Source organism: Ricinus communis, chromosome 8 (assembly GCF_019578655.1).
Source record: "Ricinus communis isolate WT05 ecotype wild-type chromosome 8, ASM1957865v1, whole genome shotgun sequence".
NCBI lineage: Eukaryota > Viridiplantae > Streptophyta > Magnoliopsida > Malpighiales > Euphorbiaceae > Ricinus > Ricinus communis.
In genome coordinates this window covers 17,679,526-17,967,883 of record NC_063263.1, presented here as the reverse complement: position 1 = coordinate 17,967,883, position 288,358 = coordinate 17,679,526, and the positions used below count along the sequence as shown (strand labels likewise).

General features: G+C 30.0%; 31 protein-coding genes, 5 non-coding genes and 1 pseudogene across 49 annotated transcripts; 19 read left to right on the top strand and 18 right to left on the bottom strand.

The window, feature by feature from the left end:
- The first annotated feature begins 4,468 nt into the window (after nucleotides 1-4,468).
- Nucleotides 4,469-5,466, top strand: LOC8281878 (osmotin-like protein). Its single transcript, XM_002531318.3, has one exon. The coding sequence runs from the start codon at nucleotides 4,556-4,558 to the stop codon at nucleotides 5,318-5,320; it is 765 nt and encodes a 254-aa protein (XP_002531364.1). The 5' UTR covers nucleotides 4,469-4,555; the 3' UTR covers nucleotides 5,321-5,466.
- Nucleotides 5,467-13,584: 8,118 nt separating this feature from the next.
- LOC8281879 (ubiquitin-conjugating enzyme E2 7) lies at nucleotides 13,585-18,610 on the top strand. Its single transcript, XM_015726722.3, has 6 exons — nucleotides 13,585-13,859; nucleotides 13,992-14,094; nucleotides 14,840-14,937; nucleotides 15,048-15,148; nucleotides 17,246-17,323; nucleotides 18,286-18,610. Exons 1-6 carry the CDS (start codon nucleotides 13,817-13,819, stop codon nucleotides 18,361-18,363), a joined length of 501 nt encoding a protein of 166 aa, XP_015582208.1. The 5' UTR covers nucleotides 13,585-13,816; the 3' UTR covers nucleotides 18,364-18,610.
- A 2,695-nt stretch (nucleotides 18,611-21,305) lies between these two features.
- Nucleotides 21,306-25,674, top strand: LOC8281880 (leucine--tRNA ligase, cytoplasmic). 2 transcript variants are annotated; one of them, XM_015726720.3, is made up of 3 exons: nucleotides 21,306-21,547; nucleotides 21,689-24,976; nucleotides 25,149-25,674. In XM_015726720.3, exons 2-3 carry the CDS (start codon nucleotides 21,717-21,719, stop codon nucleotides 25,150-25,152), a joined length of 3,264 nt encoding a protein of 1,087 aa, XP_015582206.1. In that variant the 5' UTR covers nucleotides 21,306-21,547; nucleotides 21,689-21,716; the 3' UTR covers nucleotides 25,153-25,674. The 2 variants fall into 2 exon arrangements, with proteins under 2 accessions (XP_015582206.1, XP_002531366.1); XM_002531320.4 differs by having other exon boundaries at nucleotides 21,307-21,547; nucleotides 21,698-24,976.
- Nucleotides 25,675-26,240: 566 nt separating this feature from the next.
- On the bottom strand, nucleotides 26,241-27,036 carry LOC8281881. Its single transcript, XM_002531321.3, has 3 exons — nucleotides 26,811-27,036; nucleotides 26,542-26,704; nucleotides 26,241-26,453 (listed from the first exon to the last, which is right to left on the bottom strand). Exons 1-3 carry the CDS (start codon nucleotides 26,939-26,941, stop codon nucleotides 26,313-26,315), a joined length of 435 nt encoding a protein of 144 aa, XP_002531367.1. The 5' UTR covers nucleotides 26,942-27,036; the 3' UTR covers nucleotides 26,241-26,312.
- Nucleotides 27,037-29,503: 2,467 nt separating this feature from the next.
- On the top strand, nucleotides 29,504-34,379 carry LOC8281882 (SEC14-like protein 5). Of its 2 annotated transcripts, XM_048378153.1 has the most exons (8): nucleotides 29,504-30,083; nucleotides 30,374-30,795; nucleotides 30,891-31,051; nucleotides 31,434-31,571; nucleotides 31,786-31,881; nucleotides 32,458-32,714; nucleotides 33,315-33,535; nucleotides 33,634-34,379. In XM_048378153.1, the coding sequence occupies exons 2-8, from the start codon at nucleotides 30,436-30,438 to the stop codon at nucleotides 34,003-34,005; spliced, it is 1,605 nt and encodes a 534-aa protein (XP_048234110.1). In that variant the 5' UTR covers nucleotides 29,504-30,083; nucleotides 30,374-30,435; the 3' UTR covers nucleotides 34,006-34,379. The 2 variants fall into 2 exon arrangements, with proteins under 2 accessions (XP_048234110.1, XP_048234111.1); XM_048378154.1 differs by lacking the exon at nucleotides 31,434-31,571 and having other exon boundaries at nucleotides 29,507-30,083.
- An 18,233-nt stretch (nucleotides 34,380-52,612) lies between these two features.
- LOC8281884 lies at nucleotides 52,613-55,805 on the top strand. Its single transcript, XM_002531324.4, has 3 exons — nucleotides 52,613-53,239; nucleotides 53,757-53,924; nucleotides 54,021-55,805. Exons 1-3 carry the CDS (start codon nucleotides 52,691-52,693, stop codon nucleotides 55,719-55,721), a joined length of 2,418 nt encoding a protein of 805 aa, XP_002531370.2. The 5' UTR covers nucleotides 52,613-52,690; the 3' UTR covers nucleotides 55,722-55,805.
- Nucleotides 55,806-56,953: 1,148 nt separating this feature from the next.
- TRNAD-GUC lies at nucleotides 56,954-57,025 on the bottom strand. The gene has a single exon. It is a non-coding gene; the product is annotated as a tRNA-Asp (tRNA).
- Nucleotides 57,026-60,295: 3,270 nt separating this feature from the next.
- TRNAG-GCC lies at nucleotides 60,296-60,366 on the top strand. Its single transcript has one exon. It is a non-coding gene; the product is annotated as a tRNA-Gly (tRNA).
- Nucleotides 60,367-63,664: 3,298 nt separating this feature from the next.
- TRNAH-GUG lies at nucleotides 63,665-63,736 on the bottom strand. Its single transcript has one exon. It is a non-coding gene; the product is annotated as a tRNA-His (tRNA).
- A 3,790-nt stretch (nucleotides 63,737-67,526) lies between these two features.
- Nucleotides 67,527-72,467, top strand: LOC8281893 (UDP-glucuronic acid decarboxylase 6). The gene is made up of 13 exons (XM_002531326.4): nucleotides 67,527-67,874; nucleotides 68,009-68,108; nucleotides 68,862-68,948; nucleotides 69,181-69,268; nucleotides 69,820-69,911; nucleotides 70,408-70,472; nucleotides 70,554-70,642; nucleotides 70,934-71,011; nucleotides 71,092-71,185; nucleotides 71,367-71,433; nucleotides 71,534-71,597; nucleotides 71,720-71,760; nucleotides 72,011-72,467. The coding sequence occupies exons 2-13, from the start codon at nucleotides 68,019-68,021 to the stop codon at nucleotides 72,194-72,196; spliced, it is 1,041 nt and encodes a 346-aa protein (XP_002531372.2). The 5' UTR covers nucleotides 67,527-67,874; nucleotides 68,009-68,018; the 3' UTR covers nucleotides 72,197-72,467.
- A 1,030-nt stretch (nucleotides 72,468-73,497) lies between these two features.
- LOC8281887 (ATP synthase small subunit 6, mitochondrial) lies at nucleotides 73,498-75,203 on the bottom strand. Its single transcript, XM_015726715.3, has 3 exons — nucleotides 74,972-75,203; nucleotides 74,815-74,857; nucleotides 73,498-73,732 (listed from the first exon to the last, which is right to left on the bottom strand). Exons 1-3 carry the CDS (start codon nucleotides 75,093-75,095, stop codon nucleotides 73,729-73,731), a joined length of 171 nt encoding a protein of 56 aa, XP_015582201.1. The 5' UTR covers nucleotides 75,096-75,203; the 3' UTR covers nucleotides 73,498-73,728.
- A 20,435-nt stretch (nucleotides 75,204-95,638) lies between these two features.
- Nucleotides 95,639-100,266, top strand: LOC8281888. Of its 2 annotated transcripts, XM_048377725.1 has the most exons (12): nucleotides 95,639-95,958; nucleotides 96,057-96,174; nucleotides 96,357-96,441; nucleotides 96,866-97,059; nucleotides 97,719-97,801; nucleotides 98,675-98,720; nucleotides 98,816-98,872; nucleotides 99,029-99,083; nucleotides 99,167-99,267; nucleotides 99,365-99,428; nucleotides 99,524-99,657; nucleotides 99,884-100,266. In XM_048377725.1, exons 2-12 carry the CDS (start codon nucleotides 96,076-96,078, stop codon nucleotides 100,055-100,057), a joined length of 1,092 nt encoding a protein of 363 aa, XP_048233682.1. In that variant the 5' UTR covers nucleotides 95,639-95,958; nucleotides 96,057-96,075; the 3' UTR covers nucleotides 100,058-100,266. The 2 variants fall into 2 exon arrangements, with proteins under 2 accessions (XP_048233682.1, XP_048233681.1); XM_048377724.1 differs by having other exon boundaries at nucleotides 95,639-96,174.
- A 1,850-nt stretch (nucleotides 100,267-102,116) lies between these two features.
- On the bottom strand, nucleotides 102,117-104,669 carry LOC8281889 (THO complex subunit 4A). Its single transcript, XM_002531329.3, has 5 exons — nucleotides 104,378-104,669; nucleotides 104,114-104,275; nucleotides 103,458-103,526; nucleotides 103,190-103,371; nucleotides 102,117-102,617 (listed from the first exon to the last, which is right to left on the bottom strand). Exons 1-5 carry the CDS (start codon nucleotides 104,537-104,539, stop codon nucleotides 102,449-102,451), a joined length of 744 nt encoding a protein of 247 aa, XP_002531375.1. The 5' UTR covers nucleotides 104,540-104,669; the 3' UTR covers nucleotides 102,117-102,448.
- A 64-nt stretch (nucleotides 104,670-104,733) lies between these two features.
- On the top strand, nucleotides 104,734-104,807 carry TRNAV-AAC. Its single transcript has one exon. It is a non-coding gene; the product is annotated as a tRNA-Val (tRNA).
- Nucleotides 104,808-108,507: 3,700 nt separating this feature from the next.
- On the bottom strand, nucleotides 108,508-108,579 carry TRNAC-GCA. The gene has a single exon. It is a non-coding gene; the product is annotated as a tRNA-Cys (tRNA).
- A 7,079-nt stretch (nucleotides 108,580-115,658) lies between these two features.
- Nucleotides 115,659-116,358, bottom strand: LOC8261614 (histone H2B). Its single transcript, XM_025159788.2, has one exon. It carries the CDS (start codon nucleotides 116,262-116,264, stop codon nucleotides 115,818-115,820), a length of 447 nt encoding a protein of 148 aa, XP_025015556.2. The 5' UTR covers nucleotides 116,265-116,358; the 3' UTR covers nucleotides 115,659-115,817.
- Nucleotides 116,359-125,182: 8,824 nt separating this feature from the next.
- Nucleotides 125,183-126,635, bottom strand: LOC125370931 (annotated as a pseudogene).
- A 553-nt stretch (nucleotides 126,636-127,188) lies between these two features.
- On the top strand, nucleotides 127,189-127,940 carry LOC125370930 (ATP synthase subunit beta, chloroplastic-like; the record flags this gene model as incomplete). Its single annotated transcript, XM_048378389.1, has 1 exon — nucleotides 127,189-127,940. A coding segment is annotated over one exon (657 nt), but the record flags the coding sequence as incomplete, so codon positions are not given.
- A 2,763-nt stretch (nucleotides 127,941-130,703) lies between these two features.
- On the bottom strand, nucleotides 130,704-132,804 carry LOC8282207 (actin-depolymerizing factor 2). Its single transcript, XM_002533055.4, has 3 exons — nucleotides 132,558-132,804; nucleotides 131,275-131,540; nucleotides 130,704-131,175 (listed from the first exon to the last, which is right to left on the bottom strand). Exons 1-3 carry the CDS (start codon nucleotides 132,558-132,560, stop codon nucleotides 131,025-131,027), a joined length of 420 nt encoding a protein of 139 aa, XP_002533101.1. The 5' UTR covers nucleotides 132,561-132,804; the 3' UTR covers nucleotides 130,704-131,024.
- A 4,878-nt stretch (nucleotides 132,805-137,682) lies between these two features.
- LOC8282208 (histone H2A) lies at nucleotides 137,683-138,881 on the top strand. The gene is made up of 2 exons (XM_002533056.4): nucleotides 137,683-137,990; nucleotides 138,450-138,881. The coding sequence occupies exons 1-2, from the start codon at nucleotides 137,781-137,783 to the stop codon at nucleotides 138,690-138,692; spliced, it is 453 nt and encodes a 150-aa protein (XP_002533102.1). The 5' UTR covers nucleotides 137,683-137,780; the 3' UTR covers nucleotides 138,693-138,881.
- Nucleotides 138,882-146,014: 7,133 nt separating this feature from the next.
- Nucleotides 146,015-148,076, top strand: LOC8282210 (glycine-rich RNA-binding protein 2, mitochondrial). Of its 2 annotated transcripts, none has more exons than XM_025159786.2 (5): nucleotides 146,015-146,174; nucleotides 146,250-146,318; nucleotides 146,723-146,793; nucleotides 146,902-146,984; nucleotides 147,794-148,076. In XM_025159786.2, the coding sequence occupies exons 1-4, from the start codon at nucleotides 146,084-146,086 to the stop codon at nucleotides 146,947-146,949; spliced, it is 279 nt and encodes a 92-aa protein (XP_025015554.1). In that variant the 5' UTR covers nucleotides 146,015-146,083; the 3' UTR covers nucleotides 146,950-146,984; nucleotides 147,794-148,076. The 2 variants fall into 2 exon arrangements, with proteins under 2 accessions (XP_025015554.1, XP_002533103.2); XM_002533057.4 differs by having other exon boundaries at nucleotides 146,021-146,174; nucleotides 146,687-146,793.
- Nucleotides 148,077-149,929: 1,853 nt separating this feature from the next.
- LOC8286138 (histone H2A) lies at nucleotides 149,930-151,041 on the top strand. Its single transcript, XM_002533058.4, has 2 exons — nucleotides 149,930-150,255; nucleotides 150,603-151,041. Exons 1-2 carry the CDS (start codon nucleotides 150,046-150,048, stop codon nucleotides 150,843-150,845), a joined length of 453 nt encoding a protein of 150 aa, XP_002533104.1. The 5' UTR covers nucleotides 149,930-150,045; the 3' UTR covers nucleotides 150,846-151,041.
- A 5,711-nt stretch (nucleotides 151,042-156,752) lies between these two features.
- Nucleotides 156,753-159,105, top strand: LOC8261604 (small RNA-binding protein 11, chloroplastic). 5 transcript variants are annotated; one of them, XM_025159787.2, is made up of 4 exons: nucleotides 156,753-156,912; nucleotides 157,007-157,075; nucleotides 157,165-157,271; nucleotides 158,804-159,105. In XM_025159787.2, exons 1-4 carry the CDS (start codon nucleotides 156,876-156,878, stop codon nucleotides 158,894-158,896), a joined length of 306 nt encoding a protein of 101 aa, XP_025015555.1. In that variant the 5' UTR covers nucleotides 156,753-156,875; the 3' UTR covers nucleotides 158,897-159,105. The 5 variants fall into 5 exon arrangements, with proteins under 5 accessions (XP_025015555.1, XP_048233844.1, XP_048233845.1 ...); XM_048377887.1 differs by having other exon boundaries at nucleotides 158,797-159,105; XM_048377888.1 differs by lacking the exon at nucleotides 158,804-159,105 and adding an exon at nucleotides 157,372-157,825.
- A 310-nt stretch (nucleotides 159,106-159,415) lies between these two features.
- On the bottom strand, nucleotides 159,416-160,183 carry LOC8261605 (histone H2B). The gene has a single exon (XM_015727768.3). It carries the CDS (start codon nucleotides 160,086-160,088, stop codon nucleotides 159,642-159,644), a length of 447 nt encoding a protein of 148 aa, XP_015583254.1. The 5' UTR covers nucleotides 160,089-160,183; the 3' UTR covers nucleotides 159,416-159,641.
- Nucleotides 160,184-163,893: 3,710 nt separating this feature from the next.
- On the top strand, nucleotides 163,894-165,548 carry LOC8261606 (40S ribosomal protein S15a-1). Its single transcript, XM_002533061.4, has 4 exons — nucleotides 163,894-164,050; nucleotides 164,494-164,644; nucleotides 164,732-164,892; nucleotides 165,287-165,548. Exons 2-4 carry the CDS (start codon nucleotides 164,512-164,514, stop codon nucleotides 165,383-165,385), a joined length of 393 nt encoding a protein of 130 aa, XP_002533107.1. The 5' UTR covers nucleotides 163,894-164,050; nucleotides 164,494-164,511; the 3' UTR covers nucleotides 165,386-165,548.
- Nucleotides 165,549-178,193: 12,645 nt separating this feature from the next.
- On the top strand, nucleotides 178,194-182,265 carry LOC8261607 (ras-related protein RABE1c). Its single transcript, XM_002533062.4, has 8 exons — nucleotides 178,194-178,478; nucleotides 179,716-179,788; nucleotides 179,886-179,986; nucleotides 180,758-180,823; nucleotides 181,094-181,191; nucleotides 181,468-181,530; nucleotides 181,602-181,694; nucleotides 181,790-182,265. The coding sequence occupies exons 1-8, from the start codon at nucleotides 178,406-178,408 to the stop codon at nucleotides 181,871-181,873; spliced, it is 651 nt and encodes a 216-aa protein (XP_002533108.1). The 5' UTR covers nucleotides 178,194-178,405; the 3' UTR covers nucleotides 181,874-182,265.
- Nucleotides 182,266-182,704: 439 nt separating this feature from the next.
- On the bottom strand, nucleotides 182,705-186,028 carry LOC8261608. Of its 2 annotated transcripts, none has more exons than XM_048377857.1 (6): nucleotides 185,776-186,028; nucleotides 185,542-185,611; nucleotides 183,768-184,721; nucleotides 183,618-183,683; nucleotides 183,342-183,540; nucleotides 182,705-183,014 (listed from the first exon to the last, which is right to left on the bottom strand). In XM_048377857.1, exons 2-6 carry the CDS (start codon nucleotides 185,542-185,544, stop codon nucleotides 182,950-182,952), a joined length of 1,287 nt encoding a protein of 428 aa, XP_048233814.1. In that variant the 5' UTR covers nucleotides 185,545-185,611; nucleotides 185,776-186,028; the 3' UTR covers nucleotides 182,705-182,949. The 2 variants fall into 2 exon arrangements, with proteins under 2 accessions (XP_048233814.1, XP_048233812.1); XM_048377855.1 differs by having other exon boundaries at nucleotides 183,768-184,730; nucleotides 185,776-186,027.
- Nucleotides 186,029-192,381: 6,353 nt separating this feature from the next.
- LOC8261609 (zinc finger protein ZAT12) lies at nucleotides 192,382-193,124 on the bottom strand. Its single transcript, XM_002533064.4, has one exon. It carries the CDS (start codon nucleotides 192,999-193,001, stop codon nucleotides 192,522-192,524), a length of 480 nt encoding a protein of 159 aa, XP_002533110.1. The 5' UTR covers nucleotides 193,002-193,124; the 3' UTR covers nucleotides 192,382-192,521.
- A 6,888-nt stretch (nucleotides 193,125-200,012) lies between these two features.
- Nucleotides 200,013-204,661, top strand: LOC8261611 (methyl-CpG-binding domain-containing protein 7). Of its 2 annotated transcripts, XM_048378742.1 has the most exons (6): nucleotides 200,013-200,987; nucleotides 202,579-202,695; nucleotides 202,848-202,958; nucleotides 203,227-203,385; nucleotides 203,720-203,897; nucleotides 204,361-204,661. In XM_048378742.1, exons 1-5 carry the CDS (start codon nucleotides 200,811-200,813, stop codon nucleotides 203,882-203,884), a joined length of 729 nt encoding a protein of 242 aa, XP_048234699.1. In that variant the 5' UTR covers nucleotides 200,013-200,810; the 3' UTR covers nucleotides 203,885-203,897; nucleotides 204,361-204,661. The 2 variants fall into 2 exon arrangements, with proteins under 2 accessions (XP_048234699.1, XP_048234700.1); XM_048378743.1 differs by lacking the exon at nucleotides 202,848-202,958 and having other exon boundaries at nucleotides 200,016-200,987.
- Nucleotides 204,662-204,937: 276 nt separating this feature from the next.
- On the bottom strand, nucleotides 204,938-206,280 carry LOC125371010 (nuclear transcription factor Y subunit beta-like). Its single transcript, XM_048378744.1, has 2 exons — nucleotides 205,227-206,280; nucleotides 204,938-205,150 (listed from the first exon to the last, which is right to left on the bottom strand). The coding sequence occupies exons 1-2, from the start codon at nucleotides 205,671-205,673 to the stop codon at nucleotides 205,121-205,123; spliced, it is 477 nt and encodes a 158-aa protein (XP_048234701.1). The 5' UTR covers nucleotides 205,674-206,280; the 3' UTR covers nucleotides 204,938-205,120.
- Nucleotides 206,281-207,344: 1,064 nt separating this feature from the next.
- LOC8269568 (protein ALP1-like) lies at nucleotides 207,345-212,624 on the bottom strand. Its single transcript, XM_002535101.3, has 3 exons — nucleotides 211,947-212,624; nucleotides 211,669-211,857; nucleotides 207,345-208,682 (listed from the first exon to the last, which is right to left on the bottom strand). Exons 2-3 carry the CDS (start codon nucleotides 211,805-211,807, stop codon nucleotides 207,637-207,639), a joined length of 1,185 nt encoding a protein of 394 aa, XP_002535147.3. The 5' UTR covers nucleotides 211,808-211,857; nucleotides 211,947-212,624; the 3' UTR covers nucleotides 207,345-207,636.
- Nucleotides 212,625-217,692: 5,068 nt separating this feature from the next.
- LOC8262037 (G-patch domain-containing protein 1) lies at nucleotides 217,693-222,441 on the bottom strand. 2 transcript variants are annotated; one of them, XM_015728462.3, is made up of 11 exons: nucleotides 222,165-222,441; nucleotides 222,013-222,097; nucleotides 221,796-221,872; nucleotides 221,658-221,682; nucleotides 221,464-221,578; nucleotides 221,259-221,325; nucleotides 220,561-220,648; nucleotides 219,704-219,882; nucleotides 218,582-218,920; nucleotides 218,373-218,489; nucleotides 217,693-218,031 (listed from the first exon to the last, which is right to left on the bottom strand). In XM_015728462.3, the coding sequence occupies exons 1-11, from the start codon at nucleotides 222,240-222,242 to the stop codon at nucleotides 217,966-217,968; spliced, it is 1,236 nt and encodes a 411-aa protein (XP_015583948.2). In that variant the 5' UTR covers nucleotides 222,243-222,441; the 3' UTR covers nucleotides 217,693-217,965. The 2 variants fall into 2 exon arrangements, with proteins under 2 accessions (XP_015583948.2, XP_002534350.2); XM_002534304.4 differs by having other exon boundaries at nucleotides 221,464-221,560; nucleotides 222,165-222,427.
- Nucleotides 222,442-230,055: 7,614 nt separating this feature from the next.
- LOC8262034 (monofunctional riboflavin biosynthesis protein RIBA 3, chloroplastic) lies at nucleotides 230,056-232,821 on the bottom strand. Of its 3 annotated transcripts, none has more exons than XM_048378754.1 (7): nucleotides 232,632-232,821; nucleotides 232,208-232,535; nucleotides 231,817-232,038; nucleotides 231,370-231,695; nucleotides 231,135-231,264; nucleotides 230,638-230,959; nucleotides 230,056-230,498 (listed from the first exon to the last, which is right to left on the bottom strand). In XM_048378754.1, exons 1-7 carry the CDS (start codon nucleotides 232,685-232,687, stop codon nucleotides 230,314-230,316), a joined length of 1,569 nt encoding a protein of 522 aa, XP_048234711.1. In that variant the 5' UTR covers nucleotides 232,688-232,821; the 3' UTR covers nucleotides 230,056-230,313. The 3 variants fall into 3 exon arrangements, with proteins under 3 accessions (XP_048234711.1, XP_002534352.2, XP_025015753.2); XM_002534306.4 differs by having other exon boundaries at nucleotides 230,663-230,959; nucleotides 232,632-232,819; XM_025159985.2 differs by having other exon boundaries at nucleotides 230,663-230,959; nucleotides 232,208-232,512; nucleotides 232,604-232,748.
- Nucleotides 232,822-234,084: 1,263 nt separating this feature from the next.
- On the bottom strand, nucleotides 234,085-237,804 carry LOC8262035 (protein SOSEKI 5). The gene is made up of 4 exons (XM_002534307.4): nucleotides 237,325-237,804; nucleotides 236,973-237,042; nucleotides 236,038-236,880; nucleotides 234,085-235,006 (listed from the first exon to the last, which is right to left on the bottom strand). The coding sequence occupies exons 1-4, from the start codon at nucleotides 237,557-237,559 to the stop codon at nucleotides 234,829-234,831; spliced, it is 1,326 nt and encodes a 441-aa protein (XP_002534353.2). The 5' UTR covers nucleotides 237,560-237,804; the 3' UTR covers nucleotides 234,085-234,828.
- A 32,110-nt stretch (nucleotides 237,805-269,914) lies between these two features.
- LOC8286118 (transcription factor MYB59) lies at nucleotides 269,915-271,326 on the top strand. The gene is made up of 3 exons (XM_015726551.3): nucleotides 269,915-270,177; nucleotides 270,243-270,372; nucleotides 270,599-271,326. Exons 1-3 carry the CDS (start codon nucleotides 270,063-270,065, stop codon nucleotides 271,080-271,082), a joined length of 729 nt encoding a protein of 242 aa, XP_015582037.1. The 5' UTR covers nucleotides 269,915-270,062; the 3' UTR covers nucleotides 271,083-271,326.
- Nucleotides 271,327-276,570: 5,244 nt separating this feature from the next.
- On the top strand, nucleotides 276,571-279,648 carry LOC8286117 (very-long-chain (3R)-3-hydroxyacyl-CoA dehydratase 2). Its single transcript, XM_002531073.4, has 9 exons — nucleotides 276,571-276,717; nucleotides 276,799-276,884; nucleotides 277,006-277,053; nucleotides 277,155-277,240; nucleotides 277,457-277,510; nucleotides 278,371-278,438; nucleotides 278,611-278,660; nucleotides 278,765-278,862; nucleotides 279,342-279,648. Exons 1-9 carry the CDS (start codon nucleotides 276,656-276,658, stop codon nucleotides 279,441-279,443), a joined length of 654 nt encoding a protein of 217 aa, XP_002531119.1. The 5' UTR covers nucleotides 276,571-276,655; the 3' UTR covers nucleotides 279,444-279,648.
- A 970-nt stretch (nucleotides 279,649-280,618) lies between these two features.
- Nucleotides 280,619-281,958, bottom strand: LOC8286116 (aquaporin TIP1-3). The gene is made up of 3 exons (XM_002531072.4): nucleotides 281,721-281,958; nucleotides 281,266-281,516; nucleotides 280,619-281,159 (listed from the first exon to the last, which is right to left on the bottom strand). Exons 1-3 carry the CDS (start codon nucleotides 281,851-281,853, stop codon nucleotides 280,785-280,787), a joined length of 759 nt encoding a protein of 252 aa, XP_002531118.1. The 5' UTR covers nucleotides 281,854-281,958; the 3' UTR covers nucleotides 280,619-280,784.
- Nucleotides 281,959-288,358: the final 6,400 nt, after the last annotated feature.

Here is a 288,358-nt window from a genome sequence, read left to right as displayed (position 1 = left end):
ATTACGGGTATATAATAAATATAAATAAATATTTTATAAGTATATATTTTAAATTTAGTAAATTTGTGTTTATATTGTGTGTTTGATATATTTTTAGTAAATTTTTTATATATTAACTATTATATGATATAGATATATAAAATAAATATATCAATTATACATAGAAAAATTATTTTCTAAAATATATAAAATATTTTTTAAAAGATACAGTGAAAAATATATATTAAGTATATAACAAGTTTATTTTAGATATATGACATTATGATTCTAATTGAATTTTCTCCCTTTAGATTTTAAAATCATCTTTTATATTTCTTGAATTATGAATATGGTCAAATTATCTATTTTTTCTCATCATATGAATACAATGACAAAAATTAAGTTAAAATTGTTTATAATAAATTCAAATAAATAAAATAATTAAACCTTAAAATCTATCTAAAAGAAATGATACCTACTTAGTATTAAAGTTAACAATCCTATTACTAAACCTATTAATATTTTCATAAAATTACTTGTCTATTATGTATGATACATTGACAGAAAAATCATATGACAATTACATCAAGTTTCTTATTCAAATTTTTTTTGGTTTATCGAGCTCCTTAACTTTCCCACATAATTTACACACTATTAAAACTTTCATCTTCCTTGGATTTTGCATAAAAAACAATACGATTGCAAACCTCTTTTGATATTTATAAGTTTGTTATTTAGAAATCATAAATACATCAAGTCTTTTTTCCTAATGAATAAATAAAATAGTAAGTGCCATCATAAACTTTCAAAAATAAAGACATAATAAAGCAATATAAAACACTATTCACAACTTTCCAAACCCGAAGCATTATTCTATTCTAGATTAAACTAACATTAATGGTCATAACCATTTTAAGGGTTTTTTTTGAACAATACAAAATAAAGCACTGATCCTTTACCTTTTCAGGTCAGTAATGGAAGAAGCTCAATCTCTCGTCATTGTCGAACACAATGCTATTAACCACAAGTCCTCAATGTCGACTTTAATCTATGAAGATGAAGTTTTTCTTTATGCTTTTCAAACTATATAGTAGTTAATGATAGAAATGAATTAAATTGGGGGTCAATTTAGGGTTCAAATGGTAGTTGGCTTTTAGAACAAATTGGAAAAAAATTGGGCAAATTTAATTAGGTTTAATCCCAAGTTTATCCACGTCAGCTTAAGTTAACGGGAGGAAACGATATATTAAGTATCCGTTATAGACAGTGCAATAATATCTCATTTTATATAACTAAGGATCATTTTTGAGATAAAAAGTACTTAAGGGATAGATATAATAGAATATGAAAATATTAAGAGTGTTAAATTTTTTTTCTTTTAAAGTTATCTTCTATTATTTAAACAACTTTTATCTTAATTGGTAACTTATAATTACATATAATTAAAATTAATTCTAAAAAACTATACTAAAAATTATTTTTCATAATAATCATGGATATCTTTTTTAAGATCTTACAACTTTTTGTGATGATATTTTCATCCAACCCAAAATGAATAACATTTAAAATTTAATTAACTTTTTCAAAGACATCTAGAGCTCAAATAAAAACTAAATTAAATATAAAATATATATTTATATTTTAGATAAAAGTTAAAGTTTATCCTTTCTTTTTTCTTTTTCCCCTTTTCTTCGTATGTTTGATTCTCTCCTTGACCGATGGAATGTGAAATGAAATACTAATCTTCAGCTAAAAAGCAACAAAAAGAGAAGAGAAATAGGTTACAATTTTGAATATATAGAAAAGGAAAACAAAGAAAAGGACAGTGAATCGACTTTAGTTTTGAATGTAGAAACCGACATGGACCTCGTATCTTCTTCTTCTTTCCGTCTTCCTTTCGCCAGAGTTTTTGTCGCTACTCTTCGCTCTCTCTCTCAGGAGCTCTCTATCCCAATATACAAATCCTTTTTTTCTTTTTATTTTCTCCTTCTTTTTTACATTCTGAAATCTTTGTGTTACATATAAAGTAAAATATGTTTATAGAGAATAAAATTTATAGTTATAAAAAATTATAAATATTAAATTTTGTAAAATATAGTACTAATTTTATAGATAAAATAAAATAAAATAAAATAATATATATAATATAATATAATATGATATAAATATTTTTTTAAAATATATATATAAATATTATCATATAAAAAAATACTTTTTTAAAATAAATTTCAAAACATTTAAATTATTATAATAAAAATTTTAATTTTATTTATAATTAGACTAAATTAGAACTATAATGTTTTTATAGTATGCAGCTGTTATTTCTATACAAAAAATTACTATAAAAAGATATCACTTTATTATATATTATTTTTATTATTATTATTATTTAAAACAATATAAAATATATCCAACTAGACTATCAATTTAAAATTAATTATTAAAGCATTATCTTTTAAATTGATATAATAACAATCTTAATAAAATCTCGGTGAATAATTAATTGGATTTTTTTGGGGAAGAGTTTTAAACTAAAAAACTTTCTGATTTTGTTTAGGGCACAGAAACAGCACTGGTGTTTAAAAAAGGGTCAAAAATCTCCACTGTTCATATGTTCTTTTGGCCTTTTGTCCTTGGAGTATGTTGACCTGCCAATAATAATAGGCAGGGAGAGCAGCTGCAGGCAGAAACATTTGGTGAGAAAGTAAGAAAAAGGAAAAATTACACTTTTTACCCCTGCATTTTTATTTGTACACATTTAGTTCCTGCATTTTTAGTTTTATTAATATTAGATCTTTTTGTAACAATAAGTTAATGTGTGTGACATAAGTTCAGTTAATGAAAATATGAAGAATTTTTTAAGTTTTCTATATTAGATTTTTTTAATATATTTTCTCCTATATTTTTATTTTTAACGATATTGTCCCCTCAGTTTTTTATTAGTATATACATAATTTATTTTTAATATATTACTAATAATTAAAAAATATAATTATTAAGATTATAGAAAAAAATATTTAAATGGACCTTCAACTCCTATAATATATATAATGTATTTATATTTTTATAAACATTTTAATTGTCATTAATATTTGTATATTCTATTAATTAATTTATGGCTTGACTAATTTTATAAATATTTTTAATTAAACCAATAAATAAAATTAGATTATAATAACTATTTTACTACTTATGTTATAAAATTTAAAATAATAAATTTTAAGGAGTTAATATTGCTAAAATTTAAAATACATGGGCTTAATGTCAAAAGTATAGAAGCTTAGGGGGCGGATGTTTAAAAAAATTTAATAAACTTAAAAAAATTCATTTACATTTCGTGTTTGATACACGTGCTAACATCTTAGTAAAAAAAGACATAATGTCAACAAAAATAAAAGTATAAAAACTCAATGTGAATAAATAAAAGTGTAGGAGGAATTCTCAAGAATTATAAAAATGCAGGGGCTAAATATATAATTTTCCGTAAGAAAAATGATTCGGGGGCAGAAATAACAGATGGGAAAGATCAAATATCACATGCTAAATGGTCATTTTGCATAAGAAAACAAATGAAACCCAAAGTTATTTTATTTGTATGTCTCTGCTGCTGCAACCTCTTCCAATTCTAATCTCTTTCTGCCTAATGAACTAATAATTTAAACTGGTTATCCCTTTCTTATTAATATAAAATTACAATAAGAGAAGAATTTATTTATTAATTAACATAATATCTCAGCTGTGTTCTTTGTGTTCCGGATTGGAAGGTTGAAGCAGAAAGAAGGGACATGAATCCTAACATTTCACGCTACAGAGGATGATGATAAAGAAGTTGCCTTGACAGATGCTAGAGGTTTCCCTTTCCTTTGGTTGCAAACACAACCAAACCCTCCACCTCTGTGCCCATTTGGAGTATAGTGTCGAGCATTAACGTGCATTTAACCATAAAAAAAAAAAAAAAAAAAAGCTTAAGCATTGAAAACATTCAAATATTATTTTTCATATCTAACGGTGTTAGAGATCCCACGCTATTAAGAAATACGACAAATAATTTATAAAAATAAAAATCTAACTAGTCAAAAGTGGCTGATTTTGATATTAATTGGACCTAAAAATCTATTTAATAGATTCTAATATTTTCTCATTCAATTATCTCTTTATTAATCAAATCAATTCAAATTTATAATAAATTAAAAGAAAAAAAATCATATGAACTATTCTATTCAATTATAGATTGTAACATAGACTAGTTACTTTACTTTTTCTTAATACCTAATTAATTTTACAAGTCCTTTAAGGAACATAACATTAATCGATCAGTTCGTTAAAGAAAGAGAGCAACAATTGCACCTGCGGTCCAAATTTCAAATAAACCCTTTCTTTCCAATGATTCAAATAAACCCTTCTAGACACATCAAAAGGGTCATTGAGTATTTTCAATTGGCATGGGGAAAACAAAACACGCCAAAGGCTAAGGGCCAAGGACCACAATTACTAATCCACTAACCCTCCTCCTTCGTGCTTATAAGAATCAACTTCACTCCCATCTCTTCTTCAAATTCAACTAACCAACAAAAAAATGGCTTATTCTTCTGCCGCTATTACTGCGCTGCTCTTCTACTCCACCATTACAACTCTCACCTCCTTTAGCCAAGCAACACCACCAGGTCTCATTTTAACCCTAGTCAACAACTGTCCTTACACGATCTACCCAGCAATCCAGCCCAACTCAGGCTCTCCAGTCCTTGAAAAAGGAGGCTTCCCTCTTACAACCCTTACTCACCGCTCCTTCCCAGTCCCTAACCACCACTGGTCCGGTCGGATCTGGGCCAGGACTGGATGCACCCACTACAACGGCAAGTTCCACTGCGCCACTGGTGATTGCAATCATCAGATAGAATGCAACGGCCTTGGTGGAGCCACCCCCGCTACACTAGCACAGTTTAGCCTCCACCATGGCCACAATGACTTCTCTTCTTACGGAGTTTCTTTAGTTGATGGGTTTAATATCCCTATGACAGTTACTCCACATGAAGGTAAAGGGGTTTGTCCTGTTGTTGGCTGTAGGGCAAATCTGCTCGCCACGTGTCCGGCTAAGTTGCAGCTGAGATACCCTGCTGGTCATGGTCCGGTGGTGGCGTGTAAAAGTGGGTGTGAAGCGTTCGGGACAGATGAGTTTTGCTGTAGGAATCATTACAATAGTCCACAGACCTGTAGAGCATCAAGTTATTCTCAGTTTTTTAAACATGCTTGTCCTGCCACCTTTACATATGCTCATGATAGCCCTTCTCTCATGCATGAATGTTCTTCGCCACGTGAGCTTAAAGTTATTTTCTGCCACTAGAAGACGTGAACATGAATAATAGTTAGTTGTATTTGGAGCGTCTACTGTTTGTTATGTCAAGTGAGAAAGAGAAGAGAGAGAAGAAGAAGATGGAATGTAATGTAATCTTGTATAATTATGATTTTGAATGATTGTGTTTTTAGTTACAGTAACTCTCTCTCTGGTATTATTTCTTATTTTTCTTTCGGCTATAGATGACTGGAACTGCCAATATAATCTTATCTAAGTTCAATAAAGAAAAGACCCAAAAAAAAAATCCTCAGTTCTTTTAAGAAGAAGAAATAAAGAAGTTAAAGAAGAAAGATGCAAATTTTGGTGTTAGTATTATCTGAAAAAGAAAAAGGAAAACACAAAAGTGAAGAGAAAGTGGGGATATGTACTGTGACAATCTGGTGGAGGGTGTGGATAATGATATGGGGGAGGTCCGATATGGGGCCGGAAAGGCACTGTCAAATTTCAAAAATGTGTCAGGTGTTTCTGAAACCATGAGATTTTATTTAAAAAAAGATGGTTTATTTTGGGTTTTTCTTTCTCGAAAATGCCTCTCTTTTTATTTATTTAGTTTTTCTTTTTTACTGTGTAGGTCACGTGAAAGGTTCTTTCTATTGGGGTACCCGATGCATGTCTCTTTGCTTTTCTTGGGTCTCAGACAAATCGGTACTCCTCTGGCTTTCTGCCAAAAGAAAAGTGGTTGATAATTATTTACGTACGTCTCTCTTAACTTTGGGGATCCTATGCATTATTTTATATGAAGATAACAAAAAGATTACGTACTTGTTTAGCCATGTTGATACTTGCCATTTTATATGAATGGTGAGACCCGAACCAAATCTAAATGTTAAATCTGACATGATTCACTTTAAATTATTTTCTAGATAAGATTTTTCCCATTATAGAGTATTATCCTTCCATAAAACAAATCTTCTTAAATCTAAGACTAAAAATATTTTATTGTTTTTTTTCCATATTGTTTTAACTTTTTTTTTAGAATTATATTCTTTCTACTTGTTTATTATTTTTTATTAATAAAAAATTAATTAAAATTTCTTATTTAAATTTAATATATATACTTATTTGTATAATAAATTTATTGATGATTATTATATATTTATTAATTTTAAATAATAAAATATGTATTAATTATTTAATATCAAAATATAAAATATTCGTATGTATATTTTAATATCTTATTAATTTAAAATTAAAATTTTACAATTTTATATTTATTAGTTTAAAACACTCATCCTACCATTACAACTCTCCTCTGTCTTCATCTCCTACCAGGCGACTTTAGCTGGAGGAGAGAAGGAATTAGGGCATTGGCGTGGCTTTCTACTACGTCTGATCATTCACTTCTTGTTACTGTTGTGATTCATGCTGAGATTTTGATTTCTTGAATGCTTAAGAAACCCTTAAAAAATAAATAAAAAATAAAAGACCTTTTGGAGTTCCAGACTGATGATCCATCATATGTGGTACTCGGCGCAGCATAGCCAATGGGCCGAGTTTTAAACAATTTTAAAACTACAATTGCACTTCTCTACTTAAAATAAGACCTAATCATACAACCAATCTAAACCTTTTGCTCCTTTGAGAAAATTATATGACTCATCCTCTTTTTTTACTAATTTATTTCTTTTTATGCTATGTTTATTTATATACACTTTTTAAAAAAAATCTATACACTAATCTATTCTATATATTGTTTTAAGTATGTAATATATTTAAAATATATTTCGAAGATACTCTTTGTATACTCAAAATAAATTTATACCGTTTAACTATAAAATTTAAAAAATTATTATCTTTGCTTTGAGAATACTCGTTACATTAAAGTTCACATATTTCATGTTTTTTTCCAATGTCCAATACGGTGAAGAAATTAGATATTATATCATTTATATAGAAAATAAGCACAAAACATGATTTAAAATTTGAGTAAAAAATTAAGTTTGAATCATAGTATTATATACTTGAAATAAACTCATTATATATTCATTATATGCTTTTTAATATTTATCTTAAATCTTTTAATTATTCTTTCACTTAATAATCTGTTTATAAAATTTAAAGAAATCACATGGTAAAATAATCTTTTTTCATAATATTATTCACTTTATGAAAAAAGTAGGTAACGACTTCAAAAAAGATATAGCAATGTATCTTGTTTTCTCCACTATATATTTGTAGTTATTTACACCTTAAAAGTTGGCAATTTTCATGATTCAAAAAGATCATAGTCCATACATCAATCAAAATACAACAGAGAAATTGAAGAGAATGCAAGCAATAACCAGCACTATATTTACAGTACATATATATTGCTCATGATTGTAGGCATCATGCAAGGAGGAAGTTAACCATCGGCATCAGTATGCATATATAAAGTGGTGCTCTGCTCAAACTTCATTTCTAAGTGTACATACCACTCCTATTTCCCTTAATTTGCCTTTTGACACATATTTCTCTGCTTCTTTACCAAGGCTCTCTGCATCTTCTAGTCTTGATATCTTAATTGGGGGTTTTAAGCAAACCTTTCGATAAGAAGCTAATAGAAACTTGTGATTTTGCTCAATCTTATATGTTGAGCTACGCTGCCTAGATGATTTATCAGATCTTATTAGTTAGTGGCAATTCTTTTTGTTGTACTCATTAATTAGTTGCTACAATTCTCTAGTCGTTCATGTACCATCACTAAATCTAATTGTATTTTGCTTGATGTCTGATTACATTATTATCATTTTGTTTTTATAGATGGGTAGCCTACAAAGTTCATAATTACCAGTTCTAATAGTGTTTAGCATATCTTACATGCAGATAACAACTCAATGAATACTGGCTGGCGAATTTTAATGGATTTTTAAGTCGTATTTTTTATGTGCTATAAGAGAATAGTGTGTTGAAGAACAAGTAATACTCGCATTAAAAGACTATTAGATTTCCTTTTTTCCAAAATAAATAGTAACAATGAAGTTCAATCTTCTGTTACAACACATTAAACTTGTACTCACCAGAATAACATTATCCGCTCCTGGGAAGGGATATATTCACTTTTTCTTTTTCTTTTTGTAAATTAATCTTTTGTACTTAATTGCAGAAATGACGGTTGTCTAGTAGCGGCGACAGCAGTGGTTTTGGTAGTGTTTGGTAATCTTCATAAAGCTAACTCATGCGGTTAGTATTTTATATGACATGGCAGCGTAATTCTTTTTTCTTTCTGCTGACACATCAATTTGGTTAAAATTATATTAAATTATAGAATAACCGACAATTTTAGATGAATTAGTTAAAATCGCACTGAAAGATAAGAGCTTAAATTTTGTTATTAATTAGGCCTTAAAATAATTAATTTGAAACAAGACTTACTATTAATAAGATGCAATTACCAGCAAACAAACGCCGCGTGATAAAAAATTTAAACCTCTTACAAATGGGTACAAAGGACTAGCATAAAAATGAGTGGGTCTAGCTAGTTGATGAGCAACTCCATTTACTTGCATTTGTTTGGATAAATTGCTTATAGCCTTTGAATTTTATATTTAATATTATATTATAGTTTCTAAATTTTAATTTATATCATAATATCCTTTAAATTTAAATTAAGGTACCAACCATCAATTTTGAATGTGTTAAATATATTTAATATATATATATTATTCTAACACGCCACATCAGCAATTCACTTTTAGTATAAATTAATAATATTATGACATTTGACATTCAACTTAAAAAAAATTAAAAGATAATAATATTAAGCAATTAATTACATCAGTAACAAAAATTAAAATCAACACAACTACTATTTTCTTTTTCAATTTTCTTTAGTTTTCTCATAATCCAAACGCCCCAAATTCAAATAAAAATGCAAATTGAAAATGAAAAAAATCTAAACAAAAAAATACATTAAACCATCCTATTACCAACGAAAAAATGAAAAAATATTGTCATTGTGGTTGAACCACCATACTATCGTCGCTGAACCATTGTACCACCGTAACACCGACCAATACTTATCCTTGCCTGTGGTTTCCTGTCATTCGAACACGACCAGCGTTTGCTGTCGTTTGTCGTCGTGCCTGTTAATGGCTGTTGCAACCCATGGTGCATCTGGAAATCATGGCACCGAGGTTCATGGCCATGATTAACTTTGCGAAAGATCTATGATGGATGCAATAAAATAGAAGAGGGAAGAAGGCTCGGAAGACAAGAAATTTACTAGCATCTGAAAACACATCTGATTAGTTGCTAAGGATGGTTGGCAGAGAACAATCTCCACCATCCTCTTCTTACGAGCATAGTTCAAGTGACAATCTCACCAATTAACAAAGAAAGATTATTAATAGGAAGGAATTTGTTTATGGCCATGCCCACGCTTCAGTATATAAAGGAAGAGGAGGAGCGGCCTGGTTGATGTCGATGAAGCATCTCGATCTCGCTGCAAATCTGAATCCTAACAGCACCCTTGTTGTTGTAATGATAACTCAAGATGATGCCAATGAAGATGTATGGTTACAGATTTGAGAGGTGGAGATGTTGGCGGAGGTTCTAGTGGCGGTGGTGGAGGTAGAGGAGCAGGAGCAACGACGGAGGTCTGAGACGTTTATCCCCACAGAAGCCTTGTTTGTTTTCTAGAAAGCTCCGACTTTTTTTCTCGGGAAAGTTAAAATTGTGTTTTAACTTTTTATGATTTATACGGGTTGATTTAAGTGGGTTTTAAGTATTACCATGCTAATTTTAATTTTAATAATATTTTTAAATTTTATTATTTAATTTAGTTTAATATTTTTTTTAAATGAGTGCCAATTGTCTTCGTCTTATTAGTTCATGTAATATTGACTTGGCATGGGCATGAAAGAATAACATGTAACTTGTTAAGAAAAAGTTTAACATGATGGATTGCCACGTCAAATTTCTATCCATCTCTTGAACAGTGTCTGAAGGAAAAGAGTCTAGCGATACCTAAGGTTGCCGAGCCTTAGCTCGATAAAACCTCATTTGAATTTATTCGTTAAAATAAACGAGTCGAACTTGAGCTTCATTTTCAAATTTATTTATTAAACGAGCTAAATTTAAATTTAGTAGTGCTCAACTTGTCTAATTTTGCGAATCGACTCAAATATTAGTTTAATAAATAAATAAATAAATAATATATTATAATTAAAAAAATAAAATAAAATAAATAAATAGATCATAGAAACTCAATTTTTATTATTTTAAAATAACAATATATACCAATAAATTATATTTTAATTATAAATATTCTAATTGAATAATTTTAATATTACATAAGCAAATTTTTATTTAATAACATTATTAATTAAGTTGGTATTTAATTATATATTTTTAATTATTATTAATGTCTTATCAATTTATTTTTTGTCATAAATTAATTTAAAGAGGATATTAAAATAAAAACTATGTATGAAAATAATGTAATTTTGTATATAATATAATTAACTTAAATTAACATAAACTATGTTGTTTTACTATAAAATTGTGTAGTTTTAATGTTGAATAAACAAGCATATATGTAAATCCTTAAAGATATTACTATAAAATTACGTAGTCTTAGCCTTGAATAAACAAGTATGTATTATGTAAATGCTTAAAGATATTTGAAAATTATAGTCTATATATTTGTAAATTAACGAAGTATGAATATATATTTTTGTAATATGCTTAATGCGAAGCTTGTAAATAGAGTAAAAACTTTATAGATTAACATAAAAGGTATTATAGTCTAGCTAATAAACAAAATATATTGGAGTAGAACTATTATAAATTAACATAAGTAAATATTTAAGAACTGTTATAAATTAACATGAGTAAATATTTTTATAATATGCTTAATATGAAGCTTATCAAGCTAGGCTGTTTACATCTCTAGTCCTGGTCGAATTATAAATAGATTTGGAACGAGTTTGAGATAGAATTCTATCGAATTTGTTGAATTTTTTTCTTTTTTTCTTTATCAAGAACTTAAGTTAATTATTTTAATTTATGAATTTATATGCATATTTTATTTTTATATATAATTTATTTATAATTATAAAATTTACAGCTACATATTTGGTAAGATCGAGTTTGCTTAACAATCTTGAAGCCAAGCTTGAAATCGAGCCGAGCCCGAGCTTAATTCGTTTATATAAGTACTGAGCTAATAATGAGCCGAGCTCAAGTTCAGTTCATTTATATATACTATTGAGCTAATTATGAGCTGAGCTTAAACATATCAAACTTACAACAAGCTGAGCTCGAGCTATAAAACATAAAAAAAATTATCTAGTCGAGCTTGAACATTGAAAAGCTCGGCTCATTTGCCCCATAGTAATACCTCAACTAAAATTAAAGGTTTTAGTAATACAAATTAAATTTTAAGGGTTATTGTGATACATAAGGCAGATTCAAGGGGCCAGTTGTGCAATTTACCCATTTATTTGCTAACAAGATTTTTTTTGCTAAATACATTTTTAAGCCATGAACTTATCATGTTCTTACAATTAACTCCTTAAACTTAATTTCGATCCACTTATGTTTCTCAACTTTAAAAGCTAGTTTTTTTTACTCTGTTAAAAGTCATAGTAAAATAATAATATTTTACTGACAACGTCAATTATAAAAAATATTATTACTAGTTAAAATAAAAAATCCAAACTAATCTTCAACCTCTTTTATTGATATTCAAATGCACTTTGAATTAAAGATTAACTACAACAACAATAATTGGAACTGAGAGATTTAATTGAACTATAATTAAATGTATAGGGAAAATTGAAAAAATGCAATAAGCTCACAGGCCTAAATAATTATTTAGCCATAATTTTTTTGACAAAGTTAAAAAATAAGACAAGTAATAAAAATATCTTCTTTTTTTTTTTAATTTTTTATCAAAAGTACGGTGTTCATTTTTTATAAGTTAAAATATCAAAAATATAATTTTTTAATTTTTAAAAAAATTATAGTTTTGGTTTTTTTTTTTCTCTTTTCTTTAATTGTCTTTTGGTAAAACAGCCCAAAAACTATTAAAGAACAATAAAAAATATCTGACAAATAATCAAGAAATAACTAAAAAATAACCACACTGTATTTTAAAAAATATATTTACATAGTAAAAACGATATCTTATAATATTTTCAAAAAATTCCCTAAAAAGTATTAGGGCAATGCTAAGTGAATACTAGAATTCTAGTATGTTTTTTTAATACACCATAAAAAACGCTGTGATTGATGCATTTCATAATTTTAGCATGTTTCTTACTATTTTTTTTTTTTAAAATACAGGGGAAGGGGACAATGCCAGGAAGAGAAAAACGGAGAAATTAAAACAACAAACTATTTTTAAAATTGATAAAACAAGATAAATTATAAAGAGCAAAACCACAACTAATGGCTTAAACAAAAATAATGATATAAAGCAACCAAACTAAGTAACATTTGTTAGTTCAAATTTTATTGAGAGTCATCATATAACACCCTCAATTTTTTTTTTAAATTTTAATACTATATATATATATATATATATTATATACAATGGTTCATAATTATTGTTCTCTTGTTAATTAATGAGATAATATATTACCTTTAAATACTTTAATCTATACTTTATAATATTTATAAAGTAAGCATTAATTAGAGTTTCTATAAGGTCACAACATATAAAATTCTAAAAAAAATAAATTTAACTTTATTATGAATCATATAAAAGTTTATTATAATGTCGAGTATTAATATAAAATAATAATATTTAATGTATTGTAATATTAAGAACTAATCAAATAAAGTAATATTATTAAATATTATTAAATTAAAATAATAGTTAAATATAATAAAACATAAGTGACTATATACTATTATTAGTTTATTATATATCTATTAATAAATTAGTGACTATATAGTGACTATATTTATATTTAGATAATATTTAATTTTGTTAATAAGCCTTAATTTTATACGTTCATGGTGGGAAATTAAATAAATTGGGGGCGAAGTAGAAAGTATTAAACTTTACTATCTGAAGCTCTTACTACTAAATACCAGAGGCACTTTCTCTTAGAAACAAGGAAATTCAAAGTAAATTTTCTAGGGCCGTTCCTACCATGACAATTCATACTTTCTCCATAATCCGACGTCGTACTAACAGCTGGAACCTAATAAAAGGAAGTAAAACTGGAACTTTCCTAGATATCAGTACCTGATTGGAGGGCTAACCTATATGCACACATTTGGCCGCCGTAGCGAATTAAGACTAAACCCATGTGCGACCGTCCACAAAGACACATAGCCTATGTCATGGCTCTTATAAGCATGTATTCACAGAGATTAAAGGGAGAGAGAGAGATGTATTATAGTCCAAATATAGAACCTTCTTTCTAGTCTATCTATCAAAATCTAATCTATAAATTGCTCAACGTAGTGTCGGCTTTTCACTTTCAATTTCTTAAATCTAGAACGTTCTTTCTTTTCTTTTCTTTTCTTTCTCTAATAATAATCTTTGATATGGCATCTCAAGCCAGCCTTCTCCTTCAAAAACAGCTCAAGGGTATGTTAAAAATCTTGTCTTTCTGTTTCTTTGTTTCTATTAATTTGTGTTTTGGTTTTATTTTTTGTGGGATTTTGATCGGGTAATCTTGATTTGTTTAATTGATCGGGGTTTTCTTTTTGGTGGATGCAGATCTTTGTAAACATCCTGTGGATGGGTTCTCTGCTGGGTTGGTTGATGAAAACAATATCTTTGAATGGAGTGTTACCATTATCGGACCGCCTGATACACTTTAGTATGTGTTGTTAATCTTGATTTAATGGGTGTTTCATATTGATGTTAATCTTGTTTATTGTGTTTGTTCATTAATTTTACTGGATTGGATTGAGGGAAAATGATAAATCATGGGTGCTTATTGGTGGTTTGGATAATGAAATTTGATCAATTGAGCTGAGATTTTGTTGAGAGTGGGTGGTTTGTATCTGTTGTTTGCTTATTTGAGGGTTTTAGCATGATCATGAAATTGATGTCGGTGTGGCTTTTCTGTTGTTGGTCTTGTTGAGAAAGCTTAAACTTTTACAAGTATGATAATCTTTCTTTTGAATGAACCCCGTTTGAGTTCCAAAATATTCATTTCTCAATATCATTGCTCAGTTTTTAAGCAAGATGGCTGATTGGAGTATAGAGCTGGTTGTTGATTTCTATGTGTTGGTTTAGCCTCTCAAGTATAATCTATCAAGATTTATCTTGGTGATGTTGTATTGAGTGTTTACAGTTGGACCACAATTTATTGTGGTGTTCAAGTCTTTGGTATCGTGGGATGTTCTATTGTTTATTCATGAACTGATTTCTTTTGATTTTTCCTAGTAGTGTATTTCCTGGCTCGTTTTGTCAGCTTGTTGAGAAAGTATTTTTCCTGTTTTTTCTTCCTATGGAGTTCGCTTTCAGCATATTGTGCGTGACTGACTAGGGTTTTTATCTATATTACTGCTGGATCATTGGGTGATGTTATGTTTTTCTTACAAATCTTTTGATTGCAGTGAAGGGGGATTTTTTAATGCCATTATGAGCTTTCCATCCAATTATCCAAATAGCCCTCCTACGGTTAAGTTCACCTCAGAGATATGGCATCCTAATGGTTGGTTGATTTTTCTATCTGTGGTATATTTGGTTACGTCCTCTTCCTATTGCAGTGTTGATGAATTTTTTATTTTCTTAATTTTATTCCTGTTACTGCTTGAATTGCAGTTTACCAGGATGGGCGTGTTTGCATTTCAATTCTTCATCCACCAGGTGATGATCCAAACGGCTATGAGCTTGCAAGTGAGCGCTGGATGCCTGTCCATACAGTATGTCATAATTATGTGCAATTATTGTCTCCTTTCTACATTTTGTTGCATGAAATTTTGAAGGCAAACTTGGAATTTCATTTTTAAATTTGCATGTTTAAAGGATGGTGCTTATATTTATCAATATGAGCATAGATGTCAAATTGGGATTCGAGCTCTGAATTAATATTCTAATTTTCTTAATAAAGAACTGAATGCTGTGGGATTTCTTTTCTTCTGTTAAATGCTTGAAATCAATGAAAGTTGTACAAATGATCAAAGCATGAAATATTGAGTGGAAAAATAATTATCTGGTGATTTCTATGACTACAATGAAGGGATAGTTACAAACAAGACCTTGTAGTTACAGTTGGTTTCAGTTAAGGACCAAATATTTAAACTCTAAGATTAGAACCTTGAATAGCTTAAAAATTTCAATTCCAACACTAATGGAATTTTTTTTTGCAAGTTCCATAAAGAAACTCCTCACTATTCAGGACCTTACTAAGTTTGATAATTTGTAGACAGTAACTATGACCATGTAAGTTAAGAGATTCAGTGTTATATTTAAAACTGTAATCCAAGGATTCTCAAAATATTAGTTATAGAAAACTAATATTTCGTTTGGCATACTGCAGATATAGCTTGCATGATCATAGAAAACTTTATCTGTTTTCAGTTTAACTAATTGTTTGGGGTTTGAGTTTTTGACAATTTAATCAACATAAAATAAAGCAAATAAAAAGTAAACAACCAAGTAGTAACAGTTGCGCAGTACAAATAGAACAAAGATCAGAGAAAGAAACATATAACTGTCTGTCAATAGAGGAGAAAACAGCATAGGGGAAAAAAAAATGAAAGCCCATCTATGGTGGGGGACTGGGTCAAAATTTATGCCTTTATAGTTGCTATTCTTGGGCTGGCAATCATGTAACACAAGACTGAAGGAAATATATTGAGACTTGGTAGAAGGAGAAGGCTTCACATATATTTGATGATTATAGGCAAATGAAAAGTCTTTGTCTTTTTCTTTATAATTTTAGTTTAAACTCTCGACAGACATTTTATTAGGTGATTTTCAAATAAAAATAGGGAGTCGGAGGTGAATTTGAGGCTTTAACTAGATACATACGTCCAACTCATTACAGGTTGGACCAAATGCAAAATGACGGGCAAATGTGAGCTTAACTGAATGCAGATTGAACCTAATGGAAATTTGTGATTCTTCATATGGATTAGAATCGGTAAGGAAGCAAAACAAGTGGACCAATTCGAATCAAGAAGTGGCTTATTCTGACTAAAATTTTGAAGTTATATATGGACTCTGGATATAGCACAGCTGAAGGGTGAAATGCTCAAATGTGTATCCTTTGTACTCACATGCCAAAGAACCTGGATTCTGAATGGTTCTAAAGCAAATTACTGAAGCAAGGAAATATATTTGATTACAAAAATCGTTTTCCTGAATAGATATGGCTATGACTGCAATAAGCAAGACACTACCTATAGAATTTACTTATGCATCTAGGAGATGGTTACTGTATGATACATTTGGAGCTATTTGTGTCCATTAAGAGGCTCCTGAATATAGTTCCATCCCCTTGATGACCATGACCTTTTTCCTATCCTTGCACAGAATTTCATAAAGGAAATAATATTCCATGCAATGGAATTTGTCATCATCTGCCTTGATTTGTCTGTTTTAAATTTTGTTATTATTATTCATTTTTTCTTTTTACGATATATGATTTTCAATGGCCAAAACCCATTTGTTAGATGTCATAAAGACGTTTAATCACCAATAATTTAAATGTCAAAAAACCAATTATGTAGCAAAGAACTATGGGTATGATGCTCACAAGTGAAAGTGAGGCGTGCTTATCTTATCAGACCTTGATTAATGCAAGTGAAAGGGTTTGACTGGCAAGTGTATGGATGTATTATGAGATGAGTTGATCACCTCCTATGTTATTTCCTCTTTTGATCCTATAACGTGAAGGAAAATGATCAAATAGGTTATCTCCATTGAGCTGTGTGATCATATTTGTCAAGCATGATATGGCTTTCCATTTTTTGGCTGTGACTTTAATTCATAGTTGTGGGATATTGTCTGTGCAGGTTGAAAGCATAGTACTGAGCATCATATCAATGCTTTCCAGTCCGAATGACGAATCTCCCGCAAATGTTGAAGCTGCAGTAAGTGTTACTGGCATTATTTGTCTCCACATCTCTATTTGTAACTTAACTCTGTAGTGGAGTTTGTTATACTTTTCTTATTTTCCTTGGTGTGCTATTATTTCAAATGGATCATATATCAGATTAGCTTATTAAGGAAATGGCTATTGAGATCATATGCAAAGCTGCCAAATATAAATTAGTTTTTTAATCAAACTAGTGTTTAGATTGTTGCTTCTAGTTGTCTGTTGGATGGCTCTTTTCTGAATTTGTTTGACTGCAGGTTCTGGATAAAGATTCTCTGCTATTATCATGAAAGTTCCAGCTTATTAATTATTTTCTTCTGTTACAAAGTGTTTTTGCTACTTTATGGTTCCAGGGGACTTGCCGTTCATTGGATTAACTTGCACATTTGTTAAAATGAAATTAAATCATGAAACTGTGTGATCCGAACAGGATGAAGTGAGCTGGTAGTCATCTTCCTTGACTTCCTTCAGTGAACCTGAGGCAGTTTTGCATGTATATTATGTTTCAGAGAAATTTTGAATTGGGTAGTACAATTTTCTTATTCTTAGCAACCCCTTGTGACCAATGGTTGAATCCTATGTAAGAAGTGTTAGAACTTACTAAGGATTTATGTACATGCTTGTATGAGGGAAAGGAGTAATGTCAAATGCTAAAATATGCTAATCCAAGCAAAGGAGAAGTCCAGGCATAAAAAATGCTACTAAACATGGTCAAATAAGGACATATTAGATTGTTGGTGTATGAAGAATATTCTAACAGGGTCACATCTGTTTGTGGACTTTGTCTGTTCATCACACATCACTAAACTGCTTACTTATTGAAGTAGTAGGTTTATGCAGAGTGTATTTGTTGTCTTTTGTCATGATAAGAGAGTTAATTTCTTCCTTGGCATCTTTTTTACAGTCTAAAGGTGCTACCCAAATTTTTACTAACTTATAGTTACCTCTGATATGCAGAAGGAATGGAGAGATAGGAGAGATGATTTCAAGAAAAAAGTTAGCCGCTGTGTGAGAAAATCGCAAGAAATGTTGTGATCCTTCACTTATGCGTCTTCTCTGTCCGTGTGTGCCAAGAAATGTCAGAATTTATTATGGGTGGGGTGTGGGAGGGAGGGGGACGGGATCAGTGGGTAATTTGTTATCCTTGTAGAACACATTTGAGATTCTCACTCCTGTCTCTACATTTACCTTTTCCTTTGCTTGGTCATTGTTACAACTCAAGAACATTGTTGTACTTTAAATATATTTTGGTTAGTGTTATGCTCAAGAGTTCTTGTGATTATAACTTTTGCATTTTGCTGTTGGTCACTGTCGGTGTTAGCATGCATGGACTTTGTTCAGTGATGTAAAGTTTTAGGTCAGAAGCTTGGTTTTGCCTGCTGCGGAGTTTTGATGAAACAGGGGATTGTAGAATAGGGCAGACATTTGAACTTTGAAATGAAATATAGTCAGTGGTATAGTGAATTGTATATCAGTTTTCTCCAAGTTACTGCTCCAGAGTTTTTAATGAAGGGTCTTCTCCCTGGCCCCAAGGCCTTCTGTTTGTTGCACAGGCAAGCCAACTAGCCTTTCAATTGGTTTATTTTTTCTTTTCGTAAATATTTTCAGGAGCTGCCTTTTTCGCAAACATATGGCTTTGGAAAAGCTTAGAAAATGCAAGCTTTTCGTAAACCATAGTTTTCAAAAACTTTAGAAAACCAGAAGTTGTCCAAAAAGTTACCAACAATCTAATAATCCAAAATTTCAACCTCAAATGAGTTTTTTTTTTTTTTTATATAATTATTTTATTATTATTATCATCATTGTTATTTTATTTTATTTTGAAAATACACCTTATATTTTATATAATAAAAAATAAATTATATATAAATATAATATTTCAATAATTTTTTATACCAATAACAATAATCCATAAATATTTACAACATTTATATGAATCAACTATGAGCTAGCTGTAGTCCTTAAAAATTAATTTGGTGCAAGAAAAAGTTCTTTTACGCTTCTTAAAAGTTGCAAAAAAGAAGTTTAAATTAGATTAATGAAGTTAGATTCTAATTTAATCAAAATTGTTATGCGTTAAAATAACAGTAATAATAATAATAAAAATAATAAAGATAAGGAAAGAATTACAAATATAGAGTGTTAATTTTTTTATCTTTTCTATTTCATTGTTCAAATTATATTTTTCCGGTCAATCAAGTGGTTGGACTTATCAATTTATATATATTATGGTGTTTCTTATATATTTTATAAATTAAAATAATAATTTAACTCAATTTACACATAAAATAACTTAAATCTCCTTACTCATTGTTAGTTACATTTTCTTTCCCAGTTTCTTCTTTCTTCTTTCTTCTTAATTTTTGGTTTTCTTTCTTTTTCTATTTCTTTTAGCATTAAAAAACTAAGATGTTGTATTTTCTTTAATTACTCATTAAAAAGAAAAAAATTACTCATCATCTTTATTTTTTAAATATATATATTTTATAAAAAATTTTAATACCTTTCTCTCTCCTTTTATTGTTTCTAAAAATTATATATTTTTTAAAAAACCTTTTTCTTTCTTTTGATTTCTTAAGAAACAAATAAGATTTAAAAAAAAATAATGCTGAAAATGGATAGAAAAAAAAATGTAATATTATTTTAATTGATGATATTTAAGTCAATTTACTCTTCAAAATAAGTCAAATAAACATTTTAATCTGTAAAAGTGGCTAAAGACACTGTATTGAACATTTTTAACAAGATTAAATATTTAATTAAAAAGAAAATTTAAACATCAAAATTGAAAAAATAAAAAAATAAAAAACTAAATTTATAATATTCTCTAAAAAAAGTAAGCATGTCTTACCACACTATATCCTATATCTTAACCATTAGTGCCTTACTGCCTTCCCCTGTCCCAACAAGTGCAAGGACAGTTGCACAATTTTTCCAAAAAAGAATAATATCTACTTTAGGCCCTAGATTTATTGCTAAGGTCCAAACAAGCCCTTTTAATCATTTATGATCAACTTAACACTAAATTTACTATATGGTAGGGTGTTCAACCAAATAAGAGAAAAATCGAAATCAATTTGTTTGGTTTAAACTGTCTTGGATTAGAGATAATTTGTAAGTATCTTAAACTGAGTAAAAGTGTATCGGACTTGATTTTAAAAATTAAAAATTATAATCAAACCCGATCAAACCTGATATAAAACTAAAAGTTAAATTCTATATATAATACATGATATATATAAAATTACGTCATTTTAATATTTTATAATTCCAAAGTTTTTGACAATGTTCTTTTAACTTTATTTTACTATTTTTTTCTTACACTCTCAAAATTGTTATTTAGTTTTACTTTTTCTCATAAAAAAATAATATTGAATTTTAAACTTTACTTATTTAACTATATCTTGTCATCTAATCTAACTATATAATTACATGTAATTTTATTTATTATTTTTTTTGTTATTTAGTTTTACTTTTTCGAATTAGATTTTTAAAATTGAATCCGATTAAGAAACAATGAACTCAAATTTATTGGTTTTTTAACTTTATATATTGAATTTATTTTTAAATAAGTATAACTTGATTAATATAATTTGAATTAATATATAGCTTCTAAACCGATCAATCCGATTCACGAACACCTCTAATATATGGGCATATATGTGTTGCCGATAGGGTGCCAAATAAAGTTGCTCATGGTGGTACCAAAGGAGATCACTAAAAACGTTGGATTTATACACTTGTAGAAAAGCATGAATTTTAATTAGGATTTTGAATTGATTTAGAAAATATTTATTTTTTTAATTAATTACAAATCTAAATACATACATAAAATAAAAAACAAAAGCAATTATCTTTTACTTATTAAAAGAGACCGAATGTCAAGCACTCTCAATGCTGAAAATTAGAAAAAAATTGGTCAGTTCAATGCTAAATTGCCCATAAAATGTCAAAATAAAACTGATTTGGCTCTTAGTGGTAAGTTCAGGGGCAAAATCGTAGCTTATTTCCCATTACAAAAAAAGAAAAAGAAAATCTTTGGATAACCCTAATTCTGTTATAATCAAAGCAAATTCTTCACGAGCAACTTGAACTTGTAACAAAGCCGCAATAGTTAAAATACTTTGATTCCCGCTGTTTTATGTTATAAATCTCTCTTTCTCGATTGATCGCTGGCTCTTGCACGTGATGCCCTTCACCGATCGCTCCTGAAACACAGGTAAATTAAATTACTCTTTCAATTTACTTAATTTTGGGTTCACTTAGCGTTGTTGATTGATTATTTAGATGATTTAGTAGAAGGAGATTCTTTTGCTTTTAGCATCCATATATTGGTCTTGTTTACAGAATTGAGTTTTAGTTACTGCAGTGTGCGTCATTTTTGTGAAATGGCAAGTGAGGGTGGAAAGAGCTTTGCAAGGAGGGACCGTCTTTTAGAGATTGAGCAGAAGGCTCGAGCCTGGTGGGAGGAGAAAGATGTTTTCAGGTCTGAACCTGGTAAAGGGCCTCCTGCACCAGATGAGAAGTTCTTTGGCAACTTCCCATTTCCTTACATGAATGGGTTTTTGCATCTTGGACACGCCTTCTCATTGTCCAAGCTCGAGTTCGCTGCGGCCTATCATAGATTAAGGGGTGCTAACGTGCTCTTTCCATTTGCTTTCCATTGTACTGGTATGCCCATTAAGGCTTCTGCAGATAAGCTTCGTCGGGAAATTCAGCAGTTTGGTTATCCGCCTATCTTTGCCAAAGAAGAGGATCAAGTTGAAACACAAACCGTGCAGCTTGACAATAATGCCGATGCAAGTGTTCCATTGGATAAGTTCAAGGGCAAAAAGTCTAAGGCTGCATCAAAATCAGGAGGACAAATGTACCAGTGGGAAATTATGCGCAGTTTTGGGCTCTCTGATGCTGAGATATCAAAGTTCCAGGATCCATACGAATGGTTGAGATTTTTTCCTCCATTAGCCATGGAAGATCTTAAGGCTTTTGGCTTGGGTTGTGACTGGAGGCGATCATTTGTCACTACAGATATAAACCCCTACTTTGATTCTTTTGTGCAATGGCAGATGAGGAAATTAAAATCCATGGGTAAGATTGTTAAAGATGTGCGCTACACAATTTTCTCTCCCTTAGATGGTCAGCCATGTGCAGATCATGACAGGGCAAGTGGTGAAGGAGTGCAGCCCCAAGAATACACTATTATCAAGATGGAGGTGTTGCCACCTTTTTCTGCCAAATTGGGGCCTTTAGAAGGGAAAAATGTGTTTCTGGCTGCTGCGACATTGAGACCTGAGACTATGTATGGACAAACAAATGCATGGGTGTTGCCTGATGGTAAATATGGAGCTTTTGAAATTAATGAAACAGATGTATTCATCCTCACAGAGAGAGCAGCTCTCAACCTTGCTTACCAGAACTTCTCAAGGATTCCTCAAAAACCTAGTTGCTTGATTGAGCTAACTGGTTATGATTTGATTGGTTTACGCTTGAAGTCTCCACTTTCCTTCAACGAGGTCATATATGCTCTTCCCATGTTAACTATCCTGACAGACAAAGGCACTGGGATTGTGACTAGTGTACCTAGTGATGCCCCTGATGATTATATGTCATTGCATGATTTGAAAGCAAAAGCAGCTCTAAGGGCAAAGTATGGTGTAAAAGATGAATGGGTAATGCCCTTTGAGATTGTACCGATTATCAATATTCCAGAATTTGGAGATAAGGCTGCTGAAAAAGTTTGCATGGACCTGAAAATTAAGAGCCAAAATGAGAAAGAGAAACTTGCAGAAGCCAAAAGGTTGACCTACTTGAGAGGATTCACAGAAGGAACAATGCTGGTCGGAGAATTAGCAGGGAGAAAGGTCCAGGAAGCAAAGCCATTAATTAGGGCTAAACTTATAGAGACAGGTGAGGCAATTTTGTATAGTGAGCCTGAGAAGCGGGTTGTGTCAAGGTCTGGTGATGAATGTGTTGTGGCCCTTACTGATCAATGGTACATTACATATGGAGAAGAAGAATGGAGAAAACTTGCTGAGGAATGCTTATCCAATATGAATCTCTACTCTGATGAGACACGACATGGCTTTGAGCATACCTTGAGCTGGTTAAATCAGTGGGCTTGTTCACGATCTTTTGGGCTTGGGAGTCGCATTCCCTGGGATAAAGATTTCCTTGTTGAATCCTTGTCTGACTCCACCATTTACATGGCTTATTACACTGTTGCCCACCTGCTTCATGACGATGACATGTATGGAACAAACAAGCCTCATCCTGTTCAGCCTGCACAAATGACTGATGAAGTCTGGGATTTTATTATCCGCGCTGGTCCATTCCCCAAATCATCCAATATCCCTTCACCTGTACTTGAGAAAATGAAGCAGGAGTTTGAATATTGGTACCCATTTGATCTTCGAGTCTCTGGTAAGGACCTTATCCAGAATCATTTGACATTCTGCATTTACAACCATACAGCAATCATGGCCAAGCACCACTGGCCTCGAGGATTCAGGTGCAATGGGCACATTATGCTTAATTCTGAAAAGATGAGCAAGTCTACAGGAAATTTCAGGACACTCCGCCAGGCAATTGAGGAATTTTCTGCTGATGCAACACGGTTCTCTCTGGCCGATGCTGGGGATGGTGTTGATGATGCAAACTTTGTATTTGAAACTGCGAATGCTGCAATCCTTCGTTTAACTAAAGAACTTTCCTGGATGGAAGAGGTTCTGGCTGCTGAATCATCTCTGAGATTGGGTCCCCCATCGACTTATGCTGATCGAGTGTTCGAAAATGAGATGAATATTGCTGTCAAAATGACTGAGCAAAGTTATCGGGACTACATGTTTAGAGAGGCTCTGAAAGCGGGGTTTTATGATTTGCAAACTGCAAGGGATGAGTACAGGTTCTCATGTGGCATTGGGGGCATGAACCGTGATTTGCTGTGGCGTTTTATGGATGTGCAGACACGGCTTATCACTCCAATCTGTCCGCACTATGCAGAATATGTTTGGAGAGAACTTTTGAGGAAGGACGGATTTGTGGTGAATGCAGGGTGGCCTGTGGCTGGTTCTCCTGATCTCACTCTGAAGGCTGCTAACAAGTACTTGCAGGACTCAATTGTTAATATGAGGAAGTTACTTCAGAAACAACTCTCAGGTTCAAAGAAAGGCAATAAGAAGGGGGCTCCAGTGGCAACATTAACTGAAGACAAGATAACAGGCTTGATATATGTGAATGAGCAATTTGATGGATGGAGGGCAGAATGCTTGACGATACTTCAAAGCAAATTTGATAGCAATAACCGTACTTTTACCCCAGATGCGGAGATAATAGAAGCACTAAAGAATAGTTCTGTTGGTCAGACCACAGATTTTAAACAAACACAAAAACTCTGTATGCCTTTCTTGAGGTTAAAGAAGGACGAGGCTATTGCAATTGGGGCTCAGGCCTTGGATCTGAAGCTACCTTTTGGAGAAATTGAGGTCCTTCAGGAGAACGTGGACTTGATTCAGAGACAACTTGGTCTTTTTGAGGTGGAAATTTTGTCCGCAACCAATTCTGATGCTGTTGCTAGAGCTGGTTCTCAGGTTTCAGTCCTGAAGCAAAATTTTCCCTCTCCTGGGAAGCCATCTGCCATCTACTTGACCAGGTGAGCAATCTCCTTCTCATGCGATTTTCTTGCAACATCGCTGCCTATAGACACAAAGCTTTATTGTAGATTTAGTAGACTCTTTTTGTTTCTTATTTTATTTATCTTCTTCTGCATTTTTTCTTGGTGTTCTGAAATTTTGTTCACTCATATTCGTGCTCTACGATTACAGGTAGTAGACAGCATCCTCCAGAAATATGGTGGAAGAATCCTTGATTCGGTTACAGCACTGATATAATAGTGCATGTGTCTTGCTTTGGGGAAAAAGTTATTTGGAGCCCTTCTTGGAGGGATTTGCTGCTGGGGTTGGGCATCAATTTGAAATTGGCATGTTTTTATCAGCAAAGGAAGCATGTTATACTAGCCCAGAACTTGAGGCGCCCTTATGCTGAGCTGGTTATGATTTAGGCTGTTACTGAACTGGCTAACATATTGTGGCAATTTGACAATGGGTTAGAAGTTACTTGTTACAATCCTACACGCCGCCCTCCCAAATTTTCTGGTCTTTTGTTTCCTTTCATTATTTTTTTTTTGTTTTTTTGTTCTTTCTTTTGGGTTTACACAGGAGGCACTTGAACTTGGGTTGTTACCCAAATTGAGAAAGATGCACCTAGCTCAACCTGTCATTTTTTCTGTTTCCTTCGGCTTTATATCACATGAGATGCATATCCAGCTATAGTTAGAAATATTCATGTTAAGTCGTTTGTTATAGTGTGTTTTACGGATGAGAACAATTCGGCCAGGCGATCGTAAATCGGTTTCAGCGTTATACCGAGTCGATGAGGTCTGGAAATGATGGGCAACGAGAAAATGAAAACTTGGTTTCAATTATCAAACACAGTTGCATTGCTGGTTGCTAGTTGAATAGCTGTTGGTGTAACTGGTAGCTGCTTATTTATAATAGATTATGGCGTATATGAGTAATTTGAAGTGCGTGAAATTATCCCACAGTTGAAGGGCTGTGGTTTGCTGTTGGAGGGCAAGTTGCATATAAACTATACGAATCCTGCAAAATTTCCTTGCAAACAAATTAGATTCTGTAATTCTAGGCATATTTTTGTTTTCCTAGTATCTGCTATAATATAAGCTTTCATAATACTTTGACTTAATGGCACAATTACGAGCTTCAAATACAACATCTTGAACCACTTCATTTTACATAAAATTGTGGTCTACTTTTGTTAAAAAACAATTAAGATGATACTCTTCATGAAAATATTACGTAATAATTTGAATGGCCTACCACTTGTGGAAGAAAAGAAAATCTCTGAATATTATTATTATTACTATTTATAAATGATCCATCCCTAAATACAAAAAGAAAAAATACATAAAATCAGTCCTGCTTTGCAGGTTTAGAGACGTAGCTTCCCATTCTCACAACAATTCCATCTAAATCACGCACGTATCCAACTCTCTGTCCCCATTGTTTTTCCTCCGGCTCGCTCACCGGCGCCGCCCCATTTTCCACAGCCCTCTATTCCAGACCCAAAACCGGGATAATAAATCATGTATTATATATATAAATAAGTAAAATTAATACACATGACATGAGATCATTTTACCTTATAAGCAACGTCTACATCTGCATAGGCGAAGCAAACCTCAATCGGGGCTCGCTCGCGTCCAAAGTGAGGAGTCCTCACTGTACCACTTAGATCATCAGTCTCATGCTGGTGGATAGGAGTGAAAGCTATGGTGGTCTGCCCACTTTCCAGCTCTCCCCATCTATTTCATCATCATCATCGTCATCATCCAAATTAATACTAATTCACCAATCAACCCACCAGAAAGAAAGAATGAACACTTTGCCTGCTGGGAGAGGTATACGTACCTATGAGAATCGTCTAGGCGACGAACATGGTATCCAAAAGCTCTGGCGTAGAAATCAACAGACCTGGCTACATCCTTTACGTACACAACCGTGTAGGCAAATGCTGGGTTCAGATTAGACGATGCCATCATATTTTGGGCCACTTTCTTCCTTGATTTGAACTGTTCTTGTTTATCAAAAAGAAGTCTTTGAGTTTTTTTTAAGTGTGAATGGGTTATGAGTTGTTAAGAGTTTAAATAGAGATGCTGATTTTACGTGTTTTATGGTCAAGATGGCCATTTACACTTGGCCTTCATGCACGTTTTGGGTCGCTCAGCTCCTGTCACCTGGCATTTGTCCTCTGCTAGGTTTTTCCTTCAATTTCTTTTTTTACCATTTTAACTATTTAATTAATCTTTCATTTTCTAAGAAATAGCAGGCAGGAAAATAAAAAACGCATTCATTCCTGCTGGATTATCATTATTAAGTTATTTCAATATGATTATGCATCTCATTAATTACGTATCCTGAGATCATAAAACTCGCACCAATCTAAGGAGTTTTTTTATTATTATTATTATTTAATTCTACCTACATGATGTATAATATTATGCAGTACTGGCGTAAAGTAGATATAACCTAAATGTTATATAATAAAAGACTGTAAAAGTATCTTTATTATATGATGAAGTATATTAATTAACTAATTAATTTGATTTGTTAATTTATTATTCAATTAGATAAAAAAAACCCAGATATTATTATTATATACATTATAAATTACATAAAACCCAATAAATATATGCTCGGTTTCATTGAATTATATTTATTAAAATTTAAAAAGATTTTTAAAAATTAATTATAAATAAGTGGCTATTTGATTATCACTTTTGTGACTTTATAAGGGAAAAGATAGAGTTATATTTAATTTATCCTAATAATTATTTTATTTATTTTATAATTCTATTTTGGAGTTACACTATGTAATTTAAGCTACTATATTTTTATATATCATTATTATTTCTATTAAACTTCTAACTGTTAGAAAATGATAAATGATAACTAATATATATATATTATATGAAGATGTGGGTAATTTAAGTTTTCTAATATTTCTAAAATAGTAAGATTTTAAAATTAGCTATTAAATATAAAAATATTTCTTGTTTGTTTCATTTTTGTATCATAAACTTAAAATTTTCTTATTTTGTTAGGATATATTCTTAATAGTTATTTCAATTAATTTATTTGAAAAAATTAGATTATTCAAACTAAAATTATGCTAAATATATATTGTGAAATTCATTCCATTTCATACTAAATCAAAATTTTGAAATGGCAGGAGATAAAAATATATTTTTTGTATATAAAAATTTAATTTTAAAATTTTTGAGATTTAAAATAGTTCTATAAATTTAACGATTTCTAATTTATCCCAAATTATATTTATTTTGATATAAAATTTAAATTTTCAACTAAATACAATAGAGAAAAAGGATTATTAAGGTAGTTAATATATATAGTTCTTTATTTAGTAATTTAAAATAATCTTTTGGTGGGTAGGATCTGCAATTTAGATTTTTAACTAAATATATATGTTGAGATGGTGCTTATAAATCATTTAGATAATCAAGCTAGAAAAATGATATTATTAAGATAGCTAGTACATATAATTTTCATTTAATAACTTATAATAATTTAAAGCATATTGAATATAATATTTTTTGAATAATAAAATAATTAAATATATATATTGAGATAGCACTTACAAAAATATTTATAATAATAATAATAATATTTTAAAAAATTTAGTATAATTTATATATAATATTTAAATTTAAAATTTTAATATCAAGTATAATTCTTATAAATAATAAAATATCATCTTAAAAATTTTAATACGGACAAATTTCCATATTTTAAGTCATGAAACTGTCTCAAACTTCGCCATTTTCATTTATTCTTTCTCCCCCAAAACACCTTTCCACCATTAGCCCCCGTCCGATATCCCCATTAATCATTAAACTTAATAAAGAAAAGCTTTCCAATCTTTTTGCAATTATAATGATTTCAGCAACAATAATCTATAAAATCAAGTTTCATCTAAAATCAAACAAAACCATGTCCGCCACTGAGTAAGCGGTGGTTAATCTAGAAATTTGTTGGAGGGATGGTAAATAAAATGTGAACAGCCTACTTTCAAGAAGGTCTAGTTATAAAGTTTATCTAATTATGTTCTAATTTAAAAAATTAATATTCGTTATATTTTATTTTATTTCTCGATTTTTTAATTATAATCTTATAATTTTATAATAAAAAATAAACATAATAGATCAAATGTGTTTGTTAAAAAAAAATCAGAATTAACAAAAATTTTGATACAATTAAATGCAAAAAGTGTGATAAGATGTATATGTAAAACCCATTTAATGGCTTAAAATCTTTTTACTGATTTTTAATTTTTTTTATTTAATAATCATATTTGATATATCAAATAAGGTTTTTATTGTAAAATTCTGTTTTAAAGGTATTTTTAAAAATAAATTAAGAATATAAATATTTATCTTAAATTTTTGAAATGATTCAGTAAAAATACTAAAAAATATAAAATAATTAGTAATTAAGTTTTTAAAAAACATAAGAAAACATATAAAAAATATAATATTTTAGAGAAGCTAAAATAAAAATGTAAAATCATCAAGAAAGTAAAAGAAATTTTAGAAAGCTAAATGGGTTATAGCCACCCCTAGCCCCCTTATTCCGCCATTGCTATGACCGATCTCTCTAGTTCAAACCCAGCTCGATCCATCGGATGAAGAAGTTTACTTGAAAGAAACCAAAGAAAAAAGGAAAAGAAAAAAGCCTCGCAGTATTTTCAATTGCCTTGTTTAAGTGCCAAGAAGACCAAAACACTCTCTTAATTCGGCAGCTCACTATTTATGACAGCACTAATTTCTTCCGTTCAACCCACTAACAGATTCTAACCTGATAAGCAACCGTACACGTGTCAGCCTGGGTCCTCCCTTTCATGTCTAAAATGTTGTCTTTCTGCTTCCAATTTTCTTTTTAATGGCAAGTATACTTTTTAAATAATAAAAGAAAAAAAAAAGCTCTCTTCTTTCTTCAATTTTCCCAAGAAAAGACCAACCGAATCACGAAAAGAGACCCAACCAAAAAGCATCAAAAAAGTTTTCCTCGATTCACCAAATCTTTGATTGTAAAAGTCCTTTGGTTGTCATTTTCCTGAATTAAGGATTTGCTGAAGATTGATCAGATTAGAGCGTAGATTTTCAGGTTAGTTTGTATTGTTTAGATTCTTGAACGTACTTTCTTGATTTTTTTTCTTTTTCTTTTGTTCTTTTTACTATCATATTCTTGAAAATGACAGTTTTAATTTTATTGATCTTTTAAGTTTTGAATAACATTTTTGGTGCCATGATGATTAAATCGTTGTTTAATTGTTTAACAAGAATCTTTATTTTACATGATTTAGCTCCCATTACAATTTTTCTTTTATACATCTTTCAATTTGTTCATGTATCTATATGAATGCTGATCTAGTTCTTCATTTTGACTACTTGCAGATTGATTTATTTGCTTCTGTAGTTAACTGAGAATGTGAATTTGGAGCTCATTCTTTGAATCAATGTCAATGGGAGACCCACTTTGCAATTCTGGTTCAAGTGGAAATTCTGAAGTCAAAACTCTTGCTGTTAGAAACAAGGTTTATAAGAGAAACCTAGGTGCTTCTGATCCAAAATCATTTCCACTGAACGTGTATAAGCATATTGCTTCTCTAAGCCATAGCAGAAACACTGGTGCTGCAATTGGTCATATAGCAATCTTTTTACTCAAAGTTGCTGCTTTAGAGACTGTTAGAAGGGTTTCAAGGTCCAAGTGTCCCCCTTTATGGCGCGGTCTTCAGGCTATGCAATTTCTTTGCTATCCACCTTTTAAGTGGATTCAGAAATGGGCTCCCTTGAAGGGTTTGGTTAAAGGCGTGCAGGTTCGTTCTTGCTCTCTTAATAATCAATATTGGTTGCTGTAAGTAATTTTGCCATTGCCAGCAAAATAGCTGGTAGTTACTTCTCATTTTTGTAGATGTTCTCGAGGCCTTTATTATTCCTCTCAGTTGCGACAGTCTTCTCTGAAGAATTAGAATGTGATACTGAAACCTCAAACAATGTCAGTGGTTCTCAGGCGCATTCAGATTCAGAAACAGATTCTGACTCAAACAATGTACATTCTTCTCCTGATTCAAGGTACACAAATAATATAGAGTCTGCAGTTCACATTTTTTGTTTTTTGAGACATGGTTTTCTTTAAACCCCAAAAGCCTAGTTAACGACAATGATAGATTGTAATCTTAAAATTCACAAGTAGCTGCTCACTTGATAAGTGAATTTAATTGATGGTAATTTCTTTTTATTTTTAATTAAAGATGCATGCAATCACTTTATGAATAATGATTGGATGTCATTTGTGGCCTTGAAGTTCTCTGTTGTGACTAGTCAGTGCTTATCCGAATGAAGCTAAACACTGGCAATTTTAGGATCTTTATTTTGAATCTTAGATTATTTCCAAAAATTTGAAGTTAAATCTTAGTTGTTCAGATTAATAATAAATGAATACTTATATGGTTAGGTCAAATGATGGAGAAGTGTTGATGCCTAAACCAGACCATCTGGAGCTGGATTTGGGTCAGTTATTATCTAGGGGCTGCATACCCTGCACCATAAGATTTGTCAAGGACCTGCTGGACTTGGCAGGACAGAAATATTGGTAATAATATATATGTTTGACATGCTTACTGGTTGGAGGTGCCCCCAACCTTGCCTTGTTGACTTTATATAAGTCGCCAATGTCTAGTTGAACCTTAAGCTCTTGATTCATTGTATTTGTTGTTTCCTTAAAGTTCTTTCAATTTTAGACTGGATCAAATCCTGAATTATCTCTGGTTGTTGCATAAATTTATTGCTTTTCACCTGGTCTGCAGGACTAGTGATGTGATTCTTCAAGATGTTCCATCTGAAAATTGGTTGATGCAACTCCATAAAGAGCTAGTGAATCAAGGCATTACATTACCAGAAAGGTGATTTTGCTATTCTTTCATGTTAAGATTATTGGATAAAGGTAGTAATGATATGTAGATTACTGTTATGTTATACATATAGTTCTTACGATCTTAAGTCCTTTGACTAATCAGCACATTTATTCTGCATGCATTCAGAAACCTTATTCCAAATGCAACCAGAATCTGAGCTAAACATTTTATTGTATCTATTCATATCCCTAAAAAATTCCTGTTGATATACGGTGGAGTCACTCGTGAATTACTACTGTTACAGAAGCTAATAGATAATAGGTCCTAAAAGAATTGGCCTAACCAGCTTCCTGTCATCCAGCCTTGATTCAGTGTAGAATATATATTTGATAGATTCCAGTGGCTAAGAATGCTTGTAACATCATTTACATTCCTCTGACATATTCTTTTTCCCTCCAAAAGTTCTTGTTTCATCAGTGATCTTCAATCTTATTGTTGTTTTTCTGAAAGGAATGACGAACCGATTCTTGCAAGAAATGGTTTTATAATTTTAGACTTGGCACATACTGTTGAGCTTCTCAACTTCTCTTGTCGCAGCAGACCATGACATACATGTTTATGCAGAATTAATGAGGACGAGCTCCATAGATTCTTTACTGCTGCAAATGGGGACTTCTCATGCTTTCTATCATCAATTAAGAAGACAATCCGTTGGAGGGAGAATTACAGAATTCTTTCTGAAGAAGAGCTTGAGATGTGGTCAAATATGGTCTTCTGGCATGGATATGATATAGAGAATAGACCTTGCCTTGTTGTGCGCCTTGGACTAGCTTGCCTGAACTTGCCATCTCATGAGAGACCTCGTTTTGCTCAAGCAGTCAGTAAGTTGCTTTTTCTCTTGATTAAATTGTTGGTTAATTGGGTTTCTTTGATTTAATCATTGGTGTGGTTCCATTTGTGGACCAAGGCTCTCTTCACTAGAATAACTTTGCAAGTGTTTGTATTCCATAATCTTTACATCCTTCATAGATTTTTAATATGAAGAAACTTTTGGGTGTCTGTGCATTTTAATGCTTGTGAGAATGTATCTTCAACTCAATTCTTCCTTAAATCTGGAGCATCCATGAACAGCTAATTTCGTATTGGGGAAGGCTTAAAAAATGGAATTCTGACATTCAGAGTGGTAAACTCTACCCGGGGAATTCACACACTTTATCCACTATTAGAAGTACCATTATCTTGCTAAGCAAGCTCACATAAAAAATAATTGATATAAAGAAGCAAGAAGCATGCAAGGTACCTTATATTCTAAAAATATGTGAACTTAAATACTGGAAAGAGGAAGTTGAACTAAATCACAAGGGGGAGGGAATCTGGAGGATATCAACTGTTATTATTCCCTTGAGGTTTATAGAGTAACAGTGGCTTCTTTGAGTTATTTTTCTTTTTAATATCATTTAATTGCTGATTCTCCACTCCAGTCTCTCAGGTAGAGCATGGAGTCCTCCATTTGGTTGACAAGGATAATCCTCAGATTACAGTTCTTGTGGATTGTGATGGAATATCACCATTGAGACTCCCCATGCAGATGCTGAGATCTTGTTCTTCACTTCTGCAAAATAATTTTCCCAACAGACTGGGCCATTTGCTTGTTATACGACTTCCTCCAGTGGTTCGAGTTATTGCTCAAACTTTTTTTCAAGTATGATATTACCCCCCAGGTTCTTTTTCTCCTTTTCTTGTGAAGTTCACTAAATTCAAGTCTATTCATATGTTCTCCCGCTTCTTCATCCTGAACAGGTTCTGAAACCCGTAACTCAAAAGAAGTTGAGAATTGAAGGAAACATGTATCGAAGGGTTATCTGCGAATATCTTCAGACAATCCCATCATATCTTGGTGGCAGCTGCACTTGCAAGATATGCTCAAGCATTAGCAGCATTCATGTCACGCGACAGAGACATACTGTAAATGAAATCCGTCGAGCAGAGTCGACAGAATATTTAACTGATGCCGAGGATATACCCTCAGCTCGCCTGACTTTTGAGGATGATGTTTCCATGAATGAGAACTGGGACCAGTTGTTGAGAACTGCTGTAATTGGCGTGCTCATGGTGTGGGCTTTTATAGCACTGATCGCTGTATTACATGATCCTGAGAGCCGTCCTTTCTAGTCTTCTCAAGTTGATCATAACGACCTTGTATCTCTCTTTGGTTGCCAGTCATGTCTCGATGCGTTAGATGAGATGCAGCTTCGGACTCTCCTCCCGATATCTGCTCTCTAGCCGAGGGAGTCTATCCGGACTCAACTCGAAGATGGAATAACTACTGGCTATTCTAGATATCTCTACCATTTTATTATTCTTTCGGATAGCTTTTTGGTATGCACCACCATATCTGCTGGTATTAATGTTCCTGTCTAAGTTGAACATAATAATGTTCCTGTAATTATTATCTATAGTATATTTTCGTATCAACCCCATATTTTTGTGCAAGTATTACTTTTAGTAAAACAATTAGCTTTTATCCCACAATTTAATTACTTGTATGTGGCATTGTTGATGGGCTTGCTTTACCTGCCTGAAGCAGTATGCATATTTGCGTCAATTATACATCCTTCACTTTCAGCTTTGAGTTTGATCATGTGCCTTGTCTGAACCATTTTTATGAATATGCTACATGGATGGACAACAGTGAAGTTTTCTTTTAGCAATAGCTAAGCAGGAGCTTTAAATATACAACTCGTTGGGGATGAGCAGCATAGAACTATGAGAAAATTGGGAGATGGTTTGGTTAAGAAGTTTGATGCAATTAATAGCTGTTTTTTGCTAAATAATTATATTAAATGTTGGATAATGACTTAAGAAACAATAGTTGCTGATTGTATCAATTATATTTTAGAATTTTTTTTTAGCAGTTGACAGTTGATTTGATTTTTTTTATTTAATCTTTTTTATTTGAACTCTATTATCTTCATTAAAATTTATTACTAATAACTTATTTTAAGATTTCATATCATATAATTATATTTTTTTTATTTTATAATAAATAATTATTATATTAAAATTATTTTTAATAATTAAATAATTACAATATTTTATAATTATGGTATTTGACATTAAAATTTTTTATTAATGGAATTTAAATTCAAATCCTACTTTAAAATAATTCTATAAATATTTATAATAATAAATACAATTGAATGGCAGGGTACGTAGGTAACGGGACATAGGTGGGACAAAAATTACAATGAGTTCGGCTTGCTAGCTTAAAGGGGCTTAGCTTATCGAACTTCCAGATTAGCCGAAAAACTGAAACTCAAAGGTATACGTCATATATAAGTTGGTTTGGGGAGGATATTTAAAGGTTAAAAAATTTATGCATATAATAGTTGTTTCTTATTGAATAATTATATTAAATTGATTAATAAAAATTTAAAAATAACAGTTGTAGCTAATTTAGTCTTAATCAACTACTAATTGAATTAATTATATTTTAGAGCTTCTTTTTAATAGTTGGTATATTACATTTTTTTTAATTATTTAGACAACATCATCCTTATTAGAATTTACTAATGATAGCTTATTTTAAGTTAATATCATATAATTCATATTATATAATTCATAATAAATAATTATTATTTTAAATTATGTTTAATTATTAAATAATTATAATATTTACTAATTATAACATTTCAAGCTAAAAAGAACTCATTGGTGGAATTTAAACTTTAATTTCTATTTTTAAAATAATTTTTATAAATACTTTCATAATAAATATAACTGAGTTAAATAAAAAAATTATAATAGTTATTATTGTAATTATTTTTTATTAAATCATATCATTAAAAATAATATAATAAAATAAATTATATATTCAATGTTAATTTAACAATATTAAAATTAATAATTATCTAGCATAACTGATTTGTTTATATTTAAGCAATATGCATATTGATCTCTTATAAGCTTGCCATACAATATAAAGAAGCAATTTAGTATTTATCTGAGTAAAGCAACTCGATGAATATTTGGTGTCATCCACCAGTGCCATCATCAATTCTAACTTAAATTTATCTTTTCAAATCTTAGCCATTAAATCTTATTCATCCAATCTTATTCATCCAAACAACCTGTAACCTGCTAAAAAGATTTTAATATGCTTTTAGAATATTAATAAATTAATATATAATATTAAATTTAAAAAAAATTTATTTTTCAGATATTATTATTAATAAAATTTAATATTTGTCTTTTAAAATATAATAAAATTAATTCAAATTAATTGTAAAATTAATAAGCAATTTTTTTTCACTGACTTCATTCATTTTTCTTATTTTGAAGGTTGACTAGTATATTCTTAATATAGAATTTTTTTCTCATGTCTTATATTACCCAAAGTCTACTTTCCAATTTATCAAATACTTCAAATAAATTATTTATTATATTTATTATGTATATTTAACAAATTGATATGACATATATTAATATTAAAACATATTAACTATTTATTGTTTCATTATCGTTAAATATATTTTTTGACTCTAAATTAACATAATTATTATAGGTATACAAATTTTCTGCAAAAAATTAAGAATATATTACGCAAATACAAATACAATTATGCAAAAATACATTAAGTTTAAGTTTGAATTACATTTTAGAATTTAATATGTTAAAATATAATAAAAACCATATTTAAAAAAAAATTATATTATTCGTTAACCATCAATCTTTAATTACAAATTATTAGTAAATACTAAATTAAAAAGACTCAAATTAATAATATTGAATGAAATTATCTAAAAAATTTAAATTTAATAGAATAGATCATATATTCTCTTACCTTATTCTAACTCATTTTGTATTAGATTAGTCTTATATCTTGACATTTAATAAAAGGAATAATTTGTTTAAATTTATATATCAACAACAAATAGATGATAAGTGATTTAGTTAAATTTATTGAAAATATTCATGTTTATATTTTCTCTTGTAAGAATCTATACGCATACTAAGCTTTTGAATAGTAATAAGTAATATTTAAATAATTACCTATTTTGTAAACTAAAAAATTAGTTAATAATAAAATTATCAGAATAATAATAGAACATATATAAGATTAAACTATTAATACTTAGTGCTAAAATTATATTAGATAATAATTTTAAAAAAATAATTGTTATTTATTGAATGAGTGTGGTATTAGGTTTTATGTAAATATTTTGATTTATTTGAAATATTACCAAATATAATATTAGATACTATTTTATGAATTTTTCTTAAGAAAAGATTAAGAAACTTTATTAGTGGTATATCTACTAGTAAAACTAAAAAAAATATATTAAAGAAGAAATTTAGTTTGGCAACAGGATTTTGATTATGAAATGTAAATTGACAAAAATTGATTAGATTTTTTAAATAAATTTATAATAAAATAAAAAGGATAAAAAATTAATAAAGATTAAACACTTAATATTTTAAAAAAATTAAATAAAAATATTTAAATATTTAAATATATTTTAAATTAAATAAATATAATAGAACTTATTTATATTTTAAATTTTAGTTACATGTTGGTATGTTTGATTTATTATTATGATTTCGGTGTCACGAGGCATAGATCAATTGCTAAAGCAACTATTCATTTCTTTGAAGTTACTCAGTAATGGTGCAAAAGTTTATTACACTATGAACTCAGCCAAACACCCGTTTTCTGGACGGTAATTACTTTACATAAATAAAATATTTATATAAATTAAAATTAATATAAATATTTATAATATTATTAAAAATAAATTATTTAAATAAAAATTTAAATTTTTATATAAATATAAAATTAAATTTTTTTAACATATATTAGATCTTCAAGCATAATAAGTAAATGAATATGAATTATTTACAAATTGAAAGTTCTATTACTTAAAAGATTATAAATTTTGTAATACAATTTTAAAAATAATTTTTTAAAACTTTCTTACTTAGTTGTACTTTAATTATATTTGAAAATAAAAGTAGAATACATAAATAGAAAATAGTCGTGTTAATAAATTGATTATAGTAATAAAATAGTCTAGTATATGTTCTTTGGACAGAAATCATTTTATACGAATAAATTATGGCTAAATATATAAATGGATTTCAAAATTTATTTCGTTTTTGTAATTGGTCCCGAGATCTCAACTTTAATTCAATTGGACTTTTTAATTTTATGGGTTATTAATTTAAATCCTTCAATCACAAGCGTTATATACGTATATTTTACACCATCTAAAAACGTGTAAATTTAAATAAAATAAGAATATATTTAAAATATAAAATAACGGCTAAATACATAAATGGTCTTCTGAATTTGTCTCATGTTTGCAATTAGCCTTTCGAATTCAATTTTGATTCAATTGAACCTTTCAACTTTACTGGTTGTTATTTTTAAATCCTTCAATCACATACATTAAAGGCATGTATTTTATGCCATCTAAAATGCACAAGTTTGAATAAAATAATAATATATTTAAAATATAAAATAAGTAAATAAAATAAAAAAGTAAAACAATGAGTGTTAGTTCTTAAACAAACCTTTTTTTTTTGTATATATCTGTTAAATATTTCATTGCTATGGTTACTGTTGTGGGCATAACTTATGAGAATAAAAAGAACTTGATGACAAAAAAGTTAAATGATTACAATGGTTTATTTTAGTCCTTTAGAAAATATAATTTCTATTTTATATAATAAATTAATAAAATAATTTTAATGTATGATAAACAACATATTAGAATTAATGAAATACACTTTTCACAAAAGGTTAATCCAAAGTGCTTAACTTCCATCTGTGAAGGATTCAAATATAACAACTCGTGAAGTTCATATGCACAATTAAATCAAAGTTGAGTTTGAGGGGCCAATTATAAAAATAAGATAAATTTAATAGTTTAATTATATATTTTTTCTATTATAAGTAACGTTTTTGTGAGAATATTAATTATTTATTACTACTGTTACTGGAGGGATAAAAAATAATAACCTATAAAATTAAAAAGTCCAATTAAGTCAAGATTGAGTTTGGAGGGCCAATTATAAAAACGGAATAAGTTCAAAGATTTATTTATATATTTAGCCGTAAAATATTTATGTGAATTAGATATTAAATAGTGGTTTATTAATAATAAATTATTTAGATATAAATACAAATTCTTACATTAAAATATGAAAGTAGAATTTTTTATGAAATTGAATAAAAAATAGAAATTAAATTAAGAAATATATGAAAAATGTTAATATAATTCTTATGAAATGTTAATTATAGAAATTCTTATAAAAATTAAATTAAATTTATAATTTTAAAAAATAGATTAAAAATTTTATAATAGTTCTTATGATGATAGGATAAGAAAAATAATTTAAAATTATTAAATAGTTGAATATAAAGTTATAACGTGTCTAGTACTAATTAGTATATATCTTTTTAATATAGTTAATGTCACGACCCCACCGAGGGCCCGTGACCGGCACTAGGGAATGGGTAGGCCTGACACTTACTAATTCAGTCAAATCTCAACTCAAATTTTACTATTATTAATATCACAATTTACAGTACATTAAATTTTACACAATTAAATCGGTATACCCGAAGAATTAGGCGAGACCCGAAACTACAAAAAATTACTACTGATATCCCTACTATTACTACTGCGGAGAATCTAAGAGTTTTACAATTTGACATACCAATCAAACACCACCCGATGATGAAGAAGTCGGGTTACTGAGTAAGAGTCGCAGGAAGACTAACAGTCACAAATCTGAAAAACAGTAAATTGAGACTGTCAGTCTCAAGAGTGAGTTAAAATCAAATAATCTAGAGACTATTGCTTTCGGCTCAGTAGAACCCTAACCCCAAATTCTAATAGTCTTTCGGCTCTCTTAATCCAACAGGTCTGGCGCCCAGAAAGCAAGCTCGATCAGTCCTTACCTCCAGCCTCAACACTTGAATTCCAAATAAGCCGGCGCCCAGAGAGCGTTGCTTGATCAGGGACCTTAACTCCGGCAATCAACTAAACTCAGCCCAGAGAGCAATACTCGATTAGGGCAAACAAATCCATAATAATCTTATGTCCATGATCATTACCGGTGCGCCCGCGGTCCTGATGTAACCCACCAGGTGGCATGTTCTACGAAAGCCACACTTCCCAAAACGCAATCATCACATTTAATAAATATCATTGTCTAATGAAATCATTCAACACATATCGAAATAAAGATTAAAAATTTAGGATAAGACAACATGCAATTCCTGTCAAAAAAATAATAATATATGTATTATTATAACGTTACTAATAATAATATTTATATTATTTTTAATAATTAATAATCAAGTGAAATTATTTATTTTGCGATACTAATAATCATATTAAGTACAAATTCTAAAATAGCATATTAAAATCAGACTTAGCAATAGTGCAATGATTAAATGACTTTAACTCACAGGTTTTGGGCGACCTTCTAACTCAGCTCCGATGCCTCGGTTGGAGCGAGCCGAACAGACAGATCATCTAATAATGGAAAACTAATTTATCAATTATGCTGAAACAATCGATCATTAATCCTAGGTCTAGACTCCTAGAACTGACTGTCTAAGAATCTCGACTCGGGAGAATTCTACCGAAAATCTGACAAAACCTCCCCTACAATAGTACATTACCCCCCATAAAAACGGGTCCAGGACCTGCCAGAAAAACACTACAAATATCCAATAATCCAGACAACGAGAGTCGGGTCCCCAGACTTCACTATTTCCCGACTCCGCCACAAAGCACAAAACACGAGGCAGGCAAACTAACAGACAATTATTTATGACTCACAAATATCATCAAATAATCAATATAAACCACTAGACACAATTAAACCAAGAATTTCCAAAATTACAGTCGAGAAAAATTACGAGGGCGCCGATCGCTCGGTCCGATCGACGATCAAAACTCACCATCGGACTCGAAACGACGCACTGACGACGATGCCCGCTTCCGATTTTTTGATCTGACACCCGATCATCTGGAGAGATTTGCGGACGATCTCGACCGTCGATTCACAAATGAAGCCCGATCGCCACGAAACGGAAACCGGGAGAGTCGGGATACGTCCTCCGATCATCCATCCTCCGGAGCTCGCCGGAAAAGCCACTCTAAATTTCACCGGATCTTGCCTTCGGCTGCGGAAGCTCTCTCGCGATTCACTCGCCAGATCTCCTTTCTCTCTCTCTCTCTCTCTCTTCTTTTCCTTCTCGATTTTTCTTTCCCTTCAATATCAAGATTTGACCCCTGAACTTTTTCTTATTACAATTTGGTCCCTCAACTTTCTCAATTACTTACAATTTCATCCAGAACAATTTCAATTTAACCCCTAAACTTTTCTTTAGCCTTTCAATTTAGCCCCTAACTATTCAATTTGGGCCAACTTAGAATTATTGAAAATAGACAATTACATAAATACCCCTGACCGACATATTTATTTATAAAAATACCAAACTCACAAATTTCCATTAAAACCCCATAAAAATAAAATTATACTTTCAATCCTTATTCCAAATAAATTTCCAATTTAGTCCTAACACAAAATTAATTTAAATAGTAAATTTCCAACTTAAAATTTAATACCACTAATCAATTAAAATACCAATTTTTCAAAATTCTTTTACAAAAAACATCCCTTACAATTTCTACCATAATTTTCCAATATATAATTTTACTTATATAAATATGCATTTGGCAAAAATTTGAATAACCAAAATATAATAATTTCTCAAATAATTTACTTAATTAATTCTTAAAATTTCAAACTAATTGGGTATAGAAAAATAATTCATTTAATTGACTAATATTAAAATTTTCATTAAATCATTTCAAATTAAACCAAATAAAAATGAAGCTAAAATTAACTTAAATAAAAACTCATTATTAAATATTTAAAAATTCTAGGTATTACATTTTCCCCCCCTTAAAAAAAAATTCGTCCTCAAATTTTTTAAAAGAAAATGGGCTACACTCTAAGACTGAAACTAAAAAAAATAGGAATCTCTCATCTCCACTCGGCTTCTCGAGAACTTTTTCTCGGCAGAAATAAACTCAACCACAAGACTCATCGACATAACCCTTTAGCAAAACTGGCGATCCTGCTTTACTGCTCCTTGGAAACCAAATCTTTACTTACATCCACACACTAAGGATCCAACACAAGCAAAGGACCGAAAATATACTTCCTCAACTCAGACCTACGAACAACTGGATTTGACCTCAGAGAACATTACTTGGCGGCAAGTCCAACTTACATGCCACCTCACCAACCTGCCGACAAAACCAAGGGTTTCCACACAAGAAGAGCCAACTCTGATCCTGCCAAAAATCCACTCACCAAATTTCCTTCCTAATGACATGTCCTTACACACGCAGAAAATTCTTAACATCCACATCACATCATCCTCGACATAACATCCATCTGATTGCATCAACCGAGACAAACCATGCCATCCTGACACAAGATTCCTCTTTGACTAAAATCCAAAAGCCTCCTTTATAATCCAACATGGGGCTTATAGTGCCACAGACTTACTCTCACAGCAACTCAGCTCGTCATCTAGAGAATTCCCAAGCTAACACAATTTACTTTTGAAAAATTTATTTATTTATTTACCTCATAATCATCACTGATAAAAGCTTTATTATTTTGGAAAAATACTTTTATAAAATCGTAAAACCTCTAGCCATTTCTTTATATAAAATTCTACAATATCGCGCACCAGGGTGATAATGTCCCTATCACCAAGGTTGCAATGCACGATGTATGATGCATGTCCTAAAATAAATTTATGCATGCCTAACAGTGAAATGCCATAATACATTCTTACGGGACTGGGCACAATATTGTATTTTAAAACACTTGTTCTACTTAGAAAAATAAATAATGTTCGCTTAAGTTTCTCTAGATTTTCGAGCATCCGAAAATACTCCTGCCACTTTTTTTAAGCTTCTTACAATCACCAACTCAACCATAAAAGCTCTGACATCCGCTCGACTTCCCAGGCACTAACTTCTGCACTACTCAATAAGGCGATGCCTGATGCGATGACGAGGCAGTCCATGACACGACTGCAACCTCGCTCTGCACTAAATCTGACTGTAGTGCCCACCGTCGAAACAACAATTGAAGCATCCAAGGGCTCGACTGTACTAATCACTTGATGAAAACGACACGAGTCTACCATGCTTCGGATCTTCCCATCGCTACAAAGCTTATCCTCAACACAGCACCAAAGACAAGCTTACAAGAAAGGAAAGACTGACTCTCTAACACTGAAGGCTGAGACACTGGAGTCAATGAAAATAACAAGATAGACTTGATCCTAACTCCGCAGTACCAAGAAAAATCTTAACTTAGGTTGAAGGAAATCTAAACCTAAGCTCTGATACCAACTTTGTCACGACCCCACCCGAGGGCCCGTGACCGGCACTAGGGAATGGGTAGGCTTAAGGCCATCGAATCCCGTAGTAAGCCTGACACTCACTAACTCAATCAAATCTCAACTCAAATAATCAATATAAACCAGTAGACACACAATTAAACCAAGAATTTCCAAAATTACAGGCCAGAGAAAAATTACCGAGACGCTCGATTGCTCGGTTGACTCGCCTCTAGCTGCCGGAGTTCGATCGACGATCCGAACTCACCATCGGACTCGAAACGACGCACTGACGACGATCCCCGCTTCCGATTTTTCGATTTGACACCCGATCATCCGGAGAGATTTACGGACGATCTCGACCATCGATTCACAAACGAAGCCCGATCGTCACGAAACGGAAGCTTGAGGAGAGTCGGGATACGTCCTCCGATCGTCAGCCACTCCAAATTTTACTTTCTTGGGATCTTGCAACTCCGGCCACCCCAGCCCTAAAAAGAGAGGAGGAGCTGGCGATTCCTGCTGCCACCGCCGCCACCGCCTTCCCTTTTCTCTCTCTCTTTTTCCTTCTCGATTTTTCTTTCCCTTCAATATCGACATTTGACCCTTGAATTTTTTCTTATTACAATTTGGTCCCTCAACTTTCTTAATTACTTACAATTCCATCTAGAAAAATTCCAATTTAACCCCTAAACTTTTCTTTGGCATTTCAATTTAGCCCCTAACTATTCAATTTGGGCCCAAATTAGAATTATTGAAAATACACAATTACATAAATACCCCTGACCGACATATTTATTTATAAAAATACCAAACTCACAAATTTCCATTAAAACCCCATAAAAATAAAATTATACTTTCAATCCTTATTCCAAAATAAATTTCCAATTTAGTCCTAACACAAAATTAATTTAAATAGTAAATTTCCAACTTAAAATTTAATATCACTAATCAATTAAAATACCAATTTTCCCAAAATTCTTTTATAAAAAAACATCCCTTACAATTTCTACCATAATTTTCCAATATATAATTTTACTTATATAAATATGCATTTGGGGAAAATTCGAATAACCAAAATATAATCATTTCTCAAATAATTTACTTAATTAATTCTTAAAATTTTAAACTAATTAGGTATAGAAAAATAATTCATTTAATTGACTAATATTAAAATTTCCATTAAGTCATTTCAAATTAAACCAAATAAAAATGAAACTAAAATTAACTTAAATAAAAACTCATTATTAAATATATAAAAATTCTGGATATTACATTTAATGCATTCATTTAATACTCATACAATTATTATTTTTTATAATTTTTTAAATTTATCATAATTTAAATAAATAATTTAAAATTATATCACAATTTAGATAAATAATTTAAAAATTATAAAAAAAACTCACCTGAAACGAAAAAGCAAATTACAATTTTACTTTTATATATATATATATATATATATATATATATATATATATATATATATATATATATATCACCATCGTATTTTTCACATACTTAATTTATGCTTAGCAATGATGACTCAATTTGATGCCTTTCAATTATAAACCACTTGTATCATCAATTATGTTCTGCCCCAAGTAATTCCTCAATTCCTCAACCCTTTTCTTTTTGTCAAAAGAGTGGCGTCTTTTAATAGTTTTAGAAGATTTTGACAAAAATATTGAAATATTTTATTAATCTGAATGGATCATACACTCTCTCACTGACTATATGATTAAAATCTGAATTTAATGATTTAAATTATATAAATCAAATTTTTTTTGTGGTTAAAATTCAACTACCATATTTATTATGTTATTTCGATTTTTTCAAAAGGTTTCTAACAATATAATATATTCAGGTAAAACTCCTCTTAAGTACTTTATTAAGATTGGAGGCTTTATTTGGTTTTGGTAGAAATCTATCATAAATGGAATGATCGGATTTTTCCCTTTTTTCATTTTAATTAATTAATTTATGTTCTCTTCATATTATAATTAAGTCCGTCGCAAAAAAAAAAAAAAGAGAATTTTTAAGATTTTTTTTATGATATGAAAATTTAAATGTATATTTTGTTTGATATTTCTATTTACTAATTTAATAAAACTTCAATAAAACCAAAATTTTAAATAAGAGTTTTTGTATGGAACTATTCTTAGTTAATAATTAAAATCATAAATATTGGCTGTTTCTCTTTCTTGCCGTTATACATAGCTGCTTCTCATATCTAATATAAAATTGTTAAGAGCATTTATAAATTAGTAAGATATTATATTTTTTTCTCTCTAAATTCCAATTAGATTTATTTTTTTATTATATTTTAAATAATTAACATTTGCCTTATTATAATTAAATTACAGGTTAACTAAATTAATATTAGATAACTCTATTGACTTTATATAAGTAAATAAGCATTGAGAATTTAAGTAAAGATTTTTAAGTGAAGTGTGTGGACTTTGGTGCTATTTATCCAGACTGTCTTAATGAAAATGATAATATCCAATACCAAATATCATTTATATTGCAATCGGCATATAAGAGGCTTCTTATTGGAGACACTAAAACATATTTATACTTAGTTATGATTTCTCGGAATCACATTACTATCAAATTATTATGATAAAATAGATAAATATCTTTTTGTTTGAAAGTATAATACAATAATTTCTCCACAAATTTTTAAATATATAATTAAATAATTTTATAATTTTTTTCCTATGTACATAGCGCTTGATATTTAAATTAGTGATATAATTTCTAATATATTAAATAAATGAAATTCGAATATATAATATTAAACTAGTAAACTAAAGATATATAAATATTAAAATTTCAAAATTTAGTTATTTAATAAATTAAATTGGAATGACTAGGTGATGTGAATTCTAGTAATTTATGTGAAAAGAAAAGTACTAAATATTTAAATTTTATAATTATATTTTATATATTTTATTCGTGCATCATCAGAACGGTGCAGTAAAAGAATTGTTAAAGAAAAGCAAGTCTTTATTTACTAGCTTTCCGGATGAGGGGTAGCCATGGTTGCCCAAAAGCCCTTAGTTTTCTCTTTTTTTTTTTTCTTTTTACAAAAGGCCCTTATACATAGACATATGACAATAATAAATAAATAAATTTTCTTTTCAAACTACTAAAAGAAGCACAATTTTATGGGTCATAGATTGATGTAGAGGGTTCAAATACATACAAATAAATAAATAGAGTCAAGTCCGCATAGGATATTCCAGTCCACAACTTGACTACTAAAAGTTAAAATTAAAGAATAAAGTTTTTCTTCTTGTATATATAATAATAAAATTACACGTACGTATTAGGTCTTCTACTTTTATAATTTGTCCAAGAATGTGCCAAGTGGGGCTGCTTATGCTCTGCATGCACCTAAAGTTGAACATCACTTTTTTTTTTTTCTTTTTAGTTGCTTTGATTTCTGAGATGTTGTTGATTAACAAATCCTTAATTATAATATTAATTAATTATTAAATTTTAGTCTAGTAACTCAATACTTAGTATTGAGATTAGAATTTCAAATTAAAAAAAAAAATCAAATATCTAATTAAAATATTAATTAGTCACCACACTTTAATCTAGTAGACAAACACTTATTTTTAATTTCTTTTCTCTAACCTAATATATAAAAGAAAAATTTATAAAGTTAGTTTTGTAATTAGTCATTTGTTAATTATGTTTGTGAAGTGAAGACACGTACGTAGTATTGAGGAATGACCCTTCGGATTGCGAACAGATAGGACAAGCTGATGCTGTGAGGATGTAAAAAGAAAAGAAAGTGATAAGTTATCTTACATCCACTCCCAATTTCAATTTTCAAGTGTCGGAAACTTCCCAACTTATCTAGAATTGGCCAAATTTATTTCTCATAAGGCATACTATAACAGTTTTATCATTAATAAAAAAATTATATAAAATATCTTATATAATTTTATGGAATAAAATAAATATATTAAATTTAAATAAATAAATTTCTATTCAATAATTATAATTAAATGTTGATAGGGAAACTACTTATGATATCAATGTAAATAAAATTCTACTAAATACATAGAATTTTAATATAATTTTTATTAAAAAATTGAAATATTATATAAAATTAAAATATTTTTTAATTGTATTTTTATAATTAAAGACAGCGTAAAACATCACAAGAAAGCTAAGTTACTATATCACGCAATCTTCTCACACCAAGATTTAGAAATGTTTGTGGGTTAGGTTAATCGATCCAAAGATTATATGCTAATTCAAAAACTATATCAATTGGATTGTATTATTTAATATATAATTTAATATTTAAAATTAAAAAATTAAAAATTTAGATTTATCAGTTTTTAGTCAAATTCAATTTAAAAATGAAATTCTATTTTTATAAAATCAAAAAAATTTAAAAAAGAAAAATAAAAAATACACATGTTTTATATAGTTAGATGAGATGAATAGATAGAACTAAATAAATAAAGATTAAATGCCGTAATTTTTAATGAGAATAAATAAAATTAAGAAATAATTCTAAAAATTTGAGAAAAGAACAGAAAAAAATATTATTGTCTAAAGTTTCCGGACTATAATAAAAAGTATGTACAGATATACACGCATATATATATATATATATATATATATATATATATATATATATATATATATATATATATATATATATATATATATATGAAATGTTATATTTCATATAAATTATATCATATTTTTAAATTTTAATTTTTAATTTTAGATTAGATTGGATCAAATTCTAGTGCATGTAATAAGTTTAGAACTAAGTCTAATCCACTTTTTCTCAATTCTAAATACTTTTGAACCATTTTTAATTCAAATTCTTAAAACTCAACATATATTTTATTTTAGTTTTATAATTTTTTAGATTATTCGAATTATTGGTTTGGTTAAACACCCCTACTGAGAGCACCGTCTAATAAAAAACTTAACAAGTCCAGAGAGGCTTACCCCTTTCTTTCTTTCTCTATTGATTCTTTCTTTCTTCCCCTCTTTCTTTCTCTTTACTTTTCTATTCAATCCAAATTTATTTTAAATACAACATTTATTTTCATTCAAAGTGAATTCTATAGCGATTATCTATCTAATATAGGTAAAAAAATACGGATAAGTCCTTAGATCTTCAAGTGAAGTATAATTAAATCGTCAAATTTCATAGTAGCTCAATTAGTTAAGAGTTAGCTCTAAGAATATAATTGTTATATTTTTAAAATTTTAAGAGTGCAATTGAGTTACTTCAAGATTTAGAAGCTTAATTATATTTTAACTAAAAATTCAAAGAATAATCATAATTTTTATTTTTAATATACTAAAATAAATTTCAACTATATATAAGTATACATAGTTAAATATTATATTATTAACTCTAGTATAATATTTTGCACTCAATTAATTGTACTAAGTGGTATCATCTTAAGTGATAAATTCAACAAACTTCGAGAGGGCTCGAGAGTGAGTGCTAGATAACTCTTGTTTAATAGGATCCTACATCTTGGGTGATAGATCAGGCATCTCGGGGAACTGATTAACAAATGAATAAGATCAAAGAGACTGGTCTTCCCTGCTAACTGGTTGCTCATGTCTTTCTAGCTAAACAACTAAATAGAACAGATTTTACAGGGGGATGCAATAAGTTGGTGAAAAACATGGTTTTGTCAGTGTCTATACTTAAAAACAATATTGATGATGATAGGATAAACTAAATATTTTGAATGTGAAAGGCATTAGTAAAGGGTCCAATTTCTTCAATATCAAGACAAGTCAATTAATCTGTCCCCACGTTCTCGCATGGCTGCCCACCAAATACAGTCATATAAGTACACTAGTAAATAGCAGTATGATCTTTCAAACAAAAAAATCCTTTATTTATGACCTAACTTTCTTTTGATGTCATGCTACACAAAGTTTGTGCATACGGCTGTTATGTGTATTGCGCCTGTGCATCTTTTATGTGCTCTCTCCATTATAACCCCTTGGCATAAGCAAGCATGTCAAATTTTCTTCATGCTTCTTCAACTACGTAAGCAAAATTTAGGGCACCTAAATTTTAGAAACAGGAAAAGGAGGGTGATGACTATATTCCTTTAACGGACTTGGATATTAAAGAAATTTTTATTGCATATATATGTGTGTATATATATAAAAGGAGAAATAGCTTTTCTATTCTTTTTTTTTTTTTTTCTCTTGCTTTAACTAACTTGATGCACTAATAAATATCATTTTTATTTTGACAAGAACTTACATCAACTATGCCCTACTGACCCTTCCTTCTCTTCAAAGAACACCAATTTTAGAAGAAGCAGAACCAAAAACAAGTTTAAGTGGAAATCTAGGGATAACCCACTTTGACATTTCTGTATTTGATGTGGGCATTATTTTAATTTAATTTGTGTGTTTTACCTGGTAGAAATGACTCGTGTTTCTCGGAAACTACTCAGTAATTCATTACATACCCTTTCTTTGAGATTTTGCTTTGAGATTTGAGATTTTGCTTTGAGATTTTGCTCGACTTGACTTGGCTGGGTAGTTGGCTCGCCAAGTTTGGCTGTTGGGCATTATTAAAAAACTCTATCCTAGATTGTGTCCTAGATTTCCATTAATCCTACATTTATTCATAGAAGATAATGATGCATCAATAAGAACACAGAACCATTGGCTAACCATTTTATTGTTTACCATATGCTACTGATATATCCTCGAGTTTAAGTTTTAAAAGAAAGATATTTTACGAAATTATGGATCTCAAGTTCTTATGCATGATAATGAGAATAAAACAGATATTAATTTGATTGGTTAGCGGCTTCTATCTTTATGTGTAAAAATTGATGGTGAATCATCTTGTCACTAAGTTTAAAAAATAACATAAACCGAATGTGATTTTGTTAAAAATATTAAAAATTAGTTTTAAGTTTCATTTAATATATTTGAGTTAGATATAGCGTTCCCTCTTTTTCATAATTATCGGAGTCTCAAGTTAAAAAAGTTTAATACTCCATTTTTTGTCACCCGTATTTCCTATTTTATATGCGAAGTATTAAGAATCTATTTATAAGTTTTCAAACATAAAAAGATTTTAATATGTGTATTTATTCATGGTATATATATATATATATATATATATATATATATATATATATATATATATATATATATATATATATATATATATATATATATATATATATATATATATATATATATTAATTTATTTATTTATTTATCAATAGATTATTTTTAATTAAATAATGATTCTCATTTTGAAAAATATATATCTTAATTATATTTTTAATATTAAATTAATTAATAAATTAATTTTTAGTCACACAATATATTCTATCCTAAAAATAGTATATCAATTATATTACTAATATTGATTATATATAGCATTAAATCAAGACACAAAAAATTTCATATGGTTGCTTCTTTTTTATATATACAATTTTTTTATATGTGTATTTATTTTGACACATTAATATTACGCTAATTTTTAATTTTTTATACTTATTACATAATTAATATATTAACTAATAAGTTATAGTTCTCCAAAATCATACATAATTCCTAATCTGAAAAAATATAGCATAATAATTATATTTGTAGCATTAATTTTATATAAATTAATAAATCAATTAATAGATATTCTTAAATTAAATTTTAAATTTATTACATTAATAAATTCTTAAAAGATGAGAAATTTTATTAATAAAAAAACTTAATTATATTTTAACTTATAATCATATTCTAACATCATATAAATTATTAGAAAATATTGGTACATCTATAGATCTTTTATATGAACTTATTTTATATTTAATTTATAATTAGAATAATAACAACAGTTGTATGATACGCTGATAAATAACTAATATTAATTTTTTTTGAAAATTTTATTTAACCATCTTAAGTTTTAGTTGGATAACTTCTTAATAAATTTAATAACTTTAGTAGGATGTAGAATATAAACAAATGAATATATATATTTATATAAAATTGTTATATAATTTTAGTTAAATAAGATAGTATTATATTCTTTGAAAATCAGGCGTTTGGAATTCATTTCCATTCTTCTTGAGACATTCTCTCATTTTTATTCCATGATCTATTAATCGTATGTTAATTCTTATAGGATCAATTAATATTCTTGGAATTTAATTAGACAACCGATTAAAAAAAAATTATTTTCTTATGTAAAACAAGAGAAAAATTTACTAAGATCTGTCTCTTACATTTAGATATTCAAATTTCACGTAATTCAAATAACAATTAAAATCCCATGAAACAAGTGCACAGTTTTAAGGCATTTTCCAAAGGAAAAGAAGGATTAAACTTTATGTTTTAGCAGTAATCTTTCGGCGGAATAAACTAGTAATTAATCATATATAAAGTAAAAGTACGTTGTCTTATCTTAGACATGAAATTAGTTTTTATTTTTCTTTATAGAAGACATGAAATTAGTTGAAAATTAACAAAAAAAAATCAGATTTTCGAATTAATTATAGGTTTGTAATTCTAGCGGAGAAGGTAATCTATAATTTATTCCTACAGTCCGCTTTACTTTGTGGGTTGGTGAGTGGATCATTTAAGCAACCAGGGAACTTATAATAACACCCTAACAAATAAAAGGAATTCTATCCCATTCATATTACCAATAAGTAGTATTTCTTTTTCAATTTCTTCATAAGCCAGTTTTAATTATATATATTTAATAAATTTGATAAATATCATCAATTTTAATTGTTTTCTTTTTAAATATCTTTGTTAAACTTTAATGAAAGCTGGAATTTCAAAATTAAAAAGATAGAAACATAATACAGATGATGATGCCTATGTCAATTAATGAAGAATATTTGTATCAATTGTACAAATACTTAAAACTTATACCCAGCATAATTATATGCCATTTATTTAGCATTGTATACACTCTATAGCGATGTTGCTTTTTTTTCCTATCGGTAATTTCTGAAGGTAAACTGTCCTGTTCTTGTAATTAATTATGCTCAATAATTAAAGAAACCTAATTAAGTCGTAAATCGGCTCTTAATTAAATTTAGCTGAGCCACTACTGTTAGAATTAATTCCACTAAAACCATATATGTTAAATATATATCATTCCTATTCATTCACCAAGTACTTTCAGTACAAGAAGTGCATTCTGAAAATTTAGAAAAATCTGGCATCATCCCACTAACACCAAGAGACCACAACATATGGGTCCCATATTACCTTAATACGTGGTTCTGAATTTCCATTTCGGAGAATTCTCCTTTACATAAACCCCCCATCTCCCTCACCAAACCCCTCGTCTCATTCCTGTAATCTTTACTTTACATTCTAAAATCTTAAAACATTTCCTTCTTCTTCTGCGTAATAATGCCAAACCTAACTAATCCTCCGGCCGATCACACCCGAGCCGCCTGGCGGTGGTGTCTAGCCACCGCCTTCAGAACAGGGCTGGCATGTACAATAGTGGGTTGTCTCACGCTCTACGGACCATCATTTCTCCACCAACAAATAGCCTTCCCAGCATTTTCTTATGTGACTGTGATACTTATAGTTACTGATGCAACTTTCGGTGACACACTTCACGGTTGCTGGTTAGCACTCTATGCCACGTTTCAGAGTTTGGGTCCTGCTATGTTGAGCCTGTGGTTGATTGGTCCAGCCCGGTTCACTAGTGGCACTATATCTTTGGCAGTTGCTTTAGGTGCTTTTGTTGTTGCACTTCCTGAAGGGACTCATTTGATAGCTAAAAGAATTGCATTAGGTCAAATTGTTATCGTGTACGTGATTGCTTTTATCAATGGCGTTCATACTCAACCAATCATGCATCCTTTGCATGTTGCGGCTAGTACTGCCGTTGGAGTTTTAGCTTGTATGCTTGCCTTGTTGTTACCATATCCAAGATTGGCCTGTTGGGAGGTAATTACTTCCTTTATTCAATATTCATTCATTTAACTAATATATGCATACATGCATTAACTGAGTATATATAATCTTTTTCCATTATTTTCTCTTCTTATCAAGAGACTTAAGTAAAAGTTGAAGTCAGTACTCTCTATCCTTTCTGAGTTTTTCGATGAAAATCTGCTAACTGTAACACCTGGAGTCATTATAAGGAAGACAAGTCTATTTTTGTTACGTTAATGTATTGCCAAGTGCCGAGCATATAAGGAAAAACCAACGTGACTCACAAGTCACATAGTGTGGAAACTGCTGATATTAAAGTGGATCCTACGTCAGTTGCAAATTATCCTAAGTCTAGGATAACATTGATCATTATAATGATAGTATCGAAAACATTTGGTTTTTGTTAGGAGTACATGTGAGGTACCAAAAACATATTCTAGAATCATGTATAAAACAGTGGGACATAGTCCACTATTCATCACATGCCATCCATCCACCATATTCTGATGTACTAATTAACGTCTTTCAGGTGAAAGAGAATTGCAAGCTGCTTGCTGAAAATGCTTCCAAGAGACTGAAGCTTTATGTGAAAGCATTTGCTGCAGAAGATGGTGCCTTGGCATTATCGTCTATCTCTCAGGCTAAATTATTGGCTAGTGCTGGAACCAAACTTCTTCAAAATATTAAACGCTATCAAGTAAGCAGTATTACAAGTGCAAGCTATAGCTAGATTTTTATGTGAAATATATACGGTAAATTTGTTTTGCTAATTTGTTTCTTTGATTGTTAATAGGGAAGCATGAAATGGGAAAGACTTCCATTCAAATTTTTGAGGAATTATTACATGAATCCTGGAGAGAAATTGCAAGAACTGGAGATACCATTGAAAGGAATGGAAATGGCTTTAACTGGCATCTCTTCATTTCCGGTGAAAATGGCGGAAGGAGAGACCAAAGAAAGCCTACAATTAGAGGAACATGTTAGCCTGACCCTGAAACAAATAAAGAACTGTTTGCCTTGTGATTCTCTGACTGTTCCGGAATCAAAAGCTGAAACGATAATCGAGTCCCTCCAAACTCTTCAAACAATCCCAAAGGCCACCCAAGATTTATCCTCTCTTTTCTTCTTATTCTGCATGAAACTCCTCCATTGCAAACCATTACCAAAACAAACCTCTTCAAAACAAGAAAGTGAAGGATCAACCACTTCAAGCAAGAAAAACAGTTTCTTGGACAGTATCTGGACCAATTGGGCAATGAATGTAAGAAGCAAAAGGCTTATGCCAGCTTTCAAATGTTCTCTTTCTTTAGGCCTTGCAATCCTTTTCGGTTTGTTATACAGCAAAGAAAATGGTTTCTGGTCAGGACTTCCAGTAGCCATTAGTCTAGCTGCATCAAGAGAGGCAACATTCAAAGTAGCCAATGTTAAAGCTCAGGGGACAGTGTTAGGAACTGTATATGGAGTATTGGGTTGTTTTGTCTTTGAAAGATTCATGCCAATAAGGTTCCTATCTCTTCTTCCTTGGTTCATTCTTACCAGTTTTCTAAGGCGGAGCAGAATGTACGGCCAAGCTGGTGGAATTTCTGCTGCTATTGGTGCCGTACTAATTTTGGGCAGGAAAGGTTTTGGTCCTCCAAGTGAATTTGCTATAGCAAGAATTACTGAAACTTTCATTGGGTTATCATGTTCAATTATGGTGGAACTTATACTTCAACCAACAAGAGCAGCATCACTGGCCAAAGTTCAACTTACTAAGAGCTTAGGGTCATTATCTGCTTGCATTGGCTCAATAAGCCTTGAAGCCAATTTGTTAGTAGAGAACCAAAGGAGACTAAAATTGGAAGTTAGTGAGCTAAAGAAATTCATTGGAGAAGCTGAGGTGGAGCCCAACTTCTGGTTTTTGCCTTTCCATAGTGCTTGCTATGGTAAGCTTTTTGGGTCTTTGTCAAAGATGGTGGATCTTCTACTTTTTAGTGCTCATGCTGTTGGATTCCTTCAACAAGAATCACAAAAATATGGGGCTTCTTGGAAAGAATTTGTTAATAAACTAGATGGTGACCTTGAGCTTTTCAAAGAAATGGTTGGTTCCCTAATTAAATGTTTAGAGGATGTCACTTTACTCAAGTCCCTAACATTTCTTGACAAGGAACTTGAAAATAGAAAACTCTCTTATGATCCTGAGTTAGGAAACAAACCAAACTCGAACATTTTTAGGATTTCGGGTCCAAATGAAGAGGATGAGATAGGGAGCATCATGCATTCTTATCTTCAACATTCAAAAGAAGTTGTAGATAAGTTGCATGCAGTTGAAGACAAGGAGCAGAAAAGCCAAATGGTCTTAAATTTAGGTGCTCTTGGCTTTTGTATGAACAATTTCATAAAAGAGGCAAGAGAGCTTCAGAAGGGAATTCAGGAACTTGTTCAATGGGAAAATCCAGGAAAAGATGTAAATTTGTTGGAAATCTCATGTAAGATTGCCGCCTTGTACAGTTGAAAATTAACTGTAACGTACAAAAAAAATGTTTGTACAAAATCAAATTTTTCAAGATGTGGACAAACATCCTTGGAAGTACCTGCATCATGATTTGTGGATCGAATGACATGAATATTAAATGTCGTTACATAAAAATCAGAACTAATGGTCTAATGTAATGCCAAGTAGATGGTCAAAGATTAGGGATTTTTAAATTATCGTATTCCATATGATAAGAATAATAAAAATCTAATTTCAAAGGTGCCCCAGTAAAGAATTATAGTGAAAATAAATTATTTACTCCATGAATATATTGCAAATTAAAATAAATATTTATTGGCTTGCTTCCCATTTCACAACCAATTGATTGTTATAAATTTAATTAGTTAAGTCAAAATTAGTCTTATTAATTTACACAGAAAATAAGTAATTATGCCCAAATTAAATGCTATATGTTTGTAATTCAAATTACATTAACTTCTGTTGTAAACCCTCACACAGGAACTTTGTAGTTTACAGTGAATCATTTTACACAACTATTAAAAAAGATATAAGAAAGAAAAGAAAAAGAAAATACATGTTCTATAAGTACCAAAACTTAAACATCCAATTTAACATTCTTTATTTTCAAACGGCTTCTTGTTTAAACGCAATGTAAGATATGCAAGAATCCTACTTTCATATATATATATATATATATATATATATATTCATGAGTTAAGCATTGTTGATATCAAAAAGAAAAAGAGTAATCAATATAATATTTCAGGTGATAATCATATGATTTTCTTTTTCATGTCCTTTTCTTTAGCAGTTGAGAGAAAGCAATTCAATTAAGGTATTTTTCTCAACGATGATACTTTGAGTAAAGAATCAACGCCGTCCTAATGAGTTCAGTAACTGTAATGAGGACATTGTGTTGCAATTCCCGAGCCCAGAAAAATAAAAAGACATGCTTATTCATGATCTGCAATTTTACATCTTGTCATTCATCCTGTCAGTGTTCCATTTATGAAATTAGTAAAATATGTCTTGTCGGAATGGCATTTTTATCTGAGTTAAAAAGAAAAAAAGTCATACCCCGAATAACAACAGATGGTGATGCCATGCCAGTACCAATGTCAGGATTCAAGAATGAAGAGATTCAAAACTTGAAACTAAGAAGGTGATGCCATGCCAATACCAATGTCAGGATTCAAGAATGAAGAGATTCAAAACTTGAAACTAAGAAGTTGAATGCTGAAAAAGATTCACGCCGTTGCCGGGGATCGAACCCGGGTCACCCGCGTGACAGGCGGGAATACTCACCACTATACTACAACGACAAGTTGTTAAGTCTTCTTTGTCTAATGTTTCTATAGATACCTGAATTTTCTGGTTGCCCTCCCCAAGTTAGATTCAACCATAAATGGCATGTTGGGGGCATCGTATGTGTATGCTGCAAATTCTGTAGTTTACCAATATTTCCGCAAGGTCTTTCAGGAGATAGAAGTTAATTACTTGTAGGACAATGATAATGTGACAAGTGCACATATTGCCATAGCTTGTTGGATGAACAAATTACACTTGGAAGCTTCTCGTTCAACAGTTCATAAATAGTGTTGGCTGATTATATGATTATATGACGATGGCCTTTAACTTATAAATGCATAAAAAACTTTTATAATCATACAGTTGAACTAAATAAAATTTATAATTATAAAATATTATAATTGAATGGAGATTTGACTATGAAAATGTTATAACTTAATTGAGATTTAAGTATTAAATTTTCTTTAGGTATAATATTTAATCTTATTGATGAGATGATAAAAACCAATAATAAGATTCGTTAATATCTTGTCATATTATACAAATAAAATTGATGAGATAAAACAGTACACTATAGTAAGACAAAGTATAGCATAACACATACTTTTTAAATTTATATACAAAACTATTACTATAAAGAGGAAAATTTTTTTAAGACGGGACTTAAAAAATTTATAATTTATTGCAATAAAGAGTTTATTCATATTTCTAAGTCCATATCAGAATTGAAGCTTTTATCTCCATAAAAAGGTTATTTTTATATAGAGTATCACTGTAGTTTTACTGTATAAATTTAGACATATAATTCAGCATGGATATCCAAATATTTTTTTTTTAATGTGGGTTAAAAATCTTTATTATTCTTTTTTATCATAATCATAAGATATGTAAAAGTGCGAATGAGAAGAGGACATATAGATTTACTAAAATAGTCTTATTAATTGAATTAATTAAGTCATTTATTGATTAATCTTATTAAAAATTTGCTAAAATGACATTATTTATTAAATTAATTAGGTTATTTATTAATTAATTTTATTAATCATAATATATATAAAATTATAAAAGAAAGGAGAACATACATATTTATTAAAATGGTCTAATTAATTGGATAAATTAGGTCACTTATTAATTATTTTTATTAAAGATTTACTAAATTAGCCTTATTTGTTGGATTAATTAAGTTATTTTTTAACTAATTTTATTAAAAATAAAAATATTAATAATTTATTAAGTATAAGTCTAACTCTATTAACATCTTAACATTGGTTGTCAAGTTTATTAGAATTGGAACATTGGTTGTAAAAGTACGAAAGGGTCAACATTGTAATCTAAAATTTATACCAATTCTTTTTATGATTTTAAATTTTAACAACAATTACATCTTGTTTTATCAGCAGTAACGGATTTTAGTTACTAAATCATTATTATTATTATTATTATTATTATTAAAAAATTAGTAATCTTTTAGTTAAGTTTTTATATGATTTTGTTAAATTATTAATGAAATATTTTTTTAAGAAACAAAAATATAATTCTTTTAAATAAAATTTCAGTTAAATAGAAAGTTTATAAAATATATTTATTATTTTCAGTTGGATCTTAAATCAAAATAAAAATATAACATCTATATTAGAATTAAGTTAATAGAAGAGTACATTAAGGAGTTCAATTAAAAAAACGACAATTAAAATTTATTTATCAATAGTACTATGAGCAATGAATATTATCTAAAATAATAAATTATTTACTCATTATTAAGATTTAACAATAATTTTAAAATAATTGATATGATTTAAATATAAAAGGTTTTATAATAATTTTAGATATTTTTTTATATTTTAAAAATTCATGAAAGTATATTATCAAGCTTCATTTAATTATATTTATTCTAAACAATGATAATAACTTAAATATATTTTAGATATCTTAACTTAAATATAGTATTAAAATTAGAAAAATTAATTTTTTAATTTTTTAAAATAAGAAGAAAAAGAATAGTTCAAACTAAAAGTGTTTGCTGAATATAATTATTGTAAATTATATAATTACTTAACTATTTTAATAGTTTTACAACGTATATAAATCTTAATTTTCTTTTAACAATATATTAAATTTATTTATTGATAACTATACAAATAATTAGTATAAATTTCATAAATCATAAATAACTTTATTTACATATGAATTTATTATAGAAAAAAGATTTTATCACTAGAAACATTTATGATAAAAATTTTAAAAATATATACATTAGTTTTTTAAAAATAATAATAAGTTAAATAATTAATATTAAGTTCAATACAAGTGGGTAAAAAATATTTTATTTAAAAGTAAGTTAATCATTTTATATTTATAGATATAAACTTTTAATATTTTAAAAGGTTATGAATATTAAAGCAATAATTATTTGGTGATATCAGAGAAAAACTGGAGAAAAAAAGAAGCAGCAGTATCTTTTTTCTTTTTCGACACTACCATTACAATCACCCTCCACTACCATCATCAACCACTGAACCCTCCATAATACCTTAATATAAAAATAGAGTTTTAATATATATTATATATACATGTCTAATTCTATATTTAATAAAAAGAAGTGATCAGTTTTTTCTTGTACTTAATATTGAAAAGTATTTTCACAAGTATCTTGAAGTTTAATAATATTTCATTACAAACATTCCTGCAATGGTGCGGTTGCACCAACTGTTGTAATTTCCTGGAATGAGACAGATTTATATAAATACTTTGGCTGCCTTTTCCATACGATCAGTCTTTGTGCAGTCAACTGGCGATCGCACTTTGGGTCGGCAATAATGCACACCGTTACACGTCCAGGGTTTGCTCCTATTGCTTCTTTTACTTGCGGTTGAACTTTTTGTCAACATATTGCATAATCCTGATGATGGGTAAGTGTATATACTAATGACTGCCATTGGAATGATTTTCTGGTTTGTGTTTAGTTCTTTTGTACTGGATAATGAAACGGATGTTGATGATGATTCTATCTGTTGAACTACATATATAATATGTATATAAAACAAAATTCAAATTAGCAAAGCAAATGTCACATTATTGTCAGCAACTAAATTTGTTGTGGTATATAGCACTGCCCAGAATCTGAAAAGTCAAGAACTTACTTCAACTCAATGAAAGGCTATTCGTTTTCGAGCATTCCCCCGCCGTAAATTCTGTTGAGGTTTGCAGAAACGCTTGGTGTTGGTACCCTCTTTACTTATGAAGATTATATATTAATTAGTTTGAGCGTCGCCTCGAATATTAAAGCACCAGTGGTCTAGTGGTAGAATAGTACCCTGCCACGGTACAGACCCGGGTTCGATTCCCGGCTGGTGCATTTTTATTAAACCGTTACCCTTCTTTCATTTTTTTTGGGGTTTTATTATTGTTTTTATTTTGAAAACTTAGCAGTATAAAAGCATGAACTATGGTGCAATAGGTATTGGACAAGTCTCAACTCGAAATGGCTGCGGTACCCTCCAAGACACATGAACAAAATCTACAAGTAATAATAATCTGACTGTAACTCAACTATCAAACTGAGATTTTCGGTTCCATTCCCTATGATCTTTCTTTACGTAATTGACTTATGCTTGCCCCTTTACTTGCCAAAGGGTTGTGGACATAACATTAGCATCAAGGACTACTCAAGTATCTAAATATCAAAAAGCTTTTTGCGATAGAAAATTACCCAAATTTATATAATTTAATTGGACGACCTATGTAACCAATAGCCAAATACTAGCAAAGTGGTATTAAATTAAAAAATTTATAATTTTATATATGGTTTTTATTCAAATATTTGCCTCAATACCTTCCTTCTCATAACTGAAAAATTATTAATTATATAAATTATATAATAATTCATTTGTTTCATGGAGTCTTTATGTCACCATCTTTATTTCCAGCTACAAATATTTGCAAATAAGATTTTTCTCTCAAATAGGAAATTACAATCTCAATTTCTAAATATCTTTAAGAGAGTTATTATTTTATTTGCTGAAAATTACAATCTCAATTGTTAGTGGTTGTGTTGCTGGTGGGAGAATCCCTTGAAACTATTGAACTAAAGAACAATAAAGATAAAAAAGAAACAGTTTTATGAATTGTTGCATGGTTAGCTAGTGATGTTGTAACCATGCTTGCAGGAGCACTGTCCATCCAAAGACCTTAGCTCATCCTCTTTTTGGGAATTGAAGCTATGGTCATGGACATATGATTTAGGTTACGATTCTTCCTCCTGAACTACAAAGGACTTTGTTTTTTGATTCTCTTGTTAGAAAAATAACAAAAAGCTTCTTTGCTTTTACTATTTGCTTACGAAACACTTTTAGCTAACAATTTTGTTTTGATCAAGACTTTTAGCTAATAGTTAGTAAGCTTATAGTTGGTGAATTGATAAATTCAATAATTAAGCCAATGTCTTTTTTTTTTTTTTTTTTGAAAGGAAAATGAATTTCGTTAACTCAAATCAGAATATAGAACATGAAACAAAAAAGTGGGAATAACATCCTCCCAAAACATAGGACCTGACCAAGAATTACTTGCTCTTGCTAACACGTGAGCAACATGATTCGCAGATCTCCTTACAAAAGAAAACTTAACTTCATGAATATCATTAACCATTTGCAAATAATCAAAAAGCAACAACCCAAAGGGCAATCTTGAGGAAATCTTAAAGCTTGGAAAACAGTTAGAGCATCCATTTCCACAATTATCTAACACCAACCTTGATTCTTAACCTAGCTAAGAGCTTCTCTGACCCCCATAATCTCCATCATTCGTGAAGAGAAAAGCCCAGAAGTAGAGATAGTATGAGCTACAACAAAACTACCATCATCTCTTCTAGCCACCATTCCAAAACCTGTTTTGGCAGAAGCAAGAAAACTTACTGCATCGGCGTTGACTTTAAGCCATCCAAATGAAGGGTTGCTCCAAGAAACCACCCCACACCTAATCTTATCCATATGATCATAAAGGTACTGCCTACTACGGGTTGATTGCCACAAGTGAAGCTGAACACTAGCAAAATTCACAATCTGGTGAGGAGAGTAATACTTACTATTCCAAAGCCGATCATTTCAAGAATTCACAAAGCCCAACAAGTCATTAGAGCTAGAGGATGTTGCTCTTTATCCACATTATTGAAAAGATTTGTCAGCCAAATAGCAAAAGTAGAACTCAAAGAAACATCCCCATCCGCACTAATAAAAGACCAACAAGCAACAGCAAAAAGGAAACTGAACCAGACTCTGCAAAATAGAATCGGAATGAAGATGACAAACTGGGCATTCACGAGCAACATTCACACAATGAGATCTTAACATAAGAGTTGTAGGCAAGCAATCAGAAACAGCGCACCAGATCAAATTCTTAACTTTTGGCGGCACCTTACACCTCCAAACCTTCCTCACAATACTACCAGTACCATTGGTGTGAGAATGAACAGACTGAGCCATAGTAACACGATAGCAACTATGAATAGAATAATGACCCTTAGAATCATGTCTCCAATAATACCTATTAACCCTCTCATAGTAAGATAAAGGAACACATAGAATCCATTCCCTATCTCGAGTATTAAACAAGTCAATTAAAACCTCAACATCATAAGTCCTTGTCCCCATCTAAAATAACTAATTAACAGTCACCTCTCTTAACTCGATTGGAGGTTGAGTGGTCAAATATGGATTCGAAACATCACCAAGCCAAGGTTTTATCCAAATGTTGATAGTAGTACCATCCCAACTCGCATCCTGTAACCATCTCTCAGCCATTCCTGAGTAGGCAAGAGGCTGCTCCATATATAACTTGGATTGGAGCCTGCAACAACATTCTAAAAACTTGTACGAGGGAAATAACGAGCCTTGTAAATTTTGGTCACTAAAGAATTTGGTTTTGTGATAAAATTCCAAACTTGTTTTCCCAAAAGAGCAATATTAAAATTTCTCAACTTCTTAAAACCCATGTCGCCGTACGTTTTATCTCAACACACAAATCCATAGGAAGAAGAAAAACACCCATAACATAATTTGGCATTACCTGAGCAATACTCTTCAATAAAATCTCATTTCTAGCCTGGGATAAATTTTTTTTCCTCCACCCTGGAATTTGATTGCCATACCTGATCCTTAATAAAGCCTTAGATCTTCTTATTACGAACAATAAAAGAAGGTAATTCGAGGTAACGTTCATGACCACCGTCCCTTATAACACCAAACATCTGCTGAATATAGCTTCTTGTGTCCTCCCTTACATTTGAACTAGAAAACAAGCTTGATTTCTAAAAGTTGATAGCTTGTCCCGATGCCAACTTATATTCTTCCAGGACATATAAAATTTTAGCACACTCTAACGCATTAGCTTTAAAGAATAAAAGGCTATTATCAGCGAAAAACAAATGAGACACAAGGAGCTCCTCTAGCAATATGAATACCATGAACCGATCCCACCTGCAACTTATGTTGCAGCAAATAAGACAACCCTTCAGAGCAAATAATATACAAATATGGTGAAATTAGGTCACCTTGGCGTAATCTAAAAGGAAGTGGAGACGTTGTCGCCACGTATCGCTCCTGGACCATCCCAGCAGCCACACTAATAAATTGTTGATAAAAGATTAAAAAAGTTATTAGTGTGGCTGCTGGGATTCGAGCCCAGGTCTCCACGGCCACAACGTGGAATTCTTACCACTAAACTACAGCCACTACACATGATATGTTCAATCTATATGATCCACTTAGATTATAAATTGTATATGGAGTAAACCCTTGAACTTTGTAAACTACTATGAAATTAATATAATTAAATTGCTAAGTTAGTAATTTTAAATTACAATTTAATCTATAAATTTATTAATAAATAAAATAATATTTCAAATTAAAATAAAAGTTTATTTTCACAAGCTATATTTAGCATCTAGCAAATAAAATTAATTAATGTTTTTATTTACTTTATGTTTTTGTTTTTAGTATAATTTAATCCGAATAATATTTAAATATTTGAAATCGCTTATATTTATTAATAATGTTATTAAATTATAATCTAATTTGAATTTAAATTTATTGATATAAAAATATTTCTATATGAAAAAAAAGTTTTTTATTATAAATATTTAAATTATAATATAATATATCTTTTAATTTATATTAAACGAAAAGTTTTTTCTGAATGTAGATATTTGAAAAGTCCGATATCAATAAAAAAAATCATAATAATCTTATAGCTTAAAAGTTTACCTTTATATTAACAATTCAAATGAAATTAATATAAGTAAAATTTTATTTTTTATATAACTTAGTTTTAGTGTTTAACAAAACTAATATTTTAAAATTTTTTATTTTATTTAATGATTCAAAATCGCATTGCGTAACAATTTAATAATATTATTTAAATAATAAATACTTTTGATATATTTAAATTTTTTTTCAAATGAAATTATTGAAAATAAAAGATTGGATGAAGTAAAAATTCATAGCAAAAATAAAAATTTAATGTATTATGACAAAAGAATAATAATCTTAATCGAATTAAATATGTAATAATAAGTTTATAAAATTAAATTATAATTTTAAATTACCAGTTTAGATTAGTATTTTGATTGTATTTTTTTTATAGAAATCATAAAGATTACTACAATTAAGAAGTACAAAAAAAAAATACCTCATTAGAATGGTAAGATCTTGTGTTCATATCATTCAATTACATTGACAGAGCTCTTTCAACTTGCAGTTTGGCAATCTGTTTACTTTACTAAATAATTATTTTAAATTATAAATTAATTTGTTATCTTTAAATGAGTCTGATTGCAATAACATCAATAAAAATTCTTACTATCATCATTATAACCTCATTAAATTCTGCGAGTGCATCCATAAAAGAGCATCTATTGAGGAATATTTAGGTCCATAAAGGGTATAATCAAAATCTCGATAAGGAGAATAAAGAATTCCACAAAAAGAGAAATCAAGAAATTTCAATAATAAAAAAAATATATATTTCAAAAAGAAATTTGATGAATAATATTAGCATTTTGACTATATTGATTTTACACAGAAGAGTAGCAATTAGCTTTATAAATACTCAATTAAATTTTAATATAATAAAAAAAATTGATTTATATATTGTGCCAAACGTAAGATATAAATAGTATTTAATCAAAAATTTAAATATGTATGAGTTGACTAATCTAATCAGACACCTAATTATATTTATTTAATGTTGGTTTGGTTTATAAAATAAAAAGATAAAAATGAGTGATTTTTATTGTTTGAATTTAATATGTTTATATCACTCTAAAAAAGAAATGAGATTTCTGGAAAATCACCATCACCTATTTCCTAAAAATGATATTTTTTAGCATAAGTAAAATCAAGGTAAGCAACTATATACGGTCAAACAAGAAAATAATTTATTATCTTTTATATTTATGTTATGTTTGTCTATTTATTTCATAAAATAATAATAATAAATTAAAATCTTTAATTTTTATAATAATTCAATATTATTATTAGTTTCAACAATTATGAAATTCCATTTCTAAGTTATATTAAATTAAACGATATAGAATATTTTTAAATTTCATACTCGTCCTTAACCTTGAAATAAGTAAAATAATAAATTAATTTATATATTGTACGAAATAAATAAACATAGCTAATTAGAATACTATGTAAATATCTAACTTGTATATATTATAATTTTATAGCATGATATCTCATGATCCCTGTAATATTAAATATATTACATAAGATTTAGAATTTAGAATAATGAGATGATTAGTTAATTAGAGTTTACTTTACATATCATCCCTGTCCAGTCTGATAATTTCATTAAAACACAAGAAAACAATAAAGATTTGCATTTTTTTTTCTCTCTTTAGTATTTTGCTTTATTTCTTCTCAGTTTGTGTGCGAGGCTGCCTCCAATGGCTTGGACCATCAGAAGCAAGCCCCTTGGTGGTTAGGATGTATTGCTTTAGCCCTATTAATATTATGTAAATATGTGTTTAATCCATTAAAGTTTGTTTAGTTGGTCTCCTATTTTATCTATAGTTTCAATGTTGAGGCTTTTGTTTCTCTTTTGGTCTTAGAGAATGGGGTTCGCTTCATAAAGGGTTCAATACGTTCTGGTTTGGGTTCTTCTTTTTCAGTTTTGTCTCATTTATTGGGTTTTGCATTTCTTATTATCGATATTAAATCTGACAAAAATATTATCTAATATTTATTACTCAAATAACATAATTGATGGCTACATGCAACTTTGACCGCCACATTACTTAAAAATTATTAAAAAAATAAAATATCTATTAATGAAATTAAATTAATATTAATTTAAAATTAGTAATGAATTTAAAATAAAATGCAAAAATTGGGTAACCATTCGACTAGTTAGACTACTATTAGGTAACACAATAAATGTATAAAAAACTGATAATAAAGACAAAATCATGCAAACGAGAAAGAAATTAATTAAGAAATAAAAGGGAAAAACAGATCATTAAGGGTTTAATAATTGGTCTGACCGGGCCGAACTTTTCAAAAAATTTCAGGCTCGGACTTGGGCTCAGAGATATTAAAACATTCTCGGATTTGGGAGGGCTCGGGTTTGTCCAAAATCAAGTCAGGTCCCGGCCCGAGTCCGCTCATACCCGACCCATGAACAGGTCTACTGATCATTAAGTTATTATCTGAACTGATTTTGTATATTTTTAAGAGTAAGGCTACATTGTCTCCCTTTTTATCTCATTCCTTATCGGCATCTAATATTTTTATAAAAATATTTAATTGGTAATTCTATAAAAATATTAGATAAAAAATATAAAACATTTAACATTTTTTTATAAATAATTTTTAATACATATTTGTAAATTTAGTTTTATATTCGTTTTTATACTTATCAAAATAATAATCCTTTAAATAATTGTAATAATAATAAATTATTATCACTATTTAAAATTTAAAAGATTATTTAGTTTAGAAACTCTGTAGACACTATTTCTTAATTAATAGCTATATTAAATCTATTTAGTAAAACTTAAAAATCAGCAGCTAATAATTAATTTTAACAAATTTAATCTATAATTTTATTGAATTTATTTCAAAATTTTTTTTATAAATTAATAATTGATTTGATTATTAACATACGTTAAATTAATTTTTTTATACTTTATAATATATAATTATTATTTTAGAATTATATATAATAAAAAAATATTTCATTTAATAAAATTTTATTAAATAATTTAATTAATTAATACCAACTACCAATTATAAACTATCAGTGACCAACGGCTACACCGATGAGCCAAAGCAAATAGCCCTAAATCCACATCAAAATCTCAAATAACTAAGCCCACCATTCAGGTTAATAGCAATTAAACCCCTTTGATTTGCAGACTTGGCTTTTTTTCTTTTTTATATTAGAGATAATAGAAAGCATCAATTACGTAATTTCAGGTCTGTGCTTATTATTACTATTAAGATTATTGGTAATTTAGTTGCTAATTATGAGCTGTAATGTTGGTTTGGTGTGATCTCTGATCTGGGTCTTTGGTATATTTGTTATCAAGGAGCTATCATCACTGACTGCTCTTACTTTTCGTAAATTTGAAGGCTTTTTATAAATTTTCTGGGTTAACGTGATTTTGAAGTCCCTATTTTCTTTTTTTTTTTTTCTTTTTTCAATTTTCTTTTTCCTAATTCAGTATTTGGTGAGAGAAGTTTCGATTTTTGGACTATTTTTCGACTATATATAGAAGAGTCTGATCTCCCAATCTTGTAAATCAAAAGAGAGCAAATTTACCGTTTTGGGTTATTTTCCTCTCTAGTTCATCGTAATCATCAGGTCTTACAATGAGTTCCTTTCTCTGTCTGTTGTTGATCTTCTTATTGGATTGTTGTCTTTAAATCTATGAACAAGATATGTGTTTGTATTTTAACGTCTGTCTACGTACATGGGCTATTGATTGATTGGTGCAGGATCTAACAAATGGCAAAAAATTCTTCAAATGGAGATCACCAAACAACAACAAAGCCACCTCCAAGTCCATCTCCTTTGCGAAACTCCAAGTTTTTTCAGGTAAAGATTAAATCTTTTCGAGTGATTTTGGGGTTTTAGCCACTAAAGTGCTGATTTTGTATCATATAATTTTCTTCTTCAGTAGTCTGATATATTTCCTACCCATGAATGCTTTTGTTTTTCTTGTTCAACAAAATGACTGTTTATAGAGGAGTGCCAGTAAGTAGAAGTTAAAGTAGTGAAGTGACCTATGATGTGATTTGAAACATGTGGTACAAAGTTTGGAAATTTTAATTTAGGTGATTGTGGACTAGTATCAGTGCTCTACAGTCCCAAAAACTAATAAAATCCAGTGAGGAAAAGAATAGTGATGTAGCTATTTTCCTTTTTTCGTCATAGATTTTTGGAAGTTGATGCAAATCGTTGTTGGAAAATGATGCCAATTATACAATTGAAACTAGTTGAAAAAAAATACTTATTATTCATTATGGATTTCAAAAAAATCTCATTTTCTATCACCAAAGAGGTGCTTTGTGACTGGTAAGGATTGTTATAATGTAAAACAATAGATCTTCTTTATATGGATTAAATTTACTACTTCAGATCCATTGGGATCATGGAGATCCTTCCTTTATAACCGTGTTCTGTTTCTAGTTTTAGGTATTTTTCCCACTTGGTCAGGCATTAGTTTTATGCCTCTATTCTATTTCTCTAGGAATAAAAAATAGCTATATCTCTGTTATATTTCTAGTCTCTTATTTCATGTCTTGATCCATATGCCCTTCAATGATGATTTCCATTATTTGGTGACAGTCCAATATGAGAATTCTGGTTACTGGGGGAGCTGGATTCATTGGATCACATCTGGTTGACAAACTAATGGAAAATGAGAAAAATGAGGTAAGAAACTAAGCATTTTTTTCTTATCTATTCTAGGATCAGTTATTTTATTCTTAAGTATATACAGTTGAGTTCCATGGTCGATGGTGCTTTACTTGCTTATAAGTGTTGGATAAATCAAAGGCAAGCATTATACATACAAGTTTGTATAAATGAAAGATGTAGTAGCTGATTCCATAAGATGAATGAACAGGTGATTATTCTCTAACGTGATTAATATGCATACTAACAGGTTATAGTTGCTGATAACTACTTTACTGGATCAAAGGACAACCTTAAGAAATGGATTGGCCATCCAAGATTTGAGCTCATTCGTCATGGTATTATTTTTTCCTTTCTTGGTTTTATTAAGATGCACTGTGGGCTTCTGTATCAATTGCAACTAATTATTGATTTCACTATGAATTAGGTTATTCTTAGGATATGATCATATAATGATCTACGTAAGATATCGATTTAATCTAGCTATAATTCCTCAGACCTAATTTTAACTTTTCCTTAATCTGAAATCATCATGGCGAGCTGCTATATGTAGAAAGCTTGCTGTTTACTTATAATGCATGTCTATGCTGCAAACATTTAATTCTTTCGGTTGCAAGCTCAAGAGCTCCCAAGTATCCCTAGTCAATGGTCTTAACTACATTCTGAAAGTAAAGAGTGATGAAATATTCTAGCGATGATGTGGTTAAGAGAGGTATCTTCACATTTGTAAAATTAATGGGTATTTAATTTCTTTATTTTTTAATTCTGTGCATGGCGTTTCAAATGAGCATGATTCACCGCTGTCTTCAACAATTCCTGATGCTGTATAATTTCCTTTGCAACTCCATTGTTGGTTTTTTGATAAATTATAATTTATTTTTCTTCTTAGATGTGACGGAGCCATTGCTGATCGAGGTTGACCAGATTTATCATCTAGCATGCCCTGCTTCTCCCATTTTCTATAAATATAATCCTGTAAAGGTGCGTACACATGTGAAAGTTTTTATTCCATGCATCCAACTTGAAAGCATGAATTCAATTGCTTTCTTTTCCTTTACTCTCTACCAATTCCACGTCTAGGAAGTCTCTTTCCCTCTAATACAATAACAGAATCTTCTATCTTCTTGTATGAGGTCATCTGTTTGGCACCTTAATTCAGGTTCTGTGAAAAAAAAAAAGGGTAAATTTTTTCCTTAAACGATAGCTTAATCACATTTTTGGCAGTATGTACCTTGATCTAGGGTTATATTTAAAACTACTTTCAGTTATGATATAAAGCCAAAATTTAATCTCTTGTTTTGGGCTGCATTCAATTGATAATCCATGTATGATGTTGCAAGGGCTATCTTGGATCTTCATGATGCATATTTTTATTTACTTCTTTCACCTACTTAGATATTACATGCATGTTTGTATTTAGAATCGTATAGCAAACCTCAAGCCTTTTCTAACTTGAGAACACATGATATTTTGACAGACAATTAAAACAAATGTAATTGGCACACTGAACATGCTGGGTCTTGCCAAGCGAGTTGGGGCAAGGTTAGCGGATCTATTCATGTAATTATCATTTCTACCACTATCAATACCCGTGATTTACTCATTTATGGTATCATTTAACAGAATTTTGCTTACCTCAACTTCAGAGGTATACGGCGATCCTCTTATCCATCCTCAACCAGAGAGCTACTGGGGTAATGTTAACCCAATTGGTAAGTTCACCCTTTACTCAGAAACTGGCATCCTTGCATTTTAGCTCTTACAATAAGTTACAATTGTTTCTAACAATAGAGAAGCTAAATGCTTTGACTTTATTTCATTTTACTTGGGATAACTTAGAACTTATTCTTCTAGTATCATGTATGCTGAGTCGGTGTTCATTTTAATTCCATTTGATGCATGAAGTGCGTACTTTCCTCTCCACATTGGGCACATTGTCAATGATTTAACAGTTTAACGATAACTTGCCCTTAGCATCAAGTTCTTCCTCTTTTGCACTATAGGGGTTCGGAGCTGCTACGATGAGGGAAAGCGTGTGGCTGAGACTTTGATGTTTGATTATCATAGGCAGCATGGAATTGGTATGATATTTTTCCTCCCAATCCGAACAAAGTTTTTCTTGGTGCAACTTTACTGACTTGTGTTTCTTTCTATGTGCTAGAAATCCGCATTGCCAGAATTTTTAACACATATGGACCCCGCATGAATATTGATGATGGGCGTGTTGTCAGCAATTTCATTGCTCAAGCACTTCGGTAAGTCCTTGTGCAATGTCATGCTGTAAGTATTTTGTTCGGTTATCAGAAAGATAATCCTTTGGGATAATCTTCTGGCTGTAAAGCCTTTTGAGTCCTTGTTTTCTAATATGTTCTTTAGGTCTCCTGCTGGTGAATCTAGGCTCTACTTGTTTTTACAGTTGCATTTTGTATTTTGTAGTGGTGAAGCATTGACAGTCCAAAAACCTGGAACTCAAACTCGCAGTTTCTGTTATGTCTCTGACATGGTAAGCAAAATATTGTATAGTTTCATCACTGAATATTCCAGGTGATGTTCATGTAGTGGGTTCTAATTTTAAAGTATTTATTTGTTTAAAAATGTATCAGGTTGATGGACTCATTCGACTCATGGAAGGAGAGAACACTGGACCAATCAATATTGGAAATCCAGGTTACCCTGCTAAATATGGTGTCCTTATCTAGACATTGTGATGCCTGGATTTGTGATTCAGTCTAAATGTCTTCGTACTCATTACACAAGATACTTACATGCTATTCTCTGTATTTCTCCAGGGGAATTTACCATGATTGAACTTGCTGAGACTGTGAAGGAGGTTAGTGTCAATTTTACCATTTTCTCTCCACCAATATATCTTGTATATATTCCCCTCGGAATTAGAGTTTAAAAGGGTTTCTGGGAACAGTTTAAAAGTATACACATGCTTATTGTGGGAATCAGAATACAGAGTTGCACATCACACAATGTCAGATAACTTGAGACCAATAAGGGATCACCGGTCTTTCTGTAGTTCAACAGCTTTGATGATGGGGATGACAAATGTTTTTTATGGTGTTGTTTTGTAGCTTATCAATCCAGAGGTGGAGATAAATATGGTGGAGAATACACCCGATGATCCACGACAAAGGAAACCTGACATCACCAAGGCAAAAGAATTGCTGGGTTGGGAGCCAAAAGTTAAGTTGAGGAATGGCCTGCCCCTAATGGAGGAGGATTTCCGCACAAGGCTAGGAGTCCCCAAAACGAAATGATTATCCTTCACTTCAATTGAAGATGAGCTGTGTGAAATTTTCTTGCACGTCACCAGTGCTTCTTTTCCATAATCTTGCCCTTTGCATATGCCCTTATTTCATTTTCATATCATAAGAAATAAGCGGTGATAAATACCACATTCTTTTTCCCTTTGTTCCTTCGGTTATCATTACTGAGCATTCACCATCATACAGTTCATATAAGCTTGTTCTTTTCTTATTGCCCTGAATTTTGTTAAGATCAGGATCAATAAATAGATATTTTTGTGAATTTTTCTGAGTGTCAGTGCCTTAATTTGTGTCGAGAGTTCTTTTCTTCCTTGCTGATAAAAAGAAACTTCTCATTATGAATTTAACTTTTAATTGTAACAAAAGTTTGCTAGACGTTTACATTATATTTGCTTCAAATTCTAAAAGCAAAAGATTCATTTCTTTTATAAATGAATTTTTTAATAGAATTTATTTGCAAATGATCTTTTTTCTATTTAGTAGGACGTATAATAAATGTAAAATTTATTCAAAAATTAATTTAGAATTGATCTCTTGTTAGAGATAAAATAGAGAAAGAAATAATAGAGATTAGGGGAATGAATCAAGGGTAGATGTTTTATGATAAACAAAATTATAAATTTCAAAATTTATTTCAGAATTCTATCAAATAAGAGTCCCAAATAGTTTTTTATTTATATCCAATGCAACGTTATGAAACTAAAATCTAGCAACCAAATTCGAGAAGGGGAGTTGCTGCTCAATATCAAAAACAATGCCCAGATTTAAGTTTAATAAAGAAAAAAAAAGAAATGAGAGAGAAGAGAATTGATGCTTTGGTGCCTGGCACTTTCTTTTCATAGTGGTTAATTTCATTGGAAGAGGCATAAATGCTGAAAACAATTCAGTTCAATGATGATGGCAATCGCTACAATGACAAATTTCATCAAGCAATTGGTAGAAAAGTAACAGAAAATGAAAACAAGCTATGGAACATAGAATCAAGCCTCCATCAGTCTAATGAATTTGAAATAAGTGCCAAAACGGATATCGCTTGTTCAAATAGATTGTAAATCCCCCAGAATGAGATGATTTCCTCGTAAATATTCCATGGCCTACCAAAGGATTTGTGTCTCAAACTTGAGAGGCTTAAAACAGAGACTACAAAGTGCAATTCCAAGGAAATATATATATATATATATATATATATATATTAACAGATATTATCTCATCGGTAATTCCATAACCTGTCGAAGGGAGAGTTTGACCCTATCAACTCGAACTACAATGATTCAAATACATTCTATCAAAAATGATTCTTATAAATTCTTTTTTTATTGAAGGCAATCAGTTCAAGCACACAATGGAAATAGCCATTCAATAAAAGGTGTTCCATGTTATTCAAGTCAAAACAGCAACTGATAGAAAATTCACATCTTGGGAGTATCTAAAACATCTCTCATGTTATTATAGACCATGAAAAAGAAGCAAGTCCATTTCCTTTCCTGCTGCGACTGCAATGCTGAAATCTGCTGTGTTAACAATTACCTGCAAGACAGATATATAAACCAAAGAAAGTCATTAATCACAGCTATGTGCTGCAGAAGTAAATTTGCCACCAATATCACTCATAATCATTGAACAAATTTTCCTGTTTACTTGCCACAGTGATCTACCCCATTGGACTAATACTATAACAGATATTAAAACAATAACAATGATCTATCACATCACAAAAGAGATCAAACATCACAAAAAAGATAGCATCATACACAATTCCCAATTACAGAAATTAAAATATATAATAATAGCTGCATTGTGGCCCATAACCAAATCAACTTATCATCTGCATTTCCTTTTGAGATTAAGGCATTTAAGACTTAAGCATCTACAATCAACACACCATAAAGAAGAAAAGCTAATCATCAGCATTCACTTGAAAGCAATTAGCAATTATATAAAAGTCCCACTAAAAGCATATTCAAACACCTGACAGACAAATGCAATAAATCAACCAAGCTCAAAGTTATATATATCTTTCCTTTTGAAGTTTACCTAATATGATACTGGAGTGAAAATCTCATTTTAAATATTGCACGAAGAATTCCTAATTCAACACTACAAATGGCATGTCAGTGAAACTTAAGGTCCGTCGAGTAACAGGACAACTAAAACTAATTCCCAAAACACCAATATATAAGTTGGAGGGCACTTAATCAGCATCGCTCCGACACCCCTTCATGAAATTTAGTTAGAAAGAGAAATCCTGGAACACTCAAAGGATTACAAACCATACCAGAAACACCCCAAGATAATGGCATGAACTTAAAGACCATGACCATCCAACTCAAAAGAAATTTTAGGCCCTACGAGTATCAACCACGTCCAGCCATGACGCAACATACCAATTACCAGCAGCCTACAGCTCCAAAATCCAAATCACTCTAGCATACCCGTGTCTTGAAGGGGGGAAAAGAATAAAAGGAATCATAATGATCTATTACATTTCTGATTTTAGAAGACCTACACGTGATGAATTACAAATCCTAAGCCCTATATTGAAAATTATCAAGGACAATCATTCAAAGAATCAAAATCGATTTCTAGGGTTTAGAAATAGGAAAATGCACCTTTTGTGCCTCTGGACAAAAGGTGAATTCTTGGCATCCTCCTCTGCAAATCAATAACACGCACAGATCAAATATAATACAACAAACCTCACATTTAAATTTTTTTTTTAAAAAAGGAGAGTAGATCGAGAGAGAGAGAGAGAGAAAGAGAGGGTACCGGTAAGGCCAAGAGATAACTTGGTGATGATAGTTCCGGTTATAGCAAATCCGACCAAAAACGGCCAGTTACGGTTGAACTCCCGCTTGAAGAACACGGGCCATGGATCGAACCACCTTTTCATCTTTTCTGTCTGTTTAATCTCCGGTCCCTCTCTCTCGCTATTCAGATGATGGGAGCTAGCGGCTAATGCAGCTTAGGAAAGTATTTTCTTGTTGCCGTTGGATTTCGTTTTATTCTAGTTTTTTTAGGGACAGGATCGGACGGTCTGTGATTAGTCAAGGCATATTGGATCTGGTAATCTACAATGGCTAAAGATACGGGGCTTTTTGGGCTGGGATGGCTTAAGCCCATTTTTAAGTTCAATTTCCAAGCAAGGTTTAACGTCTCAAGTTACTGCTGAAATTTTATGAAGATTGTTTTGGCTAATTACGGTACCATCCCTGAAGTTTGAGGTTAAAATCACTTTGATATTATATTTGGTTGAAATTTCAAAAAATTTATAGTTTTTATTTATAATTCAAAGTTTATATGCTTTGAATGAATGAAAATTAATTTAGAGTTTTATACATTTAAATTTGTATGGAATTGGTTATACCTAAACTAAATTCTAATTACATAGATATAATTTCTAATTGAGTTCCACATGAGCTTGTCAATATATTCCATAACACCAATATTTTTTTTTTAACTTTATTATTTTTATTTTACTTTCTTTCTCATGTGTTTTTTTTTCTTAAATAAAATAAATTTATTAATGGATTTCAACCAAATATAGCATTAAAAACAATAAGCGATAATTTTCTATTTTTAAACATTGGGAACAAAGAATTGAACGAGGCATAAAGAGAAACAAATTAACAAAACTCTTATTAAAGTTGTACATAGAAAAATAACATAACAAAAGTAGAGAAAGGAAATGAATGATTTGCTATTAGGGTAGATATCAAAGGAAACGAAATTAGAAAATGGATTTTTATGTGATAAACTCACTTAAGTTTAGTATTATAATTGGTATAATGACTTCGAAGAAAGTTTTTGCAGCTCATTGGGTTCCAACTATATATTTTTTTAAGGCTCAATTTCACAATTTTACTTTTGTTCGTCATCACTCGGTCTTTAACTTTATTCATGCTTACTTTTTAAAGTCCCGAAAGATATCTTCAATTTTCTGCCCTTCTACGGCCTCAAGCTAAAGCCATCCTAAAATTTCAATTAGTCTCACTGATGCAAAGAACTCCTTAATCTAACACTTTCATCGCCCCTGGATGATATATGGTGAGCTCTAGCTGTTTTCTATTGTTTCATTCCTTTCAGTTAGTTGATAATTATGCCGCTATTCTAAAACCTACCTCACTTCAATTTAATAAAATTAGCTGAACAAATGCTTTGAGCCAAATCTGCGTTCTTGCTCTTGGTAATGACCATTCTTTCCATTCCTTCTTTTTATTCATAACTTGATCTTGAACCACCTTGAACACTCTTTTTTAGATTTATCAATAAGAATGGGTAAATCTAAATACTTCTCGTGTGATGTAAACCTTCTATGGAAGAGAAGATTACACGCCAAGATCGATACTTATAAGGTTTGCCAAAAGTTATTTGCGGAACTATCACCCTTATTTATAATGAAATAAGATCAATAGCTATAATGAGATGAACTTAATTAATCCTAAAAACTAACAAGTTAATAGAATTAAATTAAGGTAGAAGTGAAATCAAAACCTAAACAATAAGCTTTAATCTTAAGAACACTTAAAGAAACTCTTTAAGTAAAAACAAGGTTTTCTATTCAATCAAAGATATATATATATATATATATATATGCTTTTGCAGAATTACATAGCTCTATTTATAGAGTTTAAATTATCCTAATCCTAGAATGACTAGGATATGCGGCCAAGACTCCTAAATAAACAAATCTTGAAGTAAAAGAGTAGCAAACTCCTATTTTGACTTGGACTTGTTAAAAGAAAACTCCTACTTTGACTTGGATTTTGACTTTGAATATTCAACTTTGGACTTGGGCTTTACGTTTGGGGTTGAATTCAACATAAATCAGATCTGATCTGCATGTCTTCACGTTGGGCTTTAATCCATGAATAAAATACAATTAATCAAAGTTGAATATCGGTAGGACTCCTAATTGGATTAGGATTCCTAGTGGAAATAGGATTTCTTTTGTTGTTTGAACTCTTGATGTCATCAGGACTCCTTGTTGGATTAGGATCTTTAGTGGAATTAGGATTCTTTGTTGAAGTAGGATTCCTTGTGCTACATGGGTTCTCATCATCAGGACTCCTTGTTGTATTAGGATCTTTAGTGGAATTAGGATTCTTTGTGGAAGTAGGATTCCTTTTGCTACATGGGTTCTCACCATTCCCCCTTTCTTTGAAAAGATTCGTCCTCGAATCTTGCTCGAATATTGTGAAAGAAGCAAATATATAATCTCAAAGAACCATACTAACTCATTATCAACCTGCAGATCTTTCACAAAAGTTGTTAGAGGAACTTTAGAACAAAAATACTTTCAATGCCAATAAAATCAACATGTTCAATTGGCTCAATGGCATCAAGTAAAACATTTTCATCCTTCACCAGCTCAACTTTTGCTTCATCTTCAATAATGATCTTTTCATTTTGGATTTCGCTCAAAAGTTTATCTTTTTCACCATTTTCATTCATTATGCCTTTTGTATCTTTATTGACTTTAGTAGAGTAATTTACCTTTTCTATATCATCAATATTAGTTTCCAAAGATGGCTTAGACTCAGCTTTATCTTCAAGATGCTTCAATCCCTTTAAATCTTCAAAACTATTTTTAAGGCTACTCCTTAAAGATTTTATATCCTTTGAAAGTTCATCAATGAAATCTTGACGTGATTGTCTTTCTATCTTCTTTAGCTTAGGTTCAGGATTATAAAAAGTTTGCAAACACTTTTCATAATAATCATCATTCTTTCATCCCCACAATCTATCATAAGATTGATAAAGAAGATCTCGACGTCCTCTAGCAAACTCCTCCTGACAAAACATATCTTACACACAATCGCACGTGTTTAACACTCAAAGTAAAGACATTTACTCTCGTGTTTCACTCAATCAAAGAAAGAGTTTGTCTTTGTGCCCTTCAAAATTAACTCAAATTGTAAAAGTTAAAATCACAACCAACTTAATCAAACACAATTAACAAGCTAGAACATAAATTAATTAAGCCAAAGATGAATTAATGACGAACTAATTTTGATAAACAAATTAAACGAAAAGGACAGATTTGATTTACGTAGAATAAAGAATGTATTTAACACTTAAGAAGTAAAAAGGAACGAATGAATTGGACTCTAAGAATAGCAAAGAAGACGAATTGAATAAAAGAAAATACTCTAGACAAGAAAATGAATCATAAAGAAGAAGAAACTAATGGATTGATATTTTTTTTTGTAACAAAACAAGAACAAAACACATAGAGCTTAATTTGATTGAAACGTCTCAAAGACTTTGATCAAGCAAACTAAAGGAAACGAAATAACAAAATAAAGATATCACAGACCAATTTATCTAGAACGTCTCGAAGACTTTAACCAAACAAATTGACGAAGAGAATAAGATGAAGAGAAATCTGAAAACAAAAGAGTATGTGAGTAGAAGAACAACAAAGATAACAAATAGGATACGTAACCAAATCTTATAAGCTAGCTCTTATACCAAATGATGTAAACCTTCTTTGGAAGAGAAGATTACTCGCCAAGATCGATACTTATAAGGTTTGCCAAAAGATATTTGTGGAACTATCACCCTTGTTTATAAAGAAATAAGATCAATAACTATAATTGGATGAACTTAATTAATCCTAGAAACTAACAAGTTAATAGAATTAAATTAAGGTAGAAGTGAAATCAAAACCTAAACAATAAGCTTTAATCTCAAGAACACTTAAAGAAACTCTTTAAGCAAAAACAAGGTTTTCTATTCAATCAAAGATCTATGTATTTCGAATTACATATCTCTATTTATAGAGTTTAAATAATCCTAATCCTAGAATGACTAGGATATACGGCCAAGACTCCTAAATAAACAAATCTTGAAGTAAAAGAGTAGCAAACTCCTATTTTGACTCAGACTTGTTGAAAGAAAACTCCTATTTTGACTTGGATTTTGACTTTGAATATTCAACCTTGGACTTGGGCCTTACGTTTGGGCTTGAATTTAACAGAAATTAAATATGATCTTCATGTCTTCACGTTGGGCTTTAATCCATGAATGAAATACAATTAATCAAAGTTGAATCTCGGTAGGACTCCTAATTGGATTAGGATTCCTAGTGGAAATAGGATTCCTTTTGTCGCTTGAACTCTTGATGTCATCAGGACTCCTTGTTGGATTATGATCTTTAGTGGAATTAGGATTCTTTGTTGAAGTAGGATTCCTTGTGCTACATGGGTTCTCATCATCAGGACTCCTTGCTGGATTAGGATTCTTAGTGGAATTAGGATTCTTTGTGGAAGTAGGATTCCTTTTGCTACATGGGTTCTTATCATTTCAAGATTTGTTTATTTAGGAGTCTTGGCCGCATATCCTAGTCATTCTAGGATTAGGATTATTTAATGGAATTAAGATTCTTTATGGAAGTAGGATTCCTTTTGCTACATGGGTTCGCATCATCATGTCTCTCCATTGCCTTCACTCCCAATCTATCTTGTTTTCGTTTAATATTTTCAAGAAGATTGAGAATTGTTGAAAACCTTGATTTGCCTAAGTTAATATTATTAGCATTTGAGAGGAAGAAGAAATCGTTTCCTTATAAAATCAATTGAAAAAGTATGTCCCTAAAACTAAACTAAACAATTGTTATAACCTAACACACTAAAAAGAAAAAAGACTATACTATCCTTATAGTTATTAGATAATTACAATATTAACATCCCCCCTCAAACTCACGATGTGATAGCAACAAGCATCGAGAGTTTGTCAGACAGAAAATGAAAGTGTGAAGAGGTTAAGCTTTTTGTAAATAAGTTTGCAAGCTGTAGAGAAGAAGAAACAAAGGGCAATATCAAGGTGTCATTCTAAAAGTGATGACGCGTAATATGACAGTCGATTTCGATATGCTTAGTACGTTCGTGAAAGACCAAATTATGAGCAATCTGAATAGCACTCTTATTATCACAATGTAAGAGAGTCGGTTGCTATAAAGAAACACCCATATCAGCAAGCAACCAACGCAGCCAAACTATTTCACAAGTAGTGGAAGCCATAGCACGATATTCAGCCTCTGTTGAGGATCGAAAAATGACGTCCTGCTTCTTACTTTTCCAAGAGATAAGAGAATCACCTAGAAAGATACAAAATCCAGCAATTGATTTGCGCTCAGTGGGATCACCAGCCCAATCAGCATCAGAGTAAGCACATAACTCTAAAGACAAAGCATATGAAAGTAAAGAGCGGGTGCCGGAGGTATCCAAATGTGAAGCAAAAATGAACTGTAGTAGGAGAGGTAACAAACTGACTGACTATATGAACAGCATATGCGATATCAGGACGAGTGATAGTCAGATAAACCAGACTTCTAACAATAGTCCGATATAGACTCGGATCCGGCAATAGAGAACCGTCAAAAATAGAATAACGAGCGTGGAGCTCAATTGGAGTATCAACAGTCTTATTATCAGAAAGGCGAGCACGCTCAAAAATATCAAAAATATACTTAGATTGAGAAAAAAGATACCCTTTTGGAGAGGAAGCAACTTCAATACCCAAGAAGTAACGAAGGGGACCTAGGTCTTTCATAGCAACACAACGAGTCAGTTCAGACTTCAACATACTAATCCCAATAACATCATCACCTGCAATAATGATATCATTAACATATAGAGAAAGCAAAATTCGACCAGCCGAAGTACTTTTGACAAACAGTATAGAATTATGATTGCTAGGATGAAAACTAAGTGAAGTAATCACAGTAGAAAACTTCTTAAACCAAGCGCGAAGAGCCTGTTTGAGACCATAAAGGGCCTTCCTAAGTTTGCAAACTTCACCAGGATGATGATTAAGACTAGGAGGGGGAACCATATAAACTTCTTCGTGAAGATCGCCATTCAAAAAGGCATTTTTGACATCCATTTGGGTTATATCCTAACAGCGAACGGAAGCAACAGCAATAAGAGTTCGAACTGTAGTCATTTTCGCAACAAGAGCAAAAGTCTCTTCATAATCCATACCATATTCCTGAGAATAAGCCTTAGCCATTAAACAAGCTTTATACCTTTCAATAGATCCATCAGACTTAGTTTTAATCTTATAGACCCAACGAGAACCAATAGCACGTTTACCTACAGGAAGGAACACTAAATCCCAAGTATGGGTTTGGTGAAGAGCGGTTAACTCCTCAGCCATGGCACGCTGCCAAAGAGGATCAAGAATGGCTTCTTTGAAAGATGAAAGTTCGATGAATAGAAATGAGAAAAGAAACAAATGAACTCGAATAACAAGAATAAGCAAAATCAGGTTGTTTAGTGGACTTACGATTGCGTACAGGATAATAAGGTTCGATAGTATCCACAGTCTCAAGAGGTGATTGGGTGGAGTGTATAGTGGAGGAGCCAATAGAGGTGTCAGGAATGCCAGCAGAGGGTAGCTCATCAATATCAGTAGCAAAAGGGTCAATGTGGATAAGGTCAGACATAGATATATGGTGAGGACGGTCAGGAATTGCAAAATAAGGAATATATTCAAGAAAAACAATTGACGAGAGACATAATTTATGACTGACTGGATCAAAACAACAATACCCTTTTTGTCCTGCACCATAACCAAGAAAGACATATAGTAGAACGAGATATTAGCTTACTACATTCAACATGAGAAAGAAGAATAAAATATGTAGAACTAAAAACACGAAGAGAAGAATAAACTGGTGGACGACCATACAGTCTTTCATAGGGAGACAAGCCAGAATTATGAGAAATAGGAATTCTGTTAATTAAATGAACAGAAGTAAGAACTCCTTCCCCCAAAATTTACTAGGAACACTAGCAGACAATAAGAGTGATCATACAGTCTCTAGAATGTGCCAATGTTTTCTTTCAGCAACTCCATTTTATTTAGGAGTATCAGTGCAAGAAGTTTGATAAATTGTACCATCTAAAGCAAGTAGATCCTTAAAAGCATGAGAAGTATACTCTCCCCCCAAATCACATCTAAAACATTTGATAACAGTTGAATGTTAGATTTTCACAAGAGATCAAAACTCATTATTAATGCCAAAAAAGTTTGAACGACGTTTCACAAGATAAACCCAACAATAACGAGTGCAATCATCAATAGAAGATACATAATAGCGAGAACCCCCTTTTGTAAAAACAGGAGAGAGTCCTCATATATCAGAATGAATAAGATCAAAATGAGCAACAGATATAGTAGTGCTTTTAGGAAAAGGCAATGAAGTAAACTTTGCTAGTTTACAGCCACTACAATCAGAAACTAAAGCTCCTGTAAAAATTAAAAATTGCAAACGAGACACAGAGACATGATCAAGGCGAGAGTGCCACAAATAAAACATAAACGAAGAGGGATTCAAACGAAAGGATGACAAATTTACACCAGGAACAGCAGCCGCAGTGTGAGGGGTTTTGAGCTGATCCAATACATAAAGTCCTCCTTCTCTATGGCCGGTCCCAATCACTTTCTGAGACTGTGGATCCTGAACAAAACAAGCAGAAGAAGAAAATGAGACTGAGCATCCAGTGTCACAAATCTGACCAACATAAGCAAGATTCAAAGCAAGACTAGGAATGTGATAGACATTAGACAAAGATAGAGAAGGCGTAATAACTGAACCAACACCTTGCAATGGCATAGGTGTACCACTAGTACTCATAACAGGAACTGAAACTTTAGGGGTTAAAGAAGTAAATGATGATAAATTAGGTGACATATGGTTTAAAGCACCAGAATCTAAAATCCAGGAGGAAGAGGATATACTTGAAGGACTAAATGACAAACCTACTTGAGAGGAAGCAGACATGGCATGAGGCCGAGAAGCAAGGAGCTGCTGAAACTACTCAATCAGTGATGGGTCTAAAGAGGAGGTAGATAGAGCATCGTGAGGACGGGGTAAAAGAGGAGGTCCACTATGGAGAGGCGGTGGTCGATACAACCAGTCTATCGATGAGATTGTTGCTGCTTTTCTCGCCCCAATTTATTAATCGAGATTTCCAATGACCTTTTTGCTTGCAGAACCCGCATTCATCACGTGCAACAGATCCATATGGCCTGAACTAAGACTTAGAGTTTGATCGAGGAGGCATGGCAAACACAGATGGAGTGGAAGCTGAAGAAACCTCTTTTACAACCGAGGGCTTCAGACGAATTTCTTCAGCCAAAAGCTCCCTAACAACAGAGTCAACAGAAGGCAATGGATGATGATGCATAATAGACCCGCGAAGTCCCTCAAACTCATCACGAAGGGCCACTAAAAACTACACCAACCTCTGCTCCTCTCTTCATACAATATAAGGCTCAAATCCTCGTAATTCAATAGGTCTGTGAGAGCTAATTGATCCCACAAGTCTGTTATAGCGTCATAAAATTCCTGAATACTCATATTTTTCTGCTGAAGAGCATGAATGTCACCATTCAATCTCGTGGCAGTACTGTGAACGACGAACTGACGATGAGATCTGTTGAGAAGCTGTGCTACTCTTCTGCGAGAAGCAAGGAACGAAGAGCAAGGAGCGAGCAGTAGAGAAGAACTGCTATGTCGTCTGCTACTCGTCTGCGTGCTACTCGTTTGCGAGGAGCGAGGAGCGGGGAGTGAAGAGCGGCGTGAAGAAGAAGCTTTGTTCGCATCAACGACGAACTGCTACGTTGACTGCTACGAGTCTACAAAAGAAGAACAAGCTCTGATACCATATTAGCATTTGAGAGGAAGAAGAAATCGTTTCCTTATAAAATCAATTGAAAAAGTATGTCCCTAAAACTAAACTAAACAATTGTTATAACCTAACACACTAAAAAGGGAAAAGATTATACTATCCTTATAGTTATTAGATGATTACAATATTAACAAATATTTCAGTAATCACATTAGTTTCCTGCATCGTGAAAATCTTTTGTCCTATCATTAGTGAAAATCTCTTTTTTTTGAACTTGCAAATGGGGAAGTCATTGCAATAGAGGCTCAGACTAGGCATCATACGAAACAACTTCCTGAGATAAAAAGAAAAAGTTAATCTTTAATTAACATAATATAAGACTGAATTTCCCAAGGAATTTCTTCAAGAGCACCTTAGTAGCTAACTAAAGCCTGAGCATCAGTTTAAAAAGTCACAGATTTACTTGCTAACTCAAGAGAGTAAATAGTAAGGTGATTTCGATGACTAATGGTGAGATGCAATCATGCGAGAATTGAAGACTTGCTGTTGCCTAGAGAATAAGCTAATTATATGAATTGTAAACCCTATTTCTTAGATTCAAACTCGATATAAATAAAAAAAATAAAAACATCTATAAACTCTTAAAATAGTATTCTATAAACATTTATATTGTCACCTTTTAAAGCATAAGGTATTTAAGTATCCCAAATGATATAGAGGCCTAATACATAATTTCAGTTTAATATGGTCCTTCAATTTATCACTAATGTTTAATTTAGTTTTTCTAAAAAAAACTTTTACAACCAGTTTATACCATAATTTAGCATATTCGAATCAAATTAATTCTCTGTTTCAATTATAAGAAAATGAATTGCACTTTCTCATAAGAGTAAATCTTAATAAAAAGTAATTAAATATAAATTTTCAAAAAAAAATAGATTTACAATTAAAATAGCCATTAATAATATGGATAAAAAAAGCTAATAATAATATTTTTTTTTTCTTAATAAATTTTGAGACCCATCACTACCAACTGCCTGCCACACCAACCTATCCCACTCTATCACCATCAGTAACCCGTCGTTACCACCAACCTTCAACATTATATGTATTGCCACTACCACCAACAATACCCATACTTTCAATGATAATTTATATGTTTTCCATTGTGATTAACCTGAACAAATTTGGGATTAAGCATGGTCAATTTTGTGTTTTTCGTCATGAACAATATTTGGGCACAATTTCGACTATTTTCCCTTAATGCTTTGTCTAATGCTCCGTATTCAAACACAAGCGAGAGCAAATCAAACCAAAAACCTTGCCAAATAATGGCAAATAGAACCCAAAATATGGGAAGAAGAAAAAATTGAAAAAGAATGACAACAACAATAGTAATAGTAAACGAACGAGAGAGAGAATTATTTGATGGCGAAGAAGAAAGAAAAAGAAAGTGGAAGATAAATACAGTTTATTACTTTGTATTAAAATTTTAGAAAGAGATATCAACATAGTGAATTCTAGAATGCATAGTTAGAATGATTTTTTAATATTTCTATTTATTTACTAAATAAAAAAATTATAAATTATAAATTAATTCATATAAATTTTCTTTTCAGAAATTTATATAAAAAAAGTTTATTATGTAATTTTATACAAAAGTTATATATTAAAATATTTTATGTAAATTTAATCTAAATTCTATAAAATTTTTAAAAAAATATATAAAGATATTAAAAAATAACTATCCGTAATACTCTAAAATTCATCTAAAAAGGGAGGCGATGGTATAAAATATTAGTGTATTATATTTTATTATTTATTTGAAAAAAATATAAAAAATAAATCAAAACTAAGAGTGAGTAAGAGAGAGAGAAATCTTGTAACTCCTCTTGTAAGTCTATATTCTTCTTGTTTCAAAGTTTTACAAAGTTGTATGTTTATTTAAAGGGATAGATAGTATACCTTTACCCTTTGTAGAGGAAGAGGACGACTTTGGAGTCGCTTTTGGACAATACATTCTTTGGAATTTTGAACTTGCTTTAGAATCCCACCGTATCCTAACTCTGATGCATCTGTTTCTACAATCTTAAATGCAGGATCAGATGCGTGCAAGGAATTTCTAAAACTTGTTTTTTAATGCTTTGGACTATCTTTGTATGCCGATCGCATCAAGGAGGAGGGTTTTCCTTAGCCTATCAGGCTTTGCAAGACAGTTTAAATTAGGATAAAAATCCATAACATAATTTAAACTACCAAGAAATCTTCGTCGGGTTTTTCCAAAATTTTATCCGGAAACTTTGAAGTGAATGCAAGGATCTCTCAATTGGAGTAATTGTACCCCGAGAGATGTAATGACCAAGAAATCTAATTTTGTTTGAAAAGAGATATCTTAGACTTTGAAACCACTAAACCATTTTTCTTAACAACATAGAAAAACGTTTCTAGGTGTTTAAAATGTCATTCAATGGAATTTGAAAAATTAAAACATCATCTATGTAGACAATGCAGAACTTTGAAAATGGATTAAAAATATCATTCATGATTTTTTGAAATTCAGAAGGGGCATTTTTTAATCCAAAAGGCATCACATTCCACTCATATTGACCGAATGGGACAGTAAATGCCGTTTTGTAACGATCTTTGGATCAATCTGGATTTGCCAAAACTCGATTTCATGTCAAACTTTGAAAAGATGAATGCGAATGCGCTTTTGTAAAAGATCTTTCTTATTTGGAATAGGATACCTAATCCACTTAAGAGCTTTGTTCAAGGGTTTGTAGTTGATCACTAGCCTAGGAGTTCCTCTTTCTATCTCGCTATTCTTATTGACATAGAAAGCTGCACAAGACCAAGGTGATCTAGACTTTGAAATTAAACCTTTAGACTCAAGATCTTTAATCTCTAATCTGCAATGGCTTTCTAAAGACTCATTCATCTGAATGGGTCTGGCTTTAGTAGGGATTTGCTTATCTGAAAAATCGTTTTCATATGGCAAATCTACCATATGTTGCTTTCGATTCCAAAAAGCATTTGGAAGATCAGAACAAAGTTCATTCTCAATCTTCATTTGAAAATCAGAAATTTTTCTTTGAATAAAATCATTTTGCAGTTGATCTAGGATTCTCTTTAAACCCACATCTTGTTGAAGATGAGAAAGATGGGTTTGTTTACCTTTGATCAAAGCATTGATTTCAAAATTGTAAATAGAATGTGCTTTGATAAGATTCAAATTTCTCTTTTTTGGTTTTTCTATAAAAGGAAAAACAATCTTCGAATCTTTGGCTTTGAAAATGATACCGGTTGTCACTTTAAAGGGAGTTATCAAATTGATAAACGGAGTCCCTAAGATAAATTTCACTGAAGATCCTTTGTAAGAATAAAAACATTTTTTAAAGCAATATTATTATTAAGAATTGCGGCTTCACGGCCAATCTTAATCTTTGAAGAATTGGTCAAGTCAGCCTTTCTTTGGTTTCTTGATGAAACCTTCTAGGAACCAGTCCTGATACAATTGAGGTCGCTCTGATCAAACAACGCGATGGTTTCTATCCCGGAAATCACCAGGAAAACAAGCTTTATTTGAATCAAATATTTTCTTGAAGTAATTTCCCTTAAAACATTGATAAAGTTTTCAGAACATTTCGGAAACTTCAAGGTTTTGAAAATCATTTTCCTCATCGAATCGGAATCACTATTCTGTTTGAGGATCGAGCTTCAAGCAAAATGAGAATCATTTTGTTGTTTTTCTTTCAACTCTTTCGAGTTCTGTTTTGATGGTTTTAATCTCCTTCCTGAGTTCCCGAATGTAGGAAGAGGGTTTTTCAACTTCTTCCCTTTGTCCAAAATCATAGTAAGATCATAAGTATTCTTACTAGAAGAAGGAACGATTCAGCTTTTAAAATCTCTTTTAAAACCCTGCTTTTGAATAAGAGGATCACTAATATGCTTTACAGCCTCAAGAAGAGCTTCTTGTTGCCTAGTGAGCATATTAATGTTCTTCGAAGAGCTCTCCGAATCCTCTAACAATCACCGAGGTTTTGATTTCATCGATTTGAAATTCTTCCTCACCGTTTGAGAACTCGATTCGGATGAATCAACTAGAAGAGCGTAAATCTTTGCAAAACTTCTTCTTCTATTCTCAAGAAGTCTTTTGGAAAACTTACAATACTTCAAGTATGGCCTTTCTTACCACATTTAAAGCATGTAATTTTTGAAAAATCTTTTTTAGAATCTTTCTTTGGAAATTTAGAATGAAATTTGGAAGAAGATGGTTTTTTATAGAAATTCTCCTTGCTTTTAGAAGGCTTTCTATATTTGGAAAATCGCTTCTTTTGAAAGACTTTGAATAAGAATCAAGTTTGCATTTCCTTTGCAACTAGACACGGGCTCTATTGGGTTATACTAAACTGCTGAAACTACCTAGTTCCTGCCTAGTCTTTTTCATTTCCCATTTGAGTTGTCTTTGAAGCTTAAGGTCATGACAAATCTTTAAATCTTCTTTCTGGGTTAGACTAACTAACTCACCATAAGTGTAGAAATCATAAGGGATTTGACCGTTATGGGCTTCTCTTATGGTATTCCTAACTCTTTCACATAAAATCTTAGGTAAACTCTAAGAACTTTTCTTTCCGGAAGGTTGGCTAGAATCTTCCCTAAGCATGACTCTGGTTAGGAAAGTGTCTTTGTAACTTTGGAAGTTGCTAAGCTTCTTATAGGTAAGGTTGCTAAGGAGCTCGGCATTTTTGTCTTTGAGCAGAGAAGGGTCTCCTATGAAATGAAGAGAAATAGTGAGGATTAGAGTTGACACTGCATCCTCAATTGGATTTCCTATTTCATCTAGAATGGGAGTTCATTCCACCGTGGTTTGGATAGCACCTAGGATTTGAGTCACGTGCTTGAGTGAGATGATAATCCCACCATCCTTTGTCGGCCGGAAAATCCATTATCAGGTGAGCTCAAGAATGGCTCTATGGAGGTACCACTTTGGGTTTTGTAGGCATTGGCTGCCATGGTCATCTGTTGCAAGAGACCAAGGATGTTGTACTCAGACATTCCATCTATATTCCATTCATAGACGGAAGAGGCATTGAATCTAGACTGGGTTAGGATGTTGTTCCTATTTTCAATTCCTAGATCTGGAGCAGTACTCCTAGGAGTATTCCAGGTTAATCTAGGGGCTTGGATTCCCAATCTGTTGATGTTGAAGGGTTTTGGAATGGGGCTTTCAAGCCCTGAATCATCTAATTCATCGCTTTGGGCTTGTTCTATTGCACTGATATTCCTACTGCTTTGAGGAGTATCTGGCACTAGATTTTTGGATGACTCAGAGGTTGCTAATCTACTCAGTTGTTCTCTGACTGCTTTGGCAAACTCAGTTTGCTTTTGGAAATGGTCTTGGCTCGGTTTTGTAAGCTGATATGGCTTAAAACGGGTTTTAAGCTTCTCGACTGGTTCGACTCTAGGTTGACCGATCGGGGATTGAGATGTCACCACTACAGGGGGCTTTTGAATCTGGTTTTCTATTCTAACCAGTTGCTTTCCTATAGTGTTTAGACAGGTATTCGAATAATTGTTCTGTTGAACAATATTCTTGACATTCTTTTCAAGGTCTTCGCCCTATCACCAGGGTGTAGCCTCTATCTCACTCTCTCCATAAGGAATGGTTATCTTCCTAAGGGGAGGATGCTCAGACTGGACAGTTAGGTTTTCTCCTACCTTCCATTTAGGGGCTTTGTTCCTTACTATGACAGGACTAATGGACTTATCCTTAAAGGGATAAAGGATGCCATTTTCTTTGCAGTAAATTTGAAACCAATCAAAAAATTTGATTTGGGCTTTGTTTTGAATGCAAAATTGATAGTATTTTCATTTGAATACTATCTTTTTCTTTTAAAAAATTCTTAAAAAACCAAAGTTTCTTAAGATGGTTTTTCTTTGAATAGAAATCTTCATGCAAGAGCTTTTTATCAATTTCGAACTCTTTTGAAATCATGTTGATCTCTGCTTCAAGGTTTTGGGTAATGGCCGATGGTGATGGTGAAGATGGGGTAGAGGTTATCTCTATATCTTCGTCATCATTCTTTGGATCAGTGTAGACTGGTCTGGGGATGTTGCTTTGGTAATCAACATTCTGGAGTGTTTTTGGAATATCAGATGTTGAAAATCTAGGTTGTGTTTGGGATGGAATTGGTTCTTTATAAGGGGCATAGATAACAGAAGGAATTTTGGATACCCTTCCAATATCTATGGTCGAGGTTGAAGAACCATCATCAGAAAATCTAGAGGAAGTTGACTTTCTGTTGAATGAGATCTTTACCTTTCCATCTGGATATTGGGCTATGTGTTTAAGGTTTGTGTTTGGTTCTGTTTGCTTTGGAGAAGTAGGTTGGGTTGCACCTTCAAGGATCCATTCTTCTGGAAGTGTAATGTCTTTCCATTGAATGGTTTTTGGAATAGTTGCATTTGATTTGGATAGATCCTACTGTAGGAACAGTGTTTCTCCCTTTGGTGAGTGAAGCTTGTGTTTGGAACCAAAGGCAGAAATCATAGCTTTGTAATAAATTTTGAAAATTAATGCTATCGGGATAGATCCTTCAAGCATTTTGTAATTGTGAGTTTTGATTTGAAGAACGATGCTCTTTAAAACATTTTTATCGTTTAAAGAAATCGTGATATTTGGAAAACAATTGAAAGAAATAGGTCCTTTATCGAGGCTCGACTCAACAGCATTCCAACAGGAATCATAGAAATTGGTAAACCTAGCATCCCTAAGGACGGCTAATATGGAAGTATCTAGACCTTCTCCGGTAAGGGCTTAATACCCACCGGACTAGACCTATGTGGATATACTTATAATCCTTTTCCATATGCTTTTGGAGGGTCTTTGGATTTAAGAGATAAATCTCTTCAAAAGGCTTTGAAATTTGGATATCTCTTTCTTGATCTTGATTGTAAAATCACCTCAAGAGAGGGAACTTTGAAAACTCAAAAATTTGTTTCTTTTGGACTTTGGGTATTTCCCAATCGTCAATATGCTTTGAAAAATCTTCAATGGTGATTTCTTCACTATTTACTAGACCTTTGTACCTCGATGATTCAGAGGCAGAAGAATTTGAGAAAGAAGAAGATCTACAGAAGAAAGGTTCTAAATTCATTTTAACCTAAATCAAAATAACTTTCTAGACAAGCCTGGACCACAGCTCTCAGCTTTACTGCCCTGTCCATCGGGTCTTACTACTGCGCATAAAATGAACAGAACTTGCCTATAGGAAACCTGATGCAGTTTAAAATGAATGTAAAATCTTTGTAATGTAGATATGCTTCTAATCCCGGAACCCAATTGGCTCTGATACCAAATTAGAACGAGATTAAAACCAAAGTGGTACCTTCCCAAATCTTTGTAATATTTTGAAACATGTTTCCTCTTTCCTAGGTGGTACCTTCCCTATTCTTTTAGCTAATTCTCTTCATTTAGGCACATCTACACGAAACCTTCTCTTCTTATTACTTCTTTCTTTCTCCATTAAATCTTTTACTATTGTTTGAGCTCCTTTAATTAAATATTTTCCTACTCTTTCAACTCCTTTATCTTTTAATCTTTCAACGTACTTTCAAATTTCTATTTTTTTTTGGATTTATCATCCAGAATAAACTCCAATAGCAGTATAAAAAATAGAGTCATTGTTGGTCGCTAAAGCTCCATAATGGTTTTATTGATGTCTTACACCAATTTAGTGGATCTTAAGGTTAGCAACTTATTGCCAATATATTAGTCATGAAAAATTAAATCTTAAAAATTTAATAAATAAATAAGATCACTAAATAAACTTAAAGATAACAAAAATTTTGACTTAATAAAATTGTACATCTGATTATAAAAATAAAATCAACTAAAATTTAAAATTTAAAAAATTAAATTAAAAACCATATTTTTGTAATTTATAATAAAAAATATAACATAATAAAAAACAATAAATTAGATTAAAAATGAATATTTTATATACTTTTCTAATTATTTATTGTTTAAATGCCTTAAAAACATAGAGCCTTATAACTATAAATAATTAGAAAAATGGGATAAAATGTAAGAAATAATTTAAAAAATAAATGATAAGCTTGGCTTTTAAAAAATAGAAATAAAAAAAAGGACAAAATAAATTACAAGCATTTAAAACATGAATATGTATTAAGCAATAAATAATGAAATGAAAATAAGGAACTATTACTCACATCACTAGTTATGCTTACCAATAAATGATTGAATTTAAGGCTTTTCATCTTACACCATTATAATTATTATTTATTAAGTAAATTTTAAATTAAAAACTTCTCATCTTATATAGCATTTATTTTTGCATACTTGTGGACACAACATTATATAAATATTTCTATATCCATGATATTTTTTTTTATTCCAATTGAAAGGTAATAAATGATAAAATGTAATTTAGAAACTATTATTCATAATGATCATTAATTATGTATACCAATAAATGAGGAAGTTCAAGCATTTTAATTTTACACCATTATAATTATAATTATAAGGTAATATTTGAACCTAAAACCTTTCATCTTATTTTCTATTTATTCATGTATACCTATCAACAATAATATATAAATATCTATACAACCATGACATTTTTTTTTTTAAATTAAAAAATTGCATAACAATGTTTCTTTTAAAATCTTTATTCACCTTCATAAAGGATCTAACTCCTTATAGAGACACATGGCAGAAAAGGGTAAAACTTTTACAAGTATAGGAGGCAATCAACACCAAAAATATTTATAAAGTAATGTCTCGAGATGATATTCATTGATAACCAGGCATGTATATTTATAAACAGATTGTTTAATGCTACATAATGTATGTACAAATCATATATCTCTCCTAATGCATTCAGGCAAGTATTCGCAAAAATCAAATACAACGACACAAGTCTAACTTGAAAGAGGAAAATATTTATGTCATTCAGAACTTTAAGATTGGATCAGCATTGGCAAATTACAGGTCCATTCCAAATGATTATAAAATCAATTTACAAAAATAATTCAACAAGAAGAAATATAATGCAAAATTCCTTTACAACAAGTTTCAGTTTGTTGATTACATTACTGTTATCGAGAGACGCAATGACAATATGATTCTAACAGGTATCAATCAAACTTCATCCACAAAGATATAAGAAATAAGAGAGAAAACATCTTTCTAATTTTAGCTAATTAAAATTAACATGGAGTGCAGATATCATCGACAACCTCAGAGCCACGACCTCAAAAGAAGATATATAAACTAAATGTGGAAAAACAACAAAAATCGAGCTTGAGTTACCACATAATAAGTAAACATACATGCACATAAAGTTCATTAAACAGTTATTATATATTTTTAATATTAATTTCATAAATTATTAATATGTGCAAAAAAAAACAGGTCTAACAAAGTCAAAGTCACATTATGGGAGGCTTTAGCAAAACAATTAGATACGATTGAAATTACAAATGCTTAATGAACAATGAATTTTCATTATGACAGTAGCTACAATAAAGAAATTTATAGGTAATATCTTTCAATACAACTTGACATCTATGTATACTCCTGCTTCCGAAATTGTTTATTTATTAAATTATAATGTTATCAAACAATAAGACGATATACACTTTCTCCAACGACTGCTAGCGAGTCCATATCAATTTAGACATACCTGAAGTTAAATTATTGCACATAAGATAAAACATGTTAAAATTATTTATTTTATATTGTTTACTATAAAACTCTATCTTTTTAACCAAATTTTTTTTTTAACATCAATATCAGATACAGAGAAGACTTGCCAACACGTAGTGCGGACGAGGAATTGTTAGAGTATAAAATGTTTAGAAACAGAACAACTATAGAGCAAATAAAGCAAACAATATGGGAATATGAGACTCGGGTAATTCAAAAATATAAAAACTGTGTCTACTAAAATATTATTTCGTAGCATTACACCTTCTCACTTAATTATAGGAGAAAATATTCACTGTCAATGCGAGAATAAGGTGCATCAATAACGCTTTTGGCTGATACTACTTAGCTTGTGACATTTGTAGAAAAAAATTGGAAAATAAAGATTCCAATTACTATGATTGCTTCAAAAAACCAAATGTCCCAACTTCAAGATATGTGCATCTTAATATGTTTTAAAAAAAATATCATAAGTCACCTATTAACAACTATTTTTCCAATTATCTATATGTATAAATCACAAATTGAAGTTGAAGACTCCACAAGAGTTGCATCTTTAGTCCTTTTTGATAAAAAATGCCAAATGTTATTTGGTGTACCATGAATGATTTTACTAGACAAACAAGGCCAACAACCATATAAACTTCCACCATTATTCAAGAAAATGAAGTCAAACAATTTGTGTTTCAGATTAGATTAAATAATTACAATCTTAAAGAAGATTGGAAAAACTACACAGTTACAACCGTTTTTGTCCTTGGTGACCAACTAGAGAAGCCATACAACTTGCAAAAAAGTAATCAGATAATCAAAATTACCTTATTATATACATCTTATATAATATTACATACAAATCCAATAATTTATTAGAAATTGCAAGAAACAAAGGATCTACTGAAATTGTTAAAAATACTAAAAAATAAGCCAGTGGAAGAATCTACCACATCTTTACAACAGGATTCAATTATAGAAAATACAGTTGACGCGTCGTTCCAGATGTAAAACAAGAAACAACGTCTTCACTTATCAAAACTAATGGTGTTTAGTGATTGGTGGAACTCCTTTTAGCTTTCTCACTTTTTTAATTTCGTTTGTAATTCCATATTTTAGTATTGTTATATTTACTAGAATTTCATGATTCCTTAAAAGGATTAAGTTTGACTGCTTTATTCATCAGCTCTTATAATTGTGTGAAATCATTTTTGCATTATATATAAATTAATAAATTTATAGGTTTCACTTTAAAAAGTATTACTTGTCATTTACACTTTCAATATTTTTGTTACTCATAAAGAAATAAAATTAGAGTGTATGCAAAATATCTAAAAGAATTTATAAACTCGTATTATTTTACCTAATTATAATTATAGTGTTCAAATTGAAAATTAAATCAATTGCATTCTTTAAATAGTTGGTACAAACATCTTATCTCATTCAATAACAAATTTAAATCTGTTAATTCTTGTTGATTTTTTTCTATATTATTATAAATTATATGCTTAGTTTCATTTTAAAAATTTAACTCTAAATTTTAAATGCGTGCATTCATTTTTTTATAATAAATTAATTAATGATTGGACTATTATTTCATTTAAATGGTTGTTTTTAATAAAGCAATCAAAAAATAATTAAAAAATATTATTAAAAAATAATCACACTGTATTTTTAAGAAAATTAAGAAATAATATTTCTGAAAAATATATTTACATAATAAAATGATATACTTTATTAATTTATAATATTTATAAAAATCGAAAAGATATATTACCCCGCCCATCGGACAGGCACAAAAAGACTAGTTATAATATACTTTAATGAGATTTTTTTATTTAATCTGTATAATAACTAATTATCCGCTATTTTAAAACTATTTTGTATATATAATATATATATTCTTTTTTTCTAATCCAAGGGTAAATGAGTATACATTAATGATTATCCTCAAATCCAACCACCGGTCAGTGAATCGTTTATTTATCCAGAAAAAAGAAAAAGAAAAAGCCAGAACAAACCCACGTAAAACCCACGTGTACAAAATGTAATAACACACCACTGTTTCCTGCAACAGCACCACCCCATTTCTTTCCTCTGCTTTTCTTCCTACGCCACGTTAGCTTCACCACCATTCCAATTCTCACTCTTCTTCTTTCTTTTACTCCATTAATTACTAAATCAAGCATATTAAAAACAAAATAAAAATAAAGAAAAAGCAAGCAAATGTTTTTATTTTAATCTTCTTGCTTTTAACTGATCCAAACACTAGTCATATGTTACCGCACAAAATCTGCCGGTCTTGAATTTGATCGAGCTCTTGTATCCTGTTGTATTATTGTTAACAAGAACTTGAAGCTAATTCAGATAATCTCTTTGCTTTTTGGATCGATGTAAATACTTTTTTCTTTTCTTTTTTTCTTTTTTATTCTTTTACTAATTATTTGAGGTAACGGATTGATTGCAATGATCAAATCATCGTCAAATTCAGAAAAAGCAAAAAAAGAAAAATGGAAAAAGCAGCAGCAGCGCCATCGTCTTCAACGCCTCCTACCTCATCTAATTACCTCAACGCCCTCACTCTTGAAATCGAGAAGAAACTCCAGCGGGTGCGTTTTTTATCATTTTTCCTTATTTAAAATTAAAGAGATATAGATTTATTATTACAACTTCTTCTTATTTTAGTTGTTTTCTGAAAGCAAGTGTACCATTTTCCAACTCAGCGTAATTTTGTTTTAAGAGAAAATACATTGGAATTTTAATTTCCTTTTTCTTTTTTTTTTGGTTTCAGGCACTAGCTTCTGCATCGCAGAGACGCAATTTGCTGCAAGAGCTGTTTGCAGACGTAGCTCTGGAAGTTGATGACCGAGCCAAAAGTCAGTTCATTCTCTCTTAATTTTTTTATTGTGGGTATTTTAGGTCAATAATTATATGAGGATTGAGATGTCAACAGTATTAGTATGCATGCAGCTGTATAAATTTTGCTTTTGGTTATTAGATTGTATAATGTTTTTTTTTTTTTAACTGTTACTACTTCTTTATATCAGTTTTAGTGTTAATGGGACTATCAACTATGTGGTTTCAAATTCACTGAAGCAGGAAAATTAAGTTTCTATGAGACAAATGCCTTTAAACTGCGTGCCTAGCTGTTACCAATTAAGTTTGGCATAGAATAAAACTTCACTTTTTCAAGTTTATGTTGTGGATCATGGCAGTTTGATTATCATTTGCAGCTGCTATGTGTTAGACATGGCAATTGTAGGTAGGCATCTCAGTTTCTGGTTTTGAAATTGAGTGCAGATATTATTCTCAGTAGCGAAGAAGATGGTATATCTCCTGCACAGGATAGTGGTGATCAATTATGTTTTTACAATGTTCTTGCTGATTATTATGTTGGAGTGCCTGAAAGCAGTAAACGAATCCTTGATTTAATTGTCCAACTTTGGAGCCAGTCTTTTGCATCACATATTTTCTCTCTTCTTTTCCATAAATGGGTATGTCAGCTTAGCCTCTTCTCCTTTTCGTTTTCCATTATTATTTCTTTCTCGCCATGTGGCATCATTATGAGTTCCAAGTATGTGATACTTAAAATTTTTTTATTACAATATTACATCTGCCTGCTGCATGAAAATTGATATTGCTGGACAGCTATTCTGATGCTTTTCTTCCATGTTCTATGTGGAAGGTCACTATTGACTCAAATTTTTTTAATTCATTTGCTTAAATACTTACGGGGGCACTCAACTTTCAAAATGGATAGGTAAAGATAAAAGTTGGATTGCTGATTCCATCAAAAATAGATATAAGGATGGACACAGTAATTGTCCCAAAGTTGACACAGATACCTTTTAATGTTGTATCATATGTGCTGGGTCTCCAATATGGATTTCTGACTTAACCAAATGAATTGACCCCGAGACAAGTCAGATCTGATCTCATTACTTCTTCTAAAAAGAAAGAAATTTTACTTTATTAATCTATAATCTATTGAAATACTGCCTGTGAAAGATTTTGATTTAGTTTTGAATGTGTTGTTTTTCAGTGTATATGGTTCTTTACTTCAGATACCAACAAAATCTATTTTAGCCATTGAAATTATGGTCAATGATAATCCATATTATGATGAAAAATATGCTTGTATCATTTACTGCAGCTGTTCGAGGCCCAACTGGATAATACTGAAGTACTTGTACGTTATTCATCTGCTCTTGTTCAAGGTGCCACAAATGTTTTCTGGTATGAATATATGGTATCTAATAGATTTCTAGTAGTCTAGATATTGCTTAGGAGCTGCTGATGGCTTCTGAGCAAATTGCAGTTGATTGTTGACTGCACCAAACGTTTGCATATTCCGCCCAATGTGGAAAAAGAAGTTGATATCTGAAAGTTTAAAGTTGTTCATATTATGTGAAATTTTTTATGTCCTCTCTTTCCAGATGAATTAGGTTCTGCTCACTCTATGCAATCAAAATGCAGAAAAATCATATTTTGTCTCTTTTGGAGCCAACAAATCAACATTTTAATCATAGCTTCTTGTCAGTTGTGTTCTTTTACAGGAGGGGAAAATATCAACACAATTTGCTGTTCTTATTTTTTTATATCTGGGTATGAAATTACATTAGGCCCTGTTCGCTTATGTATTGGCACCTTTGCAACTTTTTCTCCTTGGCATTGCAAAACTCATTCCTAAGTTGCTTAACATTAAATTAAATTGACCAAGTCATGCCATTTTATATTCAACAATCTGCTTAAAGGATGTCCTTTGGTCAGCTCTCATATGACTTATCCGGAAGTTAACATGCAAATAGGGAGAGGGGGAGAGCGAGTGAGCAGTAGCACCATCTGGTGATGGAAGGAGATGAGAAAATAGCAAGGGGTAGTGTTGCTAGTGAGTTAATATCATTCAATAGCAGTTTCGCACTTGCCAGCTGATTGTTTTTCTTTTGGGCTGATACTGTAGATATTTTCTCTTATTTATTACAACCTTGTGAATCTGGTTTTGACGACTTTGGATATTATGCTTGAATGTACTTCCTTGTCTTGTATGTTCCAGTATCCTATTTCAAATGTATAATAATTATAACATGATATGATAAAACCTATTTTCAGGATTGACATCCAAACGAACACTAGGCGATTCCAAACCCTCTTTCGGGTAATTGTTGTCTCAAGTGTATTATATTTTCCAACTCCGCATATGTTCTTTTATTTCACATTTGGTTATATAATTTGTTCTCCTATTGGTTTCAGTATCTCCTCGAGGAAGTTGCCCTGGAGCCTATGCGCTTGAATAAAATTCCAGTGCGGGTGAGGCACAGACACTGATCCTATACTTTTTAGTCCTACATATCAATTATTTTTGCCATTATGATTCTCTTGGAAAAGTATGTTGTACAACATGGAATCATAATGTTTAGCCAGCACATATAGGGAAAATAATTTATTGATCTTTATTTAATCTAGGCCCAGAGAGATCTGTTTCTTCTACTGTCAAGATTCATACTCTTTTACAACTCAGGTTAGCTTCATGCTCTATATAAGCATTGAATAGATATTTAACAACAAATTGCATAGTCATTGATGATATATTGTTCTGTGTAGATGACAAGCTTGAAAGCTTCTTGAAGCAATTTCCTGTTTTTCAAAATGCTTTCTTGGTTGGTGGGCCAGTAGATTTCTTCGTTATTGAACTTGCAGACCAGGTATATTCAATCGACTGATACTCCTTTGCTGCTTACAGAAAAGAGTTAAACATCTCAAGGCATATTCATATGCTGTGAAACTTTTTTCATTGTTCAGCTTCAAAAATTAAAAGTGGAGCCAGTTCTATTGCACTACCTTTCACGTCTTAAAGTTCTCCAAGGTAGTACTAATCTACTACGAAGAATTAAAGATATTGGATATTGCACAGCTTTTATATCTGCTAGCTGTCTGAAGTAGTACAATGAATTTCTGCAGGTATGGAACTGAGAATGACCACGAGTACAAGATTAAAGGCATGCTTGTATAGCTTTACTTCTCCTGGTGGACCAATGTATCCTACCAGAGCTGTTCGTCATGCAGCCTGGGATGCTTTGGACTTGCTTTTCCCTGTGAGTACTTTCCCTGATTATATTCACAGATTAAAGCGATCCCTGTATGCATTTGTCTCGAGCCATATAATCAATGAATTCTTCTTCCTCAATTACCAAAATATGCTGGTTGGAGATAATTTGTTATTAAAAATATAAAAGGGTTGATAATGAGTTCAAGATCATTATATAATCAAACATGGAACTTGCACATTTCGTCACAAATAACATCAATACTCTGGCACAGGTCGGGCGATACCTTCGACATCTTATAAGTTTGTTTTTTCGGCTGCTTTATCCATGGTACTGGCCCTCTTCCTGTTGGAACTTCATAATCTCTTGTATAAAGGCAATTTTCTATTCCATACTGCGAGTGTTGTTTTCTAGTTGGGAGAACCCGAGGGAGCCTAAGAGGCACTAAGTTTTGATAATAAGATGTTAAAATATAATATGAATGTCTACTGGAGTTGTATGTTGAATTAGGTGTTGTACAAGTACCTTTCGCTTTTTTTTTTTTTTTAGATTTTTAAGGAATCCATCGTTGTGTTCATTTTGGCCAGCGTCATGGAATTGATGCATGTGACGACACTGTACCTGATTCATTGATCAAATTAATAGTAGATTTGCTTATGCTGCGCCTTTGGCCAATATAACATTGTGATTGTACAGCTTGTGCTCGTCTATAGTTTGCACCTTTTCATGCAATGTGTATTCCTTTGATCGACTATCTTCAGTGAGTAGTGTCAATTGCTGTGGTTTGAATCTGATAATGCTCTGGTTGTGGAAGGGATTAATGCAGCAGAGTCGGAGTCCGGCGGTATCCAGAATTAATGCAGCAGAATGAAAGTTGTAGTGGACAAATTAAAGTAGTCATATTACGTTTAGGAGAGCAAATATTTTATCAAAGATACTCCAGAGATTTAAAGAAAAAGTGCAGATAAATATTATATATATCATAAGCAAAAGAACTAATTAGTATTACGATCAAGATTATCATTTCAGCAAACTGATTTTGTATCTATGGTGATGGATTGTAGAAGGCAAAATGTTATTCGATATCAGACGAGAATTATATTCAATATTAGACGAGAATTTTTAAAAGAAATTAAAAACAGTTAAGACGGTATTGGAGTCTTTAGAAGTTTTTAATAAGGTGGCAACGTACTATTTTTATGATTATCCAAGTCCAATTCTATATTAAAGTGTTAATAATTTCTGATTTAACATATTACATTGAAACTTTCAAAAACTTAAACACTGTACTAGGTTAATGTAAACAACAAAACACAAGTTCTTAAACATGGTAGGACGAAAGCTAGCCCAAAGAACCAGTTCAGCCATTGCGTGACGGTAATGTTTCATCAATTTTTAATATGAAAACATAGGAGAAGATATAAGACGCGTCTATTTTTAGTGTCAATTAGTAGGCTTTGCCTACTTTTGTCAAGACACAATATAAAGGCGAAGCAAATACGTTCCAGCGTCAGTAACACAATAACGTTGATTCTGGTTAATTAACGGAGCCAGCGCTGGCCATTGACTTGTTCAGAACCTGTTATGGTGAACTTGCGTTTACGTAGTTCCTAGTTCCTATAGCTAACATAACAGCTTAATGATACCATCACCAGCAGCAACAGCAACAGCATATTCAAAACAAACTTTTAGATCAGACCAAAAACACAAACTTCAAAACTACACATTACGCTCAAAACTACCTAAAAAATATAATACAGATCACGCTCCAATCTACAAAATGCAGTTGTTTAGTCAGCCAGTCACTTTTCAAGCTCAAATCAATTAGAAGAGAACCAGTCGTCATGCTCATTACATTAGAAGGTAGATGCCAGAAAAAAGGTTCAACTGCCTCCACAAGAAAAAGCATGAAAATTAGATTCTCTAATAGCAGGCATATGATTCCAGTTCTGCATGACGAAAAAATAATAGCAGCTAAAACCAGTGACTGATTCCTTCCAGAGAAATGCCCAATTCTTTCCCATCCAACTAAAGAAGCTCTGTGATCCTCAGCCCAAGACATTTACTAAGAACTTTTTCGGAAGTCACAGGAAATCAGGGGGGAAAGTTCTTAATTCCAGTAATGGATAAACCCCTACAGAACAGGATCGAGATTTATTTCACACCCAGATTACTTAAGGAGAGAGATTCCAACACTATTATGTTACACCAAGAGCAATAAGAAAGTCGAGGGAACTGATATTTCCCAGGACAGAATACAAAATGATAGGTCTTGCGTAGCTAAGGATGCAACAACCATCAAAAGCAACTACTCCATAAACAAGGGATATGCTCTAGCAATTAAAAAAGTTATGAATTATAAAATGAACATAAAGAAATCTACCTCAGAGGCAATCTCCCTGTTTTTTGATGAAGAAGCAACTTAAAGAAACATGAGCTCGGGGCAATTTCTGCTCATGCTCAATCCTCCATTCCTTCTAGACAGCATTTCATTGCACAAGAATATGTGAGGAAAAATAGTCCACTTCATACTCCAACTTGCGGAATTAAACAGAAGGGACATAAGAAGTTAACCAAACCAAAAGCAGGAGTGCAATTACACACTGACAGCTGTCCATTAACCCGCATACTTAATACCCAAGTTGAGAAACAATTGGTAATAAAAGCCCAAACTCCATAATAAATATTCTAACAGTTCCTCACTGAGTATTCCTATAATTCCTAGGACTAGGACTTGATAAAGTTACAGAACATAGTTGGATTCTTGCACTGCAAGCACATGAAAGGCCACAGAAGAAAGCTGTAAGACCAACCATAAAAACAAAGAAAAGGAATGCCTTTAATTGGTCTGCATCGCTTCTGAATGATACTTCTCCAGATCAGCATCAAGATCTTCTGCTGAAACCTTTTCACCACGACCCCTTCCACGCCCACGACCCCTTCCAAATCCACGGCCATCACTACTGGCCCCACGTGGTCTTCTCATTGTGCCACCTCTTCCTTGTCCCCTAAAGATAAAAAAACAGCATACACTAAGAAACACTGAAAATAGCCATTACTATATACAATGGATGAACTCAACAGTATGATACATAATGGAAGAACTCCATAGTTATTCTGAAACAATTCAAAATCACATTCACAAGACGAAAATAATAGCAAAGAAATATCGACAGTTAAAACCTTCATTATTCAGCTGATAATCATGCCAATATAATTTAGAACCATGCATATAATACACCATTGTTGGACTCAAAACCATGCAACAGCTACCAAGAATAATAGGTAACAGAAGTGGTTCAAATGCTGAGGAGATTCATAGACAGAGAGATACGATGACACTTATACAACTACTACAATGATTCCGCTCCCACTCTTTCCTAGATTTCAAGATCTAGTGAATCCTTCCGAGATAAACATGAAGCACCGCATATAAGCACCCACATAACTTATTTATATGATCTCAGCAGTAATAAAAAAACAGCTCATAAAATACAGGAAAAAATGTGTAATCGAACAAGAAAAATACAGATTACAATTAGGTAGCAAGGTAGAACAACAGAGGGAAGATGTGGCATACCCTCTAGGAGCTCCGTTTGAATTTCCAAAATTGCCATTAGCAGCTGGGGTTGCAGCAGGAGTAGCAATATTTGTTCCAACAATCTCTATCTTCATAGGTTTTCCATCAAGCTGAACATTGTTGTATCTCTTGACAGCAGCTAAAGCATCTGTACGTCGTGAAAAGACAACTTCTGCTGTTCCCTAAGAAAAAGAGGTTTTCTAAACTACAGGACAGAAAGTATTTCATCAGAAGGATGTGAGTTTTATGCTAAACTTGAGTTAGATACCTTCGATCTCCCGCTCCTGTCATAATGGATTGAGTACCGCTTCAAATCACCAACTTCAGAAAACAACTCCTGCGCACAGTTAAACTATCATTAGTTAAAGAAACATTAATGACCTGTTTGGTTCGCGGAATTGAATAATACTTCCAAACCCTAGAATAGCTATTCTTCACTTCTACATAAAATTAAAACATAAGATTTCAAAACTATTTACTCTAATTAGCCAAAAAATTGAGAGCGTAAAGTAAGCATTCCATATAATAATTGATCATCATTTAAGAGTGAACTAAAACTAACATGGAATACCTATTCTTTTCCCATGCTATTCTGTGAGCCAAAGGATGCCTTAAAGTAAATACGCATTGCCATCAACAATTTAAAAGAAAATAAAAGACAATGGCATTAGTAAAACAGACCTAATAAAAAAAGAAAGAAATTAATATGCTTATAGAATACAAAAATGTCTAATAATATTAGCTTACAAGTATTTTATAAACAGCTAGTTTTAATAGTGCCACAAACTGTTGCTATACAATGTGTAAAATAATTCAAGATCCATAACCACTCCAAATGAACATAATATCACTGTCATGTTTCTTAGAGAATACATATTAATAAAACAGAATAATTTGCATAAAAGAACTTAAAAGAAAAAATACCTTAATGTCCTCGTTAGAAACACCATACTCGAGATTAGAGATGTAAAGCTTAGTTCCAGTCTCGATCCCAGAGGCCCTACTACCACCGCCACCTTGTCCTTGAAACATTCCCATTCCACCTTGATCTGTAAACATGTCGTGCTGCCAGGTAGATTCAGGCGCCTTTTAACAAATTCAACAACAAATAGATTAAAACCACAAAATCAAAACCCTAACTAATTCAAAATTAAGCAAAAAAAATTATAACAGAATAAAAAAAATTACCTTAGCTGCAGCATAGGGAGCGGCTCGATTAGTGCCGCGATTATTAAACCGCCGAGTCGGACCGGGGCCGGAAGAACGGCCACGGCCTCGGGAGTTACCGGATCCAGGCTTCTTATTGCTCTTTATGATATCGTCAAGTGACATATCCAAGGCGCTTGACATTTTTTTATTTTAATGTTTATTAGATTAAAAAGGGAACGAAAACACTGCTGGATGGAGAGAAGATAGCAGAGGAGGATAGGTTTAGGGTTTTTTTTTTCTGAAAGAGAAAGAGGAAGAGGCTCAATTAAACGCGTCGTTATGTATTTGTTATGAAGCAACCCGCTTAATAATACCTTAGCAAAATTGACCAGACTGGTGTCGTGGTGTAGTTGGTTATCACGTCAGTCTAACACACTGAAGGTCTCCGGTTCGAGTCCGGGCGACGCCAAAAGATTTTGTTTCATGCTTCTTTTGTAATTTTTTTTGATATAATTATAATAAACACCAAAATTATTTTTCATACATTTTATGTAATTTTATTGAATATAATTATAATAGACATCAATATCCTTATGTCATTTTACTAAATAAAACTATAATAAATATATTTTATATTACTTATTATCATGCATTCTAATATACTAATACTAAATTAAACTTATAATATTCTTCAAAAAAATTATAGTTAATATACTTTTATATTATGTCTTATTATGCATTTTAAAATACTAATCTTTTACTCACGTGCTATCTAAGTGAATATCAATACTGGACTTGTTATTGTTTATGTAATTAAAAATAAAATAATTACTAATTTTAAAATAAAAATAAAAATTTTGGCGTCATCTTGAATCCAGTATCCAATATTGTTCACGTAATTAAAAATAAAATAACTACTAATTCTAAAATAGAAATAAAGTTTCTTGTATAATAAATTAATATAATATTTAAAAATTGATTGACGTGTTCATAATTTAAATCCAGTTATAATTTGTACCAACTCTGATTTTAATTCATCTAATTTTATATTTAATATTTTAATCAAATTATCAAATAAAAACATAAAATAAATATTTATATTATATTAAAATAATAATTAGTACTTACTAATATTTTTTTCTATTTCTTAATTTTTAATAGTAATATTAAGAGGTTAGTTATATATAAAAATTGTGGTGATAATTATGTTCTTATAAAAATAATTTTAAATTAAATTATGATTGGTCCAAGTATGCACCGTAAACATAATAAATTTAAATTATATTAAAATAATAATTAATGCTTCTTAACATTTCTTTTCTCTTTCTTAATTTGTATAGTAATTCTAAAAGGTTAATTATATATAAAAATTGTGGTGATAATTATTATTTATAAGAATAATTTTAAATTAAATTATAATTGGTACAAGTATGCACCATAAATAGAATGAATATGTAATACATATAATTATATTTAATAATTGAAAATTCCAATAAAATTAAGGTTCTAAAATTTGATTTAATATTAAGAGTCGAACTCGTGATTGTCCATATAATATAAAATAAACTAATTACCAAGTTTAATATAAAAATAAATATTGTGTGAGTGAAAAATTGATCAAATATTTTAAAAATTAAATATTCATTTAAATTTTAATATAATTTGTATAAAATAGACTGATGCATTTATGCTTAAAATTAATTTTAATTTAGCATTGTCAACTATATTAAAAAAAAATTATTATAGAATTATTATTATTTATCTACTCCTATGATAAAAAAAATTTAAAATAAATTATGAATTATTATTCTCTATAATCAATTACTATATGCGCAAAGAGTAAAAGTAAACAAATCTTGAAGCATGACTTAAAGCATCAAAATGATGCTCAAATTCTTTTTAAAATTTTGATCTTTACTCTGATTTAGTTATTTGTTGCAATTTTTTATAATATTTTAGACTTCTATACCTATATAAATTTTATACCTATACCGCTATTCTTTATAATACTTCCTATTAAAATATACTTAATTATTAAAAAACTAAATCTATTAATCTTAACAATACTAATCATAAATCTTTTTCAGTAAATTTGTTATGATATGGTTTTTTGTAAATTTAAAATTTTAAGACAATTAATATTTATATCTTTACATGACATAAAAATAATCCCTACTACTTTTAGCTTAAGCTCTCTTTCAACTCAGCCTTGGTCATAGACTTAAAAATATTATATGAGAGTAATGCCGCATTAAATTGATTTATTGAAGATGCTCTAAGACAATCAAAGTTAGTTTTCACATTATATATAAATTTATAAGTTTAATTACCAAATAAATCTTTACATTTTGTGTTTCTAATAAAATTATCCAATTCTTTCAAATTTTGAAAAATCAGACTATTTCTTTCAATCTTTTTAACAAAAACACTTTCTAGCAAGATTATTTAAATTTTCAGGGTGTAGATGTTAACATAGGACAGTGACTGTGTTTCTTTTATTAAAATTAAAGTGAGTCGTCAAGAGACTTGCTCACTCACCCACTTGATAAGAACGTTGCATTTTGATTACAAAAATATGGTAAATTCAATTCAAATATGGGATCAATCTTCTATTCTTCTAAAAGTTCTTCACTTTCTTAATTTGAGTTTTAAGGTTTTGAAAAAAAAATTAGAAATCAGGAGATCGAATAATCAAATAATCAAAACTTGAGAATCATTAAATCATATTAGACCAATTTTCCTTCTTTTTTTTGCTACCATCCTAACCCTCATTGCCATGAAACCTAATATATTTTTTCTGCAATTCAATGTTTACAAGTTATAATCCCATTTAACTTCATCCCAAAATCTTTTCACGGAATTCATTACTTAGGATTTGATATATTTTATGGCATGAGGCTTGGGACTGCATATAATAGATATGGTTTATTACATTCATTGGGTGGGTATAGGTCTTCGAACAAGAAATTTGGGTGAGTCTGATATCGTCATTTGAATCAAATAGAGGGTTGCATATAATAGATCTGGTTTTTTGCATTCTTTGGGTAGGTACAGGTATTGGAACAAGAAATTTGGGTGAGTCTGAATGGTAGTTATTTGTGTGTAGAGTAGAGGCCTTAGCCTCGAAGCATGTCGATCCACTTCAATATGTTGGGGAAGAATATTTTCATGCTACCAAAGTTGTTAAAGCATGTGACAAAAAGAATATTGGGACAAGCTTCATCTTTGAAAATGCTTATTTCCTCAGCTTCGTCAAGTAGAGATCTGATAGAGAAGTTGAAGTAATCATAGAGATGATTGTTGTCTTTCTTAATTAGAAAAGCGGGAAGATGAGACTTGTAGCTAAGTGGTTCTTCAGAAATTGTTGGTAAGACAAGAGTGAGAATAGAACTAGTTGAAAAAATACCCATTTTGCAATCCATTTGCGATCCACTGGCTAGTACTAAAATAACACTTGGTATTGAGTTGAATGTGTTTTTGCTCTGATGGATTGAGAAAAGAAAGAACTTTGTAACAGTTGGCGAGGTCAATAAAGGGCATACGAGTACCAGTAATAATTTATTTTTATTACTTAAAATAAAAAAAATGAAAACATTAAGAAATAGGAAGGATGAAAAACTTTAAGAAAGAGGTAGAAGGATCTTTGTCAAAAATACTTTCATCTCTATTTTTGTTATTAAGCGTACTGTTTCACTGAGATTGGATGAGTGCGTAATCACTTTGCTGACTCAATTATTTTTTTAATATATAGTCAATGCTGCACGGCAGTGCTGTCACCATGAAAATTTAAATAATTCCCATGAAAAGTGTTTATGTTAAACATTTGAAAATAATGATATGATTTTCTTTTAAAGAATTGGATAATTTTGTTAAAAGTTCCAAAGATCATGATCTACTTGGTAATTAGGCCTAAAATTATGACAAGGACAATATATAGTCTATACAGAAATTCAAAATTCTTGGAGGGGCCAAAGCTAAAACTGTGAAGAAATTACAGAAAAATTTATATTTTTTTTAACGTAGAGGAGCCATGGATCATCATTTGACATGAGTTTTTATTAGGGAGAAAATGCATTTTTACCCCTAATTGTTGGTCCATGGCATAAATATGCCCTTCAGCTAAATTTTTGAACAAATAACTGAAAAAAATACCAAAAAGATATAAGAGCAGGGCCCAACCGGGTTCGAACCGGTGACCTCTTGATCTGCAGTCAAATGCTCTACCACTGAGCTATGGACCCCTTATGACCGTGTGACTACCGATTCTGTAGATATTCTAGAATTGCTCTACAACAAGGCCCCTTCACTTCGTTCATCGTTAAGGTAACATTCTCAAAAAAGAAATGGTAAAATCTTCATCAATTTAATTTTTTCCTGTCGAGCCAAAAGTTACGGATTATATGTTGACTCATATGATCTTGGAATTATACCTGAATCAATTTTCATAATCAATTCCAGATTAATCCAATTTTAGTTCTAGAACAATTTTTTTTTTCTAAATAGTGACTTAAGGATTAAAATTCAAATAAAGATAATATCTAAGCAATTAGATTCTAAAATATATTTATCATAAGAAAAGAGAAAAGGGTGGAGTCTTTGTCCTACTCCGGCCTATATTATATTATATGACCAACTAATTGAAATATTTTTTTTTTTATATATTTCATACATCACACTAGATAGATATATCATATTTATAAATTACGACTTATTTTCAAGAAGTTTTGGTAGTGAAATGGTAAACACATTGAATTCAAAATCTTGTACTAAAAAGCATAGAGGTCCAACTCCTTTTTAATAATAATATTGAGAATGCTCATTCAATAAACAATTTAATAAAAAATTTCAAATTGACTGCATATATAATATCAATTCGATTCGAAATCTTGAAATCTAATAAATGATATAATAATTTAAAAAAATTTAAAATTTTAAAAATATTATCTTATTAGCTTTATAGTAATTGAAAATGCAAAATAGTTGTTGACTGAAATTCCTAATAACTTTCTACACCAATAATAGTAGAGCTAATTCTAATTGCTTATATACTAGTTTTTTTTTTTTAATATCCTCTCTGAATAATTAATAATTATAAATAACTATCATTAAAAGTCTCAATAATTATTCAATAATAGAATTATTAATCAATATTTTTTCCAGCTATTTGCTAATTTTACTTGCTTATATACTCGTATTTTTAATATTCCCTCTTATAATTAATACTATAAATAATAATCATCAAATTTTTTATTAATTATTAAACAATAAAATTATTAATTTCACATGAAACACAATTAATTATTCGCTCTTAAGACGCTAATTATCTCATTCTTATGATATATGTATTGCATTTTCTTTGAAAATAAAAAGGTGCACCAAAATTGTTTGCAATGCTAAATACTTCCTACTGATCTAAACATTTTACACTGTACGTTGTGACGACTGGATCCGAAATTAATGAGTTTGGTTGTTTGCATAGGATACAAAGATAACCATATTGAAGTGATTATCTCATCGGGTGTATAAGAAAAATTAAGAGAATTTATAATTCAAAAAGCAAACTCGTTAGCTTTGACTAAATTATTACATGATACTGTAGCTTGTATATGGTTAAAAAGCTTGAGAATGGACTTATCTTATCGTCAAGTGCAAATTACACGTAAAGGAAAGGAGGAGTGTTGGATTATCTTTCATTGAGTATATAAGAAAAATAAGAGAGTTTATAACATAAAAGGACAATTTTTTATTAAATTTTATACAGGGTAATAGACCTTGAAAATGGACTTAGTGCAAATTGCACTTAAAAGGAGGAATGATGAAGGATATGTTGAGTATATAAGAGAAATAAATGTAAAAATGACAAGTTTATTAACTTATTGGATATGGTAACAAAGTTTGAAAATGGACTTATTTCAAGACTCTTGTCCATATAATATTGTCAAGTGCAAATTATAATTAAGGGAGGAGTGTTGAAGGAAGTGCGAATTATCCCTCATCGAGTATATAAGAAATAAAAGAGTTTATATTATAAATGTACAAATTTGATTTAAATCATGCTATGTAAGTGCAAACTAAAATTGATTTTTTAATTACTTATTCACATTCTGTTACTTTTTGGGAGACCTACACCCCATAAAAATTATAAGGATGAAAATGTGTAGGATAGTATTTATCTTTATCCGTATCTAAATGGATGTAAGTCTATCCATACTCATTTGGGTAATAAATATTAAACTTATTCCATACTTCCAGGATTTGGGTAAACTATTATTCAATTAGTTATTAAAATGTAATAAAATTTCTATAAAATATTATTATAATAAAATACTATTATGATTAAAAAATATTATTTTTATAAAAATTATTAATTTATCAAAAAAATATTTATTAAATTGAAAAAATTATGTTTCTGTTTTTTGTTTCTATTATTTATGAGTTATAACTTTATAGATTTTTCTTTGAAGACTATCTTTGGACTTTAGAGATGCAGTTCGGTCTGAACTGGGCCATTCTGGATTTTTGATGATCGGTTTTGGCATTTTATTATAGTAAATATGGTTAATATGTTACTGTGTTAACTTAAGAAAAAATATTTGTTATAAAGTAGGTAATAAATCACTATATTTTAAAAAATGAAGGCTTGGAACTTAAGACCTTAATTTCAAATAGACTAAAGTCGGATAGTTTAAATTTGGTGTTGAAAGCTTGAATACTCGTATAAAAACAAAACCAATAGCCAACAAGAAAAGAAAAGGAATTAACTATTAACTTGGATTTGAACTGAGAAAAGAAAAGAAAAAGAAATTATAGAGAGCCTATTTGGTTCAGCTGATAAATGCAGCCGGTAGCTGATAGTTGATGGTTGATAAATTAAACTGTTTGATAAAATTTTATTAGCGGTTGATGTTAGTATGTTAAATGACCATTGAATGTATAATTTATTGTTAAATATATGTTATGTTATTGTATTATATTTAATGATACAAATTAATAAAAATAATTTATAATAATTAAAAAATTTATAGTTAATTTTCTTTAGTTCAATTGTATTTATTATTAAAAATTATTTTAAAAATAGAAATTTAAATTTAAATTCTACTAATAGAAATCTTTAATTTCAAATACTATAATTTTAAATATTATAATTATTTAACTATTAAAAATAATTTTAAATTTATTTTAAAATATAAAAATTTAATTATATAAGATCAACTTAAAATAAATTATTGTTAATAAATTTTAATAAGAACAATAATGTCCAAATAAATAAAAGAATCAAATCAGCTATTAGCAGATAAGAAAAAGCTCTAAATAGAATTGATATAATTAGCAGTTAATTGTGACTAAATCAGTTATCAACTGGTATTTTTTAAGTCTTTATCAAATGTTTTAACATAACTGTTTTTCATGATTTTTACATAAGAACAACTTTGTTTTGTTGATCAAGTGCTTTCTCGCAATGCAACATTGAAAATGAAAATAAAAATAATTAAAAGAAATAATTAGAAACTTAATATCTTATTTATTTATTTTTTCTATTTCAATGTCTTATTTATTTTTTTATTTAATCAAGTATTTGATTTTGTTAATTTATATAAATTATAGTATTTAATGAGAAACAACTATCAGCACAATTAAACCTCTGAATCAAACAATTTCAGAATATTCCAGCTATATGTCACTTTAGGTTTTTCATGATCTTGAATGAAAATTTCTCCTCTGATCCCACTTTAATTCTTATATCTTTGATAATTAATTGTCATATTCACAACACTACAAATATTTTGCCTCACCATTAATTAACTTTATATCAACATATCTACCTAATTTTTTAATCATTATAATTTATTTTTATTAATTTATATTATTAAATATAATATAATTAAATAAAATATATTTAACGATAAATTATATATTTGATGATCATTCAATATACTAACTGCAACTACTAATAAAATTTTACTAAACAGTTTAATTTATCAATTATTAAATACTAGTTATCTGCGACCCGCTACCAACTACATTCATCAACTGAACCAAACAAAAATGAAATAGAAAGTCGTTTGTCCAGGGTCGAATTAAATTAGGAGAGTAGGGGGTGATCTGTGTTTACAGCTTGTTATGATTTGTCAAGCAAATCAAGCCACACACACGTAAAGAGGCAATTAGGCCTAGCCAAACAGGACCAGCCTTATCCAAAAAAATATTTTTCCTGTGTAGAATTATGTTGTTGTCTGTCACTGTAGACCTAACTCCATGAAAACCAGAAGAAAAAAGAAAGACCATATTAGGTCACTTGACAAAAAAAGAAACAAAAAACAAAAAGAAGACTTGTTATTTATCCTCAGTCACGCTATTTTACTCATGAAAACGGCGATTAATTAGAATGGACCTAAATATATATATAAATATATCACAGTTGATTAATTTTAAGTAAAATTTAAGAAACAAATATTCTTTGAACTTTTTTGTTTTTTAAATTATAAACTTTTACAAGCAAATTAAATTCGAGAATAAGACTACGGTCATAAATCATAGTGGTAATAAAATGTTTATGTACATTTTAAATAAAACACTTTTACTTGCTTAATATAATTTCTTTTCCCATAAAAAGAAAAGGAAAAAAAAGGATTAACTATGCTGCACATGTTTATTCCGAAATTCATATTGGATCTATATTTTTTATACGGCAATCATGACCCTATGCTTTCTAATTTAACCCCTTCTAGTTTAATGGAGAATTGGAAGAAAATTAACTTCATTTAATTATGCTGACGAGGAATCAATAGAACCTACCATAATAATTTTAAAAGCAAAATCAAAATGTCAAAAATTCATCTCCTTTCTCGTACTGGCTTTGCCCCTCTCTTTCTCCCCTTAAACCATCTGACTTTACTTTTCTGTCCTTTATCTTTTTCTATATCAAAGAAAATTTCTAAATCTAAATAAAATTTTAGTGAAGTCAAATCAAAATAATTAAGAGTATAATTCCAATTTTGAATCCGCCCACTTTCAATACATGAGAAATTAAAACTGATTTTGATTGTTATTAAAGTCGCTTCTGTTGTCTGATGTATGATGAAATATTTTTGTTAATTGGGTGATTATTAAGTACTTTGAATTTAATTATCAATTGTGATAAATCTTTGTCATAAAATTTAAAGTTAAGTAAATAAAAGTACTATGTAGTTTTATCATTTGAAAATTTTCAATATGTAATTTTTTTTTCAGATAAAAAAAGACATGTGATTACAAATCGTGACAAAAAAATAATATCTCACTATTAAAATAATTCAATTTGCAATGATCCAGTCAGCTTTACACCGATCGGTAATCATTATCATGTTCTCTGTATTTGATAATGTGATTTTTGAGCTTAACAAATTTCTAATTTTAATGTTTGACCGTTAAATCGTAATTTTAAAATTATTGATATATGATGATATCGATTTAACGATCAAACAATAATGTTTCGAGTTGTTAAACTCTAAAATCATATTATCAAACACAAAAAATATGATAACGATGGTTGATCGAAATAAAGATAGTTAAATCCTTGCCAATTGAAACTTTTAATAATGAAATACTTTTTTATGTCATGATTTATAACTACACGCCTCTGTTTATAAAAAAAAAAAAAAAACTATATATTTAAAATTGTCAAATGATGAAACTATATGGTACTTTTATGTACTTATCCTAAAATTTAAAAGGGAACTAGATTTGACACAACAATAAAATAAAGTCTATTACTTATATATAAAGTTACAAATAATATTATGTAGAACAATGGTTAAAATAAATACAGATAAAAAGAAAAAAACCACAGTAAGAAAAGTAAAATGATTAGCTTTATTTTTAAATAATTGAAGAATAGAGAAATAATAAGCTATAAAAATCAATAAAAAAATCTATGAATATCTATAAAAAAACATTAAGTAAAATTTGTAAAAATTATTTATAAATTCATAAACTCTTAAATATAAATCTCATCTTTCAGGCTTTAGTTAATAATCAACAGCTGCATTTGCATTCCTGCTTTTGTCTTTTAACATACGACCAATGAGGCAGAGGTAGAAGGGTTCTAAGAACAGGGCTTCATTTAATAATGAATTCGAGAAAAACTTGAAGGGACAAAACGATACAAAGAAACAAGGGTACACAATTCTAAAAGTAATGTCCAACAAGCATAAATCCAAAAATCGATTATACTAAATCTAATCAGAAAGATCGTGTAAACCACAGATGGTATTCATCCTTAGGATGGGAACAAAAGAACCAAACTTGGCCAACTCATGTGCCACAACAGCATTAGCTGTCCTCTTTAATGCAATAAAATGCATCATTTCGACATCCCTGGCTGAACAAGCAATACCATAAGCAGGCCAATCAGGGTGAGAGACTGAATTTTGACACCTAACCAAATAAATGGCCTCAGTGTTATCACTCTCCACAAGTAAATTTCAAATTCCGCAATCTCTATCTAAAATAAGACCATCCTGTATAGCATATAATTCACTTAAAAGATTGACTTATTGTGTATAACAGAATTTTTCAAAATCACAAAATTTAAGCCAAAATTAACCAATTTATCCACCTGATGCACACCTACTTGGGAACTTCCATTCGCATTCAACTTAACTTTTAGCTACAAGAGTTTTTGTTTTTTAGATTTGGATGAAGAAAAATAGTGGTATTTAGTGAGTTAAGTTACAAGTTAATTTATTAAATTTTTTTATTAGAAATCTAGCAAGTAACCTGTAACTTTATTTAATAGTCAAGATTAAAAGATTCAAATTTAAAGACTATAAACCTTCATATTTATAAAAAGAGTGTATATACATAATAAAAACTTGGGAGAACTTATCAAGTATTTCTTTTCAAAAGTAGTGATCATAAACATTAAAAGTCCTATGATTTTTATATATATATATATTTCTCATTTTCATTTTTAACTACACTTTTTTATTAAACTTACATATATTGTTATTAGTGTTGATAATATAATTCACTCGATCCCTTATAAAGAAAATACTCTCTGAACGGGTATGGACTTGCCACTGAGGATCTAAAATAGTGATGCCAACAGCATCAAACCTTAGATTTTACCCTCATACACAGCTACAGATTTTACCCTTTCAATTATCAACTCTTAGACTCTCCCATTTCAAAAGTTCCAACCTCTCTATTCTTGGAACTTTACAATTTTCAGCCAGAAGACCCAGAAACCTCTTAAGTTTTAAGCTTTCATTAACATTTAAACAAATATCAATCGAGCACATAGAGCCAATTACCACAAATAACCATACCAAGAACAAAATTCAAAAATAAAAATGCATATTTGATTTCTGTAAACCACATTATCATTAGAATTGCATTCGTGTCAATTGTGAACAGTAGATACATCACCGCAAGCACCCTATCCCTAACAATTAAATTTCTCCCAAATCTTTTCTTATCACAAATCCCCAACCCTAATTCAAGAGCTAGTAAACTTGGTGACAGCCTTTGTCCCTTCAGAGACAGCATGCTTAGCCAATTCACCGGGCAACACCAATCTGACAGCAGTCTGGATCTCCCTAGAAGTAATAGTAGGCTTCTTGTTGTACCTTGCAAGCCTCGAAGATTCTTGAGCAAGCTTCTCGAATATATCATTTATAAATGAGTTCATAATTCCCATAGCCTTGCTTGAGATCCCAATATCAGGATGCACTTGTTTCAACACCTTGAATATGTAGATCTTGTATGTCTCTATGTTCTTCTTTGTTCTCTTCTTTTTCTTGTCTCCGGCCGCCGCCGCTCCGCCTTCCTTCGGCAGTTTCTTGCCGGCTTTTGGCTTTTTCTCAGCAGGAGCTTTCTCTGCTACTGTCTTCTTCTCCTCTGCTGGCTTCTTCTCTGCTGGTTTTTTCTCTGCCTTTTTCGCCATTGGTGAGAGCGAAATTTCTAGGATTTTTTCAGGTGATTTTGTTTTTGAATCGAACGACAGAGGAGCGATGCGAAGTGACGTTAGTCTGGATTTATTATTTATAGGTATTAAACAGTGTGATATTATTGGAGGATAAGGAAAGACACGGATTGATGATGTGGACAACACTGAGCGTTGATTTAAGAGTAATGATGAACGGCTTGGAATGATTGCGTGAAAAATGGTTTGTTGGTGGGAAAGTTATGACGTGGTGAAACATTATTGGTCTTTTTGACAGGATTTGGATTGTTGACGTAAAGCATTAACAGTGAAGGAATAAAGGAGGGATATGGGATTTAAATTCGCTCCATCTAAAACGGCTTTTTCTGATTCCAAATGCACTGATGGAGATTTTTAAAATTATTTTTCTTACTTTTTTACATTACCTTTTAGAATAAATATTAAGATATTATATAGTTTGATTATTTTATAATCTTTAGTAAAATTTGTTAAGGAACATCTAGTGTTCCGTTGAGAAATAAAATTTAATAACCAAAAACTAAAATTCTATCAATAGTTTATAATATTAGGAGATATACATTAATTATTTTAATTTAATATAAAATTTATGTAACTCGCAATAGATAAAAAAATAATGATATTTAAATAAATCTAATTACTAACTAAATTTTAAGTTTTATACATTTCAAAAGTTTTATCCAATTATTTTATGAAGTTAAAATAAATACTTAAATTTTTAAGTTATTTTTAAAATATTTTTTGATTAACATTTTTAAAATTTCAAGATAAAAAATCACATGTAAAGTCGACTTTACTTTTATACTGACGTTTTCTTAAATTTAGCCTATTTATCACAGTTATTTTTAAATTTTAATTTATAAAATTAAATCCTTTAAACTTTAATTGAAATATCATTAAACCAAGCTCATTCCCGTTAGATTAATAGATAAAAAACTGACGCAGTATATTCTATATATATATATATATATAAATCCAACTCAAATTAAATTTTACACGTAAGCTCCTTCCAAATCTCAAGCTACCACCAAAACTAATAATACAATGGCCGCCACCACCACTACCACCCCCTTTAAAATTAGCGAGCATAGACCCACCTCAACGTCCACCAAAACAACATTGCCACCACATTGCTTTTCTCGATAACACCAACACCATTTTCGCTTCTAACCCAATTGTTTCGCTCGACTTTCCCATAATTGCAATGCTTTTAATGACAATCCACATGTTATTCACTGTTGTGAACCATAACAAAGTTAATGGCGAGTCTCACTTCCATTAACAATCCGCATCTATACCATCGGTTTTACTATTCTTTTTCTTGTATCTCTTGTTCGGCTTATGAGTTCTTTTTTTCTTAGTGGAAACAAGTTGCTAGTTTCCTTCATAACACAAACAAAATGGAAAAAATGTCAACGGCGATTTCGAGAAAGAGTATAGGTCCAAATATCAGCAATATGTATCATATTTGTGAAGATTTAAGAACTGCAATGAACTGAACAAGATCTCTGCAACATGCCACATATGTATGTTATCAATACTTTGAATCTTGGTGATTCTCGTGTGCTGTCGGTGCTGGAGGAAACGTCTAGGTGTGCCGTCATGTCCCATGTTCTCATCTCCCTTTTAGTTTCTGATTCTTTTTATATTTTCCTTTTCTCATTTGATTATTAATTTTAATTTTAATATTTTAAATTTTATTAATTCGATTTAATTAATTAAGTCGTGTAATTTCTTTTAATTACAATGAAGTGCCTTATATTTGAATATTATTGATTCTAATATATTGATGTGGCATGTGATAATGACGTGTGATTTTTTTTTCTTAAAGCAATCAACTGGACTGCCATGTTTTTTTCTTATTAAGTTTTTAATAAAAGACAAAGAGAAAGGAGTTTAGCAATACAATTGAAATTTAGAGACTTTAGTAATAGTAGGCTCAAACTTGAAGGATCGTCTGTGCAATTTACCCCTAAAAGAATAATAATTGTGAATTAATAAAAATAGTTTGTCTTAGAGTTAACAATATAGTTTAAAAATCTCACATATGTGTATCATTTTGCAATTCTTATATTTAAAAGTAACAAATTTTGATTGACTCGCCAATTTTTATTTTAATAAGTAGAATTGACTTGCCACCTTATTTTTCTCATTGTAAAATTTTAAAACTTGTTTGAGTGTTTTCGAAGATAAATTGAAAATACAAATATTTATTTTAAAACTTTAAACAATTGAATAAGATTGTTAAAATATGTAGAATTTATAATTAAATTAATTATTAGACCTTTTAAATATAATAAAATCTATTTATCAAGAATAATAAACATTAAGCTTTTAGAAATTTAAATTTTCACAAATAAAATTTATCCTTAAAAAAAATTATTGTTATATGAGAGGATGTGCATTTTTGCGCTTAGCGTTTAATTTGAGGCATACATTTAATCTTCAACTATATATTTGTGTGTTTAAACATAAAATTTGCAAAAGCTGAGATTCAAGCTCCTCATTTAACAAAAACTTAAGGAATAAGGTTCAATTTGACCCTTAAACTTTGCAATCAGATTCAATGACCCTTTTTAATTTTATTGCCAATTTAACCCATAAACTTTTTTAATAGGTTCAATATAGCATTTTCTAAGGGAGTGAAATGCATAAATTAGTTAATGAAAATTATGTTGAAGCTGATAAAGTAGTAACAATGATGGTGTTAGATTATAAAATTTTATATATATTTTTATATTTCTAATGATGATGTTGAAAATTTTTTATTTAAAAAATAGTGGTGATAGTGAGGGAAAAATAATGGCGAGGTGATTAGTTGGTTTTGATATTTTATTTATTTTAATAATTTAAAAAATTTATATTTACTTTTTAAATTTTTAACTTAAAAACTTTTAATTTAACTATTTCTTTACACTTTTGTCACAGTGCGGACAACAAATTCGCTTTAAACACAACTAAATTGAGCATATTTAAAAATTCTAGAGATTAAATTGACTATAAAAATTAATAAAGATCAAATTAAACTTGAGTGTAAATTTGGCTGTTAAACATGATTCAAGAGCCAAATTAAACCTTATTCCAAAACTTAACTATGATATCACTCCGCTGTTATGGCAAACAGTGGGGCTCACTAGTCACTAACACATTAAAAAAAGAAAATCTCATCCTTTTGCCACATTAGCGAGTTGTTAATGTTTGTTAAATGAGGGGCTTGCATTATTTTTTATATAATTAAGTTCTCCAAGTCTTGAATAGATTCAGCAGAGAGAAAGTTAAAAGAGTCTACCACTCAGAAAAAATATTATTTTAAAATTTAAATAAATATCATATATTTTAAATTCTAATAATACTAGAAGGTACTATAAAAAAAATTGATAATTTTAATAAAAATAATACCAGTAATATAACTTAGTCCCAAACCCTATGGTAGTAATAATATTTATTTAAAACTCTTTATCTATTAATCATAAAATACTTAATCAATTTATCAATTGTTTGAAATACTCATTTAATTAAAAAATATATCAAAAGCATTTACAAAACTATAATATTAATTATCTAATATAATTAGTTTAATTCATAAACTTATAACTAGTTAATCCTAATTTGTTAATCTTAATGGAACTCAATAATATAGCTCTCATTTCATATTCAATAATCTTCATTCTACTCTTAATCTAATTAGAAACTTTCATTGAATATCAACTGAAGAAACAGCTAAGTTAGTACCAATGCTAATTTTGTATTTGCTTGAATTTTTGTGCTTTGGCCTTTGAGTTGTTACTTGAGACTTTTTGCTGTTAAGAAAATTCTTATACTTAAAATAATAACAAATAGCTGCACAATTTGCGGATCTTAAGAGGGAATCTCAGCCTTAAAACCCAATTTACTTTTGGAGGCAAGGCAATCTCAACCTGTGCCCAAATGCATTACAGACCCACCCACCACCTACCTGAAGGGGTAAAATTGACATTTTATGTGTTACAATCAAATACTATAGAATAAAATATTTCCGTCAAATCAAATAAGTTCAATTTCAACTATTTTAACAAATACTACTAAAATTTATATTTAAAGACACGATGGATTCATATTTTTTAAAAATTATAAATTCATTTGCCAATACTTTTTAGTTAAATTAATTAAATAAAATGTGATTAAATAAATATTAATTCTTAATATTAAAAACTAAATTTTTTTATTTTTATATATCAAAAAATTAAAATTAATATTTGTTATCTTTATTTTACTATCATGGTCAACTTTTCCAAATCATCATCAAATTTCAAAAGTTTTATTTAAAATTTAAATCTATTTGACTTTTAAATAGAAATTACGGAATGGTACACGTTGAAGATACTCTTTGCTCAAATAGTATATGATGGCATTTTAGATTGATAATGGCTCCCATTTGAGCTGGCAGCTTTAATCTCTTTTGCTCAATCATTGATGCCAACTTGAATTATCTTTTCATTTTCTCACAGCTAAGCATTGGGATAGCTATTTTATATGTTAGAAAGAAATTTTAGTGCAGATACTGTTCTTCTTTTTCTTTTTTCTGCTTGTGTAAATACTTCCTGATTTTGATGACCAAAATGTTGAATCTTATATGTTTCTGTGGGTTTTGTGTATTTAATGTTAAGGTCACAATGGATTGAAATGCAAGTGTTGGGGGGTCAGCAGGCTTTTGGCTTCATAAGTTAGCTTCAAAGTGGTCCTGTTTGTTTTGTGTTTTCCTTTTCCATCTTACAAGCAAGAAAATATTATTTATGAACAATTATGGAATATCAAAAGTACATTTTATGAGGCTTAATAACCAAAAATGAAAAAAGAAGCATCAACGATTATTAAATTTTTTAATTATATATCATAAAACTTTGTAATTTTATCAATTGAATACATAATTTTAAATATTTTTCTTCAATTCGGTCAGATAATAATTTAGAGCATGAGATTTTCATTTTATGGAAACATCAAACTGAAATATTTGATACCAAATGTAACGGTATGAGGAGGGTTTTCATAGGGCTTGATTAGTGGCTAAATGGAGAATATAAGAAGGAGCGATTCTAATATACTATATGTGTATGATACCATATTAAATTATAAATATAGATATTATTTTAATTTTAATAATTTATTAATATAATTAAATATTAGATTAATTAATTACATATAATATTTAATTATTGATTAATTAAATATATTATTTTTATTTATTAAACTTTTTATTTATTTTTAGAATTTAATTAGTGGTATTTTGATAACTATAAGATTTAATTATAAAATTTTAATTTATATAAATAATTAAGAATTATATGTGAATTCATTGACGATCTATATTAGTATAAAAATATAGAAAATAAATAAATTATTTAAAATAATATTTAATTAATATTCTATAATTTAAAATAGATATAATGGTAGGATGCCGCAATAGTACCCTAGTAAAACCGTATAAAATGAGAAAGAAAGCTGTTGATGCCAATTATTTTAGGAAAAAAAATCAAAATATTTATATATTTTACTCTTTATTAAATTTACATTATTTTTTTTTACTTTTATTGTATTTAGATATTAAAATACAGTTTTTAATATTTTTTAATTTATGATTTTAATTAATTTTTATTTTTTAAATTATTTTTAATAAAACAATTGAAAAAATAAAAAAACAAACCATAAATTTAAAAAGATTAGAAAAATAATATCATTTAAAAAATATTTATACAATAAAGTGGTTCTTTTATTGATTTAACATATTTCTGAAAAGTTATAAGTAGAGATGATCATTGCCTCCCAAGAGTTTATTGTCACGAAACTTCGGCTTAGAGGTTAGCCAAGTCGCGCGACACTTAGTTAACTTGCTTGTTAAAGTCGAACTAAGTAAGCCCAGGACCACGTTACTATTATTTATTTTTTTGCTTTTGTGTTAAGCTTATTTATTTATTTTAATAAATGATTTGCTACAAAAGGATTTTTTTTAGTGGACGTGTCACAGCTAATTTCTCTTTTTTTTTTTTGAAAAGACGAAGAAACAAATTCTATTTTTTCTCCTATTTACTACGGCAACGAAGAATCAAATTATCACTATATTTATTCCTTTTTCTACTTCTTCTTCTAAGTGCAAGATAACCCTAAGGGGTTGCGGGTTTTTCTACCAATTGGGGCCCTCCCTTCACCACCTCCATGGGGATGGTCTACAGGGTTCATAACTACTCCTCTTACTATATGACGCATGCCTAGCCAACATTTAGATCCGGCTATATTCAAACTTTTCTGGTTCATCCCGGTATTCCCTACTTGTCCGATTGTTGCTGAGCAGTTTTTGGATATTAAACAAATCTCTCCAAAAGGTAATTTTAATGTGGTCGATTTCCCCTCTTTTGCAATCAGTTTCGCTACATCAGGCCAGTTAGTTATCTTATTCAACTGTATACACTAGAATAAATAATTTCTTATTTATTTGATATTTATTTTAATATATATTAATATTAAAATATTAATATAAATATAATCTATATATATATTATTATATTATAATATGTATATTATATGAAAAAAATTGCGTCCAACAAGATTTGAACCTATACCAACAGTTTAGAAGACCTTTGTACTATCCATTAGACAATGGACGCTTTTCTATTCCATTCTAATTTTTTTTATTTATTTTTTCATATTTTTTGTTCATAAAAGAAAGAATATGCAAGATAATTTTAGAAATTACCTATTTTTTGAATTGAAAATGAATTGTAAAAAATGTAAATGTAAATGATGGATTAATTCTTTTATATTCATTTTAGAATTATTTAATTTTAGAATAAAATATTCTTTTAGAATTAAATATTATAATTTTTAGAATTTATTATTAGATTATTAGAATTTTCAATTTTTATTACAATTTACAATTACTTTTTCTAACATTATTCTAGTTTCTTATTAATTTATATTATAATAGTATAAAGATAGTATATACACTATCTAGAGTCTATTTATATAGAACAAATTATAACTATATACTATAACTTTATATAATATAGTTATAATAGATATTATATAGTTATAATAGAAATATATAAAAACTTAATAACTTCTATAATAACTAACTACATAGAATAGAGGGTTATTATATATTGTTAATATATAGTTAGCTATTTATATAATATAAAATATAAAATTAAAAATTTGTATAATATTTTATATAATATAAATTTATATAATATTAAAAAATTTATATAATATTACAATATAATAATATTAATGATTAGAATATAATTATAATAATAGAAAAATAGAAAATACGTATAAAAAACTATTCAAAAATTTTAAATAAATAATTTAAATTTTTTGAGTTAATATTTTTTTAGAAATATTCTATATTCTATTATATTCTATATTTAGAATAAAAATATTATCTCTATTTTTTTTAGACTCTATTTTTTAGTATTTTTTAGAGAGCATAGAGATATAGAGCGGATAGCGGGAATCGAACTTGCATCGTTAGCTTGGAAGGCTAGGGATTATAGTCGACGTTGATTCATCATCTTTAACGTCTCTAATTCAAAACCGAACATGAAACTTTAGTTTCATTCAGCTCCTTTATGGAATATGGAAAAATAGAGAATCTATTGTTGATTATTATTGATAGGAATTTTCTTGTTAAGATTCTATAAATCGATTGAAACCTCAGATTCATATTAAAACGCCGATGACTTAATAAAAACTTCAAACTAAGTCCAAAGATTCCCTGAGTAAGAACCATTGTACCATCACTTATTCACTGAATAAATATAATGAGTAAAAATTCAAAGAAAGGTTTGTCCTTTGATCAAACATAGAAAAAGAGGAGGAAAAATCTTTCAATTTATACCTTCTAATTCTTTAAAAAATTTTGGAATCCGGTCACAGGATCTGAATATTAAGTATGAATCATAGTTCTAATACTTCATAATCTATTTCATATATTTTGTGCTCCAGATACTAAAATAAAACTTGACGAGGTAAAAAATCATCTCTATCAAGCCGACAGGCCCACTCTCTGTACTATCAATAGGATCAATTATAACAAGTCGCACACTCATATTCCAGAAATACAGAAAGAAAGAAATTTCACGATCGGACTACCAAAATAGAATAAAAAATCCGAGACCAAGCCAAAATGCTTCTTTTGTATTGAAAAACTAGGACTTAGCGATTCTTGTAAATCTAATTCATTGTGATTCCGTCTAGTAAAATGGAAGAATTATAGATCTCCAAAATAATAGATAGGAATACCGCAAATAGAGCCATTGCGACACCCATCAAAGGAGTAGTTCCCCATCCAGGAGCTACTTTACCATATTCTAAATTCAATGGTTTCAATAAATCCCCTACAACAGTTCGTCTTGGACCAGATCTAGAACTACCCTCTACGCTTTGTGTAGCCATAAATCCTATTTGTATTAATTGAAATCTATTGACTTTGTATACCATTCCGTTGTAAATAAATGATCTTATTATAGATCCATTGTGGTCTTGAAATTAAATTATATAATAATAGAAACAACTTTATTTTACCCTTACTTGACTTGTCTTTCCAATAACTAACTGGTCATTTTCTTTGTTTTAACGCGTTATGGAAATAGCAACCCTAATCGCCATCTTTATATTTGGTTTACTTGTAAGTTTTACTAGGTATGCCTTATATACTGCTTTTGGGCAACCCTCTCAATAACTAAGAGATCCATTTGAGGAACACGGGGACTAGTTGAAGTAAAGAGCCTCCCAATATTGGGAGGCTCTTTACTTCAATTAAGATAACGAAAAATCATTGTATCTTTTTAGTTGGAACTTTAGGTGGTTCGCGAAAAAATATAGCGAAAAGAATGATTCCTAAAGTTGAGACTAAAAGGAATGTATAAACTAATGCTTCCATAAATTCAATCGTGGTTTACAATTATAGCTTCCATACCTATTTATTTGAAATCGTCTCCCGGATTAAAAAAGAATAAGATTCAAAGAAAGGACGGCAATTCAAATTCAGATATCTCTAGTACCTTGTGTCAAATTACAAAAATAAAATAGAATAGAGGCGAAAAGTAAGAGATATCAAATATTGTATCAGACTACCTATCTTCTTGTAGTCGGATCTCCAATTTTTTGGAATGCTCCAAATTCCACTTGAACGTCTAAATCTGGATCAATGCCAGCAAAAACATCTCTGAATAAAGTTCGAGCACCATGCCAAATGTGTCCGAAAAAGAAGAGCAGAGTGAACGAAGCATGTCCAAAAGTAAACCAACCCCTTCGACTGCTACGAAAAACACCATCGGATTTCAAAGTAGCGCGATCTAATTTAAAAATTTCACCCAATTGAGCGCGTCGAGCATATTTTTTCACAGTAGCAGGATCACTATAACTGACTCCATTTAGTTCGCCACCATAGAACTCAATGGTTACACCTACTTGTTCGACACTATACTTTGACTCTGCTCTTTGAAAAGGAACATTGGCTCTAACAATTCGATCTTCCTCTACCAAAACAACTGGAAATGTTTCAAAAAAAGTAGGCATACGATATACAAAAAGCTCACGCCCTTTTTTATCTCTAAAGATAGGATGTCCTAACCACCCAACAGCTATTCCATATCCGTTGTCCATTGAGCCTGCTCTGAACAATCCACCTTTTGCCGGATTATTGCCGATATAATCATAAAAAGCTAATTTTTTGAGAATTTTAGACCAAGCTTCAGATAAACTTTGATTTTCGGCCAGCCCAGCACTAACTCTTCGATATATTTCTTGCTGAAACTATCCTTGATCCTATTGATATTGAGTGGGACCAAATAATTCAATCGGAGTAGTTGCTGAACCATACCACATAGTTCCAGCAACAACAAAAGCTGCAAAAGGGACATCAACGATACTACTCGAAAGGACAGTTTCAATATTTCCCATACGTAATCCTTTGTATAAACGTTAGTATGGATGCACACTAACATGGAATAGGCCCGCTAATATACCCAATGTACCCACTGCAATATGATGAGAGGGTATTCCTCCCGAAACAAAAGGATCAAACCCTTCCACACCCCTTGCTGGATTTACGGGTTGTACCTTTTCAATTAGTCCATAAGGATCAGAAACTTATATTCTAGGACCATACAACCCGGTTACATGAAAAGCGCCAAACCCAAAGCAAGCCACCCTTGAGAGAAATAAATGAATTCCAAAGATCTTTGGCAAATCCAAAGAAGGTTTTCCTGTACGTTCATTGCAAAATATTTCTAGATCCCAATACACCCAATGCCAAATAGCTGCCAAGAAGCACAAGCCAGAAAACACAATATACGCCCCAGCCACGCCTTCATAACTCTAAATACTCGGATAAAATTAATATTAAATATAAATAAAAAAATAATTAAGAAAAAAAAAAGAAAATTTTAATTTAATTGAAAATTTTCTTTCATTTGAAAAGTTTCATTTAAATTGAAAAGGAAAATATAGATATTTGAATAGTGAATAACATTTTTTAATTTAGATTTAGAGTAATAGTAATTTAAAATTAAAGATATGTATATTTATTAGTTTCATTTTACAATTTAAATTTTTTTCTGACTTTTCTCGTTCATTAAAATTATTACTTTATTTATGAAATTAAAAAAAAAATTTATGACTATGGGCGAATGACGGGAATTGAACCCGCGCCTATGGTGGATTCACAATCCACTGCCTTGATCCACTTGGCTACATCCACCCCTAATCCTATAACTCTATTTAAAAATAAATATTCAATTAAATATTAGAAGTAATTAAATATTATAAGTAGAAGGGTTTCAATTTCTAGCATTTAAATTTTAATTTTGTCTCTCTTAAAAGATTTTATAAGATACAAATACAAGAGTAAAATAAAACTACAAAAATAAAAAGACATAAAAATAAAAGCTTTATCTTTTATATCTTTTATTTTCAATCGAAAAAAAAAAGAATTTCAGAAAAAAAAAAGGATTCTTTACAAGAACGAATTACTTTTACAAAAGAAGGGTCCATAACTTCTATTCAAGCAGCTTATGTACCTGCGGACGATTTGACTGACTCTGCTCCTGCCACGACATTTGCACATTTAGATGCTACTACTGTACTATCAAGAGGATTAGGTGCTAAAGGTATCTATCTAGCAATAGATCCTTTAGATTTAACGTCAACTATGCTCCAACCTCAAATCGTTGGTAAGGAACATTATGAAACTGCGCAAAGAGTTAAGCAAACTTTACAACGTTACAAAGAACTTCAAGACATTATAGCTATCCTTGGGTTAGACGAATCATCCGAAGAGGATCGCTTAACTGTAGCAAGAGTACAAAAAATTGAGCGTTTCTTATCACAACCCTTTTTTATAGCAGAAGTATTTACGGGTTCTCCGGAAAAATATGTCGGTTTAGCAGATACTATTAGAGGATTTAAATTGATCCTTTCTGGAGAATTAGATAGTCTACCTGAGCAGGCCTTTTATTTGGTAGGTAATATTGATGAAGCTACTGCAAAGGCTACGAATTTAGAAATGGAGAATAACTTGAAGAAATGACCTTAAATCTTTGTGTACTGACCCCAAATCGAATTGTTTGGGATTCAGAAGTGAAAGAAATCATTTTATCTACTAATAGTGGACAAATTGGCATATCGGAAAAACATTTACAAAAGTTTTGTATCGGAATTCACAAAGAAATAATCCAATTGATCAAGATGAACAATGAGGATTATATCCATACGATTTTGCACTTCTCGACAAATATAATTTGTTTCGTTATTCTAAGTGGTTATTCTATTTTAAGTAATGAAGAGGCGGGCTGTGACATTATGGACTCTTTTATTCAAACCACAAACGTTACTTTTGGCAAACCGTGAATCTCTATAAATATTTTTTTATTAATTTATTAATTAATAAATCACATTTATGATTAAATAATAATTCTAATTCTAAAAAATTATTTTTTAATTATATTTTTACTATTATATTTATTAATAAATTAATCTATTAATAGATTTTGATTATAATTTTAGATTATAAAAATTTTAATTTAATACTGTAAAATATTTATCTAAACTTTTTACTTTAAAGTAGAATCTTAAAACATGTTTTTTAAGTGGTGACTAAATTCTTTTCTAAATTCTAAATTTTAATTTAATTATGTGTTATAATTTTTTTATTTATAATATTTTATAATAATATCTCTAGTAACTGCATCCTTAAAAAACACAATAATAATTCAGCGTTGCAAGTGACTAAAATCAAGCAATTCAAACAATACGTAATAGAGAATCATATCATATATGATTGAGTGACTACAATAGTTATCCAATATTTAATATATAAGTTTTAATATAAGTAATGTTAAAACTCTTAATAAAATTGAACTATCAAATGGTGATCGTTTCTAAATTTTAATATTTATTCAACCTCATTATTTGTTGTAATTTTTTTAGTTATAATATTTCAAAGTCTTATTTTATATATATTTTATTCTATTACCACTATAATTTATTATTTTTTTCTAGTAAGTTATATTTAATTAATAAAAAATTAAATCAACAAACCCTAATTATACTAATCATAAGGCTTTCTTAATTTTAAATTTTAAAAAAAGTAATTCAAAAAATAAGATCCAATCAATAAACAAGTCTACTATCGAGCTTAAAAAATGAACCCGCTTACAAGTTTTATAAATGATTATGTCTACGAGCTTTATAAACAAATTAGATTAAACTTGAGTTCACGAGCATGTTCGCAAATCTGTTCGAGAACAATAAACGAGTATATTCGAAGCTAATAAATGAAACTCTGTCAAATTTAAGTTTGACTTAATAAAGTTATTAAGTTCGAAGTTCAACTCAAGTTCGACTCAATTAAATTAATAAATGACATTAAACGAGCTTTATATCAATTTGAACTATAAATAACTCATAATACGTGCTCGACTTAATTAAGTTAATGAACGACATTGAACAAGCTTTTTATCGATCCGAACTCTGGATAGCTCACAAAACATTTGATTTGTTTACAACCTTATTAAGGACTAGAAAGCCCAAGTAAGATAGAAACTTAGTAGTCATTTGATTCATGAGAAACAAAGGAATGTGTTCACAAATGCCATAAAATAATTAAAAAAAAATACATGTAAAAATTCTTGACAATAAAAATATTTAAAAATAGAATTTTATTTAGAAAAATATCGTAAAATAAAATTTATTTATAAAAATATCCAATTTAGTTTTTTTAAATGAAAAGATATATGTTAGGTATATTTTGAAAAAGAAGTATATATGTTCAATAGGTATATTTTGAAGAAGAAATATATATGTAAAATATATTTTTAATAGATAATGAATTTAAAACACATTAGATTTTGTAAAATATTATTGCATTTTGTTAGATTTTATGGTATTAACAATAAAAAAAAATTCTATTATATATTTTTCTAATTTAAAGATTTAAAGACGTGTTGAAAATATCATTATCCGAAATTAGATAAATTATTATAAGGTAACAAAAGTATATGGGTAATATATATTAAAATATATATATATATCTAGTATACTTTTGATGTAAATAACAGTAAAAGATATATATTTAACGAAAAATAGTATACATTAAGGGTACATTGGGTATCTGAAAAACCTTGACCAAATGCAATAAAATACAAACTTAAAAAAAAAAAAAAACAACAAAAGGTATATATTTACTGATAATAATATATTTTGAATATCTGAAACTTTTTAAAATGAAACAAAATTCAACTCAAATATTTAACATCAAACAATATATATTTATTAAAATATAATATACATTAAATATTTATAAAATATATAAAATTAATTTTGAAAAACGAAAAAATAAAAAAGTGAAAAATGGGTACCCTTAAAAACAAAAGGAGGTATTTTTTTTTTAAAAGAAAGGTATTTTTGTAATTGTTAGAGAAAAGGGTACATAGAGAAATTTCTTCAAAAATGAATCGTTTAGTTTGTTAGGATCAAATGTGATAACTAGGCGAATACCCACACAAAGGTAATGGCCCTTACCAGCACCATGACCTGGATCAATAATCAATCAGGTATTACTGTAGGCCCATGTACACATTAAGTCCGTAAATTAAACTTAGTTCTACTAAAATCACTTGGTCCGTAAATACATATATTGATAATTAAACATGTAATCAAATCAGAGCACAGAATATACACGATTCATTGTATTTACTACTTAGCAACCAGTATAATCATGAATGTATTATTAGTATAATATTTAACCAAATACAATTATAAATTATATAAGCTTCTCTTTTTAGCACCTATAAAATCATGAATGTTCCTAATCATCAAAAACTATTTAATATACTTCTAATTAAATTGCTTATGAATATTTAATCAAATAAGACTCTACAATATAAGTTCAGAGAAGAGTAAAAACATCCATTTTCATATTCCAAACTACAAATCCCAGTTTGCTCCTACCATCAGATTCCGATACATCACATATTGTGAACATAACTATAAAGAACACACACCTTGCATAAGTTCAGTACATAACAAATTGTAACAATATAATCAAAATCATCAGACCTGTTCAAGAAGAAGACTATAAGTTGAAACTCAAACCACAAACCAACATCATAATTCAGTCAGGTTCACAGCCCATGAACTACAAACATTTTGCATTTAAGAGTAGAGTGGATACGAAACTCTCCATTGTGAAATTTAGGAGCCTTGTATTCAGTTGGCACGGCTTCTAAAGACATCAAGACCCATCTCAGTAGGATCAGTTGCCTGCAACTCTATCTGGATACCATCTAATTCTCTCTTGAACCTGTCCTTAGAACTTGCATAGATCATCTTGCTTCTCACCCTTGATGTGTCGGGAGACCTTTGTGTATAGTAAATAACAGAAAACCAAAGTTTTAAAAAAATGCCATGCAAATAACCACAAACACACAACTAAACTATTTTTAATATATGTTATTACCATGCAATAAAGAAAATCCTGCTCTTTTGACAATTCTCTGCAGTCACGAAGTCGAAATCATAAACCGCGTATCGACACTCATCAGCAGGAAGGCTTGCAGTAAAATCTTCGTAGCTTTGGGCTGGCTCACCAACCTTTTCCACAATAACCTGCTTTTGCTTCTCCTCGATCTTAAAAACAATGAAGCGATAAGTTCTTTTTGCCTTCAGCTCCAAGAACCTTAGCTTGCAGTCGTCGTGCACAGCCATTCCAGATGCAGCATTAGCCTATACAGAAAGAGAAAAATGTTAAGTAAATGAAAGATTTCATCAATCATATTATGGCTTCTTACTGCTTACTTGCTCAATACCATATTCCAAGATGTATATTTGAACTACATTGACCCGCTTATGTCCAATGCCTACAATTCGATGGATCAGAATTTTATACATCTCAAAACATCATGATAGTGTGCACAGAAATTGATGAACTAATTAGGCCCTTTGTGGATCAATACATACTCTCAAAACCTTAGTGAGAAGTAATTAGGCCACTGGTCTCTAAGAAAGCTGGGATGCATAAAACTAATTTGGAATAAAGCCACCTTGTTAAAATACAGAAACTAACACACACTAAAATCGGCAGATCGTACAAGTCCACATAAAACAGAGTAAAAATGTAATCCAACACGAATAACCAATTCTCTCACGTAAATAAAACATAATCAACTAAATTCAAACATCTAAGCCACCTCATAACGATCATGATCTATACAAAATTTTTAAAGTTGAAAATGATCAAAGGAAAAGAAATTGCAACAAAAAGTAAAACCCTTTAGTCAAAAGATGCAAATAATGCCAAACGATATCCATCAACAGTGTAAATCTACGAAATGCAGATCTGATTTGGATCTGCACTCCATTTCTAAATATCAAATGGACTAATTTAACCACCCTATGCACTCGATCAACTAAACCTAAAGTTCATTTAATTATTATTTTTTTTTTCAAAATTGACATTGTCAATTTCCTCAACTACAGCAGACAGAATATTAGGAATTAAAGATGACTAAGTTAATCAACAATCAAAATCGAGTAAATGAATAAGATCATAAACAGAAAAATGAAAAACCCACAAACCAAAAATCAAATCCAGTTACTCATAAAATATCAAAATCGACATAAAATTATAGATCTACCATTAAACTAATTGGGACAAAAGGAACAGTGTCTATAATCACAGATCAAAAGCCACGAAATTGAACTGTGAAAAAAAAAAAATTGAAGAGTGAAACAGAGACTAACCATAGTTATAAAGATCAAGAAGCTACCCAAGAAAAGGGAAAAAAAAAAATAAAAGAAACTTGAGATATTTGTATAAGCAGTATCTATATATAACTACAGATAGAGAGAGGGGAGAGAGATTGATATTATTCAAGCTTTTTCTTTACTCCTTCTAATAGAGACTTGAATAATGGAAAACAGACTCTCTTTTTTTCAATTTTAAATTTTTTTCAATAGAAATTCAAAGGAATTTTTTTGGTGGCTGGCTCCACTACTCCTCTAAATATCATGATGGTGCCCATGCGTGACAACAGGGACAAAGTATGTTCGTCCAATCATAATTTGCCGCGTGGTGAAGATTCTAAAATGTCAGTTTTACCCCTTTCTTCTGCTACATTGCTTTCTTGGTCGGTTTTCGACTGGAATTTTGAACCAACTCAACGCACGCAATCATGAGACCTGACTTTTGGCCTGTTACACAGAGGTGGGTGGGTGTTTGGGCGAGAACCGTGTAGCTAATCTAGCCTCCAAACATGACTAAGCTTGCTGTGAGCTAAATTGGCTGGACCGGGCCTCTACAATTTTGTTTTGGGTTCTTTAAAAAAATTACTATTCTTAATAATATTATTTACATTTTCGTTCAAATTTTTTTTGTAAGAATATAGTTTAAAAAAAATCAGATTTACAACCGTTCAAATAAAATATTTTAAAAATAATAAATCTTAAAATAAATCATCACATGAACAACTAAAAAGATCCACTAAAAAATCAACAAAATCATTCACTTATAAAAAAAATAAATAACTGAAAATAAATAAAAATTAAAGACAATATCTATTTAACCAAATAGAAACCCTACCTATCTTATTTATCAATATTTTTTATGTTATTTAAATACTATGTTTCCAACAATATTTTAGTAATTTATTAATATTTTCTGAACTATTAAGAATTTTAAGACATGTTTAAACATATCAGTTTATATTTAATAGCTATATTTTTTAAAATTGTTTTATTTTATTTTATTTTAAATTTTATTTTAATTTTATCTTGAATTAATTTAATTAATAACATATAAGCATACTAGAGTGCATTAATAAACAAAATATTATTACTGTAGCAATAATATTATAAGGGGGACCTATCTGAAATTTAATCGAAGCAAAATGTCAATACAAGTTTCTCTATCTTTCTCTTCTATCCACATCATTTTCTGTTTCTACCTAGTTATTCTTTTCCATTTTCTTTCTTCTCCGGCCAAATCAACTACTTTTCATCCCATGCACTACGACGTCACCAATTTCATCAGAATTTTTTCGATTTTGACGTCTCGAGGAGAGATATAGCTTCTATCTCCATTGTCATGACCACACAACCATCTTTAAACTTTCTTTGGACGATCAAACACCGAAAATGGCTTTCTAATCTAAAAGCTATAGAACTAATAAGAACAACTCTGATCCAAAGCTTCGAAATGTTCTTTATACATAAAAAATGAAAAGGAAAGGTAAAACTACAAAAAAAATGTAAGAAATGTGAAGAATGAAAGAAAAAGCGTGTATTCTATAATTTCCTCTTTTGTTTTCTAGCTTTGCGATGAATTTTTTACCATCTTTCAAGGAAGAATGTGTATTTTTGCCCCTAACATTTGATCTAAGGTGCACATTTATTCCTCCATATTTTAGCGTGTTTAAATATAATTTTAAAATTCTTCTGCAAGCTCCATATCCAATAAGAAATTAACAGACGTTAGCAACCAGCTAGTATGGCAAAAGATGCATCTCATTAACACATTAAAAAAATATTATCTTTAATCTTCTCCACCCACGTGTTAAGCTTTAGGAATTCAAATCATGTCGTGTTGTGCAATAATTTTAGTAAGCTTAACAAGATAATGCAGTAACTTACGGTACAATGGCATAATCAACAATTAGTTATTGGCTCCTAAACTTCTAAAGTTTTTACAATTAACCTTATAAACTCAACTTTAGTTTAATGGAAACTGTCGACTTCATAAGTCATGTCTTTTAAACCCTTCACAGATGGAAGAAATAAAAAAATTAATATTTTTATAAATGTTGTTAAGTTAATTACTAAAGTATTATAATTATGAAATATCAAACAATAAAAAATGGAAATCAAAATCCAAATAATGATGAAAGAGCATGAAATTGACATTAATGATGATAAAAGAGGTATTTATTATCTTAAAAATATTAACTCAAACAACAACAGTATTTTTGGATGAAAACATAACGAATAACAACATAAATAACCAAAGTTTCGACAATTGATGAAAAAATCATGGCCTTTAAAGAAGAACCCACTATTTGGACCCAATCCTAACCACCTTCTTCGAGCGCATGGTATAGTTGTGATGCTTATGCAAATGCATATGTTAATATCAACACTTATGCTATGCCATGTTACCAAAAAATGCAATCCTCCACCAAACATCGTTGCATCAAAGTAGAGGGTTGCGATTGAAGGATCTAAATACTTGCCATGCGCCGCCAATATTTTCTAATTAACCCAAGAGTTTGGTCATAAATCAGACGATGAAATCGTTAGATAATTTTTGTAATACGTCGGACAAGTAATTATTGAAGCAACCAATACCGATACCTTTTTTTCATCATCGTTTCCATGGTAGGACCCATATAATACCCACAAGCAGCAATGACAACAATAAAATGAAAATTTCTTTCAAATGTAGAGTTTCGAGTTGCTCTCTGACTGCTTTTAAGAGTTTCAATTATTTAGGATTGATTCAATTAGAATTGTCCTTTATTGTTATTCAATTTGATTTTCTTTTTTTAATCAAAATTTATTAATTTTATTGGTTATTAATAATATAATAATATGTTTAATGCGCTTTTGACAAAATTTATAAGCTAACGTGTAAATGCTGGTAGTGAGGGATTTAAAATTAACATTTATAGAATTAAGAGGTCCAATTAAACTAAAGTTGAATTTATGAGGTCAATTACAAAAAGTGAACAAATTTAGGAGGGCTAGTTATATAATTTGCCTTCGTTATTATAATTTTTACTTTTATACTGGTGACAGTAAATTTTGCAAGAAGCCTAAAAGATGATAAAGATAAAAAAAAAATCCCCCTCCCCTCTCTCACTTCTTAATAATCTATTTGAAGAAATTCAAATACATTGAGCAACTGTGCGAGTATAAGAAGCTATCTTATCATATTGTCTTTACGTTTGAGCTAAAGCTAAATAAAACAATGGAAGCTTCAAATAAAGACTACTCATTATAAAATAATTGTTCATATTTTTTTTTCTTTTAAAATAAAAAAATTATTATAAATCAGAATTTCACAAAGAAACTTTGTATGGTTTATGGTCGAAAATATTTAATGAACATTAGAATTTTAATCCAATGGGATGCTCGCCACCGCCTTTCACTTTGAACCACCATCAAATACGTTTTATCACCTCATAAATTCTAATCGTCGATCTTCTTATTAATAAAATATCTATATAATTATAATTAAAGCTTCATATTGAATAATCCTTTCACTTTCTCTCTCTCTATTTTTTGTAATCTCCGCAACATCTTTTTTATTAAATGCATGGTGGTCATTCTGATCGAATTGTGGTGGTGGTGGTCACACCCCCGAAATTCTTATTTCTTCTATTTAAATTTGTTCATAATTTCTTTTTAAGATTATAACTTTGTTTCACATTTTGCTTTATGGATTTTGACGGTGTCCTGACCCAAATTTCAAGGTCATGGTGGACACTATGATTTGAAAAAAGTCTCAACTATCAAAGCCCATCCATTTCTAATTTTAGATTAAACATAATCCTCAATCCAATAAAATAATATCATTATATTACAACATAACCCAGGGGAGGCACAACGTCCAGCCCATCTAGCAATAAATTATTTAATCTTAATTTAACTGTAATAAACATATGGGGAATTTCAGATTCAACACAATACAATTTTATTTAATTCGTCCATACAGTAAATAGCCCATGCAAAGTAGAAAGGTGGGCCATACACCGAGGACGAAGCTTGAATTCGGGAGGCTGGCGACATATTACTACAACCGGAGAAAACATTGTGGCAACGGTGAGCGCCTCAATTCAGTCAGCAGGTATCATAAAATGGGTTCTGCTCTTATACCATGCCATGAATATGCTCAGCATGTGTCATATATATACAAATGTGCATAAAAATTTATAGTTAATTTATTAAAATCAAATAAAAAGTGAAACTAATAATTAATTTTATATTTAAAAAATAAAAAATCAATTAGTCTTATTTTGTACCATGATTTCTTATAACTATCCTTTTCCACTCCCATTTCTACATCATCAAATAAAATAACTCATTTAGGTATAATAATAGAAATAATTATTAAATTTTACATTTAATTTTATTTTAGTTATAATTTTAATTTTTTACATTTTAATCATTTAATTTAAATTTTATAACTAAAAAAATTACATGTACTAAAAAAAACTAATAAAAAAATAATTAAGAAAAAAAATACGACATGTCAATTTCTTATTAGAAATGTGACTAACTTATCATTAATATTAAAATTGAATGATTGATATGAAATAAATTAAAATTTTATGATTTAAATAAAAATAAATATAAAATTTAATAACTATTTATATTATTATTTTAATTTATTTGTAACAACTGAAATGATAAAATATTTATATTTTTTGAATTAGCAAGGATACAACATTGTATATTTAAGCTGATTATATTTTATAATTTTATCTATTATTATGAGTAGATTTTTGGAAACGTTGAATTGAAACTCAATGCAATTATTTTAAATTAAAAGATGAGTTCGATATTTATTTTTGTTAAAAAGAAATGTCTAATAAAATATAGCTTGATATTAATATATAATATATAACCCCCACCAAATAAAACCAAAAGTTAACGGCGGGGAAGTGAAAAGTTTAAAAATACAGATGAAAATATTTTCCTAAGTATTAGAACGCAAATTCTCGCTTCCTATTGGTCCAATTAAAATGACGCGGATAGCCCCCCAAACATTCCACAGCCATCGATTAGACACTGATCCAACAGTCTCCATACTCCCACACTTCCCATCCCGGACACTCCCAATTCCAGAGACACAACGCTATTATAAAACCCGCCATAACCCGATTTCTACGCCGCTGTGCGCTGTCAAGGATTAATATATATCAGAATTTCTTTTTGTGCATTGTAAACGGGTCGGGTCTTATTGGAGAAATGGAGACGGGAGGGAAAGTGAAAAAGGGTGCGGGAGGAAGGAAAGGTGGAGGTCCGAAAAAGAAACCGGTAACTCGGTCAGTGAGAGCGGGTCTTCAGTTTCCAGTTGGAAGAATTGGGCGGTACTTGAAGAAGGGAAGGTATGCACAGCGGGTTGGTACTGGTGCTCCTGTTTACATGGCTGCTGTTCTTGAGTATTTAGCTGCTGAAGTAAGTCAAATACACATTTCTCTTTCTTGATTGTCTTGGCATCTGGGTCTTTGTTGATGAGTGTTTTTATCTGACGAGTTGTTTATTTTGTCTAAAATGTCTGTTTGGCTACTGAAAAACGATGAAATGTTATTTCAATTGGTCTTGAGATTTTGTTTAGTTTTCTCATATTTTTAGTGTAGTTTTTGGTACCTAGAGATTTAGCTGTTTTGTTTATTTATCAGTTGGTTATTAATAATCATTATGATGCTGTGTTGGATTTGGGAAATTTGGTTCGAAACGGATCTTCGGTTGCTGGGAAAAATGAAGAAAATGTTTATATTTGTTAATTGTAACATTCAGATACGTTGAATCAAACGATATGGTATTAATAGAGTTGGAATGGGGGTGTCATTGCTAGCTAAGTTAAAATTCTAATTTTTCTGATTCTGATATGATCTTTCTGTTGGTTGTGCGAAGGTATTGGAATTGGCAGGGAATGCTGCAAGAGACAACAAGAAGAACAGGATAATACCAAGACATGTATTGCTTGCTGTGAGAAACGACGAGGAGCTTGGAAAATTGCTAGCCGGTGTTACCATTGCTCATGGAGGAGTCTTGCCTAATATTAATCCTGTTCTCTTGCCTAAAAAGACTGAGAAAGCTACCAAAGAACCCACCAAGTCTCCCTCCAAGGCTACCAAGTCACCAAAGAAGGCTTAAAGAGTTTGTCTCACCAAAGAAAGATCAAGAAGCTTCTCTTGTTGTATGTAATTTTGGGTTGATGTTATTTTGTTGATGATGTGTAGGGGAATTTAAACTGTTTTTTTTTTTTAAAATAGTATGTAGTACTACTTGTTAGAATGTGGCATTTTAGATTAATAGATGAAACTACTCGTTTCTTGCTTTTCATTATTTTTTGCAATTTCTTTGATTAGCGATTTACTGTTTTCGCGATTGGTGGTTGAATGATTTTAGTTGATTGTTTATTTTATGAAATGCTTTGCTTCTGCAAATTTGGACTACAATTTCATGAAAAAAGCCTTTATTGGTCAGTTGTCATATTAGGTGCTGGAATGCTTGTATCTGGTTGTAATGTTGTGTTGTTAAGCTGATTCGAACATGAATTGATGGTATCCATTGATTGTTTAGAATTAATAGTGGCAAATGCTTGTTCAATTTGTAATTTCCTTTCTTGTTGCGACCCTTCTCTTGCACAAACTGCAGATCATCTCCACACTTCCTTCTACTCAACTTTCCAGTCTTTCTAGGTACATCCTTGGTCTTTTATTCGTTTTTGCTCTTTCGGGCATATTTGTGAACTAAAGGAGTTTTAATATATGCTTTGCTACTCTGAGGTCATATCTCAAATTTGCTTCCTCGGAGCGTCTTAGTAAAAGGTCAACAGTTTGGTCATCAGTTTGGCAATACAGTAAATGTATTTCACCATTTTCTTTTAAAAAACACAATTTAATATTAAAATGCTTTGTTTTTCCATGAAAGACAAGATTATTGGAGATCAAAATTGCTGCCTGATTATCAACAAACACTCGTGTACTCTCCTTCCATTCCATATGTAAATCTTTCAAAACCTTCCTGAGCCATAGAGCTTGATTCATACCTGCTATGGCAGCATTAAATTCTGCCTCAGCAGTTGATTGAGCCAGTATTTCCTGTTTTTTAGAGCATTATGAAGATATGCCTGAGCCAAAAGTAAAACAGTAATCTGAGGTACTCTTCATGTCATATATGAATCCTGCTCAATCAATGTCAGAATATGCATGTAACTGAAAATTTTAATTATGGCCATACAAAACTCCATAACCAAGAGTCCTTTTGACATATCTAAGAACACGTTTGGCTGTTTTGAAATGAATTTCACTTACATAATGCATGAATTTTGACAAAACACTTGTAACATATTGAATGTCAGGCGGCATCGTTCAGGTGACCATGGATCTCGGTGATTTCCGCCCGAACCGAATAACCGTATCGAAAAATATCAGAACCGAAATAACCGAAATTTTTTATAACCGAATTGAACTGATCCGATTTTTTTTTCTATTACGGTATGGTATTGGTTCTTTAGTACAAATCGTACCATAACCGTAGCAGAACCGATCCGTCTTGTACTGATCCGGACTAAACCGTAGAACCAAATTTTTTACATATATTTATTAATAATTATTTATATTATATAAATAATACCTATTAAAAATAACTATAATATTATAAAATACATTATACTATATAAAAAATTATTTTATATTTATCATTTTATATAATTCAAACAATTATTATCGAAATAAAAAATACTACATATTTAAAATAATTATAATATTATAATGTACTTTATGCGCTATAAAAAAATATAAATTATATATTAATATATCATATAGTATAGTGATACTAATTTACATACTCTAACACTAAATTTATAATTTACTATCTATTAACTTAATCCTAATACCTTTTTTTACCACATACTACAAGCATACACCTAACAATTTGAACACACCGTCTTCCTCTTTAGAATACACCATCACACCTTTTATTTTGCAATTCATAAAGACAAAATCCTTAAGGTAAATTTTTGAATAGAAAATCAAAAGGAAGAAAGAAGAAATTCGCTTGCGTAGACGTCTTCCTCTTTAGAACATACCACCGCACCTCTCGATTTTCAATTCAGAAAGAAAAAATCCCTAAGGCAAATTTCTAGACAGAAATTCAAAAGGAAGAAGAAAGAAATTGGCTCGCTTAGACGTCTTCCTTTTTAGCGCCACGCATAATTGGCTCACAAAAATGCAGAAGCAAGAATTGGCTCACGTAGACGTCTTCCTCTTTAGCACTCTCTCTTCCCATAACCGTGCCGTCGTTGTTCAGTCCGGGATATTTTTCTTTTCTTTTTTATTTTTATTTTTGATGGGTAGATTGTTGGCTGCAACTGTAAAAAATATTCTATTTTAATGATTGCCATTTGTAAAATATTTTTATACTAGTAGTAACATATATTTTAATGGTTTGTATTTGAACATTGAATGAATTGTTATACTTGCAAGTAACTGAATCGTAAAACAGGTTATTAAGAATGTGATTGCAATTTTAATTCAGATTTTCATGCTACTTTCTTTAGATTGGTAATCATATTTTCTCTAAATGTATTTGATTAAAGATGAGATTTAAGTTGTATTTTTTAAAATTTTTTAGAACCGAAAATAGCACCGAACCGAATTGTATTTGACCGTAAAAATTGGTACAATACGGTACGGATCCTTTTATGGTACTGGTACCTTCAATTTTAAAAGAACCGAGATTTAGTATGGTATTGGTGATTTATAGATAACCAAATTGGACCGATCCGTGCTCAGCCCTAGACGTGAGGTACATCAAACATCCAATGAGGCTCCTGTAAATAACCTTATTGACTTTCTCAGCCCCATCCTTTTTGATGAGCTTCTCCTTTTGGTTTGTAGGAGTGCTCATTAGCTTGCAATCCTCCACTTAGAACTTATGCATAATTTCTTAGCATATTTTTTTTGACATATAAACACACCCTGCTGATCTTGCCTAATCTCCATACCAAGAAAGCATCCCATTTCACCTAGATCAATCATTTTAAACACCTTCATCATCTCCTTTTTAAAATTGCTCAATGAGTATTGCATCACTTCCTATTACTAAAAGATCATCCACATAAAGTGAGACAATTACAGTATCAATTTTATAATACCTCACATAGAGTGTGAATTCACTTTGGTTTTTAATAAAGCCTAAACTCAATAAGTGCTCATCAATCCTGCTGTACCAGGACCTTAGCGCTTGCTTCAAACCATATAGATCTTTTTTCAGTAGATATACTTTGTCTTCATGCCCTTTCACCGTAAAACCTTCAGGCTGCTCTACATAAATCTCCTCCTGTAAATGACCATTAAGAAAAGCGGATTTAACATCAAGCTGAAATACCTTTCGTCCATTTTGAGCAACCAACACTAACAACATCCTTATGGTATCAAGTCGTGCAACATGAGCAAATGTCTCTAAAAAATCAATATCAAAGACTTGAGCAAAACCCTTAACTACAAGCCTAGCTTTGTGCTTGTTAATTGAACCATCAACATTTAATTTTGTTTTGAACATCCATTTGACTCCAATGATCTTCCTATACTCACGTCTTTCAACTAATGTCCAAGTATGATTTTTTTTTTCAATCATATCAGCTCTTCATGCATTGTTGCTATCCATTTTGGACCTTTTATTGCTTCCTCATATTCTGTAGGCTCAAAAATTGCAACATTGCATTTTTCATAAATATCAAAGAGCAATCTAGTGCCTCTTACAGCAAACTCATTGACTAACTTGTCTTCATTTTGTAAAGGATCAACAATTTGCTTCTTTTCTACATTATTCCAACACCATTGTTCATTTTCCATAAGTGCACAACCCTGCCTGTTAGAATTTTCCTTGTATAAGGTTGAAAAACTCTATAAGCCTTAGATGTTGAGCTATATCCCACAAAGATGACAGGTTCAGGTTTCTTATCTAACTTATATCTTTTAATCTGCAGCACATAAGTATAACACAAGCATCAAATAGTTTAAACTTTTTTTACGAGGGTTTCTAACCATACCATGCCTCAAAAGGAGTCTTCCCATCTACTACTTTGGTAGGAAGTCTGTTTAGCAAAAAGACTGCAATATTTATAGCTTCTGCTCAATATTCCTTAGGCAACTCTTTCTCATGAAGCATATATGTAACCATTTTAACTATCATCCTATTCTTTCTTTTAGTGACTGCATCATGTTGAGGGGTATATGGAGTTATAAGTTGATGCTTGATGCCCGCCTTAGCACAAAACGGATTGAATTATTTTGAGGTGTACTCTTTGCCATTATCAGACCTTAGAATTTAAATACTACATCCACTTTGGTTCTCAATCCATTTTTTAAATCTCCAAAACACACCTACAACTTCAGACTTGAACTTGAGGAAATAAATCTAGCAAATTTTAGTGAAATCATCTATAAAAATAAAGTAATATTTACTCTCTTTTAGTGAAGGAGTCCTTTGAGGTCCAACTAAGTTTGTGTGAATCAATTATAGTCTCTTAGTTGCTCTCCAAGCAGTTTGTTTGAAGGGAAGTTTTTGCTTGCTTACCAAATTGACAAGCTCTACAACTTGGTAATTCAGACTACAAATGAAGTAAGCCATAAACCAATTCTTTCATTTGCATATTCATAAACCAACTCCTTCGTTTGCATATTTAGCACTATGGCATGATGAAAATGGCCTAGCCTTTTGTGCCAAGTTTATATGTTAGTTACAATAATTGGATAAGCTACTTGCTCCTTCTTTATTGGATCAAGTGAAAAGCTTTTGCTTTTTATTTTGATTCGAAATACTTCCTTGTCATTAGCATCCTTGATCGAACATTACTTATTTTCAAAATAACTTTAAAACCCTTCTCAATTAATTGACCTACACTTAGCAAGTTTTGGTCAATTTCAGGTACATACAAAATATCAAAAATTAGTTTTATACCTATGCAGCTTTCAATGGTTATAGTTCCTTTTCTTTTGACAGTGATGAGATCTCCATTTCAAATTCTAACTTTCGATTCTCGTGATCTGTCCAGTTCTCTGAAAATCTTTGGATCATTAGTCATGTGATTGGTACAACCACTATCCACTAGCCAACATTCACTTAAGGTACTGCTTGTAAAACATGTTGCTATAAACAACTGCTCTCTTTCTTGTTGATCTGCAACTTGAGCCTCATTCTTTTGCTAAAAATTACTTCTGCAAATTCTCTCATGATGCCTTAGATTGTTGCACTTATCACACTTGACGTCAGGTCTTTTCGAGCACTTGAAAGGAGGATGACCATTTCTGCCGCAATGCTTACAAGAAGGAAATTCTTTATTCTTTTGCCCATTATTATTGCCAGTTAGCTGATTCTTGTGTATTGAAGTTCTTCTTTTTTTATTTTTTCTTCTTGCCTTTCTCTGCTTAGTTAATTTGCAACTTAGCTTGCAACGCTTCTTCCTCAAAACCTTCCTACCTCATCATTTTTCTTTGCTCTTATGCCTGCAAAGCATTTAACAACTCTGCCAAGGTGATCCTTGACAAGTCCTTAGTATTTTCCAATGAAGAAATTGTTGCGTCAAACCATTCAGGTACTGTAACAAGGATTTTTTACACAATCATATTATCAGAAAAGTCAGTACTAGCAATTTTACCTTATTAACAATGCTTAGAAGTTTGTTAGAATATTCTTTGATTATTTCTGACTTCTTCATCTTTTGCTTTTCAAATTCCCTTATCAAATTTAACACTTGCATACCTTTGAATCTCTCATCACCTTCGTACTCATCCTTGAGAAAATTCCAAATTTCTTTAGTTGATTTCATGGTTATTATTCTGTTGAAGATTGTTGATGTGATAACAGAAAATAAATATGACTTTGCCTTTGACTTTCTTTGCCTCTTTTCTTTGTGATTTTTTAATTGTGCAAGTGTTGGGTTGTTAGGTAAGGGAGAATCTCATAATCCTCTTCTACTGCTTCCTAGAGATCGTTTGCATTAAATATCCTTCCATTTTAACAGCCCAACCATGATAATTTTCTCCATTAACACACGTGGAGCAATAGCGGTGAAAGGTGTTTCTGAGGTCATTGTTTTGTAACTAATTGAAGAAAGCAAAACAATTGGTTTGTATGGTGTACACTCAAACAACACTCGGTCCCTTAAGAAAATTTTGAAGCTCTGATACCAGTTTGTTGGACAAATATAATTATTTCTGCAAATATAAAAAGTATAAAAATCATAAAGAAAATAACTATGAAAGCTTAACTTAATTTTATTGATGGATGGAACTATTTATACACATTGTCTAGTAACATAATAAACAAAAAATTTGCTGAATATTATTGAATTTCCTAAATTACTGAAATTGTAGATTTATAACAGAAAAATAAAAACAGAATAATAAAATACTAAACTTAGTCAAAGTAGCATGTGTTTGTATTTGAACTCAACTACTGATGCATATCTTTAACAAAGCTACTACCACAAGGCGACTCCTTGCCTTCGATAAGCCTGGCCTGGAAAGTTTCAGGCGGTGAAGTGGCCATTTGACATGGCAATGCCCCTTGCCAGGGCCGAGACTTCCAAAACTCGATTCACGCCAACGGTGAGCTTCTTGCTGGTGTTCTCCAATTTTAATTCCAATGAATTTGAAATTCTCGCCCCAAAAACTCTTGTGCCATAAATTTCAACCTTAGAGAAATGTCGGAATTAGCTCCTTGATTATAGAATAAATCTCTTGATTATCGGCCTTGATTATAGGTTAATTATAGAATAGAATTGTTTCTTAATTTAGCTAATGATTTCTTGATATATTTCCTCTTCTTTAGAGATTGAATAATATACAATATATGATTTATAGAATTCATTCGTTCAACAATAAAAGATAAGTTTGAATTTGATTATTTTTTAAAAAATCATAAAAAATAAAAACATAGTAAAAATATAATAAATTAAAAATTAAGACATTTTTGTAAGTATGATTTAAAATAATATGTCCTTTAACTTTTTTTTTGTTCTCTATCCTCAGGCCCAAATTCAATAGTTTCACTTTCAGCAAGAGTTTGATATCTTTCAAATCAATATCTATTTAATTTTTTTTTTTAAAAATTATCTTTTAGTTGGTTATTAACTATACAATAAAAAAATAATTATTTATAATATAATAACTCCTCATATAATATAAGATTTTATACTCAAAACTTTCCAAGTAAAAAAGGGATTTATTCTTTATGATTTTTTGTTTCATAATTTTTGATAAAGAAAATATGAAAGCACACCATAGGAACTTCAAAATAAATCTAACAATTTAAGTTCTGGAAATTTCGAAAAATCCTCATGCTATCATGCATTATTTTTCTCTAATAGCAATTTTAAAATAGACAAAATAAAATAATACAGAATACCAACTGACAAGAAATGGCAAATTTAAACCAAAATATAAACGAACTGAAACGCCAACGTTTTCAAACTACCTATATTCGTCAACCTCGCACATTTCAGGTGCTGTTTCTCAAATCTCTGCTAAGATCTAATGCAGTATTGGCATCATTGTGGTGTTAGTCTCTCCACTACAGCTAGATGGTTATTACCTCGCCAATTCTTCACCAAATTGTTTGTTGGAGGTCACTTTCTTTCGATTGATTTGTTCAAATTTCTTCCCATTTTTTATACTAACTTGCTTTGAATCGTAATCGCAGGACTTTCTTATGATACTAACGAAACCATTTTGAGAGATGCTTTTCGACAACATGGAGAATTAATTGAAGGTAAAAGGCTCTTCTTTTTATTATTCTTTTCAAGGATTTGTCCCCTGCTATTGTGTGTTATTCGATTGAGTTCTTGCAAATCATGCTTAATTATTTTTAAGTTGAAAGAGTAGAATTAATTCTGGCCACCATGCGTAGCCTGTTTCAAACCCGGATAAAGGAGGAAGACTGGAGTGGGTGACAGCTACTATAAAACTGTCACGTCTCATAATGTGGATCCTATTAATATAAGCGGATTCTAATTAACTTAGGATTAGGCTTAGTTAGCTGAAAGAATTGAATTCTGATGAGCTTTCCGAACATCGATAGAACTGAATTGAATTCTTACATTCCTATTAGACGTTCCAAACGCAACTTTGTTTTAGCAGTTAAAGTTATATGTGATCATGTGAATGGCAAGTCAGAAGGGTATGGATTTGTGAAGTTCACTTCTGAATCTGCAGCCTCCAAGGCTTTGAAAGAAATGAATGGTCAGGTAAAATAATTTTGATATCATCTCCATAGAATCTTGTTCTCTTATATATATAATTTTTATGAACATGGCATGGGTTACTAATATTTTGTTTGTTTGATACATTTTCAGTTGCTGGATGGTAGAAATATTCGTGTGTGTTATGCACACAGGAGATGACAAGAAGGAGCTCTGTATCTCTGCTTGTAAAAAAGGTTAGAAACAAGTGTCTATGAGTTATTATTGTATCAGTAGTATCTGTGTTCTGATATATGATCTACGTTTTCCATATTGGATAAATGTGAAACAATCTGTTTCTTATTTATGGTTATAGTTCTATGCAATGACAGTAAAGTTTGTCCTTCTTTTCTGATAAAACAAACATATCAATCTGAAAAATCAGTTTGGTTTGGTTCCCGGTAAAATTAAGAACACTCCACATTTGAAATTTAATTTATTTTGTATGTGCAAGAGGTCTTCCTTTGTTCTACCAGGATATAAAAAGAGTGGAAGTACCAAAGAAACAGAAACAGTCAGATAAGCAAAACCATGTGTAATATATTAGAAAAGGATGGGTACACGAGGGGTACTGTATACATGTTCATCACAAATAAATTTCCCTGAAACCCATATGTTTTAGTAAGGTAACTTGGTTAAGAAAAGGGTAAGGGCATGATGTGCTTGGGTGCTGGCTGAATGATAAAGTGAGATTATCAGCCCTGAACCTTCTGTAAAAGTTAGCGCCTTCTACTGTGTAGGCATGCTGCTTCAAAGGCAACCCAACAAACAAAAGATTCTAATGATCATAAAGTAACTGTATTTCTGATTTGAGAGCTTAGGAAAGAAAAACTAACTACTGTTGCATATCAGGAAATTTGCATGTAAAAGTCGAGCTCAAACAACAAAAATCGATAAACCATTGTCATAAACATCCATTCTGCCATTGATAATTTGATACCAAATATAATTGGCAAATGACCTGGGAGATATAGTCGAGCTAAATGTATGTTTTGTAATTTTGCAGAGAGGTAGAAAGAGCTGACCCTCATATATATAGCAGGACAGGAATGCAACTCTGGAATAGTTCAAGCAAGAAAACTGGCCAAGAAACGCAACACATACATGAAAAAAAACTGAAGCATAGGAAAGAGGACCCAAGTAGTGCCCTGCTTTGTACAAATTTCATAAACCATAGCTAGTTCTTACTTACACCAAGTGTATTGCCGCGACAAATAGCAGAGTGATATATATTTATATTTTGCATTAGGTAATTGATAGTATATTTAATTATTTAAAATTAATTAAAATGTACAAATTGTCTATCAGTTTGCCGTATAAATGGAGCTATGCATCTAGACTAAATAAGAATTTTTCTTAAATATATTGGGAAAGCATGCGTTTAGCTAAAAGCAGCAATGCCATTGATGACAAAATGAGAAATGTTGTTCACCAACTAACAACAAATCCTTGACTATGTTTGAATAGTCATGGAAGCTTCTCCAAGCCAAGCCTGATCTTCCACTCACTACAATGTATCAACCCAACAAAATATTATAGGTTAATTTTCCTGTATTAGTTCTGACAACCTAATTTGGGAATCCAGTAATTTAGCTAATTAACTATCCCACAAATGCACTCAATCTTCTTTTTTAGGGATGACTTTCTCTCAAATTTGGAGTAAAGTGCTAGGTGACCTCCAAAACAGCGATAATTGCAATCATTTGATCCTTTCCCTGGTGATTTTGCTCTGGCGCCCTTGCACAACTAGGAATGATAGCATTTTCAACACTAAATTTTGGACGGAGTCTGAAATCATAGCACAAGCATAACTATGGAGTTTGAAAAGGCTGTTTCCGAGTTGCCCTTGACTTACGTACACCGGACAACGAGAAGCCCTGAGGTACCTCCCTTTGTTCCTCCTTGTTGGATCAAAATAAATTTCGATGCAGCCACAAACTCTTCTCTTTCCTTTGAAGGAATTGGTTTCCTAGTTAGAGATCATCAAAATCAAATCATTCACTCTCACTCAAAAGTGTATTTTGGTCAGTTTTGCCTTTTTAACTTTGGAAAGCTTGGTTCTTGGAGACGCAACGCATAGGGCAATTCAAAATCTTTGGTCCAGAGTTATCTTTGAAAGAAATGTTGCAAATGTTATTAACAAAGAAGAAAAAAGGCATTAAATTGAATTGGAACTAAAATCTTCAAAATTGTTCATTTTTCTTCTTGATTTACATTGACCATATCAAAGAAAGAAAAAAAAAAAAGTGAGAAACAACAATTGCCATGTAAAATTCGAGTTTCTTTTGGTCATATAATGCAAAAGTAAAACTAATCATTACATTAGCTATGAAAACCAACTCTTTATAACTATATATAATTTTAATAAACTGTTCGGCCACAAAATTAATAATATATTACAAATATATCAAATTTGTGGGAATAATTAGTTAGCTATAATGTTTTAGCGACGATAAATATAATATAGCTAATTGATTTAGTTAACTATAGATGCTAAAAAGTAATAACAAATAATAATTATATAATTACAATATTAGTTGAACAAATTAATTAATAACTCCAATTAATAAATAATTATTATATATTTATATATGGTAAATTGAAATTTATAATACTTATTTTTTTATAATATATAGCATGTATAACTGTAGTCAATATTATATTTTGAGTGGATAAATAATTATATATTTTATTGCAAATCAAACAGAAAACACTAAAAAGAAAGTTAGGCAGGTAACAGTTCCACATATTTAGATTGAGCATTGAAACATATCAACATACAAACTTTAATCATAATTAAAATTAAAAATGTGACAAGATCATAACTTTAATCTTTTTATTACTTTTAGCTAAAAAATTCTATTTGACATATTTAATAAATTTAAAAGCACCAAATATATATATATATATATATATATATATATGACTTCAGTGGGAAAGTTAAAAGTTCAAAAAATGCAGGTGAAAATTTCTTCTACATATTAATTCACAAGTTCTCGCTTCCTATTGGTCCAATTGAAATGACGCGGATAGCCCCCTGAACAACCCTCAGCCATCGATTAGACACTAATCCAACCGTCTCCATACTCCCACACTTTCCACCTCAAACACTCCCAATTCCAGAGACACCGCACTATATTATAAAACCAGTTCATAACCCGATTCCTACACCGCTATGCGCTATCAAGAATTATTATTTTTTATAATTTGTGATTTTCTATTTTGTGTATTTTAAACGGGTCGGATCTTATTGGAGAAATGGAGTCAGGAGGGAAAGTGAAAAAGGGAGCGGGAGGAAGGAAAGGTGGGGGTCCGAAGAAGAAACCGGTAACTCGGTCAGTGAGAGCCGGTCTTCAGTTTCCAGTTGGAAGAATTGGGAGGTACTTGAAGAAGGGAAGATATGCACAGCGGGTTGGTACTGGTGCTCCTGTTTACATGGCTGCTGTTCTTGAGTACTTAGCTGCTGAAGTAAGTCAAACACCCATTTCTCTTTTTTGATTGATTTGGCATCTGGGTTTTTTCGATTAGTGTTTTGATCTAAAATGTATGTTTGACTACTAGAAAAACGATGGGATGTTATTTTAATTGGTCTTAAGATCAGGTTTGATTTTCCCATGTTTTCAGTGTAGTTTTTGGTACCTAGGGATTTAGCTGTTTTGATTGTTTATCAGTTGGTTATTGGTAATAAATTGTGATTCTGTGTTGAATTTGGGGATTTTGGTCCAAATGGTATCTTCGGTATGATGTGGAATGGGGCTGTGATTGCTAGCTAAAATCGAAATTCTAATATGATGTTTTCTGTTGGTTATGCGAAGGTATTGGAGTTGGCAGGGAATGCAGCAAGAGACAACAAGAAGAACAGGATAATACCAAGACATGTATTGCTTGCTGTGAGAAACGATGAGGAACTTGGAAAATTGCTAGCCGGTGTTACCATTGCTCATGGAGGAGTCTTGCCTAATATTAATCCTGTTCTCTTGCCTAAAAAGACTGAGAAAGCTACCAAAGAACCCACCAAGTCTCCCTCCAAGGCTACCAAGTCACCAAAGAAGGCTTAAAAAGTTTGTCTCACCATAGAAAGCTCAAGAAGCTTCTCCTGTTGTATGTAATTTTGGGTTTCATGGTTGATCTTATTTTGTTGATGATGTGTAGGCGAACTTTAATTTTTTTTTTTTTTTTAAAGTATGTAGTACTACTGCTAGAATGTGGCATCTCAGATTAATAGATGAAACTACATGTTTCTGCTTTTCATTATTTCTTTTGCAACTCCTTCAATCATCATTTTACTGTTTTGGCGATTGGTGGTTGCATGATGCTAGTTAATTGCTAATTCATGAAATGCCTTTGCTTTTGCAATTTTGGACTACAAAGTGTTAATGGATGGAACCTTCTTAAAGTGCACCTTCTTTTTCTGTAATGTTGTCCACATGTATTGATGCTTATATTCCCCAAGCTTTGCTAGGGGTTTGCACTTTGAACTCCATTCTGAGCATATGTTTGGGTGCAATCTACTGCGATCTTGCGAGTGATACAACCGCTTTGAGAAAAAAGAAAGAACGGCAGGTTTTTATCTTTACAAATACGATCTTGTTTTTGTTTATGAAGATGACATGGTTTGACAGTTGGTGTTCTTGGTAAAATTAACAAAAGTACACGCACGAGGTTTTCTTATTATGTTTTAACCACGATATATATAATGAATTAAAGTACCAAAGAAACAAAAACAAGCAAACCACAAGATAAAACTTTGAAGAGGAAGGGTATGCAAGGGTCATGATCTTTCTCATAGTACACTGTTCCATGAAATAATTAAATGCAGGAATTGAACTAAATAATATATCATGAACCCGGCTGCTTGAATATCATGATCTTCTATGAAATTACAAGTCTTGGTAAATTTATGATGGGATTAGTACAAAAAAAAAGTGCTTTCTGGTTCACTGATTTATAATTTTAATTATGTGTTTTTTTTAAGATAGAGAGTTACGTGAATATAAATTATGATAAAAGATATCTCATTATAAATTATGATAAAAGATATCTCATTCTGATAATGATTTATCTATTTTTATTTTGATAAATTATCATATTATTATATTATTCATATTTAATAATATGAGTTTATAACTTAATAATTTTTATTTTTGTTATTTAACATTAGATCAATAATTTTTTAAATTACGATTTAACGATAATTGATGAAAATAAGAATTGTTAAATTCTAAAATTACGTTATCAAATACGAGCAACATGATAATTATGATTAATTGGAATAAAAATGAATATCCTTACCAATCAAAATCTTTTGTGAGCGAAATACTTTTATGGTTATAATTTATAACTGCATATTTATTTTTATCTGAAAAAAAAAACACTTAAAATTGTAAAATAGTGAAATATAAAATACTTTTTTTGTACTTATCCCATTTATGATTTATCCAAGAAATAAACTCATCACAAATAAACTTCCTTAAAGTAACTTAGTCATCCTGGGTTAAGGATGAAATTGTTGAAAAATTGACAATATCTGTGAGACATAGAATGACTCGTTTTGAAGAATGTCCACTTAAAAATGAATTATAGGTGAATGATAAATTAATATTCATTGAGTATTAATATAAAAAAGTCATGAAATATCAAAAATCATATGATATGTCAAAAGGCATAAATTAATGGTGAATTAATCAGAAAATATACCAAAAGTGATGGAGTAATTATAATTAATCATGATATATAAAAGGTGTCAAGATATATTAAAAGTCATTTCTCTATATTAGTCATTCGCTATATATATTAAATATATTTCTTTCATTCAAGATGTGAAAAAGATTATTCTCTCTTCTTTTTTTTAGTTTCAAGTGTGATAAAACTCAAACATACTTCAAGTTTGCTAGTACAATTGTTGTGATGTTTATCAACTGTGTTGATTTATTTTATCCTAAAAACCATATGTCATATTATTATCAAACACCAATGATGAGGAACAAATTTATTCAAATTTTTGATGTTTTAATTTCTCTTCATTGGTATCTCAATCTCCTTATGATGGTATGTAAAATTTATGCTTTGATGTTTTTCATTGAATTCAAATTTTTAAAATTATTAGCGTCTTATTTTTCTTATATCGGTATCTTATTTTGTTATTTTGTTGTTCATATATTTTTATGTTACTCTTATTAATTGTTGTTGAGTTTTGATTTCTAATTCCAACATTTGTTTATGTTTTTATATATTATTACTAAGAGGACCGATATTATGAACCTAAACCTTCAAAGTTGATGTCTTTATTTGTAGCTGCATTGTCCTTCAAAGACATATTTTCTACAAAATTTTGTAAACACGTGATCATACAATCACTGTTTATTTACTGTCGGAACTTGAAACATAACAATTAACTACAATTGTGATAGAGAAACTTGCGTGCAATTTGGAGTTGAGCTCAAACAACAAAGGCATAGACACTATAGCATGGACAAACAATTGTCAGAGAATGCATTCATTCCACCATCGATCATTTCGTGGTTTTGTTCATTTTCCAACTGAAAGCTGAAAGAGATGGGTATAACCCTCCTACAGTCCTACGGATAGCAGTTTCCAGGAATGAAACTGTTCAGAATTTCAAGCTAGAAAAGTGACCAAGAAAGAAACAAAAGCACAAGAAAGAGGAGCAAATTAGTACTCTGCAGTGCACAAGTTCATTTAAAATGTATTTAGGAAAAAACAACAATGTGATTAATGACAGACTGAGAAATATTGCACTCGTAACAACAAATTCTTGACAATTTTCCCACATCACAGATTGGGTTTGATAAGGTCATGGAAGTTTTCACTAAAATCAACTATTCCCTTTATAAATCAATCAATGTCTTCTATTTAGTAAAATGTAACAGCCTACCAAATGATTATGGTTAGTTTTCTTGTGTTAGTTTTGGGACCCTAATTTGGGAGCTAGTTAACTATCAAATAAAATCTAGTCCCTATACAACCCAATCAATCAGTGCCAAAGTCTGGGAGCTGATGATTCAACTAGAGAGTAGAAGAAAGGTTGAATGGAATTGAGAACTCTTATAGCAAAATATTAGGCTGTGTATCTATCAAGAACATATAACAAGGAAGAGCGAATTGATAATGAGGTAGCAATGTCTACGTTACCAAGTAATTGAATTTATAATTAAACTAGTCGTTTATCCGTGAGTTGTATAACTGTTATTATTATTTTAGTTATAAAATCAAGTTAACAGATACAATTTAATAAAATTTTAAATATATAATATTAATTTATAAAATTTTAAGAAATAATAACAAATTAACTATTTTTAAATATACTTATTTTTTTAAGATTTTAAATTTTTTTTAATACAATAATATAAAAATTGTTTATTAATTAATTTTTATATTATATAAATTAATATATCAATATAATTGATATTACTAATTTCTTAGAATTAAATTTTTATTATGTAATTAAGAAATTAATTTATTATTAAATATAATATTAAAAATATAATTCAAGATGTTATTTTCTAGAATTAGAATTATTATCTAATTACAAAAAATTTATTAGTTAATATAATATTAAAATATAATTAATATGTTATTTATTAGGATAGAATTAGTATATTATATGATTATAAAATTATTTTATTAGCTAATGTAATATTAAAATATAACTAATATAGTTAATATAATATTAAAAAATAATTAATATGTAATTTCTTAGGATATAATTAGTATCATTATCTGATTATGAAACTATTTTATTAGTTAATATAATATTAAAATATAATTAATATGGTATTTTTTTAGGATTAGAGTCAGTATTTAATTAGAAATGTAACTTTTGAATCAATAAATTAATAGAAAAAACTATAAAATTATACATAAGCTTGAATCTTATGTGTCAAATAGGGCTGAGTATGGATCTCGGTGATTTCCGCCTAAACCGAATAACCATACCGAAAAATACCAGAACCGAAATAACTGAAATCTTTTATAACCGAATTGAATTGATCCGAATTTTTTTCTATTACGGTATGGTACTGGTTCTTTAGTAAAAACTATACCATAACCGATCTGTCTTGTATTGATCCGGACCAAACCGTAGAACTGATTTTTTACATATATTTATTAATAATTAAATATTATATAAATAATACCTATTAAAAACAACTATAATATTAAAAATTACTTTATACTCTATAAAAAAATTATTTGATATTTATCATTTTATATAATTCAAGCAATTATTATCGAAATAAGAAAAAGAATACTACATATTAAAAATAACTATAATATTATAATATATTTTATACTCTATAAAAAAAATTTATATATTAATATATCATGTAGTATACTGATACTAATAAACATTATTCTAATACTAAATTTATAATTCACTATCTACTAACTTAACTCTAATACATTTTCTTACCACATACTACAAGTCTACACCTAACAATTTGAACACACGGTCTTCCTCTTTAGAAACATCACCGCACCTCTCATTTTGCAATTCATAAAGACAAAATCCCTAAGGCAAATTTGTGGACAGAAAATCAAAAGAAAGAAGGAAGAAATTCACTCGCGTAGACGTCTCTCTTTAGAACACACCGCCACACCTCTTAATTTTCAATTCAGAAAGACAAAATCTCTAAGGCAAAATTCTATACAGAAAATCAAAAGGAAGAAGGAAAAAATTGGCTCGCCTAGACGTCTTCCTCTTTAGCGCCACGCATAATTGGCTTGCAGAAAGGTAAAAGGAAGAATTGGCTCGCGTAGACGTCTTCCTCTTTAGCGCTCTCTCTTTCCATAACTGTGCCGTCATTACTTAGTCCCGACTATTTTTCTTTTCTTTTTTACTTTTTTATTTTTATTTTTGATAGGTAGATTGTTGGATGCAACTATGAAAAATATTTTGTTTTAATGATTGCCATCTGCAAAATATTTTTATGCTATTAGTACCATATAATAGTTTGTATTTGAACATTAAATGAATTATTATACTTGCAAGTGACTGAATTGCAAAACAGGTTGTTCAAGAATGTGATTGCAATTCTAATTTAAATTTCCATGCTACTTTCTTTAGGTTGGTAATCATATTTTTTCTAAATGTATATGATTAAAGATGAGACTAAAGTTATTTTTTTTTTAAATTTTTACAACTGAAAATAGCACCGAATCGAACTGTAATTAACCATAAAAATTGATCTATTAATGAATATAATATTAAAAATATAATTTAATATGCTATTTCTTAAAAAATTAAAAGTATTATCTAATTAAAAATTAATTTATTAGTTAATATAATATTAAAATATAATTAATATGTTATTTCTTAAGATCAAATTAAAATTATATTTAATTAGTAATATAATTTATAAATTAATAGAATTACAAATAAATTTAAATTATTATATGTAAAAAAATAAGTATATATATCAAAACAAATATCTTATATGTAAAAATATAAGTATATATATTAAAAAAAATTTAGATCTCAAAAATTAATATATATATATATATACACACAATATGTGTTATATTATTAATATAGAAAAACTTGTCTCTTTTCAGTTTGTACTCTCACAAATCTATCATTCATATAAGAAAAGAGATAAAAAAAATAAAGAGATAAATATAAAAAATATTTTATAATTTTTCTTGGCAATTATAGAATGTGATATTTTTTAAAATAGAAAAGATATATAATTAATAATTATAATAAATTAATCTTATTTAAATTAATAATTTTTTAAATTATAATTTTATAATTAAATAATGATATTATAAATTATTAAACTTTAAAATTAATTTTAATATTTAATTTCATTTAGAAGGTAAAACAATCAAACTTAACGAACAAGTGATTAATTTATTAAAAAAGAACATTGGAGAACACTTTAATTTAATTCTAGAAATACAGCCTACAGGAATCTACTAGTAAATTAGGCCACATCTCGAGGGACGAAGTAGTAATTACCCTCTGACATTTTTTTTTAGAAATCCTTTTTGTTTTTTAATAATAATAAGTCAGTTGTCTTTCCTCAGCGCCGTTCAGTTACTCAGAAAGTTTTGAAACGCAGAAGAAAATGGCAATAAGACTCGGCTCGCAGCTCTTTGTTGGCAGTTCAGTCTCTTTCTCTCTTCTTTATGAATTATAACGCGAGTTATAAGTAGTTGCTTTAATTCTTGTTTTCTTTATTTGTTTTCTTTTTTCAAGGATTATCATGCTATACCACAAATCAGAAATTGGAAAAGTTGTTTTCGCCATTCGGAATTGTAAAAGAAGGTAATCTCGGTTACTTGGAATGAATTTTCTGAGAATTGTGATCTTTTAATTGAATTTTAGAGTTTTTATTTTAATGGGTGTTTTTGTAGCTAGGCTAGTTCTTGATCCAAGAACTCAAAAGCCTAAAGGTTTTGGCTTTGTTACCTTTGATTCAGAGAGCCAAGCACAGAAGGCCTTGAAGGCCATGAATGGCAGGGTAATTATCACTTTCATTTCTTAAGAAATTCTTCCTTTATTTATTGACTGAATTTTTTTTGGTTTGAATGTTGATTACTCTGTGTTAAACTTGCTGGAAGCTCAATGAAAGTAATTACAAGTGTTGAATTGATTGGTCCCACTAATGGAAATTAAGTAAGTTGGACATTCGGTTGAAATTATGCAAGGCTTACTAATTTTGAAGTGTTGATTATAGTGATTCGATTTTTCATATCTACAAGTTCATCCACTCTTCAGTTTCAATAAATATGAATGCAAGAGCATACTTGAACTTAGCTCTTACATATAATAAAGTTGTTTGGTGAAATTATGGTCCCTAAGAAGTTGAATTCCTTGTTTCTCTGATCGCATAGTTTATTTTCTTGTATTGGATTCTTTTCTTTCTGTTAATGTATTATCAGTGTGAATGCTTCAAAATTCATCTGCTGGGGAAACCAAATAATTTGAACAAAAGTGGTGTCTTCTGTGCTAATTACTTATTGGAAGCTGCCCTGGTAATCTGGGTCTTTTTTATAATATTGCTATATTATAAGAGACTATTTTGTTTTAGCATATAAATAAAATAACATGGCACAATTGTCCTTCAGATTTGTAGAATATCTAATGACTTGGTTGTGCGAGACATTTATACCTCTAGCTACCAATTAATTGAGAACAACTGTTTAAAATCCCAAAACTGCTACATTTAGGGATATAGTTTTTTAATTTTGCTGTTTTTCTGAGCATTGTTGGATTTCTGCTCTCCAAATTCCTTATTGTAATGTTTGGATGGAAATAGTTTTTTATTCCAATATACGGTTTTGCATATCTGAGCTCATTCTGAGATTTAATTTTAATTTGTAACTTAAACTTGTTGAAGTTATAGTTCACAAAGTTTGGAATTGATTTCCCAACATGCCTCAACTTGATTAGGCTGCATATGCCATTAGTTTATATTGATTAGTTTTAGTTAGTTGAATTGCTTCGGATATTTGACCCCTAAATCAGAGCCCCAAAACTGCTAGAGCAAAAATATCCTTTGTAATTTGGGGGGTTGGTCTTAGTGCTCATGTTGCTGGATGGCAGATATGGTTTGTATTTGCAGTCTGCTCAACGGGAAATACTGGAAATCTCCTAGCAGGCCAGGTTTATGCTATTGGAACAGGGTCAAGAATTTTATTCTGTTGTTTGCTGAACAACATTTCACATTTTCGTCATCAAGCATATTGTTGCTCGGATTTCTTAATTAAAACTTGTTATCCTAGAAACTAGAAAGTAGTAGGAGGCTTGGAGCTCTCAACCTAATCATATTTTGACTAGTAAGGAAAGATTATTTCATGTTAAAGATTTTCTTTGGAGTTCAGGATTCAGTTTATCTTAGTTACATCAGGTTGCTAGAAAAGAAATTTTAAATGTTTACACATCCTCCAACATGTGCTGTCAAAATGTGTTTATATTGTCTTCTGTGGATGTAAATACTTACCACAAAGCGCTTATCTTTTTCCTCCTTTATTCCCATATGCATGTACGGAGGGGTGGGTGTTAATCGAACAGATAGTTGATGGAAGACTGCTATTTGTGGAAGTTGCAAAAAGTATAAACTCAGGCGAAGATGCAAGCGCTTGAAGATATCTCTAGTGACCATTTGTTTGCCAATTGAATATTTATGATAGAATAGTTTTTCAACTGTTCTCTCTATTTGGTAACTTCAAACAAATTGCGGGTTTCTCTATTGCAATTGTAGTTTAATTTTGTTGTCATGTTCTGCGAGTAATTATACAATAGATTCATGAACACTCAGTGTCTTGAGTTGCACAACACTGTTGGATTGTCTAGTGCTTGGCAACCATCTGATCTTTTCTTATTAGAAGGTCTAACCTGACACTTTCAGATATCCTTGACAACGCACCCATACATATCTTGACATTCGCCCATTTCCCTAGCCTTCACACACTGTTACTTAACAAAAGTAAACAAGAGGGCAGAGCACAGCATGCGCTGTTACAGTGCAAGTACATATTCGAGCAACAGTTAAACCATCATCCATGAGCTCCGTTCAGACGATCACAATAATTTTGACCTTACTTTAAGAGCGCCTGTTTTCACGCTAAGAATTTAAACATAAAAAAATAATTGAAAAACAGGTACATAAATGGGCAAATTTTGTATTTCATTCCATTTTTAACAATACTAGAAACATCAGGAATTCAGGATCGGGTAGATCCAACCTTCAATTACAAACACCAAACATAAATTTTTCAAAAAAATAAAACAAAAGCTAGAAATCATAAAAATCCCAAATCTACTAACACCTAAACCCTAACCCTAGACAGCAATACACACAAAACAAAGCCCTCATTCATCGTCAAATTCAAGAGCTAGTAAATTTTGTTACAGCCTTAGTACCCTCAGATACTGCGTGCTTCGCCAATTCACCCGGCAACACCAATCTAACAGCAGTCTGAATCTCCCTAGAAGTGATAGTTGGCTTCTTGTTATACCTCGCAAGCCTCGATGCTTCTTGTGCAAGCTTCTCGAATATATCATTTATAAATGAGTTCATAATTCCCATAGCCTTGCTTGAGATCCCAATATCAGGATGCACTTGTTTCAACACCTTGAATATATAGATCTTGTATGTTTCTATGCTCTTCTTCGTTCTCTTCTTTTTCTTGTCCCCAGCCGCCGCTGCTCCTCCTTCCTTTGGTAGTTTCTTTCCGGCCTTTGGTTTCTTCTCTGCCGGTGCTTTCTCCGCCACCGTCTTTTTCTCCTCCGCTGGCTTCTTCTCTGCTGGTTTCTTCTCCGTCTTTGGTGCCATTTCCTTTTTCAGAGAGAGATAGGGTTTACTTTTTAGAGAGAAAGGAAAGCGATAACAATTTGGGATAAGAGATATTTTGTTGTTGAGAGCGTTTGGGCTTGTTTATATAAAAAGCTGAGATGGAATGGTATTGGTTGGTGGGATTTCATGCGGATTGATGACGTGGAGATATTGAAATTGTCCGATTCGGTCTGGAATAGTAAGAGGATCTACGATGGAGCGTGAATTGTGGTAGCGGCATTGTCTTGCTTTCTACGAGGTTTAAAGCGGATAAATAAGCTGGACTGTAGGGACCGTTGGATTGAGTTCATCGAAATCTGTAAATCAACGGTTAGTAAGTGGTTGTTTAATTTTAGGTAGAGCTCGAGCGAGATAGGGATCGGGGATTACGATGGGAAAAATGACTGCGGACAGATGACATCAATTTTTGGTGAAAATACTGAAATGGCCTTGGAAGATGGTCAGGTACAGACGGTAGCACAACGGACAAATCTGTAATCCAGTCAACTGCTTTTTGTTTTTTTTTCTTTCCTTCTAATTTTGCTTAATCCAGTTAATTTTGTTCTAAAGAGCGAGCTCCAAAAATTGTTTTGGTCTACAATTATTCCAAATATTATGGTAAAATAACAGAGGAGTTATTTTCTAATCATGAATTAATTATTTGTGGACATGCCACACAAACTAAAACATAAAGCATGATTTATTTTCAAAAATTCAAATGCCTCTAAACTTCTGTTACATAACAGCTTCTGCCAATAACAAGAAAAAAAGAAAAGAAGATGCCCCATATAAAATAAGATAATAGAAATATTCTTAAATATAAAGAATTAATTCTTATATTGCTTGAATAACCACATGTAATAAAAACATAAATCATTAGTAATACAACTTGGTATAAAATGGTTATTCCAAGGTGAGTAATAGCTTACTCCTATATACTTGTCCATCCAAATCTTACATCAGGATAATCGAATCTCCATAACATACTTGGTCACACCCACGACTAGCACTTTTTTTGTGAATATAAAAATCTACTATCTCCATCAGTAAAGCACCACTATGCATTATTTATTACAAAGCTATCCACACTATAAATATTACAAGAAAAACACCGATAAGGTAAGATAATTTATACCCTTTAAACACCTTTCTATAAATCTTCATCCAAATACTAACTTGACCATCGAAATAGTCTTTCAAGCCACCACGCTTAGAACTCTTCACCTGATTTTTGTTTTTGTAGGTTTTATATTGTAACTAGTTCGTCCATTCGGAGATCGGCATACAAATCCGCATTCCTAATTTTGATATATATCAATTAGTATTAACTCATATTAAAATGTTGGATGAAGAGAGGTACCTCCGTTTTCTTCATTGAAAGAAACTACATGTCCATACCATATCTGAATACGACAATAGGAGCCAATCTCCTCATAAAAGGGCAATTACGTATAGTTACTCCAATGGGCATTGCTTGACCTGAATTGGGTTTTATATATTTAGATTTTTCGATTTTTATTATTCCTTTAGTTATTTTATATTCCTCTCTTCTTTAGAAATGACAATTGGTAAGATAATATTATACTCCACTTCATACCTAAAAAGATGTATGTCTACTCATACTCATTTGTGTAATAAATATTAAACTCATTTTCATATTTATAGAGTTTTGGATAACCTGCTACTCAAATAGTTATCAAAATATAATAAAATCTCTATAATATAATATTATTGTGACTAAAAAATATTATGTTTTATAGAGATTATTTATTTATCAATGTTAGTTTATTAATAAATAAATATTTATTAATTTAAAAAAATTATGTTTAATTAGTTGTTTATGTATTTTTATCATGATTTATGTATGAGTTATATTTAAAAAAAAAATAATATAGTCAAAAGTTATTATGCATTTAATAGAATTTAAAAGATAACATTTATATACATAAATAGTAGAGGTTACATACATATAGTTTAAATAAATTTATTATTTTATACATTAAACCAGTCAGGATATTTTATTACTTAGTTGAAGTTATTAATTTATTGATAATTTATTTATCAAGATTTCAATCTATATATTAAAAGTCTAAGTAAACTAAAATATTAAGTACATATTTTGTTAACTTATAATTTTATTTAACTAAAATTATATATAATATATTCAAACAAGTTATAATAAAATAATAAAATATTAAAAGAATATTGAATAATTATCTAATTTTCTAAATATGACATATTAGATAATCAAAATCATAAGTTTAATTATAAAATTTCTAATATTCTACATCCAATTTTTAAAAAAATATTTCAGATAGGGTATAGATAGAGTTGTATAGTATCCATATCCTACCCATATCTAATACAATTTTTTCAAATATAAATTACCATATCTATTATCCAGTCAATTCGAACATTACCCAGTTTGACCGGATAAAATTCGAATGAATACTCACAGGTAGGGTACAAATTAACATTCCTACCTTCTTTCAGCTGATTGTTGTTTACTGTAATTTGGGTTTCTTAGAGTTGAGAAGATAATAGGGTTTTTTTTAGTGAGTGCAAAGAGGATTGAATTAAACATCTTGGTTTTTTTTGCATGGATTCATTGGTTTTGTTAGGGTTTTAAACTTTTGCATTGGCGGGATCTCTACTCTATAACTTTTGTTTAAAATAAACAAAAGATAAAATGGCAAAAGAAACTATTTATGCTTTTGTTTGGTGAATTAAATTTGCAAGAGAAACAAAAAAGAATTGAAACAATAAAGGGAAACAAGGAAATCTATTTTTAATTTCTTTGGAAGTGCAATTTGCGCATAGGAAATTAAGCTTCTCTAAGAAAATAAAAGCTAACAATAAAGTTTATTGTTTCCTTTATATCGCCACTAGCAAATTTCGGGGGCCAGTGCAATTGATGAAAAAATTTAAAATATATAAGAGAAAAAAAAGAAAAAAAAAAAAGGAAAAAAAGACCATAATCTTTTAATATATTGTAAAAATTTATTATTTTAATATTTTCCAGAAATTAAATATAAAAAATGAATTTTTTAATTATAAAATTTATGTTGCCGAAAAAAGTAAATTCTATAATAAACTTGAATCAGACACGGTATACATCCTCGCATTGAAAGAGGCATGAGAATTCCATTTATAGTTTGTAATTCACTGCCATATACCTTACCTATAGGTTCATTCTTTTTTAATAATCTTTAATTATTGTTATTAATAGACTTAATTACTAATTAATTTTTTATTTTATGTTTTTAGTTATTTTATTTGATTATTTTAAATTTTAATATAAATATTTATTTTTAAAATTTAATTTTAAAAAATATTTTTTAATAATAATTTTTAAAATAATATAAAAATTGATTGTGGTTACTAAAATAATAATATGAGCATTAAAAATTTCATATAAACACATTTTTTTTTATAAAATTTATAATTAATTTTTTATTAACAACTAATTTTTATATTAATAAGTAAAATTTCATATAATTTTTCTTACTATGAAATATTTAAAAGTATTTATCTAAAAATATTTTTAACAATAAATTATAAGTATGGGTATCTATTTTGAAATTTTAAAATAATTGGATAAAATTATTAAAAAATATAAAATTTAAATTTAATTTACTAATTTAGCCTGATTAATAAGCAATCATTATTAATAACAATAGCCATTCCTCTTCCTTTTTCTTTTTTTCTGGAAAAAAAAATCATGGCCTGGATTCCATGTTAAATGTAAGACATAAAATCTATGGGCCTGACTTTGTAGTAGTTAGCCTGGTCCGATTAAACTCAAAATAGGGGCAATTTAGTAAAACGGGCAAAATTCCAAATAACCCTACTAGTACTACTACTACTAAAGAACTTAAACGCCTCAAATGCCAAAACCCTAACTGCTGCTTCTTCTATTTCAAGCTCCACCTCCTAGACGCAGCCGCCGTTATTACTCTCCGGTAAGCGTTTCTCTGTCTCTCTTTCCATCTCTCTGTTTTCATATGATTCAACGAATTGATTGATATAGTTTCTTAATGTATAGATTGATGTATTAGTATTGTGTAGATCTATCAGAGAAGGTGATGATGGTTAGTAGCCTACTTTAATTTTATCTAGTGATAAAATAGTTACTTGAATGATGTATTGTTGAAAATTATGCGTCATTCGTTTTGCTTTTTGTAAGACTAGTGATTTTGTTTATTCCTTATGCAGTTTCTACTTGTGTGTTTATTTAGTTTAGTTTACCACCATATTTTGATTGTATGCATTTGTTTTCTGTTTCCTGGCTTTTTTTTTTGTGTTACCTGCAGTTGAAATGCACGTAGCACATAGATTTTGTTTTTAATTGTATCTCGTTTTGGTTATTGAAGGCTAATTTCGTTTTTGTTGTAACATTCTTCAGTAGTTTGCATTTGGAAGAATGGTGAGAGTTAGTGTTTTGAATGATGCTCTTAAGTGCATGTATAATGCTGAGAAGAGGGGTAAACGGCAGGTTATGATCAGGCCATCCTCCAAAGTCATCATCAAGTTTCTTCTGGTGATGCAAAAGCATGGTTTGTTCACTAACAGTTTCAAGTATTGAATTCTACCATATTTTTGAAAAATTGTTGGTTTATAAATTGTCTGAATTGATATTGCAGGTTATATTGGTGAGTTTGAGTATGTTGACGACCACCGAGCTGGAAAAATTGTGGTTGAACTCAATGGACGGCTGAACAAGTGTGGGGTTATTAGTCCTCGCTTTGATGTTGGAGTCAAAGAGATTGAAGGATGGACTGCTAGGTTGCTTCCCTCAAGACAGGTCAGTCCTGGAAACAAACATCTTACACTTTAAAGAAAATAGTTTTCAGTTTGAACAATATTGATTTGGGAATTTATTTTCATTTTATTTATAAGTTATTTATTTTGGATCACAATTCAACATATGTTATTTTGTCGCGCTTGTCTAATTTGTGACTCTTGTATGCTTGTTTTCTTTGTATTATTTGATTTTATTGCTTGAATTGGGTTTTTTTTGGACATCTGCACCTAAGATATTCTTCGCTCGAGTGATTTTTTCATTACAAGTTAATCCGCTAATGTGACTATATATTGGTTCCTACTCATCTAGGCCAATGGATGAGTGCCATTAGACCTTATTTAAATTTAATTCTTCCTCAATCCCAAAGGGCTAATTTTACAATGAATATATGCAGTTTGGCTATATCGTGCTGACAACATCTGCTGGTATCATGGATCATGAAGAAGCCAGGAGAAAGAATGTTGGAGGCAAAGTACTGGGTTTCTTCTATTGATAACAGCTTTGGGAAATTTTGGGCTTGCTGCTGAGTAGTTTATCCACCTATCATAATTGTTATTTACAATATTTTGTGTTTTTTCTATTTTGTACTTGAGGCAATCTTTTGCGTTGATTTTGATTTAAGATTATATTACGAGTGCCATCTGAGATTTTGAGTAGTTGGACCTTTTGAGAATTCTCTGGTAAATGATTGTCTAATTTTCTCTCCTTGCATGTTGGGTTTTGTAAACGTCTGCTTGGGATGAATCTGGGTTTGCATTCATCATGCATTTCTTTGGCAATAAGCTCACCTAGAAGGTAGCAGGATAAAATTGATACTGAACCATCTTGGTTACTTGCCAAAACACTTAGTCTTGCAGAAGTTATAGTTCTATAAACTTGGCGGTTAATCCTCCAACCCACAGCTGATTAAGCTTCGGTTCTTGGGATAGCTCATATCCGTGTCTTTGGTTTTTTTCTTAACTTCTCTTTTTTAATTTGAGTGGTTAAATGCAAATTTCCGAATATAATGAAGCTTGCAATTGCATGGCCACCGCATTCTTATACAAGCAAAGCAAGCACTGCATGGCTGCATACTTTCGATCTTTGGACCTGGGTGTATGACTAATACACTAGAAAATGAACGCTGCCTTCCTTGACCATCTATTTGGTTATTTTCAAGAAATATTAGCTGCATTGACATTTTCATTTATGAAATGTGCATGGGTTCCTCCTGCCATGGCCGTGGGCATATTTTTACAGTGAACAAACTGAAGCAGCCGCTCTGGATTCTCTGAATAGAGAGGAGCATTGAACTCGGGGTCAAGTAGCAGGGTAACTATTCCTTTTCTTTAATTGAGATGCAGAAATAATTCATTTATTACCAAAAGAAATGAGCAGAAACGTCTGATTGATAAAAGTTTCTGCTCATTTTCAAACATGAGAGCGAAAACCAAACCGTTTGCGTTTGGTAATCTACGAAGTGACCAGGATTGGGCTTGCCTTCTGGGTTCTACTGACAAGCAAAAGGTGCCTTTTGAATTGATTGATCTAAATAAGGAAATCCTGAGAGCTACAGAACACTTTTAGTTTGTGGTTAGAAGGTAAATTGAAACAGATAGAAAACCATATGCAACTCTTGCATGGATGCAAAGATATATATATATATATATATATAATACGTTGCCTGATGTTAGGTCATAAATATAAGCGCATCTCTTCTATTTAATGATCCAATTAGTTAATCATGTGTTATATATCTGTTAATTATAAAGCCCTGTCGTTAATTTTTGGTGTTAGTCAATTCGATCAAAGGATTCAATTGATAGAAATATTTTTAATTTGGTTTTTAAATTTAATGTTAACCATCATTCTGAATAAAAGTTAACTTTTTTTTATCATATTAGAGCAATTTTTGTTTGTACTTTTAGAGTAATTTAATCTTAATTTCTAATAATTTTTTAGCTGAATAGATTAAGAAATTCTAGTATTTTCAGAGAATATTTATACTGGCGTAATTTTTATACTTATTTTCTATTTTAACATATTTATGGTTCAAGATATTTTACATTTTTATTATTTTGACAAACATGATCTAATATCATTTTGTTATTTTCTATTAATCTGTTATATAATTTAACTTTATAAAATCTTATATTATTTTTATTTTTATGTATCTTATTTTATTTATTTACTATTAGAAAATTGTGCTAAAAAATATAACATTAGGGAAGTAAAATATATTAATTTATTTTTTATAAGAAACTAAGATTAAATATTGTTAAGACTTAAAACTTTTACTCCAAATTGATAAAAATGTTAATTTTTATTGAGCTTGATATTGATATTAAGTTTAGAACCAAATTGAATTATTTTTATGAATTAAGTCATTTGACTAACATAAAAAAGTTGACGGACATAAAATCTAGAGACTGACTAATTCAAATTGTCAAACAAAGAGGATGCATTTGTAATTATGACCTAATTAACTCTTTATATTAACAGTATATTATCATCAAGTAATCAAACAATTTATACTGTTGCCAAGGAATTCTCAAGGACATTTTATATAAAATATTTGGATAAAAGAAGTTAAGACGAAACTTTTACCCGTTATCTAAAATGACACATTAACAAAAAAAGCTCTAGTAATTCTGATACCTTCAACATCAGTTCATAACAGCTCTGTCACAAAAGAAAAGAAATGAGGAACACAAAAAAGATTAATCTCTTCTATGTAAACAGCTTAGCTTCTGATGCAAAGCAAGCTCTGACTGCCAAAGGGTCCTTAGTTGCCCAACTGATATACCATATATATATATATCAATCAAACATGTGATACAACTTCAACGGTCATGATTCCTTGTGATCTTCATCACCCTCGTCATCACTATCGATCTCACTACTGTGATCATTGTTAGCCATCATCGGAACTTCATGTGGGAGTTGCAGTTGGACATAGACACACCCTATATGGAAGCCATGGATGATTTCTGAAAGAGAGAGAGAGAGAGAGAGTGAAGAAGAGATTGCTGAACTTTAAAAAGGAAATAAGGTTTGGTTTGTGGAGAGAGGATCTTCCAAGCATATGCTTGAAGCATTAACTTACTGCTCCATTCCTTTGTATGCTTTACTCCTTTTTCTATTATTATTAATATATAGTGGGGAAGGTGGGATACAAACCTTGCAATAAGTACTTTTGGCAGTTTGGTATCACATTGTGCCATCTCATTGTAATTTGGACTTTATATAGTATTTTCTCTTTTGCCATTTTAGACCAAGAAATAAAATATAACACTAATTATATATGATATATATATATTTTGTGGAATGGAGGGTGGTCACGGTTCGGTTAACCGAATGGTTGGTTATTCTTAAATTATTAATAAATTATCAATTAATCAGTATTTACATTATAATTAATTAAATATTTTGTTTTTTAATCATATTAAGTTTTAATATCTTTCTTAATAAAATATTTAATATTTTAGAATTCTTTCCCTTTTCTTCAATTAGTAAATAATAATAATAATAATAATAAATAATATAATATGATTAACATACTATTTTAAAAGTTAAATTATATCTTATTTAAAATTAATTTATAAATTAATAAATAAATTAATATTTATATGAATAGTACTAAATAATAAAAATAAGTATTATACATAATTAGCAATTATAATAAATAATAAATACACATTAATACTACATTTAATAAATTTATATATATATATATTTATATATATTCAGACGGTTAAATAAAATATCAATTTTAATATAAAAAATTATAATTAAAACTGTTCATTTCATTAATCTATTTTATCGATTTAATTTTTTAATTTTTAACTAATTTTTCAGTTTTTAATTTTTTATGTTTTTCTTTTCATCCCCTAATGGAATGTGCTGAAGTGTTTTGCTTATATAATATGGTATTGGTTATCTTCTATTAATTTTATAATAAAAAATTAGATAAATATCTCTTTTTGGGCGACTCATTTTAATAAGAATAAAAGTTATAAAATTATAAATTAATTTTATTTGAAAATTATGAAATTATAAATCAAATAATTTTATATCATACGAATTTGGTAAAATATTAAAAATATATAAAATGGTTCTGTAATTAGATTTAAATTTTAAAATAAGAATATAAAATTTATAATGATTATATATATATATATATATATATATATATTAAGCATATATTCGTATATAAAATATTTTATAGATAATAAATGAAAATTAATTTATGTATATTATAAGCGATTTGATAATATAAAATGAATTTCCATATTCAATAATAAAAATATATAGTATAATTTTAAAATATCAATGGAGATAATACACTACATATAGAGAAATTTAAATTTTAATTAGAGCTGTAAATGATAAGAGTCAAGTAGAGTTTCAATTCATGCTAACTTGGTTTAAACGAATTTAAAATAAAATTTCAGGCTTGAGAGTCACTTCTTTATTGGATGAACAGAATTTGAGTCGATTATCTTTTTTGTGCTTATTTAATATTTACAAGTTTATTTGAGCTAAATTGATCTAAATTTTATATAAAGTTGCATACTAAAATATTTTTATGTAATTTTTCAAAAATAAATTTTCATGTAAATTAATCTAAATTTTATAATTTCTATTCAGTAAATACATGAAGATATTAGAAGTTTTCACCTTGAGTTTAACCCAGTTTAACCCAGTTTATTTATATATTGTGTTTGGTTGAAATTTATAAAATTCTGAAATTTATTTACAAATTTAAAATTTTATGTGCTTTGAATGAAGTGAAAGTTAATTTAGAATTCTACACGTCTAGTTATAACTAAATTAAATTTTAACATAATAAAAAAATTATACATTAGTTTGACAATGTATTTCATAGCATCAAAAAATATTCATTTCAACTTTATTGTTTTCATTTTATTTTCTCTCTCATATATATTTTTTCAAATAAAATAATTTTTTTAATGGATATCAACCAAATATAATGATAAATTTAAATAAATAAATAAAAAATTGTATTCAAATTTTACTCATTTATTATATCTATCTCAATAATGAACACGAAAGATTTAAAAGGTGTTTGGTTCAGAAATTTGATGCAGTTGATAGTTGTTTCTCACTGAACAACTATATTAAAGCGTAAAGACTTAAGAAATAACAGCCGATAATTGATTTAGTCTCAATCAGTTGCTGATCATATCAGCTCTATTTTAAAACTTTTTCTTATCAGCTATTAGCTGATTTGATTTTTTTTATTCTCTGTCGAAGGGACACTATTATCTTTTTTAAAATTTATTAATAATAATTAACTTTAAATTGATTTTATATAATTAAAATTTATATTTTATAATAAATAATTATTCTTAATAGTTAAATAATTATAATATTTATAATTATAGTACTTAAGATTAGAAATTTTTATTAGGAAATTTAAATATCTAATTATAAAAGAACTTATAAGTATTTTTAATAATAAATATAATTGGGCTAAAAAACTAACTATAATACTTTTAATTATTATAAATTATTTTTATTTATTTGTATCATTAAATATAATATAATAAAATAAAATACATTTAACATAATAACAGTAACCACTAATAAAATTTTACCAAACCGTTTAATTTGTCAGCCATCAGCCACCGGCTGCTTTGGTTAGCGGAACCAGACAAACAGCTCCTTAGTTGTTTTGCATCCAAAACTTGAGTATTAATTCTCCCTCTCCATATTAGCATCTTTGAAATTTTCTCTTGTGAAATTATTGATAAAAAGAAAAATCTGTATTTTTGTAAGGTCCATATATCAAATAATTCATAAAGTTCACATACGTTTTGTTTGGTAACAGAACAGTAGACACCACCATTGTCATAGCAATTCAGTCCCAGCATTAGCCCCACTCTGCATACATGTAACGCAATTCGTTGTTTTCTTTTATTGTTATTACGTAATTTTAATCAATATTCTACAATCTCCTGAAAAGAAAGATGATAATGTTATTTAGAGTGTTTTTTTAATATAAAAAAACTGAACATTATTTTTATAGGTGATAAAATATTATTTAATAGTTTTAATTAAGCTAAAAAGCTTTTTTTTTTTTTTTAATAATGTTATCTAATATGCGTTTGAATTATTTAGAGTTGCTTTTAATTCATTATTAGTTGTTTTCATTCTTACCAAATTAATAATGAAGTGCCAATGTTCTCTTCAATTTTCTTTCTTTATATTTTAGCAAAATTATTAAAATAATCGCTGTTGTTATAGTTTTTCTATGTGTTAAAGTAAAATAAAATAAAGTCTCTTTCCTTCAAGTATATATGATGAATAATTTGTGGCCAATTAGTGAGATTATTAAAGGGACATCGGTGGTTTGACCAAACTCTGCAGCTAACGTCTGTACGAGAAAAGTGTATTCCATGATTAGATTCTATAATTTATGTTAAATAAATCACATACTCGCTGGAATCGGTTCCATATCATACTATTATTAAGACCCTAAATGTCTCAATGTAATAAGCACAAACTTAACTCAGGTATTGTGTTAATACTAGTCCATAAAAAACCCATTGAACTGAATATGAAATGACCCAAAAATACAGTTAAAAGACCTATGCCAAGCCCAAGTTAATATGAATAAACTCCTGTATGAGGTTGAAAATATCAGCAAAGGCCGCCCTAGCTAAAGAGGGAATTTGGATAACCCTGCAAACGTAACCTTTGACCTGAGCCATACTATCTCCAAGTGCAAGACTTTCTAAGAGAAAAGGTTCACTAATGCCAACGTAGAGTTTGGGAGTTGATTACCTGTTTGCTCGCAGTGCAACCTACAAACCCAACACTTCCGTCTGTTTAAATGGGGTCGGCTAGCAACATCAAAGTTAGTCTGAATCCATTTCGAGTGTGGCGATGCCAAATGAAGAAGAGATAGCGGAACTATGAGAACTCTTGGATAGAGAAGTCTCTGAATTTCGAGTGTGGCGATGCCAAAGACATCTATTCAAATTTTAGCTTTCCTTTAGTTAATCTCTCAAATTCCTCACGCGTTGAATCCGCACTCCTAGATCTGCATGCAGCCCCAATAACAACACCTGCTCGGATCTATGTTTTCGGAGGGATAGATGTCTTGGGATACGACCCTTCTATCGGGTTTAGCTTGGTAGAGAAATACAGTTTGAAGGTAATTGTTGATATTATTCTATCTTCTTGGATCTGGCTCACAGGACTGTACTAAAACAATCATTCGAGCCCCAACATTTTGACCCTGAACAGATACTATTTGAACTACAATCGGAAAATCAATCATTTTATTTTAAGATTGACATAACTGCTTCTAAATAATTGGGCAAAAGATATGTTTGATAATGACCGGTGCACATTTCAGCTCAAATCAAAGTTCATCCTGAATAAACTCGGTCAAATTATAGGCCTAAAAGTATCAGCCATGTGGCCTACTTCTTTTTTAAAATAAAGATTAATGCAACAACCATTTTATATTCTACAATCATTTCCTCGATAAAAAGCTTTTCACTTTCCAAATGCACCATTATTATCAAAATTATTTTACTTTCAAGCAAATAATAACCAAATTCTCAATCATTAAAACTCAAATCAAACGCCAACACATAATTTACCAATACAAATAAAAAGATTAATGATATCACCTTAGCAAATCCCTTGGTAATATCAGTTTGATTATGCAAAAGATATTAGTTTAAGTTTGAGCAGGAACCTTCAAACCCAAAAAAAAAAAAAGAAAAATCTAAAAACTTGTTAGCCAAAATTTGTTTACTTTTTGTGGCGGCCTAAATGGTTGTATTTTTGGTAAGGATCGTTAAAATGGCAACGTCTTTACTGTTTAGTTAGGGTAGAAAAGTAATCACACATAAGAAAATAGATGGAGTTCACGTAGCTCGCATGCTGAGGCTTTGCGCATTTAGTGTTGGAATTGTGTCGTGAGCTATTCGGGGCTCGGATCGATAAAAAACTCGTTCGTTAATTTAAATTATTCGAGTTTGAGTTTAATTTTGAGCTTGATAATTTTATTGACCAAGTTAGAGCCTGATAGAGTTTGGTTCGTTAGCTAGTGAACCTACTCATTTACTAACTCGCGAACAGGCTTGTGAGCTCGAGCTCGAGCTCGAACTCGGTTTGTTTAGAAAGCTCGCATACATGTTCGCAATCTGACTCGTTTGTAAAGTTCGTAAAAATATATTCATTTATAAGCTCGGCAAACAAGCTCGTTTATAGGCTCGAGTTCAAATTTAAAATAATAATAATAATAATAATAATAATAATAATAATAATAATAATATAACTACAACATTTATATATAGCTATTACTATTAGTAAGAATTACAACAAAAATAATAAATAATAAATAAATATATTCTATAATTATTTAATATAATGAGTGTTTTTCAAATTAGATAAATAAATATAATGAGTTCTTATTTTACTTATGAATTATCGTATATTATAAAATTTAAGTATATTTTTACGACAGTAAAAATATTCTAAATGCATCATCTAATTATATTAATTTAATAAAAAATTATTTATTATTAAAATCTTAATTAGTATATAATAGGTCATGATTAATCAGGCACTAACATAAAAAGAAAGAAATGAATATAATCAGTGATATTGTTATTATTGCGAAATCTTATATATCTTAATCTTAACACAAAATATTTTCTTTTCCATCTCATACTATTCACTTTTTAGATATGTCATATTTGATTATAAAAAACTTTTAGCTACTTTATTATGTCACACTTCAACTATTTTATATTTTAAAATTTATATTAAATTTTATAAATATTATTTATTGAAAGGTGAGCGCCGCTAGAAGATACGGTTTATATGTTTTTTTAAGTTAACACAGACTTATGATATGCTTAGTATGATCTTCTTACAATTTTTTTTGCAGTGAATGGTCTTTATTTTTAGTTTCATATTGTTTTAGTTATTTTTACTTTTTATATATCTTGTTATATTTTTAGAGGTTGATTTTGATTATTTTTATGGTAATTTTATTTTTCTTATTTTTTTACCATATTTAATACTTTTATTATTTTTTATTATATTTTTAGATGTTTCTATTGATTAGCATAATTATTAAAAAATGCTTAGAAACTAATTGGAAATCGAGCTCGAAATATTTATGAGTCTAATTATTTTCAAATGACTCGAACTCGAGCTCTATTATAAAAGCTCGAATTGAGCTTGAGCCGAACTCAAACCTCTGCCAGAATTAAACAAATTAAATTTGAATTTGTTAATATTCAGCTCAACTCAACTCGGTTGGATTACAATCCTAGGGGCATTGTGGAAAGGCAGAAATGCTAATCGCCACAACATCATTTTAGGGGGCACTATGCTGCGAGACAAAGGTAAGGCTGTATTTTACTGAAATATGTAATGGGATATGAAGCCGAAATAAAACGAAATGACAGTATGCCCATGCCAATACGACACTGTTTTCGAAGGCTCTAATAAATTTCATCTAACTAATTTTATTCAATTTTTTTTCTTTCATATTTTCTATTTCCATGAACGTTTTTTGCTGTAAATTATTTCAAAACAGTATTAATATTATTTACTTATTGTTTAATACAAAAATATGTGAATTTATTTGTAAATAAAATGAGTGTCTTAATATTATACTGTAAATAAAATATTATGTTGTAATAGTCCAAAATAAATATCTGAAAGTAATAAAAAAGAGATACAATAAACATATTCAAGCGACTCAAAGACATGTTATATGTAGGACTGAGCATGGATCTCGGTGATTCCCGTCTGAACCGAATAATCGTACCGAAAAATACCATAACCGGAATAACCGAAAGTTTTTATAACCGAATTGAACCGATCCGAATTTTTTTACTATTACGGTATGGTATTGGTTCTTTAATAAAAACTGTACCATAACCGTACCAGAACCGATTCGTCTTGTACTGATCCGGACCAAACCGTAGAACCAAATTTTTTACATATATTTATTAATAATTATTTATATTATATAAATAATACATATTAAAAATAACTATAATATTATAAAATACTTTATACTCTTTAAAAAAATTATTTTATATTTATCATTTATATAATTCAAGCAATTGTTATCGAATAAAAAATAATACATATTAAAAATAACTATAATATTATAATATACTTTATACTCTATAAAAAATTTAAGTTATATATATTAATATGTCACATGATATATTGATACTAGTAATCTAGTATATATACTATAATATTAGATTTAAAGTACTTGAAAGCTAAGTACAAATTAAAGTACTTGAAAGCTAAGTATACCGTTTATTATGGTGAAGATGAGGCAAAAAATGTGGAAAAAATGGTAAAAACAACTTTAGAGTTGATGGTGAATGAATACAAGATAATTGATGATCAATTATATATGGATGAGGTTGTAGGGAGCTCAGAGAAATCTGCATATGATAGTGAGCCAAGTAATACGGAAACAGAAGAAGAGATTTATGAATTCTTTTTAGAGAAAGAAGCGCAACAAAATTTTTCTAAGATATCTGAGTTAGATAGGTATTTCGAAGAATTTGCAGAAAAATTCACCATTGATTTCGATATCTTAGCATAGTGGAAGGTGAATTCAGTAAGATATTCTATCTTGTCCAAGATTGCATGCGATGTATTGGCTATTCAAGCTTCAACAGTAGCCTCTGAATTTGCAGTTAGTACTGAAGGACGAACTCTAGATCAATATAGAAGTTCTTTACTTCCTACTAGGGCTGAGCACGGATCGATTCAATTCGATTATCTATAAATTACTAGTACCATACTAAACCTCGGTTATTTTAAAATTGAAAGTACCAATACCTTACCAAACATAAAAGGATCTAATACCGTATTGTACCAATTTTACGGTTAAATACAGTTCGGTTAGGTGCTATTTTCGATTCTAAAATCCTTTTCTCTCTCTTTTCAATCAAAAAAAAAGAAAAGACTAAGCTAAGCAAACCAAAGCAATCATGTGCTGGTCGGTTTTGATTGGATAAAGATTGTGCAGTGTTATTCATGGAAGAATCAAAACAATAGGAATAGTTATATATTCTATACACAATTCAAAGGAAATAATATGCTTAATGAGTTAAAAGACATAATTTAAGCACAAATCTAAATTAAGTATATATGACTGGGATGCCAACTCAACCATACCAACTAACAGATCCTGTTCGTCTTCCTTCCAGTGTACCGCCAACTAGCAACAGCAATCACCAATCAGATAATTCCGTATGGCAAAGTTTAATTACATAAACCTCTTCTTCTGATAGCTAGCAATTTGTCATGGAAATATAAGTAGGCCAGGAATATGCTAATATTTTAATGGCGTAATTATTATTATTATCATTTTTAAAAAAAAAATTATTAGAGTTCTAATAAAGTATTAGTCTCAGATTATGCAACTTTTATAAGTCTGTTTTGTTAACAAAACATTGATACTAAACCCCAAAAGAAAAATGATGATATTGAACAGTTAAATAACATATGAAAATGTCAATGTGAATTGAAGATTAATGCTAATTCTGGTACATGCTAGTCTTGACTAGTGCATTTCACATCTAACATCAAATTAGCCAAGATAACAATATGGCAGAAATTGAAAAAGAAAGAAAAGAAAAGAAGAAGAATATTAGTGAGTTTGTATGAGCTGGATACAATTAGTTGTGAACAAAAAAAACTTTTCATTTTATAAAAAATATGAGCCGAGTTACATTTCAAATCTAACTTAAATGGTAAAAATAATTATTTTTGAAAGGTGAAAGTTTTTATGAAAAAAATAAAGTAGAAGTTATATAATAAAATAGTTAATTTTTTTAATACTTATAATAAATATGGGAAGTTGATATTTACTTAGTGTGTGATAAGAATGTACAAAAATATGGTTTGAATATAGTTTATATTTTATAATTAATTTTAAAAAATAAATCATTTTATTTTAAGTCACTATTTTTATTTATATCTAAATAAATGAATAAAGTTTAATTTGACCTTCGAACTTTATAGTCAGTTTCAGTTTAGCCTTTTTCACTTTTAGTATAATTTAAGATAGTTTAATCATTTTTTAAACAAATCAATTAGAAGCGATATAATAAAAGTCTAAAAAGAAAATATCAAATTAAGCTTGAACGTAAGTTTGGGAGCCGAATTGAACTCGAGCGATATATTAAAAGACCAAATTAAACTTTATTATATTTTATGTTAAAATTAAAATATTAAATAGAAATTTTTTAAAATAATCGATTAAAACCACCGCTATTGCCATTTTTATAAGAAAATAAAAATATAATTGAGAATTTACAATCTAATACTACCATCTTCTACTCTTTATAATCATCTATACTATTACCTCTACCACCAATTAAAGAAATAATATACATAACATATAATCACTATTAGCACTCATAAGCACATCATATCTACTATTACAATAGAATAAACACAATTTAAGAAATAAAAAAAGGTTGATATTTAGCATCATCGCCAAATCCATACCGGTATTAATTTTTTATTTACTCAACCAACTAATAAAAATTTAAAGTATATAAAAAAATTTAATATTTAAATAAATTATAATTAATTTTTTTAAAGGGTCAAGTTGAGCATAAACAAAAGGTTTAGTGGCCAAATTAAGTTTATAGCTCGTGCAGATTACTTTTATTAAAAGGAAGGGCTAGATTAAACCTATTTAATAAATTTAACAATTAAACTTGCCATAAAAAAAAGAGTAAAGAAGTGTCGATTGAGCCTAATTGTAAAGTTTGAGGGCCAAATCCTGAAACAAGTATAAAATATTTGTAAATTTAATTATGAAGAAAGTCTATTCTACTCCACATCCATTAGATCCCAACCAATAATGACCAATAATTAGCTACAAACAGTTAATAATTTAATCATAAAAGATTTAGAATTGTATTATATTAAAAGGTCATGTTTATGTTCAAGAATCTAAATTAAAGAACTTTTTTATATAAATATTCGCAACTTAAATTTCATTAGTAAACTGCAAATAAAATATAACTTGTCGGCAAATGATTGGAGGTGCAGTTTCCTTCATTTTCTTTTTTTTTTTTAGAAGAACCTAAAATCCCTACTGAACTAAGTTAAGAGATCTGATTAAAAGCAATAATAATAATAATAAATATTATAGAATTAATAAGCCCTGCTTCAATAATGCTAACGTGCGCGGGAGAGTGACAGGCGCACTTTAGCAAAAAGAAAACAGCGCAATTTAGTAAGCCCACCACCAGAATCGGAGTTGATAGGTGGAGAATTCATCAAAACAAAAGGACTGTCTCTCATTTGGTTAGAAAAAAAAAGAAAAAAAATTAAAGAGAGAAAAACAGCTCTCTTTTTATTTTTATTTTTATTATTTTCTTCTGAAAATCTCTTTCTATATTTTTAGTCTCCTTCTGTTCTTGATCTGCTATCTTGTAATAGCCTTTTTCTTTTCTATCATTATTCCATTTCATTTTATTTTTAACCAATGGCTGCTCCACCGGCGAGAGCTAGAGCCGATTACGATTACCTTATAAAGCTCCTTCTGATCGGCGACAGCGGTAAGTGATTCTCTTTCTTTTTCTTAAAAAAAATAAATTTATAACACACAATCAATTGGATCTTTTTGTAAAATATTTTGATGTGGTTTAAGCATTTCTTTTTTATTTGATTTTTTTTTCCGTGATGTATTAATCGCGTGGTGTAAGATCTGATTGAACTTTTATGAACTAATTCTCGAGCTTTATGTTAGATATATTTATTTGCATTTTGATAAATCACGAGGAATATGAATTTGATTAATATTGTCATTTGTTTTTCTGCAAATCAGGTCTCAGAAATGTTTTCGCTTGTTTTTTGTTTTGTTTGATATGATGATTCTTATACTTCTTAATTTTAATTTTTAATTTTTAATTTTAACTTTGTTGTTTTGCTGTTTTTGGTCCAATTTCTCGTGTTAAATGAAATAAAATAGAAAATGAGAAGGCAAAAGCAATAACTAAATCAATACTTTAGATATGAAGCTGATTAGTAATTCCACAGCGACAAAGGGTTAACTGGTAAAGTAGTCATTAATGGTATTACGTGCAAGACTTTTATGTTTATAGATGATTAAGAATAAATTCGGAAAGGTTGGTCCAAGGCTTAAAATATATTTGTTGTGAAAGTCCAAGAATATGCATTTTTTGACTATTACCAATCCATTTTATACTAAAAAATTGCCGCAAGGTAAGGGTGGTTTCAAATTTACCCCCGAGGCTTTGGTATTTTGGTATGAGTAACCAGCAGCCTTGAAGGGGAAGCTGGAATTGTATGATCACCATTCCTATCTTGTAATTTGTCATAATTTTCTGTCCTTGTGCTTTAATAAGATTTTATGTTATTTTTATCAATGTTGGTTTCAGATTCATTATTTCGTCAAAAAAATGTTGAGTGATAAAAGAAACATTTATTAAATTAAAACACATTCTATGTCAGGGGTGCAGGTTGATCAGAAATGCGATAGATACATCAGTTTAATCTGGTTCAGAGGCTTTACAATGCTTAGTTATCTCGAATCTTATGCTTGGTGCATAATTTATGATTTTAATCTCTTTGCTGGAGTATGTCTCAGACCTTTAAGTTCTAGCCTGGTATCTTAAATTTGGTCTTCTTGTTGTAGAGTCTCTTTGTTGTCTTTCTTGGACTGGATATTTTATGTCCTTCTCACTAGCTTGGCATAATAACAAAAACATTAATTTATTCCTGTAAGTGATATTGAACTAAGATTTTGATTGGTCTTATCATTCGACTTCTCAGGTGTGGGCAAGAGTTGTCTTCTTTTGCGTTTCTCGGATGGCTCCTTCACTACTAGTTTTATCACCACTATTGGGTTTGTATTTCCTGACACTAGGGACTAAACTGCATCATATTTCTTTTCTATTCCAAAGAAATTCTCTAACCTCCCAAGCTTACTTTCCCCTATACAGGATTGATTTTAAGATAAGAACTATTGAGCTTGATGGCAAAAGAATTAAGCTTCAAATTTGGGATACAGCTGGTCAGGAGCGATTCCGAACAATTACAACTGGTAAGATTCTGTTCTGCAGGTGCTGTCCTTTTAATCTAACAAAGGGAGATTGCAGATGGTATTTTCGAAGGAGTTCTATTCATGAGGTTGCAAGTATTGCACATTGCATATGCGAGAATCTGGAATTGGTAGCTTTTCCCTGATACAGGAAATGGGATTTGCTTATCTGAACCTTTTGGGGTTAGGGGTTATTCAGGAAATAAAACTTGTTGGAAGAAAGATGGAATAATTCTGGGAAGGAGGGTAATCAGGGAGAGCTTTAGAGGGTTAATTATGATTTCACGAGCAAAGATTATATAAGGACTAGTGGAGGCCTGATATGTTTTGAATACCAGATATGTATAAAGTCTCTAGTCCCTCAGAGAATCGGTCGGCCGCTGTTTGTCGAGGCACATGTTTACTTAAATACTTAGGTGAAGGCCTTAAATTTTGGTATCTGAGAAACCCAGAAAACTGATGCTTAGGTTGGAGCTTAGCATCTTTATATTTTATGCTTATTTTTCATGGTAAGTCTGTGCTGGTCCTAGTGCCACATCCATGTGAAGAATGTTCTTGAATGAAGTGGATTAATCTTCATTCTAGACTAATATGGTCTCTTATTTCTAGGTTAGGCCCACTTGTAGTTCAGCTTTTAGAATTTGTTATTGTAGTTTTATAGTGCTTTTCTTCGAAGGTTTTGTCTTACATTGTTAGTTTCTGCAATTGGTTTACAAGTGCATTTGTGTTTCTATATGCTCTTTCCCTGTTTACCTATTTCTATCCCTTTTACAGCTTACTATCGTGGAGCCATGGGTATTTTGTTGGTCTATGATGTTACTGATGAATCATCTTTCAACAGTGAGTTTCCATTCTCTTTATCTGCTAAAATTTCAGACAGCTATGTGAACTGCAAATATATAATAATTTTGCTACATCCTGGTGTATCGTTTCGATTAGTTTTGCTGTTATTTTGTAATGCTCTGGCATAATGATTATCATGTGCATAGCCTAGTTTCACTGGCAATCAGGTGGAGAGTTGGAAAATTGCACTCATTATTGAACATGAACTTTTCATTTGTGTGCCTTTTAGTTTCTGCTCTTATAGACATGGCTTGTCACCTTTTTCAGACATCAGAAATTGGATTCGCAACATTGAACAGCATGCTTCTGATAATGTAAACAAGATTCTGGTGGGAAACAAGGCTGACATGGATGAAAGCAAAAGGGTATTGTACTATGTCTTTGACATGATTGTTTAAATGACTTGTAATTGCCTTTTCGATATTGTTCTTGTATATTTTCAACTTGCACGGGCAAAGTTTATTAAATTTCTCCACTGACTGCTCTCAATAAAGAAAACTTTCCTTAGGGAACAAATCCGGGTGTCCTAATTAAATCTATAAATTAAGCTGTAAATCCCTCTGTCTCTTTATATGTACACTCCTCCCTTGGATTGCTTTGAAGTTCATGTCTCTCATCACTGTTATCTTGATGTTTCTTAGGCTGTGCCAACATCTAAGGGCCAAGCACTTGCCGATGAGTATGGAATCAAGTTTTTCGAAACTGTAAGTAACACTTGTAGATATTGAATGTAATTGGATAATTGTTGGTGTTTATGCAAATATATTTATTGCAGAGTGCAAAGACAAATCTAAATGTTGAGCAAGTTTTCTTTTCAATAGCAAGGGATATTAAACAAAGGCTTGCTGATACAGACTCGAGGACTGAGGTATTTGAATTTCCTGAGACTGTTCTGAAGCAAGAGTTTTAAAATGAGAAAGAAAGGGAAGTTCTAATTATTGAGAATTTCGTTCTCTTTTGCAGTCAACAACACTCAAGATCAATCAACCAGACCAGGCAGGTGGGGCTGGTCAAGCTGCGCAAAAGTCGGCATGTTGTGGATCTTAAGAGCAAATTATTATTTAGTGATGCACTAATTGCAGGTGACAATTTTTGTCTGAAAAGGAAGGGAAAGAAAACTAATTCTGATGACAGGAAGATGGGTGCTTGTAATTCTTCTTTTTTATCATATTCTTTTCAATCTTGTTTTAGTGTGTGAAAGGCAGTTTATTACTAGAAAAATGCATTTTGAAGTTAACAATTGTGCGTCATGTGGCACTTTTTAGTTGGTTGCCTATTTTTTTCTTTGCTCAAGACTTATGCCCGAGACGTTGTTAAACGTTAGTTTCTTTGTAATGTAAAAAAAAAAAAAAAGAAGACAATTACTAAAGATATTAGTAGGGGATATTAAAATTGCATGACAGCAGGAAAAGGCCAATTGGTCAGAGTTTAAGATGTTATTATGTCCTTATGTTTTAGCGTAGGCCTATCTTTGCATACAGTGCATATGATGAAAATAGGGGGGCGTATGTGGAAGGTGGAGTCAAATTACAGATTTCAGGACTTGCCATCTGCTAAGCCGAAGAAATTTCAGAATTTGATTGATACCTACTTGTTGAAACAGTTTCATTGCCCATCATGATCATCCCCTCAACGTTCTTTTTAAAACACGCCTAAGCAACTGAGATTGGATCTTCGCTTCATAACCCTGAATGCATCTTCTCATAGCGGTCCCTTATTAGTTCAGTAGTCCAATTCAGGAACGGCCAACACCACCAAAGAAATGGAGCTCACCATGATCCAACTATATGGATTTCATGCTCTTATTCCCCAGTTTGAATGCCAATTTACCACAAAGGTCATAAAAAAAAAAAAAAAAAATGCCACCGTAGGTGTCAATTTCATAACAAAAATATTTACATTGCAATCATAATATTTCTTGTGGTTCCCTTAGTTATATTCTGCCCATGCTTAACAAGATAGTTGATAATCCACGGCAATCAGAAATCCGAATTGCACATGAACTACATATTAACATGTAAACGCACGCAATTGCCTATCCAAAAAGCTATGGCATTACATAATATTTCTATGCACATCACAGATGATATTTTATAATACAATTTGGGGCAGAATACTCCTTTTTACAAATTTAATTCCTCTTTTCCATAGATGCGCTGAAGCTCCCGAGTTGCTGCTTGAAATGATTCTGTCAAACAAAAGTACAAAATTAGACAAGCAGTCAGGGCCTGTTGCTAGCATAATTATCAAACTAGTAAATAGCAAAAATGTCTATAACTTGAATGCAGCCCCGTCCCCTCCTTTCTCCGCTGGAAGGAAACAAAAGACAAAAAGAAAAACAAAAAACAAAAAGGCACCTGTGTGTGAGTGCATATACAATGACGTACACAATATTTGGCTGTTTCTGAAACTCTGTATACACTTCTAGTCAAGACTTTACTGTGTTTGCAATACCCTTGTACAGGTGTGCTATGAGTGTTAAAATCCTAAAAAGAGTTCGTAATATAGAATTTACCTTTCCATATGCGAAAGGACTTCTGATTAATTGGTGCACCAAACACAGTTTGGATTACATCAAACAACATGCTTTCAGGAGTACTCCTCAGTTCTTGTACAATCTGATAAATTGTCTTTCCATTCTCAAAGTATATATGATTGTTTGGATGTTTTGTCTTGCAGCCAGCGTGGCGTTCAAACTCATATGCATTCAGCACCTTACATGCAAAAAATAGAACACGTCAGATCTGTGGGAAGTGTTTATCCAGGCAAAGCTAACAGTCAAGTGACTCACCTTGGAATAATTACATGATTGACAACTGCAAAGATAGCCAGAACCTTTTATAACACCTCGAAGCTCCTTGTTACATGGAACACATAATATCAATAAAGATCAAATCCAATAAACAAATTGATCAGTGAAAGGGGTATAAAGGGAAGTTACCTCCCGTGACAAGGCAATGTACTTTACAGGAACCCCATCCAGCATACCTGTCGAAATTAAACTTCTTACATTTGAAGGAAAGCTATTTGGAGCTTCTTTTCGCCCAGTTTTTACTTCAGGTTTGTTCCTGGAAACAGATTCAGTTTTTGACTTGGCAACCCTGGTGTTACTTGCAGTTGCATGGGCATCTGATGCATCAAACTCTTTTTGCTGAACTGCTTCTGGGGTTTGAACTGAGGATTCATCATATGATTGAGCATAACTGCTGATGGGCCTCCCCACAGCTATCATATCATGTGCATCATGAAATTCCCCAAAAGATATCATGTTGCCTTCCTCCTTACCATAGGCATCACTTATTGAGATGGCATTATCATCTCCTTTAATGTAAGTAGGACATGTTGCTACAATATGGGCATCTCCAATAGATATAAAACTACTTTCATTTTCCCTATTAAAGGCCTGATCTGTAGGGATGTCGCTGTTATTTTCGTTAATAAAACTGTGTCCCTTCAGATCAAGAATACAATTTTCTGAATCTTTCACTTGATTAACTTTAACTTTTCTAAAGCCACTATAGCTAAGACATTCAGGATCTTCCATACAATGAGATATAGACAGACTAACAGATGCATTCGAGTCATCTGTTTCAGGACAGATGGTTCTTTCAGCATAATTGACAGAACTCGTTGTGTCAGGTCCAAATAAACGGTGAATAAATTGGTTTGGAATTGACTGAAAAGTAGAAGGGTTATTCCAAGAAGGAACATTTGCACTGGAAATTCCTGAACTTGTTATGGTGTTCGGAGTTTGGAGTGCTTGCTTCTTGTTTGGAAACAACTCAGGTTGCGCTGCATCTACAAACCACTGGTGTGACCGTTTAGGTTCAATTCTTGAAGGATTATCATATTGTGAATTCTCGTCATCACCCTTTCCAATCCAAAAACCCTTGTTCTGAAAAGACTGGCAGAAATTAGGTCATAAGTTGCTTCCTTCCACATATGAGTGCCCATATATGCAGACACGTAAATGCAGGAGGATATCAAAAAAGGGCACAAAAGGTTTGAACAATTGCTCAACCAGGAAAGAAAAGAAAAGAAAAGAAGAAAAACTCAATCTCATCCATATTTAACCCTTCCACTCCAGAACTAATAATTCTATGATGTCACCGAAACAATCATTCCAACATCTCCTAAAACAGTGTATGTCAATTTCTAAATTCTATTAATAATACTAAACTTAAAACAATTTCAAACACCAAAACCACAATTCCAAACAGCCATATCGCTCTACTATTCAAACAAAAAAATGAAAGCATAAAACTTTTTTAGTTTAAACTATTTGACATGCACAATTCTATCAAGCCGTGAACTCAAACTACAAGTCAGATGAACAATCAAATCAACCAAGATTAACTAATGCAGTCATTCTCAAAATTCACACTACCTTTCCCCTAGGAACCTAACCAAACTTAGCATAATTAGCAACTCTCCCTCAACCCTGACAATATCATGCACTTTCAAGAATCAATTGAATTGAACCCCAAAATTGAAAAAGAAAAAAAAAAGACCCGATTTCTTAACTAGTAGCTCAGTGAAAACCAAAACCATTCAACAGCTAAATTAGAAATCCCAGCACTTTTTTTCTACTAAAATTTCAATGAAAGTAGATGAGAAGTTTTTAAGAATAAAATTGTGGACCCCAAGCAAAAATAATAATAAATAAAGAAAAGAACGAAAAAAGAAAAGGGTTGAGAGAAGAATCTAGAACATACCATTTTGCTTCTCCAACAGTTTCTACTTTACTTTTCTTATGTCATTTGGAAATTCAAAATTCACCTGTATCTGTAAGTCAGAAATAAAAATTAGAGAAACTAAAACTAACCATTAAAAGAATAGGAATTTCCAAGAATTACAATAAAGTAAATTAAAATCACACCGAGCCCCAAAGTACAGTAAACTATAACCCTAGAAATGGAGACTAAAAGGGAACCAGGTTTTAGTTTTACTTTTCACGATGATCAGAAAACAGATAGGATCATTGGTAGCCGGTGGTAGAGGGGTGAGTTTTTAAGGCAATCAACGGGAACGGCAACGGCAGCGACAACAGCAACGGCAACGGCGACGGCGGGAATTGATAGGAGGAAAAAAATATAACGTTAAAAAAAAAAAAAAAGAGGAAGAAGAAGGGATGTAGGGTGTGAGGTGGAGCACTTGATTTTTGCCCGTGAAAAGGAATATAAAAAAGAAATGGGACCAAAAAACAAAACCTGCATGATATCAGAATTCACGGTTTCTTTCATCAGGGACGCACACGTGTTCTGTAATATGATAAACTGGGCCAGGCTTCAATAGATTAATGGGCTCAGATAATCAGGCTTTAATAGTTCAAAAAGTCAAGGTTTACAACCGTTTCATGTCCAAAATGACATTTATAACCTCAATATTTTATTTTGAGTGATATGGAGAATTTGAGAGGGAATATTTAGACAAAAAGTTTCCAGATAGAGGTACATAATAATAATAATAATAATAATAATAATAATAATACGATTACCTTACCTTAATAATATGCATTGAATTAACTAATTACTCCAGCTTGCTTTTAGATTTGTGATGTATCTCTTTCTGTGTGAAAGGATCGTAAAGTAATTTGAGCATATGAAGAGATATTAGAATTTTTTAATCAGGACAAAAGAGATATTTAGGTCATGATATTTCATCTTTTTTCCTTTTTCTTTTGCGACATTATGACCTACTTATTTTATGTAAAAACAAAGGAGTTTCCTTTAGTAATGAGTGAATTTACTTTACAAATAATATATGAATAGGCTAGTTCCTAGGATGGGGCTTTTGCGGGTAACAAAATAAGTATAATATTTTAGCCCTTTACATGTAATAGTTTCCAATGAATTACTTCAAAGATTAATATATTTAGTGAACAATAAATTAATTTTTGTTCCAATCTAACTTCTATCAAATGATTGTAAAAAATAACTTAAGGGATCTAAAATTTTTTAGATTCTTAATTATATTCTTAAAAAATTTATAAAATTTAAATAAAATGACTGTTATTTAAGCTAAAAAAATGCAACTAAGAGTTGATGAAATAAAACTAATAAAGTGAAAGTTAAGAAAATTAAACTAAGAAAATGTTTTTATGAATACTGAAATATATTTAAGCTAAGAAAATTGAGAAAGTAAGAAAAAATTGAAAAAAGAACTAAATTATGGTATTACCAGGAAAATATTATTAAATATTGTTGATATGATTGTTGGTTCCAAAACTTGAAGTGAGCTTTTTAATTTATAAACTTCCTCAGTTTCATAATTATGTCTCTGAGAAATGCCTTCAATCCACCACCTTGATATAACAACTTATTTGAAGTAATTAAACAACTTATTTGAAGTAATTAAACATGTTAGACTACTTTAAGAAAATAGTACCATCAAACTCTCAAACTTCTTAAATAGTTAAACACGTAAAGTTGTTACCATAAAAATGATACAATAAAATTCTTCAATTTCGTGAAGCTATTAGCTTTCTGCAATGTCATAATTCTTGTCATGTATTCCTCCCGAAACATCTTAGTTTCTTCTCATTTTCCATGTTTTCCTCAGTTTCTTTATTGCATCGTCTTAGATATATACTGCACCGTCTTAAGTATCTGAGTCGGTGAAATAAATATGTGCTAACTCAACAATATTCATGCGTATTGATTTCTCATCGTATTATCTTGGTTATCTGATATGATTATTATACCGCCTCAATTATTTAAGTTAGTGAAATAAATATGTACTTACTCATCAACATCCATCTATAATGATCTTTTACTGCATTGCCTTAGATAGTTAATCAGAGAAACAATTACTACACTACTTTAAGTATTTAAATCAATAAAATAAATAGTATACCGCATCACGTATTTGAGTCGGTGAATTACACTACATTAGAATCACATAAATGAGTTTGGTATTGGGAAACAAATATATATTAATTTTGAAACTGAACTACTAAGAAATTTTTCTCTTTTTTTCTTTTGTTAAATAAAAAATAAATTTATTTTCGAATTACGAGCTGATTTGGCACAACTTGATTGCGTAGCATTTGCAATTAAAGTAAATACAAGTCAGTGTGATGTTATTATGTTCTCTTTCTCATCCTCGTTGAACTAAGTTTCTTCACATTTTCGTTTAGAAGCTTCACCAATGTTATCCCTATCCTTAACATATACTCCAAACTAACTGCCACACATATAATATTCATTTCACTCGAAACATTTTAATGAGCCAACGTATGTATATGATATTACCCAACATTTTAATCCTATTAAGGATCATTGCAGGGGTCATGAAACAATCCCAACGATTGCAACATCAAGCAAAGGCGCAGCGAAATGATGCTCGTAGGCATCACTGCCATCATCATCGACAGCAGCAGCAGCATCCACGAGCGCATGTCCAATATCAAGTAATGCCGAAGCAGAGTAGTGGTGGTGGTCATCATGAGACGACCACTGTAGACTATTTGCGGCTCACTTCTTTTCTGGAATTTGATAACTCATTCTTGTCACCGTGGAACTGGAATTCTGTGGATTCTCTACAACATGGAGACTCCAGAGATGGGGAGAAACAGAGCATGGTTTTTCAACTGGGCTCTTTTTTTAGTCATGATCTTCTTTAAGAGTTGCCAGATTTTATTAAATATGATTCAATTTGTAGTTTGGATCTCTAATTTAAATCTATATTAGTCCTTAGCCATTACTACTACTTGGATTGTAAACTTTTTTAGTTCAAATATATAGATTTTTTTTTTTATTTTTAAAATAACAATTTTTAATTAAAATTAATAATTATTATTTAATGGAATAAAGTTGAATTTAGCTACTAACCTTGTTACCTAGGTTCAATTAAGTTCTTTTTCAAATTTATGAACTTTTTCAGCATAAAATCTTTGTATATTTGATTTAAATTAAATTCTTTTTTACAAAAAAAGTGAGTGAGAATTACTTAAGAAAATAGAAAATAATTAAAGAATTTATAATAATATTTGAAAATTATTTTATAATCTTAGTATAATTAATATAACTAAACAATAAGTAGTTATCATCATTATTTTCATTGAAATCGCTCTTATTTTTAATGCTCTCGGTATATCACTACTGTAATTGTCTTTTTTACTGTCTTTATTAAAAAAGATACATTAAAAACACTAAAAAGTAGCAATCTTTATTTTCTTATTATATATATATATATATATTAATATAAATAATTAATTTAATGTAAAATTAATATTTTTTATTTTTTATTATATCTACTCTCTTTCTAGAGAGAGTGTAATTCATTCTCCAATTTTTATAAAGAATAAGATTAATTGGAACTAAATATGTAAGGATTTAGATTAAAATGTCCATAAATTTTAAAAATGGTTAAATTGAACTCAAATAATAAAGTCAACAGTCAAATTAAATTTTATTTGTTATTTAATTAAAAAATAATTTATTAATTAATGTTATACTTTTCTAATATTAGAGTTATTAAAAATATAATATATTAATTATCAAATTAATATAATAATTTGTGTAAGAAATAATAATTTAAATAAATGCATAAAGTTACATATCAATGTCTCTATGTCAAAACTAGATACATATATCATATAATTTTCATGTTAGTTAAAAAAAATTATATTTTAATATATTACATATATAGATTTACGTGTATTATCTATTGTACAATTTATTAATATTGCATCAATTATAAATATTTTATTAGTTTAGAAATTAAATATGTATTTTTAATTTAAAAACTAAATATTAAAATTAACTAATAATAAATTAATATATAAAATACAAACTTAAAGAGCGACATAATTCATAGTATTAGGATCAAATTTTTCTGATTAAATTTTATTATTGCAAAGAAAAAGATAAAATATTAGATGAGGTATGACATTATTAATTGTAATATTTACTAAATTTTTGTTATATGTATTAATTTTATTATTATTAGACTTTAAGGAATATAAAAACTTTAATTACATTAATCTATATAAGTATTAATTAATAAATTAACAAAATTTTTCATTTTAGATAATATATAATTAATTATTTTTTATAATATTTAATATATAATTTTTGATCCAATGATAATTAGATTTTACACCTATCAATAATTTTGAATAAAAATTAAAATTTATATATAGAGATTAAAATTAAAATTCGCTTAATCAATAATTGAAAACTGATATCGAGAATTGCAGCAATCAATAAATTTTAGTTGCTTAATGTTGTCTATCAATTCGTTCAAAAAAAAAAAAACGATTCGTTTATTAGTTTTTATCGTTTCTTGCGAGACAAATGATTGTCGTTCCCTTTATATATTTTGGTCCCACTTAATTTTTAAAATTAAAATAAAAAATTTAATTAGATTTGATATGTATATTACCCTAATTAAATTTATTTAAATCTTAAATTAAATTTGACCAGATTTAAATATTTAAATTTATATTCGATCCAATCTGGACAAATATAAATTTTTAACTAAATCTAGTTTATTATAAAATATTAATACATTTATTTTATAATTTTAAAATCGAATTAAATTAATTGAAGAGATCTTAATAAAAAAATATTTTTAAATTTATTGAAAAAATTAAATTTTTATAAAGCTTAAATAGGTCTTAAAAAAATACATAGTCGAATGTAAACTTTATCTAAAATTGATAAATTTATATTAATTTTATATATAAAATATATCATGTCTCACTGAGATTTTTTCTTTACTTTAATGCCGCAGCAGTACGTGTATGCATAAAAGTATGAACCGCCAACAAATATTTGAACAAGTAGTTTTCTTAAATGTTAAGTCTACATTGAATGTGAGATACAAGCTTTATTTTTGTTGTGTTCTTATATTGCATAATTATTATTTATTGTTTTAATCATATTATTTTAATTTATAATAATAAATTAAATTTTTATTTACACGTAAAACTTATTAAAATTAATATCGCTCATCTATGTATAATTTAATAAAAAAAGTATGATTCATAATATGTCATATAAAATAATAATTAAATATTAATCTATTTATTAAACAATCCCACTACCTGTTTCTATCTTTCTATTTCCTTTTCTTTCTTCACCTCTCTCCCAATCATGTCTTATTATTAAATAAAACCTCAGATTTAATTACGTGTGTTCCTCGCAGTGTATTGCTTTTTCTGTTTGTATGTAAATATTTGAATCTCCATTTAATGGAATTTAAATCTCTTTATGATACTAAATCTTCAATTTCTAAAGTAACCTAATTTATATGTAATTGATTTCGTTTAAAAATGTTTGTGGAATCCATTTTTTAGTCTTGTAAAGTTGCCTACTATATATTGATGATTAATATAAATTAATTTAATTTCTAAAGCTTAGAGTTGGTGATTTAACCTAATTAGATGAAACAAGGCCGATCTAAATTGGGTTACTTTAATAAAAATTCAAGAAAAGGTATAAAATTAAACTTGTGATTTAATTTTTTTGACACAAGAGATCATGTGGGTTTTTTTAATTATATTTTAGTATTCTAAAAATTAAAAAGTTAACAATTTGCATCAAAATTCACTAATATTATTAATTAAATAGTTATTTAGTTCATTTATTTAGTGTTAATTGGTTGCGATTCCACCACCATTTCACTCCTTAACAACTTAGCTTTCATCTAATACTAGCCATGTTAATTTTTATAGAGTTTGTAGATAAAAAAATCAAAGAGAGAAAAATAGTTTTAGTTCTAGTAAATCTCAATGAATTTTAAATAATTTGATATGACTACAAAATATTATAATTTATTATTTGTCCGAAAAAATTGATTTTAGAGCGATCAGACTATGTTTGAAATTCAATCTCCAAAACAGTTAATGGTGTAATAAAATAAAATAAAACCACACCTAGAGTCCTTACTCAAAAGCATGGAGGGAGTCACAAAAATTTAGCAATAGGGGCTCAAGATAAGAAATTTTAGAGTGAAGAGAAAAAAAAAAAGAAAGGAGTTGGGGGCAACATAAGTTAATTATTTGAAAGTTATACGGTAAAAAGGCAAGCTTAACTAAAATCAGAACCCAGTTTAACTCATTGATTTGTATGACTGATAGATATGTCTGATAAAGCTAGATGACTATGAATACTGAAATTTCTTGTACAAGCTATAATACTAACACCTGAATTCTAGCAAAGATCCAAATCTGAGCAAGGAATGACTGCCTGCCTGCCTGCCCATTTATCTATGGGGAGTAACTATATACTAAGCAAGTTACAAGTAGAATGAGAATTATCTATTTTTCATTAGTAAAAATGCAATTTATGTACATCCATATGCTAGAGTAACAAATATGTTTATGTAAGCACTTGGTTGAGGTAGAATAAATTTTTCCTATTTTCTTTTTCGGTTAACATTCCATATTTATAAATCATGAAATTGTGATTTCGTTCTAGTCATATGCTAGAGTAATAAATGTATTTAGGTGCCAAATTTTGACTGAAATTGGAACATACAAAATCTTTCCTGGAAAGGATCACAAATCATAATAAGCTATCTAAAAAAAGATGTCCACAGAAAAGGAATTGTATGAAATAGTAATCTCTTCTGTATATTAAAACAAATGAATAAATCTGAACACAAAAATTCTAAAGCAACCAACTAATCTAAAAGAAAAAAAGAAAGCCAAACAAATTCTATGTTCAAGAACCCTAGATCATAAAACTCAAAACAGCACCTTTCCTAACTGCAATGTCAAGTCATAATTCTCCACTGGCGTCAAGTTCAAATCCAAGCACAAAACTCTCTTACTAGAATTGGATTTCTTCATTACCGGCACGGGTAACAAAGCTCGAGTCACCACCCCATCACCACCACCACCACCCGTATTACCCCTGTGTCTCCTCATGTGGCCGCCAAGAGCTTGACCGATGGCGAACTCAAGGCCACAAATAGAGCACTCGTGAGTTTTCGGCTTTGGGGGCGAACTGGGTAACTTCAGCAAGTCATCTCCGATTAGTTTAGGCTTCTTGTGGCTTGCACGGTGTCCTCCTAACGCCTGAAACGACGAGAATCTCCTGTTACAGGTCTTGCATGCAAATAAACGACCTGGTTTTGAATCTTCCAACTCTGTTTGCCCAACTTTAGAGAGTAGCATCAAGCAATTAGCCATGTCAATTACAGCCTCTTCTCTGTCTCTCTTCATATTTAAGTTTATACAAAGAAGAATACCTTAAGCTCAAACTATATATCTGTAAGCTGAATCTAAGGGAATGAAAGCGAATAAGAAAGATGTGAAAGTGAAGACTTTTTGGTGTTGAATTTATGAGATGGAAAGCAAGAGAGCGGAGTGGGGGTGTATTTATAGGCATCGAGGTGGTAAGCAGTGACGTATTTGAAGTGTCATATTTGCCCTCCGATTCTTGTGGGATAAGAAAGTGGAGACTGATGGTTTTTTGTGTAAATAGTGAAAAACTTCAGGGGTAATAATAGCCGCCGTAATCAATACGTTTACGTGACCGCGTTGCTGAAAAGCGAACAGTCTCTTGGAGTGAGCGAGTGGAAGTCTTCCTGATTACCTGACAATTCTAGAAACATATTACACATGTACTACCTGTGGAGATTGTTTTTGTGTACTTTCTCAGGGCGCGTCAGTTTGTGTTAAATTTGACGGGTGAAGGTTTCAAGAGCAACCAAATTTATTTAATTTCTAGGGAGCATGATATAATAATATCTTTTTATATATAAATATGTTTATTTTCTATATAAAAATTATAAAATTTAATTATAAATTTAAGATTTATATATTTTAAATGAAGTGAAAGTTAATTTAAAATTTTACATGTTTAAATTTGTGTAAATTAAATTCGATAAAATAAATAAAATTTTTAATGAATTTTTATTAATTTATTAATATATTCTATAAAAAAATTATCTATTTTAATTTTATCATTTATTTTAATTATTTTTACTTTTTTAAAATTAAATATATTTTTAATAAATTTTAATCAAATATAATATAAAAATAAATTAAAATTATTTATTATTGTATTATTTAGAAATTAGTAAAATTTATATTTTCTTCATTTTATACTAACTATTATTTTTTTAATAGTACACTTGAATTAAATATTTTATTTATAAATTTAATTATAGAGAAATATTAACTTAATTAAATTAAATTACTATATGTAGATATTGTAAGATTTATTACATCTTCCAATACAATGATAAAATAGAAAGATTTTATATTATATTAGATAAAATAATAAATAATTAAAATATTTTAATTTAAAAAAGATGATAATATAAAATGAGTAAAATATTAAATAAACTATTCAATTTGTTATTTTTAAAATTACTTTTCAAAGTTAACACAAATAATTTCTTAATGTAGAAACATAATGTGAAGGTTTCAATTCTCTTATTAAATCAATTGAAGAGATAAATTAATTTTAGATTTCATAATTTTCTAATTTAAATAAATAAATACATAAAAGTTGTTATAATATATTAAATCTATATTTATTTAGAATATATATTAGTACATATATCTAAAAATTATTTTTCGAGCTATTTAACTAAACAGTATTACAAAATAGAATAGAACAAAACTAATACATTTTAACTATAATTATTTTATATTTATTAAAAAATATTAAATTATAATCATAAAATGAGTTAACATATTTTTCAATTTATGTTTTGCAAGTTATAATAGTTTCTTTATCAATGAATAAAACTCATAAATTGAATGTCGAAAAAAGAAAAGAACAAAGACAAGTAAACTTACTATTACTATTATTATTATTATTATTGATTAAAAGAATTTGATTTTCTCATTTCTCAAATTTGTGGAAGGTGAAATCCAGATGGTGGGAAAGCGCGTGGACGGTGGATCAACTGTTGAAAGTAGAAAAGGGTGAAGTGAGAAAGGAAGCAAGAGGTTAAAGAGAAAGAAAGGAAGGAGAAGATACAGTGGAAACGTGGATGGCGAGCACCCAAGTCTTACTATAGAATCCACGCGGTCCATTTAACTCGAGTGTAAGCTTCCTCCTTTCACACCCTATGCTTCCTTAATCTTTCCATTAACCTCAATCCTTAATCACTTCTAAAATAAAATAAACTAAAATACAAAATATATAAACCTACCCTTAGTCTTATTCCATATGGGTTTCCCTCATTCCTAACATAAACAATTTCATACCACAGAACTAAGGATAACGTTTTTAATTAGTTATATATATGATGTCCACATTGCATTATTATCACCTAAGTTTAATAATAAACTCAAAATACATTTTGACTAGTGTATAGATGAGATTAGCCATACTAAGGATTCCAGAGTCTCAAATTTGAATCACCGAAACACCCTTAGATTAATTAAATTAAATTAAATATAGATATTAGATTGGGAAATTTAGTATAGTTGATGGGAGAAAAATAACTTAAAATTTTTATTTAAATAAATAAATATTTGGAAACACAGTAATTATAAACTATGATCCAGATGATAGGGACATGTTTACTTTAATTAAAAGTGATACATTCAAACTAATTAAGAAATTTAATTGGGAAATTTCCTAATCATAAATGGACAAATAATTTATATCTTAGATTGTAACTTCAAAAATATGAGTTTAGATCTAAATATTTTATAATTTTAGGTTGTAATTTATACATAGATTAAAAATTTACATACGGTTTTTGTATTACCTAATGAAAAATCACATATATATATATATATATATATATTAGCAATTTTATAACTAAAAATTAACTGATTAAACTAAAAGAGTCCTTGATATGGAAAGATGTGGGCTCCAAACAATAGTGAAGCAATATTATAATTTCCCTTCTTGTTTAGTGAAAAACATTGTAAATATAATGTAAAATTTTCAATAAATTTAATCTAGAAATAAGTATTTGACCTATTTTATACAAATATTTTTTTTTATAATAAAAATGGTATTTTTAGTCTTTTTAATTTGAAATTATGAGTTCCTCCCTGCATAGCTAAGAAGCATAATTTGTGGGTGGGATTCCTAAATTCACACAAGAAGCTACAAGGAGACTGTATATTTTAAGTTGTTGGGATGTGACCTGATGTTTAAGGAAGTCAAGGGCCCAAGGGAACAAAAGTAGTTGTCACTTTGTGAGTAATTTATGCATTGCTTTGATTGATTCTATAGAAATTAATTTATTATCTAAAGAATAATTGAGTTGGGGGGGTTTATGAAAATGAAGACTGCAATCATCCAGGGGGCTCCTTTTCAGTATAAAAAGGAAACAAGAGATATCAGAGAAATTTAAGAGACTATTCAATAAAAATAAATAAAAATTAAGAGACACGTAACAAATGTTAGAACAAGTAGCAATTTGCTCCATGAACTTGTAAGTTAAGTCCACTTAATTCTAAATTGAAAAAATTATGGTACATTTGACAATTTAGACATCTCTTACTCTAATTTTAGCAATGCATGTGTAATATAATAAAAAAATTAAATAAATTATTTTATAATAGTAGTTTTTTAAAAAATAATATCAATTTTCTTCTGATTCTCTTAATCTCTCCAGATATTCTTTTTTTTTTTTAAATCCTTCAAACACTCAAATTGCAAATTAAAAAAAAATCATAATATGGAGAAACTCATGTCTTAGAATATTAGAAAGATTGATGTACATTTTTGTCTCCAAGATGGAGCCATAACACAAAAAATTGCCATCTCACTGTTGTCGTTATCATTGCACAGAAGTCATCGTCGTCGCCATCACCGTCGCCATAGTGCAGGAACACAACAGCAGTCACCTCACTAAACCCATCGCCTCACCATCTCATGCAACAATCGTCGCCATCTTTGCCCAACACCACACCTATATGTGCCCATTAACAATAGCCATAACCATCTCTCCGAAGAATTTCATTTTTAATGCGATGGCTATAGCTTGTTGGTGCAATATGATTTCTTGTGAATTTCTTTTTTCTATCTAATTTTCTTCTAGTTCATTCTATGAAGACTTTTCTTTAAAAACACTATTCACTAAATTGCCAAAAAAAAAAAGATTTTATGAAAAAAGTAACTATTTTTCTTAATACAGTTCACTTGCCCACTGAGTATGAGATGCACTTGCTTAAAATTAGAATAAATTGAGCATTTTATGATATATGCGGGATAATTGAGCTATGAGTTTCGATTTGGATTTAATTGGACCTGACTTACAACTTCAGGGGGCAAATTGCTACTTAAACCCATAACTGATAATGCCACGTGGGTTTTTTTTATAGGCTTCTAGGAAACCTTCGGTTTCACATTTGCTAAACATAGGGCTCCTTTTGGCTCGTTTTGTTTCAATTGTGAAGGACATGTGTGGTGTAAGTGTTTGATTATCACATTACATATTATATTACAGATATTGGGCGGCTCAATTTTCACTACTTTCTTATGTGTCCTCGAGTTCTAGTTGAACTTAGAAATAGAACCTTTCATATATTCGAATATACACTAACAAACTCTTATATAACTTAATTTAGATCTAATTGGATCGGTAAAAACTTCTATTTTTAGACATTGAGGTTGTAGTTTCCAGACTTCCATCTCTTATGAGATTAACTTCCTATTCGACTATACACCAACAAACTCTTATATATCCTTAATAATTCATCTAAGAAATGTCGTACCTCTATTATTACAAATATCTAATTATATAATATATATCTCTGATTAAAAATAATATTCGAATAAAAAACTTTTTTATTAAGTTCAATTTCAATTTGAGATTATTTATTTATATATAAATTTGATTATCTAAATCCAATTCTTTTAGTACTTGCACTTAAAAATTCGCAACTATTAAGTATTACATTATGTTTAGTTAAAATATATAAAATTTATATTGTAAATCTAAAGTTTATGTGCTCTGAATAAAGTGAAAGTTAATTTAGAATTTTACATATTTAAATTTATATATAATTAGTTATAGCTAAATTAAATTTTACCAAAATAGGTATAATATATAAATGCATTCTATATTATTTGTCCATATAATTTATAACACTAAAATATATCTTTCAACTTTATTATTTCTATTTTACTTTCACTTTCATGTATTTTTCTCAAATGAAATGAATGCCTTAATGAACTTCAACCAAACATAGCATCAGTGTTATTATTAATTTTTTATATTTATAAAGAGTAAATCTCAAAACTCCAAAATTTATAAGTTTCTAAATCATCGAATTAAAAGTCTCATAATTAAAAAAGTCAAGTTGTTAGTTTTAGTAGTTAATTAATCTGAATCTATTAGACCCACGTTTTCAATAATTATAATTCATAGCTAGAAACTGCTAATGGACCTAAAATAATTATACAGATCAATCTGAATACCAGGAAATTCGATGTAGCTGAGTAGATAAATTATGAGTGATGAGGAAAGCAAAAAAAGAAAGCCTAACGTTAATGTTTGATTACATTTGATATTATTATATTTGACATGTAAAAACATTTTTTTTAATCCTAAATATGTTGACTGCATTAATGAATTAATTATACAAATGATAAAAGCACACATATGACAAGGTCGATGTCGTGGATAACGTGCCTCATAATGCAGGATTTGAGATGTTTGCTTAATTCCACACCATGACACTTGAAAGCAAATGTTAAGATATATGTCTAATACCAATTAATTGATTTACTAACATTTTAGCATTTGAAGTTCCAAAAGCAGTTTCAAATAGTTACCCTATTATATGTAAATCTAATTTGGCATGTATTTCATTTTATATATATGATTGATTTTTCTTGTTTTATCTATAGAAAGGCCAGTAGACTGTGAAATATATAACAACAACAATCATTTTCTTACATTTGCTATCAAGCGAAATCACAAATAATATAGAAGTAGGGGTTTGAACTTAAAATCTCCATTTCCTAAGAGCAATCGCTATTATCAAATAAAGTAGATAAAGTTTAATCCTTTAATTTTTTTTATTTTTGATTTTAATAGAATCTCTCATGACAATTATATAATTAAAGATTTTTGTAATAATAAATATAAAAGTAAATATAAAAAACCTACCTTCCCGTTTCATTTATTTGTAAAATTGGCAAGTGCTTAATTTTGTAACAAAAATTAGCTTATGGTTTATTCTATTAATAAATTACTGTTGAACTTACTAACACCATTCACTAATTTTGATGTACTTTTATATTCATGCAATTTTATATATTGTGATTTTTCTACATGACACTTTTTTTATCTTGTCTATTTCTTTTTAATGCCAAATCAATTAATATCATTAATATTTTATACGATACCTCTCAAATTAAATTTTAATTTTTAATACAAAAATCGTTTTCAAATAATTTAATAGCTAACTAATTATTTTAGACTTCAAATAACATATCCTTTTATAATTTATTGTTAAATTAAAAAACAACTTTTAAGTAAATTTTAAGTATGCTTATAAATTCTTGAGGCATATAACTACATAAAATTATTATAAAAATATTTCTTATTGATATATTAATGTCAAATTGTAACATATACTAATTTTAGAAATTCATTGGTAAAGGATGATAATTTTGAGAATGAGTGTTAAAGAATAAAAGAAAGAATGAAACTCGAGGGATTGTTTTTGTTTCTCATCTAAGACAATCAAATTATTCAAATCTGTCCCATAATTTTCCCTCAACCGTTAAAATAAAAATTAATTATTTTTTGGCTTGATTCCTGCTGTGCATTAAGCTCTGAACAAGATTAAGTTAGTTAATTGACATATATGCTGATTTTGAATTTAAATTTCATTAAATATTAATATTATTTAATTGATATTTACTAAAAGGATATTATTTTTCTAGGTTGGTAGTTCTTACCGGCTTAATCGGTCCAATCCAATTTAATTATTTATAAAAATTGAATCAATTGAACGAATGGTATAGTCAGATCTTGAAAATACTGCCTAAAAACTATTCTTAAGAAAACTGTTGGAGTGGACCTATACATTAGATGATGTCGAAGTTGGTTTAAGATTGGGATGCATGAACAATGTGCCTATCCGAATTTTGAATCAATTGATTAGTCATGCAGTAGGAATTTGAAAAGTTGTGTTGCAATTACTCAAAATTGTCAACATAAAAGAACGTAGTCTGTACCGAATCGTACAACTCATGGTCGCCTCAGCAAATATTATCTTTACACAGCTGCTAATACTAATAGACCAGGCGGCTGGTGGCTGTTCACATTTCGGGTTCTTATAAAATGTTCCTACATTTCAGTCCTGATTCAACATTCACATTCATGCTGTTCCAAACAAAACAACAAAGGAAATATGCTAATAATTCTGATTTGATGGAAAAGAAAGAATGCAGTGGTATGGATGGAGCTTTTATATTTTTCTTTCAAGTAATTATCAAGTTTGAAAATTACTTCATGATGTTTTTCCTTTTAATTGCATCTGGGCCTAACATAAACACAAAAGAGCATTTTCACGGGGGAAGGAAGCAGAATTGAAAGTTCTCTTTTTCTTTTTTCTTTTAATTTCGCAAGTAAAAACTATATCTTTGATATTTCGGTTTTGAAAAGGTTCGCTTTTAATATTTAAGAAAATTAAATATAATAGAAGTACTTATGAAATCAATATGTCTTAATCCCGCGGTGTAGAATGTGCTTCCGGCACAGTTGCGATAATCATTGATAATAGTTGGATATTAGTTTTTTTATTTATATTATTTATTTATTTCAAGATGCAGTTATTAATCTGCATAATTAAATTCATGGATTTTACAGAAATGATCTATATTTAACTCAAATTAATTGTTCAAGCTGAATAATTAAACAAATGGAGTTTGGCTTTGGCCATCGCTCCTCTGCGGTTGGAGCTTGGAAGTAGCCGAAGGAAGCATTATAACAGGACAATCCATACCCAAAAATGAGTACCCGAACTCCTACAAAATAGAGAAATATCCAATAATCCCCAAAAGTTTTAACAATTTTTGCATAAGCAGAAAGACAAATGAAGAACAAGTCCTCGCGGCGTCGCCTTCAAATCCAATCGAAGAAGCAAAATCCGAAAAGTAAAGAAAAGAAGACTGTGGGTGCAATCACCTCAACATCTTCAACGCCCTTCAAATTGCCAGATGTGTGGGTTGTTGAGCGACGACCCCGTAGAACTAACTGTCGTTGCGACAAGGTTTTCTTTTTCCTAGCAATTTTACTGTTTTTTTTTTTTTTTCTTTTTGTTCATGAGTAATTAGATTATATTTCAGGTTGCTTTGTGATTCTGGCTTGATGGTGAAGTGTTTTGCTTAAGCCTTTTAATCATTTCACCTATATTAATGAATGAACTACTGATATTCTGTGTCTATTCGTGTCAAAATTGAAAGAATGCATGAGTTTTTTTGAGTACTAGTGATTCTGTCTTAACCAAAATCGATATCGGATCTTTTCTTTCCATGTTATTTATTTCTCTGGATTTTTTTAAGTAATGGGTTTAAATGCTAAAATTCTTTTATGCTATATAAATATATCCAGCGAGCAATTGTACACGTGGATGATATGAGTTGTGCCTAATGTCCAGGTTGTCCACGTAGGAATTTACCTGATACCCTCAGGTATCCTAGGATTCTATTTGTCCCGAACCCGAAGAATGTCCGCGTATACCTGAGAGCTAACTTAAAATTCTAAACTTAGGTTTTAATTTGTTGTCCCGAGCCCGATGGATGTTGGCGGACTCTCGTCAATAGGGCTATCCCAAAACTCTTAGCCAACATGCCTCTTGGGTGCCCAAGGATCTTAATTTGTCCGAACTCTGACAGATGTTAGTATACATCCACAGCCATAAATAGTCTACCCATCTTACCTTGCATACCCTCTTAAGTGTCTGATGGTTAGAGAGCATTTGATTTGTTCATAGCACGACAAATGTCAAACATATAAACAGATTATTGGGCTGCATTTTTCCTTTTTTCGACCCCTAATATCTTACCCGATATACCTCTGGCCATGAAAATGGGGTGAATTTCTTGTTTGACCCCAAAACCTGGCAGCGTTTATTTTTGACCCCATGACCATGACTAGCCTGCATTTTTCTTATTTGAAGTTTAAGGAACATTTTGGTCTCAACTGCTAGGAAATGCATCCCCCAACATCACATGGTATGGTTTCAGGAACACACTATACTGTGTTATTCTAGGTCCTACAAAGGCCTGTGAGAGCTCTGTATACTGATGTAGATATCACGCCTGATAACACCATGATAGTTTGAGACCATCTGCAGATGCTATGGTACATTTCATTAAATGGCGACATAAGGCATTCCATAGGCGTTTGGCCTAATGAATATTGAATTACTGGTCTTATCATTTTCTTAGAGAAGAAATAGCCGTTCCTGTAATTGCAATGTAGCTTGTTTTATGAAATGGTATAGCTACCATTATACAGATATAGGTTGATTATTGCTTAGAATTGCTGGGTTATAGCTACTATTATGCAAATGACAGCTTGATTATTGCTTAGAATAGCTGGGTTTTCTTTCCACTTTATTTGTTTATGGATTAGGGAAATCCAGTTTCAAATGAACTGTTTTTTATTTGTATGATTCAACTGCTATTGTAATACTTTTACTGAGAAGTGATATTGGTCAATATCTTGGATCTTTCTTGTTGGAACTTCTAAATATTCATATTGTCTAAGTAAAGCTACGAGTTTTCTTTGGTTTGGAACTGGGTGGATTATATAATATATCTGTTCAGATGCTTGAGAAATTCTTTCCTGCTATGCAGTATTACTATGAGCCTAGCATTGGACGGCAATTTCGTTCCCTTTCATCCATTCAGAAATATCTAAGCGAAAAGATAGATGTTGCACCAAAGAGGCTGAAACCTGGCAATGAAACGAATGTGAGTGTTATTGTTAACTTATCTCATTGTGATGTCATAATTAAAAACAATTTGCTTACGGATATTCTTGTTTGAAAGATATGTTTAAAAGGGTCAATACTGGTCTTGAGCCTTAGAGAAAAAACAGGGTAAACAGGATTTTGCTGCTGCAGATGCAAATTGTTCCCTGCATCTTTAGGAGCTCAACTTTCAATCTGCCAAAAGGTTGGATTGTTGAAAAAAAGTCGCATAGCAACGTCAATTATACAGGTGTCATTGACAGAGTACTATTCTGGACTAAACCTTTTTCTTTATTTCTTATATATTGAGATTGTACTACTTATGCACTTTTAAAAGTGGCTGCCGGTCTCAGTATACTAATTTACAATATAAACTCTTGGTTCAATTGTTAGCCTAAACAGACATTGTGAGTTTAGTTCAATTATACTTTTTAATTTTGTATCATTGCACTTAGTAGATTCTTTATTTACTTTTTTGGTTGATGATCTTTTGCATAGTGCAAATCATGAATAATACATTTTGTTGTTCCAGTGTTACATTGAGCCAGGAACTGGAAAGCAGTTTCGTTCCCTAATATCTGTTGAGAGATATCTTACCGAAGGAAAAATATATGAAGCTACTCCAAAAGCATTAACAAATGGAAAAGAATATTTAACTACACATAAGGCATTAAAATTGGGAGAACATACTGTGAGTCGGACAATTGAACTTCTTTATGTTTGACTTGCAAATATGCTTGATGAATCAGTATATTGTTTATGGCATTTAATTTGCTTCATTTTGCTTCTTTTGACTCATTGAAATATTTTGACGAAACATCTAGTGGATGATGTAAAAATTGGAAGACCATACAACAATAATACTGAGTACTGTAATTGGAAATTTTATGATTATGACATTACCTTATGTGATTACATAAATCTTTATATATCTTTTGTAGTTCTCTGAGATTACAAAAATATCTTATATCTTTTGAAGTTCCTAAAGCTTTGTTTCTAACAAGAGAAATGTTGCTTGCAATAAGGTAAAAACTTCACTTGTAGATCTTCACAATCCCCCCGTGAGAATAAAATGGGTTCTTGGTCCTAGGGGAAATGCTTGGAGTCCTCTGATAGATGATACTCGGATCCTGGAATCAGTGAAGCATAAATGGTTCGAGACATTTGTATGGACCCTCAACTATGGTTAACACAAGACTCGAGGTATTTCTTCTCACAAAGCAAGTTTTTCTAATATCTATGCAATGGCTTGATGACCTTAGCTCTTTGTTGATACATAATAATTTTGTAAGATGATGTATTGCATGTAAATTTCATGATGATTTGGGCTAAGCTCTCGCCCTCAACTTCTGATAGAGCTCTCACCCTTTAGTTGAACCAGTGACCTTTATAAAGGAGAAGAGAATGCATGAGTGTTTTGAAATGGATATGATATAGTGAGTACAGATTTTAAAAACAAATATGTTAAAAAGCAGCACCATTTCACATGGTCTATTACCCAGCATTTGGTGATAAGTTTACATCTTTTCATCAGTTTTCTTTACATGTTCTCATGTTCTCATAAGTATTCTTGGAGAAGCATAGATATTTCCTTTGTGTGCATTACAATTGTGGTAGAACAAAATCAAATTTTCCTTTTGCTGGTATAATTTTATTGGTTTTGCAGTCAATACTTGCAGCAATGCAATTCAAAGCATTTCTCTGAAGTGAAGAAGATCGAGTTGCTAGTCTGCTTAGGCCAATTCCGGTGATTCAGTTACTAAATCACTTTCCTGAGTTTTAACCACCTAATGTATAAGTTTTGTCGTTCTCTGTGCAATTGCCTGTAAGGTTTTAGCCAATACTAATTAGCTACCTCTACTGAGCTGAACATAGTCAGCTCAGCTGCTTGACTATGATAGTTGACCATGTTCATATGTTCTTTTTATTGCTTATCCAATCAAATAGCCTTGTTTTTTCGGAACAAAGTTAGAAGTAACAATTGACATAATTTACTAATATGGAATCTAATGTATGATTTTCATGGTCCCAGAATTTTGCATACATCTGTGTGAAGTTTGAAGGTAAAGACATGCCTGCTAGACAAACAGTAGCAGCAGTTGTACAATGAAGAAAGTAATCAATGCATGACCAAGACCTAAGGTCCTGCAATAGTGTCCTTCAGAAGTGATAAATTTGCTTGTTTAAGTGTAATACGATATCATCATTAAAAACACTTGGTACCCAAAATAAATAAATAAACGAAAGAATTACAAGTGGTTTAACTGATAACAACACCTTCTATACATAGTGTAAGATAAAAAATTTAAAACTTATCTGGAATTTCTGATATTCAGAAGGGAAGTGAATTGATCAGCCTCATTGAATTGTTCCATCTTTCGTGAGGTAGACATCTTTGTGTATCGGAGACGATACGAAGGTGGCTGCTAATCTTGCCTAGTCTTAGTGTATGGTATCTGTGCATCAGAGCAAAACTAATTAATCATAACTGAAAACAGCTAATCAAGAGAGATGGAAGAAGAAAAGGCGCACATTATAACTAAAGAATGAACCAGATTCAAACACTATCCTCTCTCCTTCTCGGTTACTTGTAGCTTCCGGATGATTCCAACTCCACGGCGTTAAGAACGAGCTATCACGTCTCAAGAACGATGTGAATTGCCTGAATTGATTGGCTTGAATTTGCTGTAATGTTGCAATATATTGATTGGCTTGAATTTGATGTAATAACCTTAGTTGCTGCTGGTGCTGGTGCTGCTGTTGTAAATGTAATAATAGCCAATGTTGCTGCGCAGCAGCTTCTTCCCGACGTATTAAGAGCTGCTGCTGCTGCTTATAGTAGGCATAAATTTGGTCAGTGTCTGGTTGAGCTGCTGCTACTGCTACTGTGGCTGCAGGTGCCTGGAGTTGGTGTTGGTATTGGTGCTGGTGCTGGTGCTGGTGCTGCTGAGGATCATCGTCTTCAATCGTCCGAGTCATGTTATTTTCTAATGTTTTCAACAATAAAGCAGCTACAGGAGATTAATAGAGTTATACGTAAAGAATGTTAACTTATAGGGGATTTCTTTTCTGGGGTTCCCTACTCTGAATAGGACTTCTAATTAGGAGATTGTAGAAGATAGAATTTATTGAATAACATAGTTTGGTTAAATATAAAATACTGTCTCCTCCTCTATTGGGAGTTTAAAGTTTTCATCACCCAATCCTAAAAAGGAGAAAAGGTAACAGGAGAGTCTCCTTTTCTCTATAAAATCTTCATTGATAAATTAACCGGAATATTTCATTCCAAAATAAATAAAACAAAAAGAAGAAATTTCATGGGACAATATTTTTTTTAAATAATTATTTTTATGACTTTTTTCAATTTTTTCTTTTTATAATTTTTTTCAATTTTTTTTATTTATACGATTTATTATTATTTTTAAATTTCATTAGAAAAAATACTAAAAGTACGCATTCATGATAGAATATCATTTAATTTGCATCACTGTGAAACCAGTTAAATCATGTATATTTATCATTTTTATTTTATATCTTTATATTTAGTATCTATAAATTAAAGAATATTTCATATTTTTTAAATAGCAATTAGTATATTTTAATGATATGAAGATGTATATTTTAAAAAATATACTATGATATATCACTAAAATGCAGCTAAAAATACATGAAGATATAATTAAAATAAAATAAAAAAAAGTCATAAAGATAACCTGTATCATAATTCTATTAAAAAAATGATACTAGAAAAATATCAAAAATATATTATAATGCAGTTTTAAAAGAAAAATCATATAAATAATTTTTTTTTTTCAGATTTTAAACTATAAAAATAAAGTCCATAAAAATGTTGGATTGCCTTTTGTACTTTTACATTTCTATCAAATGTATCTGATAACATAGAATTTATCGAACTAAATCACAAATTAAAATATTTGTATAAGTTTTATACTTCGAGCATCTAGAAATTGTTGAATCAGCATTTGTTAACCAAAAAGTATTAATATATAGGTTTAACTTAATTGCTAAAAGAATCATGTACTTTTAATTTATTTTTTTAAACTAGCAAATTCTTTTTGTTTTATCTATTTTAGTTGTTTATGACGATATTAATTTTAAATTTATTTTTTTGTTACCAGTATTTTTTAATTTAATATCATAAAATGCTAAAAGGAGATAAATAAAAAATTAAAAAATAATAACAAAATTCCTGACTAAGCAAAGGCACTTAACCATACTTTTGTCTCCTTAATAGCCTCATATTCTTCATTCATATTCAACTGTGAGAAAAGTGATGAATGATGGGAGACAGAGGTGGAAGTAGAATTTGAATGATATAAAACAATATATTTTATTTATATTGCTTAATCAATATTTTTATAATTATTTTTTATTTTTCTTCAACCTCAACTCAAAATTTTAAAGAAACTAGATTTAAAATAAATGTCATTACTAATTTATGAAAAGATAAAACATGTTTGCAATTAAGTAAAATACTACATCAGTATTTTCGGATGTTGAATGTTAAAATTAACTTAAATGAGCATAAAATAAAAATTATGCCATGCAAACTTAAGAGTAAGAGTCTCATATATAAGAAAGAGTAATATCAATATCAAGAAAGAGGCACATTGAGATAAGAGATTTTCATGGCAAAACCAAAATGATTATTCTATTACTAAAATGTTCCTCAACTCTTGGAATAAAAATTATGTTTTCTAATGTAATAAAAGCCATCACTGGAATGGTATGGTTGTACCTTATGATTTCATGAGCATTGCCGACTGATACACCAATTCTGCCGAGCTATTTACAACTTCTTTTTATGGAAAAAAGAAACAGAAAATCCTTAAATGAAAGGTCATGTCTCAGAAGCATTCTTTAAGTAAACAGTTAACTAAATATTTTTGTTGGTGATCATGCTCTGGAAAATGGAAAATGTTCATGGTGGCAATCTTCCAGACAAGTATAAAGACAGCTTGTCTCTCAGACACACACCTTTTATATCCACGGATTCACACTTCTGTTGTTGGTAGTCCAAGTCATGCTCGTGAGAAGAAGGAATGTCGTCCTGTGCCTCATCTTCCATATCAATAATAATGTTATGTAACAAGCAGCAGACAAGAATAATTCTTGGCAACCTATGTTTGTCAGGCCTCCACATCACACCTTGAATGATCCTCCACATCTCCTTCAGCCTTGCCAATGCCTTCTGGGCAACTATCTGCGTTGCAGAATGCCGTTTGTTGAACTCGACTTTTGGTTCTGATAGTTCTTTCCCTTCATAAGGAACAATAAGATATGGCAGTAGAGGAAAGCCTGAATCCCCAATTATATATTCCCTTATTTCTGTTCCTTCAGAAAGCTGCAGTTTTTTCCCATTCAGCCTTTCTTCTCTTTCACACAGTTTATGGAAGTTTGAACTCTGAAATACCACCCAATCTTCCAGTTTTCCTGGCCATCCAGTGACTATGTCCCGGAACCTCATATCGGGGTCCACAATTGCTTGCAAGACCATGCTGTGATTCTTTTCATGATCAAGCCACACATTACTTGCAGGGTCTGAAGAAGACAGCAGCATCATGATGTGAGTAGTATCAATCACACCACAGCAATTAGGGAGACCTCGTATTTTCTCAAATTTAGATTTTATTTCTGTCATTTCTGATTCATTAGAAGGCCATTTTAGGTGGTGAAGCCCCCTTTCTTCCATGGCCTCCACAAAACGCCAGGTCACTTGGGAGACGGTTGAGTGATTCACCCCAAAGAAATCAGCAACTGTCACTAATGAATCACCAGAACCCAGCCTTCTTAAAGCTACAGCTACCAGATCATGCAAAGTCAAAACCTTGCCATTTAGAAACGTAAATTCCCTTGATTTAGCAGCCATATCTTCCTTCACAAGTGAGCAAATGTAATTGAACGTTTTCCTAGACATCCTAAAAATGTGTTCAAACTTGTTCAAATTCTTTGATGGAGATTGAAGACCTGCAGATAGGATAAATGAGGAAACAGGATTATAGTTAGACTGATTAGTAGCATTTTGAGTGAACTCCAGACTCGCGGAATTTCCTACCAAAGTGCCAAAAGTTCTATAGAATGAAAAAGATCTTTCAGTTTTTCCATCTGATAACAAGGATATACAAAAGGCATAAAAAGCAAATATAGATATTGTGCATAAGGGATGGGAATAAGAAGAAGAAAATGAGTGCTCTCATTGTCAAATTATTATGATCATTTGCACTAACGGATGATACAACCATATTCATATTTTCATAAAGAATTAAATCTAGTAAACAGTAGAAGGTAAACAAACAAATATGTACTCCTAACATCAGGGCTGAAAAGGTGTATGATTTAAACACAGCAATATCAATCTAAGAAGTTATTGGAAAGATGGTTTAACAAGAACACTACATCATAATAGACAAAATTTACATTTTATTTTTGAGATAAAGAAAGACATGATTTAGCATCTTCCTTGGGAAAACTTACAGGTTGCCAAAATAAGACAGGGTCAAAGAAAGAACTCATGGAAGATACTAAAAGAAAAGCAAGCTTTAAAATGCCTTACTTCTTGTATTTACAGTCATGACAAAATAAACAGATAAAATGAAAGAAAAATGACAAACTTTCTCTCATCTTTCTTTCCTTTTCTTTAAGAGCACCCAAATGAATTTATTGTTGCTGGAATGAAGCACAGCTTGATGAGATGTGCTTGTGAGCAAAATGTAGTATCTGATGCTGCATAATATTAGACGCATGGAAATGAGATTCAAACAGCAAATGCTGTCAGAACACACTCGTGCTCATCTCAACTAAACTTTAATCCAAAACTAGTTGAGCTTGATTATATGGATGCTCAATAAGCAGTCACTGCTTTGTGGCAACCATCTGGCATGCATCTGTCTAGGTCCTTATGATATTCAATGAACAGTGATGCAGTCATGTTTATGTAGAAGATTAATGGCAGCCATTTTATCTTGAATTCAGACCCCAAATGTATATAACTGAGACACTAAATCTGATATATATCCCATAACATGAAAGCCAATGAAAATGGAAATGCCCTACCTGAATTTAATCAGATACAATTTGAAGATTTTTGTAATAGAAGATACTTCATGCAAGAAATGCTCCCGAGTTACGCAAAACAATGATTGCTCCAGAACTGAATGTTCATCTCTTGCAAGCTTCAGGCTTCTTATACGCCATATTAATAATAATTACACAATTACCATAACATATTGGCTATTGACACAGTGTGCTATCTGATACTACTGATCTACAGGCAACAAATTATATCAGTAATAAAATACCTTAAAGCACTAATTGGTAGGTTTGGCACCACTTTCCAGCAGGTTTTATCAAGTCTGCACTCCTAATCAGAACCTCAAATCCCAAGCAAATTAATAAATGAATTCCTTGAGGATCCATTTGGATAGTGCATTTGAAATAATATATATATATATATATTTATATGAATTTGGGCATCATAAATACCCAACATTAATATGAATACAGAACTCCCATTTATTTTAGTTCTTCATATGAACCTTGAAGTGAATTTCTTCTGCTATTTTTTACATCTATTTTGTCATCATAAATAGACTTCCCCACTTAAGTTGACCACCGATATGGGAATTGTCTCATTTCTCATCTCTGAAGACATTTCTTCATAACAAGATCTCCTGATTAAACCATGAATAATAGTAAACAAGTTGTATCTGCCTCCTTATTGCTGGATCTTGAAAAGGAAGATACTTTCACAAGGAAAAAGGAATTCCAGTAACACTCAGATTCACCTTCTCAGGTATTCTAATTGAACACTGCTTAATTCCAAGGCGACATTACATTCGACACAATCAATTAAGAGTCTTTTACCACTCAAGTAGAGTAAAGAGTTTGAAGAGTATCCAGGACCAGGTAGTTGTAGCAACCAGCTGTGAGCAAAGAATCAAGAAAAAGAGAGAGAGAAAGAGAGAGAGAGAGAGAGAGAATGATAGTAGACCTGACTAACTGATTGAAATGGCAATAATTGACCAACTTGTTGGCAATAGAAGCAAAATCTGGTACTGAGATTATGTAAAAAGCAAGCTATTGTTAATAACTTTCAAACTTTTGCCACTCTGATAACTGATTGATATTCTTTACAATCTCTTCACTTCTCTACCTTCTAGTACCAGTTCATTAACAAATTGATTTATTTATTTGTTGCTAAAGGAGGGAAGCAAAGTTTATTGGCAGCCTAAAAGGTGAGAAAGCACTGTAAAATATATCCCCACTTAAAAGAGCAGGTCAACACTGTCAAAACCCAACCAAATCCAGGTGTACTAATAGAAGTAACCATTTGCTGCAAGCAAGAATTAGTGAACTATGTTGCTTCAGCAGATTATCAGCATTTGTTAAAAAGTAAAGGTTTTTATGAGTTTTCAACCATATTGCCCCTTTTAAAGTTATTATTGGATTTCTCGATTGTTGTAATAGAGATTTGCAGAAGTTGCAGTCCTAAAAAGCACGTAGCAAGCGCAGAGGCACAGGCATTATGAAATGACATATGCCATTTCTTGTCTCAGATTTCAGCAAATGCATTTATTTTCAATTAACAAGAGACCACCTCAGAATCTTATCCATACCCTCATTTGACAAAGACAACCAGAGTATTATCAAATCCAGATTAGGGATCCCTGACAATGTATTAACACACAACTTGAATAAAAGGAGAAGCAGTAAACTAAGATAGTCAAATTAACCAAAGTTGTATTCAACTCATGAACTGAATTCAATCAAAATATAGATAAAACTTGTTAACTCATGATCAATGACAGCAATATCAGAAAATCAAAAAACATCATAACAAGACATAGAAAAAAGAGTATAAACAGAGCAAACAAACAAAAGAAAATAAGAAAAAAGAAAAGAAGAGGAAACGAGATAACAATAAAGCAACAAAATTTATAACAAGATAGCATACCATTAATCCTTTTGGAGAACTCATCAAACCAATCCAGAGGCGCTTCTTTCTCTGTAGACCCAGAAGCAGAACCAGAAGCATTTTCTTCGGTTCTTTTATCTGTCTTTTTCCTCTTCTTGTATCCTCTTATAGGACCCATCAAAGCTTAAATGACCCAAATTAAATCCAAACTCAAGGAATCCACTATAGCTGCAAAATAAATTGAAGATTCCATAGAGAGTAAATTAGAATCAAGAATAATAAGCAATACCCATTACTAATAATACAAGAATACTTACCAAAGTCACAAAGAGATCATGAAACAATAGTGAGAGTGATAGTGGGTCGTATAACATGCAAAAATAAAAAAAAATTCATGAACCAAGGCAGAGTTAGTTGCAGTGTTTGTTCCTTTATGTTGTGTGTGGTTTTTGAAGCATGCATATAAATGAGAAAAAAAAAATTAATAGTAATAAACTAATATTTAAATAATAATAACAATAGTAACAAAGAAGATGAAGAAAATTAATGATGAGAAGATAGGATTAAAAAATAGTTTAAGAGGAAAAAAAAAAAAGGAAAAGAAAAGAAAGGAGATTCATATATGTAGATAGTTAAATAAATATAAAAGAAATCAAATCTAGGTGCGAAAGTGCTAAAAACATGTGGGTAGGTCTTAGTTTAAGACAATGTGGCAAGAGAATTGAAAAGGCAATGGATGGTAGTAGCAGTGTTGCTGCTTTAGAAGTTTAAGCTTTAAAGCTTTTGGAGTTAAATATGGAAATAAATTTGTGCATTCTATTCTTGTCATGTCTCTGGTTGGATGCATATATGTTAGAGATGAATGAATAATCCTTTTTTTTCTTTTCTTTTTCTTTTTTCCTTTTAGAGTCAGTTGAAGTTTAACATCACATAAATGTCCATTTTATAAATAAATTCATATTTATTTACCCATCTGACGTATAATAAGTCGCAATGATCATCGAATATTATTTATAAATAATCAATCGGATTATTTCGTATGTTTGATTTTAAAAAGAAATTTCAAATTTCATGCAAAAGTTAATAAGATTATTTGATTTTTAGGTATTTCTGTAATTAATGTTTAGAAGCATGATTATATAACTTTATTTCATCACAGTTTTCTTAAAAGTCTGAAAATAAAATAATTGGGAATTGGGAATTTGCAAAGCCACGAAAAGATGAGAGAACTTATATGATATTAGAATATAATGATTGATTATTAACTGATCGTTTGATTTTAAATTCTTAAAAGTTGGTAAAATTAATTAGTAGAAGATTCTTTTTATTTGGCATTAAGATGGTGAAATTATCAATGCAAATGATATTGAATAAAAAATTAACTCGTAATTATTTAAAAAATTAAAATAAAATTACATTGCTATTGTTATTGTTATTATTATTTTGATTATAAAATTAAATTAATAGATATAATTTAATAAAATTTTAATATTTAACAATAATTTATAATATTTTAAAATTTTAAAATTTTATTAATATAATATAAAATAATTTATATTACTATTTTTTAAAAGTAAAAATATATTGTATAACTAAAGAAATTAATTTATAATTGATTATAATGTTTAAATTAGAAGTGGTCTCTAATTAGAAAATTAATTTATAATTAAAAGTCATATAGCTTTCCATATAGGATAGAGAAAACAATATTAAATTCTTACTTATATAGATATGCTAGATTAATATGCAGTTAATTATATATTTTGATCGTAATAAAAAATATTATGAATATTTATAAATTATATAATTAGATATTTAAAAATATTAAAAATTATAATTATAAATATTACAAAATATATAATAGTAAAAGAATATAAGTAATAAACTATGATCCTCTTAACTTTTCTAACTGCTTATTGCTAATTCACTGCAAAAAAATTATTTTTTCTGTTACATTAGTTAATATTCTTTTATAGTTTGCACTTTTTAATTTTCTCATTTGTTGTATTTATAACATTTATATGAATTTAAGTAACTAAAATTATCAAATAAAATTGAATGAACTAAGTATATTAAAAATATAAAGCCAAGTTAAATTATTTTATATAGTTTGATTTCCTATTTTATTATTTTATTTATTTTTCAAAATTTTCAATTGATTTAATATTTTGTACTTTTAAGTATATAGTTTAATAATATTCTTCTACTCTACATGTATGAAAGTTAAAATATTTTATTTATTTTTAATTTTTAAAATTACATAATATCTATTTTAGAAATTGATTTTTAATTATACATTAAAAATATTTTATTTATTAATATAAAAAACTAGATTCTATTAATTGAGTCTTTTACTTCAAATTGAACTATGTCAAAATAATTTTGATGAAATATATATATATATATAAGATAAAATGAAAGAATAATGAATGATACAAATGAGTATAAATATGATTATTAAATAAAAAATAAAAAAGTTCAAAAACAATCTAATAAAAAGGTTGAAATTATAAAAAATAACTTGAAGAAAAACTATAAAATAATTAAGATGTTACATATTATATATAATATTTTAAAAGATTAATATTTAAAAATAAAGGTTATGTAGAAGAATTTCAAAAGGTAGAAGAATATGAGATAACTAAATATCAAAATGAAGATGTTGGAAACTGTAAGTAAAAAAATAATGATAAAATAGATAAGTTTTCTAAGAATTAAGGTAATTAGTTTAAGAGTCATATAATATGTGATGTAGAAAAAGAGAAAAAAAAAAGTAATAATTACTTTCATATATATATATATAGATTTAGACAAAGAAAGACTATAAAATAATTAAGATGCAATGTGTTGCATATAATACTTAAGAAATATCTAAAGTAAAGATCATATAGAAGAATTCGAAAAAATAGAAAAATATGAAATAAGTAAATATTATAATAAAAGTGTTGGAAGTTATAATATAATATTATTTAAAAAGGGTAATTATTAGTTATCCTCCGTATTTGTCTATATTAAACTAATTACTCGCTTGACACATAATAAATATATTTTTTTATATTTTTATTTTATAATTTAGAATTTATGTTATGCAACTCCTAACTAAGTTTGATTTTATACTATTTACCCATTGATCTTTTGGTGTAATATATAAATTACCTCTTATAGTTTATTTATTTTATTAAAACCCTCTTGTCTAACTTTTATATAAAAATTAATTTTATTATTTATACAAAATAATTAATTAGTGTTCTTTAATTACTCTAATTTCTTAGCATAATTAAATTTTAGTAAAATTTAAATATTTTAAAAGTACATATATTAATTAAAATATTGAAAATTTATTTAATTTATTTTTAAATTGTTAAAATAAAATAGATAGTATTATTATTATTAATTTTTTTATTTTAGAATTTTAACTTTGATAAGAAGTTTGAGGATCAAATTATATTTTTTTTATCAATTTAGCTCATTTACATTGAGTTTCAAAATGCAAGAGGATTTTAGTCCAATAAATAAAATATAGGGAGGAATTTGTATATTATACAAAAAATTATGAGGCAAATAGTATAAAATTAAACCTAATTAATGATTTTTTTATAAAACTTTTAATGAAAGAGATTTTTAGTATAAAATTATAAAATAAAAAATAAAAAAATTATATTTTTTAAAATGTAAGAGAAAACTAATATAATATAAAAAACCACAGGTGTAAATAGTAATTATTCTATTTAAAATAATAAAAATATAATATAATATATTAATTTTCTAAAAATTTTAAAAAATAATTTAGAAATCATATAACATGTCACGTAGAACATAAAAAATAATAAAATATGTAAATTTTATTAATAAATAATATCTGATTATATTATTATATAATATCAATTGATTAGTTTTCTTTTGCCTCTTTTATACTGCTTGAGGACTTGACTTTTAGCTTTGAGTGCCACTAATAAAGATACACAAGCTCGAGTAGGTCCAACTGTATACATTCTTACTTATTATTAAAAATAAATAAATAAATTGCATGTTGGAGATAAATATTGCTTCATTAGATCTCCTATCTATCTATTTATATATATATATATATATATATATATAGAGAGAGAGAGAGAGAGAGAGAGAGAGATAGCTTTGCCCTTGTATCATCTCATTATAATAATATTTATATATAGATATGCAGTACTTACAGATACATTTTGACACTTATTATTATGATTATTTCTTGAATAATGCTGATTCTATTAAAATTGATAAATTAATTTCTTAATTTTACAATGACTTTTAATTATAAAAATAGCATATTAATTGTATGTTTAATATTGATTATACATAATTTTGAGAGGATATTAATGATATAAAATTAATAAATCAAGATATAAGATTTTATGGTATTGTATTTATTTTTAAACATCTAATTTCTATGTTTATTGGATAATATTAAATAATGAATTATTTTGCTAACTAAAAAAATCATGACTCTAACAGATAATATTTTAGTTATATTTTTAATATTACATTAGCTAGTAAATTAACTTTGATTATATAATAATTTCTAATTTTAATAAAAATATATTAATTATATTTCATTATTAATTTTAATATAATTAATAAACCAATTGATTTTAGAATAATTGTTATATCTATTAAATTAATAAAATTTCATAAATTCTATTAAGAAAGTAACTTAAAAATATTTTAAGTAATTACCATTTTAAAATTATGAAAAATAATTATAAAACATTAAAAAATTTAGAATTTATAATTAAAATAATAATAACAATAATATAAATAATTAGTATAATATTAAATTAAGAAAGCCCACAAGTAGGGAATAATTTTAGTAAATAAAAGGATGATGCAAGAATATGGAGGAAATTAAGAATAAAAACTGACAGGAAATCGAATAAATAGTGTTCCCGTTGTGCTACTTAGATACAAACTAAGTGGTAAAATCCAAGTAAGTAAAGTATCAATGTAAGGGTCAAATGAATATTAATTACAATAATAATTAAAGTATGAATATTTTTCGCAAAATAAAGGGCAATTCACCACCTTGTGTATAACGTGGCTTTGCCGTCCAAAATTTCAGTAATGGACTTAGAAATGTCACTTTTAAAGTTAAATTGTATTTTTATGAGAAAGATTTGCAAATTGTAGAGAATGGCACATATAAAAATCAATATTCATATTTTTCAGGTACATATTGCACTCTGACTCACATTCCTTGTAATACTAGAAGCTTTGATTTAGAATCACCTCTCTCTTTCAATTCCTCTTAATCACACTCAGCTTCAACACAGAGAAGCTGGCGATATGAGTCTTCAGCCTCAGGATTCGTTTGGATTGTCTGATTTTATAAATCTACCTTTAATTTATTATTTAACTAGTAAAAAAATAATTTAAATCTATAAATTTTAAAATATTTATTACCTTTCAGGATCCGGCATTTTTTAAAATTTTAATTTTTTGAATGAAAAATCTTGAAATTTATTATTTTTAAAAAATAATAAATTATTATAATACTTTATATTTTAATATTGTCTTTGACAAATGTATATTATCTTAAATATTATTTTTTTAATATTAAATAAAAAATTGACGGAAGTATGAGATGGGATTTTGATAAGTGCTGGTCCAACCTCCCATATGATCAAGGAAGGAGTTGTTAGACTTCTACTTGAGAGGAGAGTCACAAAGACGGTTCAAAGTGGGAAAAGAGCAGATAAAGGAGGCTTTGCCCTTCCATGGATATCATTTTTCTGAGCAAGTACATGGCAAAGAAAACCGTGCAATTCAACCATATCCAATAGTTGTAACATTCTAGAAATAATGTCCATCCAGAGGGAAACAAAACTCCTTCTTCAAGAAATGTTAAGGCATTTTGTGTTAATAAAGGGCCTAAAAATTAGATGACTAGTAGAAGCATGTATTATACATCAGAAAAGGTGCCAGTGCCCCCTCTGTCTCTCTCCGATATGTTATTCATCATCAAAATCACTGGTCCAGTGGTAGACTGAAAATAAGTGCATAATACCAAAAAGAATAATTTGTTCTAGTACATGATAATAAAACTTCTATTTTATACAAATATTCCTCATCATCAATGCATTATTCTTAACAAAATTGTTATGATGACCATTTCATGATACAGTCGGCCAATTGCCGACACCCTCAATGAATTTTACATGGCCTGATAATTAAAAATTAAGAATATTTATAAAAAAACACGTAAATGGCAATAACTGAATCTTGTATGTAGATCTGATTAAAAATTGTCTCAGCTGTAGTTTGCAGACCTGATCCGCACAGGCAGCTGAATGCATGACCAAAATTTCAGCCTCTCCTGCATCTGAGACTCACTCTTTTACCCTCTATAGAGAATCTCCGACTGCCTTCCAGCTGCAGCCATAAGAGAAAATGTCACAACAGAACAGAATCATACAGGCAAAAAATAATTTAGGTTGGAGAGAAGAAAGTCGATGCAGAGAAAACTTTGACCAATCTTGTTCTCAAAACAGAAAATACTTGATGAAAATTTTCAGTTCAAATTACTTGGAAACACTTTTGGTTCAACAAATGAGAAGAAAGCAGCAGGAAAAGAAATTGCAAATGTTATCTCAGATCAGTTTATATATTATACATTAAAAAGAAAATATATAAGATAAGTGGACTGCACTACGAAAACAGAAGTACTTCGGCATAAATTGCATCATTCATCAAGGATAGCTACATTTTCATACCTTTCGTTTCAGGTAAGCTATAGCATCTTTTTTTGAAGAGAAACTGGAAAAAGCAGAAGATGAATGTTCTTCGATAAGAATTTTTAGCTTTTTTAGCTTTAGTGACTCTTCAGGTACCTGAAATAACAAAATAATTACTAAAATATGCAACTGATAAGAGAGAAACCATGATATAATTTTATATAGCTAGCAATGTTGCATGCTGTTACCTGATGAAGAAGCCGTTTACAGAGCTTTTTCAAGTTCAACTTTTGTTTGTCAATATTTTCCATTTCTGGAGTGTTGTCGCGTTTTCGTTTTCCTGAGGAACTAAGATGAGCAATATTCTCATTACTAGCATTTCCTTCGTCATAATCTTCCTTTACTGAAGTGTCAGAATGTTTTTCTTCAACTGAGGAATCATAATCAGCAGAATCCATGTCTTCGTCGGCAGAGTCCTCATCATCACTGTCAGTAAATGATGTCCTTTTTCCCTGAAAGCGAACACCAGCTATTTTCTTTGGTTGACTCTTAATGCCCAATCCTTGCTTTCCAGCTGTGGCATTATCCTAAAAATTGATGGAGCAGATAATGAACATATGTAAGAAGCCAAAGTTTCTAAGTTGGCCTCCTATACCATAATATTACTATAATACTACTACGAACATGCCCTAGTCAAAGTTCAAACTTTTTCCAAAGCATGTAACATAACAAGTGAAATACACCTTACAGTTCACTATACTTAACTATGGTAATTTTGGAAGTTTCAATAGGAGCAAACAAGAAAATTCATGACATTGAATATGTCATATGAGAATGGCAAATATATCTTTCCCTTGCCTATTTAGGTTAGAGCGTCTCCTATGCACTATGTATAAATGTCAAGTTCTTTATTTTAAAGAGTCACTCATAAAATAAAACTCCAATAAACTCTTTATTTTTAAATATAAAGTCAAGAGTTGGTTTGACTCTCCACATTTAGAGAGCAAAATTTCAGTCTCTATTTTGATTTAATAAATGCACTACAAACTTCAATATACTTTATTAATTAGTATTTTTAATTCTATTTTTTCTATAAGCAAAAGTTAAAAAAGAAACAAAAGAGAAATTATAACCATTAACACTTATTAAAATAAAAATAAAACAAATAGCAAAATATAAATAATCTATTGGACTTGAATAGAAATTTTATTGTTTATATTTAAATATTCCTTAAGATGCTCTTTATTATGCAAAATAATGCTCTTTAAAATAAAGCGTGCCATTAGAGATGCTTTTACCATATTTATACAAAAACCTAGCAAACTGGAGAGAGAGAACTTCAAAGGGAAAAATTCGGAGATGAGACATACTTGGACAAGTTTATAGAGGTTCTCTTGATCTTCTTCATGAAAGACAGTCCTCTCATTATGATTTTGACCATTTACAGTTCTATTTGATTTCTTTTTACTTTGTGCTCCAAGAAAACCTCCTGAGACAAACCCAGATTTATAGCCCCACCATTCTTGAGATACAGCTTCAGCTTTGCATTCTGTGACAGTAGACTTGGGTTACCTCTTAAATAAATAATTGGATTATTATTCCATACCTAAGCCAATTACTTGTAGTTGCTGAGAAAATTAAAAGGTTTTACAGGTAGCACAGTGCGCATATGTATGGAGATATCGGGTGGACTTAGATGCAAAGACATCCAGAACATTGCCAAGATGACTGAGCACACTAGAAAAGTCTAGCGAAGCATAAGTATGAAGTAGTAATTAGAACAATGGCAAGATCCAAATTTAAACTGGTTTGCCCCGCCAATGACACATGCAAACTGAAGTAGTAACCAGATGTTGAAAAGCTAACACTGGCCAACAATTGAACAATAAACTTCAAGCACAGTGAGTTCTCTTATAAATATATCAAAAAAAACGTACATCAAATGTACCTCACTTTTTTCATTATGCTACATGATCAAAATCGTCATACATTGCCTTGAGAAGCAATAGGGTTAATTAATCAAGCATCATAACCTAATCTAGCATTATATCTTGACTATGATCAGGCATTTCAAAAGCCTTTAGTAATAAATGATAAGAGATATATAAAAAGAGCAGCAGTAGCATAAATAAATAATAAAATTACAGCTGTGACATTGCATGGACTAATATATCAAAAAGAGAAAAAAAAATTAGTGCCTATTTAGCTCCATATGCAATTCTTTTACCTGCAGAATACAAAGCTTCAGTCTCATAAGCTTCTGCAGACTGCAGTTCATTATCTACAATAGGGTCTGTGTCCTGAACCTTTTTGACCTGCACCAAAAAATAATTGCCAAAGTAAATAAGCAATGAACAGAATTTAGACCAGAGTAAATAAGCAGATACAAACTGAGGTACATGTGTCCAGACATACTATCACAAGCAGATACAAATTGAAAGCTAGACCTGAAATATGATCTAGCATAAATCAATGCAAGCTCTCAAATCGAGGTATATGTATCCATACATACTACCGGAAATCCAAGATGAAAGCCAGACTAGAAGTTTAATCCAGAAAGAACATCATAGCCAACAGTTTGTTATTACAACATCTCAGAAAAGCTTACGTGATATAATAATGATACCTCAGCTTCATGCTTTACATTGTGACAGCCAATGAAGGATATAAAAGTGAATTGTCAATGCAAAGCTCGCAAACTAAGCTAAAACAGATACTGAAAAGCGAAACCAACATTTGTTGGGAGTAGAAAATTTAGAATTTAACTTTCCTAAGTAGATAATGGATGAGATACTAACTAGTATCTATCATATCAGCCATAACAAATCTCAATTCTCATGTATCATATACCACACTAAATTGAGCACATCAGAACTCCTGCTTTAATATTTAACAAGTGTGTCTTCACCAAAGTTCCGAACTTACTAAAATTCCTTCAAGATCCTTTGAAGAATATGCTTGGACAAGCTTCCCTCTCTCCCTTCTCTTATATCTGACAAGCAATAGAAAAAAAAAATATATATATATATATATATATATATATATATATAAGAAAAAAAGAAACACATACAAGATTATAAAAGTTCAAATTACACCTACAAACAAAACTAGCTAATATAATTGCACCAACCTTCCCTGTGGTCGAGTAGCCTTGACTGGCTCCTGGTGATGATCACTAGATAAACCAGTCTTTGTTTTTTCTTCATTATCCTTCTCCTTCTCAACAACTGTATTCAGTACAGACACTATATTTCTCAAACAACAATTACATATTAGAAACCCAATTGCGATATTATCTCGCCTTTAAATTCCAAAGTGTCATACCTTCATCAGTTGGTTGTGCTGCTTGCTGTCAATTGAATACAACAAAAGGTTGCAATCAAATTGCTTATATTTCATAACATATTACAAGTGTGAGAAATCAAAATCTGAATAGCTCAATCAAGAAACAAGCATACACACCACTTTCAATCTCTTGAGAATACTATCAAATTGAGTAGTATCAAATGCCCAATTATTTGGCTTATCTACACCAACACCTGTTTCAAATTTTATATGAAAAATTAGAAAGAAAAAAAGTACGTAATGAATGAAAAGTAACTGCAAAACACAGTTTGCATGTTTCAATTGTTTCGATTTGCTTCATGTATAAAAAGAAAAAAAAAATTAAAGTAACTACCTGTAGTGTCCTGTTTGTTTTTTACTCTAACGTATCCTTTGATCCCCTGCTTGTCTTTCCCCAGCCCCTCTCCTTCCTCCCATCCCTACAATTTATATAACAAAATCAACAACAAGCACTCACATTAATTATCAAATACCAGACAGTGTTACCATTTGTTTCATGAGGCGAAAAGCAGGGGATGCTTTAGCAACGCCTACATAGCACAGAGGGGCTTCAGGTGCGGCCATTTTTCGCCGCTGTTTGTTTCTTTTTTGTTCTTCTTGTTGTTTCGCCGGCGAGTGCAGAGAAATTAAGGAAAAGTTTTTGAGGACTGAAACGGTAAAACCCTAGAGTCGAGGTTGAAAGTGGAGCAAGTGTATGGTGGTTTTTGAGAGTTTTAAGTTCAGTGGAGGTGCAGCTATTTAGCGGCTGAGATTCGATCGATGAGTATATTGTATATTTGTGATTAGCGGGTCCCAATAATCGGACGTCTATAACTTTACTTTCTCCTTGGCTGGTTCTATACTTAACATGGACACGCGTTTTATTTCGGCTATGGATCCAACGACATCGTTTATCTGTGTTGCGAGAATTGTCCAAATGGTTGCCATAGTGCTTTTCTTTTTACTTAGATATAGTTCGCATTAGTGTCTTAGGTTAGATAAAATGAAGAAAATAGTTTCTATAAAATAAAACATAAACTATGAAAATTTTTTTAAAAAATCTCAAAAGAAATATTAAAAATATAATTATAAATTACTGAAAGATATTATTTTTAATTTATATTATTATAAATTTAGTTTTATTATATATTATTCTATTTTTTTATAATTTCATTTGAAAAAAGTAAAAATATATCTAAAAAATATCTATTATAAATTTATGTTTTAAAATTTTATCTGAAAAAATGTACTAAGAATATAACCATAAGATACTATTAAAATATAATTTTAATATATATTATTATAAAATTTTAATATAAAATTAGCCATATGAAGTATTTTTATTATTTTTATTTCATATATATTATTTTTGATATTCGTAAATGGAATAAAATTACATATTTTTTATAACATTGATAACATGAAAGATGCTTGTTTTTAAAAAATATATTATAATATTTTAAAAATAAACCAATTAGATTTAAAATATATAAAGATATAATTAAAATAAAATTAAAAAAATATATTTAATAATAATAAAAATATAGTAAAAAGATATCAATAAAAATACTAAAAAAATATTATAATGCAGGTAAAGATAACCATATAAATAAAATTTATAAAATTTTTTAATAAAATTCACCATAAAAATAATATTATGTAAATGTCTCTATTTTTTATTCTTTATAGGCCTTTAAAAAAAAAAAACATACAAGCCTTCGGTAGTACAAGTTTAAACTCCGCCTACTTAAGTATGATGTGGCTCAGTTGGTCCAACTTTCCATTCTTTGACACCTGCCCACTTTGTATGTGGGCCCCAATGAGTATTTGTGGAAGTGTAAAAAATAAGGTGGCGGTAAAATGGCGCCAACTACTTAAGGTTTAACGAGAAATAGATTTGCAATTCCTAATTTTGCAAATAAACACTCTCAATCTTCTCATTTATTCCTTCTAAATGAAATCGATCTGAGAAAAATCCTAATTTGCAAGTTATTTCTACGAGAAAAGCCATTGTTAGAAGAGCATTAAGCTTTAAAGAAAGGATCAAGTGTATGAAAAGGAAAAAAAGTGGTTGATGTATTGTACATTTGAATTTCGTAATTGAAAAAGATATACAAATTTAAAATTTTACTATTAAATTAAAGTGTATTATGATGAAAATATTAGTTTTTGAATAGTTTAATATTTTTATTTTTTGATTTTATTCATTTTCAATTTTTTTTTTTAATTTAATATACAGTTTCCATGATGGAGTAGATTATACAGGGAGATTGGTGTTTTCACGATATTAGTATATATTAAAGGTGACAGTGAAAGCATTATAACTTGGATATTGATTTTTTTTTAATTTTACCCTTATATTAGGAAGTAGACTTAGGTCTACCAAACGTCTCCAAGACATACGTACTAAAACCTAAAAAAAGTTTAGAAAATGTTTTTTTTTTTCAATAAAAAATGATGAAGGGATTATGACAATGACTAGGTATATTAGAACATCAAAGAAAGTATATGTGATGCATATTTATGCACACCATGAAGTTGATGTGTCGCATTTATTAATTGATGTTGATATAAAAGATGAGAAGAGTAGCTATATAGGAACACGGTGTAGTGGAGTTCAACCTAGAGCACAAGATGGTGAGGTAGGAGGAAGTAAAGCTAGTAATTCCAACTTATCTGGGTGGTGCAGAAGATAATTTGAATACTATGAGGATATGCCAGATATGAGTGAGGTTTTGGGTGACAAGTATGTTAATAATAATGCTAGAAAGAAAGGAACTGATGTGCAGGTTCTGGTGAGGGGCACTTTGATGGTGAATGTGTATGTGAGGTTGGTGGAGATTGTTGAAGAAAACAGAAGAGGGTCAGGGGATATGGTCTCAGAGGCTGCACAAGCTAGGTTGCTTGTGCAGACTTCTCATCCCTAACCAAGGGAGAAAGGGAGTCACTTCTACTTTACCCATTTCAGAATTATCCGTTAGAATGGATCTTAGCATAATTATATATATTACTCAACGGAAATCTTAACAAGGTGGGAAGAGTTATAAAACTACCTCCCACCATCAAATGACCCTGAAGAGTTACAAAGAAGAGCGGAGCAGGATTTAATTTATACTTACCTCACGGGTCTGGATTTAAGCTACGAGGGCTTACAATCACAGATCCTTCTTGCTTCTCAACTGCCCTCAATAGACATTGTGATAGCAACGATTCAGTACGAGGAAACAAGAAGGAATACTATGAACAGCATTCCAAAGAGCACAGACAATCAGGTTTACTTCACCCGTCACGACCAAGATCGACAGAGGGGAGGACTGAGCGCCATCGAACGATGTGACCACTGCAAGAAGCAGGGCCACCATCGTGACGGCTGCTGGCACCTCCATCCTCAGCTAATACCATATCGGGGGTGGGAAGGGCCTGGAGCCTTGAAGAAAGGCGAAAGAAGATTCAGAGGGAAGAGAGAAGAAAACCCTAGAATGAAGGGTACGTTTCTAGGTGCTGGGGCGTCATATGTAGAAAATTATATGACGCCCCAACCCGAAACTCGACCCGACACTCTAGGATTTCCTCGACCCGACTCAACCTCAACCCGACCCGACTCCGAATGCAACTTGGCAACCCGACCCGACCACCCGACCCGGCCTCACCATTCCTTGGATCTGACCCACTCATCTGGGCTTGGCCCAGGTTTGCATCAGGCCCATCCGACTTCTTCAACTCACCGCCCACTGTGCCTATCCGGCCAGGCCCGTGCCCATTATACAGGCCCAAATGCAGGACATTCTGGCCCAACTCCAAGCCTTGGTTCAGCAGCCCCACGGGTTTGGGTCTTCTCAACCCGATGGGTCAGGTTTGGTTCAAATAAATTTACAGTCATTTAAAAATAATATTAGATCTAATCCAAATGCTTGGATTATTGACTCGGGTGCTACTTATCATATGACCTGGGACCCTGCAAAATTACAAAAAATTCACTCTATCAGAGACTCCCATCATGTGACAGTGGCCAATGGAAATAAAGTTAAAATTCAGGGTTATGGCACCACAAATTTATTTAATTCCAACCTTACGAATATTTTATTTTTGCCTGAATTTAAATCTAATCTTTTATCTGTTGGTAAGATTACTCGTGATTTAAATTGTAATGTTATTTTCTCACCATCCTCAGTTATTTTTCAGGATCGAATTTTCGAGATGACGATTGGTGAAGGACACCTAGAAAATGGCCTATACTATCTTCTTGATTCTCCCCAGAAATGCTTAGTAACCACCAAATCCACCCAAGACATGCTCATGCATCGGAGACTTGGGCATCCCTCCGACCATGTTCTCAATGAATTATTTTGTTACATCTTGGACTCTAGTCATTGTGATGTGTGCAAATTTTCTAAGCACACTCGGCTACCTTTTTTCTTGTCTTCAAGCATGTCTGAAAACGCTTTTGAATTAATACATTCTGATGTTTGGGGACTGCCCCCGTTACCTCATATAATCATTTTCGATATTTTATTACCTTTATTGATGACTACTCCCACACTACCTGGCTCTATTTATTAAAAGAAAAAAATGAAGTTTTTTTGCGATTCCAAGAGTTTTATAATTTCATAAAAAACCAGTATAATGCCAAGTTAAAAAAATTTCGCTCTGAAAATGGTACAGAGTACATAAATCACAATTTCTCCACCTTTTTTAAACAACATGGCATTATGTATCAAACCACTGTGTTAATACCCCCGAACAAAACGGCATTTCTGAGCGAAAGAACTACCATCTCCTTAATGTCACTCGCACCCTTTTGTTCTAAAATAATGTCCCTTCTAATTTTTGGTCGGATGCCCTCCTAACCGCCGCCTACCTCATTAATAGACTGCCCACTGCCACCTTAAAGCATATGAGCCCCTTAGAAGTCCTCAAAGGTTGGAAAACTGAATTAGGTCACCTCCGGGTCTTTAGCTGTGTGTGCTATGTGCATATTACACGCCAACATAAACTTGACAAGAGCTCTGTTAAAATCCTTTTTTTCGGATATTCCTCCACTCAAAAAGGATACAAGTGTTATGATCCATTGACCCACAAAACCTATGTCTCTCGAGATGTCACTTTCATCGAGAGTGAGCCCTACTACATCAACCCCACCAGTGTTGACTTCACTTATAGTTCCTTCCCGTCTTTATTTTTGCTTAACTCTGATATTTCTCTTAGCAGTTCTGAACAGGAGCGGTCCCCTTCCGTCTTAAGGCTACTTCCTTCAGGGGGAGATAACCTCACACAAGAAGACCCATCTCAAGAAGTCACAAAAGAAGCAATTTCCTTAAGATGATCTAGTCGATAAACTAGACTACCTGTGAAATTTAGAGACTATGCGTCTCATATGGTGACATATCCAATTCAAAATTTTATTTCGTACAATGTTTTATCTAACCAATATCGCAACTATCTATGTCAGATCTCAAATCACTCAGAGCCTACAAACTTTTATGAAGCCAACACCGACCCCGAGTGGTGTAAGGCTATGGAAGAAGAACTCTTGACCCTCGAAAAAAATGACACATGGAGCATTGTATCTCTTTCATCAAATAAACAACCTGTGGAATGCAAGTGGATATACAAGATCAAGTACAACAGTGATGGAACCATTGAAAGATACAAGGCCAGACTTGTAACCCGAGGCTTCACTCAAACCTACGGAGTTGACTATCAAGAGACCTTTGCTCCAATGGCCAAGATGAATACAGTCAGGATCTTACTCTCAATAGCAATCAATCAGGGCTGGAATCTATTCCAAATGGATGTCAAGAACGCCTTCCTACAAGAAAATTTAGAAGAGGAAGTTTACATGACTCTTCCTCTTGGATATAAGTCAACCTCATACACCTACCTAGTATGTAAGCTTAAGAAGGCAATCTATAGCCTGAAACAATCCCCAAGAGCATGGTATGCTAAACTCAGCTATTTTTTATTAAGCATTAATTTTAATAAATGTGAATCTGATTCATCTATGCTCGTTAGACACACTCACACACACACCATTATTCTTTTAGTGTATGTTGATGATATTATAATAATAGAGAACAATGATCAAGGGATAGAGGATGTCAAACAAAGTCTAAAAAGAGAGTTTTACATTAAAGACCTAGGCCAGCTGTCATATTTTCTAGGCATAGAAATGGCAAAGTCCAGCAAGGATTTATTTCTATCTCAAAGGAAATATACCCTTGATCTATTAAAGGAAACTGGAAAAATAGGAGCTAAACCTATCATCACTCCAATGGAAACCAAAATTAAACTCAATTTAGAAGACAGAGAACCTTTAATCAACATAGGACATTATCAGCGTTTGGTAGGAGATTTGATTTATTTAACTGTCACTAGGCCTAACATTTCTTTTGCAGTTAGTGTGGTAAGTCAGTTTATGCATACCCCTCGCATCAGCCACCTAGAAGCCATTGATCGGATCCTCAGATACCTTAAGGGAACACCCGGACAAGAAATTTGGATGAAGAAAAATAACTCTACTAATATAGTCGGTTTTTCTGATGCAGACTGGGCTGGAAGCTGTGATTGAAAGTCAACCACTGGATTCTGTGTCTTTGTAGGAGGAAACTTGGTGATATGGAAAAGCAAAAAATAAAGCGTGGTTGCTAGATCAAGTGCCGAAGCCGAATACCGTGCAATGGCATCTACGGCTAGCGAACTCATTTGGATCAAGCAGGTTCTCAAAGACATGGAAGTTGAGACTAAAGAGTCTATGAAAATATATTGCGACAATCAAGCTGCTCGCCACATAGCATCAAACCCAGTGTTTCATGAAAGAACTAAGCACATTGAAGTCGATTGCCATTTCATCAGAGAAAAGGTTCAAAAAAAGGAAATTGAAACGCCTTACATCAAGAGTCAAGATCAATTAGCAGACATATATACAAAAGCTCTTGACAAACAGAATCATCACTCAATTCTCAGCAAGATGGGTTCAATAAACTTATATGAACCCAACTTGAGGGGGAGTGTTGAAGAAAACAGAAGAGGGTCGGGGGGTATGGTCTCAGAGGCTGCACAAGCTAGGTTGCTTGTGCAGGCTTCTCATCCCTTACCAAGGGAGAAAGAAGCACAGGAAAGGTCACTTCTCCCTTACCTATTTTAGATTTATCCGTTAGAATAACCGTTAGAATGGATCTCAGCATAATTGTATATATTGCCATCACATTTGTAAAATGAACTCAGAATTCTTAGTCTTCTGTAACAATCATCATAATTCAACAGTTCAATAAAAGTTCACAAGGATGCAAGTAATTGCTGAGGTTGTAGGTCAGATTCAACATAAACTTGAGGGTGCAAATGAGGTTGAACCTGATGTTGAGGGTGTAAGTGAGGTTTAAGTAGATATTGAGGGTGCAAGCGAGGTACAAATAGATGTTGAGGTTGCAAGCCAGCTTCAACCTGATGATGAAGGTGCAGGTAAGGTTGAACCTGATGTTGAGGGTGCAAATAGTGTCGATGTTGAAGATGGGACAAAATATGATAGTTTAAGTGAGGAAGAGTTTGATACAGACACATAATTTTTTAGGCAAAGTAGAAAGAGGGTTAAATATAAAGCTGATGACAATATTCTTATTTTATGCTAGGCATGACATTTAGCAATGCCATTGAAGCTAGACGGTCTGTTACTAGATATAATGTAGCTAAAGAGTATGACCTGAAACTGAACCCTAACCAGAAGTTCATAATTAGGGCTAAAAGCAAATATGATGGCTGCCCTTTTGTATTATTTATTTCACAGGATGGTAGAAGTGGGTCGTGGGTGGTAAAAACATTACAACCTGATCATAAACTACTATAAGGTGTACAAAAATAGGAGGCCACTACGACTTTACTAGCTAAAGAGTTTAAGGACAAAACTATATAAAAAGCCTAACACTAAAATTAAAGACTTGGTGGCTGATGCAAAGCTAGAAATGAGAGAAATGAGATTGAGTGTATCAATAGCTATATGTAAGAGAGCAAAGAAAATGGTCTTGTCAGAGATGGAGGGTAGTTACGTGATGACTATATAGTTTGGAATGATCTGAGTTAATGTTATTAAACACCAATATTATACAGTTTTACTGATATTTGTCCAATGCATTTATTTTTCTTTATTTAATATTTAATTTTTGTTTTATTTGTCAAAGTGGGGAGAGCCTATTTTGGTTAACCAAATTTTAGTTCACTTGTCAAAAACTTAAGCCTTTAAAAATAAAAATAAAATAAAATAAACCTTTACCAGGCACCATACACTACCAGTTGAATTTTATATTATAGCCCATATTTTCAGTTGAAAAAGTAACCCAGTTTGCTGGTAATAATGTTAATTAAGCAAACATAATATATATATATATATATATATAAGGAGGGAAAATAAGAATAATTTCATTGCGAACTTTATTGTCTGTATCATGTGTTTATAAATTGTATGTTGTAACTGAAATAAAATTGATACAAAAAAAAAAAAATCATTAAAAAACTGTATATCACACAAAACAGCAAACTGCCTTTCTCCAATGGATTGTAGACTTTTTATAACATGTTGTTTTTCTTCCTCTGTCACTCCTCTTCTGGTGAATCTGTGCTGTTATTTATATCTGGGTTGATAAATCCAGTTAATGGTCCTTGTAAATCAGAACCATAAATATGACCCATCTTTGTACGTTTTGTTTCTAAGTACTTCTTGTTCTCCTCTGTAATTGGTGTCAAAACTGGAACTCTTCCAATTACTGCCAATCCATATCCCTTCAAACCTGTGAATTTTGCTGGGTTGTTTGTCATTAGTCGCATGGTCCGAACCCTTACGTCCCTTAGTATCTGCAACCATCAAAAAGTTTAAAGAAAGAAACTTTTTAGGACATCAATTCTTAGTTGCATACTTGCATGAACTGCTTTGATGAGCACCGATGGCAGAATGTAAAGATTTTATGTTTTATCAAAATGTTTTCATACATACATTTGTAAGGCATTTTCAAACTGACCTGAGCACCAATCCCATATTCACGAGCATCAACAGCTAAACCAAGTTCAATATTAGCCTGGACAGTGTCATGACCTTGATCTTGTAGATTGTAGGCACGAAGTTTATGACCAAGGCCAATCCCTCTTCCTTCATGGCCTCGAAGGTAAATAACAACACCTCTACCAGCCTGCTCGATTAACTGCATTGCCAAATTTAATTGGTTCCCACAATCACAACGACCTGATCCAAATATATCTCCAGTTAAACATTCTGAGTGTACTCTTACTAGAACATCTTCTCCATCTCCAATATCACCCTGTTCATGTTCATTTTAAACTGAGAACCAGATAGAAATTATTTTTTCTTGAAGGGGAGCGAACAAAGGCTGTAAAGGGTAGCCATTGTACCAGTATTAGAGTTCGAATCCTGACGACCCTTTCCCCTTCAACAATTACCAAAAAAGAAAAAGAACTGTAAGAGCAAACTTTTACCTTCACTATGGCTATATGTTCTGTGCCATCTAATTTTGAACGATAACAGTAAGCTTGAAATAGACCCCATTTGGTAGGCAAACGAGAAACAGCAGTTCTTTCAACTAAGTTTTCCCTCTTTCTCCGATATCTGTATATGAAAAGAAAAAAATCCAAAAAAGAACATAACTTAGAAAGTCGAAGACAGGTAACTCAAGATTATGGTGATGAATAATTCCAGAAATGATTGTGTTACCTTATTATATCTGTAATTGAGACAACTGGTATGCTGTACTCTAAAGCCAATTTTGTTAAACTAGATAAAGAAGCCATGGATCCATCATCTGGATCAACAATTGCTGAAAGAACAGAAACTGGCCGTAATCCAGCCAGAATTAACAAATCAATAGAAGCTTCAGTATGACCAGCTCTCCTTAAAACTCCACCATTTCGGTACTTGAGTGGAAACACATGTCCTGGCCTTCTAAAGTCTTCTGGCTTCGACTCAGGAGATGCAAGAGCAACAACAGTCTTCGCTCTGTCTGCTGCTGATACTCCAGTAGATGTCCCAGTTCTTGCATCCTAAACGGACAAACAGGACAATTGGAGAGAGAGAAACAAAGGTTTAACGCAGTACTAATAAAGTCATCTCTGAAAGGAAACCTGGAACATGCAAGGCTAGCATTCAAATGATGGATCATACCACTGTGGTAGTAAAGGTGGGGGCGGAAGAGTCTTCATCTTCGCTCTCGGGTGACATTAGAGGAAGCTTCAACCTATTAAGATCATCCACAGTCATGCTTACAGAAATAATTCCTGACCCATGTTTAACCATAAATGCCACTTGCTTGGGACTTGTAAGTGATGCTGCCATCACAAGGTTTCCTTCAATATCCCCATTTTCATCATCTACAACAATCACAAACTATACAAATTTGACAATATTATTATCAATGAATTCCTGCTACTTTTACATTATAGAAAAAATAATTTCCATTAAACTGAAATAAACCACCAAGTACAACACTATGTTATAAGACTAGTATATAGGGAATTCTCGCAATAAATTAGTTAGAGAGGTGAGACATACTAACCTTTCCTTGGCGTAGAGTATTGAGTGCCTGCTCAATTGAAGAGTAGCCTGGGGTTGGGCAATCAGGATCACCCTCAGCATCACTAACAAAGAAATCAATAGTTTCGGGAGTAATTTCAGCATCAAGAGTTCCAAATGTTGCTGAAGTAGATTCATGAAAAGAACCCAAAAGAGAACCATTTTCACTTCCCTTTGAAGAACTATCATCAGACAAATTTCCAGCTCCAATTCCTGTCACCCCAGTTGCCCAACATGTTGGACTCGAAAATTTGTGTTTGTATGGACCAATTCCTGTACTGTGGGGAGCTGAAAAAAGCTGTTTATGAAAGCTGAAACAGAATAATCATTTGAAACATTAAAGTCTATAATAAAGCAATCGAAGAGTATATTTTCTTACAGAATGTGTATCTCTTCTCCATTTATACCTTGAATTAATGAAGATATGTGGACATGAGAGGTAAGGACACAATGCAGAGTCCATTAGAAAGGAAATTTGCTTTTTTCAGATATCAGGAATTATCTGTCACATAGTTTCTCCATAATTTGCAAATTTCAAGCCTAAAGCCATGTAAGAACAAAAGCCCGCTCTAGTTTTGGATTGTGTTTGTTGTCTCAGCCGTTATCCATAAGTTTTATTTATATATATATATATATATATATATATATATATATATATTTGAGACATAATTTTTGATATGTGTCATTTGACATGTAGCATTTCTATTTTCATATGTATATTGATTTCTTGGATGAAATTCAAACTTGTATATATTTTTATAATTTTTTCTATAAATTATATTTTTAATAAAATAATTAAAAATATTTTAATTATATTTTTAATATTATATAATTAATATATTAGTTTTTAATAATTAACTAATAAATTATTATTTTTAGTTATATAATAATTTTTAATTTTAAAAATTAATAATATCAACTATATTTATATATTAATTGATATAATACTAAGAGTTTATTAATAAATATTTTAAAGATAATTTTAATATTATTATACTATTACAATCTTAAAATATTTTTTTATAAGGAATACTTAAAAATATTTATTTATTATTTTTTTAATATTTAAATGATTATAAAATATTAAAAATCTATTAAATTTTATTTATAAATTTAATTTATATTATTATTTATACTTAAAATAATAATAATTGTAGTATATATAATTTAGTATAGAACTACTGGCTTTTGAATTCAATTGTGAGTGAGGAGCTTATGACACTAATACTCTGGTCCTTTTAAGTTGCATGATTGGAACTAGAATTGGAAGCAAAGTTAGAATTAGGTTAAAGTTATGGACTCATATCATTGGTTCAGATCTTCCAAGCAAAGATATCTTGATAGGGTTTGATGTTTATCATCAAGCTCAGAAATTCCAGATTCTTTACAATAATAAAAAATAATTTAACAATGAGAAGTAACATAGTAGTATTTAAAAAACTAATATATAAATTATATTAAATAGCTCTACATCAATTTATTGTTTATTCATTTTGAATAGTAAATATATATTTAAATGATAATATATGTTCATCTTTTATATTTCTATTTAAATATAAAATTATATTTAGCATAATTTTACCATTTCAAAAGAAATATTTTATCAGAGTTTCTTTTTATTTATTTATTTATTATTACCATCGTTGTTGTTATTGTTATTTAATTTTAATAATGTATCCATATGGTAGAATTTGCCTGATTTTAGACAGTGCACATCGCTTATCCTCCATTGAGGAATATTATTTTCTTCTTTTTTTTTTCTTTTTTTTTATAATTTTTATTTGGATGGATACAAAATAAAGGAAGAATTTTATTTTTATTTAACACTTTGATTTTTTTATTTCTTAATCAGAGAGAAAATATAAAAAGTAATAATAATAATTTTTTTTCTTTTTATTGTTCTCTTCTACTTTTCCCTCAATCCGTTCAAAGGATTAGTTTTATAAATTTGCCAATATCAAGAGAGATGACATGGTTTAATTCATAAACGTTAGATTTCAGTTACTCCAATGGCAGAGAAGAGTTTCCCACTTGAACAATTCGCCATGGATGATGGCCCCGTAACTTGCAGGAGCTGCATCTGCACTTTCCCGGCAAACATGAAATACCTCTCAAGGCAAATCCCAACAGCCGGGTAAGTATTTGATAAACCTTAGATTGCTCACGTGGTTGCTTTGAAACAATCAAAGCCAAAAGGGTTACGACACTGCCAAGGACAAAACTCCATTTCCCATGTTCTTTGAGTCAAAAGGATTGTGTCTCAAAAGACTTAAAACAACTAGTATGATTTACCTTACCACCTAATCACCGAAATTAAGGCACATGTAGCATTGACCCTACCCTCAAAAAGCTCCAAACTCAAATGGACATTTTACGACATCCAACGAATTAAAAGCATTAACTCACTTTAACCCTCAATGTAAGTGCCCTGGACGGACCGCCGTGCCATGATTTGCAGTCCGCCTCACGTTTACCCTATTCCCTTCTTTTTTATTTTTTTTAACTTCCTTGTTTTCTTTTGACTATGCTCTGCTCTTCGTTTTTCAATTGCTTAACCACTAAACTAAAACCACATTTACAAAGCTGAGGTTAAATTCAACGCTCTCATTTTGCCTCATCTTCAACTTGCTGAATCTCAAATCTTTTGCTCCCAAGTTGACTTGTAACATTGCTTTCAATAATGTGGGTCTCTTTCTTGGTTGGTATTGCCTTTGGCTTCCTTGGAATGCACTTGGTTCTCGCTCCTTCTACCTCCTTCTCCGCCAGATGCAAATGGGAGCTCCTGTTTCATTAATTCGAACCATTAAACAAAAAGGAAGTAATGAAAATTACAGATCATGTGACCAGTAATTAAACTCACTCAAAACGCCTCACATGCTTCGAACTTCATAAAATCAAATAATAATAGTTTAATCTACTGGTCCCTATATAGGGAGAATTTCTCAGTTCTGAACCCAGTATGGAGCAGAATGCAGAGAGCAGAAACAGAGAGGCCCCATCATTAATTTGGATTCATCAGAATTTAATGAATGGAAGTCATGAATTACTAGTTTATATAGGAAAGATGAATGAAGACAAGACATATTACGGATGGTATGTATGGCCAGCTCTGAAGCTTTTTACTAGTCTACTGCTGTACAGAGATCAGTGGAAAAAAAGCTATGGCTAGCTGCTGGATGCATGTGTACAAAAACCCGTACAAATCTTGCATTCAATTCAAGCCAAAAAGGATCATATGTATTCTGACAAAAGAATCCCAACGCAAGGAACCAAAAAAAGATGCAATTTGTAAGCATAGATTGAGGCACCTTTTATTTGTATTTCGAATCAAACATTTGCTGCGTCATACATCAAACTCTCAAGTAAATAGCAACAAAATACATACTACAGTTATTTAACAAAGCATTAAACAGCCCATTTTAGATGTTGGGTGTTAAAAAAATAGATTTAGAATTTTTTTAATTTAATATATTAATTTTTTTTTAATGTTTACACTGTTTTTGTCAAATTTAAAAAATATTAATTACTCTTTTTTCTATAAAAATAATTTTTAAAACTTAAAAAATAAAATAAAATAAAAAATTTCAACTCCAGTGTCAAACAAACCCTTACTAAGGCTAGAATTGTCCACAATAAAGTATGATTTTTCGTTTTATCCAAATACAAATTTTTCTACCTTAGGTGCTTTAAAAGCAAGATCATTGTACTAAATTAGGTAAAAATTAATCAAAACTTAATGAAATTAAAGAATCATAAACACTAATTTCGCTAAATAATTGTAATTAAATAAATTATGTAATTATAATAAATTACCTATCTGCATTGTAAGAACTCGACCTCTTCAAAGCAGGCACCTCCTCTTTCTTAGTCTCAATCAAGCTACCACTAAAGTATTCCTTATCTTCCAATCTTACCCCTCCAAAATTTAAGAACTCCTTCGACGTCCCTACCCTACTCCCTCCTCCACGTGGCAACCGGCCTTTATAATGTCCAATCAATGACAAGCCTTGCTCTTTAACCGCAGTGGCCCCACAATCTCTAAACGAAATAGAACCGCAAGAGATCAATTGCATCAGAACCGTTGACGCCTTAATCCTTCCATAGTTCTCGGTCGTCGGATTTGGACTCTCCTCATTACTACCACTGCCTAGTATCAACCGTCCATCAGCTTTCATCAAAGACTCTAAAGTTTCAGGACTCGAATCCGACGGTGGAGGTGAAATCTCAATTTCTTCTCTATTAACCTCCGGTTCTTGACTCTTCTCTTCAATTTCCTCGTCTTTCTTCACTAGCCTTCTCCTCCTCCTCTTGTCATCAGTAGTCTGAGTGGACGCATCAGCAGCGAGTTTCCGAGTCGACTCAGAGAACGACTCAGTTTTATAAACTTTATACTCATTGAGATCAATAGAGCTCCAGGATTGGTTTCTTCGCCGTGTAATCACTGGAAAATCTGACTCTTCACTGGACGATGACTTGTGAATCTCCGGCGGTTTTAATGGTTTAACAGACATCGACGACGGCGTCGGTTCGGGAAGTAGTGGTCTGTTAGAAGGATCGAGAAGCTCTGATCCTTTGAGAACGTACTCATGGCCGTGTGCTGGATAGATAAAATCATTCTCTGCTAAGTCGTGCCAAACGAAGCCGTTTCTGTAGCTCCTGGTGAGTAAAAAAATAAAAAGATGAGATTTAAATAAGAAAAAAAAACAACGTAATTAGATAAAACGGGCGTTGTGTAGTATCATATTTACCGTTTCGATGACCAGGAGTAGAGGCTAGCCATGCCTTTACCACGAAGGACGTTTAAGCGACTGATGACATCTGCGAAAAGAGCAAGACATTATATTTTTTCTAACAATGCTCCGTTTGGTTTACAAGAAAATGCGAGAAAAATACAAAAAGGTATAATGTTTGACCAATTCAAAATTAAGTAGACATAAATCCCAATTTCCATCTCTTTCCCCGAGAACGAACAGAAAAAAAAGGAACTTTCTCGACAGCCCAAAAAGAAAGAAAGTTGCACAAAGAAACCATAAAAAGAAAGGAGAAAGTAACTAAACGGAAGGTTTTGATTAGCGAATGTACGAGTATACATATGTATACCTCTAAGATAGAGACCATCAGGAGAAGAGAGAGGAACTTCAATGAAATGAGGGTGTTCAAGCTGACCATTCCTAGAGAGATAGTAAACAACAGGGACTCTCTTTTGGCTTTTGGGCATAGGCTCGACCCAAGGAATTGTTGTTGTATCATTATCTCTGTCTTTAAACTTCCTTGGAACAGTATTAACTAGTAACTCTGCGTTTCTGCTTCCTCTAGAAGAAGAACTCACCGCCATTTCTTTTTTACTTCCGATTCTCTTTCTCTCTGAAACAAGAATTCGAGAAACAAGAAAACAGGAGGAGTACTTATATAAGAGAAAGCGAAAGGAGAGAAGAAGAGTTGAATATTATAAGAAGGAGAAGTAGTGTGTGAAAGGACTGGAGGGAGAGATTTTCAAAATGGGGATGCGCCAGACAACAGCTACACAACAACTGCTATTTATTTTATTTTTTCAGAGGGAGAAAGAGAAAGAGAGGGGCTTTGCGTTTTGTTTGGAGTTGCTGCAGTGCAGAGCTGCAGGTTTATGACAGTAATTCCCTTATTTCTTTTTCTTTTTAAAAAAAGGATAATGGTGTACTATTGCTGACGTTCATGTGGAAACGGTGTCGTATTATACTCTGTATTTCCTGTTTTATCCGGCGGATTTGCAGTGGCCACCCTGCTAAGTGCCTACTCTTTTGGCCTTTTATGCTATTTTGGTCTTTGTTCTGCTTATCTTCGAGCCTAACATCTGATTAAGCTTTTCTCTTTTTAAGGAATAAACATATTTAATCTCAGTTCTTACTGTATTAAACAGTAAAATACTGTTTACTTTAGTAACTTTTTGGGTCATGAGGAGTTTAAAAGAAAAATGATTTATCAGTTACAAAAATATTAGTGAAGGGTCAACGGAAAATGATAGTATATACATATATATTACTTTGAACCAACTTTACTATAAGCATGGAAGGGTCAACAAGAATATAGTGTAAGGTTGTTAACCATGAAATCCTTTAACAGTATATCAAACAAAATTACTAACATTAAAAAAAGAAAAAGCTTAAGCATTAATTATTTAATTGTTATTTATTTATTTATAAGTTTTGAGGTCTAATGTTAATACTGTAAGTTATAATGAATCAAGTTAAAATAATTAAATATTTACTTTTTATATCCCATTCAAATTCTCATTTCATTTCGTTATTGGTGGAGTTATCAAGGAATAATAGAGTTACTTTTTCCTTTTTGTCAATAAATAATACCGATTCAAGTAGTATTATATTGATGTTATTAGCCACCCTATATTATGTAATTATTGTTTTCATAAATGGATATTATTATAAAATTTAAATTAATATTTATTAATTTTAGATAGTAAAATCGATTAATTTTTTAAGTTGAAAGTTTTGAGTTCAAATTTTTATTTTTGTATTGCATTAGATGAAATTTTATTTTTATGATAAATCTAAAAAAATGAATATAACTCGTTACTCATTAAATTTTCATATATAAAAAAGAAAGAAATTAAAATACAATAATTTTTCTGTATTGTGACATTAATTTATACATTTACTGTTGATTTTAAACACCATTATCCATCCTACCGTTTATTGTGTTTGTTAGTAATTATATATTGGATTGAAAGGAAAAGGAAAAGAAAAAGAATTGAAAATTGACATCAATGAGATAGGTGAACAAGTTGAACTCCCTTGATTTTCATAGGCTTTTTACACATTGAGATGGGATTAAAGAGAGTCTGAAAGGGCTGTCAAGTACTTAATAAATATTAAAAATGTGTAACTAAAAGAATATGGAAATGAATTTAGTCCAATAATTTTATACCATTGAAAAATATTTACTATAGTAACTACAAGATAAATATTGATAATTAATTGGACTTGTCCAATTAATTATGTACCATTTTAATTATATAGTTTGATAGTACCATTTAATAATAAATTCATCTCCATATACAGATTCTTGCTTATAAGAATCTATCTATTTAATTAATACTAAGCATCTCCATGATAATCATCTACCTATGTAATAACTTTTTAGGTTTTGATTTATTTTATAATTCATGGTGCAACATTATTGGCATTTACATGAAGAAGCCTCTAGGCAATAACCATGAGGCTCTTATAACGATTCCGTCTCCTTCATCAACAACTTGATTATATTGGGTTTTCATTTTTTGTTTTCTATTGTGGTAAGTATATCTTTCTCATAATTATTTTTAATGCCCTTTCTATACTATTTATCTGTTCTATTAATCTTATATATGGAGTGGTTAAGTTTTATTTATTCATATTAGTATCATTTTTCATATTACCATTTTATTTTATTTGAAATATGGATTAGAAATAGAATCATTATAACTTTTTACCTATAGATCAATTATATGTTAGAGAATAAACTTTCACAATAGTCATGGACACATTTGCTCCTTTCTTTTATTTATCTATTTTTTGACTACATATTTAATATAAAATATTATTGGTGATAGATGAAATTTTATTGTCTCATTATCATAATATAGGCCTAAAAGAACAATCAAATTAATTTTTGTACTCATTGGATTTTATATTATTGCATGTGAAAGTGTTTGTAATTAATTAATTCAATTTCTAATATAATATTAGAGTGTCCCGATCTTACGGGTAGTGAGTGAAAGAAAAAAAGATAGAGTTTTTTCATATTTGAGTCAACCATAATAAAAGAAAAGAAAAAAAAATCTCTATGTAATATTTATTATGTGCTATATCTCTGATTTATTATTTAAATTAATAAAATAGTATTCAAATATTTAAATATTCTTAAAACTGCAAAAAAAGAAATCCCCTACTGAACCACATAGGTATGTATGTCTAGAAGTTATTAAAATGATGATTTTTAAGAAATCATTAAATCTATAAACTGAAATATGAAAGAGACTAACAAATCTACAAACTAGAGCTTGATGAGACTAAAAAGTCTAAAAGCAGGAATTTGATAAGATCAATGGTCCATAAACTAGAGTTTAATGAGACTAATAAGTCTATAAACTGAAATTTGATAAAGAACAACAAGTCTATAAGTTGAAATTTAATGAGACCGATATGTCTATAAATTGAAATATTGTTTAAAAAATCTAAACAAGTCTAAAAACTGTATAAATTTAATAAACACCATCAAATGTCTTAAACTGAAAATTTGATGATAAGAAGACTTTCATATTTTTAAACTGAAATTTTATTAAAGACTTAAGTAAATTTTAAAATTGTAAAAAATCTAAACATATTAATGAGATTAATAAATCTTAAAAATACAAAGATAATGAAAGAGTTTGGCAAATATAAAAACTGCGAAGAAACTTGAAGGAACCATCAAGTTCACAAATTGAAATTGAAATGAATCTACACATCTAAAGCAAATCCTGCTCAAACTTATTAGATATCACTGAGGGTGAAGTTCAATGTTGAAAAAAGAAATTATGAGTTTCACTTAAGGGGAAGCTTTCTTAGAAAAATAATTATTTTAATATTTAGTTGGTAAGTTGGGCATTACAAATCTCTGTAATATAACTTAAGGGGCAAATTAGAAATCAAGGTCAGCAGATTTATAGATATGGGCATAAGCCAATCCTTTATTATTTAGAGTTATATCCTCTACTTATTTAAAATAAAATCTTTATCTTTAAATTATATTTTATTGTATAGGATAAAATTTATTATTTATATTAGTTCTATTATTTAGAAAAGAATAATTACTAGTAATCATTGTTTTGCAAAGTTTTATGTATTTGCGTGAATATTTCGAGTAGCATAACCTTATTTGAGAAATCGAGAAGTTTCAGCGACTAAGTTAAAATGTGAAGGGAGATTAAAATTCGAAGGTTTTCTGCGCATGAGTTATTATAGTTACTAACTTATTATTCTTCTACATTCTTAAAAAAGTAAAATAGTTAGATGATGATTTTATAAATTAAAAAACAAAAAATAAATTCTTGATTAGCCAAATTTTGATCACATATATTAGCTATTAGTTTAGTCATTATATTAAAACAATTTTAGTATTAATGTATTAAGCTAAGACATGCAGATTAATCTTATAAATATTTGGTCATGTATTTATATTTTTAAATAATTTTAACTGTTTACTAGAAAATTTAAAAATTTATAAAAATGTATATGAAAATATCTTATATATTATAATAAAAATTAAAAATTAAAAATAATTAAATTAACTAAACCATCAAAATTTAAATATTTTTTCCTTTGTAATTTTAAGATTAAGTAGTTAGATAATAATAAAAGTAGTATTAGGAATGCAGTTGACATATATTTCTTTTTTTTTTTTGAATCAATCAGTTGACATATTTGAATTTGTGAAATCGGCCACTGCCTACGCCTAATTCTGACTTATAACAGTGCGATGATTGAGATAAAAGGAGTCCCTTTTTTAGTAACTGATAATTATGGGTATGAGAAAGTTGACTACCTTAATCCATCAGAGCTGATCGTGAAACAGAGGGACCCATCATCACAGACTGGACATGGGAATCATCATCGTCATACAAAGCAATCAATCAATCAATCACAGCAACTAATAAGAACAAATCAACGCCTCAGAATCCGAGATCAGCTGCTGCTTTGCAAGTGAATGTGGCCAAAATCTTATGGTGAAAACGTGGGACCTGCAAATGACCGTGCATGTGATCTCTTTGAAGTCAATCCTACGGTGAAGATTTGCCCACAAATTTATCTAGCCGATTATTTCGGGAACATATCTATAGAAGAAGATTTTCCCAAAAGAAATTCAATCATTGAATTTATACGTGGAAAGAACTTTTATCTCCATTTGCTATATTAAATTAATAATATAATAAACTATTATTTTTAAATAATAAATTTTAATTATTAAAATATAGAATACTTATATGTATACAAATAATAAAAAATTTGCTATTTGTACATCGGATTTCTAAATCCAGTTTTGTTTGCACATAGCAATTTAATGTATTAACTATTTAATATAAATTTGTATTTATACATAGCAATTTGATATATCAACTATATAATATAAGTTTTATCTTTTCATTTATGGAACGCCTTAGCAATTAAAAAGATTTCATTGAAGCTCAGCTCTAACCAGAGCATCAAAATTATAAGGAATGGTAGCTGGCCGGCAACTAGCGATGTTGATATGACCGAATCAGCAGGTTTTTTCATAAAATGCTTACTTCTTGCAACTATATACACCCTAAAATAGTTGAATAGTTAATTTATTTTATATTTATCATAGAAACAAAGTTTTTTAATTATCAGATATTATTGTAAAATATTTTTAAGTATATTTATTTTTATCATGTCAATTATATAATAACATATAATATTATTAATTATTTATTATATTTATATTTTAATAAATAATTCAACCAATATAAATATTACATCTAATAAATAATGTTAGATACAATATATTTAAATTTGAGATTTTCCAATTCTTATAGATAAAATTATTAACTAGAATTAACATATATAGTAAAACCTTTCTATATAGGGTTTTAATTTAGATCAGTTATAAATATGAACAAACTCTCTAATGTAATAAATTATATATTTTTTAAATCATGCTTTAAGAAAATATTTTTTTATATAGTAATATTTTTATATATAATTTTAAAAAAAAATATATGTTATGTTATATTTTGTATTGTTTTATTTCATCAATTTTATTTATATAATATGATAAGATATTTACATATTTTACTTCTAGTTTCTATTATTTTATCAACAAAATTAAGTACTAAGTCTAAAAAAATATTTAGTACTCAAATCTCCATTAAATTATAACCTTCTCATAGTTATAAATTTTATTTGATCCCAAATATATGATTTTAAAGTAGTTTTACTGGAAGATCTTCTTACTATCACAATGACTTGTATTTTAGTTGACAAAAGTTTATTGAATTTACGATTAAATTAAAGCAAATCGTTATATTGACTAAAATTTTAAAATTCTTAAAAAACCGATAAAGTTTTCACAGATTATGAAGGATTTGAGTTTATTTGTATTTATAAATAGCGATTCTAGGAGATAGTAAGTTTATTATTAACTAGTCGTGTATTCGTGCATTACACGGTCATTTTTATTATTTTAATTATAAAATTAAGTTTATAATTTAATAAATTTTTATTATTTGATATTAATTTATAATATTTTAGAAAGTAATAACAAACTAACTATATTTAAATGTTTTTTTTAATTTTATTAGTATAATAATATAAAATTATTTTATAAATATTTATTAATTAACTTTAGTACTATATAAATTAATACTATCAATATAATTGATATTATTATTTTTTAAAATTAAAAATTTATTATATAATTAAAAAAATTAATTTATTATTAAATATAATATTAAAAACATGATTTAAAATGTTAATTTTTGAAATTAGAATTGTTATTTAATTATAAAAGTAATCTATTAGTTAATATAATATTAAAATATAATTAATATGTTATTTTTAGAATAAAATTAATATCATTATCTGATTAGAAAACTATTATTAATTGATATAATATTAAAATATAATTAATATATTATTTTATAAAATTATAGTCAATGTTTATATAAGAAGTTAACTTATGAATCAATAAATTAATAGAAAAACTATAAAATTACACATAAACTTGAATCACATATGTCAAAAATAAATATACATGTCAAAATAAAAATGTTATGTATAAAAAGTTAAATATATATATCAAAAAATATTTTAGATCTTAAAAATTAATATATATATATATATTTTAAGGGACTAGTACTTGATTTTTCTTTTCATTATTTAGTATGCGTTTTTATTAAGGAGTTTTATTATTAAAAAAATAGTGATTAAGTTATCTGCAGTGCATTTTGATTAACTCCTACCTTTAGATTAAAGAAGATTAAAAACAAAATAAATAATTTCATCATCTTTTCATTATTAGTTGATTTAAAACCATCTTTATCTATTAACAAACTATATCTTATTTTGTTTAAAAAAATATTTATATTACTTATATATTTAACTACTAATAATCATTATTCATTATTCCTTATTTATTTATTACCAGACAAAATTAACAATTCAATAATTACATCTATAAATATTACACCGTTTTGTTTTACTCATTTAATTATTGAGTTATTTTTTCTATCCCGATTGGATGCAACCTTATAATGAATTTTCTTTTTAAAAGTTATATTCTCACGGTGCAGCTTACAATGTTGTAAAACCTATTGACTTATTTGACTTTCCTGTTGAAAGAAACATGAGTTGTACAAGATCATCCTCGTTATTCTATCGAGAAGCAAGAAAGTTTGTTTTTAAAAATGAGAAATATCAATTTTGAGTCAATTCATGTATATTAAATGAATTTTTATTTTTATAATAAATATAAAAAATAATTATTTCTTTATAAATAAAAAATAAATAAATTCACCTCATTCTTTAAAATAGAAAGTCAATAGCCTCTTAAATTAACCTCTTGTTATAATTTTTAAGAGTAAAAAACTTAGCTCCTCAAACAGAAGCAGGAGAAAATGACACTTAAAGATTAATTTTATTAAATTATTTTTCTATCTTTGTCTTTCTTTTTGTTAAATAAAATTATAGTGTTATTAATAAAAATAAAAAAATGAAATAGAAAATATTGTTATAACGTTTAGACCTTTTTTGATAAATTGAATTGAGTTATTTTTTAATAAAATAGAGAGTGAAACTAGAAACTATAAGTAATTAGTTTAAAAGATAAATCATATGTAAAAATTTAATTTATCCAATTAATAAAATACAATGAAAATGATCTTACAATCAAACTCTCAGATAAATTTCGAAAACATCTTTTTGCATGTGAAAAATTTGATTGTTTGAATTTGTTTGACTAAATTATATATATATATATATATTCCTTTTTTCTTTCTTTTCCCAATGTATTCCTTAAATGAGTTAGTCTGACAAAAGTCTATGTTAAACAATGTGAACAACAAAATGCTAAATAAAAGCAAAGGAAACACTTGTTCCATGTCTAAATGGCATGCACCCCCGTGTTCAAATGGCGGGCTAAATAAAAGATATGTAAAATCTCAACAGAACATTTGAGAAATGGTCGGTAGTCTAAAAAGACACTTTCTATATCGACTCTGTTCTTTCCCACGTGGAAATATAAGGCACATGCTTTGACTCCTAAGGCTATTTTGCCCTTATTTTACAGAGAGTTGATTAGGGTTTGACACCGACCCCAGAGTTTGGTGGGCGAGTTTAAGCATTCATTTCTAAAGTTCAAACCTCCATTGAACATAACAAAAGGAACTTCTTCTTAATTCCCAGGAATGAGGGGACCAGTTTCTCAATTTTCTTACCACTGGCTTTGTAACTTGAGTCAGGGATATTTTTCAATTGCACCGTTTAGTGATTTATTCATAAAATCCAATATATTTATTATTCTAATTTTTTTTATCATTAACTATTGATGGAACCCTTCAAAATAATAGCTCAAGTCTTCTGGGTTGAATATGCAATTAAAGAGAGAATAGTCAAAAAGATATATTAAACACCATATAGGATAAGAATTCCTGAGCAATTAAGAGAATTTGAACAACATGCTCCGGTGATAGCTCATTCTGTCATATATACTTGGATAAAAGACTACCAACATCTTATAAACGAGGAGGCAAGTCCTATTTTTATACAAACTAGGACTAGCCGAGCAATATATAAAAGTGTTTCACTTACATCATCCATATCTTATCTTACATTTAATTTATTGTTATATTTTTTCTATATATTTTTTAAATTTCTGATTTAAGCATCGGAGTGGATTCAGAAGATCCATCTCTATTGTTACACTTTTGAAAATAATCATGCCGGGTAATCATCAATCTAGCTACGATGTATTTGAAATAGAGATTTAAAAGAATATATAAATAGTTAATGTAGGCATTTTCATTAACAAATTACTTCGTTTCTATGTAAAATTGTCCCCTCCAATTTGGAGTTATATCATAAGGTGACTTCCTATGGAGGAGGTCAAGTTCTTTTAGAATTCTTGACAATTATATCTCCAATCAAGAAAGAATTCTTTGCTTAGTTTTGAATGAGTAAGTAATTGGGGTAGCTATATCAATTATAAGTTATACATTAATGTACGTCTTTTGTCTAATTTTTGTAGTGAATTCAATTTGTTTGTTTATTTTGTTATGAGAATGCCTTAATAAGTAGCTCAGGATTCCACCATCAGAACGTCCCACTTAACAGTCAGTGATATTAACAAACTGGCTCTCAAGTTTTACACAGAGCTCATTTCTAGAGTAGGAAATGTAACCCTTGATTTCCCTGGTACGGATTTTTTCTGTAGTGCATACATGTAATTGAAAATGACCCACTCTAGGAAATTATTTGCAATTAAATCTTCACTTAATCTTTTCTCTAGGTAATGTAATAGTAGATCCCATTCTTTTTAAGCACGTGCTGTTTTTAATAAGAAAAGTGAGCCAAACTAGATTTTAAGTTGGCCTAATTAAGAAGGTGATTAATATTTTATGGACTTATAATAGTTGTTTCTTTTATAATGGATAATAAGATGAATTTAAATATTATTAATGGGCTAATGATACATACCACATGTTTATTTTTATTTAATGCATGTATATCTAACATTATACTTTATCAATCATGTAGCTAAAATTTTATTATATTCACCATGATAACTTTAAATTCTTGAACTCTTGCAGACTTAAAACAAATTGAACCATAAAATAAAATTGAAATCTGGTATGATTTTCATTATTATTGACATGATTACTTGCCAAGATTAAGTAAGCATATGGTCAGGTTTTGACTCTGCCTAATGATATTCATGTTCATGATAAAATAATAAAACTATGATATAAACCCACCAATAATACTGAATATAATATAAAATATAAAACAGAGTCTGGCCTAAGTTGCTTTTTAATTTTTTTTATTAATCTGCTTTATTTTTCTAGACTGGGAAGAAGAGTAAAATATCTGATAAAATTAGTTATCCATAATATTTACTTCTTAGTACCATAAATATCATTTAAAAAAACAAAAAGATTACATAAATTCGTGGCTGAAATTTAAAAATACAAAAAGTACGACAATTTGACCAACATTTCACATTAGACTACGAAAATGTGGACAAAGCTTTAATATTTATAAATTGACACATCTCAATGTGGACCTATAAATTGTACAGATTCCTGAGATTTTATTTCTGCAAATCCAGTCAAAATTTGAACTTAGAATTCTTTCTCTCTTCTTTCTCTCGCCAGGAGAACAAAGAATTCTCTTTCTCTCTCCTATATTCTTCTCCATTATTTTCTGTATCATTCATATTTTGGTTTAAGTAGCAAATTGCTCCATAAACTTGTTGGCGAAGTCTAAATTACCCCAAATGAACTTTCTTAGCTAAATTACCCCATACATTTTAAAAGTGGTCGATTTACCCCACATTCAAGAGAGTGTACTAGACGCATTTTCTAAGAACAAGTGAGTTGTATTAAAAATAATTAAATGAAAATATTAACTCAAAATTTCTTTTTTTCTCTTTTTATTTTTAACTATAATACTTAATTTTTTTTTACATACAGAAACAAAACTATGAAAAAAACTCACTCAGACATTTCTTCAAACACATCAATTTCTTTTGTCCATCAAAATAAAGAAAGTACAAAAAGTTCCACACTTCACTTAAAAGACAAACTAGCCAATAACGTAAGAAAACAAAAACAAATAGGAAAGAAGATGGTTGTTGTTAATGGGCACAAATGGGTAGGGCTGTTGGGCGAAGATGGTAATGTTTGTTGCACAATGACAATGTCAAATAAATGTACCTACTAAACTCAGTTCAAGATTGTAAACTTTGTATCGCTGGTTACAACTGTTCTTTGTGTTGGAGTTTATGTTGCAATTATTGTATTAGGTTACATACTCTTTGGGAAGAATACTGAAGCTGATATTTTGACCATATGAAGAGATCTTTGGACTACTTTACCATGATTCCAACATTTGGACAGTTTTCAAGTTACGAGGGCAACTACAGCTGTGTCATTAGGCTTTATATTTCCACCTCTTGTTGCATTGAAATTGAGTTGCAACAGTGTCATCAAGAGAAGTCGATATCATACTTAATGTTAATTATGGCAGTAAGAGTTAGTATTGTTGGAGTGATTGAAAATATTCAATTAAATTTTTTAGTTTTAGTTGATTTGAAATTTGGTGTATTAATTAAATTTTATAACTTGTATTGTTATCATTTTATTGTTTTTAGTTGTTGTTTTATTACTTTTAGTTGTTATTTAATGTATTTCATCTAATATGAAAGCTAAAAATAATTAAAAAGAAAAATACTATAAGCTGTCAAGTTGGGTCCGGACTTCCATTTAATCATCGGGCTCGGACCTGGAAAAATGAGAATTAGAAATTTTCCGGGCTCTTGCAAGCTCGGGCTTACATAAAAAAAAAAAAAAAAAAAATTGAGTAAGTCACGGTCCAACTCGACAAATGAACAGATCTAGCTACAACTATGGTAGTCTATAGGAATGGTAGCAGAGTAAGTACCCGCCCAAGTAAGATTATCTGAACTTGAACCTAGTTAAAATATACGCACCCGAACTCTCCCAAATCCGTCTAATATATAGCTTTTAGAATAAATTTTTTAGGTATTTAATTAGGTAATGGGTACATTACTCATTAAATATCCAATTATATAGATAATTAAATAGGTATTTGTTTATAATAATATTACTCTAAACTATATTAACAGATATTAGCAAAAAAAACTAAAAACTAAACTAATAAAATAAAAAAATGGGTATATGTTATTGGATTCAGGTATCCTACATCCAAATCCGTTTACATAACTAGATTCCACTAATAGGTATTCGAGGGGTTGAACTCGAACTCGATCCAAACCTAAATGAAGTATTAAGTTTCAAAACCAAACACGTCTCAAATCCGATTAAAACTATCCAAATTCATCCTATTAAAATTTGAATAAGGCGGATATTTAAAAAAACCCGCTCCATCGTCATTCCTACTAGTCTCTAACATTATTTTGTTTCTTGCTTCCTATTAAGATAAAACATTATTTTTCCCTCGAGTCTCCAAGAATCTCGATTCTCATCCATCTACTATTTAAATCTACGTTCTTGCAGATTCTCAAGTACATGGGTTTGTTTAAATTTCTTTTTTTTGATTTCACTTTTTTTTCTTGATAATATGATTTTCATGATGCTTAGTTTTCCGGTCTTGCTTTTTAATTTGGTTTATGTAGGGGAAAAGAAAAGGGAAAAGAAGAAGAAGAAGAAGAAGAAAGTGAAGTTTACAGAAAATATTAAGGTTTAAGTAGTAAATTGACTATGTCCAAATTATCCCAAAATTAACTTTTTGGCCTAATTGCCCTGTATATTTGCAAAACAATGCCCTCAAGCCTCCTAATCAGTGCTTTAATTCATGCGTGGGTATTACACGCACACATAATAATAATAAAATATAATTTTCAAAAGATAAAAAGTTATAAAAGAAAGATAAAAGAATTTAATAATAAATAAAATAAAATTCTTTCTTCATTAAGCACATCCACCAACAGACTCCACCATGGAAGATGAATATATTCATCATAATCCAAACTTCAAAAAAATGATCGACAATCTACAATTTCTGCGAATTGGCAGCACAAATATTGAATCTCATGTCTTTGTCAACACCAATATCCATAAAAAAAAAAAAAACAAACATGTAAAACACAATATATGTTGTTTATTTTATTATAAAATAAAGTTTAATTTAGTCACTAATCTTGTCACCCGAGTTCAATTTAGTCACTTCTCAAATTTATAGACTTTTAGCCCAGACTTTTTTTATATTTGGTTTAAATAAATCCTATTTTAGAAAAAAAAAAGAGTGAGAGTCACCTACTTGAAAATAAAAATAATTAAAAATTTTATAATAATAATTAAGCAATAAGTAGTTATTACTACCATTATTCTTGTTGAAACCGCTATTACCTCCACTATCTTCTTCATTGTCATTATTAAGAGAAAAAACAGTAAGAACATTAAGAAGTAGTAATATTTATTTTTGTTATATATTGTTTAAATATAAATATATATCTTTCAATTTAAATAATTTAATTTAATATAAAAAATTAATATTTTTAATTTTTTATCATATCCACTTTTTTTTAGAGAATATGTAACTTACTTTTTCATTTTTGTAAGAAATAAGATTAATTTGAATAAATTTTGGCTAAAATATCTATAAATTTAGAAAAAGGCTAAATTGAATCCAAACAATAAGATTAGTGTCCAAGTCGGACTTTATTCCTTTTATTATTATTAGTTTTCTTTTTCTTAAGATTTTCATTCTTACATGTAAAAAAAGCTGCGGTATACGTTGTGGGTAGAATGTAGATGATGACTATTCATTTCGTGACTTAATTTGCTCTATGCCATTAAAAGATTGTAAATATTAATATTAATATAGATACTTGATAAAATAAATATTTTTAATTAATTTAACATCAAATTAGATATTTTATGATTATAAAAAATTATTAATATATATATATATAATATTGTAATTTTAATCAAATCTAAAAAAGTAATTTTTTTAAAATAAAATTTCAATATATTTTTAAATTCTTCAATGCATTGTTAGATATCACATTACATATAAAATTATAATAGTCGATCACCATTGATAAAGAAGATTTTTCTAAATCACTTCAGGTCAGTGGGCCTTCAAGCATGTCAAACTACATAATGACATAGTGTTTCTGATAGAAAATGACGACTCCTTTAGAAAAACAAAATTATTCAAGTTCTTTTTTCCAAAGAAGTCTCGTTCCGACGGTTCGACGAATCATCTATTTAAAAAGGTCTTTCCTGCAGTTAGTTCATATTAAATACATATAAATTATATAAAAAATAATTGAAACATAAATATATATCTAAAAAATTGACTAAGAAAATAAAACAAACAATACTCCTTTAATGAAAAAAAATATTTCTATCCAATAAAAAAAATGTCAAACCATATAATAATTTTTAAACTTTACCCATATATATATATTACGTAATCTCATGTATTATCAATTACTCAGTTTTATTTTTCCTTTTTGATAGTTGTACATATTGCAAGCATTTTGAGTTTGGGAATAGGAATGCCCATTTGGGACCAATTGTTTTTACAAGGTAAAATGGTGATCTTGCTTTATTTTGCAGGAACTTCTTCTTCTAATTTTAAGCGGTGATGAGTGCTATCTCTTCTTCTTTGATTTTCACAATTCAGGGTGCCAGAAGAAAAGAAAAGGGCAGTAGAAAAAGAAGAAAGAGAACTTTATAGAATGAGCTAAGACATGTTGCGAGGTCTTCGAGTAAATTCCAATGAGAAGTTGAACTGGTTTCCTCCATTGTTTTTCTTTCTTTAAAGAAGGTGAAGTGGAAAGCATCCCATTTATTGGTCATTTTATCCCACGTCACTTAAATTTAACGGACACTTTTTTAACTCAAAGGCCCAAGATACAACTGCCAACAAAATTAAAGTCGACAGAAATACAAAGAATATGAATAAAGCTGAAGAAGAAGCCCACCTCCAATTGTTTGCATGGTGTAGCCCATCCACAATTTAAAACTGAACTTCCAGGAGGATTCTACTATCATGTATGTATTTTCAACAAAGAATATAAGAAAAGAAAAAAGAAGAATGACAATCTTAACTTGTCAAATATGTTTTCAGAATCTGAGTCTCTTTTATAAATTATTCTATAAATGAATTTTTTCTGAGATAATTTAAGAGAAAAACTAATCATGTAAAGAGAAAAATAGAAACACAAAGAAGAAGAAGAAGAAAGATTAAACCCGTATAATATGATACGAAGGTCTTAAAAGATGAAGAATTGATAACCCAAATCTGCAACTTTCCAGTTCTGTTTCAAATTGCCAATAACGAGGTAAGACGTTTTATTGGAATTAAAGCCTTTACATATGTGTTTTAAAATTGCAACTTATTCAATTGTTTAAAATGCTGACGTTTTGATCAACGGATATATAATACATAGTGTATCCGAATCTAGAATATAAATTGCCTTTCCAGGAAGCCAAGTTAAAACTAAAACATAACGAAGAATTCATGTGTATATGCGATTAAAATTCTTTTCACATGTGATATATAGAAAAATATAAAATTCTTTTGACATGTGATATATAGAAATTTTCTTTTAACGTATATGCATAATTTTAACATATGAGATTTAAACGAATATATAATTTTATAATTTTTATTTATTTATTAATTAATAAGTCATTTTTTCAATTAAAAATTGATTCTAATTCTATAAAATAGAATTTTTAGTTATATTTTAAATATTATATCAACTAAAAATTAGTTTTCTTATTAAATATAACATTTTAACCATATTTTTAATAATATATTAATTAATAAGTTAGTTTTCTAACTATGTTTTGATTTATAATATAAAAAATAGAAATATGGCCAAATGTATATTTAGATTTATGAGTTTTGACTATTTAATCAGTTTAACACTCTAACTTTTGATTTAACCTAGCATACGTCTAAACTTGCTTTTATTATGATATTTTAACACTTTTTGACATGTGTTTTCATTTAATATGTCTATATATATTGCGTAAAAGTATTTAAATATTACTAAAAAATAAAGATCACGTGTATGTTATGTTAAATTAAAAGTTAAAGGTATTTAGATATTAAAAGAAGTAAATCTCAAGTGTGTGTTAGGTTAAATAGAAAGTTTAAATGTTAAATTGACTATCGATACAAATTTAGTGGCATAAATATGTATTTGGCTTATAAATATTAAATATATTATTATTAATTTTATATATAATTAACATCAATTAATAAATATTTTAAAATAATTTTTATAATTATTGTATTAATACAATTTTAAAATATCAAAAATATTATTAAGGAAAACTCTTATAAATACTTAAATTGTGACAAATAATTATAAAATATAAAAAAATTATTATATTTTATCTATAAACTCATATTATGTTATTATTTATAATTAAACTAATTATTATAGTCGTGTAATTCGTGGATAAATAATAGTTAACCATTTAGTCTAGTTAACTATATTAACTATTTACTTGATAAATTGATTTTTTAATTTCATGGACAAGAAAAATTCGAAAAAATACATTGCCTCTCGTTGAATTAAGGTACAGTGTATAAAATAGGAAAATAATTAACGTGATTATTTTTTGGTCGAAATTTTCTTTTATCAATTTTTGAAAAGAAAATATATATCGTTATTCATGAAAATTAAGTTATATGTATTCAATATGTATATACATTACAAGTATAACTAAAAGAAATAATAATAAAAACAACTTGTTCTGTTGATGGAGACTCAAAATTAGCAAATACAATATATTCCGTTCGATTGAGTTTTTCGTCTTTTAATGAATCAAATTATATGGAATTATCAATAATATTTTTTTTCAAAACTTCCATGTTAGATGATTGAAAATAAACCACACTCATGATGGGGACTAAAAGTACTTCCGTATAGGAAGATTCATAAATTTATACCTAAGTTAACATAAAAGAAACTAAACATAAATAATTTAATTAAAAAAAATCTAAACATTAACAACGAAACATATCTAAAGATTTAATTTTAATAAAAAAATACAAATAATAAAAAGAATAAATAAATATGAAGTGTGGCAACTATTATTATTCACCGATGACAGCCAAAGAAAATTAAGAAAGAAATACAAATATAATAAGATGTGAAATAAATTAAACAAAAAAAAAAAAAAAGGAAAAGAAAATGGAGAAGAAAGAGACGTTTTTCTTCTTTTGTTTCTAACTGATGCAAAGAATTTTAACTGTCAAAGAATTATTTTTATTATTATTAACAATTAGGAATTTCATTACTAATTTGTCTATCGGTAATTTGATACTTAACTGACTTCACTTGAGGGAATATCTGTGTCTTCTTTCTCTTTCTTTCACGATTGTCTTCCATAAGAAAAAAATAAACAAGGGCTTTAAGGGGTTGGCCATTAAAGTGCTCGAGTACCCCTTATAACGTCTCCATCTGTGCTTATTTGATGTGAAATTTTTAGATAATCATCTTCATGATTTGATGATTAATTTGGAGTTGTCCTTTCTTCCTCATTATGGTGACGATGGTGTCAGCAAGCTAATGAGCTTAAGTAGTTATTAGTGTGGCTAATCTAACTTATGGTTGACTGATAAAAATTAGTTAGATATTTGTTGATTTGTATTAGCTATATAATTATAGTTCAATTACTTATGCAACTAACTCATTTTTCTTAATCCAATCATATTTTCTAAATTCTCTTTTTTGTTATGGTATTAGAGCGGAAAGAATATTTTCTTAGTTACTAATTCTTTTTTTCTTTCCTTGCTAGCCAAACAATAAAAGTCCTAATTGTCTTACAAGATCTGTTCAAACAAATTGCATTTTCTTGTTCCTCACTTCCTTTTTATTTTCAATCAACTATTATTTTTTGTTGATAATTTGTTTACTTGTCAACATCTAGATTTACAATGACGAATATTTCAAGCTTACTTTCACCTTCGGAAGATCCATCTTCACTATTCTTCTTACATCGTACAGAGAATTATAACTCTGTTATTGTGTCAATAGAGTTAACTTCCATTAACTATCCTTTATGGAGACAATAATTTCTTTTGGCTATTTCTGTAAGAAACAAGTAGGGGTTTACTAATAGTACAATTACTAAACCATATCCAGAAGTTTCTCTGTATCAAGTTTGGTATAGATGCAATAATTTGAAGGTAGCTTGGATTCTAATATCTCTATAGTATTCTATATGGACATTGCTTCTGAAATTTGAAAGAAATTGGAATAAAGATTCTCTCAACTTGATGATACACGTATTTGTCACTTATAACATCTTCTTTGTACTGTAACTCAAGGAACTAAGAGAGCAGATGCCTATTTTACTGAACTTAATTCAATCTGGGTAGAGTTAAGAAGTTTCATGCCTTTGCCTCACTATGAATATGGACTTTGTAATAGAACTTGTTTTTAGAAGTTTGTAGACAGTCAATAACATGATTATGTTTTCAAGTTCCTAAATGGTTTAAATGAATCTTTTCAAGGGATAAGAATACAAATTATTCTTATGAAGCCATTTCTAACCTTAGATCATGTGTATAACATGGTTCTGAGGGAGGAATCATATAAAGTTTTACATTTATAGGGTCAAAGCTTTAAAGAAGCTACTGCTATGGTTGTGAGACGAGGAAAAACTGATTATGTTTGTGCAGGTTTTGGTAAGCTAGGTCATACTAAAGAGATGCCTTGCTAATGTACTTCATGCACATTATGGCAAAACGGGACATGTTAAAGATATATGCTATTGTATTATTAGATTTCCTTCCAAGTTTGAGTTCAAGAATAGAACTCAATAACTACAAGGACAAGAAAGACTATATGTTTTTAAACAGGTTTATGTTGATCATTCTAATCTTGGAATTCCTACTTTGACTAATGAATTTACTTTTGTTGGTGAAGGCAACATTTTATCTAGTTTGAATCTCTCTTTATATCAAGTTCATAAGTTAAAGCTTTCTGAGTGCTCATAATAACTCTACTCATATTCCTATCTCTCAGCTTTCTATTCCATCTACATCTAATATGGTCAATGTGCCTCAGTTTATACTCTTGCTCGTACTCCTATTATAAATTCTTACTCCTTTTCTTATTCTCCTTGGATTATGAATGTTGGTACCATATATCATATTGTATGTTCCATAAAGTTTTTCAAAACTTTCTTTGAAGTTCATAATAGCTTTATCAATTTATCAAATGGCATTATGACATGTTAACACTGTTTGGATTTTACCACAGTTGATTTTCGAAAACGTTTTACTAGTTCCTACATTCTCATTCAATCCAATTTTTATTAGTAGACTCCTTTCTAAGAAATATTGTGTCAATTTTCATGATAATTCCTGTCACATCCAACTCCTTTCTACATAGATGAGGATTGGATTAGCTAAACTCAAAGGGTTTTATTCCACTTGACATATGACAATCATACCAATTAATACTCTGATAATTCACTTTCTTCTTATATTCAAAATACTATTAAACAACATGTTCCAGATGCTTGTAATGTCTATTTTGATCTTTGACATTCAAGATTAGGTCATCATTCTCTTGATAGAATAAAACTAATCAAGTCTATTACCTTAAATCAGTCCTCTACTTGTAATCCTTGTATTGTTTGCCCAAGAGCAAAATAGAAAAGATGTACTTTTCCCATTTATATCAATAGTGCAAAAGCTATTTTTGATTTGGTTCATGTAGACATATGGGGTCTATATTCTCAAATTGATTTGAATCATAATCATTATTTTCTAACTTTGATTGAGGACTTTTCCAAAACTACATGGGTTTATCTCATGAAGTTTAAATTACAAACCTCTCAGTTGATATAATAGTTCTATCAGTTTGTTTTGGACTAATTCAATGTTAGTATTAAGTACTTTAGAAATATGAATGAGACAATTTATTTACTCTATTTCTATCATTTTAACAGTATTTTGCACAAGAAATTCCGTGTCTACACACCTCAACAGAATGGTGTGGTTAAAAGAAAACACCAACACCTTCTGAATGTAGCTAGAGCCCTACCATTTCAAGCTTCAATACCAATTTCTTTTTGGGGTGATGACCTTACAACTACACATTTTATTAACTCATACCTTCACCTCATCTCAATAATAAATGTCTTATGCAATAAAAATCCTTTCTACACTCTCAAGATTTTTAGTTCACTGTGTTTCCTTCCATCATATATGCTAACAGAAAGAAGTTTGACGCGAAGGCTAAAATATGTATTTTCATTAGTTATCCAGTTGGCATAAAGGGTTACAAACTTTATGACTCGGACAATAAAACTTCTTTTATTTCTAGAGATGTACAATTCTTTTGAGTTTGTATTACCATATGCTACATCTTTTAATAATATTTCTCTAAATACTTCTCTTTGTTTACCTAATCTTCCTTCTGTTGTTTAACTTTCTTTTGATTCTCCATCCACCTCCAATCCTCTTTCATTTATTTTTCTTGAATATTCTCCATCTTCTATTTCACAATATTTATCTTGTATTTGTGTTTCTTTTAATGCTTCTTTTCCAGTTGTTTCTAGAAGACGCACTAAAAATATTAAAATGCCTTCTTACTCGAATATTTCCTTCATGTTATTTCTTCTACTCATTGTTTGACAACATATTCTATTCAAGATTTTCTGCCCTATTATAGACTCTCACCTAACTGAACTATTTTCTTTATCTATTTCTTTTACTTTTGAGCCTTCCACTTATCACTAAGCTATTCAATATGATCACTAGAATCAAGCAATGATAAACTTGCAACTTTAGAGAATAATAAATCATGGACAATTGTTCCTTTACCTTCTGGTTGTAATTCCATTAGTTCAAAGTGGGTGTTCAAGATTAAGTTTCTCGTTGATGCGTCTACTGACAGGTACAAGGCAATGGAATATGAAGTTTATAGACTATTTGGTCAATAATGTATATATTCAATCTAAAGCGGATTACTCTTCGTTCACTAAGAGTACATATCAGTTTTTCATAGCTCTTTTCTAGTTTATGTGGATGACATAGTGATTGTAAGTAATATTCAACAAGCTATAGATCAATTGAAATCTATTTTGGGTACAAGCTTCAAGATGAAAGATTTGGGAAAGCTAAAGTATTTTATTGGCTTAGAGATTGCAAGAAACAACTTGAGTATTTTTGTGTGCTAAAGAAATTATACATTTGATCTCTTATCTGAGTATGGTATAATTGGAGCTAAGCATAGTAGTATTTTTGTTGAAGTTAACCATAAAACTTGCTCACACTAAGGATGATTTAGTAGAAGAACTTATTGTGCATAGGAAGCTTCTTTATATATTTGTTCATCTTGCATAAGAAGTCATTGCAAAAAATAGCTTCATTGTATAACATGATGAATCTGATGGGTCACAATGATGAAGGAGAAGAAAAAGATTGGTGTTAGCCGAAAAGAAGAACCTGACCGTGGAGACTAAGGTTATGTTTATTATAATGTAATGAAGTATGTAATGGAATCACTATTTCATTACATGATTCATTAGTTTATTTGGTTATTAGATTTATTTTGATGTAATGTAATGATAAATTCAACATATAATCAATTATCCTTAATTTGATGTAATGCTCAATGCATACAAAATTTATGTAATTATGATTACTTACAATATATTTTTTATTCTTTTATCAATATAATTTAAACACATTCAACCGCCATCCATCACCATTATCCGACGACCAGTGAACAAGTTCTGGTGACCAATGACTAAATTCCAACAACCGACACTAGATTTCAATGACCAGTAACCAGATTCTAAAGACCAATAATATTCTAAAATAATAATAATTTAATATTTATTATTAAATAATTTATTTTAATATTTTATCTATACAATCACTATTATAAATAAATTAAATATTAAAATTATAATTTAATTACATTACATCATAGATATTTATTTTATTATAACCAAATATGCTAATAAAATGAAGAAAATATTACATTTCATCATTTAGTTGACTACATTACATTCTATTACACTCTACTTAATATAGTCTAATGATAAAAAGTTTATAAAACAGAAAAAGAAAGATTATGAAAAGAAATAATAATAATAATAATAAGGAAGAGGAGATGGCGAGGATTGTGAGATTTAGAAAAAATGTGACGGTGAAAAGGAGGATTTTGATTTCTTATAAATTCTCATAATTAGGAATATGATAAAAATATCAAAAGACCGAAATGTAAAGTAAAAAAAAGGATCATTCTCCTTTATCAACATGTGTTATACACAAATCCAAATCAGACTAAACATTTCCACTCTAAATAGACATTCTAAACTTAACCCTAAACTTTATTTTATATATATATATATATATATATATATATATATATATATATATATATATATATATATATATATATATATATATATATTTATTGTCGATGACGAATTTCTCACCATTGATACTAGTTTTAATTCTTCATTCACTATTTTTTATTTTTCTATAATATCTTTTAATTATATAATAAATGATCTATTCATATTTTAATTTTATTTTTATGAGCCGATCAAAGTTTATAAATTTTAATGGTGAAAAATTTCTCTATTTCAGACTTAATTGTTTCATCGCAGAATTTCTTCAACAAATAAAGTTTGAGAAAATTCTGGTGACTCATTATTGTAATTTTATGGAGACATCTTATGGCCGATATATATAAAGTAACATTGTTCAGTGCCTCCATTGCAGCATGAGTTCCACCACTTCTACCATGCACCCTTCTCCAGAGCACACCAACAATTTACTTGGACACTGTAAAGGGAAGTGTAGGCCATCAAACTATATTCTTCCAAGGGCGGAGCTGCTTTGGGGTTGGAGTGTGCTGTAGTCTGGAATAGTTTAGAAAAGAAAACTATTTTTCTTTAAATAATATTAATTCATTATAGTTTGGAGATAATTTTTAACAAATATAATTAAAAAAATATAATTTTAGCCCGAGCTAATTTAATAATCGCCGTTATAAAATTATATTTATAATTTAACTATAGACTGATTAATGCCACTCATTTTTACGTTAAATGATTTGAAGGGTTTTTTCATAGAGCCATTTTTTCTTGTCCATACATGTTCTAACACTAAACTAAAAGGAGATTTATATCATAAATACTAATATTAAGAAATCATAAGTTATATCTAGACTCTTTTGAAAAGATTTATATATATATAAAAAAAAACTTAATATTAGAATTTGTTAATAGTTTTATTGAGAAATTTTTTGGTTTAATTTGAATTTATTTATTAACATCAAAGTTAAATAATTAGTTTGATTCGACTCTATTTTAATACATGAGCTAAACTCAAAATTAGATCTGAAATTCATTTACTTTTAATTCATGGTAATTGGTATTAATCTAAAATAATTCTTTTGAGTATTTGTTTTATAGCTCAAAACATAAATGAAAATTGAACATTTACATGTTTTAAGTTTTGTACCCCTTTTTTATTTTATATAATTTCTCCCTGCATTAGCCAGTTAATTTTTTAAGAAACAAAAAATTATTAGTCTTCGTTATATTCTTTTTCCTTTGTTATAACTATGAGCCAAAACTTTAATTCCAAAGGGGAGAAAGTATTTTTTTTAATATACATAAAACTAAAAAAAAAGTATAATATATGTTTATATAAGATAGAACTTTTAAAAGGCCATAATTTATAATTATGAAAAGGTTACAAATAGAATAAATTAAAATTTATAAAAATTAGGACGCCAAGTCCACCCACAGACCCTTTGCTTCGTCTTTACTTCCATGTAATGGGTTATGACAATGGAGACATGCTTAATTATATGCAGTTATTAATTTTAATTTTTATTATCTGATAAATTTGTTAATCAAAATTTACTTATGTAATTGTAATTTTAAAAATAAATAAAGAAATTGAACCATATTAGACATTTTATTATTAAACACTAGATTTTCTTATTACTTTTATCTGAAATCTTAAAATTTTAAAGTTTGAAAATACTGTTAGCTGTTGCAATTAGCATTAAAGAAAAAAAAAAAGAAGTTAAGAGTTGTATAAAAAATTACGGTACATTTAGTATATGGAGTTACCTAGCTGAGCATAATATCAGTAAATAACACTCTGTTTATTATATATGATAAAGATTAGGATTATCAATTCTAATAGTTGAGTTAATTTATGAGATTTATCTAAAATTAAATCCTCATATTTTTAGTAAGCTATATTAGGTCAGATTACTAATTTATAATTAATAAAATTTTAATTGCTAAAATAGTTTTGAGTTTTTATTTTATCTTTTTAAAATTTAATTTTTTTAATTTATTTCACAATTATTTATGCTTATATTGGTATATATTCTAAAGCAAAAAATGATAGTTGTAGTCAAAAGTTTTAATGTAGACTATATGAACCAATTTAAAAGACGTTTTCAGAGAAAAAAATAAAATTTTAAAAATATAAATTTTATATATATCATAATATTATTTAATATAAATAATTTTATGGCTTAAATAAGTTTAGGCTAAAGATTATAAATTCGTGAATCAAACGGAATTAGATTGTTAAATTTTGTTCTGAATACTAAAATTAAATAAAATATTAAAAAATATCTATTATTAAATTATTTATATATTTATTTATTTACTTAAATGACACTCATTTAAATTAGGAGATAATCTAACAATTCTAATATTAATTCAATTTATTTTATTATTATAATTAAAATTATAGCAACGTCAATTAATTTTGATTAATAATTATTTCTGAGCCATGAATATATAAGCACATGATGTGAAGCTGATGAATTGGATTCTATATACACCCGCAATGCACATTTGCATATGTCATCGAGAAACAACAATAGGAGAAGGTGGCTTGCTATGCTCTGCTATGACACTCTCCCCACCCATTGTAGGCCACGTAAATGTGTCATTATTTTCGGCTAAAATGTCAATTTGTCCTTTCAATTTGGAACCAACAGCCAATTAATTTCAATTTCAAATTTTTAATTAATTTCTCCAATAACTTGATAAAAATAATTAATTCAACCTAATCAAACAACTTACTTAATATAAAAAGTTCAATTTAATTTTTAAATTTTATTATGAATACCAAGTTATATAAGAATGGACGTTTCTTAAATTAAAATAAAATTACTTAATTTTAACATAATTTATTCAAACTATTTAATAAAAATAATTAAATAATTTTTTAATTGAAAGTTTTAAGTTAAATAATATTAACTTCAACTAACAATCTTATCTCTTTAAATTTTTATTGAGTTAAAATATATCATGGTATTATTTTATATTTTTTATATGAGCTATAAGTTCTATATGATATGCGATTTAATTTTTTATTTTAAATATTTGAATCTCTTGGTAATATATCAATAATGATAATTTATAATATTTTAAAAGTTATATAAGTTTTTAGATATTAAATAAAATATTTCCAATAAGTTTTGGTATTATTACATTAAATAAAAAAGTATAATCTTATGCAAGTTTGAAAATATTATTTAATTTAAATAAATATTTAATTATATTTATTAAATAAAAGTAAATTACATTAAAATTAAATAATTTTATTCCAACTCAATAAAAAATTAATTTTTATAAAATTTGACATTTAGTATAAAATTTAAGAACCAATTTGAACTTTTTATATTGGTTAAATCTTTTGAGTAGGTTGAATTGACCATTTTTACTAAGTTGCTAGATTGAATGGGTTGAATTGAACATTTTTTGCTAAATGCTAATAGTACATTGACTCCAAATTTAGAGGTAAATTGGCACTTTAATCCATTATTTTCCCAGGAATGCCCATGCAAATAAATCAAATTTCCTTACACTTGTTTTGTCTTTTGAAATTTCTACCATGGGTCATTACCATTAAATATGGAAACACTTAAAATTGAATAAGTGATGTCAGTCTTTATCTTCAAATGGAAAATCTTTAATTTGATTAGACGTGGTGGATTCCTCAGCCAAGCAATTGATAAAAATTTAGCTTCATATCGAGGGTCTATGGGTGGATTAACTGTTTAATACTTATCATAGAACTAAAACAGCATAAATTTGCAGGTATGCTAAGAGACAATTTTTGTGCATTTCGTCTGGGATTTGCTAACAATGACATTTCAGGATATTGGTGGTCACTTTCTTAAGGCGACTATATGATGTGGGAGGTAGAGAAGAAGCAAAAAAAAAAAAAAAAAAGTATATATAATTATCATATAAACAACTTATCATATCATGAAAGAGCCCATCTGATCAGAAACATCAAGCTGATATAGTCCTTTTCTTTCTTGTTCTTTCTTCCGTGTCTTCTCAATCTAGAAAATGGGTACTCCACTATCTCTATCTTATGGCCGATCAAGCAATGGATTAGACCCATCTGTAACTCTCTAGAGCTAAGATAAACTTTCTTTCTTTTTTTCCCTTTATTATCAGATGTAATGGAATAATGTTTAAAAGACCAACTTAAGCAACTGCTGCTGCAGGAAGACAGTGACCTTCATGCTTCAAGTATTTTCTTAATCATTCTTGTAAATGCTCATCACTATGGCCAGGCTGCTTTTGACCAACACCAGTATCTGGTAAAGTTCGAGAAAGAAAAGATGATCGAAAAAGGATTTCCACTTTAAATTCCATCACACACACGCTCCATAAAACAAGGCCATAAAAAAGTTAGGCCGATGAACAGCTAGGGTTAGAATATTATTATCTATTTAAGTGTAGTTATGGAATGGTATCATCCATCAACAGTACCAAAATCTGATTATTTCTTTCCTATAATTAGTAATCACAATCTAATTTGTGACCAAAATATGGGTGGAACTTGATCAATCACAAGAAACAATCAATATATCTTTTCACATCCCAAAGAAATGGGACCTTTACTCCACTTGATATAAGACAGCCTAGCCCTTCCTATTCTCTCCGCCTATAATATATATATCCTATGTTAATCTTTGACATTAAGCACATAATTGCAAATTTAATTAATATATAAACTTATCGTATCTTTTGCAAAAATATATATACAATAGGTTATCGTGCAATATATTATATGGTATATATGCAATTAGAGAAGGGTCAGCAGTGATGCATGGCTGCAGCCATATGGTATACCCTATTAGAGACACAAAGCAAAATTATGTATATCCTTAATTTGGCCCACAAAAGTATATGGAATTTAGAGCAAGAAAGAGCATCTGGTCAGGCTAGAAAAAAAAAAAAAGTACAAAGAACCATCACGCTTTTGCATGTGGTTGGGGTGTTCTGTTCATGATCCAATTTGGAAAGTAAAAAAGATAAAAGGGAAAGCGGAAAAAAATTCACCAATTATGGAGTTAGAATCTCATACATATCAAGTGTTTTAGGGTTTCTTTTTACCTGGTTTGGAAAGTACAGGGAAAAGGATAACAAGAAAAATATTCACAACAGTTGGGAGCTGAAATAAATCCATTCAAAATAAAAAGAGTTAATTATAGAGCTAATGACAAGAAAAATCACCAACTTTTACTAAATTTCCAAATTTTAATTGTGGTATATACACTAAATCTAAATAAATTTTTTTATTTTTTAACTATTTTTATTAATATTGGAGCAAATAAAAATTAATATTATATTTATAAATTTATAAATTTTCTTTTTAAAGTAAAATCATGTCGCTTAATAAACAGAAGAATAAATCCACTTCAAACTAACAAGTTATATAATAAGATTTAATTATATTTAAAGTTTCTAATAGAATTAACAATATAATGAAAATTCATGATTTTATGTCCGATTAAATCTTAATTAAAAGCTCAAAATCCCCAAGGGCCAGAATTAGAATGAAGAATTGGCCTTTAGGGTTCAAACGGGTTTAAGGTAATAAAAAAAAAAAAAAAAAAAAAAGAAAAAGAAAACCACAATCCCAACTTGTGTAAATATCAGATATGCAAGTAAAACCATATCACATGTATATTAAATAGCGAAAACAGTGGTCAGTTTGTCTATACATACAACCAGATTTCATTGTTAATGCAAGAATAGAAAATTCAAGGGACCACAGTAATGAATTATATATATTTATAAGGATATACACACAACGACACAGAGAGAGAGAGAGAGAGAGAGAGAGAGAGAGGGAGAGAGGGAGAGGTGTAGAGTTAAGCATATATATTTAAGTGGAGTGCCCACAAATTAGTGGCGTCCATGTCACAATGGTTCTTTTTTTTTTTTTTTTTTTCTCTTTTTCTGGGTTAATCTTTCTATCTCTACTCCACTAAAAGGACCCCTGGTTAAGGAGTGCCATTATCGCAGTTGTATTGCCATATTCTTTTAAATTTGTGTATTTGTTTTAGTTAGCCAGCACCATGTTGGATTCAGTGCTAACATCAGCACCACCACAAATATAATGTTTGTTAGTATTATTAATTACATGCACATGATGCCATTTTTATAATTTTTCTTGAATTTTGTTCATGCTTCCATATACAATTTTAAAAGGTTAACATGACATTACATACTGAATTTATGTTTGTTAACCCGGCTAGAAATAGTAGAATCCTATTCGAATTTGTAAATTTTATCCGACTAATTTGAAGTTTGACACGTCTGAATTTGAATTTTAATATAAAATTAAAGACCTGAATTCGAAATGACTCAGACTTAAAATAAACTGAGATAAAAATGATTCGAAATTCGACATTATTCAAATTTGAAATTATCTAAATCCGAGAAGACCCGAACTTGAAATAACTAAATCTAAAAATTAAAATAATTTTATCCAAATTCAATTTGATCCGTGGATTTGCCATCTCTACACATGAGCATTTTAAATTAATAATAATAATAATACTTGTTTTGCATCCAGTAACTTCTAAAATAGGAGCAATCATTTATTGCCTGCCAAGTAATAACAGAGAAAAAAAGAACCATGTTCAATGTCTGCCAGAATTTTTATCAAGTTGATTTGTGGCTAGTGGAGCATGCTTTCCATCAAATTGCAACTTAAAACTATTCTGTTCATACAATTGATAATTGTTAAAGAACAAAATACTTTTCTTTACAAATATATAGTTTATTAGTATTTCTTCTAATAAATTCTCTAGAAATGCTATATGTAAAATGCAACAACTGATGAATTTGGTTTGATTCAATGTTCAAGCTATCGAGAGTGCCAGAATAAATAAAGTGACAGCATTTCAATTTTAAAGTTCTTTAAGTTGTGCAAGTAGTTTTCATGTCCAATTTTTGAATTGTACCTTAAGATGAGATCTTAACATTGTTTTTTCATTTTTTCTGGTCCATTGATGTTGATTTACAATGCCTTTGAAACCAAACTAAGATGTAATCCGTTGATTTGCAAAAACATTTCATAACAAGTTTCATTTACCAACAAATCCTCCTGTTTGATTTTTCTTTTGTTTATCAATACTATATTAACATTTTATCTGGTTAAAGTTCTATAAAATTTATAAAATTTATTTATAAATTTAGAATTTATATACTTTAAATTATGTAAATTAATTTAATATTTTATATAGTCAAATTTATTTGAATTTGGTTATGACTAAATTAAATTCTAATGAAATATATAAAATTCTTAAATAAATTTTACATTAGTAAGTTAATTATTCCGTAATATTAAAATATTTATTCAAATTTTATTATTTATATTTTATTTTCTCTCTCAAATTTTTTAAAATAAAATAAATACCTTAATAGATTTTAATTAAATTAAATAAAATTATAAAGAGAAATTCATACTTATGGAATGTATTTGCAAATTCTACCGGATATGACAGAAGTTGACTCGAGCGGAATATGATAATTTTATAGTACAGAAAATATAAAATTTCAAATAAAGCTTATTGAAATTATTAAATACGTTGATATAAAAATATACAAATAAATCTTGTGAAGTTTATTTTAAGGGATTAAGTATTTATGGAAGACAGAAACTTATTATATTGTCAACTGCAGATTAAAAAGAGGGCTCAGAAACTGCATCTATGATATATATATAATTTTATGACTTCAACTTTATGAAAAACAACAGATGCTACTGAGATTTACCCATTGTTTTAGTAATACTTGTGATAAAAGCAGACAAAACAAGAATTGGTGCCTTGACAACGGTATTACACTGGTTTCATTTATCACAAAAGCAAGTTGCTCTTTGCGGTTCCTTTTTCTTTTTTCTTTTTTCTTTTCTTGTTGGGGTGAAGTGAAGAGAAACGAAAAAGAAAAGAAGGGAAGAAAATTGATCCTGTTTCCTTTATTTGGATGTTAAAATTGGAGAAGAAAGGAAGGGAAAAAATAGAAAATTAGTTTCCCCAACTTCACTTGTAACCCTTTTTCTATTTTCATTTTAGATATAATAAGAAAATAAATTAAGAGGGCTTGGCAGAGCTATTAGAGAACATTTGATAATTTTTTAATTTTCAATAATTATATTAAAATGCTTAGTTAATTTTTTAAACAATAGCTGATGATATCCATTAGGATACTAAAAAGGTATTTGGTTTAGAAATTTGATGCAGCTGATAGCTGTCTCTCAGTGAACAATTATATTAAAGTGTTTATTAAAAACTTAAAAAATAACAGCTGATAGTTAATTTAGTCTCAATCACCTGCTGATTGCTTTAACTTTATTTTAGAATCTTTTCTTATCAGTTGATAGCTGATTAAATTTTTTATTTATAAAATTTATTTTAAAAATAAAAATTTAAATTTAACCAGTTATACAAAATTTCTGAACCAAACACTCTTTAAACATGTTTCATTTACAGTAACTTCTTTTCTTTTTAAATGAATAGACTAAACAAACTATTTTATTATTATTTTCTAATCTTATCTTTTATTCTTTTAATTTTAATTTACAGCTTCGTTTGGAATTTTTAAAAATAACTTTCCCATCCCATCTTAAAAATATTAATTTAAATTTTGTTTAGAAACAATAAAAATATTCTTTCGATTTCCTTATAAAATTAAAATTATATATGATATCATATTTAATGTCTTTACTTATTAATATAAAACTATTCATTTTATAAATAAATATTTTTTTATATATTCTATGTCTAGGATATGATTAACATGTCTCATTAAAATCATATAATTATAAAATATAATGTTGAAAATAATTTTTTTTAATTTGATGTGAATGGGTAATCAAATATTTTATCAGCAACAACCAAAAATAATTTATCAAATACTTAACTTCAATTAGTTATAGCTTCCAGCTATCAACTATCACCTACTAACTATTAATAACTTGGTCAAACATGTCCTAGATAGATATTTGGTTTAGAAATTTTATATAATGATAGTTGTTTCTCACGCAATAGCTGAATTAAAATTGTTTAGTGAGATTTAAGAATTAAGAGTTGATAATTGATTTAACCTTAATCATCTGTTCATTCTATTAGTTCAGTTTCAAAACTTTTGTTTTATTAGCTTATAGTTGATCATTTATTTTTTTAATTTATTTGAACAATATTATTTTTATTAAAAATTAAAAATTAATAATAACAATAATAAAAATTTTTGTTTAAGTTAATATTATATAATTAGTTTTCAATAATTCATAATAAATTTGAAATTACATTTAACAATTAAATAATTATAATATTTAAAATCAAAATCTTTCTTCTAATGGAATTTAGAGTATTATACTCTAAATAATTATTTAATATATTAACAACAATAACAAATAAAATTATGTTAAACAATTTAATTTATCAGTTACTAGTTATCAGTTCAACTAGACATCTCTAAATAAAATCTAAACTAGATTAGCAACAAAGTAAAAAACAAATTCCGGGAATCATTTTCATTTTTTTATAATTTCCTGTTCTACCTTTGCACAATTAGTGCACCAAATAGAGGGTTGGATAATGAATAGGAGTGAATCTACTTAAGGCAGCTGAACATAAAGACAAGTGAGATATAGAAGCTGGAATAGCTGAAAACATGAGCATATTCCAAGGCAGCCAGAGATGTATTACAAAAGAACAACTTGGTGGCAGTAACAGTCGTAAGTAGTTAGATGACAATTGATAAGTTAAGATTAATAAAAATATATCTTAGAATAATATCTGATTCCACCTTCAATTTTCTTAGCAAGAGGGGGTCACTTACATGACCTCTTAATAGTTCCTTCTTATTCCCTGCTTTACAATTTTTGTCCTCTTCTTCTTCTTCTTCTTTTTCTTTTTCTTTTCCTCCTCTTTATTATGTTTATATATACATTTACCCTCTATATGTCTATGGCCTTTACTAAAGTCAAGGGACAAAACCATCATTTCTACCAATTGAATAAAAGGGGAAGCAGATCTAGTAGCTTCCATCAAGTTTATTCCTTTTTATCCAATTAAGCCGAGTTCTTCCTTAAATTACAGAATTCCTTTCCTTTTTTCTTTTTCAAAAGAAAAAGAAACCCTAATTATTTTGTGCTAATTACATCTATATAACAGAATAACAGAGATCTACTTTATGAACAATTTATAGTCTAAGAATTCAGCTAAGTGCATGCATAGCAACAGACATCTTTTATTGACAAGATAAATAGTCAGAAGATGGAACAAGATTACCATCCTTGTCGATGATTAAGTACTTAATATTATAAACCCTAAACATATAATTTAGTATCTCATATTTTAACAAAGGCAATAAGAAAGTTAAATCAACAGATCGATCTCTTACTTTGGTTATTTCCCTTCTTATAGTGGCTTACATCACAAGCATTTGGTATCTTATCACAAAATGAGCATGCGTGCACCACATGTATGGTGAAGATGCAGAATGGATGAATTTTTATAATAACAAAAGATTTGGACATAAAAAAATAAAGAAAATTTTAAAAAAAAGGTTTTTACGATAATGGGTACTTAGTGATATAAATAAGAGTAACATATGCCTAATGTCCAGGCACAACAGAGTAGGTGGAGCAAAGCTCTCTTTCTAAGAAAAAGCTGGAAGGACAGAGACCAAAGCAAGGAAAAAAAGCAAGAAAAATGAAAATGATGCAAGACGAAATCAGAAAGGGTCCATGGACAGAACAGGAAGACATTCTCCTGATCAACTTTGTGCACTTATTTGGAGATCGACGATGGGATTTTATTGCCAAAGTTTCAGGTTTGAAGGTGGCGGGAGGCACATAATAGGTATGATTATCTCGGGATGGTGGTTTTGTGAAGGAGCTACCTTTAACCACCTGGTTTTGTTGTAGGTCTGAACAGAACTGGAAAAAGTTGCAGGTTACGCTGGGTTAACTATCTCCATCCTGGACTCAAAAGGGGGAAGATGACACCCCAAGAAGAGAAACTTGTGCTGGAGCTTCATGCCAAATGGGGAAATAGGTTTGAGAAATTATCAAAACTCTTCCTGTTTATAGCTTTCTTCATAATTTACTGTATACTTTGATTTTCCCTGTCTGAATTTCCTGCCTGTAATTAGCATTCACTTAGAATTTAATAACACAATATCATGATAAAAGCAATCATTGAATTTCAATTTCTCCTTGGCGGAAGTCCTTATAGGTTTCTATAATTAATGATATATCATACATATTATGATCATGTGCAGATGGTCAAGAATTGCTCGCAAATTACCAGGGCGAACAGATAATGAGATAAAGAACTATTGGCGAACTCATATGCGAAAGAAGGCTCAAGAGAGGAAGAGGGCCATGTCGCCATCATCATCATCTTCTAACAGTTCCTCGGGATCAAATATAACTACAGTCAATTCATCATCACCTTTCCCGGAGACTGGAGAAGCAAGCTTCTATGATACAGGGGGGCCTGACTCCTCAGCTTTAGGTGGAAAAAGCAGGGAGGAAGTCCAAGGAGGTGAAAAGGGGTACTCGATGGATGAGATATGGAAAGATATTGAGAACACTATTGGACCAGTTTGTGATGGTTTCAGTAAAGAAGGCTGCAATTTTTCTTGTCCCTCAATCGTGTCTCCACCGTGGGATTATTGTCCAGAGCCGCTATGGAGGATGGATGATGAGGAGAGCAAGATGCTTCTGTCTTACGAGTACGGGACAATGTTTTTAACTGGCTAATCAGAAATTCTTTATTTATATTTCTTCAAAGACGTTAATGTTTCTCTGAGGAAGCTCTAACCTGTACAGTAATGGGTTTTCTCTAAGCTTTCTGATGTGTTATCATCTTATGCAAAAAACCTATGTTCCCGTGTTTTTGTGTGTTTTCACTTTTCAGAGAGGAAGAGAGAACCTTATCAACTCTCCTATCAGGGGATTGTACTTCTCAATGATGTATAATAGACCTTAAGTTTTTAATGTGGAATGAAGCTAGTGCTTACAAAAGAATCAAAAATCTTACAATTATACACTCAGACATACAAAATACAAGAACTAATCATAGTAAAATTGATTTCCAAATGATCAACATTTCACAAAAAATCATAGTTATATGGATATGGGGTAGCTCTAGTTGAAGCTATAATATGTTAGTAGGCATTACTTGAAACAGAGGAAAAAATAAAATTAGACAGATGAGTGACAGTGCATTAATCAGGACAATCTGTTTTGCCAAGTTCAGAATAACTAAGCATAAGGTCTGCCCTGCTGCACCAAATCAGAAGAGATTCGGCTTTCCTAGTGAGTGTCTTAATTATATGCTTTCTTCATTATCTTCAAGAAATAAGATAATAGCTTAGTGGGTAGCGCCCTGAATCCATTAAACCTCTTTAACAAGGTATTTGTTTGTTTGTTTATGCTGGATGTGCATTTCCTCATTCTTTTATCCAAATAAAAAAGTCATGCAAGAAAAAGAAAAGCATGAGAAAATGAAGTGATGCTTTCATTTCATCACATATGATTTTGACGCGCAACTTTTACCTAAATGGTCCCTCAATACCCACTAATATCAACACGGCACTAACAGGACCGTCCGTCCAATCCTTGAGGAAGAGAAGACAATAGGCAAAGGACCCAAGAGCTAAGCATTTTGCACTTCCTAAGATTAAAATAAGTTATCACAAATTCCATTGTTGTCTATGGCCCATGGCAATTATTACATGCAAAGAGAAAGAGGGTCCGAAAAGTCTTTAGGTTTTAAAAGTGCAGCAGACATTAGACATTCTGTTCCACTTAAATTGTTATCTGCCATCATCTGGGTCAAACACAACACAGTAGCAGGCTCCTTCTATTGTCTATGGTATATTCCAGTATTAAACTCAGACGGGGTTGGAATTTCAATCAGTACTTTTAGTTGAAAATTTTAGTGTCAGGGAATTATATATTATGATCAATAAATTTAATTTAATTCTATATCTATATGTATAGAAATTCAAATGGGCATGGCCGAGTAGTAAGGCAACATGTTTTGATCCTGATTTATATATAAAAGATCTTGTTTGATTTATAGTTATGGGTTTAGTGTATAGATACATCAATGATTGAAAAAAGAATTCTAATTTTTATATTAGCTGGATTCATGGGAAGCCAAATAGCGGAGCAGCTTGCTTTGAACTATGACAGGGTTACTTGCTAGATATCTATTGTATACAATGGAAGTTTAAGTGATAATTGTTTCCTCTATGTTCAAATTTCAACCAGGGAATCAAGTTCTTTGGTTACTCTTGTGCAATCCCCATTCCATCTGCTATTTTACTTCATCTTCCTACCAGCACCAAATTAAGCCACAATGATCAATATCACATTCTCATATCTGGCTGCATTCCTTCATCTACTAAAATTCCAAAATCATATCAAATTTTATAATGCCAACTTGTCTCTGAAATCCACAATACTAATCACAGGCAAACAAAATATGGAACATTGCCAAGTAATCATTGTCTTCATTGTCTATTCGAACCCTTTAAGATCCAAAATACATGATCCTATTAATGTTTCCAAATTACGAAAGGGGAGTATTTCTCCAAATTATGGGCTGATTTCACTAAAAGAACAAAAGAAGGGTATCGAGTTGAGAATGCAGTCATCGATCCACACACAGAAAATTTCCATAGAACAGTATTCAGAAACTCTACTTTGTCATGAGGTTGCCTTTCCGACGATGGATATTTGCCGTAATTTTTTGTTGTGACATTTTAATATTTTGAAAATTATATTATTAGTAATTTGTATTCAAATTCATTAACACTGTTAATAGTTTAAAAAATTAAATCTCAAATAAATTTTGATTGCTGTAAAATCGGTTTTGTCGAATAAATGATGAAATATAGAATTCTCTAATCATATCAGATTATTTAAAATTGATTAAAATTGACTAAAATAAAAAAAAAAATCTAATTATGAGATTATTTTCTCTCTTTGATTTTTTTTCTCCAAACTCTATTAAAATTGGCATAACTAGTAGTGGATAAAAACTAAGTTCGTAAGGAATGAAATCGGTGATGGAATCACAACCAATTAACACTAAATAAATAAACTACAATTATTTAATTAATGGTATTAGTAAATCTGGATGCAAATTATTAACGTTTTAGGGTACTAAAGTGTTATCAAAAAAATTAAAGAACCTCTTATGTCAAAATATTAAATCACATGCTCAAATTTTATACCTTTATTTATTTTAAATGTTATTGGCCTTTGATCTTTCTTTCTTTATTTTGCATTAGTTGTTGGTGTAGAAAGTTGGTTTTAAGGGCACAATTTGAGCAGAAAGAAGAAAACTATCTACATATCATATGCAATGAGATTGCAGCTGCTGAAATATAGCAATTCTAAAATTTTTTAGGGGTGGGGGGTTGTTTATCCCAAACTAAACATGATTAATCATTCAAACAGAACAGGATGGAAATACATCACCAAACAGAACAGAAGCTCAGGGGTCTAGGGGAATATTTACCTCATGGAACCCTAAAGGTAAGAAAATTGGGATTATTAAGCTAATTAATCTGCTGGTAACTTCCAAGCTGTGTGTAGATGTGGTTAATCTGCAGCACTCCTGCAAGAATAAACTACAAAGTGTATTAGGATCAGATGAAGCTACTCCTGTGTTAACTGTAATTAACTGCAAGAATAGCCAAGTTGTAGCCTAATAGGACCATTTCTCCAAAGAGGATTCATGAATTTGAACCCGCCTTTGCGTGCCTCTAAGCAGTCACATGATAAAACTTGATAGATTCTCTCTTATATTCTACTAGATTCCAGACCCTATCTACTGTATCTCCTTTTACAAATTTTTTGGGTATTTTCATTAGTTAGAATGAAATCGAGCTGTGATTTTCTTGGAAAAACTAATATAACTTTAATTGTTTCTTGAATATTAAAAACAAAATAAAATAAATATAATTTTAATTGTAAGTATTATAAATAAATAATTAAATAAATGTAATTTGAAATCTCTTGGTCCCTTTTTTTTTCTTGTTTTTACTAAACTTGCTACTCATTTTATTCCTTTTGAATTAGTATAAGTAAAGGAGAAAAAAGAAAAAGAAGGGAAAAACACTTGATGTGGAAAATATCCTACGCTTATTTGTCTTCTAATCCTGAACATTTTGGTTGTTTCTTCCAACACTGTATTCGGGATTCATGAGCTTTTAATTAATGGTTCTATTATGGATAATTGTGAGGCAATTAATAATCACATCATCGTTTATTATTCTTCTCTTTTTGCTGATACGAATCATTGTTCGGTTAATGTCGATAGCCTAAAAGAAGTTATTCCATCTCTAGTTACACCTGAGGAGAATGATGAGCTTATTCGCTGTCCCACTTCGAAAGAGATTCGACCAATGGTTTTTGCCCAAGACGGTGATCTTGTTGCCTAAGAGTAAGACTCCGGAGGCTAATCTTGTGGATTAATTTCCATCTATTGGACTAGGTAACTTTGCTTACAAAATTATTTCTAAGATCTTGACTGACCGCTTATCTGATGTTGCTTGTAAAATTATTTCTTCTCAGAAATTCGGTTTTGCTAAGGAAAGGAGCATTTCTGATTGCATTGTAACTACTTCAGAGTGTATACAAGAGATGTTTCAATGGTAATCTTGCAATGACATTAGAAAAGCCTTCGATTCATATGAATAACCATTCATTTAATGAAAAACCTGCGCTTGTCTCCATGGGGGCCCTTCATACAAGTTCTGACCAAACAAGTAATTGTCAGTAAAGTTTTTTATTTTTTCTTCAAATCCCATCTATTCAAGTTTGTTTTGTCTGTCTTTGGTTTTTGCTCTAATTTTGGTGAATTCATTTCAACTATTTCTGAGTCAACTAAAGTATCCATTTTGATTAATGGGAATTGTCAGAGTACTTATCACACTTTTATGGGGTTCAGTAATAAGCTTTTCGATGCTTACGAGCAATTTTTGGATCAAGTTATTAGTTGGCAGAAATCAGACATTTATGTGGGTTCTTTTATGACTCTTCATTGTGGTAATAATTTACATGACCGTGTAAGAAATGTGGATTGTTCCTTTCACTTATTTGGGAGTTTCCTTGTTTGTTGGTGCTCCTAAGAGAAAATGGTTGCTTCCAATCACATATAAAATTATCTCGAAACTTGCTGAACGGAAAGATTGTCTTCTTTCTATGGCCTAGCATGACAATCACAGTTGTTAAATGGATTTGCGCTCCTCAGCATTGGATTAAATGTAATGGTTCCACATCTAATTTTGGCAGTGGAACTGATGGAATTTTTTGAAATTGTACAGGATATGTTTTTGCTGCTAACAAGGCATGAACTCTTGGCTGGCATTCTCTATGCCAGAAATTGTCTTGATTTTTGTGGCTAGTTTCTAAATGAATAAATCGAAATATGCAATTCTTTTGATAAGGACGTATAGGCCTAACCTAACTCATAGTAGGCATCCCATTCCCATGTCCTTAAGAATGAAGGATTTAAAGCAACTAATTACCTTCTGCCTAATTTTATAAACCTCATGGAAGCACGAAGCTTTGCCTTACCCCAACCTATGTGTAGTTCATCATCTTAATTACATACACATTTATAATTCAATGCCTAACTACTACCTAATTAATTCAATTTAGAGAGACTATAAAATTAGATAATGATATTTCTACAGCTCAAAAACACTAATCAAAGAAACAACGTTAATTAATTTGACTACTTCAAAAAAGATTATAAAATGGCTAAATGACCATAGTTAAGAAAATTAAAATATATCAATTTTGAATTGAGAATAAGATTTTCATTCTATACATGTTAGATCATTAATTAGTAACTGCATCCAATTTATTTTGTTGAGTTATAAAGTTTATGTTTAATTTTTACATTAAGAAATATTAATTACAAATGTTATAAAAGAATATTTTGTTTTTATTTTATTATTGTTATGATTTGACTTTTGATACATTTTTAAATTAGTAAAAAATTTGAAATGAAAATGGATAAAAGCTGCAAATTTTTAAAGTATAAAACTGAAATGTAAAACAAAAATTAAATTTTAAACCTTGACTATTGGGCTAGTTTTTAAAAATTACTTTGATTATAAAAGAAAAAATAACTTTTAGTACTTGGTTGTAAAAAAAATAACATTTTTGATTCAATTGGTATGATTATTAACAGCGAGAGAAAAGCTGTCTAGTGAAGCAAATTTTGGTCCACAGAAGAAGGGCCATAACTTTAAAAGCGCGAAGAGTTCTAATTTTGATGCCAGAATCACACAACACAACAACCAGCCATGAAGTTGTCATTACCAAAACTCTATCTCTTCTCTTACAATTCCCTTCAAGCTTTTGGATGGTAAGTTCCTGTATCACTCTCTTCCTTTTCCCTTTCTTTCCCTCCATAATTTCGTCCTCTGTTATTCCTTTTACTTCGCAGGTCAGTTGCTCTGTTTAAAATCCTGAGTACCCTTATTTCAACAAACTCAGTCAATACAGCTTATGCTTCTGCTGGAGAGCTTATCTGTCAGTCTTTTCTTTGACTTTGGTCCTGTTTCTTTATTGGGTGCTTCTTTGATTGAACTTGTTCTGTAATGATCAAAATGCAATATTCAATTGTTTTGTTACCCGTTTGTTTCTTTTCAAGGTCTGTTGCAAATTCTTGCATTCTTGGAAGTGATACATGGAGCTCTGGGTAAGTTTCTTTAAGGTTTTATAAATTCATTTTCGTTCTTGATTAGAAAGGACTGATTCTAATTTTAAATTATATTTTTTTTTTACTTGTTGAAATATAAGGTCTTGTTCCAAGCGGAGTGTTGTTCCCTTTTATGCAATGGGGAGGAAGAACCCATTTTGTATTCATTGTTCGTAACCTCATTGAGGTTTATATCTTCTTCTTTCCTTTCCTTGCCTTTCATTTATGCAATTAGACAAATTGACATTATTTCTATGGGTAGTGAAATTAAATCGAAATAAACAAGCAATGCTGTTACTGTATCTTAGGCTTTCTGGTACGACTAACGGTGCTACATTAACTGTGTGCACACGGAATGCTTTATAAGCTTTTGTTCATGTAATGATTCCCTAACTTCTTGTAGGTCCAGGAATTGCCATCAGTTTTTATAACATTTTTTGTGTGGAGCCTATCTGAGGTCAGTTAATCAACCCTTGTATTTTCTTTCAGGTTTGGGAATTTAATTGCTACATAGATTGTCTGCAGACAGCTTGAAAATTTTGATTGTGAAAATACTGCGTTTCTTATGAGCTATAGCAAGTCTTATATTTAAGATAATGTGCTACCGCTCAACTACTTTCTACAAACATATTTACATAGATTCTGTTTGGAATTCAAGTCTTTTAGTTCTATGCAAGCATGGAAATAGGAAAAGCGATTGCCTGCTTACAATATATGCTATATATGTGCTTATAATTAAATTTCTTGTTGTGTGGCAATATGATGTTAGCTGTCCATGACCAAAAGACTGCCAGTAGATAGGAAAATATGCAGTCTAAACAGTATTAGTTTGAGCCGTGAACATGCCAAAACAATACAGATTTTGAGAATTATTAGGTATGCTTCAAGTTGTTTCTGACACAATTTAATTGCGATGGACCTAACACTGATTTTGTTGTTGCTGGAGGTAATCGCTATTACAATACAGAACCCGCAATTCAAGTTTATAGGTTTTCAAAAAAATGGAATGACCATCATTGTTTTGTATGATTTAGTATGCCATTTTCTGATGTCTTTACCTGGTACTACTCATGATTTCATTGATCTAATCAACATAATTGCACTCAGAAAACTAAATGCCATTCCTGGCTTGATTCGTTTCTCTTTTTACTGTTATATTGCTCCTTTCTTTATGTTTCTTATTCTTCCAAACTCGACTTTTCAGTTGTTAGAATATGGAGTATCTGTCTTTTCTCCTTGCATTTATTTCCCATTCTTTGCTTACACCTTTGAAATGAAGTCCAAAAAATGATATAGGCATACTAATTTAAAATGCAGGTAATTAGATATCCACATTATGCTTTGAACATCCTTGGAAATTGTCCATCTTGGATCAATTACCTCAGGTTTGATATAATTGTTCATCTCTCTCTTTATATGTTTTCGATTTTATTTGGTAAATCTCTATCATTCACAAAGGGAACTTGCTCAAGTGTGAGGCGACACGTGTAAAATACCAGAATCAATATAACACAAACTGAATTCTTTAGAAGATTCTTTAACTTTTTCCTTCTCCAGGTATACGGCATTCATTGTTCTATATCCTATAGGAATTGCTCCTGGTGAAAGTGAGTGCAAAATTTATTAGTATCTATACACCACTAGCACCTCCATTTTCTCATTTGTGTTTCTTTCTTTGCAAGTTTTGTATTGATTAGTCCCCATTCTGCAGTGTGGCTCATATACCAAGCCCTTCCATTTGTTAAGAAGACGAGCCTTTTTGCTAATTTCTTCGCTGCTCTCCCATTGAATTATCACGACTTTCTCAGAGTACGTCTAGCTTCTTCTAGATTTTCTTGGTTGCTTATCATTTTCCATCCTAACCGTGCTAGGGCAGGCAGTTGATCCAATACTTATAATTGGGAATGAGATTTATTTAGCTGACATAAAGTCACTACATAAGTCTAAAAGTGCCAATTCTAAAGGAAGGAGAGAGGCTCAGTGTGTGTTTGGGTGAAACTGGAAGAGGGAGTGGGATGGATTGTTAATTGGTAATCACGCTGCCTTCAAAGGGATGAAGCATAAACTATCTATAATTGTTTTCATTTTTTATCTGGTCATTAGTAGAATTGAACCCTTAAAGAAAACACCATTGACAGGGATGAGGTAGGGTGGATGGTTCATCTGGATAAGCAACATCTGGTTTTTTGTATTAATATGTGATAACAAGTTTTTCTTCTACTGAATCCTTCTATAAAAATGTATTGATCTTTTCCTAATTTTCATGATATTGGAATTCTTTGGATCAGGTTGGGCTTGTATGCTACCCCTTTCTCTGGTTCAATCTATACCTGCATTTGTTAAAGCAACGGCGGTTAAAATTGGGTAAGCACCATAAGAAGAAGAATTGAATATTAGAGTTCTTTCAGCATAAATATTCAGGAATGTTTCAACAACATGAATATCAAGTACAGAACTCCAGAATCGTTGATTGGGAGTTTATGAAATAACTGATATTCTTCCATCTTCAAATAAATGTATTTTTCCTCTTATTTTTCTTATTAGTTGGACCATGTATATACTTTTTCTAATATCATGAGATTTAGATACCAGTAATCATTTTGTATTTTTATGCAAATGTAGCTTTAAGTTTGTCTTCAGCAATAGAAGTGGTGTAGAATTGCAGACTTATGAACTTGCAATTTACTTGGACTACAACCTAATGAATATTCAGAATAGAATAGAAAGGGAGGCAGGAAACATGTTAGGATTTGTTAACATATCGGATGAATAAAACTCACCCCTTTGGGTCTTTTATATGTTGCTTCTGGTGTTTGGTAATGAAATTGTAGTTTGGAAATCTGGCTCTGCTTAGCTTAATAGGAAACGGTGTCAGAATTTTGATCCAGGTTGCACAGTCGCATCAAATGTATAGTGGAGTGAGCATTCATTTATATCAGAGAACCACTTCATTTAATCTGATAAAATTTGGTTCTTCTTGTCTTAGATTATTTAGGCACCAGCCAACTCCCAATTTGTGGTCATACAGTTTACAGCTTATGCATCAATGGTGCCACTTTATTTATTTTATATTTATTTTGTTTTTGAAAATATGCCACATTAATTATTTTCTTATATGTTTTTCCTGGTGTGGTTACTTTTCAGTTGCTTTTGGTTATTTTTTTTTGTTATTCTGAGTTGTTTTTTGGTTATTTTATCCAAAAACAACTAAAACTGTAATTTAACAAAAAAAATCAAAAATTCGTATTTTTGATATCTTAACAAAATAAAAATATAAATAAATACCGTAAATTTAATAAAAAAATATGGATATTTTTTTATATTTTTCCTATAATAAACTAAGTTTGAGATTGAAGTTATTTAATTCAAAGTGGTTGAAACTTTTTAGTGCCGTTCTTTTTTATTTAAGATTATCTTGTTTATTCTTTCAAAAGGAAATATTATCTAGTTTATAACATATATGAAATTTGGAACTTTCAAGTGCTTCTAGGTATGACCTGATTGATTGAGAATATGCTTCCAGCATAAATGATGTCAGTAACAACAAAATAAACTACTCAAATGATTGAAGAGAAAGAAGACAAATTTCACAGGAATCAGCAATTAACAAGGAACATTAACCAGATACAAACAACACCAATACAACAATTGAAACCAAATGGACCCACCAACCCAACTTTTCGACCTTCTTTCACTCATAAACAAAGAGAAAAAAATCACTTGAATATTTCTTAAAAATCTGCAGATGGAAGTTGTTCATGTGTGCTTGGGCTAATGAAGAAGGTCTCATAGACAATGGCGGCAATACCGGCACCGACAAATGGACCAAGCCAGTAGACCCAGTGATTGTCCCATGTCCAGCTAACTACTGCTGGTCCAAAGGAAACTGCTGGGTTCATGGATGCACCATCAAAGGCACCACCAGCCAAGATGTTGGCACCTACAATGAAACCAATTGCAAGAGGTGCAATGATACCGATGTTACCCTTCTTTGGGTCTACGGCTGTCGCATACACAGTGTAGACCAAACCAAAGGTCATCACAATCTCGAAAACAACTGCATTCCAGGCACCAACACCAGATGATAGGGCAAAGGCAGATGTTTCCTGAGCACGTAAAAACAAAGAACACTTCTTTAGCTTACTGAAACATTAAAATTGATACTTCTTTTTATCACCGAAACATGTCAAATATATTCAAGTAAGTGCTTACCAATCCACCGGTGGAGAACTTAAGAAGCAAGCAAGCAACGACGGATCCGAGCAACTGGGCAATCCAGTAAAGAATACTTCTGATGAATGTAATGTGGCCCCCAACAAAGGCACCGAAAGTAACAGCAGGATTTACATGCCCGCCAGAAATGTTGGCACCTACTGAAACAGCCACGAATAGAGCAAATCCGTGTGCCAGTGAGGCTGCTACTAGACCGGCCGGTGTTGTTGCACCGTCGCTGGTCAGCTTGTCTGGCAAAAACATCCATCATTCCGTTATTATCACAATTCTCAGTCTAGTATTGTAGTAAGAAGGGAAGGAATAAGATACACTATTACCACATTTCATCATAAAAATATTATTAGATATTATTGTAACAAGAAAATATATTTTGCATGTGAATTATCCAAAACAAAAATGAGGAAAATAAAAGTATTTGAAAGGCGGGTTCTTACTAAATGCCATGCCGGAACCTTCACCGGCGAAAACGAAAATAAGCATAGAGATGAACTCAGCAAGAGCTGCCTTCAAGGCATCAGGCTGGCCAGCCTCAGCGGGAGAACCAAATGCAATGCTAGTGATTGCCATCTTTCAAAATCCAAAATTCAATTTTAGCTTTGAACTCTTAATACTTTCAAAGCCAAAATCTGAGTCTCTGTTACCTTTGTTTCTCTTGTTTCTAAAGCTTGCTGAGGGTTATATATAAGAGAGTCTAATGCAATGGAATGCAACAACAGGTAACCTGAGGAGCCGGTTACCATCTAGTTTATACCTGAATTTCAACGAGGAAAAAGAAAAAAGAAAATGTCCTTGTCCTGTAGGAAAAATGTATCCTCCCTCCTTTCCTCCCGCTATGCCACGTGTATGGCTGATGTGAAATAGACGGGCCAATCAGAGGGTGGAGAAATTCTTATCAACCATCAACCGACCAATTATGGTGGTAAAGTGGGCCCTTTAATCATTGTCAAACGTCAAAGTGTTTTTGCTTTACCGACTAGGAGATTTGTTTATGATTATGGAGCTGTGATGATGTGGACATATTGATGGTTAATTGGTTAGGGATGGCTTGGCTTCATTTTTTGGCAATAATCGAGTTTAATTATGAAAAATTCTTCCCTTTTCTTATATTTTATTTATACATCAAATAGATAAATTATTAATAAATATATATTAATATTAAATAAAAAATTATATTTTAATCATTTAATATTAAAATATACGACACTCGTACATATTTTTTTTATTAATTATATTATATATATTAAATCTAATTAAAAATTACTTTTTAATTACTTGGTATAAATTTTAAAATTAATTTATGCTAATAACATTAAAAGTTGGTCTTATAATATTTATGTGGTTTAGTGGAGATCACGAAACCACATAAATTATTCTCCTGATAAACACTCCATAGGTAATTTACTAAGAAAATTTGATAAAAATATAATTACATAAGTAAAAGATTAAAATAAGAAGAAAATTGAAAAATATCGTAAATTAAAAGAATAGTTCAGACAATACCAGAAATTAAAAAGAAGAAATTAAAGGTGTATTCAGCCTAAATAATAGGGGCCGCTAGTAAATATAGAGAAATTGGAACGTCATAAATTACTAAATGTTTTGTTGGGAAATTAATAATAAAGTAAATGTTTTTTCTCATTTTATTACACCAAGTTGTAGAACTATAATGCAGAAATTACCAGACATGAAGTCAACTAAATGAAATTCAGATAAAAACAGACAAGAAGAGGAACAAAAACAACTCACGCACTCCTGCATAATTGCTTTGATTAGACATTCTTAGACAGTATATAGCAAGCTAACCAAATGGAATATTCATATAACTAAACTCTAATTACATAGCCTAATCCAGTTTATTAATCAGATTGGATCCGGAAAGAAAGCTCAAATGAGTTGTTAAGATCAGTAGAAAATTAAGTAGGTAATGTGGGGAAATGGTGGACTGGAGCATTTTGATTATAATATATATGAAAGGAATACCAATTATAGGACCGACCATGTTCACTAAGCATTGTTTAATATAAAATAAATCACAATCATAAGTCATTTAACATTAATCCAAAGTGTTTTTTTTTTTTTTTTTTTTTTTCATAATCTTGATTTTGATAAGTTATCATCTTGTCTTGGAATATATATATAAAGAATATCTGACATCTGCTCCTCTCCCTCTCAACTTTCAATTTTCTAATGTTATCTGCTTGTGTTAGTTAAATCATGGACGGCCAAGTGGAGTGCCAAAAAATACATTTTATTTTTCTCGCTTTTTAGACCCTGTTTGTTGTTTATATCTTGGAAGGAGAATATGGGATTTTTCTACGAGTTCAAATCATTTGGTGCCTTAGATCTATACCCAATTTTGGAAATGGATTTTGATCCGAGTTTCTTTGACAGCTAGGATCAATTCTTTCTAATTTTGTATTTCTTCTTTTTATAGATAAATACATAGCTAGACCAATAAAAAAATATTTGAACTTAAATCTGTTTAAATCTACTTAAAAAAATTTCTTTTACCATTTGTATTCATTTTAAAATTGATCTGTATACTATTTGAATCTGCTTAAATCTGTTCCTTTTTATATTTATTAATATTAAAAAAATAAAACATCTTTAAGTTTTTAAATTCATCAATATTTATTAAAAATTTCACTAAAATAACTCGTTTTATTAAATAATAAATTTGTCAACATATAAAATAAGAGTAATTAAATAACATTTAATTTAAATCTTTTAACTAATTAAATCAACAAATGAATACTTTTTCTATCCTGAAGTACTTTATGCGACCTAATGTCTTTCTCTCTTTTTAGAATCAACATCTTTCTATCTTCAAGGGATCTTCTATTTAACCATCGTCCTTCTTTTTCTCTTTTTTTTTTAGAATTCTTATAGCAGGTTGGTCTAGGTAATTGCTATAATTCCTCAGAATTCGTATATGTATTTTTTCCTCATACTTTCCATTAGTCAAAAATTTTAAAAGTTGGCTTTTCTTTCATCTTTCTAATAGCAATCTATATAATCAAATAAGGGATTTTGAATATTTCTATCTTGCATAAAATGAGATAAAATTTCAATTTTTCAAATCTTTAAAATTTAGAATAGCACCAAAAATTCTAAATTCTTTGAACCGTTTCAAACCATGGCTATACTAAAAGAATGTTTGGCTGACTGATCAATATAACTGTTTGGTAAAAATTTATTAGCAGTTATTGTTATTATGTTAAATGAGTATTGAAGGTATAATTTATTTTTAGATATATTTTATTTTGTTATACTATTTTCATTGATACAAACTAATAAAAATAATTTATAATAATCAATATATTATAATTAATTTTATTTAGCTCAATTATATTTATTATTAATATATTTATAAAAATTATTTTAAAAATAAAACTAAAGATTCCACTAATAAAAATTTATAATAATTATATATATCATAATTTTTTAACTATTAAAATAACAATTATTTATTATAAAATATAAAAATTAATTATATAAAATCAACTTAAATAAGCTATTATTAATAAGTTTTAATAAAGATAATATAAATAAATCTATAAATCAAATTTTTTTATTATTTCTTTTCAGTAATTTATTTATTATTTATTATTATAATTTTATAATATTTAATAATTTCTACCTAAAAATACCTTGAAACATAAAAGAAAAACTCTATTTAAATAAAAAGGTACTGAAACTATTGAAATTTGTCTTAAACTGCATTAACTTTTTTTCTCCTCTCTATGCTTCTATATTTCAATTTTATTTTTTATTTTTTACTTTATATTACTAAGATTTAATTAATAAGGAATAACTTATTATATTTGTTCATGTATTTTTATTTTATCTATGAAATTAGAGTTTAAGTATGATTTTTTTAATTTCCTTTTTGTCACGACCCCACCCGAGGGCCCGTGACCGGCACTAGGGAATGGGTAGGCTTAAGGCCACCGAATCCCGTAGTAAGCCTGACAGTCATTAACTCAATCAAATCTCATCTCAAATTAATATTGTTAAAGCCACAAATTATCTTAACATTAAATGTTACACAATTGAATCGGTCTGCCGGAACAATTAGGCGAGACCCGAAACTCATAAAATTTACAACTGATATATCTACTATTACTACTGCGGAGAATCTAAGATTTTTACAGTTTGACATACCAAATCAAACACCACCCGATGATGAAGAAGTCGGGTTACTGCGTAAGAGTCGCGGGAAGACTAACAGTCACGAATCGAAGCGAGAGTGAGTTAAAATCAAATAATCAAGGGACTATTGCATTCTTCTCAGAAAACATAGATTATTCATCAAACCATGCACGTGCATACAACCTATATTATAATCATACCCTATTGCTTACTTCACAGAAAATATTAATCATTCGAATCAATATATCAACCATGGACGTAAATACAACCTATATTATAATAATACCATAATAAATAAATAAATGAATAAATAAAAATATATTTTTACTTTTACGGGACGAGTGGCTCAGTAGAACCCTAACCCCAAATTCTAGTAGCCATTTTGGCTCTCTTAATCCAATAAGACTGGCGCCCAGAGAGCAATGCTCGACCAGGGACCTTACCTCCAGTCTGGTCACTTAAGTATCCAAATAAGCCGGTGCCCAGAGAGCAATGCTCGACCAGGGTCCTTAACTCCAGTCCGGTCACTTAATATTCAAATAAGTCGGCGCCCAGAGAGCGAAGCTCGACCAAGGTCCTTTACTCCCAGATCTCACTTAATATTCAAATAAGTCGGCGCCCAGAGAGCGAAGCTCGACCAAGGTCCTTTACTCCGGCATCTCACTCAAATCAGCCCAGAGAGCCATGCTCGACGAGGGCGAACTCATAAAAAAATCTTATTACCCGTCCATGATCATTACCGGTGCGCACGCGGTCCTGATGTAACCCATCAGGCGGCATGTTCTACAAGCCACATTTCCCAAATCGCAATCACCACATTTAATAAACATTATTGTCTAAAGAAGTCATTCAACCATATCAAAATAACAATTAACAATTTAGAGTAAGACATCATGCAACTCATGTGGAAAACTGATAATATTTGGTATTATTATAACATTACTATAATAATACTTATATTATCTTCAATAATTAATAATCTAGTGAAATTATTTACGTTGCGACACTAATAACCATATTAAGCATAGACTTTCAAAATAGCATATTAAATTCAGACTTAGCAATAGTGCAATGATTAAATGACTTTAACTCACAGAATTGGGCGACCTCCTAGCTCTACTCCGGTGCCTCGGTTGGAGCGAGCCGAACAAACGGACAATCTAGTCACGGAAAATAATTTATCAAAACGCTGAAACAATCGATCATTAATCCTAGGTTTAGACTCATAGGACTGACTGTCTAAGAATCTCGACTCGGGAGAATTCTACTGAAAATCCGGCAAAACCTCCCCTACAACACGGACATTACCCCCCGTCAAAACGGGTCCAGGACCTGCCAGAAAAACACTACAATTACTTAACAATTCAAACAACGGGAGTCGGGTCCCCAAACTTCACTATTTCCCGACTCCGCCACACAACACAAAATACGAGGCAGGCAAACTGACCGACAATTATTTTTGACTCACATTATCATCCAATACTCAACATAAACCAATAGACACAAATTAAATCAAAGAATTTCCAAGATCAACGGGCCAGAGAAAATTACCGAGACGCTCGATCGCTCGGTCGACTCGCCTCCGGCCGCCGGAGTCCGATCGACGATCCGAACACACCATCGGACTCACAACGACGCGCTGATGACGATCCCCGCTTCCGATTTCCCGATCTAATACCCGATCATCCAAAGATATTCGGACGATCTCGGCCATTGATTCACAAACGTAGCCCGATCGCCATGAAACCGGTGCCAATGCGAAGCTTGAGCTGAGGAGAGTCGGGACACGTCCTCCGATCATCCATAGCTCACCGGAGCTCACCGAAAAAATCCAAAAACCTCAACTGCTCCCTACTTTCTTTGTCCATCAGATCTTCCGTCTCCGGCCACCACAGGCGTTGCTGCTGCTGCCAAAAGAAAGCTCTCTTCGAGGGGAGCCGATCGCCACCAAGATCGGTAGGAAGGCCGGAACGAAAGCCGCCACTCGTCGCGATCTGGCCGCCGCTTTCTTCGCAGATCGATGCCCGCCCTCCTCCTTCTTCTTCTTCCTCTCTCTCGCCGCTTCTCTCTCCCTTTTCTTCTTCCCCAATTTTCTTTCCCTTCAATATCGACATTAGGCCCCCGAACTTATCCTTATTACAATTGGATCCTTCAACTTTCTTAATTACTTACAATTCCATCCAGCAAAATTCCAATTTAACCCCTAAACTTTCCTTTAGCCTTTCAATTAAGCCCTTAACTAATTAATTTGGGCCAAATCCGAATTATTGAAAATACACAATTACAAAAATATCCCTGTTCGACATATTTATTTACAAAAATACCAAACTCACAAATTTCCATTAAAACCCCATAAAAATAAAATTATACTCTCAATCCTTATTCCAAAAATAATTCTCCAATTTAGTCCTAACACAAAATTAATTTAAATAATAAATTTCCAACTTAAAATTTAATACCATTAATCAATTAAAATACCAATTTTCTCAAAATTCTTTTATAAAAACATCCCATACAATTTCTATCATAATTCTTCAATATATAATTTTATTTATATATATATACATTTGGAAAAATTTTGAATAACCAAATAAAAATATAATTTATTCCTCAAATAATTTATTTAATTAACTCCTTAAAAATTAAACTAATTGGATATGGAAAATAACTCATTTGTTTGTCTAACATTAACATTCAAAATTTGTATTTAAATCATTCCAATTAAACCGAATAAAAATAAAGCTAAAATTAACTTAAATAAAAACTCATTATTAAATATATAAAAATTTCGGGTGTTACACTTTTACAGTTCATGGATTCTGACATTATTTATTTTAGTTTTCAATATTCAAGTCAATAATTTATAAATTGGATAAATAGAACTGAATTGGCCAAAACAGACTGGAATCGGCTCAGAATC

Coding starts and splice junctions, on each gene's coding strand:
- LOC8262037 (XM_015728462.3), bottom strand. CDS start 222,242: ATGGCCGCACCTGAAGCCCCTCTGTGCTATGTAGGCGTTGCTAAAGCA. Junction 219,883..220,560: donor TGAAGCTTTGTATTCTGCAG/GTAAAAGAATTG, acceptor CTACTGTCACAG/AATGCAAAGCTGAAGCTGTA. Junction 218,032..218,372: donor TAGCTTACCTGAAACGAAAG/GTATGAAAATGT, acceptor TTATGGCTGCAG/CTGGAAGGCAGTCGGAGATT.
- LOC8282207 (XM_002533055.4), bottom strand. Junction 131,176..131,274: donor AGGATTTTCTTTATTGCATG/GTAATAACATAT, acceptor CTATACACAAAG/GTCTCCCGACACATCAAGGG.
- LOC8261611 (XM_048378742.1), top strand. CDS start 200,811: ATGAAGAACAAGTCCTCGCGGCGTCGCCTTCAAATCCAATCGAAGAAG. Junction 202,696..202,847: donor AACCTGGCAATGAAACGAAT/GTGAGTGTTATT, acceptor TTGCTGCTGCAG/ATGCAAATTGTTCCCTGCAT. Junction 203,386..203,719: donor TAAAATTGGGAGAACATACT/GTGAGTCGGACA, acceptor GCTTGCAATAAG/GTAAAAACTTCACTTGTAGA.
- LOC125371010 (XM_048378744.1), bottom strand. CDS start 205,673: ATGACTCGGACGATTGAAGACGATGATCCTCAGCAGCACCAGCACCAG. Junction 205,151..205,226: donor GTTCATTCTTTAGTTATAAT/GTGCGCCTTTTC, acceptor TCTGATGCACAG/ATACCATACACTAAGACTAG.
- LOC8262035 (XM_002534307.4), bottom strand. CDS start 237,559: ATGGCGGTGAGTTCTTCTTCTAGAGGAAGCAGAAACGCAGAGTTACTA. Junction 236,881..236,972: donor TACTCCTGGTCATCGAAACG/GTAAATATGATA, acceptor TTTACTCACCAG/GAGCTACAGAAACGGCTTCG. Junction 235,007..236,037: donor AGTTCTTACAATGCAGATAG/GTAATTTATTAT, acceptor TTAATGAAACAG/GAGCTCCCATTTGCATCTGG.
- LOC8261607 (XM_002533062.4), top strand. CDS start 178,406: ATGGCTGCTCCACCGGCGAGAGCTAGAGCCGATTACGATTACCTTATA. Junction 178,479..179,715: donor CCTTCTGATCGGCGACAGCG/GTAAGTGATTCT, acceptor TCGACTTCTCAG/GTGTGGGCAAGAGTTGTCTT. Junction 179,987..180,757: donor ATTCCGAACAATTACAACTG/GTAAGATTCTGT, acceptor TCCCTTTTACAG/CTTACTATCGTGGAGCCATG.
- LOC8281888 (XM_048377725.1), top strand. CDS start 96,076: ATGGAAAAAGCAGCAGCAGCGCCATCGTCTTCAACGCCTCCTACCTCA. Junction 97,060..97,718: donor CTCTTCTTTTCCATAAATGG/GTATGTCAGCTT, acceptor CATTTACTGCAG/CTGTTCGAGGCCCAACTGGA. Junction 98,873..99,028: donor TGAATAAAATTCCAGTGCGG/GTGAGGCACAGA, acceptor TATTTAATCTAG/GCCCAGAGAGATCTGTTTCT.
- LOC8281884 (XM_002531324.4), top strand. CDS start 52,691: ATGCCAAACCTAACTAATCCTCCGGCCGATCACACCCGAGCCGCCTGG. Junction 53,240..53,756: donor CAAGATTGGCCTGTTGGGAG/GTAATTACTTCC, acceptor AACGTCTTTCAG/GTGAAAGAGAATTGCAAGCT. Junction 53,925..54,020: donor AAAATATTAAACGCTATCAA/GTAAGCAGTATT, acceptor GATTGTTAATAG/GGAAGCATGAAATGGGAAAG.
- LOC8262034 (XM_002534306.4), bottom strand. CDS start 232,687: ATGGACTCTGCATTGTGTCCTTACCTCTCATGTCCACATATCTTCATT. Junction 232,536..232,631: donor CATATCTTCATTAATTCAAG/GTATAAATGGAG, acceptor ATTCTGTTTCAG/CTTTCATAAACAGCTTTTTT. Junction 230,960..231,134: donor AACATATAGCCATAGTGAAG/GTAAAAGTTTGC, acceptor GAACATGAACAG/GGTGATATTGGAGATGGAGA.
- LOC8281893 (XM_002531326.4), top strand. CDS start 68,019: ATGGCAAAAAATTCTTCAAATGGAGATCACCAAACAACAACAAAGCCA. Junction 70,473..70,553: donor GCCAAGCGAGTTGGGGCAAG/GTTAGCGGATCT, acceptor ATCATTTAACAG/AATTTTGCTTACCTCAACTT. Junction 71,434..71,533: donor TCTGTTATGTCTCTGACATG/GTAAGCAAAATA, acceptor AAAATGTATCAG/GTTGATGGACTCATTCGACT.
- LOC8281880 (XM_015726720.3), top strand. CDS start 21,717: ATGGCAAGTGAGGGTGGAAAGAGCTTTGCAAGGAGGGACCGTCTTTTA.
- LOC8282208 (XM_002533056.4), top strand. CDS start 137,781: ATGGAGACGGGAGGGAAAGTGAAAAAGGGTGCGGGAGGAAGGAAAGGT. Junction 137,991..138,449: donor TTGAGTATTTAGCTGCTGAA/GTAAGTCAAATA, acceptor GGTTGTGCGAAG/GTATTGGAATTGGCAGGGAA.
- LOC8281889 (XM_002531329.3), bottom strand. CDS start 104,539: ATGTCAAGCGCCTTGGATATGTCACTTGACGATATCATAAAGAGCAAT. Junction 104,276..104,377: donor CTCCCTATGCTGCAGCTAAG/GTAATTTTTTTT, acceptor ATTTGTTAAAAG/GCGCCTGAATCTACCTGGCA. Junction 103,527..104,113: donor TTTCTAACGAGGACATTAAG/GTATTTTTTCTT, acceptor AACTGTGCGCAG/GAGTTGTTTTCTGAAGTTGG.
- LOC8269568 (XM_002535101.3), bottom strand. CDS start 211,807: ATGGGTCCTATAAGAGGATACAAGAAGAGGAAAAAGACAGATAAAAGA. Junction 208,683..211,668: donor GTTCTCCAAAAGGATTAATG/GTATGCTATCTT, acceptor TCCTATCTGCAG/GTCTTCAATCTCCATCAAAG.
- LOC8281887 (XM_015726715.3), bottom strand. CDS start 75,095: ATGAAAAGGTGGTTCGATCCATGGCCCGTGTTCTTCAAGCGGGAGTTC. Junction 74,858..74,971: donor GTTATCTCTTGGCCTTACCG/GTACCCTCTCTT, acceptor ATTGATTTGCAG/AGGAGGATGCCAAGAATTCA.
- LOC8261604 (XM_025159787.2), top strand. CDS start 156,876: ATGGCAATAAGACTCGGCTCGCAGCTCTTTGTTGGCA. Junction 157,076..157,164: donor ATTCGGAATTGTAAAAGAAG/GTAATCTCGGTT, acceptor GTGTTTTTGTAG/CTAGGCTAGTTCTTGATCCA. Junction 157,272..158,803: donor TGAAGGCCATGAATGGCAGG/GTAATTATCACT, acceptor GCATGTACGGAG/GGGTGGGTGTTAATCGAACA.
- LOC8282210 (XM_002533057.4), top strand. CDS start 146,084: ATGCAGTATTGGCATCATTGTGGTGTTAGTCTCTCCACTACAGCTAGA. Junction 146,175..146,249: donor CACCAAATTGTTTGTTGGAG/GTCACTTTCTTT, acceptor TCGTAATCGCAG/GACTTTCTTATGATACTAAC. Junction 146,319..146,686: donor ACATGGAGAATTAATTGAAG/GTAAAAGGCTCT, acceptor TTGTTTTAGCAG/TTAAAGTTATATGTGATCAT.
- LOC8261614 (XM_025159788.2), bottom strand. CDS start 116,264: ATGGCGAAAAAGGCAGAGAAAAAACCAGCAGAGAAGAAGCCAGCAGAG.
- LOC8261608 (XM_048377855.1), bottom strand. Junction 183,684..183,767: donor ACATTGCCTTGTCACGGGAG/GTAACTTCCCTT, acceptor CCATGTAACAAG/GAGCTTCGAGGTGTTATAAA. Junction 183,541..183,617: donor AATCATGTAATTATTCCAAG/GTGAGTCACTTG, acceptor TTTGCATGTAAG/GTGCTGAATGCATATGAGTT.
- LOC8286116 (XM_002531072.4), bottom strand. CDS start 281,853: ATGGCAATCACTAGCATTGCATTTGGTTCTCCCGCTGAGGCTGGCCAG. Junction 281,517..281,720: donor AGGTTCCGGCATGGCATTTA/GTAAGAACCCGC, acceptor TGTTTTTGCCAG/ACAAGCTGACCAGCGACGGT. Junction 281,160..281,265: donor AGTTCTCCACCGGTGGATTG/GTAAGCACTTAC, acceptor TTACGTGCTCAG/GAAACATCTGCCTTTGCCCT.
- LOC8286118 (XM_015726551.3), top strand. CDS start 270,063: ATGGACAGAACAGGAAGACATTCTCCTGATCAACTTTGTGCACTTATT. Junction 270,178..270,242: donor TGGCGGGAGGCACATAATAG/GTATGATTATCT, acceptor GTTTTGTTGTAG/GTCTGAACAGAACTGGAAAA. Junction 270,373..270,598: donor CATGCCAAATGGGGAAATAG/GTTTGAGAAATT, acceptor GATCATGTGCAG/ATGGTCAAGAATTGCTCGCA.
- LOC8281879 (XM_015726722.3), top strand. CDS start 13,817: ATGGCATCTCAAGCCAGCCTTCTCCTTCAAAAACAGCTCAAGG. Junction 14,095..14,839: donor GGACCGCCTGATACACTTTA/GTATGTGTTGTT, acceptor TTTTGATTGCAG/TGAAGGGGGATTTTTTAATG. Junction 15,149..17,245: donor GCTGGATGCCTGTCCATACA/GTATGTCATAAT, acceptor TTGTCTGTGCAG/GTTGAAAGCATAGTACTGAG.
- LOC8261606 (XM_002533061.4), top strand. CDS start 164,512: ATGGTGAGAGTTAGTGTTTTGAATGATGCTCTTAAGTGCATGTATAAT. Junction 164,645..164,731: donor TCTGGTGATGCAAAAGCATG/GTTTGTTCACTA, acceptor TTGATATTGCAG/GTTATATTGGTGAGTTTGAG. Junction 164,893..165,286: donor GGTTGCTTCCCTCAAGACAG/GTCAGTCCTGGA, acceptor GAATATATGCAG/TTTGGCTATATCGTGCTGAC.
- LOC8281882 (XM_048378153.1), top strand. CDS start 30,436: ATGTCAATGGGAGACCCACTTTGCAATTCTGGTTCAAGTGGAAATTCT. Junction 31,882..32,457: donor GGCATTACATTACCAGAAAG/GTGATTTTGCTA, acceptor ATGTTTATGCAG/AATTAATGAGGACGAGCTCC. Junction 32,715..33,314: donor TCGTTTTGCTCAAGCAGTCA/GTAAGTTGCTTT, acceptor TCTCCACTCCAG/TCTCTCAGGTAGAGCATGGA.
- LOC8286117 (XM_002531073.4), top strand. CDS start 276,656: ATGAAGTTGTCATTACCAAAACTCTATCTCTTCTCTTACAATTCCCTT. Junction 277,054..277,154: donor AGTGATACATGGAGCTCTGG/GTAAGTTTCTTT, acceptor TTGAAATATAAG/GTCTTGTTCCAAGCGGAGTG. Junction 278,661..278,764: donor AGGAATTGCTCCTGGTGAAA/GTGAGTGCAAAA, acceptor CCCATTCTGCAG/TGTGGCTCATATACCAAGCC.
- LOC8281878 (XM_002531318.3), top strand. CDS start 4,556: ATGGCTTATTCTTCTGCCGCTATTACTGCGCTGCTCTTCTACTCCACC.
- LOC8286138 (XM_002533058.4), top strand. CDS start 150,046: ATGGAGTCAGGAGGGAAAGTGAAAAAGGGAGCGGGAGGAAGGAAAGGT. Junction 150,256..150,602: donor TTGAGTACTTAGCTGCTGAA/GTAAGTCAAACA, acceptor GGTTATGCGAAG/GTATTGGAGTTGGCAGGGAA.
- LOC8261605 (XM_015727768.3), bottom strand. CDS start 160,088: ATGGCACCAAAGACGGAGAAGAAACCAGCAGAGAAGAAGCCAGCGGAG.
- LOC8281881 (XM_002531321.3), bottom strand. CDS start 26,941: ATGATGGCATCGTCTAATCTGAACCCAGCATTTGCCTACACGGTTGTG. Junction 26,705..26,810: donor CGCCTAGACGATTCTCATAG/GTACGTATACCT, acceptor ATGATGAAATAG/ATGGGGAGAGCTGGAAAGTG. Junction 26,454..26,541: donor ATGTAGACGTTGCTTATAAG/GTAAAATGATCT, acceptor GGTCTGGAATAG/AGGGCTGTGGAAAATGGGGC.
- LOC8261609 (XM_002533064.4), bottom strand. CDS start 193,001: ATGAAGAGAGACAGAGAAGAGGCTGTAATTGACATGGCTAATTGCTTG.